This window comes from Diadema antillarum, unplaced genomic scaffold (genome assembly GCF_040938485.1).
Source record: "Diadema antillarum isolate AM-2024a unplaced genomic scaffold, OU_Dant_1.0 scf00000127, whole genome shotgun sequence".
Lineage (NCBI taxonomy): Eukaryota > Metazoa > Echinodermata > Echinoidea > Diadematoida > Diadematidae > Diadema > Diadema antillarum.
The window spans coordinates 1,290,346-1,538,585 of record NW_027271016.1 but is presented as its reverse complement, the minus strand read 5'-3'; the positions used below and the strand labels follow the sequence as shown (position 1 = coordinate 1,538,585).

The 248,240-nt window shown below is 38.0% G+C and overlaps 5 protein-coding genes across 6 annotated transcripts; 3 read left to right on the top strand and 2 right to left on the bottom strand.

The window, feature by feature from the left end:
* The first annotated feature begins 48,766 nt into the window (after positions 1-48,766).
* Positions 48,767-67,024, top strand: LOC139720351 (dual oxidase maturation factor 1-like). Its single transcript, XM_071631718.1, has 9 exons — positions 48,767-49,316; positions 56,560-56,617; positions 58,936-59,076; positions 59,931-60,032; positions 60,544-60,697; positions 61,116-61,330; positions 61,789-61,973; positions 63,268-63,467; positions 65,365-67,024. Exons 1-9 carry the CDS (start codon positions 49,152-49,154, stop codon positions 65,471-65,473), a joined length of 1,329 nt encoding a protein of 442 aa, XP_071487819.1. The 5' UTR covers positions 48,767-49,151; the 3' UTR covers positions 65,474-67,024.
* Positions 67,025-84,205: 17,181 nt separating this feature from the next.
* Positions 84,206-176,376, bottom strand: LOC139720350 (ceramide transfer protein-like). 2 transcript variants are annotated; one of them, XM_071631716.1, is made up of 13 exons: positions 175,935-176,376; positions 174,466-174,678; positions 172,749-172,884; positions 168,920-169,033; positions 152,848-153,002; positions 151,045-151,137; positions 148,060-148,155; positions 142,274-142,354; positions 140,146-140,235; positions 90,901-91,033; positions 90,013-90,215; positions 87,408-87,537; positions 84,206-84,374 (listed from the first exon to the last, which is right to left on the bottom strand). In XM_071631716.1, the coding sequence occupies exons 1-13, from the start codon at positions 176,259-176,261 to the stop codon at positions 84,247-84,249; spliced, it is 1,899 nt and encodes a 632-aa protein (XP_071487817.1). In that variant the 5' UTR covers positions 176,262-176,376; the 3' UTR covers positions 84,206-84,246. The 2 variants fall into 2 exon arrangements, with proteins under 2 accessions (XP_071487817.1, XP_071487818.1); XM_071631717.1 differs by having other exon boundaries at positions 172,749-172,881.
* Positions 176,377-186,048: 9,672 nt separating this feature from the next.
* Positions 186,049-187,317, bottom strand: LOC139720372 (muscarinic acetylcholine receptor M1-like). The gene has a single exon (XM_071631738.1). The coding sequence runs from the start codon at positions 187,315-187,317 to the stop codon at positions 186,049-186,051; it is 1,269 nt and encodes a 422-aa protein (XP_071487839.1).
* An 8,012-nt stretch (positions 187,318-195,329) lies between these two features.
* Positions 195,330-203,435, top strand: LOC139720370 (tubulin polyglutamylase complex subunit 2-like). The gene is made up of 8 exons (XM_071631737.1): positions 195,330-195,405; positions 196,098-196,265; positions 197,346-197,486; positions 198,639-198,737; positions 199,173-199,336; positions 201,292-201,464; positions 202,250-202,300; positions 203,366-203,435. The coding sequence occupies exons 1-8, from the start codon at positions 195,330-195,332 to the stop codon at positions 203,421-203,423; spliced, it is 930 nt and encodes a 309-aa protein (XP_071487838.1). The 3' UTR covers positions 203,424-203,435.
* Positions 203,436-217,738: 14,303 nt separating this feature from the next.
* LOC139720343 (peroxisomal multifunctional enzyme type 2-like) lies at positions 217,739-247,998 on the top strand. Its single transcript, XM_071631706.1, has 22 exons — positions 217,739-217,931; positions 219,223-219,276; positions 219,895-220,002; positions 221,725-221,784; positions 223,155-223,223; positions 223,791-223,940; positions 224,693-224,815; positions 225,425-225,541; positions 226,250-226,315; positions 227,765-227,830; positions 229,443-229,558; positions 230,463-230,541; positions 231,460-231,614; positions 232,126-232,249; positions 232,744-232,850; positions 233,318-233,453; positions 233,902-234,008; positions 235,368-235,454; positions 238,187-238,273; positions 239,872-240,010; positions 242,132-242,259; positions 246,177-247,998. Exons 1-22 carry the CDS (start codon positions 217,874-217,876, stop codon positions 246,264-246,266), a joined length of 2,226 nt encoding a protein of 741 aa, XP_071487807.1. The 5' UTR covers positions 217,739-217,873; the 3' UTR covers positions 246,267-247,998.
* Positions 247,999-248,240: the final 242 nt, after the last annotated feature.

The window sequence follows — 248,240 nt, the reverse complement described above, 5'->3', positions numbered from 1 at the left end:
GTTCAGTCTCGGAACGTTCCTGACAAAGAGCGCAAATGTTCCAGTCTATATGACTTGCCATTGTTGACGATGTCTTCTTCGAGTCCAGTAATTGATAATGAAGAGAAAGAATGTGAAATAAAGAAATTATTGGAATGACAACAGTAATGCTAGATTCTGTTTCTGTTACGGTCTTTATCTTCTCAGTGCCTTTTACAGAATAACAAGTCTTGCGGAATATTTCAACGTGCTTACTGGTACATCAAATATACCCTACGTCTAGAAGACGTACTGAAAATCATGTGTTTATATAAGTATAGATGGACAAGAACATACATGTAGAATATGTAACAGCGTCAAGAGGAATGAATGTCGCAAGACTATTTTGATGATAAGAAAATCAAAGCATTTCATAGTTATACATTTACAAACTTCATGAAGCAGCTAACAAATAAAAATACAAAATACAAATATAGCTAACATATTCTATCAAAAACTTCGAAATTTTGCAGCGTGCAAACTGCCAGTAACTGACCTTATGTCAACCTTTTAGAGACAAAGTTTGTCTTTATCATGATCATTCTCAATTCATTCTGATATCAAACAAATAATGCAGAAATGCAAATGTGTCAGTAGAGATGCATCACGTACAGGGGTATTTTATATGGTGCAACATGCACAAGGCACAAACGACTGCATGTTCCAGGACATTGTTACCCCTATAAGAACAAGCTGCATCTGACTGAAAACGTCACGACCTTAAACCTAAGTATTATTTTCTTTATATAATACGGTTTAGTGAACAAATCTCATTTACCTTTATTTGGTAATATCAGTCAACTACATGACGTAGGCGAGTTCCCACGATGACCACGATGTCCGTAGGAATGTATTCCAAATACGGTACACAAGACTTGGACATTGTTTACAATGAATAAGTGATTGAGCGCGCATTTGTAAGTGATTAAGCGCGCATTTGTAATTTCATTGGGTGCGCACTGCTGGAGTATGTAGGCCTACATTATGACGTCAGTGAACGTGAATGACGGCTTTTTGCTGCACTTTTTTTTTTTGCACCCCGTGCATGCGGGATCTAATTAAGTCCCGATGTTTGCTTGGGCGGCCATAATGGAATTCAAATGCCGGCCATGTAGGTGGTCAGACACATTTCGATTGACCAATTATTCAAATCGGCACGTTCTAAAGAAATCTGGGCAACAAAATTTACCTCTATTTGCCATTAAGAATTCAAGATAGGGAACTTCAACATTTTCGTCTGGGCGGCCATATTGATATTCAAGATGGCGGCCATGCAGCTTGCCGAACATTTTGAATTCATCCATTATTGAATCCAACATGTTAATACACTTTTGTGTGCTAATGCCAACGCCTCGTCATTTACAATTCAAGATAGGGATTATCAACTGTACTTTGTCTGGGCGGCCATATTGGAATTCAAAATGGCGGCCATGCAGCTTGTCTGGCATGACAAATTTATCTTTTATTTACTTTTATATGTTCACATACCTTGGAGCACCAAATTTGAGCTCCGTTTGTCATTTAGAACTCAAAATAGGGCTTTTTCAACGTTTCGTCTTGGCGGCCATCTTGGATTTCAAAATGGCGGCCATGAGGTTTGATAGACTTCTAATATCAATCCATTATTGAATTGAGAATGTAGAAATACCCTTCTGTAGCAAATTATCAGTGTACAGGTCACGTGGAACCAAAGATATAGGGATTTCGTCGTTTCGTCATGGCGGCCATATTGGAATTCAAAATGGCGGCCGACCCAGTAGTCAGATCTCTTGGATCCGGCAATTTTTGAAATCAGCGCCCCAAAATACCCCTCTATGCAAAATTTCACAATTTCCGCCGGATGTGAGCAAATTTTTCACATATCTGCCCCACTATTATCATTAAGAGAACATTCATTCTTTGACATATCAAACAAGCAGAATATGGACGATATAATATTTTTTAAAAAAATGAATCTCCAGATTGCTCAACAAGACGGCGGCATGGAACCCTGATCATCAAAGGCACAAGTGCACCTGTGGAATTCTTTTGTGCATCAATAGAAAATGGCAGCTGTTTGAATAATTACAGCCAGTTGGAACTCCATCTCTTAAACCTCCTTGCTAGTAGTAGGCCTATTGTCCCCCCGGTCGGCCCGGGGAGCGAGCGTTTGCTACTGTCACTGCCAGCCTAGCCTAGCCGCGCAGCACTTTGACCGCGCCTTGGCCGTAACTACTATATGTAACGAGGCTTAGCCTCGGCATTTATCGTTTGTGGGTTTTTTTTTTTCCTGAGCTGAGCTACGAACTCGAACTGCATGAGCAGAATTGAGATTTGCTTCGCTTAGAAATAATAAAAGTATGTTCTTGCAACTTTCAGCAATCATATTTGCATATAAGCATGATGTTGAATTATGGTTATGGACTATGAAAAAACATACTTATTGTGGACAAATTATTGTGGGGAACTACTAGTATGCAGTCATCGGGCTCCCACCATAAAAGGTCAGCCCCGGCGGTTTCCCAATGCTGATGTACGAACAACAGCCTCTAAGGCCTACACTGCACTAGGTTCATGCTGATGAATGATGATGTTTCATTTTATTAATTATCCCCGCTCTTTATCTGATCATAAAGCCTAAATCAGAAATTTCTGCGCATTCACATGAACAGAATTTTTAATCAGACCTTTTATTGGTTCTGAAAACATTACAGCAAAATACGTGTAGATCTCTATATATGTGGATTTTTGTTTGTTCAGCAGTTGTAATATTTTTTAAATGATTATTTATGTCAACACAAGAGACAAAATCTGATCATTCCAATTTCAGAACAAAGACTTTATTTATTGTTACAAGTAACGTCTACTGTATTAATACTAGTATCATCATGTTGTTTTTATTTCATCTATTTTCACTGATTTACATACATGCATTTCTTTTATCAACTCTTTGTCGGTATGCCATGGTGTAAAACCCCTGTGTGCCACATTATTCTGAGACTGCAACGTAGTCATGCTTTGTGAAAGATATTCTGTTTTTCAAACCTATGTAACTTTTTTCTTATATTAGTGTTAGCTACCCTAGACATGTAATAAACATAGTTGTAGAGAAAATCCCAAGCTTTGATTCGATGTAAATTGTATGACAAATCTACGATTTTTTTTCCTTTCAAATTACCAATAGCTACATTATTGTAGAGGCACAGATTTGTGAGCACAAAACGGCGACAAAAACCTTGAATTTACTCACAAAGCCAGTATGAAACACCGCTTGATAGTCACCACATAAAATGCAAGCTACACGTGACATGAATAGAATCTAAAGCAGGGTTCCCACTTAGCCGAGTTAAAGCAAGGTTCCCACTTAGCCGACTTGGAGTCCCGAGTTGTGCCGAGCTGCGCGAGCTTCAACTCACGTGAACTCGCGTGAACTCGCGTGAACTCGCGTGAACTTTGTCAGTTTTAATGAGCTGCGCATAAGTGATCTACGAGGCAACATCGAATTTACGATAGCGGTACGAGTGATCCGAGCGTGATACGAGTCACACCGATCTTGGGGCGAGTTGTGATGACCTGTGTACGACTTAAATCGAGCTTTCATCGAGTTATAAAGAGCTTGTTACGAGCCCGTTACGAGCCTGTTACGAGTCCGTTATGAGTTCGCGCAATCCCTGTGAAAGGTGAATAATTCCATATCAATAGGTCAGTTCAATGCACTTTGAATAAGCGAACACAAAACTCGTTGTAAGTCGCAGAGCTCGATCTAAACTCGCGCTTAGCTCGAGGGCAACTCCCCCTTACTCATACGGGTAGTAGGTTCGTAGTGCTCGTATTGCACTCTTCAAAACTCGAGCAGAACTCGCGTATATACTTGAAGGTGGCGAGTTACGAAGAGTTCATCGCGAGCTTCGTCCGAGTATTGAGAGTTTGTTACGAGTAGTACGAGTATATTACGAGTTCAAAAGAGTTCAGCACGGGTTACTTCGAGTTAGGGAAAATTTTGAACATGTTCAAATTTTTTTGAACCACTCGCGACCCCCAAGATCGTGAACATTCCAATCGTCCGCGTACCCCTTCATTTCTTGACACATCATATTCTCGGGATGATTCCTCCCCTCCTCGGTCACCCCAACCAACCTCCACCAGACTTCATTCTCCACCCCCACCTCCACATGATACCCCCAGTGTGAGAAAGCTTTCTTCTCCACCCCCCCCCCCCCCCCCCCGCCTCCTTCTCCGGGTGGTCATTACAAAGGTGGTCATGACGATTTACCTGTATCTTCATCTTTCCCTTCAACAATAGACAGAGGTCATAATCCATCCCCTCCCTCATCTCCATCACCAGCTGTACCGATTAAAGTAGCTTCACTTCCGTCATCAGCATCAGCATGTGCCGATTCATCGTCAATTTCATCTCCTCCCTCTCCTCCCGCTCCTCCTACTAACGTTCCCTCGTTTTTTAGTGTTCTGTTAGAACATGGTGTACGCTTTCATCAGGCTCAGCACCAGAATCTAATCATCCGGCAGGTCACTGACTGGATCCGTTCTGGATATGTACCCCCCAAATCGGCCATCCCCCATTACGATGAATGCTTGTTCAGGTTCCGGCATCAGTTTGAGCGTTTCGTAATTCGTGATGGATTGTTGTGTCGGCGGAAGAGACATCCCTCTGGGATAATGATAGAACAGATTGTCATTCCCTATTCTGTGATCCCTACTGTCCTGTCTGTCATGCATTCTTCCATGTCAGCTCTTCACTTCGGTACAGCCAAGACAATTGAGCTTATCGAAGGGCTCTGCTACTGGCATGGGATGCGCAAAGACATTGCGGACCTCTGCTCTCACTGTGAGGCCTGTAATTCATATCGCACCTCAGTTTTCCCGCCTCCCTCACTACCACAAAGATGTGCAGTGATTTCCCATCACCCCTCACCCCCATTCCCCCCAACTCCAATCCGATCTCTGAAGTGCACTCTTCCCATTTCTAGCCCACTTTCCCCTCTTTCTATATTGACTACGACATTCCTCCCCTAGCCTTTGACTCCGACGCCCCTACATCATCTTCCACTGGGACTGATTTGGACAGTTCCACCCCTTTCTCTACCATTTCTAGCCCACTTTCCCCTCTTTCTATATTGAGTGCGACATTCCTCCCCTAGCCTTTGACTCCGACGCCCCTACATCTTTTTTGTTTTGTTACCTCAACTGCAAGATTTATGTACACATCAATTTCTTTTTTTTAAATTTATTTTACTATTGTGTTAGTTATTATATGCTACTCAGTTTTACTATGTTTTGTGTAGCAATCGTCACTATATTGCATTTACATGTCAATAGTGTTTTCTTATATTTTTTTTCTCTCCGTTAGTGTATTACAATTTCTTCATATGTCAATCTTTTGAATTCCTTAACTATTGCAGTATATAATTATGAAACGAGGACGTTTCTTTTTGAAAGATGAGACGAATGTAAGATGGAGAAATTGGGACTTCATACTTTAGTGAATCATTTATTTAAAATCATAAAACAGAACAAACCTTATGTAGAATACAAGTGTTTCTTGATTGACCGGGTTAAGAATTTATCCCCATTTCCTGCCCAATCATTCTGTCTAAATCTGCTCAATCCAAAACCCTGTGTACACTTCCCAGTTTTATAATCTCCTATCCTTTTATTAAGAAGACCATCAAACCTCCAATTAAACTTCCATTCAGAACCCCACCATCTTTGTTATTACTTTGGTTAATCTACTTAATAGTTAATCCTTCCCTTTGTGCCCAATCAAGTTTAAGTAAATTCAGACTAACTGTGTTTACAATTCCCACAGCCAGTCCCTTACTCAGTACTGTTCAATGAAACTATAATCCCCACATCAGAGGCCCTCTCCTATCCATGCTCATATTATAATCTTGTGCTCCTGGAGTTGAAGAGGTACGATCATTCGGCCTACCCTCGACTACGCCTTCATCGCTATCTCCTTCGCATCCCGGTTAAACATCATCTCGAAGTCATCCAGAACAAAGCTGCCAGACTGATTCTCGGAGTTCCAGCCTGGACATGTACACAAGCCTGCCTTCATGAGATTGGACTCACCCCGCTACATCTTCGTCACGACGCACTTCTAGCAATCTTCACCGACAAAGTTCTACGGAGACCCAGCCATCCTCTTCACCACGACGTTCGATCTGCTCTTCAGAAAAACAGGGAAGCATTCAAGGACAACACCTGGCTCCTCACCACGGTGGACAACTGGCGCATCCACACTCCAACGGACAACTATCTACCAGAAGCACACGAACAACTCATCCAGCCACCGTGGGACAAGCCTGCAGCAGATCTCCGAGTCTCCAGACCCTACGACAGCAAGACCAACGTCGACAACGACATCGTCGCAGGATCAGCCTACCAGAGCATCAGAGAAGCAGGAGGTCATCACTCAACCCCGCTAGTCTACTACACGGATGGATCTGTCAACACCGACGGTACAGCAGGATTCGCGTTCGTCGCCCCGCACTCTACATCATCATTTCGAGCACCAGACGGATCTTCAACAGTCCAGACAGAACTCGCAGCCATCAAGGAAGCCATCATCGACTCAAAAAACCAGCCGGAGGACATCATCGTCAACTGGATCCCCAGCCACGTCGGCATCCCAGGAAATTGTGAATTTTGTGGTGAATTTTGTGCATGAAGTTGTAACTGCGATTGAGAATAAAGAATATATGATTGGTGTATTTCTTGATTTAAGTAAGGCGTTCGACACGCTTGATCATAATATATAGGTACATAAATTATATGCATATGGAATTAGAGGATTACCATTACAATTACTTAAGAGTTATTTGTGTGAACGTAAACAATATGTAAGCATCTGTAATGATAAATCATTTAATTTAGGCATAAGATGTGGAGTGCCCCAGGGCTCTATTTTGGGACCTTTACTATTTTTGTTATATATCAATGACATTTTTAATGTTTCTGAAACTTTAAAGCTTATTCTTTTTGCCGATGATACGAGCATATTTCTTTCACACAAGAATATTTTAGAGTTACAAATTATTTTGAATCAAGAACTTACTCTGATGACAAAGTGGTTTTATTCAAATAAACTTACAATTAATGTTCATAAAACTAATTATATGCTATTCACCAAGAGAAAATGTAATATTGATAATTTTTCTGTCAATATCTGTGCCTCTCAGGTAAAACGTGTGTCGGCTTTGAAGTTTTTAGGATTAATACTTGATGAAAATGTTACCTGGAATGCTCATGTAAATAACGTCTGTAATGTGTTGGCAAAGAATATTGGTGTTATGTATAAATTAAAGTCGATGCCTAAAGTGTTTTTAAAAATGATTTATAATTCAATTGTTTTACCACATTTGTCATACGGGATCATAATTTGGGGCAATGCATCAAAAACCCAGTTGAACAGAGTTTGTGTCTTGCAAAAACGTGCAATACGTATTGTACACCATGCTTCATATCTTGCCCATTCAAAACCAATCTTTCATTTGTATAAGATGCTGCAATTCTATGATATTTATCTTTTACAGTTGGGTATTTTTATGTATCTATGTTACAAAAAGTTACTTCCAGAATCCCTTTTAGATTATTTTTCGCTGAACAGCACTATTCATAATTACGGCACAAGAAATTCTGCAAACTATCATTTATATCACATGCGCACCTCATTTTTTAAAAATTCAGTTATATATCAGGGTCCTCATATATGGTATTCTATCCCTAGAGAAATTAAAGCATCACAATCTATAAATAGTTTCAAAATCAAATATAAACACTTTTTACTGGAAGATTACAAACGTAGTTAATTCAAGGCGTATTTTTATTTTTGTTGTTGCTGTTTTTCTGTGTTGTTATCGTCCATATCTCCGTAGTTTTCTTTTGTAATGATTGCATTGGTTTGACTTGTTCCGTTTTGTCAACTTAACTGTCATTTCTTTTCCTTAAATCTGTCTAAGGTATATGTATGTTAAAGTACAATGGGTCAGCTACTCACAAGGGCTTTTCCTTTCTTGCTGCTTCCCCCACCAATGGCATTGTCTTTGTATGTAGTCATACCGCCACATTATTTCTAATTGTATGTCTTATGTCTTATGAATTTTTCTCTATTGTATCTCATTTTGTACATTCATGTTTTTATTGTCTGCTCTGTATATTTTTAATGCTTGGTGCAAAAATAAACTAAACTGAACTGAACTGAACTGAATGAAGCAGCAGACGCCGCCGCAAAGAAAGGAACGAGGAAACCAGCATCAGACGTCATCATCAGAATCAGCCAACGCCAGACCAAGACTCAGTTTCGACACACAGCAGATGCCAGATGGAGGAATGTCATCCAACTCAGCCAGAGCGAATCCCTCAAATGGAACATCAGCCTACACAACACCAAGGAATCCAAGGAAGCCCTCAACAGACTACCAAGAAGGACCCAGAGCAACATCAACAGGATCAGGACCAGAGCCAAGACAAACAGACAGATCATCAAGAAGTCAACCAACTGCGCCTACTGCAACCAGGATATCACATGCCAACACGTCCACGATCTCACCGAATGCCCGCGAACAACAGTACTACGTCAACGCCTACTAGACCAGCTGCCGATTCAGGACCACGCCATCAACAAGGAACTTCTAGCCATCAACATCATCAGATCACAGACCATTAGGAACTACAAGGAACTTCGCAACTACAGGCCGTTCATCGGACCAAGAGGATAACCCAGAGGAAATCAACAGGAACTCCAGGAGACAAGTTTTTACAACAATGTCCCGTCCCCCTCTTGAGGAAAACCTACTTACCTACCTAGTTGAAGAGGCAATCTTACTCCGGCCCCGACTCTGTTCGGTCATGTGCCAAGAAGGAGTGAACAGCATTCTTTTTATTTAGTACTCATTATTCATCATCCTTGAATTCTGGACCATTGTAATGTTCACCCTATAATAACTGTTCCTGATCTTTATATTTAATAAACGATTGTACATCTTGGACTACCATCTTGTCTTCTGACTGGATTAATGTTCGACTGTGGCTTGGCATAAGAGTGCACACCACGCTACCGACACATAAAACCAGCACTCTTACACTATTCCATCGTACTGTGGAATTTGGGGATTTATCGATTGGTCTGAGCGGGTTTGGTCCCCGCGACGCGGGGAAAGTCCCGAGCTGTGGGACTTTCTCCTCCAAAACTATAATGTGAACGCTCACTGGGACTTGTCCCCCCCGTCCCCGCCAAGCAAGTCGGGTACGGGGACAAGTTTTGGAGGGGAGAGTGACCTTGGGGCGAAATTGATAGCGTCCAGCTGTGGTCATCAAATGTGCGCATGCGCTATGCCTGGCAGAGCTCGCCCCAAGCCCCAATTGCAGCTCGGGGACAGATGAGATACCAATGTGAACGGTCAGTCGTAAAAAAGATAAGATCTCTTATGGCTGTCCCCGCGTCGCGGGGACCAATGTGAACGCGGGGACAACAGTATGTGCAAACAGTGCAATCTTCCGGTTAGGGGAGGTGGGAAGAGAAAGAGTGGAATCTCTCTCCCCACCTTCCTGCTTTAAACGTAAACATTCCGATCGACCACGAAAAGGAAACATTCCAGGACGTCCAGGGTGTCCCAGGGTGTCAGTTACACGTACCGCAGAAGCTCTACCTGATATACAGCCCCGTTACCGGCGGCTGTGAACCGTTGTCTTCTGTATCACTCAGGTTTGTCACACGTCGAAAAAGATCAGTAAGCGAAGCTTAGTTGCACTGTGCAAGCTAACTCTCTGCCGACCACACGAAGAAAAGATGTCGAATAGTGGGAATACCTGCTATTTATAGGGACTGTGACAAACTCATTATCATAACAAAAGACTTTGAATTTCCTTGGTGTGCTCTCTCTGCCAAAGCACGCAGGAATATGCTAACCCTCTGAAAGCTTGTACGAAGTGTTATGTAATAGAAATCAACTCATACAAGGTCGACCACTTACAGCAGCACTAGGCAATAACTAGTCCATTTGTGATCAGTAATTGCACAGTGACCATCAGTTTCACAACTCTCAAATTTTAAATAGAGAAATAAAAATAAAGTGTAAGAACGTTCAGAAGTTTGAAGTTTGCCTGTTACAACTACATGTATCTTTGAAGTTGGAGTTGAATGATATACATTGATGAACAATTTTGCAATTATTCAACATGTTGATGGTCTACAGGTAGTCAAATGTGGCTTGATCTGTTACATATATAGTGTATAGCCGTATTTACATATTTTCTTAATTTTATACCTATAGTGGGATAGGTAATGATTATGATATTGACTGGCCTTTCTTTCGGGAGGTACCAGATAAATATTGTCCGCACTGAAAACATATTGCCCTCGTCTTCGACGCGGGCAATATGCTTTCAGTTTGGGCAATATTTTCTGGTACCTCCCTCAGGGCCAGTCAATATTATATAACTAGTGCATTACATATATTATGGGGGGGGGGGGCAATTGCAAGTATTGACCGGGTGAACTTCTCATATACTTTTTGCAAACCATACCTGGAATGACAGGCGCAAGCATCGGGTTTCAGCCTTCTGATGCGTTCATTTGATAACAATCTGGGTATGCAGCCCCACTTCGAAGGAAGTGGGCGCTGCATGCCTAGCTTGAGCTGCTGGGCCCATCCCAGTCGGCCTTCGTCAGCTTAACTCTTGTTGTCTAAATTTTCCGTAAATTTGGATCTTATGGAAAAGGAGTGAAGACTCACCCCATCCTTTGCCGTGTTACTACACTCGTCTAGACATGGTTTACAAGGTGCACCTAAGATCTCCTAAAACAATATTTTTCTTGCAATCAAACGTTTGACAACCCAACGTCTTGCGAGCAATCAACACACGACAGCAGCGGGGTACGCGTACGGGTAAGGCCGGGTATACGCGGTACGGGTGCCTCGAACATTGGCTAAATGTTGTCAGCTGTCGTCTGCTACGAAAGCTTCATTCTTGAGATGACGTATGCGGTCACGTGACTCGCGTTTGTCGAAAGTTGACTTTTTTTAGGGGCGGGGCTTAGGAACTTCAAAATGTGCAATCAGGGTGGCAAAAGTGGTTTCTCTCTCACATTGGTGCTTTCTACAAACAACTGGTGAAAGAATATCAAAGAATAAACACATCTTAGCCCTCTCAGAGCTCAAATTTGTGGATTTCAGGGCCCCTTTAATGTTCAGTGCCGAGTTTGTGGGCCTTTTGTCTGTGTGTGTGGGTGTGTGTTGCCTATAGTGCCAAGATTGTAGGGCTCTTTCGCCTAGCGTTGAGCTCGTGGGCCCTCTGACTTGTGGGCTGCTTGACTTATGGGTTGTATGACTTATGGGCCTTTTTCAAAAAATCGAGATCGTAGGCTGTATGACTCGTTGGTGTCGGGCTCGTGGGATGACCACGACTTCACCACGTTCTCGTTTCGGTGTCCAAAGATAAATGGAATGTATAATATTTAAAGGCAACATTCAGATTACATAGTGGATAAGACAAAAGACGTCAGGTGGACGTTTAGACCTTTTTATATGCAAATTGAATTAAATTCAAATTAATTCAAAATATTTAAACCAATTCCAACATGATTTTTTTTTTCAAATGCAATAACTCCAAGGATCTAGTATAAAAATAAGACAACACATTTGAAAATGATATAGATATTAAGACGACCATAACCTATATCAATTTAACAAAGTCAATGTGTAATTGAAATAAAGCGAGATCCACGAAAAAAGACAAGCACGTATGGCTACGCGATCGACTGGAAGTGCATAATGATCAAGGAAACAAAACGGAGACAGGACAAAACAATGAGAGACATCGGGAATGGTCACACAGCCCACGAATCATACAACCCACGAGTCACATAGTCCACGAGTTATACGCCCACGTGTCATACCACCGACGAATCATATACAGCTCATGAGCTAGACACCAAGTGAACTCTGAGGCTGTATGACTCGTGGGTATCAAACTCGCGACGTACATCCTTATCTACTGGCAAGGGAACTGTTTTTTGACCACAGAAAATTAGACAAATCAGCTGATTCAAAGCAAAAACATAATTCCAGTGCAATTGAAAGTTAGTCTGAAAAGATGTAGTCAAATTTCTTATCATAACATTGAAAATTTGATCAAAATCGGATGAAAAGTAAGGAAGTTATGATAATAATAATAATAATTAGACAAATTTGTATAGCGCAGCTACTATGTAAATATACTCTACTGCGCTGTGATGTAACAGAGCTCCTGTCACTGATTAGACACACGAAAATAAATAACAAATTAATCAAAGGCTTCTGAAAAAAGATAAGTCTTCAATAAAGATTTGAAGACAACAAGTGATGATGCCTTCCTCAGTTTCTCAGGTAATTTATTCCAAAGTTTTGGAGCAGCACAGCTGAAGGCACAGTCCCCTAAAGTTACTTTCGTTTTTAAGTGAGATTGCTTTAGAAGCAACTTATCCTGTGTACTTCGTAAATTATGAGAATATGAGTGTGATTTCATTGATATCAATTCTGATAGATAACCAGGTGCTTGACCATACAATACTTTATAAACGAGTATCAAAATTTTAAATACAATTCTCTGTCTTACTGGCAACCAATGTAACTTCTTCAAAACGGGTGTAATATGTGAAAATTTTGACGAACTGAACACAAATCTTGCACATGCATTCTGTACACGCTGAAGCTTGGTTATCTGTGAATCTGGTAAACCAAACAATAGCCCATTACAATAATCAAGCCTATTGCTAATGAATGCGTGAACAAGAGTTTCAGCGTCTTCCTGGCTCAAATATCTACGAATGTGACGCAAGTTATGCAACATATAAAACGCAGACTTGCATGTGGTTGATATATGCTTCTCCATGTTTAAACGAGAATCAAACCATACACCCAGGTTTTTCACAGAGCTCGATGGTTTAACTTCCAAATCTCCAACTGATATCTTACTAATATCCAGCTTTGCTACTTGTCTTGGTGTCCCCACAACAAGAAACTCAGTCTTTCCATCATTAAGCATTAACTTATGTTTGGACATCCAAGAACGGACATAACATATACAGGATTCTAAGTTTGAAATACTATCAATGTGTTGTTCACTATCAGGACTGAAGGAAATATACAACTGTGTATCGTCAGCATAACAATGACAAGAAATATTTGGGAAACAACATTGAATACCCTTGATCAGATTACTTGTATAAAGTGTAAAAAGAAGGGGCCCAAGGCGTGACCCCTGAGGCACCCCGTATGGAACATCAAAATTCTTTGACATTACATCCTCTATCATAATCTTTTGCTGTCTGTTAAAAAGATAAGACTCAATCCTTGCAAGGACAGACTCACTCATGCCAAAAGATCAATGTAATATTTTCACTAATATCCCATGATCGATAGTATCAAATGCAGCACTTAGATCAAGCAATACCAAAAATGTTACCTTTTTATCATCCATTGCCAATAAAATATCATTCTTGATCTTAATTAAGGCCGTTTCTGTGCTATGAAACTGCCTGTATGCGGACTGCATACATGGAAGCAATTCATTACCCTGTAGGTGTTCTAAAATCTGCTGAGTAGCAGCTCCTTCAACCAGTTTTGATACATATTGTAGATTGCTAACTGGTCTTAGGTTGTCATAACTCACTTCCATACCACGTTTTTTGAGAAGTGGCCTAACTAGTGCCATTTTCCACTCAGATGGAAAGAGACCACTGGAGAGAGACACATTGATGAGTTTAGTAAAGACCGGGAGGAGTGATTCTGTGCAATGCAAAACAAGGTTTGTTGGCATGGGATCCAAGGAGCAGGACTTTTTGCTCAGACTAGAAACTAATTTCTCAACATCTCTTACAGATAACATTTTGAAATGATTGAAGTTTGCATTGTGTGAAATCTGAAAATCTATATCATCAAAAGGACAAATCCCATCATCTACAGAGGACTCAATCTGAGAATGAATTTTTACTATCTTATCACAGAAGAATTTTCCCAGATCATCAACAAATGTCCTCTTATCAATATGGTGAGGTATTACAACATGAAGCTTTGTCATATTCAGCAGTGATTTAGTAACATTGAAGAGACACCTTTGATCTGAACTATTTTCTTTGATCATTTGAGAGTAATATGTACGACGGGCACTATTCATAACAAATAAAGTTCTATTACGGGCAGCTTTGAAATTCTCATAGTCAAGAGGAGATTTCGTTCTCAACCATTTCTTCTCAGCTTTCCTTCTTATTCTTTTTTGTGTTCTTACATCATCTGTGAACGATGGTACCCGTGGATGAGATGACACAGTCTTGGTAATCAAAGGTGCATGTTTGTCCAAAATTGAACTAAGTGTATCATTGTATAGGATAACCAACTCTGTAAGATCGTCAGGAGTGTCTGTACATAATAAACTGTTAGCCACATCATGCTTCAATGAATCTAAATCTATACAACCAATTTTGCGATAAGAAATTTTCTTAGATGGTGCATGTGGCTTGACTGAATTAAGCTCACACATAACAGAGAAATGATCAGACAGTAAAGGACCAGGCCACGGTCGACCCACAATTATGTTGTCTGACTTACGAGATATAACCAAATCTAAAGTGTGACCACGTAAATGAGTACTAAAATCAACATGCTGAATACAAGCAAATGACTCAAGCAAATCTGAAAATGACCTAGACTCATAATTATCCATATCCACATGAACATTAAAATCACCAGTGATTACAACAGGTATGTTGCATAACAAATACTCTTGTATAAACTCATTAAATTCAGATATAAAAGTAGACATTGATATAGGATGAGCATCAGAATATGGCGGCCTGTAAATATTTATGAGATCAAGTTTGAAAGATTTGAGTGATATGTGGTAACACGCAAACTCAAATGATCTCTTTTCACCAGCAAAAAATTGATGGACATCAAGAGTGTCCTTAAAAAGGAGGGCAGTTCCTCCACCTCGACGACCAATACGCGGACAATGAACAAATCGGTGACCAGTAGGGACGATATCATGGATGAGCGCGGAGTCATTATCTGTCAACCAAGTTTCAGTTAAAGGGAAGGTAAACCCAAAGAGCAATGTGGATTGAGTGAAAGCAGCAAAATTAGTACAACACATCCGTGAAAGTTTGAGGAAAATCGGACAATCGATGCAAAAGTTATGAATATTTAAAGTTTTGGTGTTGGAACCGCTGGATGAGGAGACTACTAGAGGATATGACGTATGAGTGGACAACAATACAAAGAAAATATAAAGGAAATTCAACAAAAATTCACTTCTCTAGAATTATGAAAGAGCAATGGACCAACCGCTTTCAGAAAGCAGGGGGAATAATTGCTACCCTTAACATATGTAAATATCAAGTTGATGGAATTTGTAATTTTCATGAAAAATGGATTTTTGTAGTATTTTCTTTATATTTTCTTGGTATTGTTGTCCACTCATACGTCATAACCTTTAGTAGTCTCCTCAGCCAGCGGTTCCAACACCATAACTTTAAAAATTCATAACTTTTGCATCGATTGTCCGATTTTGTTCAAACTTTCACTGATGTGTTCTACTAATGCTGCTGCTTTTACTCAATCCACATTGCTCTTGGGGTTTATCTTCCCTTTAAGGCGTACAAATCAGCCTTTCCTTCACAGATGAAATCAAATATAGATGCTGACTTACTACGTATTGAACGAGTATTCACAGTGCACAACCTGAGATAGCTACGAGGAGTAGAGGCAGAGGGTGTAGCACTATCAGATGTATGTCTCTTACCTCCACGCGTTCCTCTCCTGGTTTTCTTTCTGCGCTTAATGCCAAAATATTCGACATTGTCTGACATTTTAGCACGATTAATATGAAGAGCGTTGATAATTTCAAATACATGCCCAGGTAATGAAGACTTACAGTCTTTGAAGTGGCGAAGCTCTGTTGGAGTGTACTTGATTCCTCGTTCAGAAGATGACAGTCTGAGCAAAGAAGATGTAGGTGACATTTGCTGGTCTGGACCTGGGTTAGGGTGGATATCTCCATCTTGCAGTATCTCAATCTGAAAAGAAGCACTGCAGTTCTGGCTATAGGAGATCCTGTACTTCAAGAAATGCTTTCTGACGAAAGGCTGACGAACAAAAGGAAGGAATGTTGAGCGTCCATAATGTTCAGGTCCATTCAGCCTCACATGAAGACACACAGCAAGCACCAGGCACAGCTGAAGAAGTCCCATTGTGTCCAAGTTCAGGTCCAGTGAATACACATTCTACAGTGGGTTTACAGCTGTACATGTAGCAGTACATTACATATAGGCAACTACTTACAATGTATGGGAGACCATGCCTTCATGCCTTGGTTGAAAATGGCTCAGTTGCAAAGAAAAATTGATCCTGGTAGAATAAGTGACCAAAATGATCAAACACTTCAAAAAAGGTCTAGTAATGTCTAGATCACTAGTACAACAAGATAACAATGATCACAAAATGTAAAGTGTGTGCTAAATCAGTATAAATAACAAAGTAAATAGGAGCTCTGTGGAGAGCTGCACAATGCGCGCTAATCCTATCCCAATTCTTCAGAATGATGATCAATTAGATATATTGTAATTTGAGACTGGGGCATTGAAGTTTCACTAATTTTTCCGAAAGCAATTACCTGGTATTGAATAGTCAAAATGAATATGCAAATGATAACGTGATGATTATCTTCTCCTCACGTCTTGCCATAATAATTGTTTGTACGTAACATTTTGACATTTCCATTTTTTTTTTCATTGAACGCAATGCCCCAGTCTCAAATTACAATATATCTAATTGATCATCATTCTGAAGTTATTCAACCAGGAGTTATATCATGATTTGCACTTCAATAACAGAAACATTGATATTTTGGTCACTTTTTTCTACACGATCAATGGAAATTGTGAAGGGATGACATCGTCAGCTCACTCATTTGCATATTCATATCAAGTGCATGATTACTTTGTAACCGATCTGGAATTCCTCTGTAGAACCGAATCAAATTTTCTTCTAGACTTGTTTTTTTCTTTAGATCATCGCTTGATTGATACCAACAATTTAGTCCAGTATAAACAAATGTATAATACGAGAGAATAGAACAGCTAAATCAAATCCTTTAGTGACAGTAACAGGAAAAAGACAGTTGAAAAGACATTAAGCATGTTCAGCTCACCTGTAGAAGGGCACAGCGACAGATGAAATAGAAGGAACACTGCATTCCATTGTGATATCTGGAACACCATCATAGCGTTTTACTCCGAGAGCAAGTTGGAAGTTTCACATACGTTAAGAGCAGTTTGAAGGCTCCTACAGGGTAGTTAATGGCTGTCAGCCCCAGATACAGTCTCGCCTTATATCTCCTTGGTCAGTCACAGCGGCGAGCCACACAACGCGCGCGTCTCGTCTTCGGAAGCTTTCACCCTCGAAGGCAGAAACTTCTCGCATGAGACCTGCAAGCACGCAAAGACGATTTAATGGGCAACTGCATCACACAACATAGTTGACGAAGCATGTAAAGGAGATGATACAACTGTATTGCGGAATAATCATTGTTTAACTGTTATCATTATTTTTGCCAGCAATCACACACACACGGTTACATTCACTGAAATGTATGTGATACACGAAATACAATCACACACACCCCACGCACACACACACACACATACACAAACACACATAGACGCATAAAGGAATTGAAAGGGGTAAGGCAAGTGTAAGACATTGATTTTCACGCCGTAATAGTTTACTGCTGATAAAAAGAAATATAAAAAGGGGCCGCAAGAAAGGCTTATGCTTTGTGCGCCAATTGACAAAGATGTCTATAAATTAATTGCAATGAATAGAGACAACCTACCTCCCCCTCAAGTGTACAGTAGGCGTTTCCACATCAGCCCGATGTTTCGAAATAGCGCGCTATTTTCTGACTTGGGAAATTAACCCGATCACGAAATAGAGCGCTACTTGATAACGTGAATACAAATTAGCGCGTTAATTGATCGAGAAAATTTCTCGAGTCCAACTCGGGAAATTTCCGAAATAGCAGGATAATTAATGCGAGCTAACGCTCTATTTGATAATGTTCGGGCTGATGTGAATAGGAAATGAAATAGCGCGCTAATTTGAGATCGCGAAAAATATCTCGAGCTTGGATTTTTATCGGGCTGATGTGAAAACGCCTATTGTTTCTGAAATTCACCATGCATGGTCTGATGCGCCCGTGTGACTAGGTCAAGTTTGAATGGAATACTGATAACGAAAAAAAAAAAAGCTCTGTCCGTGCGGCTAGGCGCGTGAAGGGTTTAGCACTATACATGCGGGGAGTGGCAATGTCAACAGAAAACAAAAATGCTGCTTATGAAAGAATACAACAAAGGTTGAAAAGGTCGACAGACATGGGATACACCGAAAGGGAAGAAAATTCATTTGATTTGATTGATAACGATACTTTTCAGAGGTCTATACCATTACCGCTGTAAATGAACACTGCATTGGAAGGTGAGCGGAGAAAGAAGGAAACTCCGAACAAAGAAATAAAAGGAAACGGGACTCTGAAAATATCAAATGAGTGATGGGGGTGGAGTATTATTTGTTTGTGATATGTATAATGATTGCTACGAACTTTGACCGACATGAGAGTTCTTTCGGCCAAATCATAAGCATTTAGTAACCTGGACCTCAAAAAGAAGGTTTGCGTGATTGCATGGTTGCTTTATAATAAGCCGGGCTATGACAGGACACTAGCCTAAAAGTACGCCTGTTTATTGAACTGACATGCTCTGTTAGACGTGTTTGCCCCTTCAGGTTGTTTATAGCATAAATACATGTATGATGATTGCTTGACAGCAATTGCCCTGCTCTCGTTCTCGGAAGCCTCAAAATGAGTATCTCTTTTATTACGCACATGTTACATGTTTCTATTAGGCCTATATATTTACTACCTTTCTATCTACGCTGCATATGAATACGAATAGTAAGAGCAAGAGAGAGGGGTTGATAAAATATATAAATCAAGAGACGGAAGAAATGAACCCCAACACTCCACTTTTCTTTACTTAATGCGTTTTTTCTTACATTTTCCATTTTAATTCCTTTAAATGAAATTTGTCCGGTTGTGCATAGCAGTAACACCTTTGCATGTAGTAAAGAGATGAATGAAGGTACAATGTATTACTGTAACGAAAACCTGTTTGAACCGCGAATATGCTGTTTTAAGCCGAGAGTCTGTGCCAAAAAGAAACAAGTTTCCTTCACGAATAAGGCAAATCACACCCCCCGCGAAGTGAATCAACAACTCAGTATTCCAAAAGAATTTCCATTTCGAAATATCAGCCCTTATGAACTTAAACAAAAAAGTAACAATGAAATGAGAGCAGGAACTGAATTAAAGCAACAAAACAAGAACAACTTTCATAATTTTGTCACCTCATTTCAATGCATGTAACGTACCAGCTTCAGTGTTTCTGTTTACAGATTTTACAATTTGTTGAATGCAATTTTAAAGTTTGCTCTATGAAATGTTGTGCCGAAGTCACACATTCATGAACGTGTGTAATGAAAGAGGGGAAATGCAACAAGTTCTCTTTTCAAGATCACTCCGCTGTTATTTCTGTTTGATGCAACACCACTCTGCACGACAAATAGTCCTAAACGATACTAGTTAGTGCATTACACTTTAATGTCACATGAAATACACAGATCAGATGTTCTCTAATGACTTAAATCTGCCGAGAGACGAAGTAAAAACTCTGCATGCTATTACTATCAATGCAGAAGCTTTAGCTCATGAACTGGAAGCAATCCTACGGTTCGGCAACTAAATCCTTTAATTATCTTCATTGATTTCATGACAGGAAATACATTCACGCTGTGTGTCAGTCTATGTACCTTCCGCCTAAGCGGCTCGTTCACTTAAGATTATTTTTTAATCACAATATCGATAACATTCTCGTGACCTAAATTAGGAATGTTTGCTCGGTACCAACTCAAGATTGTGTTCAGGCGATATTCGGAGGGGCGTGTGTGAAAGTCTTTCCAAAAGCAGGTCATTTGGATGCAGTTATCAAAACAAAGAACATAAAAAAACAGACACATCATAAACAAGAGAGGAAAATGTTGAAAATATATGTTTTAAATCTGATGTTATAACTATATGTACCTACTGACATCGGAAATAATTGTTAAAAAAGTTTCGAAATATATAGATTCCTTAAAAAATGACGGGGAATTACAACTTAGTGGGACAACACTGATGTGCAATTTTTTTCTGAGAAGTTTGTTACTGCTATTAGTTCTGTAACTGTATGAATTATATATTACACAATACATTTGAACCATCCTGTGTGTGTCTTTTTTGTTAATATTTATGTATATTTAAGGACATATTATGCATAGAGATATACACAACAAGGCATGCTAGCTTGTGAGATCTACGAAAAAGGCCAAAAAGGGCGATCAAACGAAAGGTCGAGTGTCCAACGCATGTGTCATCTCTGATCTATTGTTCATTTTCTTAATGAACATAACTCAAATGGTAGCAGCCCGCGTATTTCCTTTGATGAAGAAAAACGGTCGGCATACAACAAAACTTGTCTCTGTTCAAAGACTTGTACATGTTATGGTGCTCCTTCATTTACAGTAATCTAAGGGACACATCACTTGCCCATCAACGTAACAAGCTTAAACTGATTCGTCTAGGACCCATCTGTCACGAAACATATACAAGATTTATAGCATTTTTCATTTGAAATATGGACAATTCATATCACATGAAATATTTCATCTGAAAGTCATCTTCGTCTGTTGAGAATGAGAAGGGCTTTAAGTTGTCTCGAACACTATGGGTTTTGTGATCACTTAACGCCCTTATCATTCTCAAGCGACGTTATTATTGTGGCTGTATTTTTTTTTTGTTATATCCCCTGATTTTCTTGCCACACTCTTGGCAATGGAATATAATGTACAACTATAGTACATTCTGGAACTATAGTCCGTATGTGAGAAGACAAAGAAATTTCCATGTTGAGCGGAGTTGGGAGTATGTCCATTTGTTTAGATGATCGTGTCAATAGTTTCTTTGTTTTGTTTTGTTTTTTACATCACACGCCAAACTTGTCAAGGTCATCCAATTTCCATAAAGGTCGTCGCCAGTAGGATACGGTTAAGTATTTCAGAAAAACAAACAGGAAGCAAAATCGAACAAAGGAAAGGTCTCTGAACCTTGAAGGGGAAAGGTTCAGAAAAACTGACTTTCATAGAGAGAGTAAAGACAGAAAAAAAAATTCCATGCGAAAAGTTCCACTCAAATAACACCAAGATACAGGGTGGAAGTGGAGTTTCATGTTTTACGTGGTATTCACAGAAGATTGTAGATTGTAGAAGAAGATTTCCCGGAAATAACTCAACCAGAGCTCCACTGGACGACTTGTTAATGCTCTTGTAACATCGCATCTGGATTATTGCAACAGTTTGCTCATCAACTTACCTGCCTGTCATCTCGCTCCACTTCAGCATATACAGAACACTGCTGCCCGTCTTATCACTTGTACTAGGAAGTATGATCGCATTACTCCTGTTATCCACAATCTACACTGGCTGTTAATCCCACAACGAATCAAATTCAAGATCCTTCTCATCACCTACAACATCATCCATAACCGCTCACCCATATATCTAACTGACCTGATCTCATTGAAACCCAGACCGGATACACACGTGGACCTAAGATCATCATCTGCAACCCAACTTAAACTTGGCCCTCGCACCCACAACCGCTATGGTGACCGTGCTTTTTCCGTTTGTGCCCCCACCCCCCCCCCCCCCCTTCTTTGGAACACTCTCCCTACTCACATTCAGACCTCCACCTCCGTTGACATCTTCAAAAAGAAACTTAAAACTCATGTGTTTTTAGAGCAGAATTAATGATTATATGGGCCCTGTATGCATTTGTATATTTGTTATTCTAAGCTGATTTGTATGTTTGTTTGTTTGGTTATTTAGCATTGTAAAGCGCTTCGAAATGTGTTGTATTAAGCGCTAAATAAATATTTCATATTATTATTATTATTATTGTCATTCACAATGTACGTTAGAATGGGTGATCATGCAAGGATAAGCAAACAAAAATGCAAATAAGCCATCAGACATTGGCTTGTAATAACAGAATAGAGAAAGGTTTGTCCTTTTAATCAACAAATGCTAATCTCTCCAACAGTGGTTAATGCTAGACTCTTACAACTCTGATGATCTGACTCAAGCGTCTTTGAATGCATTCAAAAAAAAGAGGAAAATTTGGTGAGAATTTGAGTGCAAGCTAGCTGAGAGTCTTGCCATCATTACCGTATCTATAAAAGTTTATAATTTCGACCGGTATCATAATATTCCCAAGAGAATAAGTGTAATTCCTCTCACCTCCTCATTTTGTCTGACCTCTTATGAAACTCCCATTGTTTCGTTTGTTTGGCTTCATTGAAGTCAATTTCAAAAGGGAAAGGGCTTTACCTAAATCAACATTTCTTAAATTGCTTTAGTAATCGTATTTTTTTCGTTCACCAAATGCAAATTTTCAATGACATTACAGATTTATTACATACATATTTATTACATAACGTTATGCAAATTTATTCTAATAACTCTTGTTAAACATGGGCATATGCTCTCATGTTCTTAGATTTAAGAGAATTCCATGCATTGGTTGAAAGGATGATAATAAAGTATGTGTCTTGATTTTTTCAGTAATACGTGTATATACGAACCTTTGTCCACATATATAGGGTCTGGTATGAATTAATGATTAAAGTGATTTGCAATCCATAGCGCATAAAATTATAACATGAATAGCCTACAAGAATATCAAAGGTCAGTTTTTTTTTAACAATTACTGGAAAATTTATATCTGCACTGATCAACGATATTTGGAGATTTATAGGCAAGATACTGAAGGGATATGCTTAGGCATTTTTAAAGCTCATTTGATTTCAATAAGGGGTTAACAGTTCCACTTTGCACCGGAGCAGAAAAAAAAAATAATTGTATAATTAGGCATGTTGGCTTTAAAATTCACTGAGATATGCATCTGTGATGGTGATGTAATGATTACGCACATAATCGTTATGAATGATGTTTGCCAGTACACATCCAGCTGAGAGCAAGGTATGTGGCAATATTAATAGAAGAGGTTGTTAATGCAATCACTACGAAGCAATGAAATGGATACCTGCCGAAGTGTTAAATGACGACCCATTCTGATCACCTGATCTACACGCCAGTTCATTCCTTGTTTGAACATGAAGTTCATAAATCTTTAGGTAGGGCAAGCTTATGCATAATTCCACTTTGAAAATAGTGATATGCTTGAAACCAACTGAGAAACAAATAAAGGTCATTTGTACCAATGTGCACATGAGCTAAACTGTGAACGGGCTTATACCAATTAGTTCTTTAAATACGGTAATCTCCTCAAGAGATCTCCTCTATAAATCTCCTCTATAAATACGGTAATCTCCTCAAGTTTATAGTGAAATGATGACATTTTCTTTCCACGTGCTAATCCCCTAATGCATAAATTCTAGTTATGAATGATTTTAGATGGTTTTAAAAATAGGAAAATTTGGCTTATTTTCCACGCATCCAACAAAAGACATAATATGAAAAGCATTGAATGAAGAGGCCGTAAATATCGAAGGCAATATGTTGCTCAGTCATTCAATTTAAATTTTTGAAATGGATCACGTGATCAAACTGTTGAAATGAGTAATGTTATGTGATTTTAAGAGAGTACCTTCGTAAATTTCCTGCATTACTTTTGACCAAACAAGATTGAATTGTATTGTATTGTATTGTATTGTATTGTGTTGTATTGTAGTTATTTCCACATGAAATCAACATAACATGTATTTATTAATGTTTCTTGGGGGCAACATGCGTGGGTTCACATGCATATACGTGCAATAGCAAATGTCTTTACTTTCGTGCTCCCTGACCCACAATCATGTTGCCACCATCTAGTCCTCGATCATTTTGTGTTACATGTGCAGTGCAGTGTATTCGTTGGTAATGTTCACTCTGGTTTTTTGTTTTATGTTTGTAATACTTATATGTACCCTATGATCTTAACCTGGTAGAATAAACGAATACTACTACTGCTACTACTACTAATGATAATAGTAATGACAATAATGATGATAATGATAATAATGATAGTAAGATTAATGATAATTATATAGTAATAACAGGAATATACAGTACAAAAGATAATCAAACAGTATTAACTGAATAGGTCTGGATTGCCCTGCTAAACTCTCCATATTATATAATATGTTAAAAGATAATCAATGTCAGAAAATGATATTAAATACTTTCCTTACCTTACACGGAATTTATATTCCTCACTGGCATGTGTCGCAATGATGGCTATTAGAAGCAGACAGACTGTGAAGCTACGAAACATCAAGTTAAACCCCTTTGGATTCAACAAGATTCTCCGATAGTTCAGGCGTCCCTGGCTGTCGGGCTGTTAACCCATTGACCAGCATCCAATTAGTAGGACCATTGAACCTATATGATTACCTGGGGACCCTTTCTCACAATACTCATTTTGGCTCGTTCTCTCTCTCTCTCTCTCTTTCTGTATCTGTCTTTAAAGTTTTTCTTTTCTCCTTTCATTTTCTTTCCTCCAAATCATACAAAACAGTTCATCAGTGTTGTTCTTTTTTTAAGTGTTTTCCTTTTGTCCGGGCTCAATCTTTGTCCTTCTAGTTTTCTAATTTCTCACAACTTTTCATATCTCACCCTTCGCTTCCTGAAAAAAAAAAGAGTAGGTGCACGCAACCAAGACACAGAAAGATAGATAAGAGAAAAAAAGGAACGAAGATTGAAACTGTGGCGTCACTCAGGAAAGTGTACAGCATTGACAATGGTAACAATAGACGGACTCAAGTACGCCAAATATTATTCTTTCAGAAATCAACATATTTTCCCAAGATCCCTCGGTTATAAAATCAGCAGACTTTGTGTCATTGTCTTCATATATGACCAGACTTTTCTTTGGCATCGAATGTGCATTTTTTGTTCATCCTAAAAGGGTACAAAAAGGATGGGAGACCCATGCTTGAGGCCGTCACGAAATATGTCCTTGTAACTCCATGAGAAACACTCGTGCTTGGTTACCCAATGCTCACAATTCTTGCATGCTCAGAACGTCGGCGCTCATTTTTTTTTTTCTTCAAAGTTTGATATTAAACACAGCCATTATGTGTTCCTTGTAATCAATGATGTAACTATGTACATGTATTGTGATTGTGTGCCTGTGCACGTGTGTGTGTTTGTGTGTGTGTGTGTTGTGTGTGTGTTTGTGTGTTGTGTGTGTGTGTGGGGGGGGGGGGGTACGCATGCGTGTATCGCCGTGTAACCGTGCTCTAGTTTTCGTTTGCTTCGTTATTCTAACCGTTCCCCTATTTTGATTACTTGGCTCTGTCCTGACGTGGTATGTGACAGCATAATATTCTTAAAATGTCTCAGATTATAGGACCTACATTTATACAAAAATATAGGCCCAACACATCTCAAGAAAAGGCTTGATTCAATGGCTTAACATACACCAAAGTTTACACCTCAGGCAATAAATTCTACAATCTGATAAGATCATGCTACACCATGTGCGTGCAAAATGGTACACACGTTTCATTAAAGGACATAGTACTATGACGGCTTTATTTTTTTTCAAAAGTTCTCCCACAGTCTGACAGTTTGACGCGTTTTCATAAGCAATGATTCCTGTGCCAACCACATACCCAAACTACGTGATGGTCATTATGTCATGATTTCACTAGTCTTTCAACACAAAGATATTGTTTAAATCATACTCTTTGTTAATATCGAAGTGACTACTTCATTTCTCCTTCATAAAATCACAATTTCTCATAAAAAGATATCATAAGAATCCTTTATGAAATATATAAATCATGACATTATATACACTCAGCAAAACCAAAAGAAAGTAAACACTTTTTTGAGTTCATAATACTCATAGAAGATTTATGAAAATCAATGTATTATATACCATATTGAAGGTAATTTAATTGGCTATCAACCTAGTAGGTCAATATAGATGAAAATTTTACGCATGAGTGAACACATTTGTGTTTGTCCTCCAAGGCACAAAAGTAAAATTTGCAAAAATTGACATGATTATTGTCTTTCGTTTAAAATGCCCTTTAAGATAACAATGTTAACAGCAGACCAGTTCAACACAATGAGAGACATGAATAAATAGTAAAAACAAATTTTCGTTCTCTTTATCTCTTTATGCCTCAAACAAAATCAAAGTGGGAAACGTAAGGGGGAATATAAAAATTTTCTGTCAACTCAAACTTCAAATGACATACAGCGTAGGGATTAAGGGCATAAAAATGATGAAATGAACAGAATATCTTTATTTCATTCATACAATTTAGTAATGTAAGAATTCATGAGACAAATTCAAGAACCAAATATAATTCACAATTTTCCTAATTTGAGAAATCAATTCAAAATCCTTGCTTTTCGTTAATATTGCTTCTCTCATTTCATTTAAATTTGGATTTGACAGAAAATTATCCATGTTCCTCCATTATCTTTAGCCTTTATTGATCTTTTAGGCTTCAATGATATTATAGAGATCATAGGTATATTTTTGCAACTGAAATCATGTTTTCTATTGTGTTAGATTTGTCTTTTGTTCTTATTGTTACATGGAAGAGCATTTACGCATGAATGACAACTTGTTCATTTTTGCCATTTTTACTTTTGTGCGTTGGAAGAGAGAAACAAAGGTGTTCACTCATGCGTAAAGTTTCCCTTTTTATTGACTTACCAAGTTGATAGCCAATCAAATTACCTTTCATATGTTCAGAATCCTTTTGGGCTATTTGCATTTGCACTTCTCAGGCCATGAGATTCATCGCAATTTTCTCAATAGCCGCCGTCACACTGGAAGAAAAAAAAATCTCGAAGTTTAACTTCGAGAACTCTTCGCGAAGTTTGCTCCTCCGCTCACACTGGCAGTCAAACTTCTCGAAGTTAGGATCCACTGATGCACGTGCTCAATAAATAAGAAAGCGTTCCGTGTGACAGGTAGTGATTATGACGTAGATAATTACCCTTTATGTAAGAATATATATCTGCGTGTGTTCGTATATCTTACCAATGACTGCTTCTGAATCCACAATAATTCGCATAGCAACTTCAGCCAAGAATACATTGTTATACGTTAAGGTATACATTTTGAGCATTTGCAAAATTTCCAAGTTGGAAATTGCCTTTTTTCCCATTTTTTCTATCTGTCGAACTGTTCCCTGTTATTATGCGAATGGAACAGATAGATCTTGATGTTATTGTTATAGAGAGTGCAAAAGGAGTGAAAGCAAAAATAATTCCCCCCCCCCCAAAAACAAAAAAAAAAAAAAAAAAAAAAAAACGAAAATGTGGAAGGCATGCCTTGGTGGATAAAATCCGAATTTTTCTGTTAAAAAGAGGGCGCGATATGTTTTTCCTGTCGCTTTCATCAATATTTATAAAGTCCCTTGCGGTGGAGGTCTAATGCTCGCCCAGGGCCAAGGAAACGTTCAGATGGAATTCAGTGGTAATGTTGTGGCATTTCTGCAAACTTATTCAAGATACGAGATAGTGCTAATGGGAAACCTCGTCGTAGCGAGTACGCCCAACTAGCCCCATGAGCTTGTTTGCGTCTACAGAGTACCATCATCTTAAGCCACAAACTCAGGACAGTGTTCTTAACAGCATTGTTTGTCTTCGAGATGGCATTTAGAAACATGTGATAAATCATAATATAAGGTGGTTAAATTTGTCATGGGTACGTGGATGCATGGACCTTTCTGAAAACCGCTTCGAATCACAACAATACTCGGCCATGCAGCGACTCTGACCGACTTTGGATCTGAAATAAAAAAGCGCGTTTATTCTGAGGCCAAAGTGTGATCTATTTCGCATCCAACGTCGCGTCGGTCAGTCGTGCGACCAAAAGTCGTATAGTGTGCAATGGTCTTTAGGCAGACTCCCCACCCCGCGATCAAGTTGAAGTTAATGAATACAGAAATCATCAAACAAATGGAATAGCGAAATGTTCGCATTAAAATTAGATCAAAATAGGAAATGTTGGAAAATGTAGGAAAAGTTTTGCGTAATGTATGCTTACGGAATAGTAGTATCGGTTGCTATCACACGAACAGAGAGTGAGCAAGAACGTCATCCAGAAGAATTAACAAATATCTCATTCACCCCCACAGGCAAATTTTCACTATAGTCTCCTTTCTTGGAATAAGCTTAGTTAGTGTTTTTGAGATTGCAATGATCCCGCCAATTTGGTTATATTTGATTGACAAAATGACTTCAGAACACAACCTCTTCCACCATTAGACGCACTCCCCCAGCTGACTAAGTACGAAAGAAAATGGAAATTTACCATCTTTTTCATGATTTCATGAAACACAATGGGATATTGGCATATTGGCATACAGGCATATTGCAAAACCAGCGGGCCATGAAGACACAATCGATTCCTGTTGATCAACAGATTCGTACTTACAGCATAAAATTCACTATAAGACCATTCATATATGCAACAGTCTGATCGAGTGATAATTATGACAAAACTCTCTACTTTGATGACTTTGCCGCAAGATGTGTATATATAATACACACTAGCGTATTGATGAGGAAAATTTCCGAAATATCACTGTTTTGGCAATTTGTCGGGTGTTCTGCAGCATCTCAACAACAAAGTCAAGGCTGCAGCAATCACCTAGTGGTGACAGTGCAATTCTAAAAGCAACTTAAGTAAATAGAGTAGAGTCATGCGTGGCCTACTAGACAAACACCGCCGCATTGTTCGCACCTACAGTATTTTACATGCACCTATATAAATAACAATGATAAATAACATACACTCAGTTAAGCAATCATGTGAACATACTTTACGCGAGGACAAAAAAAGAAGAAAAGTCATCAACACGAACAGAAATTTCTTACTAGGCATATAATGTTACTATCTTATTGAACGAAAAACTATAATGACACGATACTGCTCCCTTTTAGGGCCGATTTAGTGATGTGAAATCATGTAACATTGAAGTACAGGCCAGTAAGAGAACCAAGGGTACAACTTCCTCACTTTACCATCCCGGTGCTCTGTTGGAGTTAAAGGAATGGTATTAAAGGTTTGGTTGAGACAATGATTCAGCTCTTAACTTTTTGCGAAATACTTGCGAAGTACTTCTTGGTTCCTTTCATTACATTGTTTTATACCGGTATATGTTTATAGTTTCATTAATTTATTATTTGTTCCCTTTGTTAGTATTTTCTGAGGGTCCCATATCGTACAAGCTTTGCTTTTTAGTGGGATCTTCCATTTCCATTCCCATCCTTATCTAATTTGTACTATACATATGTATTAAAAGAATAGAATTATGTTGTCTTCATTTTGTTAGTCATTATAACATGTATTTTGTTAATTTACGATTTTGCAGTTATAAAAAATATGTTTCGCTTACACATTGTATATGATTTTCTTTGTTTATTTGATGGAAATGAAAATAAATTTGAACTTGAACTTTGATTTTGAAACCACTCCATAAAATGTTAAAGAGCATACAATTCTAGGAGAAATTAAAAGTTATTTGAGCACGAATCGGTTTTGAAATGGCCGATATATCCAAAAACAAAGTAAAAACAAAGTGATCCTAATAAAGGGAGGGTCCCCACGTTTGCCTAGGACCGCTTTGTTTTAAATACATTTCATACGAGGTTTCTCATTATCTCAAAACACCATCATCAAAAAACGTTGGAAACCTGAAGCTCCATATCAACCGAAACTGAACAATCCCTTTAACATGGTTAGATTGTCTTCTAGACCCCCTTTATAGTAAAGAGTGTTTCGTGTTTGCACAGACCCACTCCTATATTTTGCAGGCATACTGCAAAACCAGTGGGCCTTGAGAAAATTATTTGTTGATGACCAAATTTACACGTGTTTGTATTGCTACTGTTGCACATCAAATCAGGAGGAGCCATAAAGTAGTATTAGAGTTTTTTTTTTCTATGTTGTATTAGTTTAACACAAACGTCATACTTACAAGTTTATGTAGAGGAAGCACATTGTTTGTTGTTGTTGTTGTTTTCTTCATCCTTTGCTTCGCCCAAATTTCTGGCATTTACTTTGCATCTTCAATTTATGCGAAATTCCAGCCGATATTTTTTTTTCCTTTTTTTAAGAGGGGCTGGGAGGGGTCTCAACCTCCTTCAGTTCACCACAATTTGTATTCATTTGGAGAAATATCAACTCAATCACATTTTGGGTAACATCTAGAACTTAGTCTGTTGAGAATGAGAAGGGATTTAAGTCTTCTCGAACACTATGGGTTTTGTGGTCACTTAACGCCCTTATCATTCTCAACCGACGTTAATATATACTCCGCTTTTCATATGGTATTCATACTAGCCTCATTATTCACTACAAAACAACTCCAATCTGCAACAGTTTTATTGTATGATATAACAAAGTTCTCAACTTTTATTACTTCGCCTCAAGATATACCAGCCTATGGGGGAAATTTCAGTAGAAATCAGGATTTTGGACAAATGGTTAGGTTGGGTGCCCTACAGCATTTTAGCAACAAAGTCAAAGCTCTGACCTTGCGGTGACAGTGCAATTCCAATATCAACTTCATGAAATAGAGTAAAACCATGCATGTGTGACCTATACAGAGAGACCACTCCATTATTCCTACACTTTTATGACATCAATTTCGCCGTCAGCTATACATGTAACAATACTGAACAAAATGCACTCAGTCAAGCTATCATGCAAATATAGGGTCTACATTACACAAAGTAAAAAACGTCCTCAATACCGACAAGAATTTCGTGCAAGGCACTTCGCATCCACTATTAAGCAACGTTGCCTTTACTATTTTATTGAACGTAAGAATGCACACTAGGAAAAGCAGGGTTAAGTTTGCACCACCCAAGGTGCAAACCAATGTCACACACTGTGACACTAGTCTGAAAGGTGCAAAGTTACAGCGGTGAATGTGCTCCCAGTGTGACATGGCATGGTAAAGGTGCAAAGTTGAACCTATTTCTTTTTTTCTTTGAGTGTTAGTTTAAAATGTCACAATGCTGGTCCTTTTGGGCTGATCGTTTAGTGTTAAATTATGTATAGCGCAAAGTAAAATGTAGGCCAGGAACAGAAATACAATCAGGGGCGCAAACCCCCTCCCCCCCCCCCCCACACACACACATACATTTTAATATCCCTGTGCTCTGCTGGGGTTTAATAATCTTCTAAAATTGCTTTTAGTACAGGATAGTTTGTTTTTGCACGGAGTAACATCTTCATTTACTGATGTGTAGAAAAACAAACAATGGGCATGAAGACACAATAAATTCATGTAAATCACTAAATTCATTTTTGCTTATCTTTATGGTACTGTTGAATAACAATTTATTATGATACTGTTGAATATCAAAGCAGAAAGAGACCTAAAAGTAGTAGTAATAGTAGGAGTAGTATTTATTTATTTGTTTATCTATTTACTATTTATTTATTTATTTCAGTTTTATTTCCGCAGGGTAGTCTCATCAAGACCAGCAGGTCCTGCTCTTCCAGAGAGCCCTGCCCATGATAAAAATACATAAACATTCATCGTATGAAACATAAAATTAACCTTCATACATTATTGAACAGTAAAACATTAAAATCTACACACAAGAATACTTATCATAATACAAACAATCAGAATGAAATAAAATCATCTCAATAGATATATTTCTTTACGTAGAATAAAAGTGAAATAACCCATCCCCCCAAAAAAAGAAAATGATAATTACAAGCCCACACGTCTACGTACATACACACAATGCAGGCCACTTGGCGCAGACACGTTGGTGCACCAACCCGAAAATCTAACCCTGCCATTACCATTTACCATTTACGTCGATGTAGGGCAATTTGTCAATCAGTTGCAATTAAAACATCTCGACGGAAGAATTTCATGAATTTAAAGAGCAGTAGTAGTAGCATAGTAGTACAGTATAGAGGCAGTGACAGTTGACCATAGCTACAGTTGTAGCAGAAGTATAGGGTCCTAGTGGTTTTTGTAGAAAGAGAAGTACAGGCTCTTGTATACTAGTAGCGGGAATAGCGGCAGTAAATGTTGTAGTAGACGTATGGCATACAATTTGTAGTTGTAAAGAACCCTTGCCATTGTTACACTTACCAATGTAAGTACTTGTAGCAAATGCATTATCATTTGTATCAACAGAAAACCTTACAGGACATTATTTTCATAGCTTTATTAGTGTAAGTACTAGTGCCGGTAGTGGAAGTATGAATAGACATATAGTACAAATGATATTAGCAATAGAATAAGTATACATAGACAGCGACGGAGACAGTGGCAATACAATTTTTTTATTGTACTTACAGAGAGGATGATGACCAGGTACATTGGCACTGGATATGACTTCAAGTTCAGTGCTGTAGTGCTGGTGTGATCTCCTAACAACTGTCAGAAACACCGGCGATCAGATTAACTCAAGCGATACCGATCAGCCCCTCACACAGTCACAAGTATTGTCTTCACGCCACGGCGAAGCAGGGCGTGAATAAGCCAGATTACAATTGCAATCCGAGCTTGTGCAGAAAAGATTAGAAAGACGATATCATTATAATTATGATTACTATTATTATTATCATCACCATCATGCAAAATGTTACTTCGAAAATTGATCGTTGCCATTTCAACAGGGGGGGGGGGGGGGGTGGTAAAGACAGACCTATCCCAGTTCGCCTGTATTGTACCTAATTATATAATTGTTCAATTTGTCTTTGAAATAAATGGTATTTGCGAAAAGTTCATCTCCAACTGAAAAATTATGTTCATTTCTACGGTGGCACACACATAATATAAAGGGTACAAGTACCTGGTGCTATATCATGGTCTCTCGATCTTAAGGGTTATTTTTGTGAATGATTTGCCTTTCTGACTTGAGATTTCTAGTGATACTGTTAATCAAGCATGAATGCGTTGAGTGACGTATAAATTCGCGTCGGTGTTAGCAGGGGTCACTGAGCGCGCGCTATTTTCCGAAGGTCGTTGTCAACTTTTGTCTCTTGAGCAAAACTGACCCGTGACGTCGTTTTGCCCTATAGAAGCAGAGCAATGCTTCTGGCAAAAACTCACTCTTGTATGCATCTTTCAGCAAAGAAAAGGGCCAACCCTACAACAAAGTGCAATCATATGTGATACGTAAGACAAAGATAGTTCTGATTTTTAATGCTTCTTGGTTACGATTGAACTGGTTATGACTGCGTCATCTTTACTTTTATTTCAATCTGTATGTCTGCATTTCCTTTTGGGTTATCGTTTTTGCAAATACAGATTATACCCTGCCCCCCCCCCCCCAAAAAAAAAAAAAAAATCAATCAATCAATAAAAATGAATTTATGAATCGTATCGACATTTACTTTTATGATTTATTTGACCAAATTTTCTTTGATCATCCAATCATCATGCAAAAAGGTAACTCCCTCAATCATAGAATCAGTGAAAAACCTGATCTACAGTAAGGGGTATCAACGGACCAGCGGTCGGTTTTGCCTATACACCTCAGTCTATTTTACCCGACTCTCCACTCAACAACAAAAAAACAAACATTTTCAGGAAAACTAAGGGATCCTGAGGAAAGTTTTGGGGCCTTGAACTTGCACTTTCAACGAAACCTTATCCTGTGTTACCAAATTTTTATCATTATTATTATCATTATCATTATTATTATTATTAATATCAATATTATTATTATTATTATTATCATTATTATTATTATCATTTTTAATATCATCATTAATATTATCATTATTTTACAGATACACCGAGCTAAAGTTATAGGTGATCCGTTTTACCTTACTTTCCCCTTCTACTAAAAAAAAAAAATAATTTTCAAAACATCTGAACATTCAATAAACGTTAAACTATCAACATATCATTGCAAATATTCCATCACTGGGTGTGAAAGGACAAGCCACGCTCGATATTCAGGCATTCCAACAGCAGCACCGCTATCCACAATTATTATATCGATATGTGACGCAGAGAGTAATACACAAAAGTGGAACAGTATGTTAACACAGTTTTGATTCTTCTGTTAAAAATGACAACTGTTTACCAATACAACTCTATGCATATACTTCAAAGGTATATATCAGTGTCTATCCATCTGTCTAAGCGTACCTCTCCACACATTTATCTATATTTTATACATATTTATCTATATCTACATGAGCATATTCATATGTATTTTTCTTTATAAATGCTCGTGTCAATAAGAGTGATGTTCGTTATTCCAAAGGCTCGCTTATGCCGAAACACACGAATCCCGTTCACTGGTGCCTAAATGTTTGTTAATCTGAAAATAAAATAGGGTTCATTATTCCGATCATTTGTGATGTTATTACCAAGGTTTCTCATTCCTAAGGTTAAATGATCCGAAATGAAACACAGGTTCCTTATTTCGAAGGTTCGTCAATGCGAAAATAAAAGAGAAAAGCTGCGTACTAACCTTCAGAATTACGAAGCCCATTTCGTTTTGGGATTAAATAACCTTCAAATTAACGAATTTTGCCAAAAATGTTAGAAACGATTTCATGTAGGTAAATAAACTTTTTTGCAAAGTTTCCCAAACATGAAAATCGATACTTCTGTTGTACTCTTAATGTAAACAATGTCATTGAACAACATTACTTTTCGTGATCGATTAAAGATAAAACATTTGCGATGTTGAAACAAAAACTAGCAAAAATGTACTTCTTGGGAAGACAAGAGCCAAATATGGAGCGAAATATCTTTATTGGACAGTGGATAGGGTGGGTGAGGAACAGGCCCCTTGGAACGTTTTTTTTCTTCAAGCCACCAGATAAGTTGCCGGACCATAAGCATCGTGTCATTATATAAAAGGGGAGGGTTATATCACCAAATCCTCACGCTGATATCAAGCATCTCTTAGGCAAAATAAACTAATGAATGAATGAAAAGATCAATAAATAGAGCCTAAATGAATAGATAGATAAATGAACGAATGAATGAATAAATAAATAGATAAAAACAATCAATCAAAAAATATGTGTTTTAGATGTAAATGTGCCCATTCAAAAATAAGCACTTGCTCGACTCCAACTTTGATCTCTACTTTAGCACAATCAATGAAAAAATTCAATTCCGCTGAATTCTCAATTCGGGTGATTGAAAACTGCCAGTACAACTGTAAACAGCAGAAAAAGCAAGGAAACTCCCTTTTGATACGTATGTAAAATTAGAATAATAAACTTTCTTTTTTTTTGCGGGGGGGGGGGGGGGTATTGTCTTGTAGCTTGAACAATTTTCTAACCGACAGTACCATACTTGATATGATTTGGTGACCGGGGAGTGTGCAGACGGTGTAAATATGCAGAAGAATAAAAAACCAAATGGTGCATAATGGGCAATTTTTTGACTTTAAGTGTGTACACATGGTGATGTTGCTTGAAGTTCACAATTTGAATTTAGTCTCATAATCATTCGTCACGTAAACCAGAACTTTCACGTGACATCTGGATATCGCAAACACAAAACTGATAGGTTAAAATGGTCGTTTCTATATTTGCTAATTATTATTTGATGGTGGGGAGGGTTATTAAAAACATTATTCATCTTAAGACAGAAACTTGGGTGTGGAGGCTCCACCCCACGGTTCAACAGCCCCCTGTGGATACAACCCCCCCCCCCCCACACACACACAAACACACATACAGTTTGAGCTATTGTGCCCAACACAAAAACTGAGGAGACTCGACTTTCAACGACATTATTTATCTGATTCTGATTCTGATTTTATTTCTGAATTTCGCTTTCATACACAAATGAAGTACAAAGTCAATTGAACAAACAAATTGAGCACAGTATAAATTGAATCTGACAATAAAAGCAAATAAATGATTAATTCAAATATTCAACTTTTTCCCCGGATACAATTCAAAATGAAAATAAACTATTAGTATTTTGTGCATACATTTATGCAAACATAAGTTACAGTATATCTCTTGCTCAAAGACAAATTAGGCAATTCTTGATGTACAGAAATTCAGGAGACCATCGTCACAAGCAAGCTCTTGACGAGGACAATGGCCTCAGAGATGATTGTCTAAACAATACAACATTGTAAGAATATAACATATAAGTCACCACTCACTGACTGGCGATAAGGAGAAAGGGAGGGAAGAATGAGGGGAAACGTGCAGCGGTGCATTGTGCATTGTGCAAGGTTTTCTGTATCATCATGAGTGTATTAGTCGTCATGTCATGTTTGATATCACCTTAAAACTTGAATGATTCTTTTTTCATCCAAAAGTACCACATTTTATGTGCCTATCAGTACCATGAGAAAAATCAATGAAGCTATCTCATACTGGCGTCCATGCCGTTTACGTTAAGTATGCGTACAGGGTACTTATACTGGTAACTGACTTCGTGCGATGTTTCTGGGGGGCGTTTCAGAGTTCGTCGAGGTTTTCACCGTTTGCTCAGCCAATCAGACGCAAGGATTTATGACAACTGTTAAAAGCTAATGAAATCCTTGGTCTGATTGGCTGATAGCAATCGGTGAAAACTCCGACGAACTCGTTGATGAAACGCCCCCCAGGTGGATTGTCGACTCATAAAATCGATGCACCAATCGATATTTACTCACGGTTAACAGGTGTTTTTTTTTTATTCTTATTCAGATTCAGATTTCATTTATTAGGAATTTCTTTCTGTTGGCATTTACACAAACAGGGATATCGAGGCCTACATGCATGCATACATACATGCATCATGACACACGTCGTACACACACACACGTGTATACATGTATGCATACATACGAATATGTACATAGAATACAGTTTTAAATATTCTACTATACAATCATACTACGATCATAATATGGTGCACAAATACAACATTACTCGTTAGTTATTTATTATCAATGATTGTATTTACAGACCAACAACGGAACAAAAGAGTTATGGAAACGTTACATTGTAAGTCCGTCCTCTCATTGACCTACACGATTTTCTAATTACCTTGAAATATAATTATCATTGATGAAAAGGGTACTTGACATTTCTTGATAATTACATGTTCTTGCATTCATATGCCAAATTCATCCCTGCACCAGACATCTTGCCCACTTTTCTGTAATTTCTTATAATGTTCTTCCTGCACCCACCCTAGCAAACCACGCACCTGAAAAACATCACACTTTCAGTCACTGATGTTTAAAATAACCATAAAAATTATCCTATGAACATTAAATAAATTCATCTTCCTTACTGTACATCCTTTGCATAGCCTTTACATACACACACACACACACACACACAAACACACACACACACACACACACACACACACACACACACACACAAGGATAGTACATCGCGTCGTGCCGTAACACACGAACATCCCTGGATAGGCCTACACACAGGTGCAGGCAAACAAACACACACAACACACACACACGCACGCACGCACATCCACATCGATAGTCACATCTACTAGTACTACCCCAAAACAGCAGTTCATGTGGCCTACATCATGTAGTGACGTCACACACCCACTGAGCATGGACACACAACCCCACCCCTGGAGATACAGGTTACGCCCACGGCCACGCCATGCCCACGAACGAACAGAAATGTATACTATACACTCTGACAAACACACAAACACACACACACACACACACACACACACACACACACGCACAGAGCATCTATACACTGAGACACATGAGACAGTACATCCAGTCATGACGTTAAATGTAACACAGCAGTACCGTAAACAATACACACTCATTATACACACACACACAGACAAAAAAAAAAAAAAAAAAAACACATACCCTAGATCCGAGACATAAGAAAAAGAAGGATAAAAAAACCCCAAAGAACTGGAGTTACAGTCCAGATGGTATAGGGGGAAAATAGAATGATTCGGAAATTTTTGTATTTGGCGCTTGTCGCAATTTGCGATGAAACTCTTCAAATACACAAATCAAAAAACAAATGAATTGACAAAGCTTCACATTCAGAGTGACAAACTTATTCGTCAGTAACTGAAACTGAAATTACATCATCCTGCATTTATCATATTATTGCACTTTGATAATGCAATGACTGGTTAGAAAACACGAAATTCAAAACATGGATAAGTAGGCCTATCCCAGACGGGCGAGAAAAAAAGAAATGCTATGACCAAAGAGACTTGTATGAAATCTCTTAACTTGGGGTATAATAATGATAATACTTATGACTATTTGTAGAGCCCAGAGGTCCACCTTTCGGTGCTCATGTCGCTAAAAAAGTGAAAATGAATATAACCCATAGATCTGCAGATACGCCTTTCTGCTACACCAATTACCCAGCATAAGTTTAGAAACTCGACTTTGATCGATTATATTTCTGTCATATTAGAATAATAGTCGTCATGTTTGGTATCATCTTAAAGTTTAAACATTCTTACAAAAGGTGGGTTACATAAAAGGAGCTCTACTTTGATCAATCATAGTTCTGTAATATCAGAATAACAGTCATTATGGCTGGTGTCATGTTAACGGTTGAACAAAAATGGTATATAAGAAAGCTCAACTTTGATCGATTATATTTCGGTAATATCAGAATACCAGTAATCATGAATGATATATTGTCATCTTAAAACTTAAACAGTGCTCATAAAGTGAGGACACTCGACTGTAATTGATTAGGCCTATATTTCTGTAATATAAGAATAACAGTTATATACAGTGGTCATATTCATTACGGTATGGTTCGAGCTATGGGAGCTATTTATACTCGGTAACGTCATTGTGTTATTGTAGTATTCATATTCAAACTCGTTGTCCCTTCAACTCACGAGAAAATATTTTATACCGACCTCAGAGGCGCCCACAATCAAATCCAAGAAACCGTGTTCTGTGGTTTGGTGATGTATCTTTTTATTGTAATTTTACCAGGATACTCATTGTTCATGGTTTATCAGGTAGAGTAGGTCTATACCTTCAATTTGTTTTTCTTTCTTTTTAGAAACTTCATGTTTCTTTCTTTGTTCATATATATTTTAATTACCGTTGCAAAAGTCTCGAAAGTCTCTTGATCGCTGAATTTATCATACTAATTCTTAAAATTCGGCTATACATCTCAGAAGATTACAGTTCCGAATGTATCTTGATTGAATTGGCCATCAAATACTTTCTTCTGAATTTCTGCAGATTTTATCAAGTTCTATCAAATGTTCTCTAATCTAAGATATCCCCTTATCAAAGTAAAGGAAAGTGTTACCTAGAGCAGAAATCATCTTGAAAGCGTTCCTCATCGTCAATATGACAGCGAAACTAGTGCACATACACAAATAAAACTACTGATCAGAGGTTTCGAGCCGTTCGTGAAGAGATACAAACTACTGATCAGAGGTTTGGCTCTATGCGTTCAGAGATAAAACCGCTGACTAGAAATAAAATTACTGATCATAGGTTTATCTTTGATGGTGCAGAGAAAAAAAAACGGCTGATTAGATGTTTTCTTTCGTATATTATATATATATATATATATATATATATATATATATATATTTGTTTGGGTTTTTTTGCGTTAACGCGGAGTTAGAACCCTCTGTTCATTATAGTTTTGCTGGGATAATGCAAAGTTAAAACCTAATTTCTCGACAGGTGTATTCTCACACGGGGTACTTAACGAAAAAATGGCCACCTAAAACTGAGGGAGTTAGGTTATTCCAAAATATTTCCGTATATTCTTTATTGAACAATATATTATCTTACACAACACATGTACAGATCCTTGCCATCTGACTGGATGAATGCTTGTCACATGACATTCAGAAGAATGAGCTATCCCATGCTCACTCTTAATGGCAGTGCAATAGACGTCTATTGAAAGGTAAATCAAGTGAGCTAGCCGTGCAATACAGGGTGTATCAAAAAAGTTACACTTTTAAAAAAATCGCCTAAATTCCATTTCAAAATATTTGGAAGATTTTTTCATACTAGTGGATGCCCAATAGTCTAATCTATCAAGCGCAATCAACAAAACAAATTTTTGTTCACGCTTGGCTGAACACTGATGCTCTTTGTCCAGAGTGTGAAAAATGACTTGCGCCAAATTGAAAGAAGATGGGAAATTCAGCCAGAAGCCCAAATAGGTGTTCTCATTCAAACAAATCGCTCTTTTGCTCACAGTTTTGATTATGTTATGATAGTATAGGAATTTTCTGGAAATTTTCTGTCACGTTTTAAATGATTCCATTGTGTTACGGAAGGTTGATTAACAACATCACGATCTTTTAAGCACGGTTATCATAATCATGCACAAACATATCGAACCCACATGCCAGTCACTCAGTCAAAAAGAAAAGTACAAAATTAATGCATCCTCAGATCATTCAATCAATACAATCAATCCAATCACTCAAGCATTCAATCAATTAATTAATTAATTAATTTCAATTAATTAATTAATTGATTGATTAATTAATCAATCCATCAATCAATCAATCATTCATTTAATCAATCAATCAATCAAACAATCAGTCAGTCACAATTCTATGTATGTTTTATAAAAAGTAGCAGATCGACATAGGGAATATCACCTCCCTCCCCCCCCCCCCCTGGCTTAAAGGCTAATCAATATTTGAAAAACTGATTTATTTGTTGATTTATTCATTCAATCAGCCGATTAATTATTTCAATGATTGAAAAGTTTAATAGATTAATTGATTATTGAGTTGATTCACTAATTGAAAGACTCAATGACTAACTAACTGATATATCGGTTGGTGTATTGATGGGTTGATTGATTGGTCAATAATATAGGATGAATGATTTGAATGTTGATGAATTTGGTACCATTACCACATTAATGAATAACTGGCATATGGTATTTATGTGTCCGTGTATTGTGAAAACTGTGCTTTAAAGATCTTGAAGTAATTACATACTCTAATTCCCACCAATTGATTTAGAAATGAAATCATTAGAATTACGATGAAACTGACAAAAAAATCTAAGACTGTCATAACATAATCAAAGCTTTAAGCGAAAAAGCAATTTGTTTGAATAGGAGCACTTATTAGGACCGCTGACTGAATTTTTCCATCTTCTTTCAATTTGGCCCAAGTCATTTTTTCACACTCTGGACAAAGAGCGTCAGTGTTCAGCCAAGCGTGAATAAAAGTTTGTTTTTGTTGATTGCACTTGATAGATGAGACTATTGGGCATCCATAAATGTGAAAAAAAAAATCCTCAAAATATTTTGAAATGGAATTTAGACGATTTTTTTAAAGTGTAACGTTTTTTTATACACCCTGTAGATCCTAGCTGGATTCACGGAACTTGTGTATCGTAAAGCATTGATGCATACCCGCACCTGCCCTACCAGAAAGACCTACAAGAGCCAGATCTAGATCTAGGCCTAACTGTTAGTCCTCCTCCTAGATACGCTTAATGTTAGATCTATTTTGGTATCCACTAGGCCTATCGCGTGTTGTAGGAGACGAATATTCAATGTTTTAGCCTTCGTGCGACGGTTCGAATATTACATTCGGTGCAAGTTTAACCGTTCTATTCAACTCCGCTCCGCGTCGTTGAATAGAACTGTAAACTTGCACGCTCATGTAATATTCAGAACCATCGCATGCTTAAACATTGAATATTTGTATAATATCAATAGTAGAGCATTATTCAACATTAATATAAAGGTGCGTTTTGCTCATTCAGAAATTAATCACATGTACCATTAATATATTTACAGAATCTACGGTTATGATGACCTAAAACATGCCAAACGGATGCTATATTTTTTCCAGGCAAAAGGACTAGCTGCTTAGTTATGTAAAAACAAACAAAAAAAATACATGAAAAGGAAAGGTATTCAATGTAACTAAATAAAGGAAAAGGCAACAATCATTGCGAAATTATACAAAATAGATAGCATCATTGTCAAAGAGCTTCGGGAAACACGACAGCAATAAAATACTCAACACAGTGGATTATGGTATAAAAATAAAATTCGTGCCATCCGACCTTTTTATTTATAGTCTCAGTCGGTGAAACATGGGATTATCTGCTCCCGGTTCGTACAATCACACCAAAAGTATTCTTTCCGGTATAGAATAATAGCAAAAACAAACACAAGTAAACTAAATGCTTTACAATATCCTATCCTCTACCAGATATATTCCTAAGCACGTGCATTTTTTAATCCCCAGAGTACAAAATTCCCTACAATAATATGCAATTCCTCGATGTGGATAACCGACCGGGGACTGCAGCCTATGCGAAGGCGGATACTAGCGTCGGGTATAAAGTTCCTGCGAGTTTCCTGACGTTCGAGCTGTAACAAAAATGGTTGAAATTTGTAATTATTACTGTGTAATGCCTAATTGGTACAATTTTAACGAAATCGCTGAGAATTAATGTACTTGTTAGAAAATGACATACATAGCATTAATCATAATGGTTTTAAAAAAATCAAAGCATGGAAATTTCATATCAATCACAAGATGCGAAATCAGTTACTTTCAGCCTTGAACCCTTCACTATTTTGAAGAACAGTATAGGGTTGTTTATATTCAGCAATCATTGTGATCAAAATAATGTAATGAGCTGATTTTACGTAACATTTTGATGGAATGGTTCTACAGTACAAAGCATAATTTATTCAGCTCTGTCGATTACATGAAGTAATCTGAGCAAATTCAACGAAGTCTATTTTATTTCGTATCTGCAATGTTGGAGAGCTCACACCGATGTTGTATTCTCTGAAACAAAATCTAAAGTTAACCGATATTTATTATTATTGTCTTGGCCAATTTATGTATAAACTCTCTAATAATTTGTTGCCGACTGTTTTCACCAGCATGTTTGCGAGAAACCGCTCGTTCCATAAATATCCGACTCGTCACTCTGATGAATTCCATCTGCCTTTAACTAGAACTATGTTCACACAATCTATATTTACATTTGCTGGACCTAAATATTGGAACAGCCTTTCTAACAGTTAAAGGGCATCCCCAAGTTTAAGTTCTTTTAAGAGTAATCTGAAGAAAAATATTTTGAACAGTTATAAGAGTTTATCTAAATATCATTATGAAAATTGATATTTTGTATATTAATCTCATGAAATTGAAAAATTGTGTTGATTCTTTATTGGTTGCAAAAAAGTGTAAAATCCACCCGTATATTCTGTTGAAATCACAGCTAAGCGGCTCCATCCATCCACTACCTCTCGTCTTCTTCTATTTTTTTTTTTGCCTTTTATCTTCACTCCACGTAATAAGTTTCTCTCTCTCCCTCTCTCCCTCACACACACACACACACACACACACACACACACTCCCTCTCTTTCTCTCTCCCTCTCTGTCTCTCTTTCTTTCCTCTCTCTTCCGGCATGAGAGCGACTTAGTGTATAGGGATTTGTTCAGGGTTTTTGTTTCGGATTAGTTAGGTTAGTTATAGGTCTTTTTGTCTTAGTTTCTTTGTTTCATCCATTTTCAATGTATATCAGCCCATCAATCATATAATTTCCCCTTGTATTACGTGTGGAGGGAATGCATCCTACAAGCCTAGCTTTTTAACATTCCTCCCCATTTCTAACATTTTCGTATACTTACAAATTTTCTGGAAACTTATCCTTTATTTTGTATTATGATGAAATCATTCTACAGTGTATGTACTTGTATTCGATTTCTGTCATACATGCATATGTTTCTGTTGGAAATGAAAAATAAATGAATGAATGAATGAATGAATGAATGAATGTTGTCGAGACTCATACTTTTTAATGAACATACAATAAAGAGGCTTATTAGATCATGAGACTCGTACTTTGAAATGAAAATAAGGTTAAAAAACTCAATCTGGGCACAACTGCCAATAGTAATAGTAGTAATTGTTATTATCATTATTGTTATTGTCGTTATTATTATAATTATCATTATCATTATTATTATCATCATTATTATTATCATTATCATTACTAACTATTACTATTACTATAATTACTACTATAACAATTATTATCATTGGTTATGGGGCGGGAGGGAGGGCTTGCTCATATTGTACGCAGCTGTTGTAATGGAAACGATACAAATATGACATGAACGTGACTTGGAAATCACATGTTGAATTCATCCTATAATAATGTCTACATACGTATAGAACTTACCACTGTATGTTTTCGGTTGTTTATCTAGAACATTTTTTTTACTGTTTTTTTTCCTTATCACAATGTCATTATGGCAAAAACCATGAATGTAACTACGATTTAGATAGCTCTCCATGAATTGGCACATGATTACAATGCAAGCAACAGAACTCCTCGTATATGATTTGATTTGATTTGATTTGATTTATTTCCGCATTTAATCAAATACAAATTGAATACAAATTTCAAAAGCACAAGGACAAAGGATAACAAGTGTATATAGTGATTCAAAACAATAATAATCTATTATAACATTACACCGTATCCGGGCAATTACACCCAGAGGGCAATTACCCCCGGCTAAACACTGGTTAGTGGTAAGGTTAGAGTAAAGATTAGGGTTAGGTTTAGGGTTGTAGTTTGGGTTAGGGTTAGGGTTAGGATTAGGTTCAGGATTAGGATTAGGATTAGGGCCAGGGGAAGGGTCCGGGGTTATTGCCCCACACAAATAGATACACATAAGTAATTGCAGTGAGTATATTATACGTATATAATAACCTAGAAACATGAAATAAGATATCAGTAATCTTCCGTGTATAACAGAGATAACTGAATGCAGGAGACCGCCATCGTGAGCGATTAAGCTTGAAATGGATGGGGCCTGATGAAAAGACTATCCGGTGACACAGCTCTCTTGGTGCTTGGAGGAAATTAAGTGATCAGGTAGGTGCAGTGCACTGGCAGGTGTGGGGTGCAGAATGCAGATGAATGAAGACAATAGAGATTGAAAAGAGACAATCATTAACCAAAATTATATGTTATCTTAATGTAATGTAATGTAATGTAATGTAATGTAATGTAATGCAATGTAATGTAATGTAATGCAATGTAATGTAATGTAATGTAACGTAATGTAATGTAATGTAATGTAATGTAATGCAATGTAATGCAATGTAATATAATGTAATGTAATGTAATGCAATGTAATGTAATGTAATGTAATGTAATGTAATACAATGTAATGTATACTGTAATGTAATGCAATGTAATGTAATGTAATGTAATGTATTGTAATGTAATGTAACGTAATGTAATGTAATGTAATGTAATGCAATGTAATATAATGTAATGTAATGTAATGCAATGTAATGTAATGTAATGTAATGTAATACAATGTAATGTATACTGTAATGTAATGCAATGTTAATGTAATGTAATGTAATGTAATGTAATGTATTGTAATGTAATGTAACGTAATGTAATGTAATGTAATGCAATGTAATGCAATGTAATATAATGTAATGTAATGTAATGTAATGTAATGTAATGTAATGCAATGTAATGTAATGTAATGTAATGTAATGTAATGTAATGCAATGTAATGTAATGTAATGTAATGCAATGTAATGCAATGTAATATAAAGTAATGTAATGTAATGTAATGTAATGTAATGCAATGTAATGTAATGTAATGTCATGTAATGTCATGTGTCATGTCATCTCATCTCATCTCATGTCATGTAATAAACACAGGTATGGTAAACATTTAGCATACACTCCTAGGTCACGTACTCACAAAAACATTGCAGTTTCCATTGATTTTTTTGCTGCTCCAGGAGTATTTTCTTGTCGTAATAACATTCTAGTGCCTTCTCAGGGGCAAATGTGCATACATGTGTATTATAACCCGAAGGCGAAAGCTTTCTCGGAAGTTGTATCAATAAAATGTGCGATAAAACATTGAATGGCCCTCAACAAGTCCATGACTTACTGGTTCCACCGTTGGTAATTCAGGTATAAGCACTGTAGGTAATATCAATAGTTTTTTTCTTTAACGCACAATTTCCAAGTCTAGAATTATGTTATATACGTGAAAAGAGTTAGGGTGAAATGTCGCTTTTAGGAAGCCGTTTTTGATGACGTCATTTGAGCAGGTTCCCAAAGAGGATTTTTTGGTTGATTTACTGGAATGTGAGGCACTGTCACGACCTTTGCTTTCAAGAACAATAGGAAACAAAACCAAACCAAACAAAAACAAAACTTGAAATTTGCGTGTCATACGACAGTTGCGCTTTGTTGATTTCAAGGTATTTTTTGTAATCATCCTCCTGCCATTTTCACAAACACCAAACTTGAAATTACAAAATTGATAATCCCCTGGGGCTGGTGTCAGACAATATATGGGGAAAAACAGAAGCACGTATACTATCCAACGAGAATAGCGAGGCTATGGTTCACCAGACAACTTACAGCACTGCGCCTAAACACTCACGTGTATATACATGTAGCTACCGGAACTACGTAAATAATTTTGATGACAATTAAACCGGTTAAATTTGAATTTATTGCGGGTTATCGAGGATGCTACAGTTGAGAGTTTGTGTAATCTCAGTTCAATTCAATTCAATTGATTTGAATTGAACTGAGATTACACAAACACAAGCACTAGCACCTAACGTGAAATCAACTATTGTTTATACCATGATAACTAATCGCAGTTATGCACTCTCATACAACGACCATGCTTAATTTAGGGCAAACATGAATACGTATCCCTGGAGAGACGGTAACATTCATTTTAACCCTATAAAGCCCAAGCTATTTCGACCCCTTCCAGGCCCAAGGAGGAGCCTGCGGTGGGGGGGGGGGGGGGGGGGAGGAGGAGGGCACATCGTCCCCCCTATTTAACTTCTTTATCATAATGATGCATCACCGTTATATTTGGCACATTGGTAGAGCAACTCATACTCTACATGACCCAAAATTGGAAATTTTACAAAGTCACCCATTGAGGGTACTATTTACCAAAATATAGAAAAATACATATGCTAAATTCATGCTTTTTCGTCATGTATCCCCAGTAGACAGGTTTTATTTCATATCAATCATCTTTATATTTGCCACAAAGGAAAGGCAAGTCAACTTTCCATATTTGTTATGGTCGGAATCTCTCAAGGTCAACACATGGGGCGCTATTCATCACAATATTAAGAAATATATGTGACTGTTTGCCATCGACACATATACTGGTATCACATTTCATATTTCCATGATATTGAGATTTTGAGTATGAAGGTTGATGATTATGATAAAAAAAGAAACTGCAGGCAAATCTTATGCGAAAATGACACAAAATATAAAGCTGGTGTACAGAAAATGCTGCATTTTCAATTATTTTTATCCTATCTATTGTTAGATTCCTGTAATATTGAAATAAAGAAAATGATAGGAAGACAATTACAGGGTAATCCTCGACCATTATAATTTACATTTTGTGTCCTTCAGCAAATTATAGCCAAGGAAATCCCGTTTTATGCATTATTATTATTATGGTTAACTGAAATTGGAACAGAAAACATGCAAAATCTGGCGGACATAGTTTTCAGTTTACAGTACTACAGGTTGTCACGATAACAGGCAATATCAGACATAGCTAAATTATACATCAAAATGTTTGCAACAACAGTTGGGAAAGTTACCAAATTTGGTTGACCAGAAATTGGGTAAAAGGCGTATGAGTGGCAAATGAAAGTATGGCAGGGGCACATTGTGCCCTTCTTGTCCTTTAAATGGTCAATAGGATGAATTTGTGCTAAGTGAAGTGACAAATACGATACAGGGGTTAGTATTTGTGCGAAAGCGTCCGCTAGTTTCGTACAGTGCAAGTTCCAAACGGATGCACGTACCAGCAGTGGGTACTAAATTATCGGAATGTATCCACAACGTAAAAACAAACAAACAAACAAAAACAATTAACAGTTAGACTTTTTCACAAAACGTACAGAAAAAAAAAACAGATATCTCTATAAGTTTAAAGGAAGACTGTGCAGCAGATTAGAAAAAAAAAATTAAACTAAACCAAACTAAACAAACCAACTTAGGCAATCCTGGCTATGTAAAGAAGAATTAATTGTGGCTTTCTGCATGCTATTTTTGACATGATAATCATTCACAATTATATCCACGCCACCCTTAAGTTTTAATGATTCGCGTGTCATATCTGATTTGGTCCATGATTTAGCAATGAACCAGGATGTGATACAGTTTTATCTTCTCCCTTTTGCTTTGCTTTTTTTTTTCTCTCTCTCTCTTCTTTTTCTTTTAAAATAAAATGCCCCGAGTTACGTGTCACATCGTGCCAGGTTTTATAAAAGGAAGACCGAAAGTAGTTCCGGCAACAATTACACCCCCCCCCCCCCCCCCCCCTCCACATCGCAAACACACACACACACACACACACACAATGCACACACAAACAAACACACACGCAGAGAAGAGTGGGCGGAAACTCTCCTGTTCGTTCGAAACGAAACATTTGCATATCAAATCGGCAGTGGCTGTCACTCAGGTGATCACGATGTGGCGTTTACGTGACTCGGGGCACCGTTTGAGGTCACGTTATCGACGCAATTGGGCAAAGAGGCAAGCACCCTTGCATTCCCCTGCATTCCCCGTTCGAACACCGCAGATTTTACGTGGGGTACAGCAGTACAATAGAAGAGATACCTTGGCGTCGCACGGATGGACGCACCAGAGCTCTTCAGTTGTCACCGATATGCAAATTGTAAGAAATTTTATGCAAATAAGGACCAGGATTGTTCAGCCCTCTGATGCCACACAACAACTTTTCGCTCGTTTTGCTTTCCCCATGACTTCTAGGCCCTTTGCAACCCCGCATGAAAGCACAGCATTGATGTAACTAGGGTTTGGTCTTCGGGCATTGGTACTGGAGCGCCGAATTTGCGCCACCATTTTATTCGACTGTCGGTACATTTTGTAAATTGTGAACCCATACGCTTCTCTCTCTTGGGGTGAGAGATACTACCACCAAGATGGGGAATGCCTACACGGCGTTGCGAGTGCAGGGGTTGCCTACCTACTACCCCTCAAACAAGACAGCTGTCACTGCAGACGTGCTCGAGATCGGGTTCATCTTCGCCTTCGTCATCGTCTTCTTCTCATTCTTGGTCATCATCCCTGGAATTCGAGGAGTGCAAGTGAGTATTCATGCACATTTTGTCTCTGTCTCGTGAAATAATCCGTATTCATCATATTCTAGTCTACCTCCTATTGGGTCGAAAGTAGAAAAGGAATTGTAAACTTATAGTCTAGACCCTTGAACATTGCATGGCTAAAACGTGTAATCGTTAGATTTAGTTTTACTGACAACATAGATTCAAAGGCAAAGCAAAAAATGGAAGATGGACTGTAAATTATGTCAGAATTCGTAATTGTGTAAGAATTAAAGAAAAACAAACACCAGGGAAAATCGGCTTAAAAGTGCAGTTGTATTACGATGTCTGGTAAACGATATGGCGGAGATTTTTTTCATATTTCAACAGACTGGAAGAGATCAATAAACGATAACGACATCAAAACAACAACATGAACATAACTGAAGGCATGTGTCCCCTCCATTGTGTGTGTGTGGAAGGGGGGGGGGGGGTAGAATTCTTGGTGAGTTGTTCCGCATAACCCCATACATTCATTCCCGTTTGAATGGGGCCTGTTCGTGTTGTCTGCGAGTATGTTTGATGTTTCTAATGTAACTTTGAGGTAAAGTTAGAAACCATACCGTTCCTCTAATATGAGTATGCTGCATTCATCAATAATTGGCAAGCTAAGCTGCATGAAATGGCTGTTAAATTACCAAAATATCTTTAGAAGTTAATGGAAACACTTTGTAGACATATTTACAACGCGATGAATTTATTCAAAGTCTTGACGTATGAAATGAAAATCGAAAGTTCTGATAGGAAGTTTACGACTATGCTCACCGTTGGCACATGACAATCGTCAAGTATGTAAAGTAGTGCTCAAAAATGCAAATATTAGCATCACCGCTGAGAGTCAACTTTCCAGGAAAGTTACATTTGTATAGATGAAAATGCGCATCTGGTACAGCTGGTGATAAGCATGCAAATTAGTTGCATACTTAATCTTCTCTAGGTAAAACATACATATCTGTATATACAATACTAGTATCCAATAATATCATATTTTGTGATTTTGTTACAAAAGTATGTTTAAAACATGGCAAGGGTTCAATGTGTACCCCCTATAAAGTTGATCCTATACGAGTTAAGGTTATGATAACGGTAACAGAGTTGATATACTGTGCGGGCATACTCTTTTCAACTTCCTTTTTGAGGAGACCATAGGGGGTACCGCAATTCAAAGAACAAAAGCCCTATAGGACTTTTGTTCGCTGATACACCACAAGGTGGCCTGTACTTTATTGAAAGAAGAAGAAGAAGAATCGAGGTACATATGGTCTCCTCAAAAGCGTCTTTTCCATTCAACTCATCTCTATATAAGCAGTAAACCTTCTAAACATGCAGAGTTCATATTGAACAGCTTCTTTAAAGTACACATCAACAAAGATAAAATGTAAATTTTTGTATCATTCTCTGAAGTCAGTTTTATTTACCATATGCAGATGAAAAATTAAGCTTTAGTCCTTAAAATAGTTCTGAAATGTGAGCCAGGGAAAGAAACAACCAATGTAAAATTTTGAATCAGTATAATCAATGTTAAAGTTTTGTTAAATATACAAAATTTAAACAATATTTAAAACAAAAATGTTTCTAGACTAAACCTTCTACCGTTATGGTTTATTGAGAAAAATAGTGATATCTCCTTTAGGCCCTATACATTTTACTCTTTATTGCAAAATTTGTACATGATAGGATGTTTTGTAATACAACTGACCTGCACATTATGCATCAAATGTGATATCTTGATTTTTTTTTTTTTAAATCACTCCGGATTGTAAACAGTACCTTTAAGATAAAAATTACTTTACAAAAAATGTATGCATATACAACTGAGGAACAAAGCTTGTAGGATGTGGAGCCACCCTCAAGGGAACTTCAAGCTCAATGTTTGTGTATAACTCCGGGAAAAGGTATCTTTAGAAGAAAAAAGTCCCACAATTATGTCAGCCTCTGTTTCTGTTATTACTGAAGGCAATTTAGCGAAGTTGATATGAATTTAAAAAAGGAAAAATCGGTATTATTTGTATAGAAAAACCGTCATTCCGAGAATCAGTTGTGTGTGTATGTGTTGATATAGGAAGCTGTAGACATACTCGAGAAGTGCCGTTATTTTCAAGGGATCGTCTCAACAAATTGATTAGAAAAATCATCCTCATCCAAAAGTATTGGGCATGTTATATACAGTGTATCTCATCTATGAGGAAATGCGATGAAACGGTTATATTTCCTTTTATATGCCATTTGAGCAGGCCTATAGTGTAGGGTAAGCATAGTTCTTATCCGAAAAAGAGAAGCTGCCACATTATAGACAAACAATCGTTTTGATAGATGTATCATACTGGTTCATCTAGGGCCATTTGGAATTGTATTACATTGATCTATTTGGTTTACAAGTCTGATCGCAACCTGTACTGTGGATCCAAAGCTCTTACATGCCTTCCACCTTTAAGACAAACTGTATGACTCTCGTACATGTTGTGATTGACTGGCGTACGTTTTTACTGAAGTCTGTTTCACTTCTTGTCTTATTGTAAAGAAGACTGAAATACAAATTCCCCGCTGTGAATTCTACAGTAAGCCAAAGTGTGTCTCAAAGCCATAATATTAGGAGTGCAAACACATTAGCAATAGCACAATTAGAGTCTATTTTCATTGAAACCTAGCTCACTTTCACTACGCAGCTTTCTTACACACTGGAATTTACAGATGAAGGTTAAGAATGACTCTACTGCATTGCGCATTGATCTTCCATTGAGAAAATCCACAAGCATTGTACATGTATAGTAAGACGTTGCATCCAGTTTGCTACTCAAAATGACAACACGAAAGACAACCAAGTTTAATTAGCTCTAACTTGGTGCTGCGATTAACGTCATCACTACATTGTCTCACAGCATAGATACGCATTTAATGACTTCAGCCAACATTAAACAGATTCCTTGTATTGTGTCGTATTCATTTTTTTTTCTTCAATAAAGTCCTGATGCATGTACTTTGAAAGCACATTATTCAGCCAACGAGACGGTCGTGATGTCTCGAGATAATATTATGATGGAAGACAAGCGTATAATGTGTCCATCAGTACAGACAAATACGTTAATGCGTCTGTTTTTGTGCATCTGTATTAACGCATTTTACATGCCATTAGCCATCTAGTCCTGCGGGAAAATTTTGCCGCAGAACTCCTAATTTCGTTATTTTAAGATTGGCGACACATATTATTCGGAGGAAGATTAAAGGAGACCTCCAGATTTTAAGACTTTTGCATTCGAACATCTATAAATTGGTTATACTGCATGGGTGCTGTATTTCAGAATATAATATGGTGATTGAGATGAAGAATAATTGAGAATGTTTTAAGAATCCATACCAATACAACAAACAAGGATAATAACATGGCGGCTTTACATAAAAATGCGTGGTTTGGTGCTCAAGGAAGGAGAACAATAGGGAGAAACCATGCATGAATTCTACACAGGTGAAGTTATTAAGCAAATTACAATGTAATGGAATTATGTTGCTACATTTATGTAATATGAGAGCCTCCTATGTCATCATCCTTGTTCGGTGTTTTATGTTTGGGGGTTTTCAGAGTATTGGCTTATCTGCTCATGGACCACAATATATCCCACAAATCTATACTTGGCACAATTAGTCATTGACTATACATGATGCGAAATTGTATTAATTATCTGGAATGTCCCTTTGAATGGAACTGGCCACATTCGTTTCAGGGTTCTGATAATTTTGAAACAAATACCTAATGGTTTTTAATAGGCAAAAAACAAATATACAAACAACAACAACAACAGCAGCAAAACAAAGATAGGGCACAACTGAATGACAAGTTATAATTGTGTTTTATGGAATTCTCTAATAATGACAAGTATAAGAATGACAATTAAAAAAAAAACAAGTTCAGCGACTAATCCTGGAAATGCGGTTTCTGAGACTTTGAAGATTAATATTCATATCACCTTGTGTGATCTTTGATTTGCGCTTCTCCTCAAAACATATTTAAAGATGCGATGTTTCTATCGGATGAACAAGTTCCCCACACTTGGCGCCTTATGGTGCATTCAACAACAGATCTTTTCCGCCTGTGCGGTCAAAGTAGTACAAAATGTGTCGAAAGATTATCCTGGTTATTCTCCGAGTCTTGGCCGTTAAAATGTGGCATTGTTTCACTCTATCGGAAGAAAGCCTAATTTCTTTTAATCATTCCGTGATGATTTTTTTTTTTTTACCCACAACGCGGCATGACTGCTCTTGATTGTTGTTTTCACATGCGATACGCACGCCAACGAAAACAAGAACACGCACGGAAGACTGGGGAAATTAGGGGACTTGTTATTACACACACAGTGAAAACAAATTCACAGTCGTTACTTGTTTCTTAGAAGTAGAAGTAACACGCTTTAATGACGTATCGAATTAAACAATGAACGAAAGTGTGTGGCTTACTATTTAAAGAATATAGGTTAAACACATGCTAGAGAGAGAGAGAGAGAGAGAGAGAAAGATTTTTTTTTTCTGTGTGCGTCATAAAACCTCCACTCCAAAATATGAACCGCCATGATTTAACTCACTTCCACATTATTCGGATTTCATATTCATATTTGAGAACGTGCACATCAAATTTCGACAGTGTTGAATGCCGACTTTTGTGTCTTGCTTTGAAAAAAAAAGGTTACATCCGAGGTTGATATATAATTATAATACACCAACGGTACATTAACCGGATCTTTGGTGTCAAAATAATACTGCGTGTTACTAATTACGGAACAAGTGGACAAATGCGGAGGAGATTTTCTCCGACCTTAAAGATCAAAGACATTTCATCCGTTTGGCACATGATGTAAGCTGAACAACCAGGGGGTGTTTCATAATGCTGTTCGTAAAGTTACGAACGACTTCAGAACGACTGATGATCAGTTCTTGTGCTGAATCATGGAAATTCTAATAAGTATAGCACATCCGAAATGATCATCAGTCGTTCTTAAGTGGTTCGTAACTTTACGAACAGCTCTATGAAACAGGGCTCTGGGGGCATGTCATGAAGGAACTTGTCGGATAAAATGTCCGACAAGTCAATTATATCCGACAAGTTCAGAGAAATCAGACTAAAGAATTTCTCAAAACTTGTCGGATATAATTGACTTGTCAGATATTTTATCCGACAAGTTCCTTCATGAAATGCCCCCAGGTCTTGTCGACCTTTGCCGCGTGACGTTTGTCTCCTAGAAGGTATATCTCATTTACCATCAATGACCCTTTTGTCAGCTTGGTAAAGAGTTGGTATAACCTTTTGTGCAATATTAGTTGAGAGAATGATCCCAGAGGAAACGATTGTAACAGTTTTATCAAAATCGAAGTCCAGTTGTAAAATTTGTTTTACTCAAACAACAATCACACAAATCTGGAATAAGAGAGAAATAATAACTCCTTTTTGTAGCTTTAAAAGGATTAAACTTCATTCGTATCACCTGATACTGTCATTCCATCTTTCTTCAAATCAAGCACCATATCACACTGTAGTTTGATATCAGTGAAGTGAGGCCGATAGGGTTGCATGGGAAATGAGATGGTTGAAAATAAGAAATCAGTTTGCTCTATCGGCGTTGCTTTCGATTCGAACCTATTTCACAATTACCGTCCAAATATTTCGAAATATTTTCGAGAATAGTAAAAACCAGCAACCTCAAACTGTCGATCATTGGAAAGGAGGGAAATTCATACCATGTAAGTAGCACGTAAAATAACTTGTGTAATATTATAATAGCCTGAGTAAGAAGAAAGCTTCCGCGATGAAAGGCAACTGCCGGGTTAAAAAAAAAATAAATCTTAGGATGGTATAGAGTGGAATCATGCAGGATCGGTGTGAATTTCAAATACTCTCGAGAACGCGTGTTTTTGTATCTGAGTCAGATAACACTACAACTTAAGTGGACAGAACAAAAGTTAATTGTTTTCCCGCCAAGCGTAATAGCTAAACCAAGTTCGAATGTAAACTGAGGCAAGGTGTATTTGTGAAATATAAGACCGTTAAGTATCAAATTACTTTAGAAAAAGAAAAAAAAAACAAAGAGGAACGTAAGATGAGAAGATCACAAAGATGTTTCTGAAGCAGATTGATATATTTTGTTTTAACCCGTTAACTACGAGATTATACGAGAAATATTCAAGGACTATTTACAGTGCTGACCCGTTGAAAATTGTTTGCAGATAATTATGACCTTCTGATGGTATAATGTTATGAGATATTACTGAACTGATGAATTGTCCAAATATCTTAAGTTTGTGGTGATCCAAGAAAATTAGTGAAATATCTGTCTTTAAGCAACCAACGTTTTCCTTCTTCTCTTAGAATTGACAGAAAATTTAATCATTGATATTTCTATTTCATTTAACACTAAATGAAACCTCAAAGTATATCTCTTTGATGCGGACGGGATGGGAACCCTCCTGCTATTAACACCAACAACGTATGAGTGAACATCATATCGAACACAATTCTGAAACTTATAGGTAACTGAATGCGTGCTCATTTCCTCGTTGCAAAAGGGGTGCCTAAACTTGGCATCGAAACTATGGTCTCGAAAAGAAAAGAAAAGAAAAGAAAATGAAACTAAGACGTGGCATGCATAAAGATGCGACTCCATTCTTAAGCACAAGATTAAGTGTTGTGGCAGTAGTAGACTCCCTGTTAAGAAAAGTGTTCAAATTGCATATAGAACAACCTTTGATTAAAAAGGTTTTTAATTTTCGCGTGTGACATCGGTGTGAACACACACCGAGACTTAAACCATAAAAAGAAAAAATAAGAGTGCCAAAAATGATCACATCTTCCCACTGCTATTGTTGCAACCAACTCTCTAGTGTCCAGGTTGGACACTATTTGTTCTCTTCCCTGGGTTGTTGTTTTCCATCATAGAAAGATTGCTCCGAAAATGGCCCATAATAACAACAAATGGTCCATGCAAACTGGATTATGGGTGTTGCGATGCTTTAGGCATGTGGATGGAATAGAACATGATTAGCGTTAGCAGTGTATGATGTGAATCTTTCCTTTTTTTTTTATTCAGTTCGGAAGCTTGTAAAAACCATGTCTTTGCCTACATTTCCCTGCTGCTTTCCTTTATCTGCTTACAATAATGGTTTTTAAGTGTTTTGACTGTAATCAAGCGTTTGTTTGCATGATACTTACACGATGTCGGTTTTCTTAATTTGTTTTCATTTTCAGAGATGCTACAGTCTCATCAGAATCACCATAAGTCTGTTCATCGGAGCTGGAATCATGTGTAAGTTTTCTTGCTTGTAAGGTGGTAGTATTCACTAAACTTTGATTATTACTTTGTCAAAAGTTTTCAAAGTGCTAATTGTTATTAGTTTACTCATTCATGTCAATATTCAAATAAGTATTTCAATTAAAATTAGAATTACATCTAGAATTTAAAGCAAACTTCGAGGAAATTCATTAATTTTCATTTCGGTGCAAACCGATCATCTGAACGAAACAACCGCACAGACGGAATTGAATCTAATATGTGTTTACATCCAGAGATATCGTTGACCCGTATTGGAAGCAGACATGATGGTTATGGCCAAGATGCAGAAAATAGGGTAAAAATAAAAATGAAACTGGCGTATTTTTAGACTCCTAAGTATCCTATACGTTTGCGATTAAGCAGGGGGTGGGGAAGAACATTGCACATGTATTCCTCGTGAGTTCTTCCCATTTTCTCTGAAAGAGTACATGTAGTTGTACACTAAGAAAAACAGGTTCAACGTTCACCTTTTTGCCGCACTGGAAGCACCTTTACAGGTGCAAATTTTGCACCTTTCAGACCAGAAAGGTGCAAAGTTGCACCTTTGAGGGTGCTAACTGGTCTGAGAGGTGCAGTCGCACCCGAAAAGATAGTGTGACACTGGTAAAGTAGTACAGTTGAACCTCATAATCAAAACTTTTAATCCATATAGGATCGCTTCTGTCCCAAATGCCGTCGACACTTTATACACCGTACAATTGCAGATGATGACAAGATACATAACAAGGAAGAGCTGTGTAGTATTGTCGTATTGACTAATTAAGCTAGTCTTTCTAACCAGCCTCCAATGTTTTACGAATGGCCGAAGCTGCACATAGTGGTTCTCTATCAGAAGACGTTTGGCAAGTTGATATGATGTTTTCCTTGGAACTTAAAATGTAACACACACACACACACACACACACACACACACACACACACATACATACTGTACACGCACACAGAATATGAAAATAAGTTTCGAATAAAGATTGTTTTTTGTTATTTGACAATACACTGTTTTGCTTGTGATTGTGCACTTTGTAATTGAATATTTTGGCATTGTCGGACGCTTCTGAGCTCCTCTCGCAAAATGCACGTATCTCTCTTGCCGAATTGACCTCGCCGAGAACTCGGATAACTACCCGGAAGAAATCTTGTCGCATGTCTATTAGGGATTCTGGCAGTCATTACTCAAGTACTTGAAGTCTGCAAGAGACGAACTTCACTCATGTTAACAGGAACTGATTTTAATAAGATAGTATACACAACAATGCCTTAACTGGGTATATTGTGGATGAGGGTCACACAGTTTAAAACATTAAATGGAATGTCATCTTATGATGAACTCTATTTCATTTTTTACATTATTATTTCAGTACTATTAAAAAGCACTATCAGGCGCAGGGCTGACAGTTTCAATTAGTCAATCGGTCCATAATGCATGAAACAACGTAGTGGTCATGATAAGATGTAAGGTTGGGTTGTCCTTGAATTGTGTGTTAGCAAATTGCGTACGTGCGGGAGTAAAAAAAAAATAAGAGAGAAGCGCTAGTGAAATGTATGCTTGTTTTTAAAGCATGTTATTTAGTGTTACGTACAATTGTATATCCACACATCACGTGGTATATGATAGAGGTGCATTCAATATCCTTACACCACACATATTTTAGTGTTTGTGTTAGCTACAGCAAGGACAGTTTTGGAGCAGCAACTTTTATTATTTGAGCAACAGTACAACATGTAGTATCGTTTTGATCTCAACAGCGTTTGTGGTTTGCAAGGCTTGACTGTCGCGATCTGTTTCTACATGTTCATCTGTTGCCATCAATATAATACAAGGATCTATTTCGATGTTTGTTATCGGTATTTTGATAAATTATCTGTTTGTAGTTGAAGGAGAAAATAATAGTTTCGCTGATAAAATGACAATGATGATGATAATGTTAATGATGATAATAATGGTTATAATGATAATGATAATGATAATAATAATAATAATAATAATAATGATGATGATAATAATGATAATAATAATAATGATAATAATAATAATAATGATAATAATAATAATAATGATAATAATAATAATAATGATAATAATAATAATAATAACAATAAGAGTAAAGGCCCTACAATAAGTGCAAGTATATTCAATTTTCGTCGTTCTGTTTGGAAAAGTGCGTCAACTCGAGCCACCACATTCATTCCAAGTCCCATGCAGCCTGTAAATAACCATAGTACAGAAGTCTGGTAGTAAGATGATGCCCATATAACAATGCCCCTTGGTAACTTTTGTCCTTCGCCAACAGTGTCCCTGTGGGGCCAGGAGTGGGAAAAGGCCGAACTGCACGACGTCACCACCTTTTACAAGGCCTTCTCGACCGAGGAAATCGAGCACGCCGACATCGAGGTCAAGATCGGACTCAACAGCGTCAACATCACTCTCAGAGGTGAACGTCAGCCCATCAGGGGCGTCAGTAGAGAGAGAGGGGGGGAGGTAGGGAGAGAATGTTATCAGAGAGGGATGAGAGAAAGCAGCAACAATTTCGATACTTTAAGGTTCTGTTCAAGTTCAGCATGCCACGTTTTGCATGTTAATCAATCGATTAATCAATCTCAATCAATCACTGACTCACTCAATCACTAAATCAATCAATCAACCAATCAACCAATCGATCGATCGATCGATCGATCGATCAATCAATCAATCAATCAAGCAATCAATCAATCAATCAATCAATCAAGCAATCAATCAATCAATCAGTCAATCAGTCAATCAATCTATCTATCTATCAATCAATAAACCAATAAGATCTTATTCAGTATATTCAAATCCAGTTTAATCAATCAGTTGAACATCCTTCAATCGATTTATCAGACGGGCCTCACTCATGTAATCAAATCTCTCAATCAGTCAATAGTTGGTCCAATCCCGTCCAATCGATCACTCAATCAAGTAATTTTATTCAGTTGTAATCCAGTTCCAATGCAATCAGTCACACGCCAAAACATGTGGATAGAAAGAAAAATGTATAATTGTATATCTGGATAGCTAGCTCTCATATTTCAACACTTTCAGATAAGATATCCAGATGAGAACGCCCCCTTCAATACAAAAGAAGAAAACGTCACACACACACGCATACACGAACACGCACACAAATCAAGCAAAAACATAACAAAAAAGCAAAACAAAAGAAAAACGTCAATTGCATGGGGTGGTAATATTCCCAGAAAATATGTATTTAATGAAATGTTTGTAACCTTTCCCCCCCCCCCCCTTTCCCCCTTTGTATCGCAACAGCTCCAGACGGCATCCTCAAAGAGTATCCGGACGAAATAATCAACTACAATGAACGCTTCAATTTCTACGGAGGCCAGGGACGAAATGGCTTTGGACGATTCTGTAAGCTATTATGTTTATTTTGATGATGATGATGATGATGATGATGACAGAATAGTGATGATGATAATAATAATGAAATTAGTGTTGATGATAGTAGATTGTAGTAGTTGTAGTAGTAGTAGTAGTTGTGATAGTAGTAGTAGTAGTAACAGTAGAATAGTAGTACATGTAGAAGTAAGAGTAATAGAAGCAGCAGCAGCAGTAGTAGTAGTAGTAGCAATAATGATAATAGCAGCAGTAGTAGTTGTTGTAGTTGAATCCTCATCATCCCATACTAAATTCACAGTAGGCCTATACGTATCACATTGTATGATTACATTGATATTATGAATAGCGAGATGTTGTTCTCCTTCACCAACCAGTCTTTTGGACGCGGATTGTTGTTTTTTAAATGTACTTCTCTAGGAACAAGGACTGCGGGTTTCATGATTCCCTGGGTGCAATTATCCCATAAAATTAATTTCTAGACATTACTTTGATCCACTCTGCTTTTCTCACATTCGGACGGCAGCGGGTCGAATCAACCGTGAGTTCCGGGAAGCTCAGTGGTCAGGGAAACCGTATCCGGTTCTGTGGATAGCCGAGTATTTCACTCTGGACGGTGAGGATATCCGATGGGGACGTTCGTACCGCATGGCCGGCTTCTATTCCTACATCATGGTCTGGTAAGTAGCCTCGGGGTCGCAATTTCATTGAAAATAATGACTCTTATGCATATTTGCTATGATCGCAAAAGTAGACAAACATTCCAAATTCAACTCTTTTTTTTTTCAGATTGAAGAGAAGGCATTAAGAATAAACTCCCAATTTAAAGCGTTACAGACATGCTCCTTTTTTTAAAAACCTCCTTATAGTTCTGTCATCTCTGTAACGATGCCTCTGACAAAAAAAAAAAGAATCGATGCCTCTGACATTAAAAAAGAATCGATAACCTTGTAAATAAAACAAAACAAATCGTAACTTTTACTCGGTATCATACCGAGTTCCCAACTTTGCTGGTGAAATTTGTTAGCATCCCCTTCACCACTGTGGGCACTCATTCATTTCACCCCCCCCCCCCCCCCATTTTCTTTTCCCACATAGGTTGGCGTTTCCGCTGTGGGTCCTGGCCAACATCCTACTATTCATGGTGATTCGGAACGGCGCCTATTTCCTCATCCTCACCGGGGGCAGTCTGCTAACTGCCAACGTCCTCTATGCCTCCATCCGCTACGGCTCCGAACTCTTTATACCCTTCTCCGACGAACACATCCTCCGCTTCCACAAGGGACCGACTTTCTGGCTTTGCCTCGTATCGGGTAAGACTGCCCCCCCCCCCCCCCCCACACCTCCCCTCCAAAAGGGAAAAAACGAAGAAATGCCCGACACCACAACATAATCACCATGAGGAGCTAGTATTTTTACATCTTATGCTCCCCGTCCGTACCCGCCACATAGACGTAAACGCTCACACAGTCACGAACACTGTCATCATCATAAAAGAAATCCGTGTACAGTTGAATATAATGATAATGATAATACATTAATAATGAAAATAATAGATTCTTAAGAAAAAAAATGCAATTAATGATTACATCACTTTATTCTGCGTTTAATCTTTATTCCATATTAATCTTATCAGTAGGGATCGTATGTTTGGTCTCTTCCACACGACACCTCCGTGGTCTTTTCAAAGAGTAGAGTTCGTGTGTATAACAATAATGATCTATAAGTATAACAACTACTATTGGTTTGATTACGATTGTCATTTTCTCAGGCCTCGTCTCGGTCATAAGCGGTTTCATCGTGCTCGTCATGGACTACCTGTACCCACTGGAGATCGCCACCTTCTTCAACGTCGACCCCCTGCAGGACTTCGAGGAGACCTTCATGCTCGATCCCGGCCAGGGTGTGGACGGCGAGCATCTGACGAGCGGCAAGGCTAACGGCGATGGTGGAGAGGTGAGTGCTTCGTTTTTCGACCTACTCTAGATAGCAGTTGTGGGCTATATACATATATATTTTTTATTGTGTCTATTTCTCTCCCTCACTCTCTTTCTCTTTCTCTTTGTTACCCTTGATGTTAATCCACGATCCCTGTAGACAGCACCTTTTGATGGAATTCTACGGCCATAGTGTCAGATAATAACGGAAGTTTCAAAACAAAATGACAATCTTTTTTAATGATAAGACATTTATACTGATAGTATAGTGTAAGTAGGATGGTTTTCAAAAGGGTATGACAGGCATGGTACATGGTAACTGTCTTATGTCAATTTAAAGTACCTGTGAGTGGAGGGTAAGCTCCCATGACTAAGTATGAAAATGTGAGAGTAAAAGCCGGAGCGAGTCATGTGTAACAGCGAAAAAAAAAAATATGAAGAAGTAAGGAAGTGCGTCATGGGATATCATAGACCAGGCGTGGTTCATTGCCAAGATCTCCTATAACATGTGTACCTGAAGTGACGGCTTGCCGTATCGTCGGTGAAAATGGTCAAAATGACGCCACATCATTAAATATTAACCAGAAAGAGCAGCCGTGTAACCACATTCCCGGTTTCACTTCCAAGTATATCGTTATTCAAAGATGATACCAGTATAGGACAATGAAGTCAAAACAGCGACAGGTGTAAATTGACATGCCTTTTACCACACCTTTGGCTAAGAATCCTCCGTTTTGGTTTTGGCGGGGTTAAGGAACTATATAGGCCTAAGTCAAGTACCCAGACAGTATTTCCGTGTACGGCACACGGAAACTTGTGTTATAACACAGATTTGCCCGAGACGATAACAACTATCTGACTATTATGTAAAATTATAGAATAGTGCATGTTGTTATCAAGACATATTGGGATGTACAACAATACGTAGCAAAAAGTGTGTTTCCGTAGAATAGAGTGTGTCAGATGTAGAACTTGAAGTTGTAGACATAAGATTTGTTGATTCGGAGCCTATAGCTTTTACTAGTTCTCTGTCTCGCACAGTCTAACATTCTGACCTGCTTTTTGTCCGTTTTCTATATCTTTTATTCATCATCTCCCACTGGAAATCAATATATGCTTTCGTCTTTCTGTCTGTCGGTCTGTCTTTCTGGATGTCTGTTCGTCTTTGGTAAAAACTAACAACAATCGGAATATGTGTTTGGGGAATTCCCACACCATCTGCACCCCAACCCCACCAAAAAACAAACAACAACTGCTACTACTACTACTACTACTTCTACCACTACTACAACTACAACTCCCTGCGAGCACAGCCTGCCCCGGCTGCACCGGCGCAGCCCAAGGGCCGGTTCGAGTACCGGTCGCGGTTCCAGTCTCGCTTCGCCAAGTCGAGACGGAGACCGCGGGAATCCAAGCGATTCAACTCGGCGATCCAGGGCTCCACAGTGGAGGAAGAGGAGGAGGAGGCGTCGGCGTCGGCTACAGGAGCAGCGGCTGAGGCAGCAGCACCCGAGTATGTTTGGACGCTGCCCCTCTCTTATCCGCACTATATAAGGGACAGCGGGCCCATTCCCATTGTCGGCGGTTTGAACCATGCATGCACCAACTACTAGTATACACTCACCAACCATACACCAGGGGTTATAAAACCCTCACATAAAGAACACCATCCTCGCCCTGCTTCGAAGTTTTGTTTCGCTGTGTTTAGGTTTTATTTTCTTTTTCTGCTTCGCATGTTCTCCACACTTATTTCCTTCTCACCCCGTCTCATCTGATATTAATGGCATGTTGAACATCTTTGTTGTTACTCAAGCTGTATTCTCAAAACCCGAGCTCAATAATCAGGGTTTCATGAGCGTTGTATAATTATTTTGTTCAGAGGTGATTCTGTGTGCCTGTGTGTGTGCATGTGTTTTATTGGCGCTATCAAATACAATGTATTTGAATAACTGCTTGCATGTTCTTAGATTTTGATTATGATACACAACATTTGCAATATTCATTTTCCCTATACACCTATTTTCATAGTACACAAACCTGGTTGATAAGGCGAAAATACATGCACATTATACGTACATACATGTACGTACACACACCCATATTTCACGGTCACTTTTTCACTTACAATCGTGAAATGAATTTCTGTTTTTAATGGGAATCGGACGTTGCTGTAGTTTCGACTGTAAGAACTCATAAAAGCTTGTTTTGTGTCCTGTGTTTTGTTTTATTTTTGTTTTCATGAGAAAGGAGTCCTGTGAAACTGAATAGTTTCATACCTTGGGCTGCATGATGAATTGTATGATATTAATCCCAATACACTGCATGGAAAGAGTTGTGAAGTTTACATCACATTATTTCATTAGACCAACACATTTTTACATGTCTTGTTGCTGGATGTAAGTAGCCATACATTAAGTTGTTTCCTGTTGATCAAAGTAGAGTCCTTCTAGCGTGTGCTAACTAAAATGAATTTAATGACTATATACCCTGTATATGACAACGGCAATATTTCACCTTTCAAAGACTGATTGATAAAGCTCTGGGACCCGTTTCATGCAAGAAGTTAGCTAGTTTTGTTAGTTTGCAATGCCGGAAAAAAATTGCTACGGAAACAACCAGGAAGCAATCAATAGGGTTTGAGTTTTTGTTTTTGTTTCGTTTTGTTTACTTTTATTTTTGTTTTTGCAACTATGTTTATTGCACCGTACGGTGATGCTAAACACCTTTGTGAAAAGACAAGCCTTAATATCACAGCAACACGTGTGTGACAAAGTCTGTATCACAGGGAAGTAATTCATCAATGGAGAACCATCAGCCTATTAACATCTACATGCATGTTTATTTTTCATTCAAAGTATTAACAAGGTAAAAAAACCCCAAAAATCTATATTCCGTAAGAATGATGCACCAAGGGGAGATGTAAATGAATGAAAAAGAGAAAGATATGAATAAAAAAGAAGTGTTTTGGATCATAGTTGAAAGACGGTGAGACTGTATTATAGCCATGTTTCCGTATCCAACTTCTGTTGTCATATTGGTCATATTATTCTCCTCATCCGACCACTTCAACATAACTCTAAAAAGATATCAAGTGTTAATGTTAATTGAGTGCACATAGAAATGAATTTGTTTTATAGTGTTTTGCTCCTCACCGTTTCAAATTATGGTGTATTCATAAAGTCGCCCATTTATTGATTATGTTGTATTTGCTGTGTTGCGGACTTACAAATAGAAGAGAAATATGGACAAATTTTCAGATGATGATAAGAACCTCCGGGGTTGAAAACATTACATTCACATGGTATCGTGGTGACAAGAATCATTTTTGTTTATGTCCTTCACATGTTTATATATATGACTCGATATTGTTGTGACCCTTTGAACTTTTTGCTCTTGACCTCGCTGTACAGATCGTCTGGTCCTACCAGTCCAAGCATAAAAGATCTCGAAAAACACACCGACGGCATTCCGCTGGAAAGGCTGGACGCTACTCCAAGCGAGCCGACAACGGACATATGAACGAGGGCTTGGAGATGGAACCAACGGACTCTGGCACGGCAACGAGCAGCGAGGCGAACGGAAGACCGAAGAGCGAAGCCGCCCTCTCTCTCGGCGCCGAGTTGGACCAGGAACCGCAATTGGAAATCAGTGCTGAACAGTAGACATCGTCAAACACAAAAACAAAACTGAGAAATATGAACATTACGCAAGTGTGGCACAATTTTCAGTAGATAACAACAGGGAATGGTAGCCCTCATTTTACTTACATACAAGGGTCTGACACAAGAATGACTGTAGCTCTGACCGTGTCCTAATGCAAACATGGCGCAAAATAAATCACATTCCAATCAGTGCTATGAACAGAATACTACAGTTACTTATGCACAAGTCAACATTGGATAAATTAAATTAGTTGGAGTAGATATCAAAATAAAAAAAGGAAAAGGTGTGTTATTTCCCTTTGAAAGCTCAAATTTGCATACGAGGAAAGTTCTACTACAGTACAACTAGTCCTGGTGACATTACAAATAAAAAACGGACCTTTTTATGGGATTTTGAGCACTCACCTGTAAAAAGAAAAAAAAAATCTTTTGTGTAAAATAAACGTTTGAATTTCTCTCTGTCACTTTATATTGTTTTTCACATTGGTCAAAGTTTTTGCACAAATAGCAACAAAAAGAAAACATATAAAACTGAATAATGTAGGTATGCAAAATGGGGGTTACCATTCAAGACTCTGATGTACATAATATGAAAAGAACTCAAATAATGATAATAACTTCATTGGTATATTTGTCATGTATAAATTTTTATGTAAGAGAGAAAGGATGCATAAACATATTGAGGTACTTTGGTTGTAAATATACATAGTAGTAGTATTTAAGTTTTGGAGAGAACAGGAAAACTTATCAGCAATAGCATTTTTATTGAATTTATTCACACACATTTACCCAAGCCTATATAATTGGCAGAATACTATTGTTAGTTACACAAGACAATTTCCCACAGTTTTTTATACTAATGCATAATTAAAAGAAAAAAGATATGTACCTTTAAATACGTGCCTGCCATTTTAATAATGGATATATATTTTTCTACTTGTAGTGTCTGTCTGAGATGTGTTGTTAAGTCATATTCTTGAAAGTCTTAAATGTGGTATAGCATGAGAGAATGAGTAACAGCGCTAGAAAGAAATCTTGGAAATAACTTTTATCTTGTTCCTGTGTGTGAAAGAGTTTCAAGAGAAAAAAAAAATCTGTTGGAATGTGTCTATTTGTTTAATGATAAAGGTGTTTTAAGTGAAAAGCTGATGTCTGCATCTTAAGCATAGGTGCCATGGGTGCCACTGTCTACATACAAAGATCTCAAAGCATATAGCTACTCTATGTGTAATTTCTATCATAGTACAGACTTTTAAATTGTCTCGCAAGCTGCGGTCACACTGGCAAACGATTGCAAAGTTTAAGATCGAGAAATCTTCGCAATATTTTGCCCATGTGACGGCGGCTTCAGTGTATTTTTACAACGGGAATTTATCAATAAATGGTTGTTTGAAACATCAAAACAAAAGTTTCTCTCATTTTGTCTATTTCATACTAGAAAATATCATGGGTAGACAGAAATGTACACTTGAATATAGATGGTAACCCAAACATGTATGTTTATACAAATATCCAGAATCATTAATAAAAAACCCCCCAGAAAATCAAATAGTGTATTCCCATTAAGAGAGCACTGTGATGAACCAGTATACAACTTGAACAACCATGCTTGCGAAACACCATGCTTTTGGATCTTTATCTACATGAACACAGATATGCACTTTAAAGCATGGTTCATGTACTTTGTTAATTTTGAGAAATATCTTTAAAGATGCATATTATGAAAACACTATTGGTGTAACATACAATATGAGATTGTTGACAAAAATGTTACTTCCACACGCGCTGCATTGAATTCTTCTGTGTGGCCGCTTTTGAAATTGAAGGAAATTTGCAGCAGTGAGACAAGACATTCCAAACTTAGTAGTCCAGCCTTGTAAGGAGAGAGTACCCCACATTTTTCTATTTGATTTATTTATTTTTTTATTTAAGTGAAGTCTGAGACCAGAAACAAAGATTTCTTGCAAAATTGGAAAAGAAATGAAATCGTGATCGAGTTCTAAATATTTCATAGAACAGTAATAAATGACTTAATCACATCTGCAAATCAGATGACATGTTATTACATCTTTACTCTTGCATTGGTAAGTGGATATACGCTATGTATACGTATGTGTGTGCATACATTATATATCTATATTTATATACACACACACATATATATATATATATATATATATATATATATATATATTACATAAACAATGGATACATATATTAAGATTTGCATACACACACACACACACACACACACACACACACACATATATATATATTATATATATATATAAGAAGAGTTTGTTCGCAAAAACCGATGTCAATTTTTGAAGATTTTGAAGCACGGTATCTGTCATAAAGTACAAAATAATACCTTTTAAATGATATATTGGTCACAACATATAAAGGTACATTTTTGAAGTTATGGTCAAAAGAAGCAAAAATGTTCTTATTACTCTCTATATTTTTCTTGACTTTTAATCCCAAATATCTCCATTTGGCAAATATGGACTTATCGGTTTTTGCGAACAAACTCTTCATATATATATATATAATATATAATATACACCAACTTTTTTGTATGGTGGCCTGAAATAAAAGGTTACATAATCCATTTTGAATCTCAAGTGCCCGATCAAGTCACCAAAAGATGGCCTTTTGGGAAATTTGGTGGCCTAACACCAATTTTTACTAACCCTGGGACACTGCTAATGTTGAGCCATGCATATATTGCATGTTTAGGTGGTTACAATGATGCAGAAACTACATGTATGCCCCCCCCCCCCCAAAAAAAAAAAAAAAAAAACCCAACAACAAACAACAACAACAACAAACAAGCAAAACAGTTGTTCGCTAAAAGACTTGGTGTGAAACATACAAACTTTTCTGGGATTCATATTAACAAAATAAGTCGGTAATGAGTCGTGTATATGCCAACAAGAGACATTGTAAGCAATGATTTCCTCTGTTAAACTTCCCGATGAGACCCTCTTAGTTGCACAACTTACCAATTGTGTGATGGGACCACTTATCTACTGTTGGGTAAGATATTTTCACGGCATGAAGTTTTCACGAATTGGAGTTGACGGCCTTTTTCGCCGCATGAAATCTTTGCAAACTGTCACTGGCTCTCAATGCATATAGTGTGGACAAGAACTTTCCTGTACATTTTAATTTTGCAAATCTTGGCTCTCGCGAAATTCTTGAAATTAAAATGTATGCGAACATTCGTTTTAAAGTATTTGATTTTACTTTATTAACACATCAATGTGCGCAAAGAGTGGGGGGTCCCCCTCACATTTGCATGATAAAGATCGGTGGAGGGATTCTTAAATGAGATCCATGTTTATCTGAATGACACACTCTCTCACTGATAATGAAATGAGGTAACAGTCCAATACCACAATAATTTTACTTTGTCCCTTTTATTCAAGGAATTTTAGTAAATAAAAGTACAGCAAATCCATTGTGACAAAGTTCAGTAAGCCATCACTGGCCATCCACTGGCCAGGTCATGACCAAGGTCACCTTTCACACATCTTGCTTAAATCTAAAATACTCTTTATCCATCAAGACACATTCATCAGTAACCAAGTACAGCTTTTTTTTTCTTTTTTTTTCATTCTTATCCAGATAATAAACAAAGTTATATCTCATAGTATGTCCTCATTAGTCTATTCATGTCATAAAACACATTTATATTGTGCCATCAATGAACGAAAAAAAAAATGAACCTAAAAATGTTCCACTTTCAAAATATGCATATTAGCACCATACAGGGATATGATGTAAATGAAGATGATACAATGAGAAGGCTAATCACACAAAGTACAACTATTTACTCAAAATCAAAAGGAAAACTTAGCCTGCTTTTTAATCAGATTGCATCAATTGGAGTGATCAGGTGGAATTTCAAGTGTGAAATGCCCTATAGATGTTGTATGGTTTGCATCACACTAGCTAGCACAAGCTGAGAGAAAACTTGCTAATGACAAAAGATTTCAAGCCACACAAACTTCTGTTGATCTGTAAACCTGCGAGAATGCATTGGGATGTGAACTCAACAACGCAAAGACTAGAGATGGAAGGAGCTATCATTACAGGCGTGGCTTGCTTCTGAGTGCCATAAACATACATGTAGTCCTGCACATTCAAATAGAAAAATAGGATGGCCTGTACCGAATGCACATAGTGATGACACCTCACTCATCTATGGCATCTTCCAAACTCGCCCGTGTGCTGGGAGAATTTGGAAGGTGGTCATTCTCAAAATGTAAAACATTCATCCATGTAGCGCAATTCATTTACATTTCCAGGATCATAATCATAACACTTGCTACTAAACTACATGCAGGCTTACCAGGAGAACCAGTAGGGGTACTACAATCAATTCAACAACTATTACATGAAATAATAACATCTGTAGCAAAACCAATATCAAAGCAAAGCCATCCAGTCTTTGCCGGTAATTGTACACTTTCTTTATAAACGAGGCACATTTTCATATTTTGAAAATAATCATGAAATTACTTAACATCTGAGATATGATTTTTATATACACAATCTACACAAAAAGAGAGAAAAAAATATGGTTTCAAAACAGTACTTATAGCATAAGTGCCCCATATATATTTATATATGAAGGCCTGTATTTTCAAGCCAACCACTGTTAACCTGGTCAATCTAGACTTGGGGGAATCATGGGCCATTTTGCCATTAACCTTCTGTAGACTACACACTATCCAAATGCCCCTAATGTTGTGCACAAGCACAATATTGACAGTAAACACAGGATTTTTTCCAATGCCCCAAATTTCCCTTGGCTGTCACAGGAACCCCTGTGATCTGCAGCGCAGGTTAAAGTACATCTACAGCACACTTCTTACAAGTGGAAGAAGGGTGTTAATGCTGTACAGAGTCTCTACACCATTAGTGGCAACCTTGTTCTCACACAAGAAGAAAAAGAAAATGAAACTCCAGATGACAACATATCTTTGCACCTTGTCATACGTACAAACTTCGGAAAACAATTGGACAGACATGCTAATTAGCCTTCATGTAAAGATAAAAAGCTATAATCCACAGAAATATAAGCCACAAAAATGTGTACACATAAAAACAAATACGAACACATGCTCGTCATACACCATCACCTGTGAATGACAAGTAAACAACTATTTCCTGGTGGACTGTGCTTTTGATGTTTATGAAAGCACACTGTCAACATTTGCAAACCAGAATTCTTTTCAGGAGACAAAAGATGTCTGATGTATCATGCATACCTGGATTAGCACCACTGAGACTGTGGATGCCTTTTGACATCTGCATAATGGTTGCTTTACTTTGTATAACAATGCATTTCTGCCATATCCTGCAGTGACAGGGACCCATGCCAGAATTCAGCCAGTTTGAGGCTAAAACTGGCTGGAAGTCTCATCATGGCATGCTGTCCTATGTACCTACTTTTATCCAATTTGAAGGCATTATACAAACACAAACAAACACACACACACACAAACACACATGCAAAACCTGCAAGGTACATCGGTAAAAAAACAAACAAACAAGTAAACAAACAAACAAACAAACTGCAAATAACAGGAATGTTTCAGACAAACTACAATTGTCACATCAATGTCTGTCCCAAAAGCAGTGATGTCTTTTGTGGAGAAGGAGGAGGAGTCTATTTCTAGACATTAAAGATAAATTGTTTGTACCCAGGTTTATTCTAAAACACATTCCTAATGGCCAATGGAGTCATAAGCCACTGAGACCACACACCAAAAAAAGGGGCTCCCTGTTACCTGCAAACTCTACAAACAACAAAGCAACATGTATTCAGTAAGCTTTGGTGTGTATGGGGTTTTACCGATCCACTGAATTTCTCATTGACCCCAATGCAAGATTCGGTACTGGAAAACATCATGACAAACAAACAAACAAACAAAACAAACAAGGAAAACAGGCACACATCTTTCCTGTCTACTCTCCGCAGAGAGGTGTTTTACGCAGGTTCGGTTTGTCAAAGATCCTCAATGCCTTTCTCCTTTATGCCTGCAACTATATGGTTGATGGCGGATATTACTGGATTTGTTGCCTCAAAGACTTGTATTGTTGTCTGACATCATCTGATGCCCATTAAAAACAAAAACATAAAAAAAACCCGATAGCACACCTCTTAAGAAAGATCAAAATAGGATTCATACTTTCAGTTCTAGACAGTTTTCAACTTTATCTGTCAAGACAAAAACAAAATGTATCAGAGTCAACATCCACCATGCATATCATGACATCTTAATCACTTTCATCTTTATCTTCACAGATACTTCTTCCTCTGCCAAATCACAACTGCGTCAAAGACTAAATGACTTTTACACATTTCTCCTTTGTTTTTCTGTTATATTCTCCTACTGCTTCCTTTCCCTCCAAGGTCAGCTTTTAGGGATTGTTGCCTTGTTCTCATTGCATAGAAGAAGTGAACTTCAACCCAAAGGAAATTATACAAACAAGTGTAGATGTTCTGGTAAGGCTCAAATCTCAAATCCGGGTTCTCGTAGTAGTTACGTATTGGGGCTTTTCTTTCCCCATCACTCAAACTTGAGAAGACAGGCCAAAGAGGAAGAAGAAGTGAGAATGAAGCAAAACAAAATACAAACAAAGAGAAAGCCTGAAATTTCACACCACACCACTTGGTACAATATCCCAGAGTTTGTAGCACTTCAATCATCCTCACTCTAGCCTACCACAAGAGGAGAATAATGCTTAAAATGAAATGGGTCAGACAGCTAGAAGTTGAGTCTTTAAGAGAGTTTGGTTTACTTGACAAGTTGAGGCCCATGTGTTGCACTCTCACTGGTAAACAAAGATGGCTCACTTTGAAAAGCAACGTGCATCTTAAGCTTTCACTGCAAACAACTTAAAAAAAGAAAAGAAAAGAAATCCTCTTGCGCTGTTGGACTGTAAATGCTTGAGTTCACACCGAAGAAAACAAATAATCCCTTGGAACAGAGTTTGACAACCACAATGTTTAAAACAATCAGAGAGGAGAGGAAGGGAAGGCTCGAATGCTGTTGCAAAGGGTCTACACCAGCTGAACACTCAAACATACACACACACACACACACACACACGAGGGAAACCTAGAAGAAGAGAAAGAATTAGAAGCAGCAGTCGACAGCATGGAGCCAAAAACTGACAAAGGTGTAAAATGATCATTTAGACAAAAAAAAAACAACAAAAATGCTCAATTCCAATGAAATTCAACCCCACATGTCTTTCATTCCGACTAAATGAACTCTAAATTGCTTTAATTTGCTATCACTAGTCAAGTGATGACATACCTTTTCTTCTCATCAGCCAGTCAAGTATTTGTGCATTTATATCTTTTATAGATCTTATTTCATTTACCCCATTAAAGAGATATAAGTACTGTACATTAGATCATGGGCAACATACTGGAGAAAACCAATTATGTGAGGCATGGGGTATGTGCACTAGGGCGCGTCAAACAGAATAGGCTGGGAACAAGGAACTGGCGGAACTTGCGGAACTCGCAACAGTTTTGATGAAAAGTTTGGTCGAGTCGACACTGCATGGTGCCTTGTACCTGCGATTGCAGACACTTTGAGTGGAGTCTTTGTTTACACACTCATCAGAGCAGTGGAGCAACCAGTGTCCCCATACCTCCGATGTGATCATGCATGCCTACTGTAATAATGGCAGCTCACGATCAGTCAGTGAGAACCAACCCACTCACCATAGTGGAATGAAAATATGCCGCAACCAAATACTGTAAACTTTCAGGAGTGCTTCTTGTACCTTTTGGAATGTCCAGCAATATGCAATGCAACATGTGCACCCAACATTAAAACATCATGCCTTTTTGGAGGCCAAAAATCACCACAGTCAATTCCAAATGTTGTGAGCATCAATAGAGAAAAAATGAGTGAAAAAAAAAGACTGAATAAGATTGATATCTACCCAATACACTGCTCCACACTGAAGCTTTGTGTACATCTAGTATCCCATCAAACAAAGCCTGAAAGCCTACTAAGCAATAACAGCAATCACAATATTGGAGTTGTAGATGTTCTCATACTGCAAAATACGCCGTGACATAAAGATCTGAAAATTACAAAGTCACTGTTACTATCAAGTAAATGATTAATCAACGCTTGAATAATCATAAAAACAAAACAAAAACAAAAACACCTCACAGGCCCCTTCCATGCTAACTAAATAGAAATTTGAACTATCACAATTTCAAAACCATTTATAGGGCAAAGGTAAGTTACACTGTATCTTTTTGTCAAATTCATGAAATAGACAAACTCAGAGTCTTGGCAGAAATACCATACACAAAGACAAAGGAATGATTTTTTTTTTTTTTTTAAAGACAATCCAACTGTGAAATTTACATGAACATATTTGCCACATATGTGTATAGCACTATTCTTTTATCAACATTCCATCCCACCAAGAAAGAAAAGAATACGACAGAAAACAAAAAAATTGTGCAACACCTGAAGCAAAGCGGAACTAATGGAAATGAAGTCTATCAGTCTATTAAAACTGATAACAATCACAAACACAAGTGACACTTGAAACTGATCAAGTTTATTACAGGATAGCTACATTGTACATACTTTTTGGTGAGTTTGGCACTTTAATACGTACTAACCTCCCATTTTTAAGAAGACGTACAGCCAGCTGACTGGCAGCGCTTGTGTACAGGTAGTTTACATGTGGTATTCAGTTGCTGCTGCAGTGGCTCTGTTAATAAATCTGAACCTACAATAGCTTCAAATCTCAATCCAAATCCAAATCCAAATCCGAAACAACCAAATCCATGCAAAGCACTGCAAAAAGGTCTTAAATATGACTTAACCCTCATGAGAAGGGTGATCACCAGCAATGTAAGGTCAGCTTTTGTTCAACTATGGTACGTCAAGAAGGTTCTAAAACTACTTCTTTGGTTTTGGTTTGCTTTGGTGCAAGTTACCAATGATGGATGGGATGTAAGAAGAATTTTGCTTAAAGGGATCATATAGTTTTGGTTGAGATCTAATTTCAGGTTTCTAACATATTTGGTGAGATAATGAGAAACCTCTTATAAAATATGAAAGAGCATGTAATTCTATGAGGAATTCAATGTTTATTTGATGAAGATTGGTTTTAAAATGGCTGAGATATCCAAAAAAAGAGCAATTCCAATAAAGTGTGGGACCCACACTTTATTACAATATTCTTTGTTTTACTTTGTTTTTGGATGTTTCAGTCATTCCAAACCCGATTTTCATCAAAAAAAAAATTAAATTCCTCTTAAAATGGTATGTTCTGTACTATATCACATGTGTTTTCTTGGTATCTTGCAAAAAGTTAAAAGCCCACTTCTCATCTCCACCAATACTGTATCATCCCTTTAAAGGTTGGCCAGACTATCTCCCTTCTTGGTCCCTTTGAATTCTTTCCCAGAATAATAATGATAAAACAAATATGAGCACATATAAGGAAGATAAAGCTGAGCAATGTAAACAAGACAGAGGAAGAAAAATGTTACATGCCCTGCATGGCAACCATACAGGTACTTGTTCATAATAGCCGTCAAAGTGTCATAAAGTATATTATGGATTTGTTGACAAGTTTTGATAATTAATTTCAGGTCTGAAGGTCTACAATCTATCGTTTGGCTGCTTGTTTGAATGGGGGAGGGGAGGGGGTTGAATACTGGGGGTCGGGGCAAATAGCCCTCATCCTTGGCTTAGTATAGGTTCTCTCATTATTATGATCATAATGGCATTCTGGCTAATGACTTTGCATAGATTATACATGTATAACATATTGCGAACAGATTATTTGCATATTTGCGCTTGCTCGGGACATTACTGACAGGAGTGGTGCCGTTTTCTTTCGACAGTACATCAGTGAATTCTATGAAACCCCGTGATAGAAAATCACCTGAACTTTCCATCAAAGTTCACATCATATGAAGTCTGTATTTGCTAGACAAACACGTTTTAATACTGCGACCCAAACGACAGTCAACAGAAGTGACGTTCAGAGTTTAAAGGACGGCACAACGCTTGTCATTTCCACGGCACCTATTTGTTCACAAATAACCAAGCAAAGGTTAGATCGAACTGGTTATTTACTGACTTCACTTCAAATCTGTTTCAAACTTTCATGAAGAAGAGTGAAACAGAAGATACAGGGCAGTGCCTGCTCCGAGAGAAATTAGGCAAATATCAATCAAACAGACACGAACATGTACTGATAGATGTACGCAGACGTGACATCATACATTCATTCAGAACAAGGTGTTCCAGACACCCGTTACAACAGGGAAACTCTTCATTCTTATCTATGGGTCAACCAACTCAAAGAAGAGGAATACAAGACATTAATCTTTACATTCAAACTGTTGTATAACCTTGCCCCAACAACTCTGTCTTCTAGTGACCAACTCAGATCATTTGAAAATTACACTCTATGAAATTCAAATACTCAAATTCTAACTTTGTCTGAAACAGTCCATTTTCTATTGCATGTAAAACATTCAATAATCTTCCTGTTTATTGAAGAATAATCAGTGATAATAAGTTTCACAAGAGATCGTGAAATTAGTGGAAATCCCTTAATGTGTCCATAGAAGTATATAGAGTAGATCTTCTTTTCATGTTTGTAAGTATCTGTAAACATTCTTTTCATTGATTCTTTGTTTTTGTTTCTGCAACTTTTTCAGTGATTGTCACTTACTGTGTATCATTGTATACGTTTGCATTTTCGCTGTGAGTATGCTTTGTTACTCAGTGTAAAACATGGCCTTGCTGAAAAACAGCTGTCCAGCTGAAAGCAGGCTTTTAATCCCAGTATAAATGAAATAAACTGGACTCAACTCAACTCCTAAAATAAGCCACATCAGTTTGTCTGACTTTGCAACTACCTGAGAGTCAGACCCCTCCTCTGCGCTGTACATCACATTTTAACCAACATCTGGCAAAATTTGACTCAATATGTGTGGTGTTTCAAATAGAGTTGGAGCTTTTAATTTGAGGGTGTAACGGCTGCTTCAGTTTCTTGTATAATAGCGTGCTACGCAGGTCATGATAAAATACAGCACCAGTCCAGCCTTGGCTGCAGTCAAAACATCAACACCAGGAACCCTTGTTATTTGCACATCTCACAATGGTCTTGTGTCTCAAGACATTCTCATACAACAAGACAAAAATAAATCCCATTTTTCACTAAATCATTCTTTAACCAATGTAGGGCAAAAAAAAGGGGGGGGGAGGTGTTCATATGAAATCATCTTGGTACAATACGTAGGCTCCAAATGACTGCACAGACATCAATGTCAACACAGAGAAATCATTGTTAAACAGTTAACGAGGTTGTCACGCTCCAAGTCGCCTGACATGCGTGAGCATCACCAAAATAGATTTTCGGCAGGCACACTGGGGATGATATAGGGTTCTCTGAACAGACAGCACACAAAAGACTGGCACATGGCTCCGAGCACTTAACTTATGAGAATGAAATATGAGGAAGTTAGAGCAACAGCAAATTCTTTCTGTGTAACAACAATGGCAATAATGTCAAAAAAAAAACCTAAACAAAAATACTCAAACAAATGCCTCAGAGAGCAGAATTTATGAAAGATTTGTATGTTTTTCCCTGCAAAATATAGATTCATGCTTAAAAATGCTAACATGAAGACTTACACTGCAGTTCACAAAATATTTTGCTGGGAAAGTTGAAATGAATACTATCTTCAATATTTGCCCTTGAAAGGGGACCTTCAATTGAGGTTTCAAAAGGTAATTTGACGGCAAATTTACACATGTATTCTCTCTTAAACATGTCAGGTGATGCATAATTGTGGATCACTGTTTACACAAGGGGTGGCGGCAAACTTGATTGCTATCTATGAAACTAAGATTGGATCATTAGGTACTAATTGCTGACTATCTCACTAATCATCACCACTGTTATCACTTTGGGCAATAAAACATACATTAAATTTCCTGTCAGTGACAATTGTACGGGCAATAAACAGACACTTTCACATCAGGCCTATTTATATTTTGCCATCGAAAAAAGGGGGTTTAGAACATCATACTATCTCTGCCATATGATGTGGAAGCACGTATGATCACAAAGCATTGCCATTTATATACCTGGTCAACCATGCACTAGGTAAAGTGAATCAATGCTTTCTCTGGGCCCATATAGTCTGAAGGGGGAATAGTGTTTCTTTTCTTTCTCTCTCGTTTTCATTTTGGGGTTTTTGATGGAGTGAGCATATGGGGGGGGGGGGGGGGGGGGACTCTGTAAACTAGATCTAAGTAATGTGTCGGCTCATTTGTTTGAAGTATTCATACGCAGTAGAGCCCCCCCCCCCCCCCCCTCCTTTTTTGGGGGGTGGGGGCACCATTAATGCTGGAAGTCACCACAATTATATGAAGGTATTCTTCTTACAAATCAATGTCTCCATGAATTCCCCCACACACAAAAGACTAAAAGTTTATTGGGTGTAGTGTAGTCCAGTGGTGTAGGGCTCGAGGTGGAGCGCGACGCCGAGTGGAAATTTGTTATGTTACAGTAGATTGGGAAGTTGACATTGAAATTATTTATGTTACTGCTCAAGATGCCTGAAATGGGTAATAATAATAACATGGACTTTCTACTTTCAGGGGATACGACATTAATTACCCTCACTAGAAATGTATTGCCCTTGTCTTCGACTCGAGCAATACAGTTCTAGTTCGGGCAATAAATGTTATATCCCCCTCAAGGCCAGTCCATAAGATATAATTGATATTTCCTGTCAGTGACAAATGTACAGGCAACAAACATGCAGACACTTTCACATCAGGCCAATTTACAGAGACTCCAACCCCAAGCACCTTCTGATCTGGAGATTCTCCCGCCTGAAACCCCTAGCAAACGGGGAGACTCCAAGTTGATGTGTGCGAAGCGCGAAGTTCCTAGGGCTCTAGCTGCTCTCTGGTGCTATCTAAGGCTTATTTTTGCAACATACGATAGCAATAAGTAAGAAATCCTTTCCAACGGGAGACATTGAGCCAGGGCGGGAGAAATTAAATCTCAAACGGGAGAACGGGAGATTTGGCAAAAATGGGTTTTCAGCGGGAGATCTCCAGTCGAAAACAGGAGAGTTGGAGTCTCTGAATTTATATTTTGCCATCGAAAAAAGGGGGGGGTTTAGAACATCACGCTATCTCGGCCATATGATGTGGAAGCATGTATTATCACAAAGCATTGACGTTTTTAAACCTGGTCAACCATGTACTAGGTAAAGTGAACCATTGCTTTCTCTGGGCCCATATAGTCTGAAGGGGGAATATTGTTTCTTTTCTTTCTCTCTTGTTTTCATTTTGGGGTTTTTGATGGAGTGAGCATATGGGGGGGGGGGGGGGGGGAGGGACTCTGTAAACTAGATCTAAGGAATGTGTCGGCTCATTTGTTTGAAGTATTCATAAGCAGTAGAGCCCCCCCCCCCCCCCCCTCCTTTTTTGGGGGATGGGGGCACCATTAATGCTGGAAGTCACCACAATTATATGAAGGTATTCTTCTTACAAATCAATGTCTCCATGAATTCCCCCACACACAAAAGACTAAAAGTTTATTGGGTGTAGTGTAGCCCAGTGGTGTAGGGCTCGAGGTGGAGCTCGACGCCGAGTGGAAATTTGTTATGTTAAAGTAGATTGGGAAGTTGACATTGAAATTATTTATGTTACTGCTCAAGATGCCTGAAATGGGTAATAATAATAACATGGACTTTCTACTTTCAGGGGATACGACATTAATTACCCTCACTAGAAATGTATTGCCCTTGTCTTCGACTCGAGCAATACAGTTCTAGTTCGGGCAATAAATGTTATATCCCCCTCAAGGCCAGTCCATAATATATAATTGATATTTCCTGTCATTGACAAATGTACAGGCAACAAATAGGCAGACACTTTCACATCAGGCCAATTTACAGAGACTCCAACCCCAAGCACCTTCTGATCTGGAGATTCTCCCGCCTGAAACCCCAAGCAAACGGGAGACTCCAAGTTTATGTGTGCGAAGCGCGAAGTTCCTAGGGTTATAGATGCTCTCTGGTGCTATCTAAGGCTTATTTTTGCAACATACGATAGCAATAAGTAAGAAATCCTTTCCAACGGGAGACATTGAGCCAGGGCGGGAGAAATTAAATCTCAAACGGGAGAACGGGAGATTTGGCAAAAATGGATTTTCGGCGGGAGATCTCCCGTCGAAAACGGGAGAGTTGGAGTCTCTGAATTTATATTTTGCCATCGAAAAAAGGGGTGTTTAGAACATCACGCTATCTCGGCCATACGATGTGGAAGCATGTATTATCACAAAGCATTGACGTTTTTAAACCTGGTCAACCATGCACTAGGTAAAGTGAACCACTGCTTTCTCTAGGCCCTTATAGTCTATATTGGCAATTGTGTTTCTTTTCCTCCTTTCTTTCTTTTTTTCATTTTGGGGTTTTTGATTGAGTGAGCACATGTGGGGATAGAACTCTGCAAACTAGATCTGAGGAATGTGTTGGCTCATTTGTTTGAAGTATTCATAGGCGGAAGAGCCTGCCCCCCTTTTTTTTTTTTGGGGGGGGGGGGGTGTTGAGGGCACCATTAATGCTGGAAGCCACCACAATTATGCAAAGGTAATCTACTTTAAAAATCCATGGCTCCATGAAGTACCCCACACACAAAAGACTATTAAAAGTTTACTGAACTCGCATTCTCATGCCATGCTGTTCATTTCCTCTTTGCAAAATATCTTCATTCCTGTGGTTTTCTAATACTTGAATTACTGTAACAATGTTCAATTAAAAATGAGCCAAAGTATTTGTTTATTTTTTTGTCATGCAAGCGAGCCACACACATATGGACTTTCCTACTCACGAAAGCTACTCTTCATGGAAGTCCAACACATGCAATGCAGTGAAAACATCACTGTCTAAAAAGAAGTGAAGAAACTTATAAAAATTGACATCAAGCCTAAACTACCTAATAAGTAACAAGAAACAAGTGGCTAAAGAAAGGACCCAATTGCACCTACGACCTTTCTGCGCTCTACAATCATTTTAAGAGAGCCAAAAGTCACCGGGACTTCTCTCCCAAGAAATAACGGTGTCCTCATTTAATTCATGTGTGCAATCACTGTTTGTTCTATCAGTCTGTGGTCTAGACTGGGCCCTCCACTGTTAACTTTACAGCACGGGGGATTTCCCCAACCTGTCTCCCCTCACTCAAATTTCCAGTAAGCAATGATGAGGGGACAAACATAAAATCAAAGCTTCAATCAATCAGTGTCTCTACAAAAGATGCCATCACATCATCGTGCTGAAAAATTATTTCCCCTTTTGTCCAGTGTGCACTCTCTGATGCACCCACGGTCCATTTCCCATGACACGTTGCTTCCGCGATCTTTGTCACACCGAAATATCAAAGTGCGCATCGCTGGACACTGGTGTGCAAATAGGAATGGGAAATTTTCAGCTTCCTTATCTCAAAGATAGGATGACGCATTTCGCGGCAGTTCCCGTTTGTGATGAAAGCAAACCCTTCCACGACATCGGGCACTCCCAAAAAAATATTAGGCAAGCGGGGGCAGATCAGAGGTTAGGTATTAGACTTCCAGTTTCCATCATAGCCAATGTCAAATCATGTGGACATCATGCTCAGGACACCAGTACCCCACTCATACACAGGCCTCATGGTTTTCATTTCTGCCAACTATGCTATGATCCAAACATCCTTGCAGTTCAGCATGTAGAGTCTGGTGAAACATGGACTTATCACTCTTAGACTCCTCCTCAGATTTTAGAAGATACCATTATGATACTGTTTTGAGTAAGAAATTAAAAAAGGAACAAAAATCCTGACATTTTAGTCTCAACTGCAGTTGAGTTCCACTGAAAAAAAACAACAACCCCCCCCCCCAAAAAAAAAACTGACGCCATCGCACACAATCACACGCACACACACACACACACAAGACAATATGACCATGTGAAATAAGAATAACATAAATGAAACATGATGGAGAAATCGAAATCAAACTGCAGCAGGAACATTGTTGAATGGAAGCAGAAAAAAAAAAACAACACAAAAATAAGGTCTACCACAACAACAACAAAATTCAAGTAAAACAAAATCATAATATGCCACAATCATACACTATGAGATATATTGCAATCAATTACAAAATTAATCCATGGCACATCTGGTGCCTGTGAAGCAATGGATTAATAAGGATTTACGATCATATTGAATGTCAGCGAGTGAGCAAAAAGGTGCAAAAAGGTGTCTTATGGGGAGGGTTGTCAAAATGGGGATATATGTGTGTTCAATTGTACCTCCACATGGCTTTAGCATCGCTTTTGAGCAACATATTTCAACACAATTCAGTCTTTTCATATCAAATGCAATAACTTATGCTTTCTTTAACCACTGTTATTCACCAATTGGCACATCAGCAGGGGGGTGTTTCATAAAGCCGTTCTTAAAGTTACGAACGACTTACGAATGACTGGTGGTCACTTCTGATATGCTATACTTATCAGAATTTCAGAACTGATCACCAGTCGTTCCTAAGTCGTTCATAACTTTAAGAACAGCTTTATGAAACACTCCCCTGGAGGGTTTTCAAAACCAAATGTGGCATGGATGTCCGGAAGCCAACAACATGTTAATAATGGACGGAGTGCCTTATCTCCCAAATCTCTATTGTGTGTCTCTATTGTCACCACGGCTATTCAACCTTCCTGCTACAAAGGCATTGGTACACCGAGTGGGCTAGTCACCCGTAATAAGGTCACATGTTCCAGGGGATTAACATGATACATACATGAAGGAGCTTGGCATGATATATCTGCATGCTATTGGCACATGAAGGCTTTATCAAAAGAAACATCAGCATCATGACTATGCTTATTGTCTTTGACAAAGGCAGACGGGGATGATATCCTCAGCTAAATGGAGGGAAATGAAATTGTTTTGGTCATTTTGTGTAGAAGGAGAATGACGAATTATACCACATGATAGATAGCACAGCCACCGCAAAACACAGGCAGGAACCACAGAGTGTGACTTAACAACATATCAAACATCGGGTGCTACATCGTAGGATACACTGCCATTCACGCATTCAACCAAAGTTTTCTCTTTTCTTGTCTAATTTGGCTCAGATTCATCTGCATCTGCTGCTTCAATCTTTCTGCTTCTATTCAATACTATACTAATGATGCACAGGATAGAGTGTGTTAGTGAAGGTGCGGCGCGCTCGAGAGTATTGACAATGGTGCGACATGCACGAGGCGCAGCCGAGTGCATGTTTGCAACCGTTGTCAATACTCGAGAGTGAGCCGCACCTTCACTAACGCCACGAAATAATCCTGTGCATCATTAGTTTTATAAAATGGGTCGAAAACTAACAGCATTATTCACGTACCTTTGTGGGTCAATACCAGTCAGCTACATGTAGCACTCGCTCAAAAGTCAAGATGTCCGAAGATGTTCGTCCCAAACATTTACGCACGTCGCACTCGGAAATCCCGCACACTACACGATAAGTACTGTACGTACGTATAAGAGTATACGTACGCCACATACTGTTATGCACAAGAACGGCCGCCGGCTGTTGTGGCAGCCCGCGGCCCGAACTAGAAGTTGTTTACAGGATTGACAGCGCGTATAGTAGCGCGTGACGCACTTGTAACAACTGATTGAGTGCGCACTGCTAGTGTAAAACATTGTGACGTACGTCAGGCCAGGGAGGTGGAAGAGAGACTCTTCTTAGTGCTTACCTGAAGAAAATAATGCACGCACACGTGACTCATTTCAGCGCTTCCAATTGGCTACATTCTTGAACCCATTTTATAAAACTTTTTCTCCGCATTAAAGTTTCCTTGGAGAAAGAGATGCAAACCTTTTTTTTGCAGGCAAATAGACCGTGGAATCTTCCTGCCTAAAATTTGGACAATCCTATTTAAAGATTGGGTTTTAGGCATAAAATGACACAACATTAACAAAATAACAAACAAACAAAGCAAAACATCATCAACAAACATCCAAAGGCTTCATCAGTTAGCAGTAGAATAGGGTTTCATGGGGCAATCAATAAAAAGAAACTGTTAAATTTTTGGTCTCATACAAATCAATGTAAAAACAAATCAAAACAGCACAAAATATCTTTACATATGGCCCTTTCTCCTGCTGACTGATAAATTAACAAACAGTAAACATCACACAACTCTGAATTCGGGGTGAATGGACTTAGCATATCCCCTTCGGACACACACCTGGCAAGAGATCTGTACACTACACTACCAAGGCCGGCTTGCCCCATGGCTGCGATTAAGCAACCACGAGGCAACGCTGCAGAGAACTTCAATGCCATAGTACAGCACTAACTCTACATCATCAGGAGAGGTGCACTACATCTTTATTTGGTCCTCAGCTTTAGAGAGTAATTATTTGGCGGCCTGGAGAGTTCCGGGACATTGAGGTGGGGATGGGGGGGGGGGGAGGAGGGCTGGGTGGAGGTGGGGAAATACTCCGCTTCCTTGCGTTACGGTGAGAAGGCCAACGCGTGTTACCACATGATGGGTTTGTCCTTGCACTTTTCCTGCACAAAGGCCGAGAACTTGCGCAGGAACTTTGGGTACTCTCGCTTGTAGACGGTCCTGAGGACGGATCCGGGTACCCAGCCGCCGGGATTGGCTGACAGGAAGGAATGGAAAAGTGATTACAGAGAGTGTTAGAATTACAACAGAGGGGAGGGGCGGTAGCGAGCAGCACTTGATGAAAAAAAGAATTTCCATATATATATATATATATGTACACGGGTTTGATTAAGATCTTTTGTCACACCATGGGCACTGATGAAGAGTGTGACCTTGCCTTTCAGTATTTGAGAGCTATGCTCCGTTTTTAAGATCTTCAAGATCTATGATTTATTTTTTGACGGCGTTCTTCTACTAATTGTTTTACTATATATATATATATATATATATATATATATATATATATATATATATATATATATATATATAAAAAACATAATAATTATGTTGGTGAACTAAAAGCACTGCATGTCTGAAATCATTCCCATATTTTGCAGGTTTACTGAGAAAAAGAATTTATAGAATGTTCAAATTCTGGATGATTTGGTTTATAACACTAGTTCTTGAGACACTTTCAGAGTTTATTCAGTTTGAGTATTAACCCACTGAGGATGAGTCCCGAGTATACTCGGGCAGGTGTCTATGGGAAATGCGTGTTGTAGCGAAATCAAACCATCCTAAGCGATTAACAGTTATGGCCATGCAGCACTTAGGATGCCAGTGGGAGCTAAAGTGACGTGCCATTCTATGCCCCTGTAATTCATATTATATGTCATTTGATACACTGCCTAACAGGCTCCAGAATACTCCCTTTTCGCAGAGGCCAGAATTCACAAAAGCAACTTAAATCTAGTCCATGGATTACACAAATTAAGACTGCATAAATGCATGTTACACATCGTCTAAGCCAACAAACATGAACGTGTGCTGACATGCGCATGTGCAAGGTGTGCCTTTTCCACATGATCATCTTAATATATGGACTGCATTTAAACCTTTGATTTGATCTAAACTATCTTTGTAATATGCATCTCGCCCTTGGAGACGTATCCAAATTCCAGTGAAAAATCAATAAAAGAAATATGGCAAAATTTCACTCTCAACCTACATTGTATTTATCAATATTGGGATTAAAGTTCTACTCAACCGCTCAAGACAGAACCATAAATATGGCTTTACGAAGGGCCTGAAAAGTAGGTAATAATACATAACGTGTAAATGTACGCATGTTATCTCTGAGGAGCTGCCACAAATGCAAATATTGATAATAATACAATACATTTATAAGGTACTTAATACGGATGTTTCTAAGCGCACAGTTAACAGTTTACAAATATCAATAGACTTTTTGTGAATTACTATTGTTCAACTTTGATCGCTTGTATCAGTCACGCAATACAGCAGCAGAATACACAAGCACCATACACCATAAATCAAAGCTAAAGACCTGTATTGACATGGATGCACTGGCAAACCTAACTACAGTGTACCAGTTAGAAAAAAGATGTATCAGGACAAGGGAATATAGAAGCAGCTTGAAGTAATAATGAGCCATAAAAAGTGAAGCATGACACATGCTCCCTGCACAATGTGTTTTAACCCGTTCCATACGGGAACCTGGTGGCCTGTGTACTAAGTCTATGGGGATTACAGAATTCAGCATTGAACGGGTTAATATGTCTGCTAATGATCTAAGTCCGTTACATGTGCTATATTAACCTTTTTTGCTTCACCATTGTAATACTTCTATCACCTATTTGGGACTGCATGGTGTTGGACAAATTTTGCAAATGGGTCATTCACTATCAGAATGCCAGTGATGGAATGAGAAATACAGTGGAAACTCAGTATAACAAGATCCTTGGGACCATGACAATTTGTTCCTTATATCAGATATTTTGTTACATCAGCAATCAATAAACAAAACAATACAAAGGAAATAAATTCCTTGGGCCTTGAGAAATTAGTTTGGTATATCAGGTATTTTGTTATTGCGGATGTCCTTATATTAAAGTTTTCACTGTACACCAATTGGTAAGTGTTACTGTAAACACACAAAAAAATTGCGGTACATTAATTTTCACATATTTTCCGCTACTTCTGGCTAGCGCGAATTCTAAAACCCGTAAAAATATCTTCTCAATTTTCTCTGCATGTTTCGAATAGGTTGACAATTGCACAGCGCAAACTCAATAATCTATAGATATATTATTTGAGTCTCTAAGCGCAAAAAATTAATCACACGAAAATATCGACATATACAGTATCTCTTTCGAAGAAGCAAAGATGGTGATTTCCAAACTTGGAGATGAGATACAAATTACAGTTGTGTTTCAGGAGGCAATATTGTGTCATAGAGCCAAAAACTTCGCAATCATCGGGGAACTTGCAAAATTATTTTAAAAAAGGAAGAAAAGAGAAAATCTAGCAAAGTATGCAAGATATAAACAATGTTTCATGCAAGAGACTTTGTAATTTTGCATTGACACTTCTTGTACATGCTGTGTTCTCCCCCCTCCAGGAATATTGTTTGAATGATAACTTTTACTGTATGCCATTACCAAACTGATGTGCTCCTACCATAACCTCCATCAAGAGGCATCGCCATTAATTATATGCAAAGAGTCTTTGCAGCTCACAATTACGCCAAATCTACTATTCATATATGTTAATGCAGCAGCACTATGTATACAAAATGCTCGGGGCCATGTGCACAGCATAATGTAATCACCAAAATGAAAAAACAAAACAAAACAAAGAACAAATGAATACATGAAAATTATGAAAAAAATACCTGAATACACAGATGAACTGGTTGGACCACATCATCACAGAAAGGAAAACACAAAACACAGCCTGACAAAAATCATGTAAACTTGACATTAACCCCTTGAGGACGGACTGATTTTGCCACAACATGCATTTCCCATAGACACTTGCCCGAGTATACAATTTTCCTTGTGTCAAAAAAAAAAAAAAAAAGAGAGAAAAAGATAGCAATACAAGCTGCATTCTCATTAACTCTCCTGTGCCATTGCCAAACATGTCAGTATTCAATCAAATGGAAGTTAGATATGGCAGTATACAGAGGTTTTACAGCTTTCCACCACTGCACGGTGACAACACTCACCATGTGCCACATAGTAGATCTTGCAGACCAAGTTGTCCCTGGTAGCCGTCTCTATGGGCGTGTCCGGAGGGTCCAAAAACGTCTGGCAGAGCATGCTGACGTTTACCTTGGCCCTTATACACTTGCTCATCTGGAAAGAAGACCACAGGAAAAATTTATTTACTTTTTGCAGCCAACATTTCTATATTCTTATTAGCCACATGTAAAAAAAACAAGTGGCATTCTCAGTCCCTATACATGGAGGTGCAGGCTGCCTTGTCTGATAAAATTACAAAACTAGAAATGTTGCTATGGTGACTGGTATGCCTCTGCTATACATCACATTATTTTCCGAAGAGGTCTATGGAACATCTTGTCAATGTGAGATGACAGTTTTTATACATAATTGGCAAATCATCATAATTTGTACAATTTGTAATAACACACCAAATACGATAATAATACTTTGAGCCATTTTCAAAATATGAAAAAAGAATGAAATTGTAGCATTTTCATTTGACAGAATAATTGTGTGGCGATGCATGCATACCGTATGTACCAACTTTAATCACGCTGTCAGTGTATGGACTGTCAATTCTAAGGTACAGAGAAAATAGTATGATTTCATCATTAAACAGTGCAATTTTATCATATTAATCTAACATGCGACCCTTGATATACACATGGACATAAAATGAGAGTAAGGACCACAAGTGAGGTACATGTGTTTTGGGGACTCTCCACATTCGCAATGATGTGCATGTATGAGTAGAAGCTGACAGTGCTCAATATGACTACTACGTCCTACTGCCCAACAGCAAATGTTTTAAAAGACTGTGCAATCAGCAGAATCTATCGTGGATTGGATAAAAAATTATCCTTCTGGTAAGGAAATGAAATCCCTGTGATTATTTGTAAGGATAGACATTTTTCACCTTTAGGCATTAATATGGGACGATGGATGTGGTTTAGCCATAATGTGTCCCAAAAAGCAGTTTGCGCTTCTTATAAAGCAGTGAAAATTTAAACAGTTTGTTACATTGAATTTTTATGCATTTAGGCAGTCTTCCTGCAAAAGTGGTTCCTGACAGAAGCAAGTGAGCACTGTAATACAAACATGAAAATAAAAAAAGATGATCAAATGATACCGAAAAAAAGAAAAACAGAAAATGAGGAAAGAAACCATGAATTACTACCAGTATCTTTCTGAATCTTCAACACAAAACATGCCCAACATGAAATCAGAAGTGACAAATAAAAGAAGTCCAATTTTACTGAATCTAAATGACCAATTTTGTCTTTTATCATATTTTACATGTAATATCTCAAGAAAAAACCTTGAGATGCAAATCAGAGCACCATTGCACTGCCAAAAGCAGAATTGTGTAGTTCATTTTTCCATTGAAATACCATGATTCCAGCAAGTGTGGTTTGCATGATTTTTAGGCAGTTTACATTTGCACAGTGGTCACGTACAATTGTACCTTGGACCACAGAAGCATAAAAACCATTTTGCAAAAATTTTTCCCTTTTTGGGGGTCACTGTCAGAAGTAAATAACTAATTATCAGTTGTCATGATAGCTCAGCAAGCAAAGAAAAGAAATGACATGCTTTCTCATTGTATTCTTGTCTATGTAAAGTCTAGTTGGAGTGCTATGCTAACAATGCAATTTGCACTTCGGCAGCTTCTTAGCCAAACACAGTGTGACCTTGTATCAACACATACACTGTAAAATCGCAATCATGTTGCATTTGCCTTACCTCATATTTCTTTTTTTTTCTTTATTCATTACTATTTTCTTCTTTTTTGTTGTTTTTGAAGGATGGACTTGATAAATTGCAAAAGTGGCTATGATTTGGGAGATGATGGCTTTATGACTAGATCACTTTATATGAGGCAGCTAATTTCAGTGCTGTAAAATAGTTGGTGAAATGTCATGACAAATAACTGGATAAAAAGTTTGGGTTTTCCCTTTGTTGCCATTAAACCCTCTTCTCATATAGACCAATTCAGCATGGGTACTGTTTAATATGGTAAATTCTAACGGGGGGGGGGGGGGGGGATGCTCTAAGTATGCCTAACAAAAGATTTATGCACTGACATAGTAACACACCTGGCATTTGTGTTTTTTTGTTCTTCAAGTTTAGAAGCCCCTAGTTATGGCTGCAGTGCAATTTATAGTGCTCTGAAGTCGGATTCATCTATACAGTGAACACTCTATGTTTTGGACACAGTGACTAGTTTGCAGGGTATCCATTTAAAGATAACACTCCCAAATTTACACATATATGACAGGTTGCCAATTTGATACAAACCAATGCTGTTATGCCAGAAATAAAACAAAGATAGAAATGTTGCTATTGCGATTGGTTTGCCTACGCCATAATGCATGGTTCTCCCAATAGGTCTATAGTACATCTTGACAATGTGTGATGACAGTTTCACATAATTGGCAAAAAGATCAAAACGACATGTTTGTCACAGACGTTGCTGTGGCTGCAACTCTAGTGTGAAAGGCTCTGTTGAAACGGGGCTTTAGAATAACTATTAACCACAACCCCAGCAAACCATGTGAAAGATATGGGGGGTGTGTGGGGTGTGTGTCAAACGAGTTTTCGTCTCACCGCCTTGGGATGCTCAGTGGAGAAGTTGATGACGAGCCAGGAGCCGACATCCGTGGAGTTGTGGATGCTGAGGTCCAGCTTGCGCAGGTGGGAGCAGAAGCAGGTGTCGCGCTGCGTGGCTGGCCACACCCGCTTCATGAGCTGGTGAGAGATGACGGTGTCCGGGGAGAGAACCTCCAGCGTGTTGGAACACTCCAGGGTGGCTGCAAACGAGATGTTGGGAGTAATCAGAACTTCTCAGCATCTTATTTCTGGGTTTAACATATATAATCAACCATACCTACACGGATGTTATTTTCTTTTCAGCCAATATGGTAAAAACATCTAGGGAGAAATAAAAAAAAAACAACAACCCATGGCCCTGTTTTTAAAATGTATCTCATATTCACCAATGAGCAAAGAAGAATGGATTTCAGGGGGAAAAAAATGATTCAAGAAAAGGACCAATTTGATCTGTGCATATTGGTGTGTTTGTCTGCAAGTTGTTAAGAAAAAGGTATGGATGTTACTTCAAAGTTTGTGAACCAGTCAAAGGATCAAAGTTGCTGGTAATATCTATTGTTAAGGACTGCATGACATTGCCTCATTTTATCTTCTCCAAATTATCATCAGAGATGGTTTTAACTTTTTGAGAGCAAATTCAGTACTGCCCACTTGCAGCTTCATATGAGCACACACTCTTAATAGGGATTAAACTTCTTGAATCTAAAAATACCAAAAACTTTTAAAATAAACCAACCAACCAAAACAAAAAAGCAAAGACTTAAAAAAAAATAAAACAAACAAAGAAACGAACAAATGAACATACACACACACACACACACACACACACACACACACACACACACACACACACACACACACACACAAGCTATACTAAAAACTTACTGTCCCAGTCCATCCTGACGTTAACATCCCAAAAGGTGAAGCACATCTCATGGCCGGTCACATTCCGGATGGTGTGGGTGGCTTTCAGCGGGTCACACACAACCCCATCAATCTCCTGCTCACTCTTGTACACCTGCAGCCAGAATATGCAATCAAGTGCAATCAAATCAAGTTTAGAGGTTGAGGTAAATGAGGGAAGACACATGTACTCATAATCTGAATGCAGAGAAAATATGCAATCAGGTGTAATAAAATCGAGTTTCACAGCTTATTTCTAAAAAGGAAAAAAAGAGTAGAGGAAAGACGAATACATTATAATCATAATCTGAATGCAGTCAAAGGATGCAATCAAGTGCAATCAAATTAAGATTTCACCAGACGTTTCCTGATACATTAACAGGTCCAGGAAAGACACATGTACTCAAAATCTGAATGCAGCCAAACTATGCAAATTGAGTGCAATCAAATCCAGATTCTGCCAGATATTTCCTGATACACAAATGGGTCAAGGGAGGGTACATGAATGCATTATCAGAATGCATTCACAAAAAGTGGTTGCCAGTTCACACATTTCTTAAACTGTAAAGCAAGATATTTTCGCGGCACCAAATTTTTTGCGACTTGGAGTGGACAGCCTTTTTCGCAGCATGACATTTTTGCGAATTACCAGACATTCAATGCATTATATAGTGTAGGCAAGAACTTTCACAGGCACTTTAATTGTGCGAATCTTGGCTCTCGTAAAATTGAAATGCACACAAACATTTTTGGTTTTATAGTACACTTTAGTGACATTTGTGCTTCAAGACATCACCTGCAAATCAGAATTCCCATCCATTATACACTATAGACAGCCACTTCAGATGGCAACTTTATGTAGCAGGATTAAGAATCAATCATACAAACATGCAAACTCAATGATTTTAAAAGATAGCCATTCTACTGTAGGTAAATTATAGATGTACCTTCTCTGGGAGAAATTGTGATTTGTGAATTGTGATTCTGAAAAGGAACATTAGTTTGTGGTTGTTGTTTTTTTGTGTGTGTCTGTTTGTGTGCGTGTGCGTGTGTGTTTTCTTTAAAACGTAACTTGGCTTGGATCAAGACAATATTCAAAGAAATCACTGCATGGACCAAAGTGTACACATTGGCACTTCCCCAGTCAACTGATGTCATCAAGGCAGCCAAATTTGTTGAGCAAATAGGCCAGTCATTGGAGGACCTGTCTGAATTATAATTTGTGGTTATTCTTTGTTAGGAAATATGACTACGTCCGTTTGCAGTATGAGGTCACAGGTAAATTTGTATTTGGTCAACCATATTACCTCCAACATCCAAATATATTTGCCTGCATATTTCCACAACAATGGCTCTGGGGTTTTTCCAAGGTAGCACAAAGGCTTAATAGCGCTTGAGTTGATTCCTTCTCAAAGACAAAATAAGTAACTGCACATGTTTTAACATGGGTATCGAGTATACTGTACTCACCTCCCGTGCAGACTTAAGCTGGCATATGTTTTTAAGGAGCAAAGTGGCATATTTTCTATGTATCTGTGAGACATACTGTGTCAAGAAATATGTTTGCAGTATGAAGTTACAGCTAAATTTGTATGTGGTCAAATATATTACCCACTATGCAAACATATTTGCTTGTATATTTCTAAATGGGTTATGGGGCTCCTCAAAGGCAGTTCAAAAGCTTATTTGGCACTTTGGCTGACTCGTGCTTGAAGACAAAAATATGCATCAGCACATGTGTCAACATGAGTACATTGTATCAACTGGGCTAATCCCCATAAATGCTTATTAAAGGAATGTGGTTTCTCTAATATTTGTCTTTGAGACAAGCAACACAAATGAAATGGTAATGGAAATATGTCAATGTAAAAAAGTAATACTTTTATAGTGTGTGCAAAAATAAGACAACTCAAGGCTCTCTTATGATTACTAATTCCTTTTGCCTTTTTTTTTTTTTGGTTTTGGTTTTGGCACAATAGATGTCTGCAGATTCAAGGAAAAGTTAATGCACTAAAATATTCACTCAAACAGAAAAACCGTGAAATGTGGAAAAATGTGTTAAAGATATTACATTTCCTGTTGACCTTCGTGTTAATCACAACATATCATTTCAGCGATTAATGTACGGTACACTCAACATGTTTTAGTTATCAATAGTGCCTTTTTCTCGGGATTGGCAGGATTATACACAGTACATTATTGTCAGCAACATATAAGTTTGATACATGTATGTACATTGTACTGTAAAATCTGAAGATGACTGTTATGCATGACAAATTAAACGTACATTCCGTGATGAATTTTTCCAAACTTTGAGACTACAGCGTCACTTTTTGCAGCATTTTGTCTTTTGGTGTTGCAGCATCTTCTGTGTGCTTGTCATTGTGGGTATCAAGGGGTAACATAGCAGTGAATAACACTGTGTAGTACCCACATACTGGGTTTCATGTGGGATGACTTGTCAGGGCCAATACCAGTAGTCACCTCTATAGCAGGATGCCCCCACTTAAAGGAGAGATTTTAAAAAAATTGTCTCCTGACCAATCCCAGTTAAGCAGGGGCCACTGTAATACTTTATTCACAACTTTCCAGCCTGGGCAACATGTTGCCCTTGAGGGTCATGTTTTTTGCCCTTTAAAGGGACTGTAAAGTACTGGTTGAGGTGGGGATTTATGTTTTGAACATTCCTAAGTGAGATTATGAGAAACCTCTTATGAAATATGAAAGAGCATGTACTTTTAAGAAGGATTCAACGTTTATTTTGATGAAAATTGGTTTTCAAATGGCTGAGATATCCAAGAAAGTGATAATAATAAAAGGCGACAGGCCACGCCTTTTATTAGGATCTCTTTGTTTCACCTTGTTTTTGGATATCTCAGCCATTTCAAAACAGATTTTCATCAAATAAACTTTTGATACCCCTTAGAATTGCATGCTCTTTGACATCTCATAGAGTGGTTTCTGAATATCTCGCAAAACATTAAAAGCTAAATCCTCACCTCGACCAGAACTGTACACACCCTTTAAGAAACTGGAATAATGTGGAAAATGGTCAAAAGTAGTCCAAAGTCTTGATGAGCACTCAAGTAGCACTGCATGTTTTTTTTGAACACGCATCTGTAACATGGAATCCTTGCTCAGTTACATGTTAGTTTTCCTGCTTCAGTTTCAACACATTAAATCTACTGCAATGGTGTTCAATTTTCACTTTTGGTAAACCATTTGTCTGTCAATAGAAGCATTGTTTGTTTTAAATTTGAAAGGAGTAGGATTTTAAAAGTCAGTGTAATGTTGTGGGATATAAGTTAAACTCTGAAAATGTAATAACTTTTGCTCATATATTGACACTTTGGCCACTTAAAAAAAAAAACCACCCCAAAACATGCAAACATCCAACCACAATGTCCCACACAATTTTCCTTAAATATAATCCTACCAACACAAATTTAACACGCATGACATGGTATCAGGGACACAAACCAACGTCCTGGTTTTCACCACTTTTGTGGTCAAGGGTAGTGATTCAGTGAACAAGCTATGAAATAGGACAAACAGGATTCTTTTATACTGTGATTTCTTTTATTTGTTCACCCTGGACTATCTATTTTACCATCCAAGCCCATATTGATTGTACATCACACTTCTGGGGCAAGGCCTGCCATTTCTGTTTGAAAAACCTTGTAAAAAAGAAAGCCATTCTTTTTCTAAAAATTCTTGCCAACTGACCCAAAAGTAATGAGAAGTAGGGACAAGCAATTTGTTTGTTCTTTTCTTTTCTTCATTTACTTAACTTGTTCTTTGTTATACATTAAGTGATAAATACAAATTGTAGACCTAACCCTTGTTCTCTCATTAATTGAAACATCTATTGATGAACAATTTATGCCATGTATCAAACCCTAGCTACCCTGGGTCACGTATATGGTGCTACATACATGGAACTGCATTCCTCTGATGTTTGAACAACCAGGTCACTGCACAAGTCTGGCACATTCGTTGTTCAGACATACATGTACACAATGGATTCCAGGTTGTTTGAGAAATTCAAGGTAATGAAGTTTGCACATTCTGTAATCTTACACTAACAGGAAAAACAGTGATTTTACACAGGGTGGAAAATTCATGAACTGTTTCCAAATACAAATTATCATTTACTGGTTTAAAGATCACTCTATTTCCATAAATGAGCAAGTTTTTAGCTTGAACTTTTTGCAATAGACAACCTCAAATTCCATCCAAAATGTAAAATTACTCGAGGTGAAGTCAGCCATCACATCTAGCATTTGATTGTTCATTTTCAAACACAAACAAAATTGGTTCCGTTCTTTTTGTAGAAAACATTCATTAAATTTACGAGAAGATAGTTCAGGTGAGCGATTAGCTGATGATTTTTCTCTTTGATAACAAATGAATTCAATTTCCCTTAAATCATCTAATTTTTACTTTGTGCATCACTTAAAAAGTGGAAATGCACATGTCCAAAACTCAAACCAATGACAAAAAAATTGTAAAATTTACACAAAACAAGGTGGAATTTACAATGCTTGCTGTGTGTGATGCACATGCAATACCCACTGCAAAAGTGCGTAACAGATTTAGTCAGAACTGTGTAATAAGCATTTACTAACTGCGTGGCAGCCCAGAAAACAGACTGTCACTTTGGATGCCCATTCATGCGGGAATCTCGATGACAGTGCAATACGTAACAATAGACTGTACTCTGTAACATGGCAAGATTCATGGGTGTTTCTTTTCCAACATATTAGCAAACCGTTGTATTCACATATTCCCTCCATTTAAGTTTCTTAGGTAGGAATTCACTAAGCACTCTTTCAGTCCTTACCAGGTAGGGCAAGCCTTCAACAAAAGTTCTGTGGTTGTTTAGGCAATCTTTTGTCAACAAAGTAAGAATGGAATACATCACAAGAATAGCCTACAACTCCCCGTTTTCATTTGAGGTTGCAAATAATATTGTGTACCTAATGGGTAAGAAAAATCCCTCAACTATAAAAGGAGGCTCACAAAATCAGCAGCCTAACATACAACTTGCTTTATTCACACAAGTTTAGTTTTTATATCTGGAATACATTTTTTTTTCAATTCTGTTCTAGGCCATTCCCAATGCCCCCCCCCCCCCCCCCAATCAAGGGAAGAACTCAAAGTATATTTAATACAGTATTAAAGGTATCGCTATTCAATGTAACCAGACTTTGCACTTTTTCCCTCTGTCTTGTTATTGGTCTTGTTGCTACACCTCACAAACTTCCTCTGCATACTAATCTACTCAACCAGCGAATTTTGTATCAGGTCACACTAGATCTGCATGAAATGAACTCACACCCCAATAACACTCAGTTTAACAATACAGGTCTGGGTTCATGCAAACCACCAAATCAACTCCTCTCTTCTCCCCCCACTTCTCAATATATTCATTGTGCTCAAAATAAAACGAAAGCATTGAGTCTACCTATTGGGGAAAAGAAAAATCCCTTTAAAAAATTTGAATGCTCCATACATGTATCTCTAGCAAAGTTTAGAAGACAGACTTCAGAAGTGTGGTCATAAATGAGCTCATTTGTTAGTCTGAAAACATCACCATCCCCTCCAGTTCTATTCCAAAAGTCTCATTTCCGATATATACCTAATCAACCTGGTGATATAGCAACTTTTGGAAGGCAAACAGCAATGGCAGGGTAATTACTATTAATCATCACCTGACTACAGCTGTGTATACTTCAAACTACTTCGTGGACAAGTTTGGACATGAATAATTTTTTTTTAAATGTTTTTTCTTTAACGATATAAAATTATGATTTCATTAAACAAAAAACAAAAACAACAGCAACAGACTAGTAAGCCAAAAGGTCATTAACTTGAGACTCTGCATGTAGTTTCTAACAAAAAATGGATCATTTATTAGGAGTGGAAATATAATAAGTGAGTATGCGGAAAGACAATAACAAAACCAACAACAATAAAAAAAAAAATCTGATGAAAATCAATTCCATGTGTGTAAATCGCAAGTTCTCTATATCGACAGCATATTAATTCCTAATACTGGATCCCACTGGTACTCGTAAAAGGACCAGTTAATGATTGACTGCAGATAAGAATAGATGGAGAGGGAGCGAGCCGATAGATAGAGAGAGAACAGGTTTAGATATGAGTGGTGTTTAATCATTGTCAGATAACACTGTTGTCCTGATGATGAGGAGTGAAACTAGCTCAAACTCACTACCACTTTACCCCTCTGCTTCCAGCCACAACTTTCCAGGTCTTTCACACTTACAAAAGAGGTTTACTGTATACACCAGATATTTTGCGAGGTTTTCATTTTTCCGAATCTTGTGAGCCGGGTGCTGTTCACAAAATCAGAAATGCACAAAAATATGAACTCTCATCCTGACATGCACATACAACATGACGTACATTTCTCGGTTCAGGACTTACTCCACAATTGCCAATTCAACCACTTGCGAAATACTTGTATTAGAGTCGCTAAATACATGGCGTATACCGTGCTTGTTCATACACCATGTCTGTTTCAAGACACATTTTGTATACTTAGATAAAAAGACTTTCTGCATGTCTGAATGCAAGCTTGAGACGGGCTTCTCTCTAATACGTCTTTTGAATCACGTTTGTCCAAGACGGAGGTGTTTCCCGATTAAGGCTCGCTCGATTCTCTGACTTGTGCTCTTGCAGTCAATAGTTTGACTTCCTTTTGAGGAGGAAGATCCTTGCCTTGTCTTGTATCCAGTATGGGCGTGGTCCGTAAATACATTTTTACACACTTGTATCTAAGACATATAAATATTAAGATTTTTTCCAGAAGTGATTGGCAGATCATGCTGTGTGCTAAACCACTGTGGCCAGGCATGTACAGTACCGGTAATTTGCATTTAGTGGTCAGCAGGAAGACTCATAATTCTGGCCAAACAATACCTTACACCAAACAAACAAGTTTAGAAATTAGTTTCAAATACAATTCCTCATTCATTATTATTATTTTTTTTAATGAGTGTGAAAACTCTTGAGTTTCAGAACAGAATTACACTCAATTGATGTCTACTTTAAGTGTAACAATCCCCTACACTTGGGTTATTAAATTGACATCATTTCCATTAATGGTATGTGTAATTCAACAATAGAAACTTTCACTTGGCTCTTTATGAGGTAAGTAAAGTTGCAAGCTACTTTTGATGAACAATCAATTCTCACGATTAAAGGTGTTGTTTACCATTGGGAACAGTGATTTCAAAAATGTTCAAATTATCACATTTGATGGATATGTGTAGGTCAGTTGCATCACAAAACAACCTACCATATAAAAATTTTGCAATAAAGCCAGCCCTAAAATATAAAGGAGATATCACTATTTTTCTCCATAAACCATAAGTGTACAAGGTATGTAGATGGAAAAGTCTAGAAACATTTTTTTTTTATAACTATTGTTCACTTTTTGTATATCTAACAATACTTAACATTGATTATAATGATTGAAATCTTTACATTGGTTGTTTCTGTCACAAACTCACATTTTAGAACTATTTTGAAGCACTAAAGCTGGGTTTTTGTTTCATCTGCAAATGGCAAATAATGCCTTTAAAAGAATTCCAGACAACATAGTCATGGTCTTTTTCTTGTGACATCATTTCTGCCACGAGTATCACAACATTGATGCATCTTGATGTATAGTTTTAATACTGACATTCATTTTGGTATTAGTTAATACAGGAGAGAAGGAAGCAGACTTCCTTAATAACAAAACAGACTAGAAATGTCGCTATGGCGACTGGTATGCCTCCGCCATAATGCACGATTCTCCTAAAAGGTCTATAGTACATGTGGACAAAGTGTGATTACATTTTCACAAAATTGGCAAAATATTAAAATGACATGTTTGTCACAAATGCATCGAATGTTTACCTTCCTTGACCTATGTTTAATTGGATGAATAGGAGAGCATGTACTTTAACTTCGACTTTGACCCTTTCATAAGTTTACGCACTTGAGTAATTTTCAAGGTATGGAGAAAAATTGCAATTTCTGTATTAAACAGTAAATTGTTATCATTTTCATCTGGCCTTTGATTCATAAGAGAATCACTGTCAGGCAGAACATACATAAATATGTACTAAGTTTAAAGATTACTTGAGCCGCTTCCGAGATATGGAAAAAGTAGTAAGTTCAGCACTTTCACTTGATCTTTGACCTTTTGACCTTTGACCTTCTTGGCAAAAAAAAATCCCAGAGAATCTCTAGTGGGTAATATACATGCATACATTAAGTTTAAAAAAAATAATCCTGCTGGCATTGAATAAATATAAGGAAAATAGTAAAATTTCGAAGTATTGCCCTTGACCTTTGGCCCCTGACCTTTGACCCCATAAACCCCAAATTCCCTAGCTAACTACTGACAGTCAGTACATGCATGTATACTTTGTTCCATAAAGATACTTTGAACAATTTCCAAGATACAGAGAAAAAAGTGAAATTTTAACATTTTACTTGACCTTTTGACCTTTGACCTTTTGACCTCATGACCCCAAACTTTCATCAAAGAATCTTAATTAGGTAATACATGTATACACTAAGTTTCAAGAAAATATCTTCAGGCATTGCATAGATATGGGGGAAATAGTGCAATTTTAAGCATTTGACCTTGACCTTTTGACCTTTGACCCTGAGCATGTGCACCCAAAATTTGATAGGCACAACTTCACCCCCTAATACACAAACATGCCAAGTTTCATTAGTCTACCTCAAAAGGTTTTGATAGTTACCCTGTCCACAAAATTCATTACGGACGGACGGAAGGACGGACAGACGGACGGAAGGACGGACGGACGGACGGACAACCCGAAAACATAATGCCTCCGGCACCACTTCGTGGCGGAGGCATAAAAAAAGTTAACACACTTCTGTGACATACACTGTGTTATCGGGTGTATTCTAGTAATCTTAACAAGTGTATCTATTGTTTAATGCCAGTCCATCACTTATAGGGTGGTTACTACATTCAGGAATGTAGTAACCACTACATTCATAGAGTAGTCATTTTAAAGTTTAATAAAAAAAAATCTTTCTTAGCTTGATATATATCCAAAATGAGAGAAATAATAGCAGCTACACTGTACATTACATTTGGATTATGATTTATAGCTTGAATAGCTGTAGTGTGCTTGAATGATCATGTGCATTAAAAACACAAAGCAAACTTGTCTCTTTAATTACTGACCCCTTGGTGTTTGATGCCAATGGACCTTTTCCGTTTATATACTCCAATTTCACACTCTAAGTGCTTTGGATATGTCTCCAATTAATTTTCTAATTACCACTTATCCGCATCCAATATGGTATTAAAGTCTAATGCCAAAGTAAGACTTGCTTGTTTTGTTAATGTCTCCAACACAAACAAATTGTCATGCGAGTGCTAAGATTTATGAGCTGTGGTATACCATCATGCTTTGGAGATAGAGATAAGGACCAAAGAGTATGGAGGTTCGTGACTTTGATATTAGTTTCTATAACATGACTTTCAAATTTGAAAGGGGGAAGGGACATCATCACATGTCACTTTATAGTTAACATTTACAAAACTGATGAAGGAGCTGATGAAGATTTGCATGATCTCAATTAAAATAAAAGGAGCTGACATAACCAGGACTTAAAGGGTGTGTTCAGTTCTGGTCGAGGTGAGGATTTAGCTTTTAACGTTTTGCAAGATATTCGGAAATCACTCTATGAGATGTCAAAGAGCATGCAATTCTAAGTGGTATCAAAAGTTTATCTGATGAAAATCGGTTTTGAAATGGCCGAGATATCCAAAAACAAGGTAAAACAAAGAGATACTAATAAAGTTGTGGCCTGTCGCCATTTATTATTATCACTTTTTTGGATATCTCAACCATTTGAAAACCAATTTTCATCAAATAAATGTTGAATCCTTCTTAAAATTACACGTTCTTTCATATTTCAGAAGAGGTTTCTCATTATGTCACTTAGGAATGTTCAAAACATGAATCCCTCACCTCAACCAGTACTGTACTGTCCCTTTAAAGGGGAAATCCAGGCCAAATACAATTTAGTCTAATGAGAAAGAATAAAATATTGAGAGCTGAATGGTAAAATTTTGATCGGAATCTGACAACAAATTTATAAGGAAGTTCTGACATTAAGTTTTTGCCATATTTTCAGGAAACAGTTCTTGAACAGTCAATATGAATATGCAAATGGCAAAGTGAGCATGTCATCCCCTCACAACTTGTCATGTAGTTTGTTCACAAAATTTCAAAATTTTCAGTTTTTCATTCAAACACAATTATACCTGAGGATCAAATCCCTGTATATCTAACTGATCACTATTCTGAAGTTATTGAACATAAACTATCTATATTTTCAGGCATGCTGCATTAACACTTGTGGAAAGATTGGAAAGGGGACAAATATAATCAACTTTTCTTCTTTTTTTTTTAAGCTGAATATGAATTGAATGGGTCAGCTTTTCACAGACTTATTCCTCAAAATCACACTTCATAACAGAGTCAACCCTGATACACTTTTCCTATCATTTCCAAAGGTCTCTTTCACACAATGTGTGTCTCTTTCTCACAATGTGTGTGTGTTTGTGGGTGTGTGGGTGTGTGTGTGTGTGTGTGTGTGTGTGTGTGTGTGTGTGTGTGTGTGTGTGTGTGTGTGTAAACTGCCCATAGCAACTTGGTTTTTCACTTCCTGACAGGAGCTAATGTAAGGCCGATATTTTTAATGACAGTACCACAAAAAGTGCTGATAACAACTCTCACGTGCATCATGTGTAGCGCCTTGAACATCCTGTGTAAAGTTGTTTGTTGCAGAGCTATGAAGTGAGATTCCGAGTGTGGGCAGATTCTGTAAAATGCAGCAGAGTATCCAAATCTAGGCTGGGGTGGTGGTGCCTGAAAATACCAGTGTCATGGTATGCGACACTCCTTGGGGCAGATATGAAGTTGTTCAAGATAGATGTGGCATTGAGCAAGTACATGAATGTGTGCAGCTTGGCTTGCATTGTTATCTTTGAGCTTCACATGTCCTCACAAACATGTCACCCACGGTGTACTGTATAGGAACATCTTGTTTGAAATAACAACACCAGTATGATTTATCAGGCTGCTTAACCAAAACATTCCCCAATTAATGCATTTTGTATGTCTCTCTCTCTCCCTCTCTCTCTCTTTCTACAACACACACACACACACACACACACACACACACACACACACACACACACACACACACACACACACACACACACAAGTTTTATCACCTGTGAACCACATTTCAATAGAAACATACACAATGCAATCTTGAACAGAGCCAACCATCTTCACATTCCGAGAATACCATTTGTTGATATTTGGTTTCGTACAATACGTGTATATTGATTGTCGCGGTACCGCGTCGAGTCAAACTAACGGCTCGTTCGAATTTTTCAGAGCCCGCTCTGCTCTGGTACAAAACCATTATTGCATGGTTACTAAGACATGAGAGCACTTTGGGGCGAGTAAGTCTCACAGTGTTAGTTATATGAAAGGTACTTTAACCTGAAACACAAACTAAGACAAGGAAACTCAGGGAAACTTTTGAGGTACCAAAACTTTATATTATCTTTAAAGTACTCATCTTTTTTAAAGATTTCAACTTGCAAACACATTGGCTTGACACACAATTTGATAGTTGAATCAATAAGGGGAAGTCCAAGAAGCCTGTGCGTTCTCTGCCCTATGAAAAAAAAAAAAAGAAATAAAGGGGGGAAAAAGACACACATCCTGCAAAAGCTCGCTGACAAATTTGAGTACAAAGAAAGGAGAAGTAGGCAAAGAGTCTCTGTTTTCACATATTAATGCGAAATTCCAAATTTCCGAAAATAGCAAATTTTCATTGGATCTTCATTTAATATGCATTTTGCAAACTGCCTTGATCTAACTTGATACGCAACATAAACTCAGTGCATCGCCTCTTTGTCTCGCTCCTCAGTTTCGCAACTGGCGCCGAAGGTATGAAGGTACACTTTTATGGCGCTGGTGTAAATGTTTGTGCTTCAAATCATCCATGCTAGGCCAAGCACGACATATTTTATATCTTTTTTACAATCAGGGGACAGTAAGGGGACAATTGTAAGCCTCCAAGAAAGCGAATCATACAGAGCACTGCTACCAGGGATGTGTATTAAGTAAATTGCAACTTCAGCAAGTGCCAATCTGCAATAGTATATGTTATGTGCAATGAAATTATACAACTCCCTAAAAAAAAAGAACAAAAACAAACATATATACCTACACAATTGGAAGTTTTTAATTTTTTGGCCACAAAAAGTACAATGTATGAAAATGTTCATCTCACAAGATACATTCCTATCAGAAAACATTAAGCTCTGGACTCAGTTTGAGATGTTGCCATAACTTAACTCAATAGACTTTTTTTTTAAAGGTCATTACAGCAAGTTGACTTTTCATAATCACACGTAATTTCTGTGTGTGTGCACGTGTGTGCACGTGTGTGCATGTGTGTCTGTGTCTGTGTGAGTCAGTAGGCGTGTGCACCAGAACTTTGTCCTCCACATCAAACACGACTGATGTAACGCTACATTTTTGGAATTTCCCACCATGTGATTTCTCACCTTGCAAACAAAAATATGCTGCATTTGGCATTACAGCAGGCAGTGTTTTGATGAGTGTCGTTACGCGTAATAGATCCGTTAACTAACAGTAACATATTATTCATATTTATGGACGTTTTCTTCCATCCTGATGTAGTAAAGAGCTATTCCATTAACCTGTACTTCAAACACACTTTTCAGTACTGTGAATTCATTTTGCATACATGTTCATTAGTGCTGCTATGTCAGGCAAACTTCAGGCAAGCTTTCACGCTGTCAAGAAGAATCAATGTCAGAAAGGCATACATAATGGTGCCCACTTGAACAAAATGTAAACAGTACTATATTCTATCACCCTACAAAGTAGCATTAATACCTGTCAAGTTTGGTGACAATGTGATCATGTATTTTCAAGAAAAGAAGATGAAAATAAGATTATTTGGCTGCAGTTTGTTCCCCCCACCCCCCCCCAAAAAAAAAGGGCCTCAAGGGGCCATTAGCTCCATCACTTCTCATTCTAGAGGAGGAGATTTTAAAGATTCCTCATAATTTTGGCGCTTTGGGGCCAGGTCCTATTTGAGCAAATTGAGTTGCTATCACCCAAAGACTGCTATTTGCCAAATTTGGTAAAAATCCCTCATGGGGAATTCAAGAGGAAGCTGACTATGTACAAAGTTTATCCCAATGCATGATGTACATGTACTATGGACACCGGATGCCAGACACAATGAATGGTTACAATAGCTCATTTGAGCCTTTGCGAGTTGGAAAACTCAACCAATGCATTCTTTCACATTGAAACTGCAGCTACAGTGTACGCATGAAATTTGGTCTTAGCCTTAGAGCTGATGGTGTCTTGAATGAATACACTGTATGTATAACATGTACCGCAGCCTTATACCATTTATGTGAATTCTACCAGGATATGACTTCACTTGACCTTTAGAAACAAACAGCACTTCAGGGCCTGATTCTATTCGTTTGAGATCCACTTCAAAAGTTTCTAGAATTGCTGATAATGCAAGCTTTCTTTTTGACTTACTTCCTTGTTTGACAGATTCATGCGAGTTTGTGATACTTGGGATGGGACATTTTTTCATGGGAGGGGGGATAATTTAGGGATGATTGAAAATAAAATGAAGCCTAATTACGATGATATACAGTGATATACACATACAATGATACACACAAGAAAGAAATAGATGCTTCTTAACTTCATATAAGCCCATGAAGTACCATAGCTATCAGTTCTTACTGTAGGCCATATTAATGCAAATGCACACAAATCATCATGATATGAGAAAAAGTGACCAGTCACTAATAAGTCTGAGAGAGCCACCAAGTATCAAGATTCTGCGTTTTTATATGCTCCTAAATCTCAGCTTTTCAGTGATATGTAATAGATAGTCTCATTTTTCCTCACAAAACCTGCCACCGAAATGACAAGACTATAGGCCAGAACCCATCAACTCTTTTATGTGCCAAGGTGGAATCAACCCCCTGTGTGCCACATTATTCTGAGACACCCAATGTCTTCATGCTTTGGGAAAATATTCTGTTTCTCAAATCCATGTAACTTTTATAGATTTCTGTTTAGCTGAGCACGTGGTGAGCAAAGTTGTAGAGAAAATGCCAAGCTTTGTATTGATGTAAATTGTATGACAAATCTGTTATTGCTTTTCTTTGAAATGACCAGGAACTACAGTATTGCAAAAAGGCATGACTTCTGCACACAGAATAGTGAATTTACACACAAATTCAGTAGAGAACTCCACTTGCTAGTCAATAATCACACATAAAATTCAAGCTATATGTGAGAAGAACGAAATTGCGAGAAACGCTTTCATTCCATTGTGGCATTTGGCGATATATCGATCGGTTTGGGCGGGTTTGTGTGTTTGAGCAGAATATGCGAATTTGGCATGCCGTCAACTGAGTCGGGCGTGCGAACGTGGCACATAAAAGGGTTAAAAAGATTTTAGAAACCAAGTAAAAAAGTTTAGATGCTATAAAGCTTGCATTTTAGACATTTTAATACTGTAAACACAATGAAACACTTCCAAAAAATGCCATAGAAATATATGTATGCTTCATAAAGACTGGAGAGTTTCCAATTTGAAAACATTCCTTAACTTTAAAATTCAAACAGGAGGACACGTTCAAAATATCAAAATCTGTATTTATGAACAAATATCAAAATGTTTATATTTTACAGTCTTGTGTTGCTGTTTCCTCAACTCTAATGTCTGCAATGTTATCAGAATATAGTGGTGATAGCTCAATCATCAATTTAGCATCAATTTGGCAAGAATTACCAGATGTTTGTCATTAAAGGGAGAGTAGAGTTTTGGCTGAGATGGAGTTGAAGGTTTCCAACTATTTTGATGATGACTTTTTGGGATAATGAGAAACCTCTTATGAAATGTGAAAGTGCATATAATTCTGAGAGGAATTCAGAGTTTGTTAGATGAAAATTTGTCTTAAAATGGCTTGAGATATCCAAAACAAAGCAATCCTAATAAAAAGGTGAGACCCATCTTTTATTAGGATCACTTTGTTTCACTTTGCTTTGAGATATCTCAGCCATTTCAAGACCGATTTTTGTCAAATAAACTTTGAATTCCTCTTAGAATTGTATGCTCTTTAGCATTTTATAGAGTGGCTTCTAAGTATCTCAGAAAAAAGTTAAAAGCTGAATCCTCACCTCAACCAATACTATACTCTCCCTTTAATGTGTCTTTACTATCATACATATAATCCCATTCCTCCATTTCTTCCAGCAAGTGCAGGCTTTTGTGTAAGTGTATGCTCTATGTGTTTGAAGAGAGTATGGTTTTTACAAAATGGTTTAACCGCCTTTGTGTGGTGAGGAGACATACCCCTAGAGTGATATTTCTGCTGTGTGAAAAATACTGAAACTGAAATTTCCTACCTGTCTCTCATTAAATGTTTCTTATTGAAGAAACTTTATCAATTCTGTTTGCATGACTTTATCATTTGTAGTTTTTGTTTACAGTCAAAGTTGTCTTTATGGAGGAATTCAGTTCCTCTTTTACTGGTGACTGCGCCCATCCTGTAGCTCTCAAGGTTTTGGTACTAAGTTGTATCTGTTTGCTTGTTCTGCGGTAGTTTGTTTGTGATTTTAGCGAACAAAAAAAATGTGGTATTCTAACCTTGGAGCCGTTGTCCTCTAAATGTGCATTGTATTATCACCAATATAGGTATTGTTGTTGATGATGTTCCTTGGAATGAATAAAGTTTTGTTTCCTCTTATCATTCATGGTCAAACCGTTACCAAGGCCCTGTAGTCTGTATGATATACATGGGTAATTCCGTGAAGTTGGGGCACAAAGTGTGACATTTCAGCCTAACTCAATACTAATTATGCTATACATATATTGTTTATAGGCTTTACATTTGTATTGAGACCATACATTTTCCTGGAAATTTTGTGCCATTCAGACTCAATTTTGATGAAGTTATTAAAACGATATGTAACGGTGTGTCCTATAGCATCGTGACGTGTCCATGTAGCATCGTGATAGTTAAAATCTGGTCCTAAAAGACAAATTAATGCAATTAGCTTGACCAAAATTTGATATAATATGCATTATTACTAGATTAGTCAGATAGCTAAATATCTTAACTCTCCTTTCCACAGTTTTACTTTTACAAGAAAATTACACAATGTGTCACTATGCTACGCGGTGTCCACCAAATGTCACAAAAAAGGACACCGCATAGCATCGTGATACATTTTGTAATTTTCTTTTAAAATTAAAACTGTGTACAGGAAATTTGATATATTCAGCTATCTCATTCATATCTTGTAAATATGCATATTGCATCAAATTTTGGTCAAGCTAATTGCCATAATTTGTCTCTTAGGACCAAATTTTAAAATATCACGATGCTACATGGACACGTCACGATGCTACAGGACACTGTTACATATTGTTTAATAACTTCATCAAAATTGAGTCTGAATGGCACAAAATTTCCAGGAAAATGTGTGGCCTCAATGCAAATGTAAAGCCTACAAACAATAAATACATAGCATAATTAATATTGAGTCATGTTGAAATGTATTTTTTTAAATATCACGATGCTACATGGACACTGCCCCAACTTCATGGAATTACCCACATACAAGTAGCAAGGGGATGAGTGCGGAAAAAACTCTGTCAATGTACTGAAGAATATCTCCCAAGTTTTTCCTATGAGTTTTCTATGATGCATTAACACATCACTAAACTGCAATGTTTGAATCAAATGTGTGATTGATATTAATACCAAAAAACAAGCTACATGTCAGGTATGACCTATAATGTCTATTGTTGGGTTCAAGACAAACTTACATTACATACATTTGTTATCTCACCCCATCCCCCCCCCCCCCCCCTCCAAAAAAAAAAATAAAAAAAAAATAAAATCAACACACACAAACTTTTTTGGGAATTAAAAGTATATTGAAAAGTGGAGTGTTTTGTTTGTTTGTTTGACTGCATTTTATCCCATCTATTCCAAGGTAATTCTGCTATGGAAATCATCATTCTGCCCTCAAAACATTCACAAAACTGAATTTACTACGTGCCCAAGTATGAAGAAATATGAGACAGAAACTAGTTTGATTCATTGAATCTGCAGAAAATCAGACAAGAAAGTGAAGAAAAAAAAATGAAACTGGAACAGACACATCAACTTAAATCTTTAAATTTGTTTTGTAATTGCCAATCTAAAGATCAACAATAAATATGTCATTAGAAGGCCTAATTTTGAGGCTTTAGATTATTCTGTGACCAAAATTAATACATTGCTACATGACCAAACATGGGGCTAAAATGAAAAACAATTGTTATCATTTTAAATGTACCCCAAGAAACAACGTTGGAGAGGTAAAAAAAAAAATCATGCTAAAAATATGCCAAACCATAAAAATCTATAAATTCTGGCATTTGATGGGTTAAGTGTGAACGGTCCTTGTGGTCATGTGAAGAGGTCATCATGTTTAACCACATGAATGCCTGCAGCATGAAGGAGAGATTACAGTTTTGGTATCAATGAGAATTACTTTCCTCCCTCTTACTGCAGGCAGGAAGGGCTTTTAAAAACATGTATCTGGGCCTCATGGCAACCTACAATTCAGTCTTTTTAATGTCTATACATGTTAGGTGCTAACACAGGGTGTGTGAAATTCAATAGCTCTTTATGTAAAAAGAAAGCAATCTATCGCTAATTTCCCCTCTCCTACCAAAGTACAGGAACCATAAAGTTCATCTCCACTTTGCCATGCGGATATGGGCACAAACAGGAAAGACCTCGGGGAAAATAGATGAACTGCAGTAAAGGATTACATGCATTCATATCAATGGTGATATACTGTGGTATTTCCAGCAGTAATCGAGAATGAGTACACCAATACACAAAGATATACACCATAAAATACATCGAGAAATACTATGGTATTTAGGGTGTTTATTCCAATTTTTAATAAAATATACATGTGCGATTTGAGCGTGAATCACGTCTAGAAATACTACCAATTGCACGGCAGTGTGTTTCTCGCGTTACTTGACACACTTCCTGTCTTTTCATCGTTTGAGATATACGCATGCATGCTGCTTAACAGAAATACCATGATATTTCACAAAAATATCTTCTGGCATTGCAGAGATATGGGGGAAAGGAGAAATTTGACCACTCATACATACATACATTATATGCCAAGTTTCATTTATAATATCTCAAACGGTTCTTTCAAGTTATGTTGTCCACAAAATGACTACGGACAGACGGATGACAACCCGAAAACATAATGTCTCTGGTGACACTTTGTGACAGAGGCATAAGAAAAATGGTGTGAGAGTGCGACAGACAGACAGTGAGCAAGTGAGATACCGTATTCGCTGAATATTTCACAAGGTTTTATTTTCGCGAATTTCGCAAGTCTGGTGCTTTTGCAAATTCAAAAACAAGCAAAAATATTAACTGTGATAACAACGCAAATGTTACATGCTCGTATACATTTCTCCATTCAGTACTGTACTCCTAAAGTGCAGATTTAACCAATCGCGAAATGGTCGGGAAGTCCCGAATCACAAAAGACTAGACTCACTAAATATATGGCACAGGCAATTTACTCCAACCGGCAAGTCGTGTAGCGAGATACTCCTGAATTTTTTTTCAGGAGTATCTTGGTTGGAGGAAGAGGATGTGGTAAGTTCCCCTGACCGGAGGAAGTTACCACCACCTTTTCAGATGGGCACTACTCCGACCTTTCCTCCGACCTTCCTCCAACCCTTCCTCCGAAGTTACTCCGACCAAAACTGTCATGGTCTGAACACAGCTATAGAGTGCATGTAATCAATAAATCATTATCACAGAACATGCTTTGCAGAGCAACAAGGTCACCATATCCATCAGGAAGAAAGAACGCTTATAAAAATAAAAGAAAGAAAGAAAGATTTTGTAATAAATTATCATCAGGATTTCATTAGTTCTACAGCCACACAATCCAAAAAAACTCTAACTCTTAGAAAACACAGGCTGATTGATCACTGCCACCAGCCACTTGACGAACTTCTGCTGTAATAGTGGGTTCTTTTTTGGGGGGTCATTTTTCTTCTACTTCCTCATGTAACAAATCTGCAAACTACACAATGAATGCATTGTGCAAACCAATGAGACTTGGTAAAGTTATCACAGAGCAGTGTAAGATTGGCAATGTGGATTACTGGTAGTATGGAGCAACTCTCAAAAATTTGATCGACTCTCAATTCCTCTAATCTCTGCATAATCACAGACAGACAGTAAAATCCAGTTCCTACATACTTTACGTGTAGTGTGCTCTTTCTCCGGCAGAATAAACCTGTAAGATCTGTCTGCCACACACGACATACCACAGACAGTAGGATTTCTGAGCAGAATGCTCTGTCTCCACCAAACCCCTGAGCTGTATGTATGTCGACCCAAAAGAAACTTTTGAGGTTCATTCAACTACATGCAATCCTTTTGACTGAATGCACGTAATATTTCATGAGTACTTCTTCCATGCACTGACCTGAATACACTAATTTTTACATTTCCGTTTCAATACAATGTAAGGATTACAGCACCACATGGCTAATGTCAAGCTATGTAAAAGCACCAGAATAGTGTCAGAGATCCACAAAAAATATGTTTCAGAGTTTCATTTTTATTTCATAATCACATGGGAAGGCCATAGCGTAATTTGAGATATAGGCCTACATGTAGTCACCTCCAAAAAAACAATGAAATCTGCATCAACACAACTCTTTTAATGAACTGTTAAGGAGCTAATTTTCTGCTTGCGTTGGAGTCTGATTAGGGACAGCTCTTTTGAGAGCTAAAACTTGACCATGAAAAAATTATACTATACTACATACAAGCCTGCAGTACCACAGGGATTTGTTGAACAAGCACTGCTGGGCGAAAAAGGCTAAAACATGAAACAAAATGGAATGCACCAATAATTGTATGGTGTACAGTCATGTACTAGCTTTTAATACATTGTGCAGATGAAAACTTTTGCATGCATTTTTTTTTTTTTTTTTTTTTTTTTTTTTGGGTGGGGGAAGCAAATCTTGGCTCCTCATGAAATTCATGAAAGTTTCATGCACACATTTCTGGCCTCACAGCATTTCATTACTAGTGCACACTTCTTGCTGAAGTGTTGGCTTGAGAATGACACTACTATCCAAATCAAGAGGCCATTGGCCTTGACTTCACTATCAATCTTTGATACCCTATCTACTATTAAATTACAGCATCACTTGAAAACTCTAAGAGAAGTAATGACTGGAAATTACTTCTGTTTCTCATTATCAGGAAGTACCTTGTAGAAATAACGACCTGACAGGATTTATGTTCAAAAAGTACAGCAGTCTCTGACCTTGACAATTGACCTTTCATCACTGTCGCTTCATAGAGATATTCTTTTCATTTCTCCCCTTCCTCCACGATGACATTTCTACTGAACATTTCTGGATGACTATGGCTGAAAAATGCCATTTCTAGCCAAAGTTCAGAGACCTTTGACCCTGATGGATTTGGCCAGAGGCTGATCAGCCATCTATGCCTCATGGAGCATTCCTAACTAGAAATGTCGCTACAGCGACTGGTTATACCCCCGTCAAACAACATTTCATAAGCTGTGGTCAAAACAACATTTGATAAGCTTTGGTCAAAAAACTGAGGAAGTAGTAAAATCCGCAAGATCTTTCCTTGATCTTCTGCCATTAATATGCCGTTACCATGGCAACGTACTTTCGGGTACTGTCGAAAAATGCGTCTTGCACATCTACAACCAAAGGCACACGTCTGTACCAAGTTTCATGGAAATTGGGCAAAAACTGAGGAAGTAGTTTGCAACACAAAATTTTCCATCATTTTGGGTCATAATATGTGAGCTGTTACCATGGCAACATACTTTTTGTCACTGTCAAGAAATGTGTCATGCTGACCTATATCCTAAGACAAACATTCAATATGAATTCCATGAGAATTGGAAGAACACTGATGAAGCAGTTTTGCCATGAAGCATTTTGCCCTATATTTTACCAATAACATGCCGTTACCATGGCAACGCACTTTTTGCCACTGCGGAAATATGTGTCTTGCACATTAACATATTCAGATGAACATCTGTACCTAATTTCATAAAAATTGATCAAAAACTGCGGGAGGAGTTCGCGACGCAAGATTTGTACCCATTTTTGCCCATAATATGCCGTTACCATGGCAACGTACTTTTGGGTACTGTCAAAAAATACGTCTTGCACATCTACAACCCAAGGCACACATCTGTGCCAAGTTTTATGGGAATCGGTTGAAAACTGAGGAAGTAGTTCGCGACGCAAGATTTGTACCCATTTTTGCCCATAATATGCCGTTACCATGGCAACGTACTTTTGGGTACTGTCAAAAAATACGTCTTGCACATCTACAACCCAAGGCACACATCTGTGCCAAGTTTTATGGGAATCGGTTGAAAACTGAGGAAGTAGTTCGCGACGCAAGATTTGCAACGGACCGACCGCCCGACCGACCGCCCGACCGCCCGACCGCCCGACCGCCCGACCGCCCGACCGACCGCCCGACCGACCGTCCGCTGATTCCTATATACCCCCTTCAAACTTCGTTTGGCGGGGGTATAATAACATTAAAGGGAAGGTAAACCCAAAGAGCAATGTGGATTGAGTGAAAGCAGCAACATTAGTAGAACACATCAGTGAAAGTTTGAGGAAAATCGGACAATCGATGCAAAAGTTATGAATTTTTAAAGTTTTGGTGTTGGAACCGCTGGATGAGGAGACTACTAGAGGATATGACGTATGAGTGGACAACAATACAAAGAAAATATAAAGGAAATTCAACAAAAATTCACTTTTCTAGAATTATGAAAGAGCAATGGACCAACCGCTTTCAGAAAGCAGGGGGAATAATTGCTACCCTTACCATATGTCAATATCAAGTTGATGGAATTTGTAATTTTCATGACAGATGAATTTTTGTAGTATTTTCTTTATATTTTCTTGGTATTGTTGTCCACTCATACGTCATAACCTCTAGTAGTCTCCTCATCCAGCGGTTCCAACACCAAAACTTTAAAAATTCATAACTTTTGCATCGATTGTCCGATTTTCTTCAAACTTTCACTGATGTGTTCTACTAATGTTGCTGCTTTCACTCAATCCACATTGCTCTTGGGGTTTATCTTCCCTTTAATACCTTGTAACAAAATGCAGGGCTGAGGCATAGTATACACTCAAACAATTACTACTGATCTACGGCAAGAATTTTTTTTTTTTTTTTTTAATACCCAATTTCTTTTAGGATTTGGTAGTCAGGAACAGGTTTCTCATTTAATAAAAGTGTAACAGCTGAGGTACTGTAAGTTGCTAAGGTATTGTCATTTCATATCCTGTCATACCAAAGCAAATTTGAACATAAACAGAACCTCACACACCTTGAAGACAACTGGCAAAGTTAGGACTTAAACATGTTTGCTAAAATCCTGACATATATGCTGAGGTAAGGCATATGATCTCCTATATTTTTACCACAAATCTCTCTACCATTATTTCATTCTTTTCAACCGAATGATACACCTCACACAGTGAAGCTACCAACCCACAAAAGTACATTCAAAGAGAAACATTTAAAAACAGTTTACACGGGTATTACCACCTAATGATGTACATGTATTTGTACTATTCTACAATGGGTGGAATTATCTTGACGATGTTCTCACATACATCCCTGTAGGCAACCATTTTCAGGTAGATTTAAAAAAAAAAGACAAAAGGCTAAAATGACGGAAGTAGCACCTGATAACACTAGGGCAGGCCATTTCAGTGTGGTAAAGACACAGAGACCGTGTACAGTTCTGCATAGCTAGCTACACCATAGCTAGCTTTGCATTTGTAGGTGATACTGCGATTAACTGTCTGTAATGGCAAAGTTGAGATGAAGGCAAGCTGTACATACTCTCAATGTACCCTGTCTCACTCATGTAACATTACAGATGATGTTCGAATTACAGAGTATGATATTTCAGGAGGGTTAAATTTTTTTGTTGACATCATCTCGGGACACATAACCTCAATATAATTTCAAACCTGTAATATAATCCTGCCCCCGTCATCATCTTTACTAATGTATCGTGACCGTGAGATATTCACAAGCTTCACTTTTTCAAACTGTGGTGCAAAATTACATTTCATGAGAGATACAAATACCATCAATGCACACTTTAACAAGGACCTGGAGGAGTTCTTGATAGACTATTGTGAGTGGAAAAACACATCGCAAACCCAAGCAAAGCATGAGGAAATTCTTGACAACATTTTCTGGCTTCAGCTGGAAAGTTGGCAGGCTGTTTGAATTGAAACTCAACACGCTTCCAAAGTCAACTCCCCATCTTAAACTGGAGGGGAGAATTTGTTGATGTTGGAATCAATCACGCAGAGAAGGTATGACCGCTTTCCCACTGCCTATGTGTCACTACGGTCACCAACTAATGTGCGTGTCACGTCCATGATGATTTGAGACTGAGATCCACAGAGAATTTTAATCAATTTTAATCACATCAAAATTTACTTTCTACCAAAAAACAAACAAAAACAAACAGGATAAGGGCAAATGTGCACATCTCCTCCACGGAGAATCACACATTTCATAGTGGATGCTGTGACGCATCACATAAATGCCAAAATGCGTTCAATTTGTGTGATTTTGTGGAGACGACGGGGTGGGGGGGGGGGGGGGGGGGAGGGATGAGAAAGGCACCAGAGGGCCGCAAGATCCCATACACCTGGCAGCAGCGCTATTCATGACCACAGCAGTGTTTCTTCACCAAACAACTTTCAAGTACCCCATGTGCTAACTCCCTTCCTGCACAGTCAGTTCCAGTCGAGACAAATTATGTTTCAATGCTCTCAAAACAGAGGCTCTTCAAATAGTACAGAATCCTATGAAAATTTCGATCACACTATCACTGTTGTCTTTTGAGAAAGAAACAACAAACCCTATTTACATTTCATGCTGTTGTAATACTAAAATGTCCTATGATATTGATCCAGCAGTTCGTGGGCGCCAATAAGGCAACACAGTAGTACCTGCTATAAAGTATCAGATCGAATTGCTTCCAAGTTCTTGGCATGAGGGATTTAAGTATTTTATCAATTTTCATGAACTTGCTTCACAAAGATATCTTTACAGCATAATTGCCTTGATGTACAGAACCTATGCCAAATTTGCCACACAAGTTTGACAGATTTCCAGAACACTGACATAAGGGCTATGCCATTCTATCGATATACTCTTTTTTTTCTGACAACTTTTTTTGTTCAGCAAGGGTATCCTAATTTTTTACTCTCTTTATTTTCCTTGCTCTACACATCTAAATACATTGAAAACTCTCACTTCTACTTAGCGCATTTTTTGGAGGGGTGTGGGTGGGATGGAAGTGGAGATAGTGACTAACATAATAAAGAGCATTTCTATTTTCTCCTTTGTCATAATTTTGGGATGAAAGTTTAATATCTTGACTATTATCCTGAATTCACCTGGGAGTACTTTCTGTGTTAAACTCTTTTTAGCCTCTCAGTGTTTCATGTAGTTGTTGGTAATCTTCAAATTCATGAATTTGTAATTCAATGCTTTATAGTTACGTCAATGTAGAGCAATTTGTCAATCAGTTGCAATGTTGGTAATCTTGTTTTCTTCTATCAGCAAGTTTCATTCTGGTCTTCCATCTTGATGTAGTCACCCATCTGTCTTAATATGGAAACAATATTTATGGTCCCAATCCGTCCATGCTACCGAATCCATTGAATATATCATACACATACGCATACACATGTGCACAAGTGCAAAGCCTGTTTACTGTGATGCAGGGTGTCTTTTGACCTATTAAAGTTATACACATCAATTGATACGATTTCAAGCACTTGATATGCCAGCCTATGGCTGTTCAATCTTTCATAATCTTTACACAACAACTAATACACTGTCTTGTTTAGATGTCTGATTATGGGGGTAAAAGTACATTTATTCCTGTGTCGTAAGATGATTTCAACCACATAAACTGCTTCCAATAGCTGCAGCTCTTCATTCATTTGATCTCAATTATTCGTCACTGATAGAGATATAACAGTACCACGTCACTCCCCCCTCTCCCTTTAAGATAATTGTATAACAGTTCCTTCTCCTTCATCTCATTTCTCTCAACCTGGAAGTTCTTCATATATAAATTGTAGCCAAGGTTCCTCTTTTACCTCTATCAACTGCACTTAAAGCTCATTAGACCTATGAAAGGAAAGAAAATCCCCACACTCAAATCTATTCAAATCTGCCCCCCCCCCCCCAAAAAAAAAAAAAAAAAAAAAAAACTTTGAAAAGGCCATAATGCCTGAGGATGACACTCCGGAAAAGAGGAGGCGGGGACTCTGATATGCAAATTGGCCATCATGAAGTCCTGCCCCCTAATCACTATGCATAGGGGATGGCACTGAAATAACTACATATTCATGAGTTCTCTCCCCACTTTTGCGACACGCACATTGAACAGGTAAAATGTAGTTCCTGCTCTATATACACCAGAAAGTACTGTGTATAATGTGCATGGGTTTGCCTGATTTGTACTAACCATTAGAGCCCATCCTTCAACAAAATTACAAGTTTTTCATTTTTCTTTTCGAGTGAAGCAAGGATGCAATAAACAGATTGATGTGAGTATTGTGAGCATAAAATGAAGCTTAGAAAGAGATTGAATGAATTACTAAGAAATGCCATGTAGTGAATCATACAGTGCTTTCAGAGAAGGTGGCCCAACATCCCAATATGGTTGTGAACTTGAAAACGCCATCACATCATACAATCTCACACACGAGAGATTCATGGTATACTGCTGGGGCAACTTGCCACTAAATGGATACTTGGAACATAGGTCTAAAAGTTTGGTTGGTACCAGGTTGGTTTGTAAGGTTCTATTTCCATCATGTACGTCAGTGTGCCTGATTGTACGTATTTGGGCAAATTCTGTCATCATTACTAAATTCACAGGGCAGTCTTATTCACTCAAGAATGTACCAAAACCTGATCTGATAGAGACCAAATAAATTACATCAAATCAAAAGCAAGAGAAGTGTCCCATTTTGATTCTTTTCTCATTTCATATTAAATACTTCCTGTTTCAGAAATGGTGGTTTTTTTTTTTCATAGTTGCACAAAGATTTTTGTGAAGAAGATATCACTCTCATCTGACGATGGTGTTGCTTGTTTGCTTTTGGTGATAGAGCTCAAACGCATGCTTTAATGGTCAATCAAGAGTTCTTTATGGTTTCAGGAAATATATCCAACCTCATTAATCAACTTTCATGGCATAAGTCACAATTAGCATGACTTGTTATCCATTGTGAGACTGCTTCCATCATCATCATCATCATCACGCCACAGCAACAAAAACAAAACAAAACAAAAAGAAAGAAAGAGAGAAGATGAACAGAGTTATCATTGGCCTATGATATCCAATATATCTCTGCATCACAAGGCTTATGCTTGCTATGATTGGCTAACTAAAAAAAAGAGAGAAAAATAGAGATTTTTAAAGGCGCAACTAAAGTCTGAGAAAAGATATAATACCCCTGGTAATCCACTGCCTATTAAAAAACATAATGATGAAGATGAAGAGGCAATGCCACAGGCAACCCCAGCCCCCCCCCCCCCAACAAAAAATAGTTCTTATTTGCCTTTTTGATATTCTTGCTGGACAAAATCAGATCAGTGTGGATACCAATCAGTTGAGCAATCAATATTTACAGTATGTATTCTACATATTCATTAGATTATTTTTCTTTTTGGTCAAAAACAAAAAAGAGCCTGCATGTTTGTTTCCTTGTTTGTTTGCTTTTTTACCTTACAAGCTTTGCTTTTTAGTGGGACCCTCCATTTCCATTCTAATCTTTGTATTATGTATATGTATATACCTTAGAAAAGAAATTCTGTTGTTACTCGTGACCACTTGTACGTTTTCTTTGAAATTGTTACAAATATGTTCTGTAAATATATTGTATATAATTTTCCCTGTTTATTCAATGGAAATGGAAATGAATTGAATTGAATTCCTTTTTTATCTTCTTGTGTTTTTGTTTGTTTGCTTGTTTTTGACAAGAGAGCAAACAAAAACGTCCAGACTACAGGCCCATTCACCCACAAGAATTAGCATTTTTTAAATGCCAATGCAAAAATTGTTTTTAGGAAACCATTTTAAGGGTGCACTGAATGGGCCTTAATACATTCCCCTCCCCTTGCATCGTATGTAATGACATTTGCTTATCTGCTGAAGCAACTTCTGTGGAAGAAACTTCCTTCCCAGCTGCAACATTTAGAACCTACCCTTCAACTTTTCCTTGGTCATCATTTCTGAAATACGAAGAGAGCTTGAATACGAATTTTCCTTCAAAAGGTCAGCTGGAGAAATTTTCTTCTTCTTGAAACATTCTGTTCTTAATGACTTTGGAGGATTTCTTCATCTCTCTAGCAGGTTCAGCTTACTTCTGAGCCGAAAATATGGCCTCACCGCTGCTATATTCTGCAACTCTAACCTGTCGAAAACTAGTCGCAAGTATGTGCTCCTAGTTTTGTCGCAAATGTGTGTTCCAGCAAAATCAGTTCATCATCAACAGGTTATTTAGGGTGGTAGTCTTTACACTGAGCTAAACAGATAGAGCCACATCAAATTTTTGAGCATTTATTGTACAATTCATCTAAAATTGGAGGGATTTTTCTCAGGTTTATACTTGTCCCTCCCTCTATTTGTCCTTGACAAATCTTTTCAAGATTGACAAAGGAGAGAATGTATCAAGAAGATTTCTATAGCACTGTCCATCCCCAGAAAGGAAGTGTGCAATAGATTCCTCACAACATCCACTGATATGCAGAAAAGACGGCGATTATCCAGAGAACAGTTACAGGGGAAAACCCCACCACATAAACACAAAAGAAAAAGGATTCCAATCAAAACAACTGGATCTTTTAAGCATATTCCCCTTTAACAGCATATTCTTTAATAGTCAAAACTAGGGAATTCTCCACTATGCTGGCCTCCTGCACACAAACCACTTTCATTTCCAAAGTAATGATGAAACAGAAGCTGCAGAGAGGCTAGACAATACCTTATTGATGGACCAATTAAAAATGTCAGGATGAACTGCTGAAGACCATTCTTTTGTCTTTTTATCTGGCAATTTTGCACTGTTAAAAGTAAAACCTTGATTTGTAAGTTGAACAAACAGAATGGTAAAAGATTGATTAAAGTCTGACATGAAATTTTGCGAAGGTTAGTGAAAAGTAAATTGGCAAATGTTTTCGGAAAGGTGCAACATTGTGGTCTCAATAACCTAGTTAGCAGTGACATTCTGCAAATGAGCAGATGAAGGTCATTTGAGAAAAACAACATGAGACACAGAGTTCAGTAAATTGAGCAATGTCATGGAAAGCCCATGAATGGGTCCATACATTGAAGTGAAAGAACATTAGAAATATTCAGAGGATTTTGTTGACATAACAGAAATTTGGATTACATAAATGGGTGATATGTAGATTTCTACAAATGTCTAATTTCTATGGTTTAAATTTGGAGGTCATTTCAACCATCACGAATTGTGAACTGAGCCCCATTTCATAAAAGATGTTAGGATTGCAACTCTTGTTGGAATGGCAACTTCCCATAGCAGCAGCCAATCAGGAAACTGGATTCTTGTCATTACCATGGCAATTGCCATTCCAGCAAGACCTGCCATCATATCAATGTTTTATGAAACAGGGCCATGGTCCATTACAAAAGCAATCAAGATGAGGTAATTATAATGATGCAAAACATTTCAAGTTTCTTACTAACCTGCAAATACATCTTTGCCACAAACTTTCCTTTAGTTTATCCTTTAAATGACATGAAAATGGAATGGCATTATTTGCTCTGAATCATTTTAGAATTGTAACAAATGGAAACTTGGCGATCAGTAATCAATAGGAGGAAATGAAGATGCTATTATACAGCCCAAACTACTTGTATGTTTTCTTTGAATTGATTTTTTTTATTCCAAACAGAGATCAGAGATGATGACCACATTGGGTGCCACAGGAGCATTCTTCAACATTCCCAAAGTGAACCGAACCACATCGTACTGGTCAAAAAGTGGACCGCTTCCTAATGTGCTCCCAAAACGTCGCGTGGAATACCATACCATGCCAGAGAGTGCTTCAAGAATGCAAACAGGTCCAGAAGTGTTATTGAATTGGAAGTTGACATCACGAGAAAGAGTGCATGCAACACATAAAATGCACTACATCATGATACCACAATTTGATTCTGTTCATTAACAATGCTTGTATGCAGTTTATAGTGCACAAAGTGATGAAGCCCGTTGCTATGCTATGTGTGACCCCTTTGAACTGAGTCCAAAATAACTACATGTATTTTAAACTCCACTATCTGCACAGAGCGCTCAAATGCTCCCAATGCAACCAGTCTACATCTGGCACAGTGCGGTGCAATGTATGGTATACTACACTACTGTTTGGTTTGCTTTCGAGTGCTCAAACATGACCATTGACTCATGTGAGTCACATTTGTTTACCACCATTAAATTATCACTGCTTGTTCTGTGTCTAATTTCAATGAAACTTACATTGCACCACATCATTTTGCTGATTTTTCTTGATTCACTACGTCAACATGAACATAAAATGACTTCTCATGTAGGTACTTCAGTTTATCTTACTATAATCCCTATACAAACTTTAAAACTTGATAATGATTTCGCACGCTTCAGTGTTCTTTTCTTCTCATTGTTGTGTTGAATGAGTTTTCAAGTGGTATGTAATTCACTGATTATATGATATTTATCTTAATAGCCTTCATATTGGTTCATTTTTTCCTCTCCCCTTTCCGCTACATTTCTGTTTTCAGAAGGTGACTGGAAAGAGAGAAAGAAAAAAAAGGGTGGGTCACATCGAATGAAGTAGAAACCTGTTGGGTAAGCCAGGGATTGATATGACAGGATGTGATCAGTGCATCAGGAAGTTGGAAGGATGAGGAGGAACTGACCAGGGTTCCTGTTTTTCCGCACTGCCCTGCACAAACACACACACATACAAACACACATACACACACACACATGGCCAAATCAATTGTGTTCGTGTGTTGTTGTTGTTGTTCTTGTGAGTTTTTACCATGAAACACCGGACGTGATAAGGGAAAAGTCTAGTTTGATATCGCTATGGAGTTACCTTGTGGTTTTAATGAGGCAGCACATTCTTTCTCTTTTTCTTTTTTGATGTTTGTGTGTCAGAGGTCGAAGTTAAAGGTGTCACTAAATCATTTTATAAAACTATATTTTTAATGAGCATTGTACATTTTTACCAGCTGTTTGAAACAACCAGGATTGTATCTCAAATTCGCATGTTTGGCAAAAACTTTTGAAATTCTTTTAAAGGCTATGTGAAAGGAGGCACAGTTGTCTTGACAACATTTTAAATTTTAGACTTACCTCATTGATGTAAACTTTGGTAAACTCTTCCCCTACCCCTCCCCCTTCAAAGGCATTTGGGTCAGTTTCCTAATAGGCTCGGAAATTTCTTGAGTTTAAACTTGTCTTCAGTTATACACCACTTTGAAAGTTCAGAATCTATTCCTTCAAAGCATGACCTGGACTGATAAATCTCACTTTGCAACTTTTCATCGCTTTTATGATGCAAGACAACAAATGACTGGATACAAAGGGCAAGAATGCAATATTCCATTTCATTTTTAGATGAGATCTCTGTCTGTTTCTATTTCAGCAAACATTGAAAAGATTTATCGCATACAAAATTGTACATAATGTGCACTAAAAAGCAATCACAAGAGGTTTGTACACATCCCCTTTAGTCATAAACTGTTAACTTTTTCTCCTCTTTTTTTTTTTGGGGGGGGGGGGGGTGGGGGTCACTGTATGAATGAAACCATAAAAGCACTGAATCAATATCATCCAAGATCATGCCCTGTGAAAAATAATCGAGTTAACAAACTAGCCAGAAATTCTAGCATGGGACAAGAAATGACCATGGTACACAAATGTGGCATCAAATTAAGTTTTATGGTACACTGTACATCCTTTTTCCTTATTGCACATCAATAAATTCTGCACATGCACACACACACACACACACACACACAAAAAAAAACCCACATGAAAACAGATAGGCCTATTGATAACATTTACATGACAAACCAAAAAGGTACAAAAGTATGCACAATAGATCTTCAGACATGTTCATGTGTAGGCGGGCTGTTGACAAGGTTGAGCATAAGAGGGGGGGAAAAAAGAATGATAATACACTATAACACGAATTTTAAACAGAAAGAGGAACTTTCCAAAAGGAATCGTGACTCTGCATCAATTAGATAAGTTTACAGGACAGATAGTGCCTAGTACGGCGAGAGAGTTCAAAAATTCAGGACACTGCAAGGTGCATATGTAGCTCACACCCTTTTCCTATCAATGCCCAACAATACAGGTACGTTCTGAACAGGAACGACATGGCAGGTTACCACACTGGCGTACCCACAGCCAGAAGCCCGTCATCATTAACAGGAGCACTGGGGCCTTGGCCTAGACACAATAGTGCAGGCTTCTTGTACAGTGAGTGTCTGGTGTATGAATTCTCTACGCCCACAGGCAATACTGTCTTGCATGAATGACTCAAATTCTGCACTGATTTCAGGTAAAATTGTACATTTACATTGATAGCATCAAAACAATATCTACAATTCATGTGACGGTCCAGCATTATTAAAGTTCCATTGATCATTCAAAACAGATCATGTCCTAGTGCATGTTGCTCTTACCACTGCTCACAAGAGGGCGACATTCCACCCAACCAGCTGTTCTTTGAGTAGTTTCTTATCTATGGCTATCTGTTGACATGGAGCGGTAGTGAATTTTTGCTTGAACTTTACGAAGGGCCCAGTCACACTGCTCAAAAGTCACGTAAACGCATGAATCACGTAAGAAATTTGAGCCTTATGCAATACATGCGCGATCTGCTCATTTCATGAGTTTGTCTGACGTGGAACCTTCTTAGTTGTTCGCCGATGTGCGCCGGATCGGCTCTTTACGCGATTCTAAGTTTTGAGCAGCTCAAAACTCGGCTTCGCGCAAAAGTTTATGCAGTATTGCGCTGTTTTACGTAATTTTTACGTAGTTTGCATAGTTCTTATGCAAAGAATGCACGAAATATGCATGGAATATCAGTGATCGTTCGTGAAAATGTTGCCGATATCGCATTCATGCGCGAATCATGCGCGATTCATACGCAGTTCATTAGTGATAATGCGCAGATTATGTGTGGTTTTCCGTGGACCTCAGTCGTCGCGCACAACCACGAATTTGCCCTATTTGGGGCCTTCGCGTGCCTATGCGCTGAAAGTCCGGGGTTTGTTAGTGATTTTTGCGTGATCTTTCCATATTTCTTGCACAATTCATTGGTGATTTTCATCGGGCAAATCAGCGAAAATTCTCAACGGACAAGCATGCACAATCAAATTTCTTGCGTGATTCGTGTGTTTACGCGACTTTTGGGCAGTGTGACCTGGCCTTAAACTGTATGAAACCATGGTAATTACTGTGATAGTGTCATAAAATTAGGGGATTTTCACACCGAATCAGTTTCGGAATGCTACCACTAAATATCTCTGTCCTGTTGCAGTAGTTTACAATACCAAAAGTTCCAGGAAACAGCATGCAAGGACTTTGAGGGATATTGCATGACAGAAATTAACCCTGCTGAGAACGTTGAACACCAAATCTCATCAAATCTGTCCTACTTTGTAAAATTTCAATTGCCCTTTTCTTGGTACCATGTCGTTGAGCTGCATTTGGTGAAATTTTAATGGGCCAATTTTCAGTTTATTATGTACACTCACTCTAAAGTCCAGATCTGACTACAGGCTGGTGACAGGACAAATATTCATGTGGACACTGTAACACTCAGGATTTTTTTTTTTTTTTTTTTTGGTTGTCTTTTATTAGTTTTGCATATGTACAGACATATTACAGTAGGTAATGCAACATCAGGGAATTTCCAACAAATATCTTCTTCCCCTTACCCCAAAAGGGCACAAGGGCACAGGCTCCACAAACTACAATCTGTACATGTACAATCAGGCAGCTGCAAATTACACTCATCCAGCATCTGAGTTTCAGTTGCCCAGCGAATAAAGCAGGCAATGTGTGGTTGTGATAGAATTCTGGAACTGTGTGACATAGACCCCGTTTACAGTGCGAGGCTGGGCCGAGCCGCGGCCGAGCAGCGGCCGAGCCTCGCACTGTAAACGGGGTCAATCTCAAACATGGACAAATATTCCTGAACAATGTCCATTGCCATGTTACCTCTACTCACACATATGTGCTATGATCCAGTCTCTAGGCATGTTCTACATCATTTTGGGGACAATGCACTCTACATGTATGCATTTCACTTCCTTTTTGACCTATGACCCTGAACATCATGTCCAAAGTGTCCAAGATTTATTATGGACAGGTTTTTCTTCTTCTTTTTGGTACCACAGTTCAGCTTCATAAAATTGTAGATTTAAAGGGACAATGTAGTGGAAATGTATGTTGACTTGTATTGATTCCTAATACCCTCATCATCATTCTACTTGGCCCAAAGAACATCTAATTATGTGCCATATATTTTATAATTTTTCTATTCTTTTTCTTCAGATTACTTGGATACGCTAAAAAAAAAATCAATCTTTCACACCAAGATTTGGCCACTGACTTTCTGTACGGACCTAAATCATTGCTAACGTACTAGTGTGATTAACAAAAGAGACGGCAGAATGACCCTTCAACTGGACGGAGCATACAAGTAACTTCCATGTTCCAAGCAATGTCTTTTGTTGATCATATTAGTAACATGGAAACATCCAAGTTATGATTTCAGGGATAGATTTTACTGGACACGTCTCTGCTATTTGATACACTATGGCGGAGACTGAAGGAGTACATCTAAAATGAGAAATGATTTTGGTTCTGATCAGATTTGGAGGATGAAGAGATTTTTCAGGAGGTGAACAGAACTATGCTGAACTGATTTGTCTCACTCATGTTAAATGTGAAAACTTACAAATGGTCACTCAGGGTACAAGGTTGACCATATCTCAAGTTTTGGCGCATGCTCATGCTAGAACTCTATGCACATGATCAAAAGCCCACGTTTCGAAATCTTTTCACATTGAGAACAATGAATCAAAGAGACAAGACCCTGATCGTGACCCAAATTTCAAAAGTTTTTACGATGAGAATGTACCTATTTTAGTTCATAGCCATCAAAACTGAAACTGAATCATGCCTTCCCCCCATCCATACCCATTCCATCACTTTCTTCCTTTTTCATTCTCTGCCTCTCCGATTACAGCTGAAAACACGACACCACTGGCAGTCATACACACGTAAGCATATATATCGGTCATCTCGCATGTCCAGAATGATGGAGGAGTCCACTCATCTCCAGACAGGTCAGCCATGACTCATTATAGTGAAAAAAGATGACAAAATTTCTGGTATCCACCCCCCCCCCCTTCAACTTCATTCTTTACTTCTTGCTGTCCTGTCTACCTACAATATGTACTGCCTCGTGTCAGCACTATAAACTGTGCATTTATTTAAACAAAAGCAGTAACAATATATACAAAACAAGCATTTTTTTTTGTGTTGTTCTTTGTTTTAGCTGAATCAGACAACATGAAGGAGAATTCCAGCCACTACGATGTCCTTCAATCATCTGCACGCTGTCCTGAGAATAGTCACCTTCACGGTGATCTTGGTCATGATATACAACTGTGACCTCGTTTGCTCTGCACTCATTGCAGACTCACAGGATCTTATTCTTCTAACTTTCCCTTGAAAGGAGTACATCCTTGACATAAGATATGTTCAGGACATGATCCCCATAAAAGATGAAGACAACTCTATCAGACAGTTTTAATAGTTTTATGTAATATAAAGCCTCATCTAAAAAATAAAAAATAAATAAAATGAGGAAATCCCAAGTAAGAAAAAAGATTGTCATACACCCATAAGAGGTTATATTTCACTGCCCATTGGATATATCAATGACAAGATTTACGAGCTATCAAAGGTAAAAGTGTGTTTATGTAGTTGTCCAATTCTGATCCTACAAGGCTATTTTCAGTGTATAATTTCAAACCAACTCAAAGTATCTTTATCCTGAATATATCATCAGATCTCCCCATATATGTGTAACAGGACTGTAAACAAACAACACTGACATGTAGGCCCTACTCTGTAAATAACTTCTCTTCATAATTCCGCACAAGTTACAGCTACTACAGCATTTATCTTTCTTTCAAACTTCCTGAACACTTTTCTTTCAACTGGCATGTGTGTGCGCATGTAGGGTCTTTTGCAGCAAACAAGAGGTACAATTATGGACATGTTTCATCGAGATCCAGATTTTGCGACAGATGACTCTTTTTTAATACATTGCGGATGACTACAATTCCAATTCAAGATTCCATCTATGCAAGAATGCCACTTTTCAATTGTGGTCAGGGTGTTGTGGAAACCTGTAGGCTCTGACAACAATAAACAGGACTCCCTTCTCAGAGGCCTTTTGGTTGTGAATCAGTCAGGCATGAATCAACAAAGTTGGTGATTTCGCTGCTGTCTCCCTGTTTTGCTTCTTTTCTTTTCCACCATATCCTGTGTAGCACGGTCCCCATTGTGCACATATACAATTTAAGAGAGAACCAAGCCAGATACACTGCAGGGCTTTTGAAGCTGCCACATCTACACATAAGGTATCTATTATGATGATGAAATGCAGTCGTCAAACCTTGGACTTCAATTTATCACACACAGCGGACAAAAGACAGCTTGTATATAGCTTTTTGCTTTCTTTCTTCTCTGTAACTTTCTCACCAACCAGTTTCTCACCATGTACAGAAACATGACATAGGACTTTTTATTGTGAATAATGCATTTTTTTTTTGCCTGTAAAGCTTTCATCCCAACTCATACAAATACATTGTACACCCCATAACAATATTGTTGCAAAAGTTGTGCTTGAAGTGCATGTTATTATTTAAAAAGTGGTAGAAAGAAGGAAATCAAAAACACACACCACAGGTTTGTAGCATGTAACTATTTGTAAGACATAATGTACTTCCATTTTAGATATAATATACTTCCGTTTTATTTTTTGCTGGTAATTTCCTGTACTATTGTCACTGTCACTTGCTATATTGAAAAATGAATAATCTCAATTGCTATTGTTGTTGAAGGAATTATTCTGTTATGTTGTATAGTAATACCAAGTTAACTGTTTGTTTTTTTTTTGGGGGGGGGGGTTTGGTATCATTTGTCTGGAAGTGAATAACTACATTTATGTGGGACAAAACAACAACAATTATTACTTTCAAAAACAGATTAGAAGCAAGCCAGTAATTATTAGGCAAACTGTCTGTAACTTCAAGTTACAATTTGTATGTTTGGCAATGATTCGCATCATCTTCTTCAGAGTTTCAAACAAAAAGCCCAGAAGATTACACATTTAAATTGGGGAACCAATAATGCATTACAAACTCTCTTTTTTTTTTCATCTTTTCTGTACTGGAACCAACACTCATATAAGCATTTATACCATTAGCACCTTTCCAGAGAGGGTGGCACAACATATCGTCGCTGGGGCGACAAGATCTCATATCTACAAAATGTCAAATGTCCAAGAGAGCAAAAAAAACATGGCGGCCAAAGCACTGTAGCAAATGGGATAGCCGTTCCTTTGACGTGCCATGGTGGCTTCTTTTTGGGGGTAAGACAATTGGGATTTGGACAGGACATCACTTTACCGATTATTTGACCATAAATGCAAAAAAAAAGTCATTTTCACCAAAATTGCAGATACAAGGTCTTGTCACCCCAGCGACGATATGCTCCTGCGACAATTGCTCTGGTCTTACATGTATTTTCTCCACGGATTTAGGGTTAGGGTTAAGGTTGTGAAAGGGTTTTAGGTTTAGTCTGATGTGAGGATTAGGATTAGGGCTAGTGTTAAGTGGGTAGATTTTATGCTTGACTTTTAATGACATGCAGATATTTCATGGATTAAGCAATTGTCGCAGGAGCAAAATGTCATGGAACCCCCTCAGATATGGGTACATATGCGTGTACATACGAAAAATGCCTGCATTTGAAAGCCCACAAGACAGGAACCATTCAATGCCCTCCTATCCACCTGCACCAGGTGCACTTGTCGGAAGTTGGAGCTGGTCCAAGTGTCGGTAAAGTGATCAGTTTGTTTACTGTAAATGATACCAGTTGATAAACTAAAATTGAAGTGGGACATTGGTCGCACTTGTGCAACCAATGATGAACACCCAGTCACAGGTCTTAACAGAAATCAAACCCTTTGGAGGAAATGGTACTCGCTGTTTACAACAAAAACCAATACGCACTGCAGGTTCTTGCAAATAGGTATGCCTAGATTGTTAACCAGTTGAGGACGGGCTAAGTTTGCTACAAGACGCATTTCCCATAGACAGCGCGGGACTCGTCTGCAATGGGTTATTGAAAGAGACTTTCGCATGTACTAGTTATAAAACTTTTAGTGTGTAGAGAGCTGGCAGCTCTTGAGTAATAGCTGCATTCTTTGACCCACTCTTTTGACAGGGTCCAGTGGTATCTGATGAATTGCTTTGCTTTGCTCGAAGATTTTTTAGTGTTTGGTTGTTGTTGTTGTTGTTTTTTAATCAAAAGACCATTATGTCTTTATAGCAAGTAGCTCTACAAACTGGATGAAAAAGATATTCATAAAGTGATGGGGGGGGGGGGGGTATCTGTTTACCGTCAAACTTCAACAATACCAATATTTTTCCTCTGAATGCCCACACTAAACAAACAGCTGATGACCTCACCTTCCATACACAGAAACAATTTTCTAGCAGTATACCATAGTGCAGTGCACAACAATAAAAAAAAAATCCTTGGTACTAATGGTAGATATGAAATATATTGGATCTATATCGTAACATAGGTGCAAATTTCAACTTGCCAAGCTGAGCTGTGTGAACTGAATCCACTGGCCCACGCAAGACCAAGCTCCAAACAGACATTTCCTTTCCCAACTTAAATGGGCACTCTACAAAAGCTCGCCATTTCAATCTCCTTCAGTTCAACTCATCTTTCAAATTATCTGAATGGTGGATGATATACCACGATGCAGTGCTGTGAGTAGCAACGATGATGATCATTCATCTTAAATAGAAAAGAAATCAAACACTTCCAAGAACAACTATCAATTGATTGCACTGTATAAGTGATGATAACACTTACACAAAAGCAAAAACATAAGGCAGTAGGATTCATGAGGAAGTTGGAAACTTACCAAGCATGGTTAGTAGATAAATCATAAAACATGACCTTCGTGACAATAGAGAGAGCAAAAAAAAGAAAAGAAAAGAAAACGTGATCAACCATAAACATTTCCTTGTCATGTCAAAAGCTTCCTTGTTGCCATTATAAAGCTGGCTGGAGAAATCAAAAAAACTTTAAAAAAAACTCTACAATCAAAGGGGAACATTAACTTGTAGTTGCATGTGGGTTTTACACATATGAATTTGTATCCAGATAACTGTAAAACTGGGAACATTCGCATGCATTTTAACTTCAAGAATTTCATGAGAGCCAAGATTCGCAAAATTAAAATGCATGTGAAAGTTGTCTACACTATATGAATTAGAAGTTAGAGGTAACTCGTGAAAATTTCATGGGGCAAAAAAGGCCGTCGGCTCCAATTCGCTAAAATTTCATGCCACGAAAATACTGTGCTTTACAGTATACAATCGTAATGCTACATGCTTTTGACACAACTGTATCAGATTTGCTTGCCAAGAAAATGGCGCTTTGTAACCGAAGCTGACGTGTGACAAATGTGTTTTTTTCACATGTGTGTGTGTTGTAAGTGCAAGCATGATCACACATAATTCATAGAAACTCACATTCACGCATATTAAATTAAGACTCTTCTTTAATATCGCACAGCAAAATGAATTTTCTTTGTACTCTTCTTTGATACTTCTCATGAGTTTCACAAAAAAAGTACTATAAAAAAACATCATGCACACATATACAAAACCAAATTTGGACCTGTTTCATGGTCATGATGAATCACTTCACTCAATGATAGACCTCAAGGATAAAAATACTTGAGAGCCAAGGAATAGCACTAGTTTAGCAAATTGTACAAACATTGCATTCACAATGTCCCTGAAGAGATGCATACTGAATATGGAGTATGAACTCATCTTTAACGTGTGCTATGTATTCCAGGATTAGTCGGGAACAGGTCGCATACAAGCACCTGTACACACACACAAACACACACACACACACACACACAAACACAAACAACACAGGTCACTAAAACACATATTACACGCTGCAATGGATGGAAAACAAGCATCACTGCAACAGACAAAAATTTGTCATAAAATTGTTAAATTTCTGAAGTACTCTAGAGTTTGGACTACAGATATAATCAAACTGAGTCACAAAACGCCTCGGTATCACTGCATGAAAACATGCAAAGAAGCTCTCACACCTGACAGAACAATATTTTTTTTTCTGACTATTTATGTATAGATATATATGATAGATAAAAATATATTTAGATCATACATGAATCAAAGCAAGCCAACTGCTGTAGAAAGTCAAACATGCTTTCAAGCAATCCTTATCAAGGATAACCCGATATCTCCACATTTGCCAAACATGTATGAAAACATGGAACCTACAATGTACCATCTCTTTAAATGGGGCCATGTCATAACTGTCAAGAATTCTTTGCTATTAAGACTACCCAGGTATGAGAAAGATGCTTAAAGATAAATGTGGAGAAAGGTTAGCGTGGCTATACACATTTTGGCCAATAGGTGGCAGCAAAGCACTTTGTACTATGAGGACTACAACAATGCCTGCAATTCATGATAGTGTATAGAGGGAATCCAGAGTGGTACCACATGCTGTCATTTGCCTAAAAATATTACTCAATATAATGTTAGCATGATGGTAAAGTGCTGACACTATCCAGTAATCGGGCAGGAGTGATATAACACCCTCATAGGGAAACGCAGGTCATTTTTTTTTAAGACAAAATAAACATGCAATTTGACTTGTCAGGGTGTTACAATGCTAGCCTCTCTTCAAAAGATTTCATTTTGAGTCTGAGCTTAACCCGTTGAGGACGAGTCCCGAGTATACTCGGGCAGGTGTCTATGAGAAATGTGTGTTGTAGCTAAATCAAACCGTCCTCAATGGTTTAATAAATAGCCATCCTTTTTCAATATATTCTTTGAGGAGGCAATTAGAATTTCTTTTACAGAAATTTTGATGTTGACATGATAATTGTAAGAGTTCAGATGAAATCTCGCAAACGTTCAATCATGAACTTTCTATTAAATAGGGAGCATAAATATGGGTTTCAAGCATGTAATTTGTCAAAAAATTATGTTTTTGTGATCCAGTATTTACTGGAAGAGCTTGAAAAAGGTTGAAATTACACATCAGCATATACACTGGGAGCAGGAAGACAGTTATCCAGAGCCTATGATCTTTGCTAATACTTGTTTGTTCAGGCTCTTATTCTGTCGGAAAACACACAGCCAAATTCCTCTTAACACTTTTTTGGTTTAGTTTAGAATTAGTGTTTCCAGCAGCTGCAGGAGAAATCAATCTCTCTTTAACTTAATAGCAAGAATAGAAAAGTTTTGGCACAACTGGCTCTTTCTGATCCTTGTAAACAAACCAGTCAAAACACATGTAATGCAGACCTCACAACCTTTCTAAATGGGGAAAAAAAGGATTATTTGGCTCAAAAGCAGGAAAGACAGAGGCATTCCCATATGAGTGTGCAGCAAAATTTTCAAGAAAAATAAGAAACTCCTGTTGAAACAAGAGCTGGGAATGGTCAAAATTCAGATTCTTTCCTCCAAATTCAGAATGGTTCAAGGAAGGTTTGGTAATGCAAGAAGTCTAAACTCAAGAGCATTATAAACATATGGATGTATTTATGCAACCTGCCACACATTCATTTATCTATCTTTCTCTTTCTGCCTTATAAGCATTCAGTCAGTATGTATGTAACAGGCCGGGAGAAAACAAATTACTTAGATAGAAACAGCAAAAAAAAAAGAAGGAGATAAGCTTGAGAGTACAGCAGCTATCAAATTTGATTGCTGGCCAAATTATCTTATCTATGTACTTCAGAGTCTGCTGAAAGTTTAAAGCACTTTCTAAGCTTCCCTTACGCAGCCTCGATAGAAGTGAATCAAAACAAGGCAAGCAAACACTGGTACATGTACGGTAGGCCCACACGGTGGTCCAGCTATAAATGGATCAGAAACTATCATGTTACGTATCACTTTTAAATAACCGGACACAGGACGCCATGCTGAAGGGGTCACTACTCCTGATTCATTGTGGTTTCAGTAATTCATGAAAATAGATGTATCTACGACTTAAAGGACAAGTTCACCTTCATAAACATAAGGATTGAGAAAATGCAACAATATTAGTAGAACACATCAGTGAAAGTTTGAGGAAAATTGAATAATCGATGCAAAAGTTATGAATTTTTGAAATTTTTGTGTTGGAACCGCTGGATGAGGAGACTACTACAGCTTGTGAGTCATATGCGTACAACAGTATAAAGAAAATATACAAGAAAATTCAACATATTTTCACTTTTTTTTGCATAATAAAAGAGCAATTGACTTGCCTCTTTCTAAAGGCAGGGGGAATAATATTACCCATAACATTTATCGGTAACGAGTCAGGGGAATGTGTACTTTTTTCAAAAGATGGAATTTTGTGAAATTCTCTTTATATTTTCCTTATATTGTTGTACGCATGTGACATCTAAGTTATTCATACACTGCAGTAGTCTTCTCATCCAGCGGGTACTGCACAAAAACTTCAAAAATTCATAACTTTTGAACGGATTGTCTGATTTTCCTCAAACTTTCAATGATGTGTTCTACTAATATTGCTACATTCTCTCAATCCTTATGTTTATGAAGGTGAACTTGTCCTTTAACAAACTAGTTACTGGTAAATTTAGTAACTGCTACTGTGGATGTGTTTATTATCCACTGATGCACTCAACTGTAGTCCTTCCCATTAAGTTTGATGGTGTGTCAAATGGGATCTGCACCAAGTGTCCCAACTCATTTCATTCATTTTCTGTGCGGATGATCCATTTACAAAAAGACATGCCACATGCAACTGCTGTATTTTTATACTTCCATTTTGAAAGAATAATCCACCTACAAGGATCACTACAGAGTATAGTAAAAGTTTCTGACACATTATGAAGATTTTGATTTGTGTACAACATGTATATTGTACATGTAGGATGCAATAATTTCCCCACAAGCTACACTTTGTATTTCCATCAGGCAATGTTCTTTATAAGGCTCTTCTGTTCTATGCCTCATCCTACTGTCTGTTTTGTGTGTGTGTGTGTGTGTGTGTGTGTGTGTATGTGTTTGTGTGTGTGTGTGTGTGTGTGTGTGTGTGTGTTTGTGTGTGTGTGTGTGTGTGTGTGTGTGTGTGTGTGTGTGTGTGTGTGTGTTTTGTGTGTGTGTGTGTGTGTGTGTGTATGTTTTTAAACCATGAAACTTTGTAGGAAAGACTTTTGCATATGTTACAAATGCAGTGCAACAAAGTTGGAGGGAAAAATTACACGCTTTTTGCTTTGATGCAAATCTTCGAACAAACATACTGTAACTACAGATGTTGATTTCAATGTACTATGGCATTATGATTTATTGACAGGTTGTTTGGGGTGGTGCACTTGAGCAAACTATGCAAAGTTTGCAAGTCATTGACTTGAGTCAGGGGTGTGAAAATAGCAGACAAAGAGTTAAGAATGTATCAGTCTTTATGTCCTCGTCTGCTTCCTTGTTTGAGGTTACACCAACTGTCATGTGGTCCTCTTTTACCTCCATCAACATGTGACCAAGGACACGCTTAAATAACACCCTACTTCCTAATTTGTGAAAAAAAAAAGAGGAGAAATTCACCATCAAAGACAAGAGAGGGAGCCCTTGAAATCTATGGCTTTGCTTTTGCTTTTGTTTCTGTTGAGGGTTAGTATGTACATTCTACATTTATCTGGTGTTCACATGATGGATTGCGAAACAGACCTTTGCCTACGTTTACATCATTTTGACCATGAGATGAGATATCAGTATATACTGGTGTGAGGCCTTATCATCTGATTGTAGACGTTCACCTCACACGGAAAGATCTGAGATTTCACAGTCAGATATAAATGTCCCTATGTGAAGCTTTTGCTTACAATTCAAGATAAACAGGTCAGTTTTATCTGAACTTGTAAGGACAAGTGTTATGAAAAGTAGAACAGAAGCAAAAACACAACTTTGTAAGAGGGGGAAAAAAGTCTTGCATGATAAGATGTTATGTCACTATACATAGGCCTAGTGTACACTTGCTACATGTTTTCTTCATTTGACATTATTTCTACTGTGTACGCCGAATATTTCGCGAGGTTTTTATTTTCGTGAATTTCGCGAGTCAGGTACTCTTCACAAAATCAAAGACATGAAAATAATGACCCTGATCCCGGTATGAATGTGACGCACACATAAACATTTCTCCATTCTGTACAGTACTCCACGATCGCGAATTTAACCACTCATGAATCGTAGGGAAGTGCCAATTCACGAAAATTTAGACTTGCTAAATATATGGCCATACAGTATATATGTGGCAATGCATCAAAAAGCCAACAAAAAGTTATATGACCCGATTTTCTGTGAGGACTTTGTCTTGAAATAAGTGAAATGAGCCATTCTAGTCAATTATTAGTTCTTTTATTTTCTGAAAGCACAAGTCTTCTATGTATTTTTGAAGTTTTGGATCATAAAACGAACAGGAAATTGTCTTTTTAGCACATTTTCTAAAACATTTTTTTTTTTTCAGTTTGATGTAGGCATTCTCAGATTTGTGAATTCAGAGCACGAGAAACCCTTTAAACACTCTAAACTTTCAACTCTAATAAGAAAAGGATGATGCCATGGCATTGAAAGATGATGTCAGTCATAAAAAGAAAGTATGTTCTTTGTGAGAATGTAAACTTTCGGTTTTATTTGATAATCCATTTATACTTGTTATGGAGTTTTTCATCCTGTTTTTGTTTTATTCATTGCACAGAGCACCGCTGGATGAATGAGCACTTGAAAAGACCCAAAACTTAAAGCCTCTTTTCTCAGGAAACATCTCCTAGAGTGAGTACTTTCTTTTCATTATCTAGAAGGGCTTGGAGAGTCCATTTGTATTGAATTACCAGTCATTTGAAAGCTTAGAGTTTGCTGTTTCGGAAGCTGTTGTTAAAATAAACCACATCTGGTGACTTTTTGGTGGTTTTGTGAATGCAGAGTCACATGATTATGCTGTTTTGGCAACATTTTGAACTAGAAAAGCACTCTGAGAGCGCAGACCTCCGCCAAGCATGCAGCTTATTTCCACCACTGATCTTGTTCTTCCATAGAGATATCATACGTACACACAGCATCGGTGCTGAAAGTCGCCCGATTTTCCAATATAGAAGCCTTTGTTACGTCATAAACCCTCAGCTGCACGGTGCGCCTTGCCCCAGCAGAAAAACTAGAGCACGCACTTTAATGTGCACATGCAAACCTCAAATACGCGCAGTCTGAACTCCAAAGTTCATTGACCCTACCTGCCAAAATATCAAAAATCCTTCATAAATTCCCCCAAAATTCTCTGATCACTACCAAAAGTTAATCGTTTGTTACTTCTGTCATTCTCAACCTTTCCTGCAAGTTTCATCCCAATCTGTTACCTACTTTTTGAGTTATTTTGCACATGGACAAACGAACAAACTAACTAACTGACAAACAAACCAACGGTAACGAAAACATAACCCCCCCCCCCCCCCTTGGCGGAGGTAATAAAGTGTAACATGTACTTTAAAAAGATATCTCTGGTTGTAAACTGAATACATTTCAGACAATCTGAATTTGTAAAAAAATCCTGTGCATAATTAATGTAGTATGTATGATGATATTTCGCTGGAATACTGTAAAAGTGGTTTCTTTCGCGGGGGTTTTATATTCGTGCTTTTCGCGCTTGAGGTTGAACCGCAAATTTAACATCACGCGAAAATGTTTTAAACTCGCCGCTTATTACAACGCTATTCCGCACATGCACACACGAAGATTCTGCGCATTGAGTGTATTGATGGTCAACACACACAGCGATACCGCGCAATGTAGGTACAAGCATGTTATAAAGCACTCGAGAGACGGGATTTCAGGTAAGACTGCTTTTAATTTTAATTTCTATTTGATAAATAAAATAATAATTGGATTATAGTTTGGGTTTTCACGTGCAAAATAAAACAGTTTTGCCGACCGCGAATTTAAACACACGCGAAAAAGTCGGCACCGATGGAAACCGCGAAAGTATCTGTACGCGAAAGAAACCACTTTTACAGTAACCTATATAGATGGAATTCAACTGCTGGCAATAATTGACTACTATAAGCACAGGACTTCCTCATCCTTCCCTTCCATCGCATAGAAAATTACATCAAGTCTAACAACAAGGACAACATACTAGTGCTGAAGACAAAATACTGAAGCAAACCCTACTATTACACATTTACATTTTAGGCCTTACGCCTGAAAATAATTCTCCACAGAGACACATGTTCAAAGTACTAAAAAGTGACAAAATTTGACGAAAGACACACACACACAAATGTTCAGTGTCTGTTGCGTATACATATCAAAGTAAACTGACTTTGTTTCAAGTCAGTTTTGACATTTGCCAGGGGGTCTTCAGCTCAAATTCCCTAATCCTTTAGGTGCCCAGCAACTTAGCTTGACTTGAGCACTATAAAGCGCCTTCCTTAGCATTTGATAATCCCTTTAGATTTGACCCAATAGTACAACTTATAGCAAGGCCACTGAGGTACTTGTGTAGCAATGCACCTGTAATAGTCCAACAGAGGACAATAGGTGCGGTCAGACTGGCAAAAGATCGAGAAGTCTAAGATCGCGAAGTTTGGGCCATTGGTACACGCGCAATCAAGAGTGCGCCGTCCGATGGCTGGTGATTGTGATTTAACAACGCACATCTGTACATGACAATGGCCTCGCGCTTCGGAGACATCGCCCGCAAACAGATCGAGAAGTTTCGCGGGAAGTTTGCAGTCACACTGGCAAAACTTCGAGATCTTAAACTTCTTGATCTTTTGCCAGTCTGACCGCGTCTAATGATGACACAAAAGGGATAAAGGGATTAGGTGATTTTGTGACCATGCATGCATCACAAAACCAACAAAAAGCTGCACAACCTGATTTTCCGTAAGGACTCAAAATAGGTAAAATTGGTCAACCTTGTCAATTTTCATCTTTTCATAATTTTCTGAAAGAACAATTTCTCCTCGTACATAATTCTAAGGTTTGGGATCATAAAAGTTCAAAAACAAAAGAGCAATTTTCTTCTTTTTTTTTGCAAGCTTTCGAGAACAACTTCTGTGTCTTTGTCTCATGTAGGCTTTCTCCACTTTCTGGATTTGTAGCATGAGAAACCCTTTACACTCTCTTCTCACTATCAACTCGTAGTAACTTTTGAATAGATGATGCCAATGCATTGGAAGTTAGTGTTAGTCATGAATTGAAATGTACTTCAGGTAGGGCAAAGTAGTTCTAATAAAAAATGGGTCCCACCTTTTATTGAGTCTCTTTGGTTTTGAACATCTCGGCCATTTCAAAACCAATTTTCATCAAATAAACTTTGTGTTCCTCTCACAATTGTGTGCTGTTTCATTTTTCATATAAAGAGGTTTCTCATATCTCACAAAAAAGTTGGAAACCTGAAGCTCCATTCAACTTAAATTATGCAATCCCTTTAAGCTTACCTACTTTAATAATCCTTTCACAGTCATTCTCGATAGTTTGATATCATGTTCTTTGTTCCACTCATGCACAGAGCACTGTTGGGTGAGATTAAGCATTTGAATAGACCTAGCACTTCAAAGAATTTTTTTCTCAGTGAACACTTTTCCCCAAGGGTGTACTTTATATCTATCGAGTTAGAGATGTCTATTTGTTTTAGATATGTAATTTTACAGATTGAAGTATGCTCTTTCAGAATCTTCCCTTAACTGAAAGTCAATGTCTTGTGACTTTATATTGACAAAGAATGGTCACATGAGGACTGCAATTTCACCACCAAACTGCACATGGTTTTTAAATGTACGCCATAACAAACATAGTCCTCCTAAATTTACATGAAGACCAGTCATGCCTTGAAATAATTTTGAAGAGGGAGTCATTCTAATCAACCACACATAATTAGTTTTTATCAGGCTGGTATGGCTTCTTTAAATACCTTTTTTCCTAAGTTATTTTGGTATAGTTGATAGAACAAAGTGATGCGGCGTGGGCTGATCCATATCAAGTGTAAGGCCTATAGAGCTCTGGCTAAAGAAGATATGATCTCTGACAAAAGAGGGCACTCTTCAAATCATGGACTGATTAGTCAAGAGTAACACAGCAGTCAGATCCTGATGAATGTGGACCAGCCTGCTGGCTATAGGGTTCTCTTGCAAGTTTACCTTGCATGCACCTTGATTGTAACTAGTGTGAAATCTACCTAGGTTATTGACAACAACAACACCCCCCCCCCCCCCCCCCCGAAAAAAATGGTGATGCACATTTACAGTGAAATGTTATGGAATTTCATGTACTGATTCATAATGTCAATGCAAATACAGCATGAAATACAGTACACCGCAAAATACTATGGTATTTTGGGTGGTTATTCAAACTTTGCACAAATTACGCATGCAAGATTTGAGTGTGCATGGTGTCATGAAATACCACCAATCATATAGCGGTGTATTTCTCACGTGACCTAACACAGTTCCTGTCTTCTCCCTGTAGGAGACAGACGATGCGTATGCGCAGTGCTTACCTTGCAGAAGTGCATTTTCGGGCCAGAAATATGTGGTATTTTGTGAATGAGGAAAGTACCTAGTGAATTACTGTGAAAGTGGATATTTTCGTGTGGGTAATTTTTCGCACTCAGTCGGGTAAGATGAGTTTCACATTTTTAATTCCGTGGAATCGAGACATCAACTACTGGGACATGAGGCAAGCGAAAAATATTTGTGTGCATTTATTTTCAAGCTAGTTTCTGGTTGCGTGAAATGCGCAAAAATTTCAAGAATGCAAAAAAATTCAACTTTTACAATATTGCGGTATATATCACCGTGGCATTTCGGCGATTGAGAATGGTGCCTACAAATCCCCAGGGTATTTGATATCACAGTCATTCATATGTGAAGGCACCTAATGCTAGCTTCTGGTAATATTTAATGTTTTACTATTATTATGTGCATACTACAACATCATTTGTTTGCATATCGGTAGTCAATGTGTATTATATTTACCGGTGGTTGCCTTCAAGGCAAAAGGGAGAGAAATAATACCATGGTGAACAAAGTGACAAATGCACACAATATCTTCGCTTTCTCCCCACTTCTTGTAACCATCTCTGAGTCCCTACTTCATGACTTGATTTGAATGTAGGAGAACAGATGAATGAAAGATGAATAAAATCTAATGCTGGCAGGGAGCTCCTGTTTCCTTGTATCTCTGCGGTACATTTTATATATGTTTGTAATAATATCAATTTTGATAAGTTGATTTTTTTTTTCAAGTAAGTAATCTTTTTGAGTGTATACAATTAAGAGAAATTAGCAAGCACACAACTGTATTTTACTACAGCACAGTAGAGCTTACGTTCATAGCAGCTACACTTTAGATTACAACATGCTGTAAAATGCTGTGAAACAACTAACAGTTTGTAAGAGCGCTATATAAAAATTGTAATCGTACTGTATTTTAAAATATATGAAAGAGAGAAAAAATGACTCACCTTCATTTCTCCCTCAGTGTGTATGAGGTCCCAAGAACTCTCGATGTTCTCAAATGCATATTTGATGTTCTCCTCAACTCTATCATTGCACTGGAAAGACAATGACAATTCTATTATGTTAATTTAAAAGTTTTGCATTTGCAGGGTAGATAAACTCAACTAGTCTAATGCTCTGACTCTGCATACTTATCTTGTTAAATTCATATCCTGCGACAAAGCCAACAACAAAAAGAAATTTATAGGACAAGCCTCTCTTCGTTTCATTGCCACTACATGTTTCACAAGTTCCTCTCCGCATTCTTCTCATTTAACAGTTCTTGATCAATTGAGATAAGAGTAATTTCAGATAATGAAGGGTTTTTTATTTTTTTTTTTTTAACTGACTGCTTTTTTGTCATGCCTAAAACCTTAGCATAGCCACAAAGATCAATTCTAGAAATCGTGTCTCTGTGTTTCAAGGAGAAATGTCTACAATTTCCTATCAGTTAACAGCAGTTATTCCCCATTATGAAGAACACCTTCCATCATTTTTTTTCTCTCTCTTTCTCTTGACTTTATGAAAAAAAAAAACTCAGCACACACAAAAAAAAGTCACAAAGTGCTGACATGATATTCTGGGCATCTAAACCTTATATCCCACATCCAACAACAACAGCCATATCTAATTATTTAAAAAAAAGATGAAAATCTTTATAATTCAAGGCTGAACATCAAGTGAAATATTTTGTTACGCTATTTTCCATGCTGAAATTACACACAAAACAGAATCAACACCATGATGTCTGCTGATGTGTTTTCACATAAACCACAACATATCTAGACAATTAAAGTAGTTTGAGGAAGCTAGCATATATACTTCATTACTCTAAATTGTACAGAATCTTTAAATTTCTTTCCAATAGTTAATCGACCTTTTTCATTTTGTTTGACCTCAGACTCAGAAATTACATGTGACCCACTTTCCATCCTTTCATGGCCTGGGACTATCAAATCATGTTGGAGAATTTCAAATCTATTTCATTTTCATTTTCCAAAATGCAAAGAGTCCCAGACCTAAAAACTGACAAAATCAAAAAATACCATGTATGTATCTGCAATCATACAATCATGCGCCTTTGAATTTTCTATAACAGATATATGGGGCTATACAAATGCTGTGGATCATCATCATCATCATGAGGGATACTGTAAAAGTGGTTTCTTTCGCGGTGGTTTTATTTTCGCGCTTTTTGCGCTTTGAGGTTGAACCATGAATTTAACATCACGCGAAAATGTTTTGAAAAGTCGCACGAAATCAACCACGCAAGGAAATGTTTTGAACTCGCCACTTGTTATAACGCTACTGCGCACATGCACACACGAAGATTCCGCGCAGTGAGTGTATTGATGGTCAACACACACACAGCGATACCGCGCAATGTAGGTACAAGCATGTTATAAAGCACTTGAGAGACGGGATTTCAGGTAAGCCTGCATTTAATTTTGATTTCTATTTAATAAATAAAAGAATAATTGGATTATAGCTGGGGTTTTCATGTGCAAAATAAAACAGTATTTGCCGACTGTGAATTCACAGGTTTTGCCGACCGTGAATTTAAACACACACGAAAAAGTCAGCACCGATGGAAACCGCGAAAGTATCTGTACGCGAAAGAAACCACTTTTACAGTATCACATTTTTCTTCCACTGCCCAGAATGTGGAGAGGATCACATCCACGCAAAATTCCCACCTGTGTCATGAGCTATCATCAAATGAAAATCAGAGCCAACTTTGGAAAACCCAGTGAACATTGGCAAACAAATATTATCACCTCAGACACTGCAACATTAATGACAACAGCAATGTAAGCATACAAGAATACTGTGCATGCCGTATATTTCGCCAGGGTTTACTTTTGCGAATTTTGCCATTCAGGTGCTATAAGAAAATTTCATGACATACAGAAATACCAACTCTGATCCTGAAATGAATTTGACGTGCCCGCGTACATTCCTCTGTTCATTATTGTACTCACGAATTTAACCACTCGCAAGATTGAGGAGAAGTCCTGATTGGCGAAAAATTAGACTGGCTAAGTATATGACATGTACAGTACTACATTAAATGGGGTCGGAATCACAGCTTACATGGGCAGACAGTCTGTGCCGGGAAGGAGGCGCGTCGGAACATATCGTCCTGGCGTAGAGGGTGTCTGGGTTATCACTGGCCTGGATTTAAAGGAGAAAAAAAAACAAACAAGCAAACAAAAATCACAGAACGTACAGAGCTGTATGTCATTGCAAATTGCACAGAAATGAATTGCAGGCACACATTTGCATTGCAAGGAAGAAAAATCTTCTAGCATAGGATATGCAATTTTATCTGATATGTAAAGGTTTAGTATACAATAAATGACGCACAGGTCTGAGTGCGTCAGTCGGAACTGAGTGCATAAGGTGACTATGGAATGCTTAACCCACGAGGCGAAGCCGAGTGGATTTAGGCTAAATTCCATAGTTACCGCATGCACACTATATTCCAACTGACGCACGAAAAGACATGTGTGTCGTCTGTTTTATAGAACAGGTAATTTTCTTGCCAAAAACCAATTTTTCTATCATGTTACCCGATGACAAATTTATTGGATGCATTTCCTTTGGCTTGCCACAGACAAGAGCCCGAAAACCATGCATCAGTTTTTACTGGACGCATGGTTTTTCTTCAGAACCATGCATCCATTAAAAACTGATGCATGATTGTTTTAGCCAATAGGCGTCTCGTACTGAGTGCGCGAACGCTTGCTTATTGCGGGAACCTTTGTAACAAGTGCGCGATAACATGTTTACCACTGTGACTCAGCGTGCGGCCAGTACAAATCAACACATAGCCCTCAACCAATGAGATCGCAGTATTCTCGCTACCAATTCTATAATTACAACTAACCCATTCTGTGCCAGGGTCTTTAGACAATATGTACAACTCTATGGGATTTTCTGTGGAAATCAGCACTGAAAGCACACAAAGGGTTACTAGCATTATGAAATTGGATAATATTTACATTTAAAAAACAAAGAATGCTGAAAACTTGTAGACACCCGTCATAAAGCAACCAAAGTTATCATATTACTATCATGTTTTCCTTTCACTTTGCCCTCTACTTAGTCTGTTTCTGTTGCAATATTCTGTGTCTGTAATTGTGGATGGTACGGGGAAAAATAACACATCATACGTGATTTATCATCATTGTATGAATGCTTGGAGATCACTTTACCAGGAACTCAACCTAGCAGTAGAAAACAAGAGACCCGCGGGTCTAGCGCTCACCTGAGTATCGCAAGTTCACCTTTCACGCAGTCACTAATCTAAATTATTCACAGCTCTACCAAAATTTGACCAGGCATTCTGAAGTAGAAGATGAAAATGTACAATAAGGGCCCAAATTTTTAAAGATTCCTTAATTTGGGGAATTGGGGGCCCCCTGGGGCCCTCTGGGTGGGGCATGGTGCCCATTTTGATAAATTGAGATCCTGACCCCCTAAGGATGCTACCTGCCAAGTTTGACGAAAATCTATCATGAGGTTTTCAGGAAGAAGATGACAATGTACGATTCAGGCCCCCATTTGGACCTTCCTAACCAACCCCCCCCCCCCCCCCCCACCCCTGCCCCCAAGAGGGGCACCCCTGGATCTCCTATGAAGAAACTCGAAACTACAGTCATTAATGTACTCACTCATAGTATTATCTTAGCTGTATAACTTCTGATTCTAGAGAAAATTTTTAACGATTCCTTCATTTGGGGGGTTTGGGCCCCCCTGGGGGCCCCCTGGGAGGGACATGGTGCCCATTTTAACAAATTGAGATCCTAACCCCTTAGGGATGCTACCTGCCAAGTTTGGTGAAAATGGGTCATGGGGTTCTAAAAAAGAAGATAAAAATGTACAATTTAGGCCCCATTAGGACCCCTCCTCACCTCCCTCCCCTGGGTCCCAAGGGGGGCACCCCTGATTCTGCCATGAACAAACTTGAAACTGCAGTCATCAATGTACTAACTCATAGTATTAACTTAGCTCCATCACTTCTGGTTCTAGAGAAGAAGATTTTTAAAGATTCCTTAATTTTGGGGGATTTGGGCCCCCTGGGTGGGGCATGGTGCCCATTTTAACAAATTGAGTTCCTAACCCCCTAGGGATGCTACCTGCCAAGTTTGATGAAAATCGGTCTTGGGGTTTTCAAGAAGAAGATGAAAATGTAAAAAGTTTACGCACGACGCATGACGCACGACGCACGACGGACGCCGGACGAAGGGCGATCGCAATAGCTCACTTGAGCCTTTGGCTCAGGTGAGCTAAAAAAAAATCTTAACAACCAGAAGCCCTGAAACACACATCCACACAATGAAAATCTGATGAAAGCACTGTCTCCACTGATTTCTATTAGATTTTCCTTCAACATGTGGCTTTCTTACAAATCCTCCGATAAAAAACAAAAATATATGCTCTGCCTAAACATTTGACAGGATTCAATTTTGTTTTTTTGTACAGAAAGGCAAATAAGGAGAGCTTTTAATGTACAAAAATGATCCATATTGCCATGTGGTAATGGCTGCTTAATTCACTACCAAAAGAATGCCATACCATGTGCTTTTACAAATTCAAGAAGCATGAAATATCACACAGTTTCTCAGGTTTAGCTAACATTTGCAAATACCTGCATTCGAAAACATTTATCTTAAAGGTCCTGTTTACCTTCGGGAGCTGTGAATAAAAAAAAATGTTCAAGATATCACTTTTGATGCATACGTGTAAGTCAGTTGTATCACAAAACATCCTACCACATAACATTTTTGCAATAAAGCCTAAAATATAAGGAAATATCACTATTTTCTCATCAAACCATAACTGTAGACGGTTTAGTCTGGAAACATTTCTATTGTAAGTATTATCCACATTTCGTATATTTAACAATACTTAACATCGATTACACTTGCTCAAATTTTTACCATGGTTGTTTCTATCCCTAACTCACATCTTAGAACTATTTTGAAGCAGCAATGGTGGGTTTTTGTTTCATCTGCAAATGGTAAATTATGCCTTTAAGAGAATCAATTATGATCAGACCTTTAGCAAATCTATTGTGATACACTGAAACTTCAAATCATTCACACACACACACACATACACACACAAAAATCCCTTTTACAACTTTTTCCTTAAATTAGATGGTCTTATTTTCTTTCTCTCTCTTACTGTTCTTTTCTTCACCTATTGGCACAGATGTCTGGAAGCTAATCTTCAATGAATAAAGATCACATAATCCCTCTAATCCCTACTGTATCATCATGGCCACCCTGTTGGACTAATGCACATTGCTACACCTCACTGGGCTTGCTAACTTATACGACCAGATCAAGTGTGGATGCCTTTTTAATACTGCATGCTGCTGAAAAAGCATGGCGAGTTTATCTCAGTGCCCCATCACATAGAGGATTAAAGAAAGCATCTTATTGTACTTTTAACAGCATGTTCATATTTGAAAAAAAAAAAGAAGATATAACTGTAATGACATGATTTTGCAGAAAATCAGATAATTTGGCTCTCTGGCTTCAAGAGCACTCATATTGTTTTCTTTGTGGAAGTAATGTTATTACTTTGAAGTTTTGTTATTACAAAAAAAGGCACTTCGTATTATTTGTGGCATTTCACCACATTCCCATGCAGATCCGTTATTTGTTAAATATAAGATTTTAGAAATTAAAGATTTGCTTTTCTTTCAGCTGGGTCAGTTTATGTTTAATTATAACACAAATGCACTTCCCAGCATCTTTAACTCTTAATGTGCCAGGCCCAAAACCCCTAACGGGCCAGAGGTTTTTACCTAACGCCAGAACGTTTCGAAACTGGACTGACAATGGAATTTAAAACCGCCGTATCTCTGAAAGTATTGACTGTTTTGAATTGGGTTCTACACAACATATATCAAAAAATGTTTGTTCTTTAGTGTCATGTAGTCAATTTGCCATAATATCTATCTGAACCTGAAATATTGCAGAAATAATTGATACATCAAAAAAATTATTAGAAATATTTGTGTAGTATGGAAAAAACGAGTCAGTCGTGTTGTTTCTTCAAAAGAACGCTCCCTTGACTCTGTGAGAAAGTTTTGAAGCAACATCTCCTCTTTCAAATGATAACAAAATTGCCTTCTAGAATTGTTTGATTCCAAAGATACTAGCAGTTTATTTTGTCTTAGCAATTTTTCTTTCTGCCTCAGTAATTCATTCCCAAATCTTAGTCCTTTAGTCCCAGATCTTGTATTTGAAACTAAAGTAATTGTCCCGGGCCCTGGAAGAGTGTCCTTTGTCCACTTGAGAAGGAAGAGCCTACTAATCCTTCTTTTGTCTAAGCAGACCACTCTATTGAAATCGGCAGGTCTTTGTCCACGCGCAATTCCTATGCTAGAGTGGGGACAATTAGTGAAGTTCACCAAAACAAAAGGATGAAAGATTTGACCGACAAACGAAAGCTGACCCTCTTTGAGGGACAAAATCAAAGCAGCTTCCCGCAGGACAGCATCCAAGCACAACAATGCGACTGGAACCGCATAGACAATACACGCAGATTCAATAGCATACACACGTGTGGTTTACCAATGAGACTTTTGATCCATACACATCTCGCAGAGGATGCGCTCGCTGCGCATTTTCCCCGACGCGAAAAAAATACACATAGCTGCAAAATCATGTATTTACTCAAAATTTTCCAATGTAAGCGTGCTTATATTTTTAGTGGAAACGATGGCTATGCTAATCAGCTACCACTACATATCATTGGCAGTTTCTTGGTGTAACACATTACGGTACCACAAGAACTTAAATGATCAATGCTTTTCTCGCTCTTCTTAGTCGCCGATCGGCGACCATGGCACGTCAGCACTAAGGTCGCCGTTCGGCGACCATGGCACGTTAAGAGTTAAATTCAATGTTTCCACAAAATCAATCTTTTCATAATTATCCTACCAGGCGATCTATTGAGTTTCATTTACCCCTCCTAAGAAATTTATTGGCTCAAAATACATTTATATACACCGGCCCTAGATTCTAGAATTCTTTAAGCTGTGATATAAAAAATTCTCTATCCTTGAAATCATTTATAAAGCGTAAGTTAAAACTTTTTTTGTTAAATTCATACTAAGATATATACTATTCATTAGCTAGCTGGTCTCTACAACCTAAGGGTTCATCGTCAATCATTGAATTCATCATTGCGTTATTTTTACATCATCTTATTTGTACAAACTTTGCTCAGCTGCTCGAGCTCTGAAACACCTTAACTCCCTCTTCCGATCTCGATGTTCAGCGTGTGGGCTTTTCCTTTCTTTTCCTTTTTTTCCTTTCTTTCCATTATCCTGTTGTGCTTTATTACTTTCCATGGTATACCCTTCTGTCAAGTCATATAATGTCGTTGTGTTTCTCCTGTCTTGTTCTGTCTTGTCTTTGTAAACAAATATGTTCACAAGAATCCTTTGAGTTGTTCACAATTTACAAGCATGCTTTTCAGTGGACCTCCCATTCTTTTTATTTTTTTCTCAAAACATAACTTTGTATTTTGCCAGTATGCATGTATAATTTTTTATTTGTTAACCATTATCTATCGTGTAAAGTCGAATACATGCCTATGTTATATCTTCTGATTCAATTTGTGTTATGTTTGCTGGAAAAATAAAAAGAATGAAATAAATGAAATGAAATGAAATGAAATGAAATATCATCATTCATTATCATCACATTATCTGAAAATTTGTGAGGCTGCAATAAACTCAGGGGGTGCCTCATATCTTTCTACAAATACTGTGTGTAATCATTGTGCGATTTGATGGACACTCAAGACAACAGGAGCATAGCGTCAGCTGATCTTAGGCTTGGGCCAGAACGAACCGTATTCCTCTCAGAGTCCTGCTCGTCATGGATGTCCAAGGCAGCTTCGATGGCATCAAAGAACTCCTCCTCCTTCATGATGCTGTGGGGCCCCTCCTACAAAACATCCCAGAACAAGACAGCGAAAATAGTCAAGGACAACAACAGCATTGGACGAAAACATTTCTCAATCTTAGGACTAAAACAGGAAGCTCGGAATATGCTGGTTATCTACTTTAATAATAGCTTTATAAAGATCTTTCTTTGTGAGCCTAGGGATAATATCCACAAAAAAAAAGGAAAGAGTCTTAGACCAAAATGACTCTGACTGACTAGAAACATCTTGGGTTTTGTTGGGTTTTTTTTTTCCTTAACATGACCAAAAGAAGAAAATAATCACAGATTGTGGTTATCAACACATCTTAAAAACCAGAAGGTTCCTAAGATTTTAGGTGTCCAAATGCCTTCTAATGTAATGCTTCATCCTTTGAATAACAGGATGATTCATGCATCTGTTTCATCAATCAAAGACTGCATGACTTTAATTCACTTTATCCCTCATAATAATATACCCAAACCAATTAGTCAGGTTTCTTCTTCTTGTTGTTTTTGTTATTTCTTCATGGATGTGTTGAGACAAATTATTTGAAGTACTTCTACGCACATGTCCAAGTTTCACGATACTTTCAAACTGGTCATTATCATTTGTTATAACACCAATCATTGAGGAAAACCTCAGAATAAAAATCACAACTATATCTTTTAGGTAATCCCCAGGCACTGGCTACTGCCTGTGTCTTCTCATTTTGTTGTCTGTTTGTAATAAAGTGATAGAATAGTGATAGAATAGAAAAATGAATAAATAAACACCGAAGTACATTTCACAGCAGCTATGATTGTGTCTCCCATCCAGTGTTCCTGTATGAGGCCAAAGTCAGTTTGAAATCACCTTTGAGCATGACCAGAAAAATGGCTATTTTCCCTACAAGTACTCTGCTGCCCCGCTTCTCTGATAATAAAATTTGATGATAAACGATCAATCAAACATTTAATTTATCTAAGAGTTTCATCTCCATAAGAATCAAGAAAAAGAGTCGTGTGACTACCACAGACTATAATGTTTCAGGATGGCTAATATCTGGTATGCTTAGGAGGCTAAGATGTCACTGGGAAAATGTGGTGAATGCAGTGAATGCAGTGTTGACCCTTGAAATATCAAACCGTAACCGACGCCACTTCCGTAATAATATATCATTCTTATGTAAAGTGTCATTAAAGGGAGGCAAATGGACAGACAGACTAAACACAATATTTGATCACATAGTTTGTTCACTCTAAATGTAAGTCCATCTGCATTTTGCCTATTTTCTTTTCAGCTCTTGGAGAACTTGGGGAAAAATACCAAAGATAAACAATAAAAGTGAAATGGAGAGCACCCACAGCAATCAAGGACTTCCAACAGTTCTCAAGTTTCTAGTGTACACTTGTATATTCTTTGTTACGCTAACATGAAATGAAACAATGGATTGATTCATTATCTTCTATAAACAGCAGTGATTGCATGATGCACAGTGTCCCAACAATGTCTCAGAAAAATCAACCTGATATGGAGCTCGGTGGGTCACGTTGTGAGTTCAAGAAAGAGTAACTTGGGCTCAGTGGCATGAGAAGGTGTCAGTCACTGTGACTAGCAAACTCTGCAACAACTTCCAAACTTCGTATCTCATCGCTTTCAAGCAATAATCCTATACATTGTTTGATAATATTGTATATCATTCTCCTCCCCTACTACCTTCTCATTTCCCTCCTCATAATGCCCATCCTTCATCACCTACCATTTGCTTCCCTACTATACACCTCTCCTTCCCTTTACTTCCTAGCCCTTCCCACCTCCTACTCAAATTCTACTTTAAAAGACAAAACTTATTTCTCCCTTCTCCTCTTCAATTTGAACTCCTCCCATTCCCTTCCCTCCTCCCTCCTCCCTATCATCCCACCTATTCCCCTTCTCCCTTTCATATGCTCTTCTTATCCACCCCCCTTTCAAAACCATCCACAGCATCGTCCCCCTCCAATATCTATGATGTGCTCCCCATCTTTATCCCCCTCTTTAATTACCTCCAAACCTTCAGCCTTCCCCAATCCATCTCATTTCCTTCCACACCCTCCTCCTGTCCAGTTTTCTTCTCATTCTCCCCCCCCCCCCATTCCCATCAATATCCTTCCAATCTACATCATTCCTCCTCCCCTCTCCCTCCTCCCCCACTCCTGTATCCTTCCAATCTATCTAACTCCTCCTCCTCTCGATCTCCCCATCCATTTTCCTGTCACTTCCATCCCTCTCCCCCGTCTAAATTTTGCTCTACCTCCCCTCCAAATAATTTCCTAACTTGCTTCTCAACAATCCCTCTTTCCAATATCCTTTGAAGGGATGGTTTAGTTTTGATTGAGATGGGACTGATTTCCAACTTTTTGAGATAATTAGAAACCTTTTATGAAATATGAAGGAGCATACCACTCAAAGAGACATACAAAGTTTATTTGATGAAAATTGGTTTTTGAAATGGCTGAGATGTCCAAAATCAAATAGGTCCTAATTAAAGGTGGGACACACCTTTTATTAGGACCACTTTGTTTCACTTGGTGTTTTGATATCTCGGCCATTTCAAAATTCAATTTTCATTAAATAAGTTTTGAATTCCTCTAAAAAGTGTAAGCTCCTTGATATTTAATGAGTGGTTCCTAATCATCTCACAAAAAGTCTGAATCCCTCATCTCAGCTAAAACTATATCATCTCTTTAAATCCTCCCCCTTCCTCTCCGATTTTATTCCAAAAACATTCCCCTTCCCTTCACTACCAATTTCAATCTAATGCTTCCATCCCATTTCTGTTTGAAACTTCTTTCCCCTTCCCTTTCCTCTCCCATTTCCTTCTACACCAATCCCACCCCCTTTGATTTCAAACTTCCTTCCAGACTACCGGTATAACCCCCCGTCTCCTTCACCTCATAGTCTGGACCTCCGATCCTGGCCTGTAGCTTGCGCTCCTGCAGCACTTGACGGTACGCCTCCATCGCCCTCTTCCTTTTCTCTTGCTCCTAAATAATTCAGAACGCACACACACAGCGAGAGAAAAAAAAAAGAGGAAGAAAACATCAGAAATTTTTGTACCTTATTCAGGACAACAGCAGTTATATACCCTGAAATATAATCATAGATCCCTATTCATTACAAGATACAATGGGCATGTTAGAATGTGATAGTTTCATTTTCATATTAAATTTGGTGACATAAGTCTGATATAAACTGTAAAATGCATTTTCATAACCCCAATGCTAATAATAGTGTATGCTTGCCTACAAAGCACAAGCAGCAGAGTGGGTGTTTGCATGTTGCAATATTCTATAATAATATTACGCAGCAATATTGAAACCATAAAATGCCATTGCAATACAGAGACTGCACAAATGCGGTGAGTTATCAAATCATGGTGAACAGCAATGCAGTTCTGTTTTCATTTTTTTTTTCTTTTTTTAAAAATTTCTAACTTAATATGTGGTTTGTCTTGTTTTTATGAACTAGAGAAGATATTTCCACAAGTCTTATTACAGCATAATGCGATGGTGAATAGCTCATTTTGGTTCGGTGAAAAATCAATATTGTGCAATGAACCCAGAAAAAACTCCTAAAATCCCAATCTTAAACTAGAAATGCCATGCAACTGTCTTCAAGGATTAGATGAGGAACAAAACAAAACAAAACAAAAACATATAAATAAAATCAGAAATGACCATTAATGAAAAAGCTATCAAATTGTCCTCAATCATTCCATCAGAATACAACAAAAAAAAAACAACAACAACAAACCCCAAAACTGGATGTCAATACAGTCATTTGTAATGCTGAATTTCAGTGACAGTATAATACGGGTTTCACTCTGACTCTGTGGATGCACATGATGGGGGCCTACCATGGAAGCCTGTCATTATGAGGTAGTTTGTTGATACACTTTGGACGTGGTGGCTCGAGCATTCGTCTCCCACTGAATCAGAGATTCCGGATTAGTGCAAATCCCCCACTGACAACGGATTATTCCTCAATATGGGATAGATACACATACAGCCCCAACCACAGACCACAGAAGCCCAACAACAAGTCAAGCAGAGAGTCACCTCGGTTGTTAATCGATAGTAAATTTATGATTACTAGACTATCTTCATTTTCTCTAACCCCAAAGCAATTGCAAAAGACAAACGACAGCTATGAATCCTACTTATTATGTATACAGCATAATATACATATTGTTACTTATACTTCTTTTTTTATCTGGACAATATGCATGCAAATAGAATTTATGCACTCACTGTCTAGGAGGGGAATCATCATTACATTCAAAGAGTATAGCAAACATTTTACATGGGACAATTGTTATTGTCATTTTTTTTTCTGTCCATGAGTGCATTAATGATCCTCAGTGTTAAAAATATTTAATTTTACCAAATTTAAAAGAAAAAAAGAAATAAAAATATTTTTGTGTACAGTGATAGAGATCATGAATCATCACATAATTGTAAAGTGTATAATTTGACTCATAATGTGACATCTAAATGCTGCACATAACCATATAGCTTGTTCGTTATTTATCTTTGTAATGAATGCAAGATATTGATGCATATCGAGGAAAACAATGTACAGTTTGGGCAGCAAGACAAGTTTCAAATAGAGGGGGGGGGGGGGGGACAGAGGGGAGGGAAGGTGGGGGGGGGGGGGAGGAGAGAAAAAGAATTTCAAAAACTTGGACTACTCACCCTCTCCAGCCTCTTCTGCCACTGCTCCTCCCTCTGTTTCATGAGGTCGATGCAGTGCGAGAGGGTCGTAAGTACGCCCTGCGTCGTCGCCTTGAAAGTGAACGCCTCCCCCCTGAAGTCAATTCCCATGTACTGGGGCACGAAGGAAGATTTGTCTGGTGTGTGGGAGATGCAGACAAAGACAGACAGGCAGAGAGAGAGAGAGAGAGAAAATAAAAGAAGGGTAAAATAATAGAAACAATTTTAAAATCATGCATTGGATTAGAGCAGTAAGAAAATCTTGTGCAGTCACTTAAACACAAACCTGCGACAAGCAATAAGTGCAAAGATACATTTAAGATCTGCAGCTTTAAAATCTGCAGTAAGATTTTGGTCATTTTCTTAGACCCTCCCCACCCAAAAAGAAAGAAACAAAAATTATGACAGTATAGACAAAATCCAATGCTTCTAAACATTTTTTTTAACAAGAAAACCTCTACAAGAATATGTCAAGACAAGCAGAAGATTTTATAATGATAATGGTAACAATTACAGTAATATTGATAAGAAGAACTGCCAGCAGTATTTAGGATTATCATTTAATATTATGATGATCATGATGATGATTATTATTTTTATTAGCATTATTAGCATAATCATCCATTATTATAATTATTATCACCATCACCATCATTCTCATCAACCATTATTTGTGTAAATGAAAAGTAATACACAAATAGGCCTACAATTTGAATTCTTGTCAACGTGGAGAGAGATCTCCTTGCTCTCCACCAAAGAGTCAGACATCCTACAATGTACTTGTTTTTCATCACATTTTGCGTGCTAACCACTGGACATTCCCATTGTTGAAACGAAAGAGTTTCTTATACTACTTAGGAGTAATTTCTTGTAGATTTATACCACTCCTGCACAAGTTTGGTCTTTCTTTTATGGATATGAAAATGATACTTACAGTAAAAGGAAATGTCCCAGCTAAACAAAAACTCAAGCTCATTTAACAGAGCTTGGAAAATCATAAGCAATTGCTAGCAAGAACAAACAAAAAGTACATATGCATACGTTTTTAAGCAAATGCTTGGTCTCTAAGCAATTGCTTGCGGGCAGCAAGCAATTGATTGCGCTTGCTAGCAAAAGCTTTTGCTTGCAAGCAATTGCTTGTTTTTATGCATACCGATTCAAGTATAGAGGCTAGCACAAGCAATTGCTAGCTTTTATGCATCCGGCCCAATGCTGCCAAAGGTATTTGCTTTTTTTTTTTAATGAGTCTCTGAAAGACATGGGAAAGTTCCGCAAAAATAATGGACTTCTACTGTAAGAGTGATTACATCTTATGTCAACTGCAGTTACAAATGAACACTGAAAAAAAAAATCCTTCCCCTTATTAAGTTAAAGGGATGGTACAGTTTTAGTTGAGATGGAACTTGAGGTTTCCAATCTATTTTGATGATTATTTCTGGAGATGAGAAATCTCCTATGAAATATGAAAAAGCACATCATTCTATTAAAGAGGAATTCAGTTTATTTGATGAAAATTGGTTTTGACCTGGCTGAGGTATCCAGTACAAAGGGGTCCTATTTATAAAAGGTGGGACCCACCTTTTATTAGGATCGCTTTGTTTTACTTTGTTTTTGGATATGTTCATCAAATAAACTTTGATGAATTCCTCCTACAATTGTATGCTCTTTAACATTTCATACAGTGGTTTACAAGTATCTCGCAAAAAGTGTAAGGCTGAATTCTCACCACGACCAATACTATATCATCCCTTTAAGCCACTTCAAATGATGTTCATGCTGAATGTGTAAGGAATGGAATGCATTGCTGACCCACAGTCAGCAACTACACTTTGTAACACATATCAAAACTTCAGAGTTACGTTGAGGGAAGTTTAAAAATCATATAATCTGATTGCAAAAAGAAGAAAAAAAAGGAGAATTATAATATAGAAAACTTTAATTCAAACAGCAGTCTATTCTCACTGCCAGTCACATGCTGTGTGAAACTTACAACAGGATGTTTAAACAATGGATAAAAAAGGGGAATATACGCCAAGGAACCGGAGGTGCAGCTTTGTGAAAATCAATGCTGAAACTTCATAGCAAAACTGCGGCAGCTCTTCCTGAAATGCCCTACCATCCTTTCCCCAAATGTCATGCTGCTATCGCTTTCATACAATTTATGTAGCACAGGACTTGGCAACGACCACAAAACATCATCAAGGTCATGAGCAGGACCTTTTTGTTTTCCTGTCCATTACCTGAGCAAACATAGTATCAGACTTGCAAGTGCCATCGGTAAAAGGAATGCACATACAGGTAAATCAAAATGTGCTCATACAAAATGATGTTTATTTAAGCCCTATATGTTTGAGACCCATGACATTTGGAAAAAAAAAATCAGTTCTGCAGCTAGATCAAACCATGTCTACATGCCTTCCCTGTATAAAAAAATGTCCAACTCCAAGAACAATTGTGATACACAAATGTGAAAGTTTTTGTTGTTGTTGTTTTTTTGTTTTGTTTTGTTTTGTGTTTGTTTGTTTGTTTGTTTGTTTTTGGCAATCAAACAACATCAAGAGAAAGCTTCAAGATAGCAGCATGAAGATTTGACAAGAATGAACCAAGAATGTGCTGGCAAAATGATGCAGTGAAAGCTAAAATCCATGATGGAAATTTACGCAGTGGATAAGGGACATCAACGTATTAAAATAAATTACGTTGACATTGGCAAATGTTGTTACTGCATACCGCATGTTCCATAGGAAGTTGTAAACTCTTGCAAAAACCATATCAGTGCCAAATTAGAAAGCTTCATATTAGTAGCTGTTTAGGCCAAGTAAACATCCACCAGGGAGGTGCTAGAGAAGGAGAGACAACTACTGCTCTCCTTTGAAGTCATGCGCGGCACCGCCGAGAAGCTACAACATTGTATGTGCTTATCTACAGGTGGAAACCAGGTGCTTTGACAAAAGAGAGCATCAATAATCGGGACTAGCGCTCTCACATCTATTTTAGAAATACTTGCCCCTACTGCAATTCGCTCTCTCTTTCAATGTGATGGCAACAATGAATTTGTGTACCTTGAATTGGAGCAGCGAACCAAAATGCAGTGTAAAACTGACAATTTTGATTGCAAATAGCTTAAACGCACGCTGGAACACGCTCTAGCGGAGTACTTTATTTGAAAGATCAAAATATCCCAGATTAAAAGATAGAAAACTAAGATGCGGAAATGTGCGCATTATAGAAAAGTATTAGGTTTTTAAGAGGGCCTAATCTTCATTTTATTTCGATTTGCGCATTACGAAGAAACTAGAAATACATGTTTAGAATATTGAATTCTTTCCTAAACTATTCTAAATCAATTCGAGTATTTCATTTAAAATTTTATGGTGAAATAAAGCTTGTAATTCAACGAAAGGTGAAATGCGTTCTTCGTCTCCGAACTTCGTCTTGCAACTAGAGCGGTGCTGAGCATGACTTAAAAGCGTAGTGGAATGCTAGACATCCCATTGTCACGCCTTACAATGTAAACCCAAACATGTGTTTGCATGAATTATGAAGAGTTGCCACCCCATCTCTGTAACACCTCCCTGCATCCACTCAGTCAATGTGTGAAGAATCTCTGGTTGCTGTTCATCATTCTCAGCTTATAAATTGATGTAAATTTTTATTCATCCAGGTAGTATGATAAAAGCGTGTAAAATATGTTCGACTGGACTTGCACTGTACTTGTGAAAATCACAGAGAAAACAGTTTTGTGACTCGTCCGAGTCACTTCTTCAGCTCTGTCTGGCTGGCGAGCATTCACTTATGATGGGTAAATAGGCAATGTTAACTGCCAGACACAGCTGAAGAAGTGACTCAGACGAGTCACGAAACTGTTCTCTCTGTGATTTTCATGAGTAAAGTCCAGTCAAACAGATTTATTTTACATGCATTTATTCTCAGTTTATGTTTGGCCACACTGTAGCCATCTGCTTGTTAAAGGTACAGTTTACCTTTGGGAACCGAAATTTTACAAATGCTCACATTTGATGCACAGTGTAGGTCAGTTGCATCACAAATCATTCTATCATATACATGTAAGAATCAAAAAAAAAAATAAGACCTGAAATATAATGAGATATCACTGTGTTTCTCATTAAACCATAACTGTAGACAGTTTAGTCTAGAAAGAATTTTATTATGAACTATTGTGAACTATTGTTCACATTTTGCATACTTAACAATACTTAACATTGACTATACTGATTAACTTTTTAACTGGTTGTTTCTATCCCTAACTCACATTTTAGAACTATTTTGAAGCACAAAAGCTGGGTTTTTTGGTTCATGTGCACATGGTAAATAATGCCTTTAAGTGAAACTTCTTTATGTTCCAGACACATTGCAGTCAGCTCAAGACCATTCAGTCCTATACATTTTTTATAGCACAAGATTGAATTCTATTCTCTAATTCTAAGATGTGAGTTGTAAACCAATGACATTGTTCCCAGCTCTCTCCCCCAGCTCCCTCTCCCCACAGAAAAAAGAAAAAAAAGAGAAAAAAGAAAAACAAGTCATACAAACTCATCATAAAATTGGATGAGATTAGGAGTTCCTCTATTATTTAGATAACTGATAAAATAATCACAAAACTGAAGTAAAAAACATAACAAAAACAGAGTTACATACTTCTTTGATTTAATGTGTCTACTGTACAAATAGTGAACATTGTCTTTAAACATGATAAGTTTCGGAGCTGTTGTTTTGAATCATGACACTGTACTTGTACCTGGGTTTGGCAAGTCTGCATAAATCTAAACAGCTTGAAAACCACACCCATAATACATAAATTCCATAGGGTTTTACCTGGAAAAATTCCAAGTCACAACTCAGTGTAGTTTTACCCCTGAATATTTTGGTCTACAGACAGGTATTGCTTTTGGACAACAAGTCTGCATCCATGAGTAAAATATGCAGAGGATGTATGCTGTACCACATACATGTACAATGGTCAATTCCACCGAAAGGTTGCATTTTCTGAAAATCAAACTATTGAGTATAGATGATTAATGAAGCTTAATTAGATGATCTGGTATTGTTTACTCAAAGCAGCCTTTCACAACGGATATTTTGATACCTCATTTGTGAACATCGGTGAACGTGGAGAGGAGTTATGTCCGAAAAACCTTCATTTTTCATGAAAATTGCCAATTTTTGCAGAATTTATGTATCATTTCTGATACACTATTATGACCATAATACAGCTTGTGTAATTCTCAGATGGCTTATTTTCTGAATGTTCTTTGGTCATAGATTGGTTTTATGATGTTCTAGAACTTGTTCCGGCATCAGTAAATATTATTCTCTCAATCTCAAAATGTGGTAGTTGATAGCGTCCCATAAGTCACGTTTTTGTGTCCCATCAGTCACACTGGTTTTCCCTATCCTACTACTGTACCAATGAGCAGATATTCATACCACTTGGCTCAGGGTAAGCACCAACCCTTTGCTACATTCAGGAAAGAAAATATCTTTCCAGAGTCTCTGTGTTTAAGAATATTTCAGAACTTACTTTCCCATGTGAAAAACGGTGGTCCTCAGATGTCCCATAAGTCACGACAGCAATTTTTCATTGCTGTATGTAATGCAATGATACTTTTCAAACTAAGTATGGTGTTTTCATAAACTGTGATATGATAGATCTAACCATGAACTGAGAAAAATGCATTTGATGCAACTATTTTCTCAAAATACTGGTTTGAAATTGCCGAAAATTGTCACTTTGTCCCATAAGTCACAATGGAATTGACCCAATACATGTGTCCTACCAGCAGAAGTACTATGTACAACGTCAATTTAAAATATGTGACCGGCGACAACGGTTTCAGGCAAAAGTCGGGAATTTTGAAAATTCATTTTTTCACAGAATCACATTGCCCATTTCCTAAGCTTTGCATTGATATAAAACACTTGTATTCTTCGGCACCATAAGCGGGCATAGAAAGAGAAATAAAGTGCATTTTTTTAAGTTGTTAGCCTGACAAAATTGCGAGAAAACAGGCTTTGAAGATTCACCTCTTTCTCAAACAATGTCCGAGCGGCGATGCGAGGGGAGAATCACCCATCCGTACGATGGTGCCAATCGATGTTAAGCTCCGCCTCTAGCAACCACATCGCCTTCTGATTGGCTCACTGAGAGAGTCAAATTTCCCGGGCACCTTCCTCGGAGCTCAGCGTATGGAGCCGAAAAACAATGCGTTTCGCTCGGGTTTGTTTACCAGTACGTCTTTCAAGATGGCGAATACGATAATTGCACGTATGGTGTACATGTACATGAACATTGTGTATGGTGCACGCATTACGCAATGGCATCCACACGCCATGACCGTGTGCATGTAACAGGAGCGGTGGCGAATCCACACATTTACAAATCGCGTTTTCATTGTGGTTAATTTGTCTTTATCATTGGCGACCTTTTTGAAGGCAAAAAAATTGCTAGTGCTGGCAAGGGTCACGCTTCCTGTTTGTTTTACTTTTACAAGACAAGCATATGTTGCTTTGTTCGGTGGTGCTGATTAAATTAAAACAAACAAACAAACAAACACGACTCGTTAGTTTGGTGCCATCTTTTGACGTGTAGTATTTGAATATAATTGGTCACATGTCACCGCGCCTTTCCTCTCATCTACCTTCCATTGAGTCAGTCTGCTGTCATAATTTTTACTACTTGTACAAGTACACAAATTTGAGAATATTTAGATTTCTTTTCACACGATTATGTCATGCTACATGATTTTTGTTTCACTTCCGTTGTCGAACATTGCGGTATTAGAATAGTGTGGATAGAAAGCCAAACTAAGAGCACGCACTACAGAGCGAGCGTATTATAAATCACTATAGCAAGAACAATGGAGCATGTAATCGTGCACGCGTTGACAAAGCATTCCCCAAACGCTGCAACTGGTGTCTCCGAAAGCCGAATTATGTAAATGTATGCGACGCACCAGCCAATCGCATGCGAGACCCTGCGCCGTAGCAACGCTGGGGATATTGGCGCGGCATTCGAAAGAAGCTCGAAACTGACAAGTGTGATCCAACATAGGGTGCTTAAAATTCCATTTTCGATAGGCAAAACTTAGTCTTATGCTATGAAATTTAGTGTAGATGTAGAAAACATATCAAAGATTCGATTTCTGCAAAAACCCTTAATCGACAAAAATAATGCTCAAAATCTTTGTACCCCGCCTAGGAGGGAATTTGCTCTTGCGACTTTTGCCTGAAACCGTTGTCGCGGGTCACATATTGTGATATTGCATGTGCATGCACTGCTTTTGCAAAATGGGGGGAGGGGGGGCAGAGCTGCACAATTTTGAACAGGAAAACTGCAATGGAAGTTTCAGCTGGTACAGTTTTATAGAATGCAGGTGACTGAAACAGTTTCACATATTCTGTGGCTCTAAAACAGAAATGATTACTGGTAAACTACACGAACATTTTGTGCCAAGTTTGGTAGAGAAAAGAAAGGCGAGAAAAACTTTGACTGTCTTCTGAGATCATATCACATCTCAACACAAATCTCACAGTGAAAAACAACATTAGAGTAGAAGGCAAGGTCAGAACTGTACCAAGCCAATGAAATGAATGAGAAAAAATTCCACAAAATTTTGTGTTTTATGAAAAGTGCATATATTCCTTTCACTTGTTACTGACAAACAGTCGTATGTTGAGGGTAATACTATTCCTCCTGCCTTCTGAAAGAGGTGATCAGGCAAATGATTTTTCATTATGCTAGAAAAAAGACAATATGTTGAATTTTCTTCATATTTTCCTCACATCATTGTCCAAGAGTGACATCACAAATTGTTGTAGTCTTTTTAGCCGTGATGGTCACACCAAAACTTTAAAAGAATTCAAAATTTTGAATGGATTGTTAAATTTTCCTCACATTTCACTGAAGTGTTCTATTAATATTTCTGTAGTCACTCAATCCACATCCATATTTTTGGGTTTCATTCCCCTTTAACCGTTGAGGACGGGCTGATTCTGCTACAACACACATTTCCCATAGACCTCTTCCCGAGTATACTCAGGACTCGAACTCAAGGGGTTAAGCTTGCTGCAATGTGCACATTCATGAGCAACACTCATAGATGGAGTCAGTAGACATTGACCTCTCTGATAGGGCAATTGATATCACTGATAAATATAATATCACATGACCAATGACATTCAATAGTTCTGTGTTAGATACTGAGGTGATTGCATCTCCAGGACGGGTGAACACAAAACACATGTACCAGAGCTTTTCTATAAAACAAATAATGAACATTTTTCTGAGTGCATTGTACACTAGTGCAAAAATGCACTTGACATGTTGGGTCTCCTCTGTCTCACATCAATGGTAAATGCTCTGCACATTTACAGTATACACTGCATCATCTAAATACACCAACAACCGTGTATCATTTGTATAAATATGATGGATGATTTCAGGGCATTCCCAGATGGCTTGCGAAAAAGACTGTCAGTACAGGATATCTATAACACTAGCAAATAATTCCTCCACAAACATGACTGATATACAGTGCCGTTTTTATGCACAAGAAAGAAAAAAAAAACCTTTTCCTTATGAGATCACTGTTTTAACTTTTTCTCAGATATTATACCATGTCAAAAACTAGGAGAATTTTGATGTTTCATGTCGAAGGAAAGTTGCTTGCTGTTTCCTCTTTTTTAACTTCTCAATATAAATTTGTAACATGAAAACATGGGGAATCTCTTTTTATGTGTGTTCCTCTTGCTTTGTTAGTTTAATTGTGATGTGTTAATATTTGTTGTTGTTGTTGTAGGGAGGTCATTTCTCCTCTTTTGTTCTGAGATGTTGATTGAGAGTTTCAATATCAAACTGTATCCCATAAACACTTCACCCTCTAGTCCCAAATAGCTTCACATGAAGTTTTCGTAAATAAAAGTTCTACAAGCCCCACCCTCCCCTTTTTGTCTGTTTGTTTGTTTTGTTTTGTTTTGTTTTGTTTTAGTTTTAGTTTTGTTTTTTTGCTGTTGTTAGACTGGCATTACTTCTACATTCATTCAAAGGGTGATGACTCCATATGATCCATAAGGGCAAACACATGCTGGTATTAGCCCAGAAAATCACAGGTCAAGAGGTCAGATTTTATGATGCTTGTACAGAGGGATTCTACAATACACATATAGTGTACAAAGCACTAACATGTTACTGGAGGATAAGTTCCTGCTACAGAAGATATCGTGGACAGGGAAAACTTCTGGACGGACACTTCAGCTCTCCACTCAGATTTCATCTTGTTCTCAGTGCAATTCTGCATCATGTTCAAGTTGCCTTTAACCCATTGAGGAGAGGCTGATTTTGCTATTTACAGCTGTAACACACATTTGCCATTGATGCTTGAAGAAGAGATCATAGAAATCTGAAGCTCCCTATTAACCTAGCAACAAAGACTTTCTGGGAAACAATTCGAAGTTGCTACAAATGTAACTTGTCAACCAAAATTTATTGGTTTTTTTTTAACTTTCGTGTTCAAACCTAAACCACAGAAGTGTAATGTGATAATACATTATGATGAAGTATCGACTCCTAACATTACTACACTGTACTTCCCCAAACTGTGTGAAAGTTTAACATTTCCACAGCCTTCTTACTCAAGGTCCAATTGCTTTTTAACATTTTAATTTACTGCCAGTATTTCAGTGTTGAACAACCATCTCTTTCATTTGATCATATATCATTGTTTATTTTGGTATAGAATTACATTGTACCAACGCAATCAAATCACTACACATTACAATGTATAGTGATCCTGAACTTGGCAGCACATTTTAGAATATCAAAGTTCACGTTTATGTCTTCATTTGACAAATTGTTGTTTCCTTCTTCTTCCTCTTCTTCTTCTTCTTCTTTTAGTTTGTGCGTATTTAAGCAATTGCACAAATTTTCATCTCATCCTTCTCCAGTGTAATGTAATGACAATATCATAGTTTCTGAAGAAAAAAGACCCCAAGAATTGCTGGGTTAATATGAATGATGGACTCTACATGTGGGTATTTTGATAATAGTGCCACCAATATCCATTTTGTACCTAGACACACTCATGTGACACTATTGTATATATATGACACATCACTCATCAGATAAAATTAATATTTACGATGTATTGACACTTTTTGATGTGATAATCATTTGAGCATACTGCCAAGTAGTAGTATACACAAGTGTACAGAGTTGTGATACTAATTTATAGCCTCTGCGTTCATGATGTACCTCAATCAAACCTTTGTTGCCAAGAGGAAAAGAAACATCTTTTGACTTGCATGATTGGCTTCTCAAAAAGGCAAGTTATTCTGAGCAAAACAATTTTGCAGACACCCATGACATATAAATGTAACTGGGGATACTTGAATTTCTGGAAGCACAACATGTACCAGTATTACACTCTGCTCATACCAATTGTACATTGGCAAAGCTAGCATTGCTATGCAAGATACATAATGTGTACATCTACTTTTGGATGAGCTAAGCATTTTACAGATACAACCATGTATACTATAGTCGATAAGATTTTAAGGATAAGGCCAAGTAAAAAAAGAAACCAGTTTCTCGTCCTCGCGCGCATCGATTTTGGCCACCGCATCGATTTTTTTACACTTACTATTTTCAAAATGGCGCTGAAAATACCAAGAAATTCATAATTCTCGTCCCAGCCCGCTCCCCGCCCGCATCGACTTTCAGTTGCCGCATCGACTTTTTTGATATTTACTATTTTTTCGGCCGCCGAAAAAAAAAAATCAACAATTCACCTACCAATCGTGATGTCTTATTTCTAATTACGCCTTGCGTCCTCTATAAATAGCTGTAGTACAGCTGTAGCTTCTGTAGTGCGTATGTAATAACGCATGCATTTCACACTGCGAGCTCGGCAAGAAGGAATGACCCACAAAGCAGTTGAACTGTAGTTGGTGGATGGGCGGTCCTGGGCTGTGATGTACAGCGCACTCGGTACGTCGTGATGTAGACAGGACGTTGAGCACCTTCTGTACATTTCTCTCGTGCTGTTGCCCGCTTCATGTGCTGCTAGATTGATTGTGCAATGTAACCACAAACCCCATTATAACGAGATCCGTGGGACCGGCGATATTACCTCGTTATATTAAACCGGTACCTCGTTATAACCATACTCATTAAAAACAAAGAAAAACATAAGCATGACGTCATATACCCCATCAATGAAACTTAAACATATCCTTTGCGTTGTTATTACACAATTATTGAGCGTTATTATTGAGAGAATAAAGGGAGATTTTGTGAATTAGACGAAGAAATAGAGGCTGAAATGATAAGTTAATTCTTTACTGTAATTCTTGTTTGTTAAGCTTTTTCTAAACACCAGCGCAAATATGGGGGCAAATATATACTGTAGAGTAACATACAGGCCTTGTTTACCGTAACTTGCTAGGTATTTTTACGCTGTTGGTGCCCAGCGGGAATGCGATGATTTCATGAATCATTTCGGCTGTAATCTTGTACACATGTACAATGTATGATCGTTGCGCCCAAATGGATTAAAAATGCGTTCTTTATTTTCTTCCGAAAATCTCTTCGCGTTTTGTACGACCGTTCTTGAAAACATGTGACAGGATTGAATGTGGGAGGTTGTCATCCTGTTTACGCAAATCTGTACCAGATCTATTCAAACTAATAAATGCGTTTGTTTCTTTTTCTGATTTAGGTTAACATGCGTCATTCAACTTTTTTTACGCTACTGTCACCTGGCGAGATCGCGATGATTTCATTCATTATTTCGGCTTTAATCATACACACTCATATTCAAATTATCATTCGTTAAATGATAATGAACACATCCGTTGTTTACCGCTAACTTGCGAGGTATTTTATGCTGTTGGTGCCCAGCGGGAATTCGATAATTTCATGAATCATTTGGGTGCAATTTTATATAATGTATGATCGTTGCGCTCGAAGGGATTAAAAATGGGTTCTTTATTTTCTTCCGAAAATCTCTTCGCGTTTTGTACATCCGTTCTTGAACTGTTGAATGCGTTTGTTTCTATTTCCGAGCACCGATTAAGTAGGTTAACATGCGCTATTCAACAATTTTTACGCTACTGTCAACCGGCGAGATCGCGATGATTTCATTCATTATTTCGGCTTTAATCATACACACTCATATTTAAATTATCATTCGTTAAATGATAATGAACACATCCAGATCTATTCAAACTAATACATGCGTTTGTTTCTTTTTCCGAGCACCGATTAAGTAGGTTAACATGCGTTATTCAACTATTTTTACTCTTCTGTCACCTGGCAGGATCGCGATGATTTCACTAATTATTTCTGCTTTGATCATACACACTCATATTTAAATTATCATTTGTTAAATGATAATGAACAAATCCAGATCTGTTCAAACTAATAAATGCGTTTGCTTCTTTTTCTGAACACCGATTAAGTATAGGTTAACATGCGTTACTCAACTATTTTAACGCTACTGTCACCCGGCGGGATCGGGGCGATGATTTTTATTTTCGCCTTTAATCATCCAAACTCATATTTGCTCAAAACCAGCAAAAGAACTGGAAGTCGGAACTAAAATTGGAAAGGATATAATGATGAGTTGCACACGCATTCCAATTGTCCATATTTGGTCAAATTTTATTGCCGCTACATGAAAAGTTTTTGAATGCGTTATCTTATATTTTTTTCTCGTTGCGCTGTGGTCTGACCTCATATCACGCACGCGTTTCTCGTGAAAAAGAAAACCGAATGATTATGTTTAACAATTAGTAGGAACATCGGAAGGTGTTCCTGTGTCTTATCGCGTGATTAAGAAGAAAACATGGAAGGAACGGTTCTCTGCAAAACGGGAAAAGACGTGGATAGCGAGATTTCGGTTTCCAATGTTTCATTTGTCGCGTGTTTGAAAGCGGCAATTTGGTCAAGAAATGGAACCTCGTTGTATCCGATCAAATTGCTTATGTTTTTCTTTATCATGATTTACCGAAATTGTCCTCGTTATAACCGGAATCTCGTTCTAACCGAACACGTTATAACCGATTCATTCTGCCATTACACGCAAAGGAAAACGGGACCGACGCGATCACCTCGTTATAAGCGGTTCCTTGTTATAAACGAACTCGTTATAACGGGGTTACCCTGTAGTAGAGGAGACCAGCCAGCCAGCATAGCATGCGTTCTGGAGCTGGAAAAAAAAAAATCGTGGAGTGATGGAGAGAACCGATCTCAAGCGCACGTGTGCACAGCGAACGGCTTTAAATAGTGAATAAAATAGTATTCAACTGGTTCGTATTCTGTCTTTCAGTAAAAAGGAAATCAGGTGGTTGTTTCACAGAGTTGACAATTGGCAGTACTGTCTGCGGCATTTTAAATCCTTGAGCGAATAAGTTTTCATATGAGAAAAGATCTAACTTAGTAAGTTTGTGTTGTGTTGACAGGCAAAAATAATGCTATGCATTTCCAGAGATAATGGTTGGATTCATAGATTCAACAAGTGATGCATAAATGTGTATGTTTTATGTTAAAAAAACGTTTGTTTTTTTTCCATACCCTTGATATGACTGAATGAATACAGTCACAGTGTAGTTAAATTGGTATACTTGTCATGCATAAACAGCAATATTTGGTATTAATTGTGCATCACTCAAATGATAAGTGGTTTATATCACAGTATTCACACATATAAACACATATTACTTTCATTTTGACAATCCTCGAAAAAATAGTAAGATATCAAATAGTAAGGACCTCCCTCATCGCCTTGCTCAAAAAACCCGGACGAGAAACTACTTTCTTTTTTTACTTGGCCTAATGTGTGGTAGATAAATTGTATGTAATACTGTTAGTACATTTACATAATGTACAAATTGTAGGTATATACAAGTACACTGTGGTACTACATAAGGCTGACTCATGTTCTACAAATGTTGTAGTGATCAACAGGAAATTTAACAAAGCTGACACCACAGTGTCTTGCTTCAGGTCATATTTATGTACACAAACATAAAAGTGTGGTATCAACACACAAACACACTTCCTTCTCTACTGAGTGTGTGTGTTTGTGTTTGTGTGCATACACGCACTCTGCTTGTGCCATGTGTATCAGTGGTCAATATTGACAGTGTCACTGCAGATTATTGAATACTGAAGCTCTTTCAAAAGGATTAACTCAAGTCTTCCACACCAAGGTCTTGAAAGAGGGGATTAATGATTGACAGAAAAAGCCAATCCACACCCTGATATCCCTTGATAGACTTCATACCAACCACTTGGACCACATACCTTTTGTTTTCCAAAGAGAGAGAAAAAGAGGAGGCAGTTGAACACTGTATAAAGGTGTTGCTGGTGTTTCACAGGGCACACATATAATGTCCACAAGATGTTTGTAGCAGTTCATTTTTCTGTTTGTTTGGTTTTCTTTCGTTTTTTGTTTTTTTGTTTTAACCAACATTGCCCAAACCTATTGAATGTAACCCTTCTATGAGAAGGCCAAGAGTTGTTTACATTTCTATAATCTGGAACGAAAAGTAATGAGGTGTACGATACTGTATAGATGCTGTTATTTTCGTGTAGGGATACTTTCGCAGTTGAGGTCACTGACATTTTCATGAAATTTTTTGGTTTTTTGCGAATTGACACAGAGGCCTTCATAAAAGCGCACTATACTAGTAACCTTTAATAGTGCATGGTGACATTTTTGCATTTTGTTAAATTTGCGGTCCAATTGTGATTCGCGAAATTCACGAAAATTAAACCCTCGCAAAAATAAATGCTTATACAGTAAGTAGCTTACTCCCAAATTCTGGTGTTGAACTCAAATTAAATCAGTCCCACACATTAGGTATTAGACATCTGTCGATCAGAACGGCCATAATTGCCCAATTATAAACAAAATCAGCAATTTACATGGTCTGCCAAAATGGTACACCTGTCTTAATTCATATTTATACAGTGTATACACTGTAATGCACAAATGAAAGACTGAGGCTGGAAAAAGGAGGGGAATAGGCCAAAAACTTCTTGTCTTCTTCTTTTTTTTTCACCGTGATTTGCCTCTATCATAACTGCAAAAGTGCAAGAAGAAAAGGATGGCACATTGATATTTTAAGGGTATACCACTAAACTCCTAATCCTGCAGCACTTCATCCCAAGGGAAAAACTCCCTAAAAAGTATCAATACAGCAAAACTGATGATTTATTAGCAATATGCATTGAATATATACACTTATCATTTACATGTACACAAACAGACAACAGTTGTGCACAAAAATCATATACTTGATAAATTCTGTAAATGCCATCAATCTTTTCTTGATTTCCTCCTAACAGAAACCATAGCCTCACTAAAGACATTTCCTTGGCTTGTGTTTTTAAAGCAGAAACAGGTATAGTAAAACAAGTCTTCCTCAGCCTGGACATCTCCTTAACCCATTTCAGGACAAGCTGACTTTGCTATAACATCCAATTCTCATAGACACCTGCTTGCATGCACTCGGTATTAGCATTCAACAGGTTAAAAACCATTAGCCTGTTTTTCTAGCAAGGGAGGTGAATTGTAGTCGCTGTAACAGGATCAAAACTCTACTTTATGTTTTACAGGAAGTGAATATTTCTCTGTCCGAGACTTCACCACTCTAATCATAGCCATGATTATCATTATAAACATTCTGCATAATTGGCCTGTGTCCAAACTAAAGGTAAACTGGAGAAAAATTGCACTAATTAGTAAATTCATACAATCTAAAGTATTCTGAAAGCAAGAGAACAGATAGCGAGAAAGTGAAAGTTTCTATGTTGGAGTGTTTCCACTATTGACAGATAACAGCACAACTAATAAAGTATGTACCTGGTGTACTCAAACAAAAATGGGTTAATCTGAGTGAGAAATAAGACCTGTGCTTTGCTGTTCAATGAGAACAACATTGTGCATGATGTCAATGGTACAGTATATCACAGCACTGGCCCTGAGATGGTTAAAGGAGACCCAGATTTTAATAGACATTAAAGACAAACCTTTGTCTTTCGGGCTGGTTGGACCGTTCTCCAGGAATGTGTGCCCAGTGTGGTGATGGTTTACCCTTGGAGTCACAGTGTCGTTGTCGTCATCATCTTCAGAGTTTTCTCCATCTGCATTGCAAGGCATGGCAAAACAAAATAGGCTATAAGAACAAAATTCCTGAAAGAGAACATATACAACAGTGTTGCAGGCCAGGTCTATTCCAATATGTATGACTAAACCATGTAGCATCCCCCACAACTGAAATTAACCTTGTAGCTGACATCATTTACCCAATTAGGCTGAGAATCATTTTAGTGTAAAATATCAAGCAAAATTATTGCAGCAGGATTCTAGCAAGCACATCACTTCCATTGATGTAATATTTTGTTATATTACACTTAATGTTGTTATCTCTCACTTTCATGATGCCAACCTTGTGTATGTTCACTTTAAACGAATTATCCCTGAATGTTGTACAATCCAAAACATTCAGTATAAACCTTTTCATTTTATACACAATCTCACACAAAGTGTATTTGGAAGCCATAAAGGTACTAGCATTACAAACGAATTGTACAAATTTTACACAAACTTCTTTCATACTGATTATTAATATTTTCCTTTTGGTGACAACCTTTGAAGCCTGCCTGTGGGAAAAAGAACTACCTGATAGAATTTTCAAGTGGTTAGGAAAGTAGACCTTAACAGAAGCACAATTGAAATAATAAGCGTATGACAGGGAATCTAGAACAGGCGTAATTAGCATACAATGCATACACACACTACCACCTACGTTGTACCCACAACAGCTACAAATCACCCAAACTAATTGTTTGTATGCTACCACAAGATATGTATTGTGTCTCTTATCCCATGTCCAGTAAACCTCAAAAATGCTCCAACCTCAAAGGCGTACACCTCAGTCTGTAAATGTTGGACAGTATGGTGTTTGGTTGAAAATCCTCCACAATTTGACATGGGATACCTTGGGTTTGGCTATGTTGTACTTGGTCACATGTGACACAGAGATTGCAATCATACATCATCATCACCATCTCGGCATGGATTTGCGCTCCTCACAATGGATCATCTCAACACCCCCATCCAGCCATCTCAGGTGTCAAACACAATTATGAGGGGCGAGAAAATACACCCCTACCGGCATCCATCATGAGCAAGCAAGCAATCATTGGTTGGTGATTGATATGCCTGATACTGGCGTGACTTCGCATACAAATTGTGTGATTTGCTGCATGCATTGCAGATTCTCAGAAATAGTTAAACATACATGTACATTGTACATGTACACTTGTATACTTGTACTTATAACTTTTTGCACATTGGCACAAAATGGAAGAATTTACATACATTGTACATGTACATACTTTTTACCAACACAGACACACTTTTTTCCTTTCTATAAAGATGCACACAGTGCTATGTCTACTGTACACTGTACATATACTGGCAGAAGTGCAGTATTACGAATATGTTCATGTACTACAGGTTGTATGATCTTGAAGATTTTGGGACCACACACAAAGGATTGCAACTTTATAAAAAAAAAAATATGAATGAAAAAGACCAAACTCAGAAAATATCACAATGTTCTTGGTTATAGATTTTTAAATCAACAAAATGTTATCATATCATGAAAAGGTTGATGTCTATACTGTAGTCCACAAAGCTAGCAAGGTGAAAGTACACTTTACGTGTACAACTTACTGTAAGTAACCTATATAGATTCATACACGTGTATAATACGTTGACAAATTTATAGTTCATAATCATATGTTCAATATTTTGTAACACTGTTGCCTTTAATAGTGGCAAAGGTCAGTTCAAACTGTCACTGTAGTCTAAAAATGAACAAATGAACGCCATTCGTGTTTAATCTCAAAACAGGTGAATAGTAAGAGTAACGGTCTCTTTACTCTTTCTTTTTGAGAGCAAAGCACAGGAAAAGGATAGAAAATAAAACAATTGGACTGTAGCGACTTGTTTCCCAAAAGTAAACAAACTGGCCATGAGAAATAATCAGTCTGCACGTAAGTTGTATGTAGATATTCTTCAGTTAAAGGCATTTGAATGTACGTGGATAGTGCAGTCCTTTGTTATCAATGTGTATTCCTTGAACTTTATTTTATGGTACAGATCTAGATAACTGAATTTATCTCAAGGTTTAGCTCATCATGTCTGCAAACTTAACACGACACCTGACCTAGTGTGCACATTGCTTTGATTCTAATTTCACTTGTTTTTCACTTCTTTATTAAGGTCTGTGTGATATTCATAAACACATAACTGGTACAACACAACATTTCCGAGGGAAAATACACTCATACAGGTTGTGTATGTACACGTACAATTGTAGGCACTTACTGTACACACTGCACTTACAGCTGTAATTCGTCAGAAATGTTTACTGAAGCTGAACTAATACTGAAGGATAATGCATCTTATTTTATCCACTGGAGGGTATGCACAACAACTCAAAATTCCAGTGTTTTGCGAGGTACAGTACATGTACTGTAATGTCACATCGACTGTTGACTCAAATGTCTAATCACTGGCACCATGCTGTGTCTGTTTAAAGTGAGAACATACAAACTGTACAAACTGGAGTTTTTAACTGCTTACAAAAACATGTATTATGACACTTTGTGAAAGTGATACATGCTTCATGTACAGGCGTACATATTTATGGCAGCCTAACACACATGTAGCATCATTGCTGCTTGTAATGCCTTCTGCTGGTACTGTGTTACAGAGTTCAGTGTGCAGTAAATTCTGTACAAGTCAAACTTTGAGCCATCCAGTTTGAGGAAGCAAATTCCTCTCACAGATTTGTCCTCAGCTGTTGAAGACCATTTAATGTACAACATGTACAATGTAATTAGCACATAATATGTCATACATCTATGGGTTCATACATGTAACAGATGAGTAGAAGTCTGTTTTCATAACCAGGTATAATGTTCCTATTGAGCAGATTATGGTAGGGTTTTTCTCTCTCCCTCCATCCCCCCCCCCCCTCCTCCTCTTTTTCCTCTTTGGAAAAATCCCCCTCTCATTGCAATTCAACACATCCATAATGAATCCTTTATAATGAAGTCCTTGGGACCAGCACATTTATTTTATTACATCCACATTTTGTAATATAACTGAATGGAATTTTGCACCATGAACTTTATCAATGATGATTATGGGATCTGAATGTTCATTTTTTGTAACAAAAGTTTGTTATTAACCTGTTCATTGTCACAGCAGAGCCCTGAAATGACTCTCATGAATTTCTATATTGTTCATCTTGCTGTGATTTCAAAGTATTGATCCAGACACAACAGATGAAGGAAGAAATAATGAACTGTGTTTTGCAAACTTTCAGAAAAGTTCATGTAACTTTGGAAATCTTGATATCTGGGGTCATAAACATTACAAGACTTTTTACACATCTCATTAAAAGAGAATTATACATAAACAATATTTGAAGCATATTGTATCTTTTACTGCTTTGTTGGAATTATCCTTTTCAAAGAAGTGTGGACATTTACAACTTTACATTTGAAGTCAACTTGGTTTTATTCAATTCACGTAGCATACTCAACATGTATCCAACAATGTGAGTGGACAACATTGTAGCACCATTGTCCCACACATAGTTGTAATATCAATTCTCTCTCTCAAAAAAAAAAAAAAATTCCAACCAAAAACAAACAAACAAACACACAAAAAACAGAACAAAAGAAGACAAAACATAACAGCAACAACCCCCTCTTTAGAAACTTCTAAGAATTGGCACTTGCTGGAAACAGAAAGGATCATTTTTTTTTTTTCACTCACATGGTTCTTCTGGCCACTTCCGTGGGTTGGCCTCTGCGCAGGTATCGAAGAAGCTCTGCAAGGTGTCAATCTGCCTGCACAAAATATCCCTGAATGTCTCCATTTCTGCCAGCTTCTCCGCCAATCCCCGCCCCTTCTGGATGAGATGAAGCAAAAGGGGTATATGCAAACCCGTCTCAATGATCACAGCAAGGCTTCACAGATTTCATGCTTAAAACTCCACAATTTTCAAGGACTTGCTTTTTATTTGGCAAGGACTTCTTTGCATGGCAATTTGTGACAGAATTTGCCAACAATTTCTTGGCACAGTTTGTTAAAGGCAGCAGTTTGGCAGTATCACATATTTCTCTTGACTGTATTATGGTGAGTTCTCAGTAAGATATTTGCTTTTCCACCAACGCTGATTTAAAACTGTTGTATGCCCTGATTTGGCGGTATAATCATATTCTGTGCTAACCTCCTTATAAATTACCATCGCAAGGGCCACCTACAATCACAAAAATGCAGTCAAAGTTATGATCACGAAGCAAACTTCAAAATGCAGCTGCCCACAACATATTTTGTACACTATCTGCAATACAATGTGCATCAAGCACTCTTTATATATCTAAAAAACTTACACTGTATAACTCTAGACGCAATTTAGCAAGATACGAGTACAGCTGTATGTGTACATTGCATCTCTGTAGAATTAGCTTCATTAGAATCAGTGAAGAACCAGCTTCATTAATCTGTATTAGCTTCAGTTGCATCCGCCACAGCATTAGCTCCATTGTAAATGTAACCACAATGTGGTTTCGTGGTTGAAAATAAACTAACACTCACATGTAGCTGAACTGAAATGTGTGTTAGTACACTTGGAATTGTTTTTGTTTTTTCTTTTTTCAAGTAAAATGTACATGTACATGATTCATATGTAGGAGGGTTTCCTGTCACTTTGTGGAAAAGTAAAGAAAAAAAAAAGAAGCATTGAAGTTGCAGCATAGTGAAAGGCAGCAGGTTACAGAAGTGATAATGATGATAATGATTATGAAAAAAAAAAAACTTGACAAAATTCATCAGAGTTCCATTGCATTCAAATACTCCACTACGGTGTGTTTTTGTAATCATGTTGTACTTCGCAGCACTTTGAGCCCCTACAGACCTGTAGGTAAGGTGGATATGGTGCTCTTCAAATACTTTATACACAATGCGTTATGAAAACTATACTACTGTATATCAATAAATAATAAACAAACAGATAAATATATAGAATGAAGATGGGAATAACACTAAGTACTCAATTAGAACTACATGTACTCAGTAATAGTAGTACATGTAGTAGTAGTAGTAGCACTACTGCTACTATCAAACTACTACTACTACTATCAAACTAGAAATAATGACAACATTGAAGATTAAACAATGAAAATAATAACAATCAAATCTAATTGCAAATCAGTCCATTTCTTCTTCAAATCACTTTAAATTTCATTTCCACTCCACATGCGAAAAGAGAGGCCCATATGAAAGACAGACTACAGTATACACACACTGTAGTACGCAGAAATGTTGGAGACTCAACTGTAAGTGGATGTTTGTTTTGTTTTGTATTGTTTTGGGTTTTTTGTGCGGGGGGGGGGGGGGGGGGGGGGGGGAGGGGTAAGGGGGTAGGGAGAGGGAGAAGGGAAAGGGTGAAGTAAATATTTGAGAAGAGTTGCATCACACTACCCATTACCTTAAAGGAGGACGAAGAGGTAAGACTGGCTCCAGAGTGGAGAGACAGCATTGAGCCATGCCTCTGGAGGCTGCTACTCTCTGCTTCCGCCATCGCCTTCTGGGTCTCCAGGCAGTCGATCCAGTTCTGTCGCGCCTCCTTGGTCTTGGTCCGCAGGTACCACATGCTGTCATTGATACTGACATCGAATCTGAGATGATCAAACTCGTGTATCTGTGAAGTATCAAAAAAGAAGAAGAAAACAATACAGAATGGTTCTGGTAATTTCATTTCCTTTTTTTTTTTTTTTTTGAATTGCTGTACTGTAGTGTTACTACTACACCAATCACTTGCTTTGATAGTGAACTGTACATTTTTTATGTTGTTAGCCCACTCAAAATCCCTTGATAAATCCTTCTACATTGTAAATGCAAGCATCGCATGCTAGGATTGCTACCTTCGAGACAACAGTATTACTAGAATCATGTCTAAAATAAGGACTTTGACCTGTCCAAAACTGAGATGAGTAACCTAATAGGTACACATAGTAACAAACGTCTGTACCTTATAGATCTACTTGGAATGAAATCAGTGCACTCTGTACCACATGTACAGTCATAGCTGATAGCCAAATGCAAATTGAACTGGATACATATTTCATAATGGCACTTTCACTTTTAGTATCATGCACTTTTGGGGATATAAATTTAATACATGTCTGTAGTTCTGAACATTATCTAAATATACCGGTACACAGTGCAATGACAATGTACAGTGTAATGTTAAAGGGTGTGTACAGTTCTGGTTGAGGTGAGTATTCAACTTTTAACATTTTGTGAGATATTCAGAAACCACTCTATGAGATGTCAAAGAGCATGCAATTCTAAGGGGTATCAAAACAAAAGTTGGTTTGGTGAAAATCTGTTTTGAAATAGCTGAGATATCCCAAAACAAGGTAAAACAAAGAGATCCTAATAAAAGGCGTGGCATGTCGCCTTTTATTACTACCACTTTTTGGGATATCTCGGCCATTTGAAAACCAATTTTCATCAAATAAAGGTTGAATCCTTCTTAAAATTACATGCTCTTTCATATTTCATGAGAGGTTTCTCATTATCTCACTTAGGAATGTTCAAAACATGAATCCCCACCTCAACCGGTACTGTACAGTCCCTTTAAGATAGAGCATGTGATGTTTTGTTTCCTGTTGCCAAGGTTTCAAAATCAGGTTTCCTATTAACAACCCAAATTATCAGTCATGTTGTTGTAAATTTTTAATTAGTCGAAGGCTAATTATGATGATAATTAATACTGCACTGCACTGCCACTGGCCACCTCCTACCAGTTGAAGAAAAATGTGAAAGCTTAAGAAATCCTAAAATGAAAACATGAAGAAGGCCTAGGTTTAGGATATCGTCTACATCCCCAATCAAAGCTTCCCCTGTCATGTAGTAGTCCCAGCTATGCCTACGGTAGCTGTAATTAGTCACCTCAATGACAGCTCTCGCCAGGCTTATGGAGCCTCTGCATCCAGACTGCATCTCATTCTTGGACTTGAAATACGACAGGGTTCCACCTTTTAGCACCACCCAACGGTCCTGCCAACCGTGTATGTAGTTCGTCCATTTACTCAGCGTATCTTCCAGCTCATCGTCCCTCGATCCATCCGCCTCATCATCGAAATCATCATCGTCTTCTACATCATCATCCACCACCAACTCGTCACTCAACAAACTCTCGTGACTAGCCCCGTCCGTCAACATCTTTTGCTGATCGCCAACTTCTTGCTGCTGGTAATATCTCTCCTTATCGTGCATATTTTAGAACTCCTTGGATCACGCTGTTATCGGTGACAATAGCATACAGTACTACCAAATACGCTAGATTCAAGAAAACGATTCAATTTGCCTAGTTCAGTCCGATTTTTGTGATCTGAACGTGTAAGTAGCACTACCTCCGTGGGTTGAAGTTCGCCGTAATCTACTGTTTACGTTTTACTGCGCTATCTCAGTGATCGTGATCCCGTGTGTATTGGGATGTGCACTGTACTTAGTAGTCATGTGCATTGCAAATACACGCCCGCAAGTGCAATAACGCAATTCCCCTTACATCGAGAACACGCAGAAGTGTACACGGGGGAGTTTCACCAATATCCCGTGGTGAAAATGAAGTGCACATGCAGATATCGGTGCAGAATTTTCACTAAGGATATAATTTCTCCAGCTGATATGTGAAAGATGCAGGTGCCAGTTGCAGATGGGAAGGGCGTTGGTTCATGCTACCTTTTGAATTTTTAATACGAAGTCATCATAACTAATGACAAAAAATTGTCTAGTCTAACCGTATATAGTTAAAGATGTAACCGAATACAGTGTAATCGATTGTTAGTTGACGATCGAACTGTCAGTTGACAATTTTATGAAGCTAGTGTTTATTATCATCTCTTTACCCGCATGTTACAGAAACTTGCTAATTTATTGCACGCATCTTTGTTATGGCATATCATAGATATGAAAAATCAAAGAAAAAACCCAAATGAATGAATAAATTGGTGATGTTCGTTTATATGCCGAAGGTTCGTTGGTTCGAAACACACAGATTCTATAATGTAGACCTTATACCTATAAAACGTTTCGTTTCGTTTTTATTTCATTTCCAACACACATGATTATAACATTTTAACACATAATGTCACAATAATACAACAAAAAGACCGCTGTGAACAATGATACAACTTTGTAAATCGCAAGATAAGTACAATGTTTATAAAAGGGCTAGTCAGAGAAAATGACAACATATCACGCACATAGGGCCCGCCTATGTAATCCTTAGATTATCTTGATAGTGCATTGTGTATATGTGACATAATTTATGAAATACAAAGGTAAGTTCATTATCATAATAGTACTCATTTGTTGTTTGTTTGTTTGTTTGTTTGTTTTGGGGTTTTGGTTTTGTTTGTTTGTTGGTTTGTTTGTTTGTTTGTTTTATTCTTTTTGAAGAAAGGGTTTCATCACAAATCCTGACAGTATAGGTGTTCCATCCACTTTGTAGGTGGCATCGGGCCCGCACTAATTATCTGAAGTGCAGTCAGTGCATTGCGTTAAAAGTCATTTTGAGAACTTTGTTACACGTAGAATCCCTAGTGCTTTTCGTAAGGAGAGCTACGATAGGCCCTACGCATTTCACATTATATCCATATCACTCATCTCTTTGGAAGTCTGTGCCTATACACTGCAAAAAGTCCGGTGTTAAATAGTGAACACCGAGCTGGTGTTAAATTGTCGGTGCTCATTTATGGTGTTAAATTTTTAAGTTTCATAGTAACTGCACTTCTTGTTGATTTTTAATTTAAACAAGACGATCATGAATTTTACATTAAAATACTAGATTTTTGAAAAAATGTGAAAATAAATTTACACCAAAGTAACACCAGCTGGTGTGGTCTCTTATTGAAGCTGGACGGGTGTTAAACCATTGATATTAACACCAACAAATATCAAATCAACACCATGTGGTGTCATTTTTTAATCAACACCAGTACAGTGTCAAAATAACACCAGGTACAGTGTCAAATTAACACCACGAAGTGTCAGGTGTACACTTTTCAACACCATCACAGTGCATTTTCTACACCTCTGGGTGTGGTCCTCTATTGAAGTTTGATCGGTGTTAGATTTAACACCCGTGGTGTTAAATCTAACACCGATGTTTTTACAGTGTATATACGTGGCGATGTTTAGATTATCACCTTTTTTTTTACCCCTCCAATAAGACAAGGTTGGCTGATGTTACAGATCACGTTGATATACATTTTTGTTTCTGTCGATATCTTGATGATCACATTTTCAGTTAGGCCTACCGTAATTGTCTATCCATTCCGGGGCAAAAAATATAATTCACCTTCAGCCAACAGGATACAACCAACCGGATCATTTTAACTGAATGAAAAATGAAAAATTCTAGAATTTCATGTTTATAGGTTCGTTCATTATCGTTTGTCTTTTTCGCTTTTATTTTCGTTTCTTTTGTGCATTAAAGAAGTTGTTCTCGAAACATTGCCAATGCCCTATATTATCTACTCAATACAATATTTCTTTGATGGTGATGTTATTTCAATATGACTCTTTTGAAATGGCGCAACAATCTATTTTCATACCGTATGTTGTTTTTAATTCAGCCCTCGATACAACGAATGAGCCTATATTATATTATTAAAAAAAACACGCCATCATCGTCATCGTCGTCAATATTGCACGGTTGCACAAACACGAGAGAAAAGCAAAATACATGAATATTTATTTCATGGCGGGACGAGTATCATACAGACGAATCACTAACGTCAATGGCGTACCGTGGGTCACGACATCTATGGGGGGGGGGGCACCTCGTGGAAAAGTAATTTTGAGGGTGTGTATGCTTGTGCTGGTGTGCGTGTGTATGTGTGTGTGCGCGCGCTGTCAGTCTGCAAACTTAATGGGACTACACATAACGGAATTTAATGTGATACATTCCACAGCGCAGTCATTGAGCAACATGATTGTAAGTTTTCCTTACATGGATTATGAAATGACGGTGTGTAACGACAAATTACTGGCAGCAACAGCAGGAGAATTGCATAACAGTTAAATGCGAGCGAGCGAAGCGAGCGAGCGTGAAAATTTTGCCATTTTACAGTCCAAAAAATGTCGTTTGTAGCTATACATTTTCGCTTTGGAAATTAAGGGGGGGGGGGACGCACCGTCGCAACTGCTGTCAGTTACTGGAAGCAACATTAGGAGAGTGGCATAACGATTAAATGCGTGCGAGCGAAGCGAACGAACTTGATAATTTTGGCATTTTACAGTCAAAAAACTGTCGTTCGTAGCTATATTTTTTCGCTTCGGAAATTAAGGGGCGGGGGCGCACTGGGCGCAACTGCTGGCAATTACTGGCAGTAACATCAGAATGGCATAACGATTAAATGCGAGTGAGCGAAGCGGGCGAGCTTGAAAATTTTGACATTTTACAGTCCCCAAACTACCGTTTGTAGCTATCTGTTTTCGCTTTGGAAATTAGGGGGGGGGGGGGGCGCACCGGGCGCAACTGCTGGCAATTACAGGTAGCAGCATCATGAGAATGGCATAACGATTAAATGCGAGCGAGCGAAGCGAGCGAGCTTCAAAATTTTGACATTTACCGTCCCCAAACTGCCGTTTGTAGCTACATCTTTTCGCTTTTTAGATTAAGGGGGGGGGCGCACTGGCGCAACTGCTAGCAATTACTGGCAGTAACATCTCAGGAGAATGGCATAACGATTTAATGCGAGCGAGCGGAGCGAGCGAGCTTGAAAATTTCGGCATTTTACAGTTCAAAAACTACCGTTTGTACCTATATTTTTTCGCGTTGGAAATTAAGAGGAGGGGGCGCCCGGTGCGCCCCCGGATCCGCCACTGGTAGTCAAGGGTGTCGGTTTATGTTCATGATTGGGGGAGGTAAGACCAGCGAGGGGCCGCGTCGAAGTGATCAAGCGGGGGAAGGATGTCCCAAATCTGCACTTTAGAGCATCCCCTATATTATATTGTTTGTGTTTGTGTGTGTGTGTTTTTTTTTATATACATGGAAGACTTAGGAAATAGCCCAGGTCAAGTCTTAAATAATATTGGAAATGTGAGGCATTTTAATATTATAGACTAGTATGTTAAGCAACACTGCAAAATCAATGATCTATAGCTTTGATAATACCTAATGGTATATTTGTATTGATAACGAAGCGTAAGGTATACAAAGATGTACATTCTACATCACACTGCGCAACATTGCAGCGACTCTTTTGCCGTTCGGATGTTCTGAGTACACTGCTTAAATCCTGTTTATATTCAGAATGCCAACAAGGAATCACGCTGTATTAAAATCTTTTGTCGGCTCCGGGCTTTTTGAACAATGTTTTACACTATATAGGCCTACCTCTATAATAATGGTTAAAAGAAATCTTAGAAAAATATCTTATTTCTTGATCGCACTTTCATGTTTCCTAAGCTTTGAATTACCATTTTGACAAGTTTTTTTTTTAATCAGCGGATGGGGGGGGGGGGCACGTGCCCCCCCCCTCCCCCGTAGTTACACCACTGACTAACGTGGTCTTTAAGATTGTGACACCAGAGTCTTGTGATTGTGATCATGATGAGGCGCCAGACAGGAATATATTGTCTATAAGTATACTGCTTGGGGCTCGAAGTTTTAATATACAAAATTATTCGATACCCAATCAGGTACAATGTCATCACGATGAAATTAAACCAAAAAAAGTACACGTAAAATTATGCTAAATGTAATAAAGTTCGGGATATCGTACATCCTTTTTATTGCGGGCAATGTACAATATTGTGTTGAAATGCGTGATCATTTCTAAAGAATTATTCTCTCCCCCTCTATCTCTCTCTTTTTTCTCTTCTCAAACACATTCTTTCTCTCTTGAAATCGTTTAATATCTGCTGTGTACATGCATGCACGTAAAATACGCATGTACAACAAGGAGTAGTCATACAATGACTCTACTGTATTTACAACATTGTTTGCATGACACGTATTGCAACTGATGGACAAATTGCTCTACATCGACGTGAATAATTCACGTCGATGTAGGGCAATTTTCCAATCAGTTGTAATGAAAACATCTCGACGGAAGAATTTCATAAATTTGAATAATTACGCAGTATACCCGCTGCATGCCATAAGGATTAGAACCAACACTTGCTGTCGGGTGAAAACTCGGTGGTCGATTGAGATGACGCCTGTCCGGTGATCAGGAGGTCGTAGGTTCGAATCCTGCTCAAGTAATACTATGTACCCTCATGATTTTTTTTTTAAATCATGGCTATTACTAAAACACTGATCAATTCAGTGCTTATTCATGTTGATGTAGGGCAGTTTGTCAATCAGATGCAATGAAAACATCTCGACGGAAGAATTTCATGAATTTGAATAAGACACGAATTACTAGTATCATTTGGAAATCGGTCATTCTTGTTTGTTTCTTTGTATGTTTTTGTAATAGTCATGTACCTAATCTTTCACGAAATTTCTCACCCCGATATTAGTCGGCAATATTTCAAATGCTTGGAAAAGATAACATACATTGATATATTTTACTGTGATTTATTTGTTTGTTTGTTTGTTTTTTCTCCACATAAGTCACCGTGCATGCGAATGTGGCTTCTATAGTCTAAACGTCCCGAGGCATGGATGGTATAGGCCTTCATATAAATATTATGGTATACCTTGCACACACCGATACACACACCGACTCACACACGGGCACACAGACACTATGTATGTGCATCATAATTATTTTTATCATTATTATGCTGATGCATTAATATGTAATATGAAACATTGAACCATATAAACATGAAACATATAAGTTCTGCAATTAACAAAACTCAGAATTCTGACATGACTGCCAACAACAACGAATGGAATAATTCCCAAATCGTATAATTCCGGCTAAGAGACTATTATGTTATTATTATTTTTTTTTTTCGTCAACACACAATCAATGCACTGTTGTTGTTTTTTTGACTCCGCGGCGGAGAACACCACACAGGTCCAAATGCAGTTGATGTCCTCTGAAAAGATCACCACTTTATTTGAACTTCTACAACTGCGTCATTTTAAATGATTGAACGGTGAAATTCTAATGAGCTTATTGGTTGTTTTTTTTAATTCCAGCCACCCGATTTTGATGAAATTAGCAAAACTACAACGCATCATTTTGAAGTAAAAGTATGCAGTATCTTGTGATGCTGAGATTAAGTATAGTAGAATGCACTTGAAATACAAGACAAAACAGCCAATTGGATGCATGTTAATCCAACCATAAAATTCTACAAAGTGAAGGACAGGAAATACCGCTTTAAACCTCAAATCTGAAAATGATAAAATAAAATAATAAAAGAATACTAAGTGCATAGCGAAAAATCCATATCTCCCTTAGATGTACATAAATGGGGTATACATGTACTATTACGTATAGGCCTACACCAAATTCGTAAAGAACAAGTGTATTGTGTGTACAGCATTAAACGCAAAATTTGAACGCCGCAAAGAATTGGAAAGAATATGACATCGTGTCTTTTACACGTTCTGGCATCAGCAATAGTACCTCAATGAAAGAAGGAGATGTTGTTCAGTAACTGTGATGTAAAATCAGCAGAACTGAGTGTTAAACATTGATTAAGACTATCTAACACTAATGTCGTTAGCTACATACATAGTCTAATGTGATAATTCTATCAACAATTTCTTATCCATTTCATCAATCTTTAGAAGTTCTGACATCAGTGATGTACCTTAATGAAAAAAGGCGACGTTATTAAAAAACTGTGATGACTAATTGTATATAAATCAGCAGGACTGAGTGGTACTGATTAAGATTATCAAACACTAATGTCGTCAGCTACTACATTGTTCTAATATGATAATTTCATCAACACTTTATTATACATTGAAAACTCTTTTACCTAAAACAACAGAAACAACAGCAACAACAAGCCGTCTAAAACATTGGGACGTTGTTAAAGCACTTTCTCAGTGTCTGCAAGATCAGAATATTTGCCAACGTAGGGTTTCTCATTATTAAAAAAAAAAACCACCAATATCATATTAGGTATAAATTAAGAAGCAAGATACAGGACAAATATGATGTACATTACATTATTACATGACATATACGTTAATATCAATATCCTCTTTGCTTTCTCATTGATAATATTCGGCGAAATAGCCTATATTAATGACAGATCATCACAGTTGAATGGCATATACATCAGTTTCCTGGCTGGATGCCTAGTGTAGTTCATCAACCTTGACCGAACATGCTTTATTATTCCATATACGAATTAATAAGATATTATTATGCGGAAAGGACAGCAGAATATGCTTTCCATTTTATTAAATCGTTTCGGTAACGAATTGAGCATTGTATGTCGAGCAATAGATTATAGAGACTCTGCATTGTTTCTGCAATATACGTAAAAGCTATGCAGTTTCCCATAGCAGAAGCTAAAGTTTTCCGAACCGGTCGTTTGACTGCAATAAATATCTGGGTCGTTTTGAAGTCATTGTAGAGCACAAAGATGGCTGTTACTACGGAAATGGTATGACAAAATTGACAATTTTGTGGAAAAATTCCCAAACTTTTAATGAATAATTCCTACTCAATTATGATGGGACATGATGTTTTTTCTATCATTATAGGACACCCAGCTATCATATTAGAATGTATGTTTGCTGTTACAGTGATGGCGAGTGTGACTGCCAGGGCCGTTACCATAGCAAAGCATCAAGAAATGTTGGAGTTTTAGAAAAAGCCGTAATACAGTAACATAAAACGCTTGCTCGGCTGTTTGATTGCAATAAAACATCTGGGTCATTTTGAAATCATGATAGTGTAAAAAGATAGCCATTAGATGGATGGTATATCAAAATTTTCAATCTAGTGGTAAGTTATAAACTCTGCATTAAAAAACATTAAAAGTTTAAACACAGTCGTAGGTAATAATGATACGACACTCGGATATCATCAGATGCTTGTTTGTTGTTATAGTAAGAGTGAAAGTTACTACAACAAGGGCCGTTACCATGGCAACGTATCCAGAAATGTTGGAGTTTCAGAGAAAGCTATAGTATAAAAAAGCATGGTAGGCCGTTGAATTTGATTGCAATGAATATCTGGATCATTGTATAAGTCGTGGTAGTTTTCGCATAAGAAGATGGCCACTTTTAATGAAACGGTATGATAACATTTTCAATTTTGTGGAATATTCTCAAACTTTACATTACAAAAAAGCATTCAAAATATTATACACATTCAATGATTCAATGATACTTCTCATCATAATATTACACTATGCATGTTTGCTGTTACAGTGATGGCAAGTGTGACTGCCGGGGGAGTTTCCATGGTAATGTATCAAAATCAAATTGAATGAGGGTAAGAAAAATGGACCATACACCAAATCTGTCATTTTACAATATGAAAAATTTGTAAGTACATCCGTAGATACATTTTCAAAAAAAAAAACAGCAACATTAAGAATGACTGTCATTTAATTTGGATCTCTTGTGCCCAAAAATGGTTGTTTCCACGGCAACAGCGTAAAAGAAAGCCATTTCTTCAGCAGAAGAATAGTATCTCTGCACATCATGATTATCAACAGCCATTCCATGTGATGGTCATCATCAAAATAAAACAGAACATGAAGTTAAGATAATGAATATTTGGATGCTGTTATTGATTGTGTTGAGTTGATTGGAAACAGACACTTTAGGAGAGCTGAGATTGCAGACGAATGAACATAAAATGCATGGCACTGCCTAGAAGGCATAAAAAACTATCGAAGTGTATTTTAACTTTTGTATCATCCTGTTGGCATGGAAACAGTCGTATAAGTCATTAAACACCTGAAATATCTTCAAGATGACTGGAATCAAACTCAGAATGAGTGCCACGACTTCCTTGCATGGCTTCGAAATTCACTACCATCAATGTGCAGTTATATAGTTATACACACACTCTGTGTTTGTTTTATGTATGTGTGTGTGTTTTGTCATGTACCATTTTTACCATGCATCATTTGCTCAGGTATATAATGGCCATAATGGGATGAAAGCAGTTTGTGCGTGATTCATATTTTGACTGATATCGGGAGAACAGCCGAAGATTAAACATGCTATTGTTGAAAGGTTGAATTTTGTTTCAGATTGTTCAATTACAAAAACAGGACAATTCTGTACAATTTCTGTAATGCGCAACCATGGTAACGGCACTAATTGTCACACTCTTATATTTTCATATTCGTCATTGCAAATTCCTAAAACGTGTCTATCTCTGGAAATTTTGCACAATGATTCGAAGCCACGAGGAACAACGTACATATCGTCACATCAGAGGTGAACAAGACTAGTAAAATTATTGTATTTTTTTTTGTTTCCAAAATCAAGCTTACCACGATGTTTATATCCCTTTTTCTGTTTTTTCCCCATGAAAATAAAGCTATAATGTTTATCATACTGTATGTATAATGCTTGTATTTGTTACATTTTTGGCTAATGAGGGTATTCCTACCCATGAGAGGAAAAACAAAACTTGAATTGCATTGAATTGTCAGAGTATGAAGCCTCAGACTTCTTTAGTACTATTTTTGCTTGACTTGCTCTCCTCATTTTTCAATTGCAGCGTTAATCAAATTCAGGACTCCTCCACGTCCGGCCTCTCTCTGCTCTTTTGTGTATATAACAGCATAATGAACGTTATTGTACAATCCTTACTGTTTATTTCTGAGAAATAGGCTTTATGTTTTATATAAATTATATATTTTATGTTAGTATTGTATATTTTTTGTTAGAAATATGAATATAAACTGAACTGAAACTGCAATCTAATTGAATGTTGCTCAGCTGTCTCATAATAATATACTATCTGCCTATATACTTTGAGTAAAAATCCAATGTGCTTATAAGGCCTTTTCGCAATTTTATCATGAAATCATTTTTTTTTTCAATTCATTAGAATGCTAGAACTCTCAGAATATACTCATTTTACATGATTATGGGAAACTGTTATTAACGACAAGATGGCAAAAGAATCCGGTATATGGTTTTGCGAAACAAGGGCTGTGCCGCTGCGTAGGCGAGTGGATTGAGGAGGCTGTTCGCGTAGGTCATCCAGCGAACCGTCTCTATGACGCGGAAGTCGAGAATGCGCCTCCCGAACAGCTCTGTGGTCACCGTGAAGTAAATGAGCACGAGATCGTATGGTATCCAGACGAGCAGGAAGATGACGACAATGAAGGTTAAGGTGCGCGTCGCCTTCCTCGTTTCCGAAGACGATTCGCGGTTGGCAGTGTCACCGCCTGCCTTACCGAACTCCCTGTCGCCAGCATCAACGCGACCATTCGTGGACCTGGCGGTAGATTCAAGTGCGGTATCATTTCGCCCGTGCTCCTCAATGGTCTCAGAATGACGCTGGTATACATCTTTACCTTGTCTATCCCTTACGAAGCCGGGATTCTCCTCGCCAAAACGTCTGCCGCTGCCAGCACCCGGCAACTGAGACTTGTAGTCGTCTGTGCTCTGTTCCTTGACTATTTCTAAGACATGTTTGATTCCCATCTTTCGGATTTTGCGATAGATGCGGAGGTACAGAGTCAGGATGATAAAAAAAGGCGCCACGAAGGTGAGGAAAATGGACACTATGCTAGATTCGAAGTAAGAAGTGTAGTTGGGATGGCATGCCTCAGCGGCGTACACCGGTGGATCGACGAAGTCCCAAACGGTTATGAAGCCCATCCAGATCGCAAAGGGCACGATCCACGTGAAGATGTTCGCGACGATTGCTACTCTCTTACTCCTCCGCTGAAAGTGGCGGATAGGATAGTAGGTGGCGATGTACCGATCGATGCAGATGACGACCAGGCCCATGACCGACACACTGACCAGGCTGTGCTGTACACCCTGGAAGATGTGGCACATCGCCTTGCCGAAGATCCACTTTCCGTAGACTATGAACGTCGCACGGAGGGGCATGTTGAAGAGCCCCACGCACAGGTCGGCTACGGTCATATTCATGATGTAGTAATTGTTGTAGCCACGAAGACGCCTCTCGTGACGAAACGCGAGAAGAATCAGGATGTTGATGATCACAGTGAGGACAGTAACGAGTCCCATCCCCACCACGCCGACGAGATCGGAGAGTGAGACATCAGTTCCATCCTCTGTTGGCTGCGAGATCGTCGTTGACATGGAGAGAGTTGACATGGCTCCATCACTTTGAAACTCTCCAAGAGTGGCCGCTTGCCCTATAATGCTGGCGTTCTGGTGAGTTTCCACCATTTTGGAAAACTTACTGCTATCTTCAAAGAGCCGCTTCGCAAATGAGTAAGTGGATTTGCAGCTCACTGACACCACGGAGCGAAGCTTTTAATTGCAGACCTCCTAACACTGTCCGGAGTTTCTCCTGTCGAGTAACCGTCAATTTTACAACACATTTACAAACAGTTAAGTAGTGACATTGGGCAGCATTCGCATGCATTAGTAGTTGCAACCATTAGTTAAGGAAATTTAGGAAACGGAGGGACATGTTGAAGAGCCCCGAGCACAGGTCGGCTACGGTCATATTCATGATGTAGTAATTGTCAATTTTACAACACATTTACAAACAGTTAAGTAGTGACATTGGGCAGCATTCGCATGCATTAGTAGTTGCAACCATTAGTTAAGGAAATTGGTCGTGGGATGCATGTCAGAGCGAACCCTAATGGACGACACAATTACTAATTATTGATAACGTCAGGAAATAATACCATTAAAGGGGAGTAATGTCGAATAGATCACAGTTCTCTCAAGGCATACACTTTGCGACATTGAATCAAGAAAATGTAATAACATTACCTAGAGTGAAAATAAGGAAGAAAAGCATTTTTTATGGACAATTTTTCTTTTCATCCTATTCTAAGGCCATCATACAAGGCAAGGAGATGTTCTAAATTTATATTGCGATCTTCTGTGTACGTACCAACAATGATTACATTCCATTTTGATTCTCGTAACGCCATTACTTCCCCATCGAGATTAATACCCCCAAATAACCACTGTTACGAAATGAAATCTGTCAGCAAATTTACATCAAGAATCAAGCTAGCAAAAATCTCCATTTGTGTGCTATACTATGAGACATGCAAAAGATGAAACTCGAAACGAGTTAAATGAATTAAAGCATGTTGTTGAACGAATGACTTTTTAAAGCAGATCGGACTAAGTTTTGGCATCTTTCCTTTCTCTATATACCAACAGCTTGGAAATGAAATTTATTAATATATAGGAGAAGACTGTTTGCAATTCAGCCTTCCTTTTTGTTTATTTTGTCACCTGTTATGCTTCAACGAAAATACGTATTGATGATAACTTTTGCAGAGCGTATAATTCATGACACACGTTGAAAACAAAGTGTAAATAAAAAAAGGTATTTACAAAGACATAATAGCGCATAAGGTTATAAAAATGCTTGTAACATATAATACCATTTTATCTGGTAAACCATGACAATAGAATAAATTAGAAACAACTGTTCACTTAAAAGGTTTGTGAAGATAAATGACGATTTTTCAGGCCTGTATGAATCATCATTCTATTGGAGAAAGAAAAATATTATTTGAAACTAACCTCTTTTTGTCTTCCATGCACTAAACAAAAATCGCTGTGTCAGCACTCAAAATCAGATGTTCGTGATCAGCGAGAAGTGAACAGACGGTAGTATGTAGCTCTTTCTGCAATGGCGGGAATCTCCGATGGCTGTTAATGCCACGACATAATAAGAACGTTTTGACGATGCGTAAATTTTCTTCGTCGGGGGTTCGCCAGAAATGATGCGATTTTCTTCTCACGACCAAATCAATCTAAACTGAAAAAACCTGAACCTGAAATGAAAAATACTAAGAACAAGAATACATCGGCAAATTGGGAGTTTTTTCCCCTGAACTAATTTCACGGAGTCGTAGCTTGTGTCTGATTGGTCGAGCTCCAAGCTATGATGATTGCTGATTGCGGCTATTAGTTGTAAACTTTGTTTATTATAGTAAACGTACGACATCATTTTTTTTTCTGTAACCGATGCTTTATGAAGAGAGAGAGAGAGAGAGAGAGAGAGAGAGTGAGAGAGAGAAAAGATATCTGAATTTCGCGGCGTTTGATAATATTATGCACCACACAATCATGCAAAATTTACATACGCATTGCATTGAAGGGGATGTATAAATGCGTGTGTGTGTGAGTGTGTGGGAGAGTATAGGTTGACGGATCAAAGTGTAATGTAAGAAGACTTCATAAAGAAAAACATGAAACAAGGAAAAACAAAACTGATAGTAAGAATGAACAGCGAAAACTAGAAAGAGACAGAGAAGTGATAGGAGGGGCTGCAGAGAGTAATGATACTGGTTATACATGGATTGAGAGAGATAAATGAACTCGAGAGACAAGAAAATCAAGAAGGAATTAAACTGAGAGGAAACAATGATGAAGTTCACTGAAAGTAAGACATACTTTCGAAGTTTGATGACGCTTTTGAAATAAGTGATGCACGAAAAGCTGTAGAGAGAGAGAAAAAAAAATCCTTTATTGCATTTCTTTGCTTTTGCTGTGAGTTGTTTCTGAAGAAATCACGATATGGCAACTTATACTGCTCAAAGGTTGATTTCTATAAACAGAACAATAAGTCCATTTACGATCGATGTCAAGTTATGACTTCATTCAAGTTTAAAGAAAGAGCGCGGCAGCGATACCGGAGCCTATTATCAATCGCAATTTTCCAGCTCCCACTATGGATCAGATGTTCTATCTTTTGTGACTTGTTTCACAGTAAAAAAAAAATAGTAATAATAAAAAAGATAAAGAGCTAACGTATATGATAGAATAATAAAGAAGGCAATAATGAAGACTGAAAAACTTTGTGAGATGAAGAGTAAATATTTGCTTGTCTTCTTGAAAGGCAAGATGCCGCGATGGATGCTTATCGATTTAACATCATTGATTGACGGGTCGGGAAAGGAAGGAAGTAGAAAATATTGCTCACTAGATCCAGTTACTATTCAAGTTTCATTCCCTTTCCCGTTACAATAGAAACACTAGAAGCTCTTTTAAGTATACTATTTAAAGTCTTGTCCATTATGCATCATGCACTGATAGATGTTGTAACTCTAATTGAGCTTTGTGAAATATATATAGAAATTACATAGGTCAGGCATATCGGATTCATTTCTTGGCAGCGAAGTGTTCGTAGAGTCCTAAAGTTCGAGAGTATTGAGCACTTGGAGAATTGGAGAATGAAATTTTACAAACCACAGAAGTGAATGCCCTTTCCAATTCAAGAAATCACAAATTCAGTTGGAGTTAAAGCCTATTCATGCTTTCAGTTAGCATGGTTATCGACCTGAGTATCAATACTTGTTCTTTACCGGTAATATGGACACAATAAGCCACGTATCGATGTATATTTCATTTTGTTTTTCAACAATACAACAGGTCAAAAGCATGATTAAATATATTCCGCATCGCCGAGATCATATAAAAGTGGAAGTCAATCAGAAAAGCATATAGTCCATTTGGATTGTTCTTAAGTCTTTATATTGGTCCAATTCTAACGCAGAGATAGTTATATAAAACGCATATAAATAAAAAATATGTTAATTTGTTTTGAGTTAGCTCTTATAGTCTGTGGTATAGTTATTTCTCATTTCCATCGTGTTTGCCAAGTGTTAAATGTTTGAAATGAATACTGTATCTACTTCAAGTACAAAGTGACTCTTACAAAGAGAGTTAAAAGACAGAAGTATGTCATTAAACTGACAAAACTTAGGAAGTTTTGGAATTCAAAAATTTCACTTTCATAACAATATGGTGATATCGGTCGCAACCACATTACAATTTAGAAGAGGCAGGAATGATGTCATCCCCTCACATCGCTTATAAAATGTCGGGTTTAAAAAGCAACAGCATAAAACCAAGCTTTGGCAAATAATGTAATATGGAAGCTCTTTATTCCCGCTTACTTTTACACATACATTGCTACTTACAGTGGTCTAACAATAATTTGACGTGTAAGATGCATACACTCGCTATTATTAAATATCGTTTAATAAAATTACCTGTGAGTGGAGTGATGGAAGAACTTGTGAGATGATGACATTACTATTACCTCAGTTTTAATTTGCATATCGTGATTGCAATTTGTAACATTGTTTGGCGAAAACTTGTGGGATTTCAAAATTCTATAGCATTCTGTAACATATCCAAATTTAGTGAAACTTCTGTCATTCTGTATCTTTCCGCTTTCAGTCTAATCATTAAAATCAGAATCGGACAATGTCAGAAATGAGCTTCATGGACATACAGTGAAAGGCTATAACAATAAAATACTAGTAATACCAATATAATCGATCTTTGTACAGGCCTAATGTCATGTTTTCATTGCTGTCAGCGTTGGCATGATAATCATCTTATTCGTCATTGCAATAAATATTACTTTTATTATCATTGATATCACCATTGTTGTTGTTGTTGTGGTTTTTGTTATAATTCATACATTATTTTTTTCCAATTCCTAATAACGTTAATGGTTTACTATTGCCACACTTTTGATCTCGTAGATGCTCAGACAGCGGACAGGGAAATAAGACAGGTTTAACGTCGCGTCAGCCAGACGGGTTGAATTCTTGATGAGCCATTTCGATGTATTACAAACAGGTTCTGAGTGATGGAAGACGCGTTCTGAGCCCTTCTGAGAATTATGATTCCGCCTTTAATCCTTTGTAATCTAAAATTTTGTGTTTCGTTTCTAATTATGTATTATCACTATTTTACTGTATTTTTATGTAACTCTGCAGTATGCATTTTGTGTTGTTCTTTAAAATGCAGAGGCCCTTTGTATATCAGTTCTTTATTTGAAAGCGCTACCCTGTGACAATGAAACAAAATAAATGAAAAAATAAATGAATATATACAAAAGCAATACATAGATAGATAGATGAATATAATGATGATATATTGATATTCGCCAAGGAAAAAATAATCATCGAATTAATTATTGTCACCACTAGGAGTGTAAATTGAAGAGCATTTTTACAGCCCTGTCCCTGTGCTCATCCCCTAGCCCATAAAGAGCTGTCCTCGTTTCAAATTTGTTTGTCCATGATCATCTTAGCTCTTCTAGAATTATTATTATTGGTACAAAAATGGCACCCAAGCCGCTTCATATTCTATTACTGAACTTTTGAATCAATCATCCCTTTCTCAAGCAATCAGCAGGAAACTGGATTAGTTTTTAAGCCCCATTGCAGATACTGCTCGATACTGCGCGTAATTTGGCACAAATCAGAATGCCCCCTGCCCCAAGTCATTAGAAAATAAACAAGGAAAAGTAGAAATTACGCGGTGCGTAATATATGTCCCCGCCGGAAGTAGCATTTTGTAGCAAAATGTACAATATAGGTCAAAAATCAAGGTCAAAGGTCAAAGAAGTCAAAGGTCAAAATTCTGTGTAGAAGTTTTAAAGCCCTCACCTAGTGCCATCACATAAAGCAAACGGAATCGAAATCGGGTTAGAAATGTCGAAGGAGTAGCATTTTGTAGCCAATGTACAATATAAGTCAGAAATCAAGGTCAAAGGTCAAAGAAGTCAAAGGTCAAAATTCTGTGTAGCAGTTTTGAAGCCCTCACCTAGTGCCATCACGTAAAGCAAACGGAATCGAAATCGGGTTAGAAATGGCGAAGGAGTAGCATTTTGTAGCCAATGTACAATATAGGTCAAAAATCAAGGTCAAAGGTCAAAGATGTCAAAGGTCAAAATTCTGTGCAGAAGTTTTGAAGCCCTCACCTAGATCCATCACATAAAGTAAACGGAATCGAAATTGGGGTAGAAATGGCGAAGGAGTAGCATTTTGTAGCCAATGTACAATATAGGTCAAAAATCAAGGTCAAAGGTCAAAGAAGTCAAAGGTCAAAATTCTGTGAAGAAGTTTTGAAGCCCTCACCTAGTACCATCACATAAAGCAAACGGATTCGAAATCGGGTTAGAAATGGCGAAGGAGTAGCATTTTGTAGCAAAATGTACAATACAGGTCAAAAATCAAGGTCAAAGGTCAAAGAAGTCAAAGGTCAAAATTCTGTGTAGAAGTTTTGAAGCCCTCTCCTAGTGCCATCACATAAAGCAAACGGAATCGAAATCGGGCTAGAAATGGCGAAGGAGTAGCATTTTGTAACAAAATGTACAATATAGGTCAAAGGTCAAGGTCAAAGGTCACAACTGAAATTCTGTGTAGAAGTTTCAAAGCTCCCATGTAGTGCTATCATATAAAGCAAACAGAATCAAATGTGGCTCATAAATGACAGAGAAGTAGCAAATTGAACATTTTGATCACACACGGACGCACACACAGACAGACAGACGGACGGACGGACACACACACGTACGGAGCCCGTTTCATAGTCCCCTGCTCGAACTCGTTCGGCGGGGACAATTAAACTCAGTTTGTGACTGTGAGTGAATCCAGAAACAAGCATGGACAAAAAGTGGTAATGAGATCACGTTTCCGTTATGATGGAACATTTACAGCAAATCGCACGCCTATGAAGGCATGATGAAGTTCAGCTGTAGTAGATATAGAGTAGACATGATGGAGAACGACGTACTGATATCATTCATATTATAACAATGAGTGTCAGAGGCTTTTTTAGATGAATGAATAGACTGTTCCTATATCTTTATGTACACGCCTATTGATAACATGCAACCTTTCATGGTGTCATTTTTTTTTTTTTTTTGGGGGGGGGGCTGTTTTCTGATTTCTGTTTTCATTACTTTTCTTTTTTTCTCTTTTTCAGATGCATACTACAATTGCAAACAACTTACCTTCATCTCTTACTAGTTCGGTGGCAGCGGGGGGGGGGGGGGTCCCTCACGGAATCGAAGGGGAGGAGGAGGGCTCCCCTTTCTTTCCCTACCTCCACCCACGCAAGCACACGGGGGCTTGCGCACATACACAAACATAAACACACAATAGGCATCAAACAAGAAAACAGACATATTGAATATAAAAACAAACGATATATTTCAATACGAAAAAAAAACCAAACAAACAAAAACAAAAAAACCTCAAATGTCCACATTGGACACCTATATACTGCATCAATCTGATGTTTTCTTTGAGGATTGCCATGTCTATAGATTCCCGTTGTCCCTGGTAGGCCTCCAAGTAGGTCCGAGCAGTCAGCAGTGAGACGGGCACCTAGTTCTACCCCCCCCCCCCCTTGACTACAACAAACAAACAAACAAACAAACAAACAAACAAACAAACAAACAAACAAACAAGCAGACACAAGTTCAGTAAAGCGCCCCCCCCCCCCCCCCGTGAATATCATTTGAATACGAATAAAGAGATTAATCTCTTTGGATACAAATAATATGCTCTTTTTCTCCCTTTGAGATCACGCCTCTGTGTCAGGAGGCTGCCAAAATTTCTGACCTCCTCCTCTTTTGCAGGGCTATTGCAGGCTTTTTCCAATCTTAGATACCCCCTCCCACCGCCACCACTACCATCATGGCACCCCCCCCCCCCACACCCCCGCCCCATTATGTAAAGACGGACACCGCCCCCATCTCATCTCAGGTAAGCTGTCATTACAGTACCTCAGGAGAGATATTTTGTATTCAATATGCCATTTTGGAACTCATAAGAAACAAAGCAAAAACAAAAATCTCGTGGCAGAAATGTCCAATTTTTCCATCAGTGAATTCAAGAAATTTCGTAATCCCCTTTTCTCATTTTTCAGATTCGAGTCAAGAGACGAAAAACGCCTCCTTTTTGAAAGATATCCAAGTGAAAAGTTCCCTATTGTGTTGCTTGTTTGTTTGTCCTTGTTTAGTTTTGTTTTTTGTGTGTGTTGGTAATTGTTTGTTTGTTTTATATCGTTTCTCAGGCCTGATTTTGAAAGGTAGAGGGCCTACTGCCTACCATATGCCCTGTTTTATGAAGAGTTATAATTGACTATAATACTTGAATTCTATCATAATTCCATGGCAGCCTGTGTGGTAAGCGAATTTACAATCGATTTCATCTTTTGATAAAACGGGGCCCAGCTGGAGATATCAATAGGGAATCTCCCCGGGAGGGGCCGGTTCCGCAGTCCCTATCTTCTCCGATTTGATACCGGTGTGGAGTGAAGCGTCACGTTACTAAGCGCAGCTAGCTAAATTAACTACAGGTGCTTTGGCTCGGCTATCATTAACCAGGCATTAACAGTGCGTGTAAGCGTTCGTGAAGTTCTGCTGTAGATTACTAGTATTGTGCTTCACAATGGCTGATCCATCCGAAATGCCTTTCAGCAGGCAGCTTCTTGATAGAATGACAACTGGAGTTACGAAAAGTTTAGGTGAGTTGAGATATTATATTCTTCCTGGAATTCATTTTGGGGTTTTTCTTTTCTTTGTCGCATATCTGCAGCTGTGGCTTCAGTCCCAGTCGTTTGTTTCTATGTGACGTACCATGTTGAGGTGTGCTGTGCCTGTGATGATGATGATGATGACGCCTGATCGGGATGATTATGCTTGTCATGTCATGAGCTGGGCCTAGTTCTTGAGTCATAGCTTGACCTTGTCCATTGGTCTTAGCCGTTGGAACGAGTGAAGACGTAGAGGGGAGGGGGAGGAAAGAAAAGATTCTCAAGATATTTATGTAAACCAAAGACATTTGATTGAATCTACTCGAGCAGCTGGGCTGCCAACTTGAGTTGCCCTGCCCTGCCCTTGAGCCTTTTGGCTTTCCCTTTTCTTTTCTTTCTTTCTTTCTTTTTTTTTTGCAATATTGATGCAATGTCGTCTTCAACAGGTGTAATGATGTCATAAAATTGTCAAACTACCAGAATTATGCTTGTGTCTGTGAGGGTGGGTTTATAAGTGTACTCGTCTAACACATTCATAACTGTAGGTGGTCAAATATGATGACAAGGAACAGTTAGAATCATTCTTAATCTTGAATTAGAAAATAGGGGATTAGACCTCTTAAGGATGTGATTGAATATTTGTGCCACATTGAACTGCTTGACTCTTTCTTCCTGTCATACAGAGAAGAGACCTGGAGTGTGTAACATTGAACTGCAAGAAAGACCACAAGTCATGAGGCACCATCTGACTTCGTGGGAACAGCGGAATGCCTGTACCCTGCCTGATGACCTCAAGAGTTTCTATCAAATGACGGACGGCATGCTTCTGACATGGAGTGTCAAGTTGGATGGTGAATGACAAGGAACTTCGCTGATTATTAATTCTTAGAGGGATGGTTTACATGTAGTTCTGGTTGAGATGAGGCTTCAGGTTTCCAACCTTTTTGTGAGGTAATGAAAAACCTCTTATGAAATATGAAAGAGCATGTAATTCTACAAAATATTGTAAGAGGGATTCAAAGTTTATTTGATGAAAATTGGTTTTGAAAGGCTGAAATATCTAAAAGAAAGGGATCCTAATAAAAGGTGAAACCCACCATTTACTAGGATATCTTTGTTTTACTTTGTTTTTGGATCTCAGCCATTTCAAACCAAACTTTGAATTCCTCTTATTTCTATATGCTCTGTAACATTTCATAAGTGGGCTTTTTAGTATTTTGCAAAAAGTTTAAAGCTTCATCCTCATCTCAACCAATACTATACTAGCTTATCCCTTTAAGCTATATTGGATAACAAATGTGATCGCACATTTTATATCAAATCATCTATCAACTTGATAGGTTACATTACATGTTGTGCTTCCTCTGGATTGTACTTTCCACTGTTCTCAATCCTTGGAATTTAGTGATGGAAGATGAGTCGAGTCCTATGATGATATATTCTACTGTAACTCTCTTTCCTTGAATGTGATACTTATGAAACTACGTGTACATTTTAGTTTTGCAAAGATAGTTGTCGCTTGACTATTCTTTCAAATGTGTAGGTATACTGTTGTGATAGAAATATTGAATGACATGATAAAATGTTTTCACCTCCATGAGAGGTTAAATAGTATGTGTACATGTAAAACTGTTGCTGTCTTCATTTTCTGTGTGACATACAAATAAAGAATCCATTACTAGGTGATATGTCTTGTTTTCACACTGACTATGGAGTCAAAGTATAAGTACTGTGCTTTTTCAAATATATGAATAGGCAGATGTATCAGTGATGTTAATACTCATTGCTGGTATTTGTTGATGCAGATGTGTAGACTTGTAAAATCTAATTGTTGAAACAAGGTGTCCATCAATCAAACATATATACATGTAGCTACCATCTACTTGTGATTGTTGTGTCATCTTTTTCTTCTCCTTTTTTTTTTTTTAAAGGAGAAACTGTTCAACCCATAGGAAGGATGGAGCTGAACCCTATCAAAGAGGTGACAAAAATTGCAGGGGACAAGATTGCTAGAAGGACCAATCCCTCCCTGGCAGACCTTGATTGTGATTCTGATGATGAAATGGCTGAAGGTGAGCTCACAGATGGAAAATGGGGGAAAGACTGAAGAATTGAAGGCCATGGGCAAGTTCAAAAATCCATTCTCATCAATGGCGTGATATTGTACAACATACAAATGTAGTTCACTTATCAATTGAAATAGTACATTTTAATATAGAAAAATATAGTGGAACCTCATTAGATACTGAGAGTGAAAGACAAAGATACCTGACATAATGAGGAATTAGCTTGTTTAATGTTATATAATGTGGTTCTTCTGTATTATGATACAATATGAGCCCGTTTAGTGTTAGCACTGCTCTTCCAGAGGGTTATAATTATTATCCCATGATTACCCAGGTACGCATTTCCCACCTACAACTTGTACATGTACATACGTGAAGGGGGACATTGTGGGTAAAATGTGGTTCTCGGGATAAAAACACTGGGATTAGAACTGAGGACCTACATTGTACCGACTGAAAGTCCAGGCAAGCAATAACCAGGGGTTGCCATGGGTACCGTTTTAACAGACACACACTAAAAACCTCCTATGGGTAGATTTCAACTACCAGTTCATGTACAAAGGGAGTGTGGTTGCAGTCCATGCAATACCTGCGAGCGGTGTGCTCTGATTGGACTACACGGCATGCTTGTTATTTAAAGTGTATCAAAGGAATATTACTGCAAGAGCATTTTAACAGAATGGTTGTTGAGGTAATGTCGGGGTAATAAAAAAAGAGAAAAAGAAAAACACCTTCCTTGCAGTAAGACTGCTTTTGTTACAGATTTTTTTTTTGTGTCTTTTTACCATTACCCCTCACATTCCTTTATCATCACATGGATTTTTTTTTTCTGTGTGATTTACGTTTCAAGAATGGCGCTGAACTTCAAGTGATCATTGACATTATGTTGCATTGAATATTAAATGTCAAGCAAGACAGAGAGATTGTTCATGTTGTTTGTGTATGTACTGTTACATCTACTCTTTTTGTATTCATTACTGTCATTCAGTAACAACAAAATCAGTATTGTGTAATAACATATTTATAAATGTTGTGTTCTTCACTAGGATTGTAAAGATTTACAGCTTTTTACTTGGAGTTGATTTTAGTATCAACAGAAAGCTAAATGTTTAAAATCTGCTGTTTTGATACCATCCCAAATCAAAGCAGGTGACTCAGGTGCCCTGCCTAGATTCGATCACCGGAGCCGGATTTTTGAGCTTGACCCATGCCAAGGCTGTGGCCATGTCTGTCTTGTGTACAGGAACACGAAACAAGGTAATCACAGAAAATGTCTTTGATAGTTTAGACACACAGACAACATGGATTATAAATAGATAGATGGATAGATGAACAGATTATTAGATGAGCTAGACAGATGGATAGATTAACAGACAGAGGGAGGAGGAGAGAGAAAGAAATTATATTCAATCGAAGGAATTTCAATACGGATCTTTGGCAGAGAGATTGTCAGTGACTAAAGTGCGAAATTCATTAACATGTGTTGACATAGAGAGTGCAACATTGTTCACTTTCTACCACTTGTTCAGACTGAGAATAATTGGTCTATTACCTTTGTGGAATGATTTCGTCTTTTCTGTAGAAGACCTACATTATGCATTGTAAACCTGAGGTGTATTACCTTCAATGTTTTGTATTTCATGATCACGCCATCGTGTTGTTGTTCTCGTTATCTCATGCTCCTATCCACAGGGGCACCTGCTGAGCATGCAGAAATCTGGTTCTTGGACAGCGCCCTCAGGTGGCACTTCCTGTCCAATTCATTCTCCCAGTACTTCCGGCTCATGATGGTCCATATGGGACTTCCCCAGTGGCAGTACGCCTTCACTGACATAGGACTCAGCCCCCTGTCCAAGGTATGCTGAAATCTACCATCCCGTCTGCAGATGATATACTGCAAAATCAAAAATGTTCATGTGCATAAAACTTTCATGAATTTTGCAAGGAGCCAAGATTCCTGAAAGTTTAAATGAAAATGTGTGTCTACACACTGCACTGAATGTCGGTGGCAAGTCACAAAGGTTTCATGCTGCAAAAAAAGGCCGTCTGCTCCAATTCGCTCAAGTTTCATGCTGCAGTTGTTTCTGGCTGTACAGTATTCTTTTCCTCAGTAGCTCTTGGTTACTCAAATTCAGAAAGGTTTTACTATCTTTTGGGGGAAACAAAAAAAGATCCTTGTAGGGTTGTAATGCATATATGTAAACACACAAATCAGACTTAATTGTGTGCTGTGGTAATGCTGATGGCAATTCATAGAATGAGCAACATAAATATATGTGTGTGTAATCTCCATCAATTGCCATTTCCATAAATGAAATGTATTTCTGCATTGAGTGGAAATTGAGTCACAGCAGTTTATATCATTAATCTTTATAAGTTCTTGTTTATGGCAAGATATATCTTTTCAGGACAATATGAAAAAAAGCACAGTTTGTATTTAATTGTTTTGCAATGATGACTCATAGCGCAGGTATACATGTATATGCATTAAGTTGTTTCAGTTAAATTAGTAATAGGAATCTAGGAAATAGTCAATAGGAATCTCATCAGACTATGTTGTATTGCACTAGTCAAGCCATTCTCAACGCCTGTCCTTTTTATACCCCCGCCAAACGAAGTTTGAAGGGGGTATATAGGAATCAGCGGACGGTCGGGCGGTCGGTCGGGCGGTCTGTCGGGCGGTCGGGCGGTCGGTCGGGCGGTCGGTCCGTTGCAAATCTTGCGTCGCGAACTACTTCCTCAGTTTTCAACCGATTCCCATAAAACTTGGCACAGATGTGTGCCTTGGGTTGTAGATGTGCAAGACGTATTTTTTGACAGTACCCAAAAGTACGTTGCCATGGTAACGGCATATTATGGGCAAAAATGGGTACAAATCTTGCATCGCGAACTCCTCCCACAGTTTTTGATCAATTTTTATGAAATTAGGTACAGATGTTCATCTGAATATGTTAATGTGCAAGACACATATTTCCGCAGTGGCAAAAAGTGCGTTGCCATGGTAACGGCATGTTATTGGTAAAATATAGGGCAAAATGCTTCATGGCAAAACTGCTTCATCAGTGTTCTTCCAATTCTCATGGAATTCATATTGAATGTTTGTCTTAGGATATAGGTCAGCATGGCACATCTCTTGACAGTGACAAAAAGTATGTTGCCATGGTAACAGCTCACATATTATGAGCCAAAATGATGGAAAATTTTGAGTTGCAAACTACTTCCTCAGTTTTTGCCCAATTTCCATGAAACTTGGTACAGATGTGTGCCTTTGGTTGTAGATGTGCAAGACGCATTTTTCGACAGTACCCGAAAGTACGTTGCCATGGTAACGGCATATTAATGGCAGAAGATCAAGGAAAGATCTTGCGGATTTAACTACTTCCTCAGTTTTTTGACCAAAGCTTATGAAATGTTGTTTTGACCAAAGCTTATGAAATGTTGTTTGGCGGGGGTATAACCAGTCGCTGTAGCGACATTTCTAGTTTTTTCTGAAAATGTTGGCATTATTTACACAACTCTTAACCCATTGAGGATGAGCTAATTTCGCTATAATACTAGTACTCATTATAGACATATGCCCGAGTATACTCGGGACTAGTCGTCAACAGGTTAAGATGATCTTTATGAAGTTAACTGCAGGAAAAATCAACAACTAATGGTCACAAGCAAGATGTCATTCTGATAGCTCTGGCTGGTAATCTTTTATCGTGGAAAATCACTGCATCATATTTCATAAGATATTTGATGTTTGATGTCATATTGACTGATTTTTTCAAGATGGATATCTCTGACATATATTTTGATCTTCCAGCAATGGTTCAATATATATGGACCACATCGTCTTCAGGTAGATTCAGACTTGCGTGAGCTCCTTGGCTGGCATGAAAAAGAAGATGATAGCTCAAGAGGTAAAACGTCAGGAGACAGCGTTCCACTCCAGAAACTTGATGTCACCAAGGTGTTCAAGGGAAAATCTGACAAAAAGTAAGAACATTCTGTCCTTTTGTACGCAAGAGACGTATTTGCAAAATCTCTTGTGAGTCATTGTGCTTGTTTTTTGTGTGTGTATGTGTATGAGTGTGAATGTACAGAGATTGCTGTTTTCAACTACGAATTGGTCATTTGGTAATAGTCATTTAGACAACCAGATTGACAAATGGATCAATGAACTCCAAAGAATGGACTTAAATCCTGTCTGTATTGATGATGATGTTGCATGCTCTTACATACCAGACTTTCAGTGGTGATGTTATTAGACATAATACTGTAAAAATGGAAATTTTCACATGTGTAATTTTTCATGCATGGCATGGTTAGATGAATTGCATGTGTTTTTAATTCTGTAGAATCAAATGCTATGAATAGTATGACATATATATATGATTAGCAAAAATTTGTGTGGTTTAATTTTTTCATTCCAGTTTTGTGTTTTGCAAAATGCTTGAAAATTTCCACACCATGAAAATTTCCACACCTACAGTACGTGAATTTCATGGGTCAATACTTGCAATTTGTCTTGTCGTCATCATTGTAATCATCAGCGAAAATTGCACAGCTTTCTTCTGTGGATATAACTGTGAGCATTACCTGGCAAACAAAGATAATGATAACAGAGAAGTCTCTTTCGTACTGTCTGACTGGAGGATACACTGTTGTCTTTAGGACTTCTCTCTCCTCCCCTCCCCTTCTGTGTTTGAAATTCTTTGATTTTGCCTGTGTACCATCAAAATGAAATGCCCTTGTTTTTCTTTCTAACTGCCATATTTTAGGAACAAAACATCAGCAGGCCAGCCGAAGAAGAAACTCAGTACATCTAACAAGTAAGTTGAAAGACATGATTTATCTTCAATAAAATTTCACATGTAAAAAGTGACATACAGTTGTTATTGTTTTCTGTTCGTGTGTTGCGCAATTGTCAGCTGGCTCTAGTGCCAGTCCAATGAATGGCAAGGATAAGAATCAAATACCCCAGAAACCATGTTAACATAGATTGAAGAAGCATTGTATGACTTCATGGCCAAGAATTTACTCGCATATTATCTTTGACCCGTTGAGGATGGACTGATTTTGCTATAACATGCATTCCCCATAGACACCTGCCCAAGTATACTTGGGACTCATCCTCAACAGGTTAAAGGGTGTGTACAGATCTGGTCGAGGTGAGGATTTAGCTTTTAACGTTTTGGGAGATATTCAGAACTCACTCTAAGAGATGTCAAAGAGCATGCAATTCTAAGGGGTATCAAAAGTTTGTTTGATGAAAATCGATTTTGAAATGGCCAAGATATCCAAAAACAATGTGAAACAAATAGATATTAATAAAAGGTGTGGCCTGTAGTCTTTTATTATCATCACTTTTTGGGATATCTCAGCCATTTGAAAACCAATTTTCATCAAATAAACGTTGAAGCCTTCTTAGAATTACATGCTCTTTCATATTTCATCAGAGGTTTCTCATTATCTCACTTAGGAATGTAAAAAAACATGAATCCCCACTTCAACCAGTACTGTACAGCCCCTTTAATCATGTAATCAGTCTTAGTTAAACTTGAACCTGACTCAACATGACATCCTATATGAAATCTACTGTGGCTGTATGCACTTTGCAGGTGTAGATACATCCTCAATTCAATTACATATTATGTGATCCATGATGTAAATGACTGCAGGTAGAAACTAATGTGTTTTGCATGTATGATTACAGATCCATGATATACGTGTATTCCCATACAGGGGAGAGAGAGAGAGTGGGAGGGGGGGGAGACAGAGATCTCCATTGTGTAAAACAAAAAGTGTGTTGTGGCAAGACAGCATGTTATACCTCCTACTCTCCTAATGTTGGTTATTTTTATTTTCTTTATTATTTTCTTTATGACTGTCTACAGACCCATGTCTGGTGGTATTCGATCAAGCCAACACGTTGGAAGCAACAGGTACAGATGATCTCTTGGTTGCCGAGCATCAACGCCCACTGTTGTCATCTTTGCTTGGGCGTGCACTATTCAAAAGAAACTGCCATCATGCCCCTCATTACAAACTTTCATGATGTAGGTTTCATGCGTTAAATCTGAGGGTTGTCTCTCAATGGACTGAAAGTGCACATGGTGCATTTTCAAGTCGGAGATAAAGTCCCTTTTAAATATTTCTTTTTTTAAAGCTCTGAGAGAGGAAATATTCTAAGCGGTAGCTGTATTTAATGGTCGTATGGAGAAAGAAGTGAGTTACATAGGTGTACCTTTTGGCGTAGACAAGAAAACATGCTTTGACATAAAATATTGATGTCCAGAGTGCAAAAGGTATTACAATTGCACCTTGATTCCCATATGTCCATACCCCCATAGGCGTAGCCAGGATTTTTTAGAGGGGGGTGTTTAAGATTAGATCTATTCTTTATTTTAACTGAAAATAATTGATTGACAGGAGAAGCGGGAACGCTTTGGAAGTATGGTGGAGAGAGGGGGTGGGAAGCGGGAAGAAGCTCAAAGGAGTTTTGCCGATAAACATGAAAAATTGTAATAATAACGATAATAATAATGACAATAACAATTATGATAATAATGTGAATTCAATCAATTCATCGTTCATTGTCCATATGGGAATTTGTTCTCTTTACATGTAACTCAATGGAAATTACATACTCAGAAGATACAGAGACATGTAGACATAAAAATAAAACATGCAAATATATGAAAGTGACATTAACAGGAAACAAGGAAAAGGAAATGTCAGATTTAATTATTTCATATCTATCTTAACTATTTCTGTCATTCTGTTTAGTATTATTATTATCATTATTATTATTATCATTATCATTATCATCATAATCATTTTTATTATAATTATTACTATTATCAATCATTATCGTTATTATTATCATTGTATTGTATTGTATTGTGTTCGTAGTGATCTCATCAGAAATTTCATTAACTTTACTTCTCTTTTTTCACGGTATAGAAGTGTAATTTCGTCACCAAAATTTACTATAAGCCTATAAGATAATTCCATCACCTAAGCTATCAGCCGCAAGCTATCAGCCGAATATGACTGTTTGGGCACTTCGCTTGCCGTCCGTAACCATTCTGCGAGCGAGAGACCGACAAAAAACTTTATTTTCTTTAAAACATAGATTCGTCATCAAAATACAATAATTGATTTTTATTAAGTACATCTTCATGCCGCATTCGAATATAGTTACCCAAGTATTATGATATTCAGGCATGGCAGATCACGCTATTGGAAACCATCTTGTTCCTAGATTTTACGAGCGATAAAAAATGGGAATTTTGTATACTGAGAACAGGGGGGCATTTCATGAAGGAACTTGTCCGATAAAATATCTGACAAGTCAATATTATATCCGACAAGTTTTGAGAAATTCTTAAGTTTGATTGGCTGATTTCTCTGAACTTGTCGGATATAATTGACTTGTCGGACATTTTATCCGACAAGTTCCTTCATGAAACGCCCCCAAGGTTCTAGTGTATTGTTTCTCCATTCTCATGATGGTGTATATCGGCATCTTCCGTTCTCATAGTGGGTATGATAGGAATAGGCTATTGGTCACAGGCCATTATCCACTGAAATTCATCTATTTTAGGTCAACCTCCGCCCGATTCCTTGCAGTTATATTATATACTAAAATTCTTTATAAGTAAAAAAATAATATGACATTAGATAGAGACACAAGATACAAACCAATTCCCTTTTATAAGAATAGTAACTATCAATATAACCTGCATTGCTTAAGATACTTAAAATGCGAGTGAGCGAAGGTAGCGAACGCTTCCGGGTATTTCTCTTCCACTTTCTTTTTGTTTGCTCTTCTTTCCTTTCTCTTTCCTTTTCTTTTCCTTTCTTTTCCTTTCCTACTTTCGTAAATGTTTTGTTGGGTTTTTTGACCAGCCAATTTGAGGGGACATGTGCCCCCCATGCCCCTTCCCGTAGTTATGCCAATGCGACTCATGGGCAATATGAACTAGAAGGGCCGTCGAAGGCGGCAAACCCACGCCTCTACAGTGCCAGAGCCCTGTTGCTATGAAGAAAGTTATCTTGATTCTTTTTCTTACGAGTTACATTGAATTTTGCTTTAACTTATAGATGTAATGTAGTATCCCAGGAAGTCACTGGGTTAAACATGGTTGGAGTGGTTGAATGCAACTGATTGACAAATCGCCCTTCTCAACATGTATAAACATCGATTACTCAGTGTGTTTTGAGCTGAGGAGAGTAAGCCATGATATGAAAAAAAAAAACCATCATGGGCTTTACATACTCGGATGGGAATCGAACAAACAACCTCCTGATTACTACAGGCGTCATATCCACTAGACTACCGAGCTTTCGCCCGATAGCCAGTGTTGGTCCGAATCCCTTAATAGCAGCGAGTACTGCATATTTTTATTCAAATTAATAACTCGACGCAAGGATCATTAATTTAAAAAGAGCCAAATTAATTCAGACATAGCAGAATAATACAATAAGGCAACAGCTTGCCCAGGTAACCCACAATGCGTGTTTTTTTGCCCGTACCTTTCTTGCGGAGGCCACGTCCGCCACGTTTTTTCTGAAAACGGAGAGAGTGGCAACCGCCGGAAGGGAGTACGTCAACGCACGTCGGCCGTACGGTTGCGCAAGGTGTAAGTACGTGGCCCGCACGCTGTTTACGTGCAAAAACGTGGGCAAAATTTGAGATCCGTAGCGATGGGGAGTACCGATTCCGTACGGATTTTGGAACACACAGACACGTCTTGGCACTTATAGTGCATGAGGATCTTTCGCTTCGATTGATCGAGCTGCGTGAGGCGCGTGCTCTCTACGGTAAACTCACTGACACCGGGCGTCTTTTATATTTTTTCGTAAAAGACGCACGGTGTCTGCGCGCTCGTTGGCTGTAGAGAGCACGCGCATCATCCATACGGGGAGTGAATCCGTGGCCCAAACACAGCCCGGACGCAGCAGAAGTTTCTCATGCAGTAGCCTAAAATTGCGTCGTGTCTGTGGGCTCCCAAATCTGTATGCTTTTGCCAACGGACGTTGAACAAGTGTGTGTGTGTGTGTGTGTGTGTGTGTGTCAACAGCGTAAATCCGTGCTGAGGAGTGGGGGGGGGGGGGGGGGGGGGGGTGGGGATGATCGGCGATAGTCACCATCACCACGATTACAAGCCCATAACCGGACGGGTGCAGCCAGTGACGTACCGTGGCGGGTTGGTCAAGACGGGGGGGGGGGGGGGGGGGGGACACCTCATGGAAAAGTAATTTTGATGGTGTGTATCACTGATCTCCCCTCTAGAGGGGAGATCAGTGGTGTGTATGCATGCTTGTGCGTGCGTGCGTGTGTATGTGTGTGTGCGCGTATGTGCGTGTGCTGCATGTCAGTCTGGAAACTGGAATGGGGACTGCAATACATAACGGAATGTGATACATTCCACTGCGCAGTCATTTTTTTCCTTATGGATTATGGAATGACGGTGTGAAACGATAAATTACTGGCAGCAACATCAGGAGAATTGCATAACAATTAAATAATGAATGCGAGCGAGCGGAGCGAGCGAGCTTGAAAATTTTGACATTTTACGGTCCCCAAACTGCCGTTTGTACCTATATTTTTTCGCTTTGGAAATTAAGTGGGCGCACCGGACGCAACTGCTGGCAATTACTGGCAACGACATCAGGAGAATGACATAACGATTATATGCGAGCGAGCGAAGCGAGCGAGCTTGAAAATTTTAACATTTTACAGTCCCCAAACTGCCGGTTGTAGCTATATTTTTTTCGCTTTGGAAATTAAGGGAGCGCAACGGGCGCAACTGCTGGCAATTACTGGCAGCAACATCGGGAGAATGGCATCACGATTAATGCGAGCGAGCGGAGCGAGCGAGCATGAAAATTTTGACATTTTACTGTCCCCAAACTGCCGTTTGTGTAGCTATATTTTTTCGCTCTGGAAATTAGGGGGCGCACCGGACGCAACTGCTGGCAATTACTGGCAGCGACATCAGGAGAATGACATAACGATTATTATGCGAGCAAGCGAAGCGAGCGAGCTTGAAAATTTTGACATTTTACAGTCCCAAAACTGCCGGTTGTAGCTTTATTTTTTCGCTTTGGAAATTAAGGGGGGGGGCACCGGGTGCAACTCCTGGCAATTACTGGCAGCAACATTAGGAGAATAACAAAAAGATTATAATATGCGAGCGAGCGCAGCGAGTGAGCCTGCAAATTTTGACATTTTACAGTCCCAAAACTGCCGTTTGTGTAGCTGTATTTTTTCACTTTGGAAATTAAGGGGAGGGGGGGGGCGCACTTGGCGCAACTGCTGGGAATTACTGGTACCAATATCAGCAGAATGGCATAGCGATTAAATGCGAGTCTGAGCTTGAAAATTTTGTTATTTTACAGTCCAAAAACTGCCGTTTGTAGCTATACTTTTTTGGCTTTGGAAATTAAGGGGTGCAACGGGCGCAACTGCTGTCAATAACTGGCAGTGACATCAGGAGAAGAGCATAACAACTAAATGTGAGCGAGCGGAGCGAGTGAGCTTGAAAATTTTGATATTTTTCAGTCTCAAAACTGCCGTTTGTAGCTATACTTTATAATAAGGGGGGCGCACCGGGCGCAACTGCTGGCAATTACTGGCAGCAACATCAGGAGAATGGCATAGCGATTAAATGCGATCGAGCGGACCGAGTGAGCTTGAAAATTTTGACATTTTGCAGTCCAAAACTGCCTTTTGTACTCGCTTTGGAAATTGAGAGGGGGGGGGGGCGGATCCGCCACTGGTAGTCAATGGTGTCGGTTTATGTTCATGATTTGGGGAGGTATGACCAGCGAGGGGGCGTCGAAGTGACCAATAATGGGGAAGGATATCCAAAATCTGCACTTTAGAACATACTCTAATATTATTGTTTGTGTTTGTGTGTGTGTGTGTGTGTTTTATATATACATGAAAAAGTAAGGAAATAGCCCAGGTCAAGTCTTATTATTGGCAATGCAAGGCATTTTGATATAGACTAGTATGTAAAGCAACACTGCAAAATCATTAATGATCTAGCTCTGATATACACGAAGCGTAAGGTACAAAGGTGTACATTCTACATCACATTGCGCAACGTTACAGCGACTCTCTATGCCGTTCGGATGTTCTGAGTACACTGCGCACATCCTGCTTATATTCAGAATGCCAACCAGGAATCATGCTGAATCGCAATATTTTGTCGGCTCCGGACTTTTTGCACAATGTTTCACGTTATATACCTCTTTAATTATGGTTAAAAGAAATCTTAGAAAAATATCTTATTTTTTGATCCCCCTTTCATGTTGATTTCAAAAGCTGTTTAGTAACCCTTGAAATACCATTTTGGTAAGTTTTTTATTCTTTTTTTACGAGCGGATGCGGGGGGGGGGAAGCTTGGCGCCCCCCCCCCCCCACACACACACTTAACAGGGATCGAATGTACCACTGTTTTGCATGAACTTAATATAAAGTATGAGGGAAGTGGCAGCAAAAATGTGAAGACTTTTTGTTTTTGTTTGTTTTTTTTTCTTTTGCTTGTCAGCCGACTTTTGGCGGAAAATCAGACCTTGAAAGAACGAGGAATTTTTGTTGTTGTTTCTCTTATCTTTTGATTTTCTTTCTTCTTGACTGACAGGTGATTTTGACCCCCCCCCCCCCCCGCCCTTTAAAAACGTAGCATAGCCCTGAATAATGCCTAAATATATTCAATGAAATGGTAGGCCTAATATGGATCTCCATTTCTTTGTATGTAATAACGTACCGGTATTATCTTCCCGTAGGTATTGTATTTTTCTATTTTCTTGATTTAAGTCAATAAAGCAATCACCCCAGAGGCATCGTTCTGTAATGATGGTGGGTGGGGAGGGACTTGGAGTTGGAATATCTGTGCGAGGGAGCGGAGCGACCGAATGGGGGAGGGTGTGGGAGGGGGATACCCCCCTCTCAGACGAGGAAGATTTTGCATTTTCAGACCTGAAATTAAGCGATCTGGTGCACACTTTTGGTGAAATTTTGGATTTACATGTTTACAATGTATAGGCCTATACTATTTGACGTTGTCAACGTCTGGGTCATACCTTATGTCGATATTACTGTCTTTGAGAGCGAGCGAAGCGAGCGAGCGCTTGAGAAAATTATGTATACATTATCCTACAAGACTATTCAGCTCTGTTACCTGTCTGGAGGCGGGCGTACGAACGTCATGCAATATGCCAAAATTGATGCAATCACATTTTTGCTTCCTCCATTTTTTTCCTCAAATTTTATGGGGAGGGGATGATTGTACAGGCCATCCCCCCTCCTCCATTTCGGGGGGGGGGGGGATATATCCCCCATCCCCCCGGGATTTACGCCCATGGTGTGTGTGTGTGGGGGGGGGGGCAATGCACGGTGCAATGTGCGTCCCTCAAGAACATACATGCACCCCCAGTAATATTGGAGGTGTTCAAAAAGGGGCATTAAATGCAAATAATTTGATATTAAATGATTTTAGACATTAAGTGTAAAATCTTAGTCGATACCTAGTTGAATCATTACAAAAAATCTTTCATTGCAACAACTTCCCATTTTCGTCTTGCACAGATGCACTGCATTTGCGAATAAAATATTCCCACACCAGACACTCAGAACAGAACTAACTTAGGTCTGCTGATACTGGCACGTCATGACAGGGCTATAGGAGTGTCGATCGTGGAAAAAATTAGGAACTTTTAGTTTTGTGCGCCTCCGCAAAAAAAAAGGAAGAAAAGAAAAAAACCCGGATATGAATGGGTCTGATAATCATATTATCAAAACTCATTCAAATTATTGCATATCATTTTATCTTCAAAATTTGTTGTCAAATCATGAGACAGAGTACTAGTAGCTTAACTTTTAGTGGAGGAATAGAAATTATTCACTTTCCGGAAATGGAAGTGGCAGCTAAAGGCTTTTGTTTTTATATTTTGTTTTATAGTCTGGATCCTCCCCCCCCCCACCCCACACACACACAAATTAGCTTAAATTAACTTCAATTATTAAGAACAAAAAATCAAAATTTGAGGCACTGCATTGTGTAGCGTTTTTTCTCACTTTATTTTGGGAAAATAAGGAAGTTGATAATCTGGCAAAAAGCCGAAAGGTTCAGCTCCCCTCCCCTCCGCCGGCGAAATTGTGCTCGTATAACCAATGTTACTACTAGTAATAAATGTATGAAGCATCAGTATAATTAAGACTTAAGACCCCAATTTCATGAATTACTTTTACAAAAGATAATGGAGAGGGGAAGACCGGATAGATCGCCGTTTTTGGTGTAACGCCTGCCATGCATATGGAAAAGGGCGCAAAACAGCATTGGATAAGTAACCGACGCATTTTGTGTATAAACAAATGGGAGAACCTGACCCAGACCACACCCGTGTAGCCAGGGGGACGATGGGTGTGGTCGCCCCCAAAACGCAAAAAAAAAGGAAAAGAAAAAACATGAAGAAAAAATGGAGTAAAAAAGACAAAAAGGTGAGGAAAAGAAAGAAGAGAAGAAGTAGAAACGTCGATGCTTCGACAATACACAAAGCGCGTCACAGAATCGGTATAGCATGCATTGCACACACATAATTATGCATCATACACAATTTACGGTACCGCGTACAGTATAATACCGGTAAACGGTGAACATTATGCGCAATGTATCTTCGCGATTCGGCCAGAAAGCAAAGCAGGGAAGAGAGAGAGAGAGAGAGAGAGAGAGAGAAAGAAAATGAACACAAAAGAAAGGAAAGGCGGAATTCAAAACGGAAATAAAAGCGGTAAAGACAGCTTTTGTTTCATTTTTTAACATCTAAACATTGTTGAAGAGGGGTGTTGAACAGCTCAAACACCTCCCTTTTGCCCAAGGGAGGTGTTTGAACACCTCAAACACCCCCGTTTTGGCAAAGGGGGGTGTTTGAACACCCAAAACACCCCCCCTCGCTACGCCCTTGCCTTACATGGTTTCAGACCTGCCCAATACATATGATATACAGAATATAGTAGAGGGGGTATGCAGGCCTGTACTATTCGTATGTACTGAGAGAAACAGGTAAATGAACAGGCCCTTTTCTACAACATTGTATATATGCCGTATATATGCCGTACATATTTAGCAAGTCTGTTTTTTGTTTTTTTTTCAAATCGGGACTTCCCAATAATTTTGCTAGTGGTTAAATTTGTGATCATGGGGTGCAGTAATGAACACAGAAATGTGTGCATGCATGCAGATTTGATATTTTCATTAGTTGTTAAATTTGCAAGTAGCACCCGAGTGGCAAAATTCGTGAAAATAAAACCCCCACAACATATGGGGTACATTCATACAGTAGTACATTGTTGACCAACCAACTCTTATCCAGGAAATGTTTAAAGGCATGGCTCGACACTAACTTTTTTGTTTGGTGGTCCGATGGGGCCACCAAAATCCTAAATTTCAAATTTTTGGTGGCCCAAGAGAAAAATTTGGAGTCCCGAAAAAAAAACAATAAAAAACATTAGAAGTCCTATTTTTTTAATGAGTCAAATATGTAAGATTTATGATAGTAAGAATTAGAAGTTGGACATATCTACTCTTAGATAAACTTCAACAAACTTGCAACACTCACTCTCAGGCATTCATTCAGTCCTTTTCATCCATCCTTTGAACAAATTTAACTGCTAATTTCCGGCGCTAAAAGTTACAAATTTATTGACATACTTTTCAAAAAATTTTGGTGGCCCGAGGCGGGCCACCAAATTTGCCCTTTTTTGAAATTTGATGGCCCGACTTTCATTTTTGGTGGCCCCGGGCCACTGGGCCACCGTTAGTGTGGAGCCCTGTTGAAGGTTTTAAAAAGGTGCCTGTATTCCAGACTCCAGCACGTATTCTGTTCAAAACATTATGCAAAGTTGAAATCAGGTTCAATTTGTAAGAAGTCAATTGCGATTTGAACAGGAAAAATAGATTGCAAGATTAATCCGTTGTGTGTCTTTACACCTAGCTGCAACTTTCCAAGCTTTATCGTTATTCAATCCATTCCCCCATGTTTGACCTCTCACCAAGGTGGACATGAATGCAATGATGACATGATTAGGATTAGTGGGATTAGGTAATCTTCATTCCTTGACAGTTAGGGCTGGACAGATGTGTAATTTGGTAAACAAATAAAACTACAATCCAGAGGATGTGCCTATTGGTGAATTAAGCTCTCTTAGGATTAAAAAGGGAAGTGATTTCAAAAAGCGAGTTAGTTTACATGTGTATACATACAAAATGGCAGTCATATGAAATGTTAAAGTTGTTAAGCTATCGTACATATAAGCATTTGTTTTAAATTTATCTACACCTTGAGTTCCTCCCTTTTCATAACAAGGAAGGAATTTTTTCTACTACATGGTGGTCAGTTGGAGTGTAATAGTGGTAAAACAATATCTAATCGGTAGAAAAATGTCAGCCCCTACATGTATACATTCATTCCAGTGCTGCCTAATGTCCATACTGCATATTTTATATTTTGTACTGTTTGTCTGTTTGTTTGTTTGGGTTTTTTTCTCTCAAAAGAGTGCAATAAATTATGCAATTTCTGAACTTAAAATCCATCTTTTGATTGTAATTCATACTTTTCTTTGAGGAAGATGACAGCTGTACTGGTGAGATGGTGTGTGAAACATTATGATTTAGCCAGTCATACATATCAGTGTGTTTGTTTGTTTATGTGTGTGTGTGTGTGTGTGTGTGTGTGTGTGTGTGTGTGCGTGTGTATGTGTGTACAGTAATAGGTGTGTGTGTGTGCAAGCGCAGTATTAACTCACCAGGCGGCTTATAGGTTTTAGAAAGACACACAGAAAATATGAAGTTTCATGGAAATTGGATGTGTGATTGGAAAGAATTTTTTAAGTTTCACATCTTTTCACCAAACAGTGGATGTTATTAGCAACGACATACAAATTCGATGAGGTGGTAATATCCCGTGGATTAACCTCCCAACGAATCTATATTTCTTTGTTTTGACATGAAGACAATGACAACATGTATTCTTCTCTTTAATAAAGGAATGGTATAGTTTTATTCAGATGGGGATTCAGGAATTAATTTTTTTTTTAATGAGATACATGTTGTTAGAAACAACCTGTATGAAATATCAAAGAGCATACAATAATTCATTCATTCATTTATTTTTTCATCTCCAACAGAACTTGTAAACACATTTTTTCTCACATAAAACATAAGTACATATGTGTCGACAATTACAAAATATGAAATATCATATTTGAGAATAAACCAAAGATAGGGTGGAAAAAAAAACACAAAACATTTTTAAGTTTAGAAACTGCAGGAGATGGGGAGAAATGCTGAAGAAGCAATGCTTGTAGGGTGCATCCCCCCCCCCCCGAACGTAGTGAAACTAAATATACATAAGATATCATTGATCTTTTAGTTTTGTACACGAAATTCAATTCAAATCCAATTCAGTTATATCAAAGAGGAATTTAAACTTTATTTGACGAAAATCGGTTGTGGACTGGCTGACATATCCAAAAACATAGTGGTCCTAAGAAATTCCTCTTATATTTGTAGGCTCTTTAATATTCAACATGGAATTGTTTACAAAAGAACCTACAATGTACTTTCATTTCATTTGGATTGGCACATTACAAGGAGAACGAACATGAATGTGTATAACGTTGTCTGTCCTGATGTTCGTTATTCCAAAGGTTCATTATCCCAAAACACACAAATTCCCTATATATGTGATACGTAGATGTTTGTTAATTCGAAAATGAAATGGTTTAATTATGTTCGTTGATTTAAACCTTCGTGGCATCATTCTGAATGTTCCGTTAATCCGAAAATTAAAAGAAGGTGCGCACTAACGAATCTTCGGAATAAAAAGCCCTTTTTTCGTTTGTTTGTTTGTTTGGTGTTTTTTTTTTTCATTTTTGGATTAACGAACCTGCGGAATAGCTAAAAATTTTAGTACATTCAAAATTTTACTTCGAAATACAAATTGTAATTCAAGGAAATATGAAACCTCTTTTTTTTTAGAATCCGAATTTCATTTCTGGGATAGAGCGACCGGCGCCGAGCAAGCATCCTGGGATCAGAGTATTGGTCCAGACAAAATAAGGTTTCACCCATCACTAATTGCAGCAGTAGGGATTCCATTGCAAAAGATCCCTTTCCCTTAACACCATACTTCACGAGTCCCAGGCAATCTATAAACAGGGGCAAAATGCTGACTTTGCATAATACGCAAATTAGTTCCCATCATGATAGAAATAGGTCCTACGGTGTTTCCGTCAAAACGGTTCTCAGGTTTCAGATTTTACAGAAAACCGAGAGTGTTGAAAAAAAAAATGTTAATACAAGATTAGTAAGTGCTGTTGCAAATGTTTCCATAGATAATCTTATTCTTTTTTGCATAATAATGCGCATTATCTTGTGTTGTTGAAAGGAAAGTTAATCTAGTGCTTCGCATCAAAGTGCCCCATATGAGCAAGTGCTCAAATTCATTATTTTAGTTTCTCTTAACCAGAGGGAAAAAATACGGAATACACGTAGGTATTGGTCACAAAATTAGTAAACTGTGCTATTAGATATGTAGTAACAGCTTGACCTTTACTTTCAGTCAAAGTACGAAACCAAACAAAGCAAGTGTCGACAGTTACATTTTGCCCTTGTTTTCTGACGAATTAACCCTTGAGAGTGCTGAATCAGAATGATTAGTTAGCTCATTGCCTCCTTGAGGGGTAAAGAATTAAAAAAGGAAATGTTATTACGGCGGGGGGGGGGGGGGGGGGAATTAAACCTATTTGAAAAGGGTAGGCTACTGTACCCGAATCTGGATGATTTAACTCTTAAGCATCCTTGAGGGTTTTTGAGACATTCAGAATGGCCGTCAAAAATGGCCGATGAAACTGCAGTTATAGTAAATTCCTAATGAAAGTTGTTTGATGGTACTACATCCGAATTAGATCATTCAACTCCTGGAACCTTTAAAGGTTTTGATATAACTATTCGAGTTGGCCATCAAAATGTTTTCCAACAGAGCAGTAAACATCTAGATTTGATTTGTGTTTATAATGTCCTTATGAATAGTTACAAATCAAGAAAAAAACTTTTACCAAATGCGTTCTTGGGTTTTGAGAAATTCAGAGTAACCGTCAAAAACTTAAATTCTCATAGTTATATTTCCGTATATGAATGGTGAGAAAATTTTAAGACAAAAAAGGACATGGTTTTACCTTAATTTGGGGGCAATGAAGCCTATAGTCAATGCTAGTCTTGATGATTCAACTCTTATATCCTATGACATTTGTATGAGATTAACGGTCTGAGATATTCCGTGGCCGCAAAAATCTGAAGATCTCTTATTCTTACTGATGGTGAAAACCAGTCCTGTGCTCTAAAATGATCGGGAGATTGAACCAAGGGTGAATACCAATAATTCGTATTTTTGTATACTACATTTTGGTTGAATAACTCTGTCAGATCACCAAAAATGGTGTAAAAAAACAAACAAACTTCGCAAGCACAGTATATGTTCCACATGCGTACATCAGGCCTTTATATAAGAAGTCGTTCCTACTCGTACAACAAAGACACTTTTGTTGAGATGCAATGGAAATTACAGAGGAAACATTATTCAAGTCGAACTAATGTATAGGCCGACATATCTACAGTAGAAAATGTGCACATTCCAAGGCAAGCTGTTGTGTAGCAGTGGCGGATCAAGAGGGGGCGCACATATAACGGACGCGCCCCCTTTATTCGTCGTTAAAAACAAAAGAAAAAAAAATGAAATGAAACCCGGAAGTGGCACCAGAAATATGTGTTGCGCCCCCCCCCCCCCCCCCGCTTTACAGAATTCCTGGATCCGCCCCTGTGTAGTGCCCAAAGTTACTCAACCCCACAGCCTCGGTAAAGATGAGGTACCTTGAACCACTCTTAACGGGAGCGATTTCAGTTGTTCTGAATGTATAGAATTCTAAAAAGTCGTTCGACCGTCTATCAAAGGAATTTTTTTTTCATGAATTATTAACATCATGCGGAGACATTTTTTCTACAATATCTCTAAAAAAATGGTCCATATTCGAAGGTACCCATTGGAACTTCATGACCAAAGATACCCCTATACCCATAATACAAATATGCATTATGTCAACGTGAATACATACGATTCGTACCTTTAAAAAGTCGTAGGATTGCCTTCTGTGTTGTGTTGTGTTGTGTTTTGTTTAGTTTTATTTCAATCTTCCTTATGGTTGGATTTTAAGTACTGTACAGACAGAGGGGCATGCAGAAAGTTCTGGTTGAAAATTTTTAAGAAATATGAAGGGGTTTGTCGTTAAACGAGTTAAATCCATTGTTATTATCAAGGTTTTTTTCTTATGTTTTGTATATACAGTGTTTATTATTCTTGTATTGTACTGTAAATTAGGGACCCTGTGGAAGAACAGACATATTTTGATAATATGACTGAACAGGCAATCCCCCGTTTCTTCTGTACGTATATGCAATGTATATGCAATTTGTAATGTATGTATTTTTATATGAAGACGGAAATAAAAACAAACAAACAAAAAACAAGGTTTTTTGCAAAGCTGAAAAAAAAAACACGCACAAAGAAAATCTTTAAGTATGATATAGCCCGACATACTATTTTCAATCGAAACTTCAAAATAACATCCCTTTGTTTTGTTACTGTGAGGTATCACTGGAAAGGTTTTATTTAATTTGCTGTATAGATCTGACATATTTTACTTACTTTAGAATTTCATAATGGCATCTAGGCCATTTTGCTATCAAACTTTTCATATTTTTCCTGTAAGTTCTATAGAACCTTAACTATAGTACTTGTATTATTTGTTTGAAATTTGCAAACGCTTTCGATCGTCATATTTGTGTGTGAAATCATTCCTTTTTTGTATTCATCTGTGATATTCGACCTTTGGTCGCCAGTCAAACCGCCGGGTGCGCTAAATACTCAAAATCTACTCACTATCGTACAGATATACTGTATAAAGTACAGACTTTACTATACTGGTAATGCAGACACCTCCTTGAGGAGAGTATTTTTATTATGGAGCTACTGACAAGAAACTGATTAGAGATGCGCGCAGCAAGGTACTACAGTCAGCTGGCAGCAGGTAAGAAGGAGTGTTAAAACTTTTAATTGGGTTTGAACACACACATGTCTGTTGCTGCTGTGCACTACGCACTGTGTTCGTGTGTGTGGAAATCGCATTGCACGGCGTCTGGTCGGGCTACACTGAACTTTGATACTTTGTTGGTCTACTCGCGAGGTACGCCAGATTAAATAAATTTACCACACACAATCAACTTGAATGCTCGAAGATATTACATCTGTAGCCCTCTGTGCTGTTGATAAAGATGGGGGAGGATCTGCGTTTTGATGGCCGCGTTGCTCTTGTGACTGGGGCAGGAGGAGGTGAGCTTGTATGGAGCGGTTGATACTCTCAGTCCCACTGGTAGTAAAATGTGTCAGATAAATTTACTCTTAAAACAACTTCTTCTTCTTCTTCTTCTGATTAAGTCTGCCTCCTTCAATAGACTGAAGATTCTCTCAGACTGGTGCTATTTACGTTATAATACAATTTATTTACAGATATTTACAAGCACATAGAAAATTTGACGAAAATACTAGCCACTGTGATCAACCGTTAGACGGTTTCGAAATGATCCCACATAACTATCGACTATGGCGCTGAAACAATTTCTGACGACAGGGAATTCCAGTTCCTTACAGTTCTTGGGAAGAACGAATGGCGATGCGATTCAGTTCTCGAATATGGTACCTGATAGGAGTGTGGTTGCGAGGCTCTCGTTAACTGAGTAGCCTGTTTGATGATATAGTCCTGTGCTGAAAGAGGAGTGAGATTATTGTGTATTTTGTACATCATAATTAGCCTGTCATTTTCTCTGCGCTGTTCCAGAGTCGTCCAGACTCCAACTAAGTTCTTGTAGCATTTTGGTGACACTCGAGGTGTTATGGTAGCGATTTAAAGTGAATCACGCAGCTCTTCTCTGGACCATTTCCACTTGGTGGATTAGGTTCTTGGTAGATGGGTACCAAACTGTGGAAGCATACTCAACAATTGGTCGAACCAACGTTTTGTACTTCAATCATATTTCTTCTGCGAAACCAAACAAACGACACATGCACGGCAACTGGTGCTATCACTCTCTCAGGCTCTGCTCTGCCTCAACAGCTGATGTTCAGTTTGTTCTTGTAGCCGACCTTAGGTTAGCTAAGAGACCAAAAATGAAAATCACACCGCCATATTTAACGTTAGAAGCGCTCTTTTTTTAATCCATTTTTGAAGATCCTAGGCTATTATTCACACTTTTTAATTGTTCTACTAAACTTCAGAGAACTTCTACATTCGTGACACTTGTGTACAGAAACGTGCGACAGGGCTGTGTAACGTTTAGTTGCATTTAACAGTGCAGCAAGCAGGTTCACATCACACATCACATCATACACATGACCTGTAAATGGAATTGAACAGGGCTCTACACAAAAATGCATACTGCTATAACATACATACCTTGGCCTACTGATATCTTGTTTGATAACCATACATGTACCTGGGTATACTTATTAGCATAAAATATACATCGATTCAGATTTGTCATCTGTCGAACTGTCATAATAAGAAAATAAGAAATAAAACTCTATTTAGACAGGTGTAATTATGTGCTTTCTTCACTTTCTGCAGGTCTTGGCAGGGAGTATGCCTTGATGTTGGCCTCCAGAGGAGCTTCAGTTGTTGGTAAGACAATGTATTCTGATATTCTGATATGTTGAATGTCTTTGCTAAGTAAGGAAAGGCAAATGTATTGTATTAGCAGTGGACGCTTCATTTAATCCATTTTACTTGACCAGATGTATTTCCAGAATGTATGTATAAATATATTCCACTTGAGTAGTATAAGGATAGATAGCTCATCTGTAGCAATTTTTCTTTTGGAAATTTTACACTCTCATCTGTTGGAATATAATAAATGATATCAATGATGCAAGATTTACTCAAAACAGAAGTTCATAGTCACATCAATAGTTATACTCAGACATAGGGACGGTTTGAATAAGTTTTATGGTGAGTCTTAATGGATTCCATAATGGAGGTATGAATATCAATATGTGTATTGTTCCAAAGCATTGGTATAGAGAGTATTTCCAGTAGTATAGAAAGTACATGTATTTTCAGCATTCCTCTTCTCGTTTGCTCGTTTTATTCCCTTGTTCTCTTTGTTTCTCTCCCTCTTTTTTACTTCCCTCCATTACATATATATTCCTTCCCTCACTCCCCCCTCACCCTTCCTCCCCTCTCTCTCAATGTCTTCTCTCAATATATATATCGTCTACCTCTTTGGGCTTTCTCCGGTAGTCAATGACCTTGGTGGAGACAGAGCTGGTCAGGGCAAGAATTCTGCTGCTGCTGATCAAGTCGTCAATGAGATCAGATCCAGAGGGGGAAAGGCTGTCGCCAACTATGGTAAGACAGCTGTATGTTGCGCTTGATCGGTACTGTAGTGCCTTTTGGGATTTGTTTGCAGAGTGGAGAGGGGGAAATTTATTCCAAAAGGAAAGTTTTGTTTTGTTTTGTTTTGTTTTGTTTTGTTTTGTTTTGTTTTGTTTTGTTTTGTTTTGTTTTGTTTTGTTTTGTTTTGTTTTGTTTTGTTTTGTTTTGTTTTGTTTTGTTTTGTTTGCCCTCCACCATTTGTCCAAGGAAGGAGGATTAAGTGATCATTGGCATTGGTTTGTATGTCTGTTTGCAAAATAACTCAAAAAGTTGTGAACAGATTCAAATGAAACTTGCAGGAAAGTTGATAATGACTTAAGAAACAGATGATTAAATTTTGGTATTGATCTGGCAATTTTTATGGATTTTATGAAGGATTTTGATATTTTGGCAGGTAGGGTCAATGAACTTGGGAGTTCAAGCTGTGTGTACACATATTTGAGGTTTGCATATACGCACTCTAAAGCGCGTGCTCTGCCCTGGCGAGGCGCTACGTAGCTGAAAGCTGATAACGTAAACAAAAAGTTTCTATATTGGAAAACTGGGTGATTTTCAGCATGCCTATGTAATAATGGGTGGAAATTAGCTGCTTGATGGAGGTTTGCGCTCTACAAGGGCTTTTCTAGTTTTTTTTTTTTCAGATTTAACAATGGAACCTTGTGAACAGTGTGTAGAAAATTTTAGTATAATCAAATGGACATTAAAGAAAACTATGGACCTGATTGGCAATATTCAAGTGTAGTATAGAATATTAATCTGGAAAGAGTTGCCACAGCCATGCTACTGAATTCTTTTTTGAACAATGTAATATTTTTGAATGATCATCTAGCATTCTACCAATATGATGGCATACAATGCTATCACAGAGAAGCCTCAACTGTAAAGATGGACATTTACACATGGCTATCAAATCAATGTAAGCAAATTCAAGAACATTTGTTACTTTTAATTAATTATCAATATACCAGTTATCCTTATCATCTTGAAATGTCCTGGTAATTATATTGAGACTGTGTGCAGTGGCTTTTATCATTACAAGTCCTTTCTGATGTCAAGGTCTGACATTTCCTTGGGTCATTATGTAGAAGTGTTTCACAGTTATTCATGATTCGCTGAAAAGGTTCATCTGATTGGAAAATCAACTGGATGAGCATTCCTTTTATCACAATTAATGGAAATTACCTTTACTCGATAAGACTTTCGCCTGCTGGCTCTGCAGGCTTCTTCAGATCGAGCGTTGTGAGAAGGACTTCCCACGGGCCGACGTAGCTGGCACACACCAATCTGAGAGGTAAACACAGTTAGTGCATCCTTCTACACAAGAGGAAAAAGAAAGGAATCCACCTCCCACATGCACAAGTCGGCCATCAGCGACCATGCATGTGGCCAGTGAAAACCACCACATCAATTGGAAGAAGTGTTCCATCCTAGCCAGGGACTCTGGGAAAACCTCACGCTGGATAAGTGAAGCAATTCACATTCAGAAACAACAAGGGAAAACCTTCAACCGAGACCTGGGACAATACTCACTTTCCTCAATATACGATCCCGTTCTCTCAGATCGGCGTGCGCCAGCAGGCGAAAGTCTTATCAAGTAAAGGTAATTTCCATTGATTGTGATAAAACGAACGCTCATCCAGTTATTCATGATGTTTTTTATCACTATGATATATCTTCTATTTTGTTTTGTTTTAGATTCTGTTGAAGATGGAGACAAAGTTGTGCAGACTGCCCTTGACAACTTTGGACGGATTGGTAAGGCTTAACCCATTGAGGATGGGTTGATTTTGCTAAAACATGCATTTCCCACAGACACTTGAACGAATATACAGTAAACCTCGGATAAGTCGACGTCGAGTGAGTCGAAAATCACTTAACTCGAAGCAAAATAAAAAGTCCCGATTTTTCCCTATGTATTTTCTCTAAGAAATATTTGGATAAGCCGAAGCACGAGAGTCGAATTTCGGCTGTGTCGAAGTAAAACATTCAGTGCCTTTTGTACAAAATACACGTAGTTTACATCACTTGAGCCGAAGAAGATTTGTCTGGCATTCTCATTACATTTAGAGGAGAACAAAAAAATCGGCATGTCGCAGAACCCCGTCCCTGGCCTGCTGCAGGTAAGCATGCACACTCACCGTACCGCTCTGCACGCATGTCGAATACATACACATGTATACATGTATACACACAGCACATCGATCCACATACTTTATCCATACACACAGCACATCCATACTTTATCCATGTCAAGCCAGAACTCCTTGGTCAACCAATCACTGCTTTAATATTCTAGTGACAGGCCAAGTGGGCGGAGCTTGTTTGTGCGTGCCCGGCTGGCTGTATAGTTTTGTTCAATGGAGGTGGGATGGACCTGGGAGAGTGTTTGTCTCAGGGTAGGTTGACAGAGATGGCTACTTATGTTGCACCATAGACATAGCACATGCACATTGCCACATTAGCGCAGACATTCTCAGAACTACGTTTAACTACTAGTATTGATACAAATTTCATGTTCAATTCAGAACAAAATAAGAACATTATCTTCAAGAACAGACAAATTTGAATGCAAACACACACACGCACGCACACACACACACACATGCACACATGCATGCAAATGTACTATAATACATGTACATACTAAACTGTGAGTCGAAAAAAAATCGACTCTCGCGAGAGTCGAATTTCACTTAAGTCGACGCATTTTTGTCAGTCCCGAGAGCTTCGACTCATGCGAGGTTTACTGTACTTGGGACTCGTCCTCAACAGCATAAAGAATATTTTTCTTTGTTACAGTACTTCTAGATCAGCTTGGTAGTCAGAATGTATTCAGTGTTTGGTGTAAATGCATTTGTTGACAGAAGATGAAAGAGCACTAGTTAGTCAGTACCTTTCGTCAGACAAATTTAAGCTTTGCCCTAAATATATTTCACAATTTCGATACACTGCAATTTGACGTAAACATTAAGATTGTGAAAGTCAAATTTCCTGTAGTTCAAAATCTCAAAATACAGGAATATCATGTTGATTCTCCCCCATTAGCTTCTAGATCTGTAAAGCATCGGTCTAAAAAGGGGAATGAGACATGATCATAATACATTTTTTTTTTTTTTCATTTACAGATATCGTCATCAACAATGCAGGGATTCTGCGAGACCGTTCCATTGCCAGAATGAGTGATCTGGACTGGGGTAAGTTACCTCATGACATGAAGGGGAAAGTTATCCCTCAGAGAGATTCCTGTTGATTGATTGATAGCAATCAATTTGTTAATCAGTGAGAAATGTAAGATTTTAAGTTCAGTGGGCAGGAAATCAGACAGTTTGCTTTCTGAGTGTATTAAAAAAAATCTTGCGCATCATTTTGGCTTGATTGAGCTTCATTTTGGTTTTATTGATCATTGTGATTGCATAACACATGCTCTGTGTTACATTCACAGGACAGTATCCACCCACTTCAATGTGGCACAAATGATGAGAAATCAGTTTGAATTCAAAGCAGTCCCAATATTATAATCATGTTGAGCAGAATAAAGCAGATCATCTGGTCTGATCTGTTTTTCTTGCAATATTTTATATATATGTACAAAATTATAGACATGATGAAAAAAAAAATCATTTCCTCAGACATCAAGTTACTTCCTCCAGGATATGGTTAAGTGCTTCCAGTTTGGTCCAGTGAAACACTGACTTCCACGTAGGCCATGGATTAGGGTGTCATCTGTGCTTACAGCCGGTCCTGTCTTGTGACTCTTCCAGATCTGATCCAACGAGTCCACCTCCGCGGCTCGTTCATGGTGACCCGGGCTGCCTGGCCCCACATGAAAAAGCAGAAATACGGCCGCATCCTGATGACCTCCTCCGCTGCCGGTCTCTATGGCAACTTTGGCCAGGCCAACTACAGTGCAGGTACACTGAAAACGAGAATGACCACTTGGCTTTATACACAGCCACATGCAAACAGTCAATGAGGACACAGCACCTACATGTAGTTTTCCTCGGACTTTGAGAAACAACCAAGAAGAGAAGAAGGAGAGGATAACTGCAATATGACCCTATGATCTTTTGCAGATATATCATTGATCATTGGGATGTTTATTTTGTATCACGGTAGATATAAATGCAAACTGCATGACCTTGTAATCAATGCAGCTCAGTCCTCATGTGCAAGCCTTCCCAAACTCATCCATGTCACATTGATCAATCTAATAGCCAAAACCATCGCATAGTCTACTGTGCAAGGGGCGTTATGCTCTTTGATTTGTCCTTACATATAGTAGCTTTAGTTGTGAATGAAAGCTGGTTGTTAACATGTAATTGGTTTAATATGACACCAAGCATTTTGGAGTCATGTGATAATAGTGGCCTGTACTACTGCCATCCCATAAGTGACACCAAAGTGAGCTTGGGGCTTTCAATAAATTGTATGTTGCATCGCGATCTTGTCAAATTGCTGTCATTGAACTAGAATGATATGCTTTGAAGATATCTACTCAGAATGCAAATGCCCTTTATTAAGTTGCTTAAAATTCTTTGATGGTAGGAATTAGTGTTGGTACACTGATTGAGGTCACATGACATTGAAAATTATGGACACAGTCATTCCTTTTGACTCCCAATATTTTTTAGACTCTGTGTAATTCTATCTTTTCCCCCTGCAGCCAAACTTGGTTTGGTTGGTCTCTCAAACACGCTGGCCAGGGAGGGTGTCAAGTACAACATCCACTGCAATGCCATCGCTCCGATCGCAGCATCGCGGCTCACGGAGGACATCATGCCTCCTGGTAATTTTCATGTATATTTCTCCATATAAACCTCTTGTCATGAGCATGTCTTTACTTCCAGTAAATTTCCTCCTGAGTAATGCCACTGGTGTCTATTCCTGGTCATAGTAGCATTTGTACCATAAAAGTCTCCAAGTTACAGGTTTTGATGATGAGGCTCTGTTTGTTTTTATTTGGGTTTTTTTTTCCAGAATTGATGATTTCGACATACTCCTGGAATTCTTTGAAGTTGAATGATATACTAGAATATATATAGATGAACAACAAAAACTACCTTTTGACCTCGGAAGCAATTAGCAAATTTTCCACTCCAACTATGGACGTGGACTAGAAGAAATATTGGATATGCAGATTTGTTCTTGACAAAATCTAGAATGTAGGTGCATTCTATTTTGAACAAGTTCTTTTTGAGAATGTTCTGTGCCCACATCAAATATATATATCTCTAAAATGTAGTGGCTACAGGTACTATAATTGTTGTTGTTGTTGTTGGTTTTTTTGTTCTAATGAGTTTAAACCATCCAAACACATTCAAGTATTGGCAGTTATAATTGAGAATGCTACAGTCGGGCATTTTTCACTTGTATTAAGAAATCTCGTTTTGTGCAGAGATCTTTGAGAGGCTAAAGCCAGACTACTTGGCGCCAGTCGTTGCCTACCTGAGCCACGAGGACTGTGAGGCCAATGGAGGGGTCTTTGAATGTGGTGCCGGATGGATGTCGCAATGTGAGTATGAATCTATTTTCATTTCTTCTATCTCTTCAGACCCATTCAATCTTTTAAAAAAACAAACAAACAAAGTGTCTGTAGCGAGAGTTTTCCACTTGGTGTAATTGATAAGGTACATGTGTCTGATTTTTTTTTTTTTTTTAATTCAACATATCCAAGCACTTGGAAAGAGATATCAAGAGAATATTTTGTTTCTTTCTGTGTTGTAAGTGCCCCAATGTGAGAGGTTTAGCCAACCCCAATGCACATGGTACTTTATTACAAGGACAAAAGTAATTAAAACAGGCATTAGTCTTTAAATCTGTATATGTTGAACACTTGTATGCGAAATTTAGCCCATAACTTTTTCTTTGCTTTTATATTCTACTCCAAGTGCCTGAAATGGTGAAAGGAATCAATTCAAACTAGACAATATTTATCTTGTTGTATTATATATCTTAATACGTGTTACGGTGTATTTAGACTCTTAATTTGAGGTGTAATGTATGCATTTTCAAGAATAACTTTGCACACTGGTGCTTCACCCCTTGGTATATCATCATACATTGTGTAGTGTATCAACAAGCATCTGAATAAGTCCAGCAAATTCAGTGGAGACATCAGTAATTCAGTTTAATTGTGTATGTTTTATTAGAATTGTAACTGCATTCAGATGTGAATGATTGTGGCATTACCATGATTAGCCATCATTTGTGTATTTAACAGTGAGATGGCAAAGAACAGTAGGAGTAAGCTGCCTGAAACCAAACCAGCCCTTCACACCAGAATCAGGTAAAGAAAATATGCCTACACACATGCCTACAGACAATATTTCATTACTGATTAATCGCCTTATCAGTGTACAAATATATATCTTAATTTAAAGTAGCTGTATTTGTGAGGTCAGGTCAACTCTGAAATGCCTTTCGAAAGGATATACAAGATATGATTCAAAATGATACATTGTATACTTTTAAAGTTCTTCATGAAATTTTACAGATACATAGCACTTTGCATATGATGACTGTTGAAGAAAATAGATGTGCTGTTTAAAACTTAGTTAACCCCAAAATTATGTCTGTAATTGTATGTGTAACTGTTTTCAATGATACCAGATGTGCTCATGTCAAACTATAACACTAGTTGATTGTTATGAGGAGGAGCAAAGTGCAGGTACAGAATTCATTTGCCTGATCTCTTAAGATAGTATTACGAAGTACTTGACCTCTTCAAACTTTACTCCTTTTTTTTTTAAATTGTCACCTAATTATATCATTATTGTTCATTGTCTCAGGCAGAATCTTACAATCTTTTGACGCCTTTTCTCCACAACACGTAGTATTTCTTGATTGTCATTTGTGTATGTGTGTGTGTGTGTGTGTGTGTATGTGTTACTTTAATCACATGAGATTTAATTATTTATGTACTACATATTTTGACAAGTTTGTATGTGTGTAATTCAAGTGCCATTAACAACCAGTATATTTAGTTTTCTTCATTGTTGTTACAATTTCCATAACAGTTCAGTGAATAAAACTTAAATAGAGTATTAAAGGACAAGTTCACCTTCATGGACATGTAGGTTGAGTGAATGCAGCAATATTAGTAGAACACATCAGTGAGAGTTTGAGCTAAATCGGACAATCCGTTAAAAAGTTATGAATTTTTGAAGTTTCTGCTCAGTCACGACTGGGTGAAAAGACTACTATAGCTTGTGATGTCACATGAGTACAACGATATAAAGAAAGAATAAAGAAAATTCAACACATTTCCATTTTTCTCGCATAACAAAAGAACACTTGACTTCTCTCTTTCAGAAGGCAGGGGGAATAATATTGCCCTTAACATACGTCAGTAGCAAGTTGAAGAAATGTGCACTTTATTCAAAAAGTAAAGTTTTGTGAAATTCTCTTTTTATTTTCGTATATAGTTGTACGCATGTGACATCATACACTGTAGTATTTTCTTCCAGCAGTGACTGCGCAGATACTTAAAATATTCGTAACTTTTGAACGGATTGTCCAATTTTCCTCAAACTTTCACTGATGTGTTCTACTAATATTGCTGCAGTCTCTCAACCCTTATGTATATGAAGGTGGACTTGCCCTTTAAAACAGACAGACAAATGAACAGTTAATTTGCTCAAAATCTCACAAGACATTCAAATAATATTAAAAGAATGTGTAATGAATGAGTAACTAAAGGCATTTATTATTATTTTTTTTTTTTGTCCGCATACAGTCCGTGATAACTGGGAGAAGATCTGTGACTTTGAGGGAGAGGTGAACTACCCTTCAAGCACCCAAGGTAATCAATCAATGACAGCATTTATACCAACTTCAGAGAGCATGTATGGGAGATAGGGGCTGCCCAGTGAGTTGCATTTCGTATCCAGTGGTAGCAAGGCTGCGCTCAGTGGTAGAAAGTTGTCGTCAATGCTAATGGCAGACACATGGTGTAGAAAGAAGCGGTGTCCATTTTAAAAAGAAGAGATGCTTGATGCAGTCATAGGGATGTAGTGTCGCGAGGTGATGTCTAGTGGTAGAGGGTTGGGGAAGAGATATATTTATGCGTGAGAGTTGGTATCAGCACCTGTTGTACAGAGGTGGTGTCCAGTGGTGTAAAGCTTGTGTTTCCAATGGTAGAGGGTGACATCAAGTGATGATGAGGTGGTGTAAATGGGCAGACAGGTGGTGCCAGCACAAAGTGTACCCATCACTAGATTACTTCAGTCTTCTTCTCATTCTCGTCAACATGTTTTGTTGGTATTCAAGAGATCAATAATATACAGTGTTTACTTCATTGTACTAGATCAGGAGGTTTTCGTTGATACACCAATGCCATGTGAAATATACCCATGTCTATCAAACCATCACATCAAACCATTCTGTGCGAACATAAAACAGCATCCGATGCCCAGATTTACAGTGCAAACAAATGAGTGTTGGTTTTAATGGGATCTTGCAAGATTAAACAGATTTTGTTTGCTCACCAGGGATGAAGTACAATGTTCAAACCTTGGAACCTCTCATGATGCTGCAAAGACCTGTGTGTGAAAATTTCTCTACTTTGAAGATTAATTGCTTGATTTTACATTTTTTATTTCATTTTACTACACTGCAATATTCTGAGAGGATGAGGGCAAAGCTCAATGGTACTATGATTAAAAGAATGCTTGTTTTTGGCTGTGTAAGAGTAATGCTGCTGTTTTGTTTTGCAATTCATTGGCCACCCTTATTAACTTGTGCATTTCAGGCATTATCTTTGAGATGTTGATTTATGGCCAGTTGCAGTTATTGCTTTGCAAATGACTAAGCAGAGATCAAATACCATATTGAACCTACTCCTCAACGAGTACACTTATGTTACTCATGTAGAATTGTTCTCCCTCAGTATCTGTCTTTCTATGTAGTTTTGTATGTAATTAGTATCACTGTGATATGAGAGCCCATGATATTAATGACAAGGTTGTTTCATAGTGAAAAAATGGCTTTCAAATATCTTGTAGTGTAATGCCTGCACCCCCCCCCCCCAGTAGAAGAGAGAGAGAGGAAAAAAAACAGCAACAACATACATGCCTGTAGGTATTAACCCGTTGAGGATGAGTCCCGAGTATACTCTGGCAAGCATCTATGGGAAATGCGTGCTGTAGCAAAATCAAACTGCCCTCAATGGGTTAAACCTGACCATGGGATAATGTGTGTGATTGACACATCTACCACTCTCTCCACCAGAGTGAGTGTTTAGGATGTATTGCTCTTTGTCACTGTATATTTCATTAATCCAAATGATACCCATTGCATATGACACCATAATGTCTTAATTTTGGGTCTCTAGTGTCTTCTTGCATTTTCCCTCTCTTTTTGCCTTGTCATGATATGTATGATTATTCTTTTCTCTTATCCAACGTTGCATGCAGATTCAATGTCTTACATGTTGGAGAGCTTGACAGACTCCTCCTCCTCTGATGCGAATGCTGATGCGGGAAGTGCTGGTCAAGGCACCAGTGATGATGGTGCTGGAGGTTTTAATCCGGTGAGGGATTTCTTTAACCTTCTCTGTGCCAGTGACTTTGGACAATGTGTTAAATGCTATGGGGTTTTCTGTGGAAATCAGCACTCAAAGCACACAGAGGGTTTAACTTGTAGCTCTTCTTTCTAGACCATATTGGCCAGAAGGCAAGGAAAGACGTCTAAAATGAAAATGGGCATGTTTTAATGTGACATTTTAGTTTATTTTGTTTTTGTTTTGCCGTTTGTTGTCGTTTTGTCATCTTATCATTTATTTATTTGTTTATTTATCCATTTGTTTGCTCTTATATGTATTTATAGTATGCAAAACAACTTTGCCAAGGAATATGATAATACATTTCAGGACAATTAGATGTATCCAAATGTTTGATTAAGGCTGTAATATATGTTTCGTGCATAGTAAGACATTGCAACTTTTTAGATGACAGAGAGATGCCATGAGCTATAAAAGGAATTATCTCTCAAATTTAACACATCAAATATGCACAGGTCCTCAAGTTTCAGAAAGTTATAGATAGTAGTTATATTGTTGTTGTTTTTTCAAACTCTGTATGAATAGAGAATGTTCTGCATTAGAGACAAAAGTCAGTGTAATCAAAAAGCTGTACAGCATGAAGTGACTAAGAAAATATTGCAAACTTTGCAATGAATGGTCCTACCTAGCCATGACAGAATCATTTAGTCCATATTTGGCCCATTGATAAATAATTGCATCAATGTGTTATTTTTGCCTGTACTGCTATCATTAGATACATTGTGTGTTGTGAAAATTCATACTATCCCCGTTGACTGTTGATGTGGTTATGTGGATAATATGTGTTTGCTCATTTACTACAGAAAGTGACATAATATAAGATCATATCTACCAAATTTGATTAACAAGGAAATCATTTTCTTGTTTCAAACAGTCCAGAGCAATTGGTGTGAAGATGCCTGCTGTGGATTTTAGCTACACATCCAGAGATGTCATTCTGTATGCACTTGGAGGTGAGTGAGTTTGGAGACATTCTCCTTGTAGGAACGGTATGCAGGAACATTTTACACCTTCGAATGTTGTTTGATTTTGTAAGACACCATACATCATGAAGAATTTCAACATAGGGGATCAAAAGTTGTAGATATAAGTAGATCTAAAAAAAAAATAGCATTCTGAACATACAAAATGACAGTTTCATGTCATGACTTTGATATGCAGACTCGGCAGCTACAATCCCCCCCCCCAAAAAAAAAAAAAAACAAAAACAAAAACAAAAACAAAAACAAAAACAAAAACATCAAGAAGTGTAGATCCCACATCCCGTTTCTTGTGCCAAAGTTTCCCAAAATGACAAATATATTTATTGCAGCGAACATACTTCCATTATACTGTACACATATCTGAAGCATCAGAATGCCTAGCACTTTCTATGCACATGGCTTCTTTACTTTCTTGTCTTCCTCAAGATATAAGAAAGTTAGCACTTCAAGGTACATTCCTGAAGACTAACCACTATGATTTTAGTGTTAACTATATTGTTTCAACAAAAAACAAAAACAAATCATAGATTGCATACTTGCTGCTCAGAGTTTGTTTTGCAGTCCTCACTTCATTGTTATCATCTTTGCATTTTGTCTTTTATACTTCTCCTTATTTTCCCCATTTCGTCTCCTCATTCTTTTCTTTCTTAATCTGCATCATTTTCTTCTTCTTTCTCTCCGCCTTCTTCATCTCCTGTGCCTACTTTTCTATCTTCTCATTCTTCTACCTTTCACTTTTCTTCCATGTCTTTTCCTTTCCATCTCCTGATCTCCTGCCTTCTATATCTCCTTCCACTTCTCCTTTTCCTTCTTTCTCTTACTTGTTTATTATCTTCTTTCTCCTCTTGCTCCTCCTCCTTCTCATCTCTCCTCATCATCTCAATCCAGTGGGCGTGTCCACCAGACAGCCCGACCACCTCAAGTTCCTGTTTGAGCTCAACGAGGAGTTTTGTGTCCTACCCACGTATGGTGTCATCCCAGCATTCCCTGCCATGGGCGGCCTCACCTCTGTCCCTGGCCTCGAGTCCATTGATGTGACCAAGGTATACTGTATACGGCACATATTTTGTGGGGGGTTTATTTTCACAAATTTTGCGAGTCGGGAGCCATTCACAAATTTTAAACACACAGATATATTTATTCTGATCCTGACATGGACATGGCATGCTTGTATGCATTTTTCTGTTCATTGCTGTACTCCTCGAAAGCAAATTTAACCACTCGAATATTTGTTGTGAATTCCGAATTCGCAAAAAATTAGACTTGCTAGCTGTATGGATTATACAGTATTGTTCTTATATATTATGTCCAATTTCACTGAGCTTTCATTGTTCATAATGATACATATTGTTTATACATACATACATACATTCATCAACCCTAAATACTGTGTATATATAAGCATACTATACGTATATAATGTACAATCATTAATGCATATGAACAAGTTACTAGTATGATAATAGTAATCAAGATTTATAATTCCTCTACTGCATTCACATAACAAGCAGCAATTGTTATGATAAGCTAACGCTGAACTGTTTCACCCGACAGATCCTACACGGTGAGCAGTACCTGGAGATCCTGAAGCCACTCGCAACGGCGGGGACGCTGAAGAACCAGGCCGAGGTAGTGGACATCCTTGACAAGAAGTCTGGAGCCCTCATCATCATTAATGGTCAGTTCTCTTCAAGTGACTTCACAACAATTCACCACGTGTATTCTGGTATAAACATTCCTATCTTAGTGCATGTTATGGAATACCATTCATTCTCAAACAAGCACATCTTGAAAATGTGGTTAAATGTTTTTGTTTTATTCTATTATTGTGGAACCCTTGCTTTTGTGTTCACAGTCACTCCGAAAATGAGCCCATAAGGATTTTGAATATTCAGCACTGTTGACTTCTTCCAGCTTTTGAGCAAGTTGTGTGCATAACTTGTGGTGATTGCAGTTACCATGGCAACAGCCAAAAAATAATTCATTTAAGCATTTCTAGGATGCTTTCAATGATTTTTGTAATGAGTGTGGAATGTCATGAAATTTGTTATGATCATTTCATGTCCATCATTAGAATATTGTCCCATTATTGAATTTATCTGCTGTTTATTCTCAGGACTTTGACATCAATGTGTTGCCCATAATTCCCTGCTCCTTTTCTGTCACTTTCAGTAAATTCCTACGATGAGCGTGATGAACTGGTCATGGTCAACCAGAACGTTGTCTTCCTCGTTGGAGCTGGAGGGTTTGGAGGCAAGCGGACTTCGCCCCATCTCAAGGTTAGAATTCAGTCATACTTGGGAGAGTTGCTACAATGTACATCTTCACTTTTCTAAGAGATACCGCGTTGCAGACTTGATGGATTATTGGATAAAGTATGGAGTCAGTTGTTAATCATAGGCAGACCACAATAAAAATGTCTGATAAAGGGGAACCTATACTGACGTGTAGGGATCTATTTGACAAACTTCTGCATATTTTTTCCATATGACTGAATAATTGCATATATTACAATACTGTAAATCCAGAAATTTTCACAAGCATGAAATATTCGCAAATTTTGAGAGGAGCGAAGATTCACAAAATTCAAATGCATGCGAAAGTTCTTGTCTACACTATACATGAAATGCCAGTTCCAATTTGCAGAAATTTCACGCCTTTGAAAAAACGCTGTTGGCTCCAATTCGTAAAAATTTCATACCACAAATATTTCTGGTCACACATTAACTGTGTGGTTCCCTTTTAGGAAACTGTTAAAGCGCCCTCTCGAGCCCCAGATGCCTCCATGCAGGAGAAGACATCGGTTGACCAGGCTGCCCTCTACAGACTAAGCGGTGACTACAATCCACTCCACATTGACCCATCGTTTGCTGCCATGGGAGGTAAGACGGATAGTGATTGGTGACACATCGCACCAAATTATGCGCACATAGCCTGGCTTCAAGCCAATAGTTGTCATCCTTTTATTGCAAGTATAAGTTTTCCCTCAAACATACCCCCCCCCCCCCTTCCCATGTGAGCCAAGTGCACAAAACAACTACTAGTACAAAGATTGTCACTTTCAAAATAAGAAGAAAGATGAAAGGTATTTGCAGGAGTTTGGTTAGCTAGAGCCGATGCAATGTAAATCGCAATTTTTCTTGCTGAACCTGTCTGTGGGATTTTGATAGATGGAGTTTTATTTTTGCCTGTGTATGTGTGAACCACAGCGCGGAAGAGTGCAGTTTGAATAGTAATTTGACTCGCACTGTAGCAATGTGTGTGAATGAGCCTTAAGTTGTGCACTTCCACTCGGGGATCAGTACCCTTACTCTTTCTCAACTGCTGCAGGATTCAGCCAGCCAATCCTGCATGGTCTCTGCTCCTTTGGATTTGCTGCCCGCCACGTTCTCAAGCAGTATGCTGGAAATGATGTCACCAAATTCAAAGCCATCAAGGTATGCTTATTACACCACACATTCCCCCATAATTCCCTTCATATATAGAGACATATAACAGATGTAACTAGAGAAGCACTCTGAGAGCGCAGACCTCCGCCAAGCATGCAGCTCATTTCCATCACTGATCTTGTTCTTCCATAGAGATATCAGTGATTTCCACCCATACGTGCTTATACTTCATGCTGAAAGTGTTTATAATAGTGTGCTGAAATAAGTCTCCTGATTTCCCAATATAGAAGCCTTTGTTACATCATAAACCCTCAGCTGCACAGCACGCCTTGCCCTAGCAGAAACTAGAGCACGCACTTTAGTGCGCGCATGCAAACCTCAAATACGCGCAGCCTGAACTCCCAAGTTCATTGACCCTACCTGCCAAAATATCAAAAATCCTTCATAAATTCCCAAAAAATTCTCGGATCACTACCAAAAGTTAATCGTTTGTTACTTGTATCATTCTAAACCTTTCCTGCAAGTTTCATCCAAATCCGTCCACTACTTTGTGAATTATTTTGCACACGGACAAACGGACAAACGAACGAACGAACGAACGAACAAACAAACCAACGATAATGAAAATATAACCTCCTCCCTTGGCGGAGGTAATAATCATGTTTATTGTCTTTTGACATAGTATTTTAAAATCCTCATTAATTTCCTTATATTGTATTCTGCTTTCAACATACACTTTGGCCTGAATTCACGAAGGTGGTACAATCTTATCCATGGTTTAAACCATGGACAAAGACCATAGTTTTTTATGGGGCGCCAATTGTCGCATGGCCTATTTTGTAATACAAAATCAGTCATTTCTTGACAAAATGATAACATTTCGTAACGAAATGAATATTTTGTCAGAAATGGTAACGAAATGATCATTTCGTCATTGAAATGACTGATTTGGTAATGATATGTGCATTACATGTGTACATGAATTTGGAATCTATTGTATTGTGTTGATGTTTATGATAGTTTCCAGTGTAATGTTTGTGTGTTTATGTTTTCCCTTTGTTTGCTGTTTGTCCATGTTTTCTGTGTGAGTGACCAGACAGATAACAGGACAGTGACAGTGGTCAGTGACAGTGGTCAGTGACATTAGCATTAATAGTAACAATGAATATTTGAGAGAAAAAAACAAAACAAAGCAAAAGAAAAGTCTGGTCATAATCATATCAGAGTCTGTGTATGAAGATGTTACTCAGTCTAGCAAGTCCATTCCAAATTCACGTACATTCCTTCTGTAATTCTTTGACCCTTATCAAGTTGAGAAATGGTGAGCCAAATACCATACTCTGTGAAAAGAAGAGGAAAAAAAAACTAATAATCTCCCATTCTCTTGCTAACCATCATGACGGGTAGGTCCGTTTCTCCAAACCGGTCATCCCGGGTCAGACCATCCAGACGGACATGTGGCAGGAAGGGAGCAGAATCCACTTCGAGAGCAAGGTCAGTCAGGTGTCCAGCCAGGGCCCCCTCGAAGGGTCAAGCACTGGGGGAAAAAAATTGTGAGACAAGCATATTAAGATATCACTGTCACTGCATACATAGAACAAGCACTGCTAAATTCAACCTCATTAGTGCCTATATCCACTGAAAAAGAAAAATTCCAAAAAATAGATTTCCCATCAATTGATAAAGGAAAAGGTTCATTTTGTTTATAATGAATATTCATATATTCTCTTTCACTTGACTTTCAAATCAGATGTGCTCTCTTTCTAGGCTATGATTGCTGTATATGGCAGATAGCAGCAAACTTCAGACACTCTTCACAGGAGTTACGTCCTTTTAGTGGTAATGTGTGAATGTCAATGTTACTTTGAGTTCATTCTCCAGTAATTGATCATGAATGAACTGTACCTGAATTTAAAAAGGTGATATAATTGTTTTTCTGAAACAAGGAAATATTTGACAAGTGGCTTACTTACAGATGGGGGGGGGGGGGGGGGGGTGTAGAGAGAGAGAGAGAGGAACAACCCTGTATCTATTTTATGTAGAACTGACCGTGTAGTTTCACAGCTTTGTTGATTAGTTGAACTCAGCTGAACCAATCCAATCACTGCAGAGTGAACAAAAGATATCCAACAATGCCATGACTGGATGAATAGCAGGAAGTGCTGTGAAGATAAGATGTGAAATGGGTATTAAACTCTCTTTGCTGTGAACAGGGCAATCTCCCTGCTTGAATAACTTGTGAATAGTTCAGAGTTTGGTTATGTTATAACACTCTCAATTCACTTCTATACAATCCAGTAATGGTTTTATTTCAATTGTATTGCAGTCAGTGATAGAATTGCACAATGCTAGTACAGTATTCATCGCATAATCGGGACAGGTTGGGAGTAGCAAACACGGCCCCTTTAAGCTGGGTGCCCGATTTCGCGATGAGCACTCACCATACACTAACGACATACGACATGTACATGTAGTGCACACACACACACACACACATGCATACTGACGTACTGTACATGTACATGAATACACAACCACGCTTCCCCTCAACGCGACCCTCTAGCTCATTCACAACGGAGGAAGATTGTGACGTACACACAGATCACAGTGTATTGAAAGTTGAAACACTCAGAGACGAGGAATTTGGACTTTGCCCTCAAAGTGTATGACTGAGATTAAACGACGTACACAGCCTGAGCTGTGTGAGCGAGGCATGTTTTTTTATTGGAAGTGAGTAGGAATTGCAAGCGAGCACATGGCTTTGCTTATGTAGGGGAAAAGAATGTTCGCGAAACATGTGTTTCGCAAAGGCATGGATACTCATACACGGTGCTTTCGTGGCTCTGCATGTACGTGTACTGGATGGACGGAGGTCAAAACACACCAATCCGAAGCTTGCTTTGTAAGTTTGATGTAAACGACAACTGATAGGGAATCTTTGAAATATTGTTGTGGTATTTTGGTAGATTTTTTGTGTAAAATATCAAGAAAATCAAAGATCGCTTGAAGAAAAATTGTCCCATTTATCAGAGGTCCCCGCCCGATTATCCAGTGAAAGTAACATGCACTGGAAATGTTTCTGGGAAGCGTATGTCATTTAAGCGAGGGTCCTTATTATCAGATGCCCGATTATGCGATGAATACTGTACATTAAAAAGATGATATAAGTACAATACTGACAAAAAGATTGTACAAATTAGACAAATATAGAATAGCCATGGATTGATACAAATTTTGACGGTAAATCATGTCAAAACTATGTGTCCCTGCTGGCTCAGAGATCAGTGTTATGTTGAGAAGGGTGGATGAGAATTCATCAGATTTATCAGTTAATGATTGAGCATTGAACAACTAAAGAGACAGTAATGATAGTTTGCTGTGATCACCTTTTGTAGGTGTCTCCAGGTATCATACGGAAGTATTTAATTGAGACAAGATTTATGGGATGTGAAAGTAAACTTGTGAAATGTGATATATGTAATAAAAACTAGACTATCTCCTTGTATCAAGCAGCAAGTACTTCATACTGCATAATGACCAAGGCCCATTTACCCGTTAAAGATGAGTCGCGAGTATACTCGGGCTGGTGTCTATGGGAAATGTGTGTTGTAGCAAAATCAGCCCGTCCTCAGTGGGTTAAACAGATGAATTAATGTCTCATGCACATCTTTTTTTGTTAATATCACAATCTATAGGGATTAAAATGAGTACTTTTACATTTATGAGAAGTTGGATTTTCATCAGACTTGTATCTCCTCTGAGATTGAAAATCAAACTTTATCTCTTTTTGGATTTTTAAAAACATATTTCCTGTTTGGATTCCTAAGGCTAGATGCCTTGGATATAGCAATGTTATTCATGAGTATCACATTACCACATGGTCTTTTATAGAGTGTTATTATCTGGACCACCTTTCAGTGTTAGTGATGCATTGATTCTATCAGCTGTAATTAGTTATTTTACATGCACATTATTGCATGAAATACCTAATGTAAGAACATCATATGTTGAGTTGTAGGACATTATCAATTCACTCATGTCAGTTTAGATGACCATTGATTGATTATTGATGTTGTTACTTTTAGACAATATGTTGTTATAGACAATGACTAGTGGAAAAGATTGTTGCAGAAGTGGAGATGATTGTTGTTTTATTAAGGATGGTTGGATAGACAATAGAAATGGGTGCATACTCTGTAACAGAAATCTACCAATGTGTTCTTCAGGTTGCAGAAACCAGTCAGGTGTGCATCTCCGGTGCCTACGTCGACCTTGATGGAGTGACTCAACAGAGTGATGCAGTCACCCAACAGGTAGGAAACTCTTCAAACCAGAAAGCAATCCAAGTAGATGATTAACTGTGCTTCATGTCCATAACATCTCAGGCCACCGGTGACTGGGCATGGTACGCCTGATGAGTAGTGATTGTGCCAAGCAAACCTTGTTTATTTCGTTTTTCCATCTGGGAAGATGGCTGGAAAGCCCATATTCAGCTGCATGAGCTGATCTTCCATGAGGTCCAGTTGGATGTGAGAGCACCACTTCACCGGGTTACGCACCCTGCTCGTTGCGTTGAATGAATTAAGCGGGAACTTTTATGTGCTTGAGATATGGCTCAGTATGTACGTGTATATTAAGCTAATTTTTTTGCTCTAATCTACTGAATTTTGGCAAGTAAGATGTTTGATTTAAGTAAGTGAGTATGGGGGGGGGCCTCCGAGGCCCCCCCCCTCGACGTTCCGCGCGATGTATCGCAATCGCAAAAAGCTATCGCCGCGACGTTACATGACATTTTTCTTTCGAGTCTCCCGCATCTTTTGACACCAAATTTGCGACGCCTGGGCGCGCAGTTCCGAAGTTACGCATACATATGTACATGCATGTCAGACCAAAAATTGCTCAAAAACGTTAATTCGTGTACAATTTCAATGCAAACTGTGCTTACTGGCAAATTTCATAAAAGCATGATTATTTGGGTGTTTTATTGATTAAAATCAATGAATAACATATTTTCTTGTTCGGAGCGATGTCGCGGACAAATTTCATCGAAAAAACAATGAAAAACATAAAGTCGAAAAAACAGAGAAATACATAAGAAATTAAAAAAAAACAATAAAATACTTAAGAATTTCCTCTGATATCACAATTTTTTTTATTACATTTGCTAAGGACACTAAAAAGAATATTTACACAAAAAATGTGCCTGTTTTGAGCTTTATTTTGTGATTTATACCAAATAGTCTGATTTTATGCATCATCATGCATAAATTAGCATAATTTAGCATAAATGATGATTTTTTGAAAAATTAACTTCATGGTATTTTAGATTACATCATAGGCAATGTGTGTGCCAATTTTCGTCGCGATTGCGCGGGCGACGGCCGAGATCTGGAGGGGGGCCTGGGAGGCCCCCCCCCGGCTCTATCAACTACCTAAATAGCCCGGCCTAGTTAGGGTTAGGTTACCATTTGCTTTCAATGCATATGCGTTTCTTTTGAAAGTAGCTCCAAAATAAGGTATTAGATAAGATACAATTCATTGTTGAACTTGAAATAGTGGTAATTACTATGAAATAGGTAGTGAAGTGCAAAATAATATGTCTCCCTATCATGCAATTTCATATTGAAAAACAACATAGCTTTGCACTATAGCAGGGAGAGGAACACCCCTCCCACCCCCACCCCCCTCATTTACACTGTGGCTAATGTAGGATGCTTCACTCCGTCACACTATTACCTCTGTTTAACTCATTGGCAAGTATGTGATGATTGTCAAATCAGTCATAATTTTACGAGTCCACTGTACAGACATTAAATCATGTTGGCAAACTTGATAGCTGCCACCTACTGTAACTTTTATCATGATGTGAGCACACATTTTCGTGTTCTCTTTTCCCAACTCCGTACATCAGCCGTCCTCTGGCCTGAAGGCAGAGATGGTATTTTCTGCTGTCTCAGGTATCATCGACAGCTCTCCAGACCTTGTGAAGAAGGTGAATGGAGTGATCCAGTACAACATCACAAAGGATGGCAAAGTGGCGGGAGTGTGGAGTGAGTATTTGATGGCAGCCTGGTGGAAATCTATTCATGCTTTGAGTTTAAATACAGATAAATGGTGCTTTATAAACGCTGTTCACCATCATCATCATCACCATCTGTTTTCTGTAGTTACTGTAAAACATGATATATTTGCGGCATGAATTTTTGCGAATTGGAGCCGACAGCCTCTCATTCCGCATTAAATTTTTGCAAACTGCCACTGGCATTCAATGCATACAGTGTAGACAAGAACTTTCGCGTGCATTTTAATTTCGTGGATCTAGGCACTCGCGAAATTAAAATGCACGCGAACATTCCTCGTTTTACAGTATTCATGCTACATATCTGCACAAGCATGTCATACAGTTTTAGGATTTTCTCTTTTGAAACTATCAAAGGCGTTCTGTGATTTTTTTGTTTTTCAAATCACCTTTCATATTGCCTTTCATATACCATAATGTTTCATTTTGATTTTCTTTACCTGCTACTGCATAGTATTTACAGTTGATTGCAACTGGGAAATTAAAGTATAGCTCTTCATGTTGAAGACATTGATTGATTGATTGATTGATTTGTTTATTTATTGAGTGAGTGAGTGAGTGAGTGATTGATTGATTGAGTGATTGATTGATTGATTGATTGATTGATTGATTGATTGATTGATTGATTGATTGAGTGAGTGAGTGAGTGAGTGAGTGAGTAAGTGATTGAGTGAGTGAGTGATTTTTTTTTGATTGATTGATTGATTGATTGATTGATTGATTGATTGATTGATTGATTGATTGATTGATTGATTGATTGGAAGGAAAGTTGCATTTTATGTTCCAGGGTGCTTTTCAGACTGAATTTCCTCATGCAACAGGTATTTAGTAAATTGGAAGTTGCAATTGTGACAGTGAAAGTTTGCTTGAAATATCAGTGCAGTACAATGACTCTTCGTGAAGATAAAACTGGTACTGGCAGTAGGCAGCGCTCACAATGTGTAAGGATTATGCCAGGCATCTGACGAAGTAACTCCTAAAACTGACATACATTTCCAACTTCAAATTCTTTCCCTCTTCCTTCCCATTGCACAAGCAGTGTAAGACTTACACACCAACAAAGTACATACACGTTAGTGAGTCAATCAGAAGAATGACTTTGAAATTCTGCGTCCTTAGACACTTCCCGTGTCTTTTTCACATTTTGCCACTCTCTGTGTCCTTCAGTGCAGACAGCGACAGCTAAGCATTCAAAATAAACATATATGGGAGTAATCAGCTCTGTTTCATTTGTTCACCCGACACTTCCCAATTTCTTGACCCAGTTCTGTGTCGATACCTGGCAAAATAAGCATGTTTGACAATGATGCTGGATATTTGAAGCTGCAACTTCCTTTTTCCTTCACCAAGTAATTGAAAGGAACCCATGTACAAGGTTTGCATGTGTGTGTGTGTCTGTGTGTGTGTGTGTGTGTGTGTGTGTGTGTGTGTGTGTGTGTGTGTGTGTGTGTGTGTGTGTGTGTGTGTTATTTGTAAGTATCTATGATGGGTTAAGAGAAATTGATGAAATTGATGACAATAATGACATCCTTCTGCTGCTGAAAAAACCCAAAAAACTATTGGTTCCAGTATTATCATTGCTTTCTTTCATAACGGTAGTAATAGCAGTAATGATAATAACAATTATATTTTTAGTAATATTATTGCTGACAATATCAATAGATATAATGATGATAATAATATAATAATAATAATAATAATAATAATAATAATAATAATAATAATAATAATGATAACAATTCTGATAATGATGATGATGATGCAGCAAATGTCTTATTTACTCATAGTCTAGAGGAACTTTTCATGTCATTTTGTGTTTGTTCCTGTTTCTTTGTAAGTCTTTAAGAGTAAATACTTAAAAAAAAGAATGAGGGGAAAGTAAGAGGTAAAAGAATACTGCCTGGAAACCAGAGTCAGATCTAACTCTTAATTGTTGTTGGTGTTCCATGTGACTCTAAATTAAGGTGTACTATTTTGTCACATTGTCGAAGTCCAAGCCTTATTTGCCAATACCACCGTACACCCACTTGACCTATGTCCAGTTCATGGATGAAATGGCTGTATTGTGTCTTTCCTCCAACTTTGCATGAAGCTGTTGACCTGAAGCAAGGAGGAGCAGTGTACACGGGAGAGCCCAAGAGTGGGAAAGCCAACGTCACTGTGACCATTTCCGATGACGACTTTGTTGCCCTGGCATCGGGCACGCTCAGTCCACAGAAAGTGAGTACCATCATATTTTGCCTAAGTGCACATGGATTTCGTGGCTGAATTATCTGGCAAAAATCTGTCTAGTCACTTGTCTGTGCTAAATTTCTGTTTTGTTTAGTCATTTTATCTTCATTGCAAACTTGCCTGTCTTGTCCAGTCACATCAATACACTTTAATGTTGTTGCACACAGTTTCTTATCTAGCTATTACAGAGAAACACCATACTTTTTTTTTTCTTGTCATAAGATACACTTTGTTGTCCACCCATTGTTTTAACATTCAAATCTTGCTCTGATCTGTGTTACTTTTGTTATGAATGCAAGTCCTTATGATATTAATTATTTGTATAATATTTACATATTGTGTAATTGCATGAATGTAAGGGTGTGTGTCTCTGTGTGTATGTTTTTATTGATGCATGAGTAATTGTATGTGTGAATGTACGTCTGTATTATATGTATTTATGCATTATACATTATGTATGTATGTGTGTGGGTATTCATGTGCATTTGTATGTGAGAGTATACCGTGGATTGTGTGTTTATGTATATCTGTCAAGATTTTCACTTTACATTTGTATGCCATTTTCCAGATTGCATCCATGTACTTCGTAGTCATTTAGTCATTATCTAGTCACAGGTCACAGCTCCATCTAAGTCATCAGCAGAGTGGCCTATTAAGTGCACCCCATTCAAGCTGAGAATGTTGTATATTGCTCGACCATGGTGTCACATATTAAAATGCTTTGTCTCTCTCCCTATGTTCAACCAGAGCAATAAGCTAGAATGTTGTAGTTTGGTTTTGTTTAGTTTGATATCTAAATCTGAACACGAAACTGGACCCAATTTCCCCATAAGGAGAAGAGCATCGGTAATAGCAGTCTGTAACATGTCGTAACCCTGACGAGACTGGAAATAGCTTCGGTCATAACGTAGTTTTGAAGAATTTTTCTTTGATGTTTTCTTGCTCAGCTCGTTTCCATATTTTTGAGGGTTGTACATGTGATTTGGGCATCAGTTCGCAATAACCTATATCAAATGTCCATTGCAAAGTACAGTTTATGCGGACCTGGTACATGTATGCTTGTTTATCTTGTGGCACTGCTGTGCTGCCATCTCCAGTGATTATTTTCACTTTCATTAATGCATTTGTTGCTATGATCTTTTTGTCTATTGAACAAAGTACAATATTCGGTATTAGTAGCAAAAAAGCATACATGAGAATATATATATATAATATATATATATATATTTTTTTTTTTTTTAATGGGAAATATGGTCTTTAGTAATGTAGAACTGTAATTTGCACATTACCAATTCCATGCCACTGTGCATGTTCCATTAACAAAAATCACATTTTGATTTCACAAACTATGAGGAAAATGTGCATAATCAGCAGATAGTAATGAACTATAAGATTTGATAGAAAAAGATATATATGTTTGTTTTTTTTTCTCTTATACTAAACCACATACATGTCAATTTACTTAAGCATACCCCTAGTCACTTAAGAAAGAAAAAGCCAAGAAAATCTTCATGAGAAACCATGTTGAACACTTTTAGGATCTTTAAACCGTTGAGCCGCGCAGTCTGCGTGCAGCTGACGAAAGATGTAAGGATTCGATTGAGTGATTATTGTGACAAGGCCGTGCCATGTGTTGTTTCTTCTGCCAAGAGCAGCATTACACGTATGTTGGACAATAGTTCACAGGACTGGTCACTTGCACCATTGTGTCTAGTCAAAGGTTGAATTGTCCTTTGCTGAGGAGTGCATGTAGAGGCTCAGAGGAGCACTTTAAAGTTTGGATTGAGTGAATGCAGCAATATTAAATAGCAGAACACATCAGTGAAGTTTTTAGAAAAATCTGAAAATCTTTTCTAAATTTATGAAGTTTGGTGCTGCATTCGCTGTATACGAGGATTGCAACAATTTGTGATGTCAAAGCAGGACAATGATATAAAGAAAATATGAACAAAATCCCTCAAAAGTTCAGACATATGTATTCCACTTGTTACTGACATAATATATTGAGGATAATGTTACTCATTCTAACCTCTGAAATAGATAGGTCAAATGCTCTTTTGTAATGCTAGAAATGAAGGAAAATGTTGAATTCTCTTTATGTTTTCTTTATCATTGTTTTAGTGTTCTTATCCAGCAATGACAGTGCTGTAACATCTGAACAGACTGTACAATTTTCCTCAAACTTCACTGATGGATTGTATTAATATTTTTGCGTTCTCTCAATCCACATAATAATGTATGTAGATTTCATTCCCCTTTAGCTCAACTCTGGTCAATGTGGATCATAGAGTAGAGATAGAGTGTACAATTTGGAATAGCCATTTACGAAAAAACAAAGCCATGATTTGTGGTCACCGGCTCCAGTGTAATGCAGACTAGCCTTTCAAAAAGTTCACTAACCATCACAAAGAGATGAAAATTCTAAAGGTTGTCTGTTGTGTAGTGTTTTAAATTCCAGTTTAGAATTCAGTTGAATTCACTGTACTTTTGTGGTCAGAAAAAGCTGAACCTGTCAATATAAGGGACAAAAACGATTGTGAAATTACGGAAGAATGGTACTTACCATGTGAGCCAAGGGGATGGTGATAGAAAAGCTAGGTTTCGTTCATATGCAGGGGCCTTGGATCTTGGTCACATTGATACTCCACATTTGTGCGTTGACGCACAGTATTCATCAGAAAGCGGGTTCTTTTTTTCAGTTATTTTTGTGGTTGTTGTTCGTGGGGGTGGTGGTGTTGGTGTTGTTTGTGTCAGTGTTGTTGGTGTTGGTGTTGGTGGTTGTGTTGTTGTTGTTGTTTTGTTGCTGTTGTTGTTTTTGTTGTCGCAGTTCTTTTCCGACAGTCTGTGCTCCCATTTCCAGTTTTGTGTAGAAGTGACATACTTTCAAACAGTTCTCCAATATGAGGAAGTACTTTAATTATTTTTAAAGCTTCAAGGGTGTGTATAGTTGTGGTTGAGGTGAGTATTTAGCTTTTAACGTTTTGCGAGATATTCAGAAACCACTCTATGAGATGTCAAAGAGCATGCAATTCTATTAAAAGTGGTATCAAAAGTTTATTTGATGAAAATCGGTTTTGAAATGGCTGAGATATCCAAAAACAAGGTGAAACAAAGAGATCCTAATAAAAGTTGTGGCCTGTCGCCTTTTATTATTATCACTTTTTGTGATATCTCAGCCATTTGAAAACCAATTTTCATCAAATAAACGTCGAATCATTCTTAAAGTTACATGCTCTTTCATATTTCATAAGAGGTTTCTCATTATCTCACTTAGGAATGTTCAAAACATGAATCCCCACCTCAACCAGTACTGTACAGTCCCTTTAAGTTTGCAATCAGGGGCTCCACAAACATACTTGCCCATCTATTTCAAGTTTCTGATTAAAACTACATGCTTTGATGCCTCCAAAAGGTAAAGTATATTTGAATACTAGAGTAAGGAAATTGGCCGTGATGTTAGGTACTCCGGCAGATTTGTGCAGGTTAATGTTTGATGAATGGTGTGACATTGTGACAAACTGATACTGTAACTTTCTTGTCAAAAACGAATGTAGAAATAGGGCAGACTAGTCTTGTTTAAGGCCAAACTAAATAAATCGGTTTTTTGCTCGATGAAGTATGATTTTTTTTGTGTGTGTGTTGTTGTTCTGGATTCATTTGCAGTGTGAAATAGTTAAAACCAAACATCAATATTTATCTCCAGTGGAAAGTGTTAATGAAGGGGGATATGACTACTGACAAAAAACTTTGTCCCTCCAAACTAGAATATATTTCTGCCATTTAGTTGAAGTAGATGGTACATCAGAATGTGATGAATGATTTTAATCAAGAATGTCTTCCATGCAATGATATCGGTCTGATAAATGACTCTCAAACATTTTCTTACCTTCTTTTTTATTTTACAGGCTTTCCTGTCGGGTAAAGTGAAGGCCAGGGGAAACATCATGATGCTGCAGAAAATGGCCCAGATCTTCCAAAGCTACTCCAAGCTATGAGATGGGAGAAGCAGCGGGGGAGACAGATAAAGAGTATGTCATGATACTACGCAAGTCAATTTTGAATGATTCTACTGAAGATGCCGATACTTTGTATTCTGTGATTGGAAACTATGCAAAGTGTTGATTATGCACCAGTACGTTTTCGTTAATGTTGCGTTGTTGCTATGACAGCCATTTGAATGGACTGATAGAGAAACAATTGAATTATGCTTTATGAAGTCGAGACTACTGGGCCTTGCCAATGTTTTTGTGTAAAGCTGGCTCCAGCTTTGGCGATTTACTGATTATGCCTTATCTTGTATCGTGTGAGTCCTTGTCAGATTTGATAGCTATCGTTTACCAGACGGAGGGGCGTTAATCTGAAATGTGAGTCCTTGCACGATTAGTAAAGCAGTGAACAACTCAATATGTGCCTGCATGTGGCAGCTACAAGAGAACATTTATCAGTGCTGTTGCAAGTCGTGAGAAAACAGATTGACACCTATAGAAAGATGAGAATAGTGAAAGTAGTTATGTGATGCTCTTAAATCTCATATTGATTGAATGGGGTATAATTCAAAGTCAGAAGCTGTCTCTCTTACTCTTTGTCTCGATGTGCATGTACTTTTTTTTTTTTAATAACATCTCCACTGTCCTAAGAAAACACTAAGGTTACCTATTGAGTTTACTAGAATACATGTCAACATCCTAACAAGTACAGTGGAACCTCGTTACAAAGAGTTCAAATTTTAATAACAAAACCCTCTTCCAACAAGGTGATGTTGCAGATCCCATCTCTAGTATAACTCTTTATATAATATAATATTGTACCCTGATATAGTGAGAAACAAGATATAACAAGGTGATTGTCATGGTTTCAAGGTCCTCATTATGACGAGGTTCTCCTTTATACATGTATCATGATAAGTAATTTTCCTTCGGAGAAGGAGAGCGAGAGGATAAACAAAGAAAAAGTAACAGCAACAAGCAGCAGGAATATATATATGAAGCAATAATGAGCAGTAGAACAAGAGGGTGTTATGGTAAGTTTGATTGTTGTTGTGTCAGCTTACCTTTTGAAGAGATTCTGCCTTTGTGCAAGAAAGCAGCAAGTAGTGTTTCGTAAGAGAAGGATGAAAGGAGTTTATCCCCAAGCGTTCTAGAAATTGTTCAAAATGATGTCATGAAAGTTTCAATGAAGAATAGACTTATCTGTTTGCAGATTGAGAGTCGCATATTTCAATTTGAATGTTCAGATTTTGAATGTTAGATTTCAGGCAGCAGAGTGTTGATTTTTATCATTGTCAATGTTCACAACATGGTAAATCTGTCAAAAGATGCAATTCCATGTTTCAGTCCTCCTAGTTTTGATACATTAATTTGCCGTATCCAAGTTCATTCAATGTATGAATTAAGCTATTTTTTCCTACATGTTATAAAGTAAAAATAAAATCTTTAAAATATGACATTGTAAATCTCTGATACATTGGATTTTCAGTCTTACGTGGTGCCAAAGACTAAGGTTCATGTGATCAACTATCATCTGTAAAATATCTTGAGAGGTAAATAACATCTATATCATTGTCAATGCTGCCAGAAAGAAGATTTTGCTGGCCAAAAATGTTACAAATTGTATCATGTAGTGTCTTAACATCTGCCATTCAAACTAGGACTGCACCTAATGCAGTGTTAACAGGCAGTATTATTTAGGACAGCATCCTGTTGAATGGGGTCGTGACATACTTTTTGTCTTCAGGAGTAGCCAAAGCCTTTTGAAACCATTCCAAGTGGGGTTCTCTCAGTAGAGTATCGAACTAACAATTGTCCAGCCCCATAAATCATCACTTCGCTCTCATCACAATCAAGTTTGACCCCTTGGCCTGTCCTCTGGGCTGTATCCTGTTGGGCAAGATAGCTTCTGCTTTGAAAAAAAAAAAATAATAATAGTCACCCATGGCGGCTGAAAGCGAAACTTACAGTAATTTTTTTTCT

Excerpts from the sequence above, each read along its gene's own strand:
- LOC139720351 (XM_071631718.1), top strand. The coding sequence starts at position 49,152 with ATGGGGAATGCCTACACGGCGTTGCGAGTGCAGGGGTTGCCTACCTAC. Across the intron at positions 49,317-56,559 it reads CTGGAATTCGAGGAGTGCAA|AGATGCTACAGTCTCATCAG; the intron begins GTGAGTATTCAT and ends TTTCATTTTCAG. Across the intron at positions 59,077-59,930 it reads CGTCAACATCACTCTCAGAG|CTCCAGACGGCATCCTCAAA; the intron begins GTGAACGTCAGC and ends GTATCGCAACAG.
- LOC139720350 (XM_071631716.1), bottom strand. The coding sequence starts at position 176,261 with ATGCACGATAAGGAGAGATATTACCAGCAGCAAGAAGTTGGCGATCAG. Across the intron at positions 169,034-172,748 it reads GAAGTGGCCAGAAGAACCAT|ATGGAGAAAACTCTGAAGAT; the intron begins GTGAGTGAAAAA and ends CTTGCAATGCAG. Across the intron at positions 153,003-168,919 it reads AACCAGCCCGAAAGACAAAG|ACAAATCTTCCTTCGTGCCC; the intron begins GTTTGTCTTTAA and ends CCCACACACCAG.
- LOC139720372 (XM_071631738.1), bottom strand. The coding sequence starts at position 187,317 with ATGGTGGAAACTCACCAGAACGCCAGCATTATAGGGCAAGCGGCCACT.
- LOC139720370 (XM_071631737.1), top strand. The coding sequence starts at position 195,330 with ATGGCTGATCCATCCGAAATGCCTTTCAGCAGGCAGCTTCTTGATAGA. Across the intron at positions 195,406-196,097 it reads TGGAGTTACGAAAAGTTTAG|AGAAGAGACCTGGAGTGTGT; the intron begins GTGAGTTGAGAT and ends CCTGTCATACAG. Across the intron at positions 201,465-202,249 it reads AAGGGAAAATCTGACAAAAA|GAACAAAACATCAGCAGGCC; the intron begins GTAAGAACATTC and ends GCCATATTTTAG.
- LOC139720343 (XM_071631706.1), top strand. The coding sequence starts at position 217,874 with ATGGGGGAGGATCTGCGTTTTGATGGCCGCGTTGCTCTTGTGACTGGG. Across the intron at positions 219,277-219,894 it reads CAGAGGAGCTTCAGTTGTTG|TCAATGACCTTGGTGGAGAC; the intron begins GTAAGACAATGT and ends TTTCTCCGGTAG. Across the intron at positions 224,816-225,424 it reads GGAGGACATCATGCCTCCTG|AGATCTTTGAGAGGCTAAAG; the intron begins GTAATTTTCATG and ends CGTTTTGTGCAG.